We start from the raw sequence: 288,358 nt of genomic DNA, 5'->3' as shown, positions 1-288,358 counted from the left end.
ATAGTCCATTAGGGAGACAGGATGCACTTTCTTACAAAGATGAAAACATCCTGAGAGCCTAATCAGCAGGAGCGCAAAGTTGTCTTATAATTTGTGGTAAATTCATTTTGGTGCTGGAAGAAATACACAAACTCATCTCTCCTGAAGGAATGTATCTGTTAGGATTGCACATCTAGTTCTTATGCTCTCCCCCATGGGAGGAAATGTGGTGTTTCGTTTTTTCCCCTCATCCTGAGGATATCTTCATTATGTTCTACTAAGAGCTCAGCATTACATGATGATGTTGCTAATGAATGACTTTAGGCTTCAAAGGGCAGAGTCTCAAGAGCTCTATGATTAAATATAATAATTTGCAGTTCTGTAATACCTTCCATCTGAAGATCTTGGCTGTTTGTACTGACTCCTGTGAATTAAACTCAGTCTCTCACAAGTGAGCTATTTCTGATAAATACCAAATACCCTGGTAGCAAGGACACTTTCCTGAGAGGTCAGAGACAGAGTTTTGAGCACTTCTGGTGGGGGTGAGAATAGACCAGTGTGGTGGGAAGGTCCTCTTCACAGCAGTGTGTGCTGACAGGGGAAAGGAGATATCCCACCATGTCTTCCGGCAGTTTGGAAGAAAGAAGGGTGACCTCTCCTCAGCTCTTTAAGAGAAGGCCGTACATAATGGATCCCAAACATCTGAATATGCCTCCTTGAAGACTCCCATGAAGTTAGATTTTAGGCTCCTGTATCCTCAGTGCTCACCAGACAGTTCATCAAAGGCTGAACACAAAAAGCTCCATCCTATGGTTTGTTTGAGTCCCATTAGAAAGGAAATTTAACTGTCCTTGCACTGTCTGTAGGACACTGGTGCCTAGCACAGGGCTCTAGATTTTATGCGGTCCATTTGATATCATCCTCCATGATTAAGGAATTCAGAAAAGTTACAGAATGGCCTGACAAGGCATGTTTCTTCTCTTTCTTTTGTGTTTTCTGTCCCAGTAACTGCTTCTGCACCTCCAGGAAATGTGATTATTGGCAAAATATTTCCAGACAAGAATGAATGCACTTTTATTCTATGTAATGTGACAGTAAAGGTTGATAGGTTAAAAGAATAAAAAAAAAATCAAACTCTGATTATTCTAGCTGCCTTTTAAGGAGTCAAAACAGACTAGGTTGAGAACTCAAATCCTAGAAACAGTAGTATGAAATGCCAGTATACCATCAGACCAAAAGTTTCACTCCCAAATGTCTTTAATAAAGATTTAAAGCCCCCTACATCAAGTAGACTCCTCATGCAAGTTTTTAAGATGGTTTTAATAGTGGTGAGGTCATGTGTCGAGTGGATGCATGTTCAAGTTGCCAAGTTCAAATCCCTGTTTGTTCAGAGTTTTAACTGTTCCAGTTTCAGCTGTTTTGAACAGGAAATCCCACTATATTGGCTTTACTTGGCAAGGTTTTGACAGTGGCAGGGGGGCTACAGGGGTGGCTTCTGTGAGAAGATGCTAGAAGCTTCCCATATGTCCAATAGAGCCAGTGCCAGCCAGCTTCAAGACAGACCCATCACTGTCCAATTTTGAGCCTGTGGGCAACAGTGGGAACACCTCTGGAATAACATGCTTAAGGGGAAAAAAAGTTGCACAACAGCAGCCAGAGAGAGTGAGAATACGTGAGAGGCTCCAGGGAGACCTTGTAACAGCCTTCCAATACCTAAAGGGGCCAAAAAGAAATCTGGAGAGGGGCTTTTGACAAGGGCCTGTAGTGACAGGACAAGGGGGAATGGCTTTAAACTGACAGAGGGCGGATTTAGATTAGACATTAGGAAGAAGTTCCTCACTGTGGGGGTGGTGAGGCTTATGAGAAAGTGAGAGACATTTCATCAGGGCCTGTAGTGACAGGAGAAGGGGCAATGGCTTCAAACTGAAAGAGGGTGGGTTTAGATTGGACATAAGGAAGTAATTTTTTATGATGAAGGTGGTGAGGTGCTGGCACAGGCTGCCCAGAGAAGCTGTGGCTGCCCCATCCCTGCCAGTGCTCAAGGCCAGGTTGGACGGGGCTTGGAGCAACCTGCTCTAGTGGAAAGTGTCCCTGCCCATGGCAGGGGTTGGAACTGGATGAGCTTTAAGGTCCCTTCCAACCCAAACCATTCTGTGATACTGTGATTTGGTTAGTAAGAAATTAATTTCCCAGGTCAAGTCTGCTTTGCCTGTGATTGATGTGTGATCTCAACCCACGAGCCTTTCATTACACTTTCTCTCCCCCATCCAGCTGAGGAAATGAGTGATAGAACAGCTTTGTTGGGCAACTGGTATCTGGCCAGGGTCAACCCCCCACACCCACTGATCTGCAGGTTGATGAAGCAGAATCACAGTTATTAGTAGGTTAGCATTCTTTAACAGTGTGGTTTTGTGTAATATAATGAATTAGTAAAACAGACACCACTCTTGAAGGTTTTTGTTTTTTTTTTTTGCATTCTTTCTAGCACCATTTGATATATACTGCAGGAAAAGAGCAAAATTTGTTTCAGCAATATGGGAAAACAAACCCACAGTTGAGGCAGGGCAGCTGATGCAATCGTGCCAGAGGGGGAGATCTGAGACATGTCTGCATCCAGGCAGCTGGAGGGAAAGGCATTCACCCAGCCAATGAGAAAGACTATCCAAAGGTCAGGGGGTAGCTAAGCAACAGAAAGGAGGAAAACTCCATCACTTCCAGCTGGAAATAAAGCAAAAAAAAACCAAAACAACAAACATTTCTGGAATTTAATGGCAGTGTAGTCCTGTGGGTAGGAAAGAAAGCTATGGGGGCAGGTGGTCTCTAGCTTTACTCTGTTTGCAGAGTTGCTATATGACATTAGGTAAATAAACTATTGTGTGCCTCAGTTTCCCCACCTAAAAATGTATGTGTTATGCCTCAATGCATGTAACATACCTTACCACCATAGCAGGGCTGGGAAGTCTCCAGCCCTACCCTCCTTTAAGACCCTCAGATAAAAGAAGCTGCAGAAGTTGAGACTAATATAGTTATTTTCTGTTTATTACTTAGTACGTAGACACACAGTAGGAACCATTTTGACATGTGTTAGTGTAGGTGGAAATGACTCACTTGGCTGCACTGTAAGCTAGCTGCTGTAGACTGGGTGCTGCTTCAGTCCTAAATAAATCCCATAAAAGAGAGCTGAGAGCTTGGAAAATGAAGTGAATCTTGCTGTTCTGTTACTAATTAACTTAATATATTTAACATGTGTATATATGAGCATGTCTTAATTTATACACATATGAGCATACATAAACTCCTATATTGTATCCATTTTTTAAATTACTTGCATAATGAACAACTAATGTCAAAGAGGGACCCAATGTTTATTTTCCCTCTGTATTTCCCCATATCATAAGATGACCTAGAAAATATCACACAGAAATTTCCTGAGCATTGTCTACATGCTTTTTAGAGACCTGTTATATCCAGAAGGGGTTTTAGCAACAAATGTATTGTAGCTGTGGACAAAAACATAGGTGGCTAAGGCTCAGACTAAGACCAGAAAAGCTAAGGAATTAAGATCAGAGTTTAATTCTCCAGTCCATCAGGGATTCTCTGGCTTTCTGGGGGAGAAGGAGAGCTACAAACCTCTGCTGGGCCAGGGCCCAGCTGGGTTGAGCTCCTTGCAATGGCTGTATCCAACAAAAAGCTCCTACTGGCTGCTTCTGATGGCATCCCCACTTCCTTACCCCTGCACAGTGTTCTTGCATACACTGTGCAAAGTAGCAGTTAAGCACTTACGAGCTTAATTTGTATCTTGAGATCTGTGTCTTCCTCTTTAGGGTAGGGGTACGTTTACCTTCAGGATAGAGGCTGCAAAGTGTCTTCCTGGGCAGGCGAAGAAAGGTAAGTACTAAGCTGTAGTCACCATTTCTTTCCATTGCGGTAGGGATGCATGTCACAATTTCAAAAATATGGATATAAGCTATATGCAATGCTTCCTTCTGGCCTTTGCAGCTCTCAGGCAGCACAGCACCATAGGAGAGATACAACATATAGCAACATGCAGTCAACAAGAGGCTCTTTTAGACACTAGGTCTGCTGGGCTCCATCCATGTTGCCAGTCCTGGGGTACCCTGGAGACACCAGAGAGTGGTATCAGGGCACACTGTTCATGTTCCCCTGCACAGGAAAGCAACAAGGGCTCCCAAAGGCCAAGAGGAGCGAGCTCTGTGCCCGCCCACCTCAGGGAACAAACAGAAAAGGGCACGTCAGCCCTCTTGGTTTCTGCTCACATCCCAGGCACAAGTCTTTTCTTTCCTGCTCCTACATGCCACTATGCGGATATTAAAGCAACTGCTCAGAGGCAGCTAGTCAGAGATGCACTGGTTTATGTCATGCTAGTGGTGGCAGAAGCAAACTTGGAGGTGGAGGCAAGAGCGATTCAGTGGCAGCATTTCAATGCCAGATTTAAAAATCAGGGCTTAATGTTTCTGTAAATTAAAATGACCTAATTAGTCAATGGGCTAAGAGAGTCTTCCAGCTAGGAAAGGACTAAATGTGAAGCCCTGCTCTGAGGTCAGAATTAGGAGGCTAGCAGCATTCACAAATCTCCCATTACAGGGTGTCAGTGGGTTGAAATACTAAGGAGTGCCTGCAGATATAGGTGCTAAACTATGCTTTAAGCCACCTCCTGCCACAGATCCCAGGGGAGTTCACTAAACGGACCTTCTGCCATTGTCCTTGCCAGGAAGGAGAATTAATACTGTTAACTGAAGTCTACAGGGATTTTATCTGTTTTACGCTTCGATAGTCCTTCATGCCACCTGCCTTGGGAAGGATCTCAGGGAAGCTGCCAAGCTACAGAGCTGAGATTGTGCTTGCGTTCTGAACTTATCATGAATATCTTTGCAGTTTCAGGCCCCACAGTTTTTAGAGGTCACTTATTCAGCATGCCTAGAAACGTAGGGCATGGAGTAGCATTGTAAGAGGCAGCCCATTTCCAGCTAAATCACTGGAAAGTACTCATTTCTTACAACAAAACTCACAGTAAGTTTTCAAATGCCAGACATCCTGGGAGGAGAGGAATGCATGCACAAAAGGGGTATCTGAGACCCATCCTAAAGATGAAGATGTAATAGCAAAAACCAAGGCCAACTGTAGAGTTTGAATGCTCCATGAACTGAAGAGCCATGCCACAGAAAGCCTGTCACTGACTGTTCTGCATAACTGCATTCCCAAATGTTTTCTGTAGCCAATAGGTTACTCCCATTTTGGCATGGGAAGTAATCCGACCCACCCTGCTTCGTGTGAGTGGGGGGCAGCTGGGCATCTGAGTGTGTGACTTGCTAAAATAAGACATAAGCCCTTGAAAAGAGCTTAATATAATCTTTCAGGGGGTTGGTCAAACCTTCTAATGAGGGACTCTTATTTTTTCCCTTGCATCTGGCCAGGACTGTGCTATTACTAATGATGAAAAAAGATCCCCTTCCTTCATCGATTTGTCATCATGGTAAGCATCCAGATAGATGAGATTTCAGGCAGCAGTACAGTTTCCCCAGCCCACGTATTTTTTTTCTTCTCCAGGAAGATACATGAGGAGGATCAGGGAGGAGAAAGTGCTTTTCACTCCAATGATCTAGGAGGGATAAAGAGAGAAACAATTCAGAAACAAAGCTATCCCGGGCTGGAAAGCAGAGGTTTGTCCTAAGAAACACAATGTGAAGAGATCGCTAAACTTCTGCTGAAAATAATGAAAAACACCTGCAGTGCAGCTCCCCAAGGAGGTTAATTAAGTAAGAAAGATTGGTGCTTACTGGAACTTTCAGGCCCGCAGCAGAATTTAACGTATTGGATCTCACATGATGTATTTGCTTGCTGGTTTAGGGAAATATTTTTCCTCTGTTATACTAATTAGATGACAAGATTCATTGACTTCCTCTGTTACCTTGAGTGACTCACATGTATCTATAGCCTCCAGAATAGGTATGCACTTATTTATTTACACTTGCTGCACATCAGTGCCCAGAAAAGCCCATTCCGGTGTTCAGCTGCGTGTCCAGGAGACTGTGCATTCACAGATGGCCTCTTTCCTTGCACAAATAAGAAATATGCAATCATTATAACCCCCTTTTTTTTTTATTAGGCCCCATACTTTAACCTTCCCCTCCTCTAAAATGGTGATGTTTGCCTATCTTACAGGCTGTTGGAATCATTTTGAGCATATGAAGGGTGCTTTGCAAATACAGAAAATGACAGTCCCAGCACAAGAGGTGCAGTGTAGAAAGAGTTAACACACACAGTGGAGGAGAGCAAAAGGACAAATGTGCAAGTAAGCAGAGTAATCACACTGCTAATGCATACCTCACTGTTCTGTAATGTTTGCAACATTTATTTGGCACTACTTTTTTCAGTTCACTGTACTGCTGTATTAGCTGATGCTTTCCTTGCCCCAGTAGCCCATGGCAATGCCCCTAGAACATATGTTACATGATTAATGAGATGAGGGACTGGCTGGTGTCATGGTTAGAGGCAGATGAACATCAAGCTGCATGAGTACATATTGTCCTGGTCTGTGACACAGATTTTGTGACATTATTTAAGTAATTTGAACTTTTCAGAGATGGTCAGTAGTTATGTGTTCATTATCTTTCAGGTTCTGACTCAAGGCTTTGAAATTGCAGGAGGTACGGAAAAACTAAAGGCAAAGTAACCTGGAGCTAGAGCTTGCAAAGTGCTGTGAGTCACCAAGTGCTGTGAAACATGAAGTCCTACTGTAATACGAACACTTGAAATCAGTGACTTCAGCCTCTGCTCTCCATTCCTCAGCTCTGCATTCAGGAATTACGGTTCTGCATTCATGAAACACAGGTAGTGCCTTGCCATCTGTGATGGGAAGAGAGAAAACAGATGAGTTAGTGTTTGTGAGGCGCTGTTACTATAGCAATAAGCATCACAGAAAAACTCATGAGGAAAGTAATTGCCTTCAACGTAGATAATATGTAGTCAATAAGGCATGGAGACACACTCCAAACAAGGGAGGGAAGAAATACTGAGCAGCTGCTCATCAAGTGAGCACCATCCATCTTGTGTGCTGGGTGGGGCCAGGGTCCTGTGGAGCGCTGTGGGATCATACAGTTAACGGCGGTCCTTTAACGCACATGTACAGGCATTCTTAACTCTGGTATTTCCAACTTTTAAAGGACTAACTTTGAAATCTTTCTCATGAGGACAGAAAGTGTGCAGTCTATAGCTATCCAGATTATAAAAGTGGAAATTCCATGTTGTAGCATCAAGCTGATACACATCAGCTGGGACACTTAGGTCACCTACACAGAGCTCTGTTACGTAGACCAAGAAATAGACTAACTGACTGCAATAACAATCCCTCATCCTTGCATTGTGGAGCAATGGGAAGGTATCTCGGCTTCCTTTGGGGAAGGTGATTACTTACAGAACAAGATTCTTCACCCGATTTTTTCCCTCTGCCCCTTCTTTCCAAACTGTCTGTGCCCTTCCTTCTCTCCATCTCCTTGCCCACATTTCCCTATGACTTTATGTGTGTTCCTGTTGTCAGCTTCAGCCCCATGTTCTGGCTAATGGTTCTGGCTAATGCCCAGTTTCCCACCTTGTACAATTTTGTTACTCATCCCACACAGTTTCTTAGTTGCCTCTCCAAAATAACAGGAACTCTGCATCTGAATCTTGGCTTCTTGCAAGCTCTGACTTTCTAGCTCCTAATACTTACTATCTTTGCCAAGTCAGCTTCAGATTTCTCTTCCCCATCTCCTCTGATTCAGTTTTCATGACCACCCATGAGTTTCTATTTCCAGAAAATGGAGATTCTTCTAAGAAGTTAATTGTGGCAATTCTGGCTAATGAAAATACGTGGTATTCTGAGATGAACTGAAAGTCACATGTATTGGCAGCGCTGCTAACTTTGACAAATGTATTTTTACATGCTAAAAATACACAAATAAGTCTTGAGATCAACTCCTGTTACAGGGTGTTGTGGCAAGGGCTGCGTTACAGCAGTTTTCTGTGATTTTTGGTAGGCTTCTTTGAATATTATGAGTGTGAGGAAAATCACTGCAGGCACTCAAGTAATTAGCTCTATGTGGGTTTCCTTAAATACAGTTTCAAGGAAGAAGAGTGCTTTACTAGAAACTGCAAACTACATAGCTACATTTGTTTTTGTTTCCTGATGAAGAGTGTTACCTAACGCTCCCTGATTTGGCTCCTAAGAGCAGGCTGGTGGTGAGGTGAAAGGGGAAGAAGTGTCCTTGTGACCCAAGCCTGCCTTCCACCTTCAGGATAAGTACCTAAGATGGTGAGCTTAGCCAGACAGGGTGCCAGAAAGTCCAGGCTCTCACAGACATAAGGGATGCTTAGTGAAGGGCAAGCACAGGGTTATTCTGTCCCCAGGACACTCTCTAGAAAGCTGCAGCTTAAGGACTTCTTGAACTTTGCTGTACCTGCATTCACTGAACTGCCCTTGATAGACTTTTCTACCATAAATCTAGCCAAGATAGTTTTTTGGTTGGTTGGTTTTCCTCCCTTTTGTTTTTTTTTGGTTTGTGTTTTTTTTTTGTATTCTTCTAGGATTGAGGGCAAACTGGAACTCACAGCCACAATTAACATGCTGTGGGAGAAAGCATTGCTCTCTGTGCTTCTTGAATGGGCAGATTGGCTTGGCTTGTGCTTCAGTGTGCATCATAAGTGAAAACAAAGTTGTAAACACTCAAGAGGTTCAGGGCAAGAGGGATGCAGTGGCCATGAACTCACCGGCCTCCCTTGTATTGTCACTGATGTTCCGCTACCAAAAGATAGTCCCAGGTCTTCTATCCCCAGGCCTATCACCATTTTGCTGGGAATTGCTACTTCTCAGGGTGTTGTTTCTAAGTCTGAGACTCTTGGCTTTGTGCAGTCTCCAGGTCTGCCTGTGTCCTCATTCCCCCATGATCTTATATTGATCTTTCATTCCCAGTCCCAGAAGCACTACAGTTATCGTCTGGACATCGACCTGAAAAAATGATGAGGATGTCCACCATAATGACTAACTCATTACAGCAAAAGAGCAGAGAAAAAAGGGTGCTCATAAGTGCAAAAACAATCTTTTGTGAATGCTTCAAACTTTATTTACATCCAGCATATTCTACGACTCTATGATTCTATATCCAATCTGATGCTCTAGTCAGGGTGCTGGAGGAGCAAACTGCCAGAGTCTCATGTAGCTGTTCCAGCTGCCAAATTCATTTTTGCATTTTACAGCTAACAATCAATCATACACTACTGAGTTGTTAACTTCTTTTGTTTAGATCATTTGGATAATTAAAGTACCACGAATTCCATGGTGTCAGCGGGCCTCAAGTAAAACTCCTGCTGGCTCTGCAATCTCTTTCAGGGATCAGAAAATAAACCAATGAATAACACTAGAAGGACTCCAAGTAACTCATATTTTATGTTTCATGTTTTCCTAATGACAAGGTCATATAGTCAGCAGTGTGATCAATGCAAATACAATATGCCTTTGGAAAAAGGCCAATGTCTGCCTGTGGAAAGGGCAATCAAGGGAACTGTTTGGTAGCTATGCACTTTATGGGTAGACAGCAGAGGTCCCAAAGCTCTACCAAAAGCAGCAAAAGACCAGTGACTCAAGCTGCCAAGTTAAAACAGCAAGTTAATGGCAAGTCCCTGGGTATGTGTGCATGGGCATATCCTATCCTTTGAAAGCACATCTCTCTGTCACACATACTGCATTTGTGTCAGCATCATTTTGCTCTGGCTCAGAAAGCCTCTCCTCAGCAAATATCTAGAGCTACTAGTTGACATGCACATGGCCATGTTAAGCCTGGCCAATCACTGCTATCTCTGATAAGACACTGGCGAAGAAGAATAAAACCCCACAGATGTTAAATTGTGTCAGCTTTTCCTAACCACTTGATGCAATTAATTCTTCAGACTATTTTTGGCTGAGTCTACAAAAACTACATTATGTGTCCTTATTGCTTGTTCTTTGCTTATTGTGTATACTGCATCTTTCAAAATCATAGACAACACACAATTGCTGCAGCACACATGACACCCTCTGCAAGCAAACTTGCTGCTTTTCTTAGTCCCCTCTGTGGCTTTTGGTGATTATGAGTACGATGCCTCTTTTTTGTCATCAGGAGTCTGTCCACGTGAAGAAGATTTTGAATGCAGCTAAGATTCACTTTTCAAAATGTGGATAAAATAAAAGCAGCTGATGACAAAGACAAAGCTAGGGAAAAATAAAGCAAATCTATAGTGAAAAGTAACAAGCTACAGAAAGATGGACTGTGAAATCCAGCAGAGCTCTGGGAAGCCTCTGGAAGCAAATTAGGAGCTTCTGGTCATTTATAAGACTGAGTAAAGGACATCAGTGGAATAGACCGAGGGGATTTTTGACTCTTGCATTGTCATTAATAAGACTATACCAGCTCAGTCCTTGGCTCATTTTTTTCTGTCCTTATGCCACAAAGAACTCACAGAGAATATAAGGAAGCAGGAGCACTACCCCCACACTGCAGCGGGACAGAGCTCAAGTTTAATGAGCTCTGGTGACCTTAAAATAAGGACTCAATATAAAGGCACGGTTGAGTTTCTGAGTAAATGAATCTGTGCAAGTAGACAATATTTGTAATCACATCTGCACACTCCTGGCTCTACCACTGACCACAGGCCACTAGAGTGCAATTACACGTTCGCATGCTACAGCAATCGATATGCTCACACTCTAAGGGCAGTCCCTGAAGTCCAACATTTTTACAGCCTTGTTGACCTCAGGGCCAACCAGCTGCGTGCCTGCGCAACACCAGCTCCCTGGGGCTCCTGGGCAAGATGGTCCCAGCTCCCAGCCTCAGCCACAGCATATACTGCTGTGCTCTCGCTACAGGGAGCCAGCAGAAAGCAGCCAGGGCAGCACCTCTCACAGGATCTCCAGCTGTCCTTCTGGGGAGGACTCAGCTTTTCATATTTGCTCAGTCACCTACAAAATCAGGCACTGGATGCCTGGACCATTTTCACATCACTGTTTCTCAGCTGTGGGAAGGCTGCTCACCAGTTGTTCAGTCTCCTCTTTCGACTTCAGCCCTAGAGATTGTCATTAAAAAAGGGATTATGGGCTGTCTGCAGTGCCTCGGCAGTGCTCCCACAAGAAACAGTGCTCTGCTCTTTGTAGTTACTGAGTGATGAAGTAGTTATGGGCATCTACAAGCAAGAGGTGAAGCTCTAACAGACCTTGGGAAGGAAGCTGAGGTTCAGAGAGAAAACCACCACTGGTGTTTTGTTTTGCATTGTTATTTTAAGGTGAGCTCTGGAGTTGAGAGATTTTAGTTCGGCTGAACAAAAAACCCTGCGTTCTCTTCCCATGCCCTAGACTAGGTAACATGAATTCTAAAAACTCATATGCAGAAATCAGATACAGAAAATTTCCCTCCCTTATCAAAGTCTCCCTTTTGTCTTTTTTTTGATCTATGTTTGTATTTGCCACTGCTGAAACTTACATTCACTGGACTTTTCCCCTAAGTGCAGAAGGCTGAATGAGCCACCCAGGAGCTGGAAAGTGGCCGCAATGGCCATAACTAACACCAGCAAGGTAAAAATCACTGTGACAGTTATAGTTTGTGGTCAAGATGTAGTGTTCAACTTGAATAGGAAAAGAGAGGATGCAAAAGGCTCTTCCTTTGATTAAGTACTGGGTCAAAAAGCTTGGAACTAACGAAGAGTTAACTTTAAATATGAAAAACTGAGGTTTGAGTTCAATTTCTGTTTGATTCTCCCCACTGTTTTTTCTGGAAAGCTAATTTCTAGTCTTTAGCTCCAACACTACTGGTTGCTTTTTCCTGCATTATATGTCCTTTCATATGATTTCTTTTTCAGATGTCTGTCTTCCTTCAGCTGTCTGCAAACTTGAAAGTTCTGACCCTGTGTTGTGGTTTCAGCCAGCAAGTGAGCACCACACAACCAGTCACTCACTCCCCCACACTGGGACTGGGAGAGAGTTGGGAGAGTAAAAGTGAGAAAACGCATGGGTTGAGATAAAGACAGTTTAATAGGTAAAGCAGAAGCTGTGCACACAAGCAAACTGAAACAAGGAATTCATTCACCACTTCCCATCACAGGCATGGGTTCAGCCATCTCCAGGAAAGCAGGACTGCATCACATGTAGTGGTGACTTGGGAAGACAAATGCCACCACTCCAAACATCTCCCCCTTCCTTCTTCTTTCCCCAGCTTTATATTGGATAGTGTGAGACCTGAGCATATGGTATGGAATACCCCTTGGGTTAGTTGGGGTCAGCTGGCTGTGTCTTGACTGTGTCCCCCACAGCCTATTTGCTGGTCGGGTGAGATGCATAACAGCCCTTAACTCTGTGTAAGCGCTGCTCAGCAGTACTGAACACACCACTGTGTGATCAACACTGTTTTCAGTACAAATCCAAAACACAGCCCCAGACCAGATACTATGAAAAAAATTAACTGTATCCCAGCCAAACCCAGCACACCCTGATTCTCCCATCCCCATGCACAGAGCAAGGCTCATATGCATCTCAAAGTGATATTGCAAACTTGCATTATTCACTTTGGGCAATTATAGAAAGAAGACAGGAGGAGAGTATGAGATGGACCAGATTGGTCTAAAGTATATTCACACGTTTGTTAATGTTTAAGGGAAACATGGGAATGCCTTTGACCAGCCAATCATCAAGAGGCAGAAAAGCATCAAGAAGCAGGTCTGTGTGTGGAAACACAGGATGGTCATTGAACACACACCTTAAATAGCCAGTGCTGATCCTTCCTGACCATCAGAAAATCAAAGAGGTCAACAAAAATTTCGCTTCCTTTAATAACTGTATCCAGTCCTTTATTAGCAATGGAGACCTATTAGGAAAGTGAAATGGGAGAAGCTTTGAGACACGTGTAACTCTGTAGAATTAAAAACCCAAACAACTCCTATTTTCCTTATGTATCATGAGGGTCACCCTCCAAAGCCAGAGGGGTTTCATGATGTTAGTGCACATCCTTACTCGGGTATGGAGTACCATGCTTACCAGTCCAGCAGATTGCATGCAGAGCCCAATCCAGTAGGAACTCACTCCATCCATCGTGTGGAGAAAGCCCATTTGAACACTTGCAAATTCCATACCTGTATTAAACAAGACAGAGGCATTATGTACACCTGGGGTGTAAAACCTGGACTGTAAAAAGCAGTCCATATGCATGTAAGGAGGTTGAAAAGCAAGAAGTGCTTTTCAGATTATCGCCATAGCTAGGCAAAAAGCAAAACATCCATGCTTACATGTATAGCACACAGGCACTGGCATGGCAAGCCTAGAGATACAAGCCTGGGGCTTGCAGCCTTCGCTACTATATTTGGAGTGGCAGACTTTTCATTTTCTCTGACATTGGCAAGGACAAGAATTTTTTGAAGATTCCCACCCCCAACCATTACATCTTTGTTTGGTTGAAGCTGTCGGCATCAGGAAAGAACAATTCAGTCGGGGTATTTGACATGTAATGCATGAAGCAGCTGATAACCTTGAAACTGTGGCCCCTGGAGGCAGCCCTGCCTTGAGAATTAAAACATTCCCACAGGATGGAGATAGGACTGAGCAGAGGGAGGAGGGTTGGGAGCATTACTGAGGAGGAGTATGGTAAAAAGGCCCAGGCAGGACAAAACAAGGTTTTGCAGGGAGGAACTGCAGAAGATAAGGATTCTGTCCCCTGTAGGCAACCCTTCCCACAGATGTGTCTTCTGCAAGGGTGTTTTGTACATAGGTGCAAAATGCCAGCCTCCTTCCACTATTACAGACTGTGGGCCTGTGAGGCAAGAGGCTTGTCTTGCTGTAACTTGTTCCCTCTCTGTCCTTATAAGAATCATAGTATAGTTAGGGTTGGAAAGCACCTTAATATCATCTAGTTCCAACCCTCCTGCCACGGTCAGGGACAAGTAACACTACTTACAAGTAGTGTGTAGGATGAGGAGCAGGCACTTCAGGTGCCTCCGCAGGCTGGCTGAGCCAACCCTGCTCATTACTGCTGTGAGATACTGCAGGGCACCAACACACAGCACCCTCGGCAGGAACACAGCCACACATCCTCTTCTTTCAAAAGCACAAACAGCACATCACACTCTTAACTGGCTGTGCCAGGGCTGGGGAGTCCTTGGGAGCTCATCAGAGGAGAAGGAAGCGTGTGCATTGCGAAGAGACCAGAGACAAATGAGTTCATGAAGGCTCAGCCGCGCAGCTGCTGAAGCTACAGGAAGTATAGTTAGCAACACGGTTGAAACTCAGCTCTGAATTGGCACAGTGCGTGCCTCCGAACTGGGTGTTTCTTGTAGCAGCTGGCCGTGTTTCTGTCCTATCAAGCCTTCCCTCTGCATGCTCATATGGAATACATCAGCTTCATCTCCTGTGGGTTTCACAGGAAGCCTGATGCAGAGAGCTCTTTGCTGGGCACACAGAACCTCAAGTTACCGCTACAAGGCCAAAGCACCCTTATTTTGTTTGGTGGAAAAATCCATCGGAGAGGGCCAGGAAAACTGTGTGGCTTCTGCAATAGCTTTATGACTCAGAACTTTAAACCATTCTTCCTCTCCACAGGCTCACAAGCCAGATTTTCAGTAGAGCAGGATTGCCACAAGCCATGCTTCTGGCTGCTACCTTTTTGGAGGATCATTTTAAGAGGAAAAATAAGGCCGTAGCAATTTGAAGCAGATTCCCAGTTGGTGGCCACATAGAGGAGCCCACAGTTAGGTCCCAAATCACTACCACTTCTTTCTTTCTCTGGATCCTTTACGCTGCTGAGAGGAGCAAGGAAGGAGAGCTGCAGGATGGTGGCTGAAATCCAGGTCTCAGAGACTTAAAAATTCCTCATTTCAAATTTTGCCTAGCAATTTTGCATTGATTCAGAGTTTGGGCCTTTCCTGGTGAGTGCTGTTTTTCCACAATCCTGAAAAAAATGTGTGACTTTATAAAAGAGTGTCAGGCAGGTTTTCAAGTTTTGCTCTTTTTTAATCCCTTACTCCATTTGAAAAACAGCAGCCACCAGAAGAAATGACTAGTTCGGTCTTCAGAAGCATCCGTATATTACCTGATAGATTTTTCAGGGCATTTTGTGCTGTTTTGCTAGGCAAAGGGCTGCAGTTTTGTGCCATTAGTCCTGATGTATATGTAACTATGCAGATACCCACCATACACCATGAAGATGCTTCTGTCTCGTCAGAAAGAGGACTGAGATCTAGGCCAAAGGTGCTGTTTTGCTGCTACATGAGATCCTGGCGCAGCCACAGCAGCTGGTTACAGCTCAGGTCTCCACGTCTCAGGAAGGATGTGGCAGGCTTAGAGAAGAGTGACTAAAACAGCTGAGAGGATGAAGATCCCCTGTATGGAGAGAACACTAAGGCTGAATATGATCGAAGTCTATAAAACCATGGAGCAATAGGTAAAACAGGAATATGGATGTGTTCACAAAACCCCACAATACATGAAGTCGAGGGTGAGAGCGCTCAGTGAATCCCGTAGGAGATCCATTTCAGTTAGATTTTTGAAAGCCCGTCTTTACACAGAGGGTGGTAATCTTCTGGACCTTCTTGCCACAGGAGGGTGTGGAGTCAGACAGCATCAAAAAAGTACGAGACAAATTCATAGCCTCACACATAGATACAAAAAGGTATATATGCACCCCAAATATAACAACTGTGATTGCTGGGAAAGTTCAAAGGGGAGTGAACTACACAAAGAGACCAGGTCCACACGGTCTTATTGAACAGGATCTCCTGACATTGCCAGACACTGGGCAGAGGGCTAGGGAGATCAGTGACCTGACCAGTGGGGCATTCCTCATGTCTTCTGTTTCCCTGGGAAAAAAAATACATTCTAACCCCCACACCACCCATATATGTGTACGACAGGATTTCCATACTGTCCAGGCACTGGCCTGCCCATTAACACCAGAAACAACACATGTAATGTTGATTTCTGTCCTTCTGGAACAGGAATAAGACAATTTAATAACAAATAAATAATTGCCACAACCAAGGCTAGGTGAATTTTGACAGATATCCTACAAATTAAATTGAATGTTTTATTACCAGTGTCCTTAAGGCTTTTAAACTGCCACCTCACAGAAATCTGTTTTGAATTCTTTTCCAACAAGTAGCTACATCAATAGATTCTAACAGATGCCTCAACTGGTTTGTGTTCTCAATGGGAAAATTACATGAGCTAAAAATCAAGGCTTTCATAGTTATGGAAAAATGTAAGTGATATTAGGTTACTGAGTAGAAAAGGATCCTTCGGCAGTCAGACCTTAGTTGAAATCCTGCAATTAGGCAAGGTGGGCTCTTACAAAAGGTCTCAGAGGAAGACATGCCATTCTCACCATGAAAATATGCTTCCAGCAAACAAATTAGAGCCTCTGTGCTGCTGTTGCTGCACAGAAAGTGAAATAAAACAAAGTATTTTGAGTGTATTGGTGAGAAAATAAAAAAACCCAAACCCAAACTACCAAAGCAGATGCCCTTGGAAAGACTTCTAGGCCACAGTCTTTTTGAAGGAGCAAAATGAAAACTAGGAAAGAGTGAAGCAGCCACCCCTGTGCCCATTGCTCTGCTGTTGAAGCATATATAACCATGCAGACTGTGCAGCAGCAGTGTCTTCACTGATTGACACATTTCTAGAGTGTACATTTACTGGAGCTTACTGCACCCTTTCTAGCCACCTTTACAGCAGAAATAAGAGCAACTTCTAATTTGCTCTTACTCGCTTCAGACATCCCACTGGCTTGGGAAGATACAGGCCAGTCCCTCCAACTGCATGCTGCAGGGCAGGAGCTTGTCATTGTTACCTGTCTATCAAATGTCGTCATTTGTTGTTGTCATGACATTTTACCAGTTGTACAAGTAATTAGCTTCCTGTAGACATGGTATTGCCAACCCTAGCAATGTTTAATGGCTCATTTATTAGAGTCTTACAAGAAGCTTTGTGTTCATTGCTGTCTGAGCCACTGTGTTTCACCTTGACTCTTGTCCATGTTCAAACAAACTTGGAAACAAGCAATTGAGCTGAGGGGCTCACCACGTTAGTTCTCTGCAGAAGTTTGTCTTCAAGGAAAACCATCAAACTCAGTGCATCTTACTGAATATCTTAACAAGAGAAACCATCATTATAAGCATGGATTCAGCCATCTCCTCCCAAACTTACTCATGGTCAGCCTATTTGTAGCTGATAAGAGCATCCTTCTATCCCTCTGCAATCTCTCTCACACAAATTGACCCTAAAATGGAGCCCAGATCTTAAACGGTATAAAAAGCCTTGTCCAGGCGCTCTGTAGAGGCACAGATTTTGCCCTTAAAGCCTTTAGGAGGCATAAAGTGTGATTTAGAAGCCTGAACCTCACTGACTTTCATAACTTTCATAACTGACTAACATAACTTTAGCATCAAAACCACCTGAAAGTTTCTGAAAATATCATTTATTTGTAATATTTTTAAATGGTAAACTTTTTTTCCTAAATAAAAGTAAGATGATTTCATCTTCATGTGAATTTTATGTTGCAAGACACATCAAACCTTTAATGACACTGTAGATCTTGATTTAAAAAGGGCCAGTTATCAGGTGATATTCTGTGACAGGTTTAATGGAAACAGAGGAAAATGTAAACTTTTGGATCAAAATCAGACAGAAGAATCAGTACATCCTCAATCTTCCAATCAAAGCTTTTATTTGCTGCATTCAATTCTCTATTGCTGCCTATCCCTTCCTAGATAATAAACAACTGCCTGTTTAGCAAGGGTTTACTGTGACATATCTGTATGTTCTGTTGTTATAGAGACTTCTGTAAAATACTTCCCCAAAATTATTTTTAATCAGCATGTTCATTACAGGCTGATTGTAGCACTGCCACCTGCTTCATAAACAAATCAGAACAAAGAAAGTGGGGAAAAAACAAACCCCATCATAGCCTTGTCTTCCTGGCAACACTGAAACCAATGTTACACACTACTGCTGTAGTAAGGGGTGACAGTAGTCAATCTGTCTTTGCACTAGGTAGTATGACATTGAATTGCTGGCCAGTTTATTCACAGCCCAGCAGAGAAGCAGTTGCAGATTAAATAAATACACCCCTCATCCCCCTAATAAGCTCAAATATCTGCCATCTATCCCAGATAATTCATCTTTGTCTGCTGTAACATACATGTCACCTCTACCCCACTCAGGGACAGTATATACTCATTGTAATGAAGAGGATTGCCTCTGGCAGTTTAATTGCTCTGACACCCCACCTCCTCCTCCTCCTCCTCAAATAAAACACAGTTTCTAATTTTTTTTTCTGGACATGCTATTTCAGCACTTTGTCCCAACACCTGGCAGAGGGGCAAGTGCCCTAGATGCTCCTTCGAAACTCCCAAGACCAAGCTCCTTATCTTATGCAGTATTTCTGCAGGCTCAGGTTAAACAAATGAAGTGCTCTACAGAGCTGTGGTTTCAAAGAATCCTCTCTATGATTTTTTTTCTTACTTATGATCATATCACTGACCTTGAGTGAGCCTGGCACCCATGACAGCAGAAACACTGCATGGTCTGTACGAGTTCTGCATGCACTCTCCTGTAATACCAGGACTAGCATGAAACACAGCCATCTAGCAGGCTGAAATGCACATTAAGGGCTTTTCATAGCACTTTGGGACTTATCTTTTCTGGACAGCTGGCAGGGAATCCTGGGAAGGCCATGGAGGACCATGGGTGGTCTATGGCAGTAGCCTGCAGACACTCTACAAAGAAGTTTGGTATGCCCACTTGACCATCTAAGCCAACCTATCAAAGCTACAGAAGGGTTTTGTGTGCAGATGGCAGCTAAAGTAGGGCAACACCTGTGCTCTAGATTAAGTTCACAATGCAAAGAAAAACACTTGAAATAATAGATAAAGGAAGCTTGAGAAGCCATATGGTCAAATGATGACAAAGGAACTGGGTGGTGGCATTGTGATTATCGATCGTCAGCCCCACATGGGACATGCTTCAGTGAGTTATAGGTGAGCATTCATGTGGCTTACTTTAGTGATCTGTGGAATGGTGCTATCATGTCTGCTTGTCTTGCAGAGCAAGTAGGGAAGGCTAATTCAGCAATGCAGGATTTGCAAACCTTCTTTAAGCCTTTGGATGGAAGGTGCACTGTCATGTGTGCAACATTTGTTCCCTGTTCTCAATATTGCCAGCGCATATGCATAGGTAGCCTCAGCTGATGGTGCTTTCTGCTTTCTCTGCAGTGACAAATGTCAGTTCCACTTCACTGGTACAGGGTGCTGGCACACTCTGTAACATAATTCCTCTTCCTAACCTGTGCGCCTCAGCATGGCAGGGCAGGCTACAGCGTGAGAGGCAAAATAACCCTTTGCCTCTGGTCCCTCACACCAGCACAGCCATTGAGTCAATTCCCTAAGTGGTGGGAATCTGACAGACGGAACCACGCCCCAGGACATCACTCTTCCATAGCACATGAGATTGGAAGGAGAAGCTGAGATCTTCTCTGGTTGTACAGAGAACCTCAGGAGCTGGGGTAGTGCTTATCCCTACCCTACTCTCTTACACAAATGAATAACACTCATTTTGCTACCAGCTTAAATTCGCTACTTGCCTGACTTGGTTTGTAGCAATCTCCTGAGGAGATAGTCTCTGAATTTCATGTGATTCAGCAAAGCAGTTCTGTGCTCTACTCAGTACAGCAGAAACAGTCACTGGCACAGCAAGCTGGACCCCTTACTGGCAGGAAGCTGGCTCTGCTGAGAGACCAATCCTGCTCCTGTATGCAATGAAAGGATACATACCTCATACATCTCTGTACAAGGCACCTTCTGCATAGTCCAACAGCAGAATGGTTTTTGCCAGTGAAGTGAAACATCATTATATAGTGAAGAAAGGGATTGTTAAGGATGATTCCTGTGCCATAAAGGGTACAAGGAAATTGGTATGCACCATAGGAAAGTGTTAAACAAAGAGACTGTTGGATGTGCAGGACAACAGGACTCACCTCCCCTGGCTGGTCTATTCATGGCCCTGTGCTACTGTCAGGGCAGACATTCCTCTCCTCCTGACCAAGAAACGGGTATGGCTGCCTAACGGGGGAAAACAGAAATCTTTGGCTTTTAATGTTGCTTTGAGGTCTGAGGACCACAGGACCATTTTGAAAGAACGTTGTCCAAAGGGTGACTGGTCTCTGTGGGGTTTCCTGCCAGACCTCTCCAGGACCACCGGTAGCACAGAGGGTGCAGCTCACTCCACTAATGGTGGTGGTCTCTGAGCAATCCAACGTCGAGATCTTAGCAGCAGCACAAGCACTAGCAGTGTTAGCTCACAAACATCAAGCCCAAACATCCTCTGGGCCACCTATGCCATGGATGATGACACCTTCTGGAAGCAGGCAAGCTTCCTATGAACTTCTGAATGTTAAAATCCTCTTAGAAAAACAAATAGGCTTCAGAGAAAGCCCAAGGGCGTATTTCAGAGCACTTTGGATTTTAGCCTGTTTCAGCTTCTACTGCCAGCTATCCATCTGTCCTCCTAATGTACTTCATTATGCAGCTAGGTAATGAGCCTGCATCTCCTTTACTGGTGGGATTATAATTATGAGGGTACAGGGAGATAAACTTGTTATCTAGGTCTCAGGGGGTAAGGACCATAGTGGGAGTTTTATAATTTTTCATTGAAACACAGTTAGAGTACATATCATTCCAGTGAAGTTATCCCCGTTAGTAAGAAATATGTCCCTTTTCCTTGCCATGGGGAAGCTGAACTCTGGTTCAAAAAGCTTGCCACAGGGGCTGTCAAAGGTGATGTTTCACTGACATGCAGTGGGTGTCTGGGATCTGGCCACTGCCTCAGCAGAGCCTGGGAACAGGCAGACCGATCAGGGCCAGAGGAACATGCTTTTTCTATTATATTTTCCCTGCACATTAAAAGGCAGAGATTTTAGATACAGAGCTCAGAAATGCTCCAACTCCAGCAGTCACAGCTTGCCTTTTGTTCAAGTCTGGAAACTACTCAGCTGGCACAGGTGGCTTCTTAACGTCCAGCCAGCATGGACAGGATACAGCAGGATCGAGCTCTGGCCAAGCGCCTGCTCCTTCACGGCTCCAGTTGCCTTCCACTGTTTCCCTTGCTGCCTGAAGGGATCCCTGCAGGTCACATTTACATGGGTCAGCCTTTCCTGGGCTGCTCTGGAAATCTTCCCTTTTTACAAAGCAATGCTAGCAGCAGACACATACACCCATTATCATCCTTTACCATCCTCCACAATGGGTAAAAACAGATCTTTGTAGTGGTTTATGGCTTTAAAAGCTATTGTGCTTTCAGTTAATTCCTTGATTTTAGCTGCCTGAGTCACTGATGACCTGACTGTTTTGATTTTAGCTGCTTTTATTTTGTCTCCCTTGGAATGGCATCACCCTGTGGTAGGCAGTTTACCATCTAAAAGGGCTAAATATGTGAAAAAGTTGTTATAACTTTCAGTCATGGTGGGGAAAGAGGATTTGTTTTATTTTGATGAGTAGTCTAAATATTTTTGGGTCAGATTTTGGCATTTCAAATGCAGGAAGGGCTGCCTTTGAACTCCATTTAGCTAACTGAGAAGTGGCTCTTCTGCTTTATGTCACAGAGGCGTCATCTTCTATAGATTTTGAATAAGGTTTAGGTCTGACTTACTGTGAAATCACAATTTCAGAGTAAGTTGACTGTCAAGTATATTTCTCATGCAAATGCTTGCTTTAGTTTAAAACTAATAGCGAAGCTGATGTTTTAGTAATTTTAAATTTCTCTTTGATTATGAGCTTCTTGTGGTTATAAAAGTCAACTGTAAGATAGTCATGGGAGCACATTTATATGAAGCTGGTGTAGCAAAAAACGAAGGGATTATACGCATGCTCAATTTCTAGAAGCAGCCAAGAATAATAGAAGCTGAAAATTGTCAGCAACTTTGACAATAGAAATCAGAGCCTTCAGGAGATGCATGCAAAAAACCTGTGACTTCCAAAATGAAAGGTTACTCAGAAAAGAGCTTGTTCGCAGTGCTTTTCTCCAGGACACATGCAGGTTGACCCCACCAGCAGCTCAGGTCTCCTGACAGTCAGCAGCACTCCAGTTTCAAGTAAGAGTCTCTTTCTCTTACGCTATAGTGCTTCAAATGGAATTGAGTTTCCTCTAACCTTTATGCTTGATGGAGTGAAATAATGTCCTAATTGTTGGAAGATTGGCTATTGGCCATAGTATCTTTAAAAAAAATAAATTAAAAGGAGTCTGAATTATAAGATAGACAAAAAAGCTTTGACTCAGGCTGGCTTTAATGCCACCAAGCAGACTCAGTGTTAGCTGTGACTCCGCTTTTAAATATCAGCTTGTATCCAGCAGCATCAAAGAAATACCCCCCTCAGAGAGCCCTATTCTGCAGCAGGACCACTCTGCTGGGTAAAACGTTGAAGAACAATGCTCAGGCAGAAATAAAAGGCCAAACTGTTGTGGCTGCATTACTTGAAAAAGAGAAGCTCATGCTGAAAGAGCAAGGGCTGCCTTGGACTGTTTGGACAGGTGTAATTCTGCCATCAGCTACCCAGTGTCATAGAGTACAGTGGTGATCACATTACTGAAGACCCATTTATCCTGTATTCTGTTTTTTTTCATCAGGATAAATGCCTTTTCCTTTTTTTTTTCATTTTTGGGAAAATAATGACATTTATTGGTTAACTGGGTTAATAAATAAATGTTGCATACTATGTGTGAGATAAAACCGAATGTTTTATTTCCCTTTGAACCTAGTTATCTCCTCATCCTTTGTACATAATAAATCTGATGTCTAATGACCATCACTCTTCAGGCAGATGTTAAACGTAAACGCCCAGGCCATGTTGATGCAGGCACCCATGTAGCCCGCATTTTTACACAGAAGTCCCACCACTCGTGAAGCCCAGGAACCAGAGTCATCCCCGAGAAGTACCTCACATACAGCAGCATCTCTGCTTTACTAGGCTGGCCTAGCATTATGGAAGGCTTGGGATGCCTTACCCAGCAGGGCAGCAGCTCACTCACACACTTGCTCAACCCCTTTTGCAATTACTGTGCAAATTATTTCTCACCATACCAGAGCTTTGTGTGCACTCTAACAAATACCTCACGGCTTTGGTAGTGTTTGCACATTAAGACAGAACTATTTCCACCTGGATGGATAAACCCTGGGCCTTGAAGCTTTTGGATTTTATTTTACCTTTTCAGGCTCATTTCTCATAGGAAGGATGAATAATCTCCACAGTCATTTTTCCCCTTGTTTTTCTCTCAGCTCAGCTTGTCAGCTTGTCTAAGCTAGAAACAGGATCAGCAAACATGCCAGGGCAAGTTCCACCACAATTTCCTTAATCCAATCCAGCAGAGTTGAGCCCCACAGAGAATTACTTCAGCCAAACTGCTTTAGGCCTGTGCCAAAGGCACCAATTGCTCTCAGGACAGAAAGCTCAACAGTGCCAGCACTGCTGAAGTTTGATCTGCCACAGATTTGTATCCTACACCCTTCAGCCTTCCTGTGATTTCCCCTGTGTCCTATCCTTGACTCTTCCCAACCTTTTCCCAGCAAGAGCAGGCTGGAGAGGACAGCCATGCTGTCAGGCTGGCTAGGAACTGCCTTTGGCACAGACCAGGGCTGAGATATTGATGCCTACCTGCCAGTGACAGGCTCACCAGCAGGTGCATATGTGTCTTTTGTCTACCTACACATCAGTGCCATGAGTTATCCTTCACAGCTCCAAGACCTCTGCTCCCTAGCACATTTGTTTAAAATTAGCATATGGATGTAAAAGCTACAAGTGCTTGCATGTGAGGGACAGGCTGCAGAGACGTAGTTGTGTAAGCATAATTTACTTTGGAACATAGGCTAAAAATAGTAAAGCTACATCATCACATTCTTTTACAATGCTTCAGAAGCACTGGAGTGGTGCTTACAGCTGTGACAAATCCCCATTAAAACCAAAGGGAAGTAGGTGAAGATGGAAAAGTAACCTCTGCATCCTGGTCAGTCTGCTAAGCAATACTAGACCAGGGTGCTGGAGCCCCTCACCCCATCTCACTCCACACATCCCCACTTACATGCAGGCTGTAGGCAAGGGTGCTGAGCAAAGTCCCCAAAACCCCACTCTGGATTAGCACCCAAAGGCCTGGTTAAAACCTATCAGCTGAAAGGCTTCTCTGCCTCCAAAACAGGTTTCTGAAGACAGCTCTGTCAGCAGGGATGGAGCCAGGTGTTAATCTGTGTTCCCTCCCAGGCACCCTGACTAATTAGCTAAGTTCACCGGCTGGTGCTCTGGGAGCTCTTACATTTGTATGAAGGTGAAATGCAGCCCTTCAGGAAAGGAAAGGTGGTTGGAATAGTAGGACTGTTCAGACTAAAGCTTTGCTGAAGTTTAGTGTAGCTGAATGCAAAATTGTGTGCATACTCATCCTAGTTCTGGCTTTTTAAAACATTGCTGCCCTAAAATGATTATTCCCATTATCGCTAACTTTCAGTATTTTGTGGTTCAGGAGCCTTTGCAAATGGAGGTGGCTTAAACACACAGGGAAGGTTCCTGCTGCAAACAGCTGACATGTTGAGGATAAGATGATAGGAAGAAAAGAAAGATACAGGTAAGAAAGAGACCACAATGAACTGCTGAGACTGTTCTGTCAGCACACCAGGAGCTGAATCACTGCAAAACATTGTGTGGTAGGGTGTAGAGATGGGCTGAGCAGTATCTTCTTCAGCAGAGCCTGTACAAGGTTAAGACAGAAGCTTTGGCCATGGGAACCTGGGACAGCCTTATAGGGGAAAGCGCTTGGCTGAAAATAAACCAGGAGGGCAATGCCCAGTGGCATTGTGGGCAGTTCAGAGGTGGGAATCAAACTCTCAGTGAGCAATGAACAGGTAAGAAAGGCCACTCATTTATCTGCTCCCATTTTCTGCCCCTTTGCCACACGTGGAACTGTGTTGGCAGTGCCAAAGTGGATGGAAGTGGGGCTGTGGCTGAGCTGCTCCAGTCATGGCAGCAGTTGTGCTTCAGAATTTTGTTTTCCCCTTGAACACTTGCTGTACCTAAGATAGGTGGACAATTTGAGGACATGTTACAGTTAATTCTTTTTCTGAAGTTATGTTATTCTGTGGTGACCCTCAGCTGGTCCCATCCCGTAAGCAGTATGGGATACTGTTGTAGTGGGGGCGCTTAAGTCCCTTGTTCACATCCATCTCCTGGGGGTGTCTTTACAGCAGGTTGGTTGATGCAAAGGAATTGAATACCATGCTGGGTGTCTGTGCTACATGGACCTGAAGGAAAAACAGGACAGATACTTTCTGGTAAAGAGAGGAAGAAAAGGCTGACAATTCACGTGATGCAATGCTGTGAGGGCTGCAATAAAAAACTGAATCAACATTTCTTTTTGATGGAGCCACGTTCCAGTGGCTAAACAGGCTTTCTATCCAAGAAAAAGCCACACTTATGCTGCAGCTGAAAATAGTGAGTGTACACTTTTATTATCTCATTAACACCCTCTCCCCCATTCCCCATCATCATTTGGCTGCAAGTCTGTCAGTAGGGTGCAATAATGTTCCCAGCAGAAACAGCTGGTACGGAGCCGGGATGTTGTTTGAAACGGCCTGAGAGATGCTGTCGCCATGTGGCATTTATCAGCTGTATGCAAACACCATACTTGAGCAAGGCGGCTGAGAAAGTGGACATATCAAAGAAACATAAAAGCTAAGTACAACTTCACAAAGAGAGGATTTGTAGCTGAAACCTCCTTTTCGGCAGAGATGGAAGGGGAGGGAGTAATAAACAGCCCTGTTAAGCTAGTCTGTTGGCTTTAAACCAAGGTAATGAGGCATGTGGGTGCTTTGACAAGGAGTCAGAAACTGAATTTTGCCACCAATTTGACTTCTACCTTTTTTGTCTCTCTTAAGCTGACAGTAAATTCCTCACAGTCCACTGAGCATATCAAAATGGGGCTCAGGCTAGGACTAATGCCTTTTAAAGTACTACTAGGAAAATAATTCACTTAATTAAATATTTCCAGTTGTGGAAACCACTCTCTAGGCAAATTGCACCATCTCTTCCCCCTTTGCACACACAAAATGTAGAACAAAACCGCATTTGCTCTTTTTCCCGCAACACCATTTCTCCCATTCCTTCCTTCTCAGCTGTCCTTTCTAGGGCTACTTCAACAGGAAGGAAGATTACTTTAGTGATTGGGTCAGAGAAGTCAGAGGGTGAGCTCCTGGCTCTGCTGCCTGCTTGTTTTGCAGCCCTGGACAAATACCCTAACCCCTCTTTGTGACAGTTTCTGCATCTATATGGCCTGGAGACAAGCAGTGTCCTTCCACCACATCACTCTGCTCATTGATTAAGCATGCACAGAGCAGCTTAGGCCTCCTTTGGTAGGAGATGTTAACCAGAAGAGGATTAAGAGTTTGATCAGGCCAGAGCACTGCTGGTGTATTCTTTGGATATGAGATTGCTTAGCTCTCAAACCCCTGCCTTTGGGGAACTGCAAGCAGCATGACTGTAGCACCACACTGAAGGTGCATGACCATACCAAGGAGCCACTGGTGGCCTGCATTGGCAGAGTCCCTGAAGGAGGACAGAAGTGCACAGAAAATGACACCCAGTCATTTTGTGCCAATCTGCCTGACACCTGCGAGAATCTCACTATGAAAGAAAGTCTGGGTCTTGTACAGAGACAAGCTGTATTTTGTCCAAGGGCATGTCTCTGCTACCACTGGTATCTGCTAATTTTTCTTCTTTATGACTGAAAAGTTTCCCCGTCTCTGTACGTTTTGCCTGCCTCCTGCTAGGTACCACCACAAGTATTTACTGATGGTGGCTTGTAAGTGAGGAAGGCACAGCAAGACATGCATTAGATTTGCTGCTCCAGGGGTGCTCCACAGCCCAGGTTTGAAGGCAGCATTAAAAGCACTTTGGGGCACTCTGAGCTGTCAAAGGAGATGCTCACCTCAAACACGCTCACTCCTCACAGCAGGAGAGCTGGCCAGCTACAGCACAGAAACTGCATTTCAAACTGCTTCCTCAAAACCAAGGAAGAAAGCAAAGGGGAAGCAGGGAAGCCACATTTATGATCTGGGTAGAAATTTTACTATCCCCTCCAATGGGAAGGGTGTTTCTGACAGGCTCTTCAGGACACCTGCTTTTTGCTGAGTGCACCTCCCAGCAGTGCAGGCTCTATCACTCACTGGTGTGTTTTGACAAGGAGCCGCATTCCTTCTGACACTATAAACTCTGAAGAGGCCAGGGTGATCTCCTTGTCTGGCCTCCTGCCTCATGCTGGCCACAGAAGAGCCCAAGTTCATTCAAAGCTGAGCTCATTCTACGTGAAAGTTAGTCTGGACCTCAGAAATGAAAAGCTCTCAGAACAACAATGTTCTGCTGTCTGAGGGTAGCAGCAAATATCTGATTACATGCGATATTTCAGACCTGTTTTTATGTAGCTATTAGGAGTTGTCCTAACTCTGACTGTTTCTGGGTGAGTTTTAAGCACATGAATTGATGCCACACACTGCCTCCATAAGCAACATATGAGTCATTTGTCAGATCATGTGAAGCCAGTAGGTGGGTCTCAGGCCAGGTCATAGTGGAGAGATGTCAGCATCGCAGGATGCTCCCAAATATCCATCCCACAGTCTAAACATGTGGGGACCCCCACTTTGAAGAAGACCTTTGTTACAGAGGTTTATGTAACATCTGGATAGATGCCTCTGTTCTCAGGCATTTCTCATCACACTTTCTCTGTCAGTGTGATACCTTTCATTTGCAATGACCTGAAGCTATTTTTAGGATTCAGTGAGGAAACAAACCTTCTAGTGGCCTCACTGCTTAATTGCTCTCTGTTGCCTTAAGTACTACAGCTAACAGCTAAAATGGACTTTGGGGTGTTGCCTACAGAGCTCTGTAATGGTTTCCTGCTTTTTCTTTCTATTTGCAAGCTATTTTAGGTTGTTCTACCTTTCCTGGGCTGCCCAAGAGGAGCTGTGTTGTGCACTTTCATCAGCTGATTCTGGGAAATGTCAGTAATGCTCTTCTGTTAGTAATACATTTCTTGAAAGATTTAAAAATAGCACAGTATGAAACATTTCCATCTTCTCTCTTCTGAAGGACAACTAAGGGGGAGTTAACTCTTCAGCTTTGCTGGAGCAAGAATTTGTACCACGTACAAGAGTTCTGGGCGTGGAACCAGCTATGGGTGCTGGCAGAGGCAGTGCCTGGTCAGAGCCTGAGCCAAAGCAGGCCCTTGTCATTGCTGGAGCTGCCAAGCAGTGCTGGCTTATGTGGCAGCCGTGTCCGTGCAGGATGTGGCAGGACTGGGCATCTGAATGCTGACCTGGCTCGTTTCAGGTTAGACATATAGAAGTTCTTTACTGTGAGGGTGTTGAGGCACTGGAAGAAGTGGTAAATGCCCCACCCCTGGCAGTGTTCAAGGCCAGGCTGGACAGAGCCTTGGGCGACATGGGCTAGTGTGAGATGTCCCTGCCCGCAGCAGAGGGGTGGGAACTGGATAATCGCAGGATCCTTTCCAACCCAAACCAGTCTGTGATTCTATGATTCCCTCTGCTGCTTTTACAGCTGGCTCAAAGGGCTTACCTGCCAGTACCCACACGGCTGATCATGTTAAAGCTCCTTTCTGTGAACTGCTCCAACACATGCAATTGTAAGATGGAAACTACATCTCACATCAGTCCTATAGTACCACCCCCTTTTGAATCCCTGTTGGAGCACCTCATGGTTGACTTGATCTGTGCCTTGTTTTGTTGGCGTCTCCTTCCTCAGCTGCTCATTTTCTTGTTAACCTCCCCTCCCATCTTGTTTTGACCTTCCAGAATTTTTTCCCTTTTTCTCTTGGTCTTCCACCCCTGCCTTATTCCTTTTTGCTTCTCCACCTCTGACATTCCCTCCAGGGGCACCTTCTACTACATTCCCCATCTGAAGGCAGCTTGAAGGACAGTCATGTATGGTGGTGTCCCAGAGAGCTGCTTGTCAGCAGCCTGTTGTGATAAACCTGTATCTACGTATGTTAGAGGCAGGGAGAGAAGAAAGATCCATTTATCACCAGGGCAGCAGAGGCGTATATTCATCAGATGCAGCTCCCCCTATCCATTTGCACTTGCCATGCACTTTTCCTCCTGTTTGTGGGCCCTTTGGGATTACTCTGCTAACCCACAAGGTTGGGAAATAGTTTCAACTATAATATGCAGCTTCCTCTTTCAGATGACAATTAACTTTTTCCCGGTGCCTGTGGACAACCTAGAAACACTTAAGCAACTACTGGTCTTGGCCTGCTTGTGTGAGCACCTCCAGCCTGCCCGTATGGACACTGATTTTCTCCCTGGACACTCGTGTCCTCCAAGCCTCCCTGCTGAGTGGAGCCCCTTCCAGCTTTGCCTCCCCTGTGGTGTAACTGAGGCTTTCGAGCTGCAAGCAGTGGGTGCAAACACACAAGCGCTGATTGCCCACATCATCTGGAGTTGGAGGAACAGCAGAGGTTGACAAGAGTTTCCTGGCACATGGTGGTGGTGGAGGGGTAAAGAGGAGTAACAGTGGTGTGATTAATTACAGATGACTTGTCCTGGTTCTGGCTGAGGTTTAGTGCCTCCTTTGCTCCGTGCCACAGGAAGGGCAGCACAGGAGAGCATTTGCCTTGGAGCTGGCCCCATTGAAATAAATACAAATATCTCTACCAGCCTCATGAGCACCTCTTTTCACATAGGAATCTAGAGGCACATCAGGGTTTCAAACAGCTTCCAGAATGGTGCCATCTCATTTTGGTTTCTTTCTTTTCTCATGAACAAGTATTACTTGTGGTAAGTCACCCTTGCTTTGTCTGCCTGCCCATAACTGCTTTAAAGCACTGATTAGATGGTTCTAAATCACAAGGGATCTATGGTATTTAGAATCCCTCTGAACTCTGGCATTATAACTGAGGTCTTGAACATACTCTCCAGCAAATCCACTCGATACTGGTTTCTGTTTATTCAGCAGTGTTGTATCATACTTACTGAGGCACTTTGATGGAAACTTAAGTTTATTAAAAGAACTCTGGATAGCAGAGCCAAGTTTAGCTGCAGCCAAGTTATTCAGTAAGACAGCAAGTTGAGAAGCAAAGCAGAAGGTAACTCTCACCTCTGTGCTGGTGTCTGGCTTGAGAGCTTGCAACTGCTCCATCTGCAAACACTGCCATGCATGAGGGTCCATCCTCAGCAAGAATGATCTGCACCCACAGCGACGCAGGGCTTCGACCTTACCTCACGTGTAGAAGACACCTGTGTGCTTTATTTATGTCCACCTGAACATAACACTGGCCAAGATGCATTTTCCACCAAATAAGGACCCTACAGACATGAGGAGAAACAGTAATAAATTTTGCAAGAAAACGTTTCATCAGTGGGACAATTCTAAGTTGCTGACGTCTCTCAGAAACAACTTATTTCCCATGAATTTTCAAACAACATTAAGGGTGGTTTCCGAAGTTTCTTGGCAAGCAGCATTGCATCAGTGCCACTCATGGATTTTCCGGCAAGGTTCCTTGCTTTCAGGAACCCAACCAATATTTGCCGCACTTCTGCAGCCCTTCCCTGAGAGAGATGCAATAGTTGGGAATACAGGGCTTTTACACTCACTGATAAAGTGTTTCCTGGGAGATATGAACTTGGGAGGCCCTTGACAACTGCTGACTAAAACTGGCATGGTCCTTGCCATCTCCACCACTCTTTACGGCTAAATATCTGCACCCAAACCTCTCCATTGTAACAGCAGAGATTGTGTCGCTTCGAAGCAGCAGCTCCCCCAGGTCTGTGAAGTGTGTCTCACCAAAGGGAAAAACAAAAGTAGCTATGTCTGCAGTACGAATTTCCTGTGATTTCTGTTTCCTGGGCAATTCTGAAAGAGTTTTTTCATTTAAGCAGTGGAACCAAACCAAGAAGAGCTTCATATGAACAGTAAATCCCAAGTTTCGAGCAGCCCTTTGCATGTTCCCTGCCACACTTGATGCCCTCTGCACAGACAGATCTTCTCAATTAAACTGAAATACTAGCACTTCTTAAGAGGTGGGAAGTACACAGAAAAGGGTAAAATATTTTTAATGGCCTTTTGTAATGCACCTAAACCAAAGTTACCAGGACACACTACAGCCACAGCTTTTTATGAGCACAGCTTCGTTTCCCTGGTGGTAGAGTGTTGTGCTCCTCTAGCGGGTTGAAGTATGTTTAAAGTGCTTCAAACCTGTTCAAAATCCCCTGGGAATGCCATGAACTGGTGGCCTTGCTGAGCAGCCAGGAGGGGACAAATGGCTGCTCCTGGGTCAGGGCACAGCTCCTGTCCTGGGGACCCTTCTTTTGAAGGTTTACTGCACAGCCTAAGCCAAAGTACTTTGATGCTGCCTGCTAGGCTCTTGGGCAGTGTATTAGCAATAGCACAAACTGCCTCACACAGGGAAGTTAGGTAAAATTCAACATTTATAAAGTACAAACAGAATGTCCCAGGGCAGCATAAAATACTACCTTTTTTCCTTTATTGGTACTCACAGGAACAGTTAATGTTCAGTTTGAATAGAGCTGACAACTCAGCTGTTGTTCATCTTTTATCATCTCTAGATTATAGTGGTTGCAAATCATTTGGCTGATTTCTCTTTCTTTCTGTTTTGCAGATGGCAGTGTCTGTGGAACATGATGCCCTTGCAGGCATCTGACTTACTGCGAGGTAGAAAGCCTGAGAACCCTTAGGGATAAAACGACCCTCGATATTAATTGACCTCTATTCATGCATTGATGCACTATGATTTGCACTGTTGTCCCCTGTACAAACCCTCTCTGCCTGAGTCTCTGCTTGAAGACTGTGCTGCTTCCACAAGGAGCCTGCGCCGGTGGTTGTCCAGCATGCATAAGAGTGTAATTTCATTGCTATGCTATTTAATGTTCACTCTTCAGCTCCAGTTCAACCTCTTCCAGGGTGGGGGTCCAATGCACTTAAGCTAAGGCAGCATGGAATAAATCCACCACTGTAACTTTACATGAAAGGGAACATGCAGAAGCTGTGTTTCTCCAGCTGCTGTCCTGTTTTTTTCCAGGGTGGATAGTGAACAAAGCTGAGCATCTCCTGCAGCTGCAAATGGAGGGTGTTTCCAGCCCCAAGACACATTGAATCAGTCAATGTGCTGTTCTCCTCCGGTGCCTTATTAGCAGTTAAAGACTAAGAAAACACAATGTCTTCCCCAAACATCTGCCTCATTTGCCTTCCTCTCAGCATAGCAACAGCCCCTGCCACAGACTAGCCCTCATTACAGCCACCCGGGGGGAGGCGTAGGTCAAATTCTTCTTGCAAAAAGAGCTGCAACCCTGTGATCTTTAATAGGATTATACTGGGGGAAAAGGACAGGACTCAGCCTTGTTATTGCAGAGAAAGTTATGATTCATGGACATCAGTGTACTGTCTGGGGACATCCTGCACACTGCCTCCTCCTCCCATCCAGATCCTTTTGTGTAGAGACATGGGGTTTGTTCAGCTGTCCATAACCTCAGTCCCTGACCCTTCACAGCCACCACTGTCCAAGCTGCCTAGGGCTGGGCTGCATCCAGAGCAAGGATGGAACAGCCTAGTGAGCAACAGAAGTGACTAGCCATGCTCTCTCTGGCTTTGTGTTTTGGAGTTAACTGGCTCTTTAAGTGAACCATAGTACAATTCACTCTTATTTTCTTCTATCCCTATAAAATATAGCTTCTTTTTGCCTTACAGCTCTCCCCTGGATGAGCACCTTGGTGGCAAGATGCAGGCTGGCATGTGTTGCTGCACTAGGGACTCTAGGAGGCAAGTCTGGGAACGATGCCTCCTCTCTCCTGCACACAACTATTTTTGGTGAAACTTACAGGACTCTTGCTGGTTTTGAGGCTCCCTTAGTCAAATTTGGTTGAAATTGGCTCATACATAAGGGTGACATAATGGGTAGTCTGCAAGATTGCTTGAAACTTCTTTCTGTATGAAATGGGTCTAAAACATGTAAAACTAGGTAAAGGAGTGCCGTGTGTTAGAAAGAGGGGCAGATTTACAGGACAGAGACAGAGCATGTGCAGAGGCACATCCCCTTCTCCCAGGGGCATCCTGGACCACCCTCACAACCAAACAGCCCATTCCCACACTCATTTAAAGCTCTTCTGTTTATGGTGGACCTGTACTGAAGGGTAAAGACCCAGGCAACACTGATTCATGCATTTCCACCTCCCACTGTCACTAATGCACTGCACACCACTTAGGAATGAAGACTTGGGTTTTCTAGAAATAGAGTGAAATATAATGTCACGTCATCTGCCTGAAGATTCAGCAGCCCACGTGCTCTCCCACACAGGCTGCTGTGAAGGTACCACGCTGGTGCTTTGAGCCGTCCTCAGGCTGGTCCTGCAGTAGCAGATCATATTCAAGCTCCAGCTCCTCAGCAGGAACATGCTTCAGAGACAAGCACTCACATTTACCTGAGGCAGTGATCCTCTCTGCACCTGAGTGAAGCCTGGGAGAGTTTGGGACAGAGGAGCGTCACCAGCAACTTTATCAGGACAGCCTTCATTTTTGTTTTGCAGGATGGAATGATCTTACTGTAACCAAGCCTGAACCCAAGCCCCTGGCTTCTCAATATAGCCCACCCCTTCACTACAAAACACAGAAGCTGGTAAATAAAATTCCAAACATGTCCTGGTAGGGAGAAGAGTTCCAGAAAGTGCCTATTTATATAACCTCTGCAGCGTTCAGATACCATGGAAATCAGTAAAGAATAGTATCCTGGTGAGCCTGTTTCATTGCAGCTTTATGTCTCTTTCACTGCTTGTTATCAAGCTTGAACCTCTACCAGGGTTTCAGCCCCCAGGCTCACCCTGCGTGTAGCCATATTTTGGGATCACATTGCATTTTCCACAAATTTCACCATATTCTTTCTCCCCATGTTCCCTTTCTCTGAGCCCACAGCTCATCCCTGCCCAGTACTCTCCAGGAGGAGCAGCTAGGTAGTGCCTAGTCCTTCCTCTGGCTCCTGCATGGGGATATTTCTGAATACACATTGCAGACTATTTAACATTGAGTATCTCAGCACCACCCCGCGATTCTCTTGTTCTCTCCACTGACACCTTGCTGCTGGCTATCCTTTATTAGCAGGATAATAAAGGCAGTTTTAAAAATTGCCAAGTCTTTATCAGAAGCAATGTGATGGGAATTATTATTTTTAATTGAGACCCAAATACATTTTGCCTTTTCTCATGGCCTCCACTAACCTTGCAATTTGAGATGGTAGATTCATTTAAGATTCGTTTTGCTGGGGCGTCTGTACATTTGTTAGGCTGCTTATATCATATTCTGAGAAAACTTCCTTTTAGACAAGCTTCTGTTGCTGAGAGGTCTAAAGACCATCGTCTGAAAGGGTTTAGTTCACATCAGCCCCCACAGCGGTTCACTTATTAAAACAGATTTCATTTCTGTCTGCAAACTTCATGCTGCTTGTTAAAGACTCCTGCCCACTGCTCATTTTATGTGATTAATCAATTGCAAGCTCCAAACCATGATCCTTTCCTTGCCAGAGTCCAGCAGGATCATCTGATTTCTCCCTGGCCCTGGTGAGTGCTGGGGAGCTCATGGCAGCTCAAGTCAGGCATATGGGCAGCATCCAGAAGACCTGCCTTGGGGAATAAAGACTAGGCTACAGCTTTACACGGCTTACTAACACATTTATCTGATGCCGGAGAGGTCACACATCCTTTATCATCAGCACTTAGAACATTAGGAAAAAGCTTTGGACTGTCTGTAAATATGTACAAAATAATAATTATTCAGCATTGCTGAAGATAGCTCTGTTACCCAGGGAGCAGTCCAATTCCAAAAGCTCTCAGGTGTAAAGAACTATGAAAGAAATACCAGAATAGAGAGGAATAATTTGTGCCTTAGGCTATGAACAGTCACGTTACCAAAACGCATGACAGGTCCTAGCCCTGGGCTTCTGGCCTGCTGACCACAGGTACATGTGTGTTGAAGGGGCAGCTGCACACCCTGCAGCGTGGGAGGGTTTTTTTTGCCTTGCACTTCCCACACCTTGCAGATTCCCAAATGACATCATTGCATTTGGTCCTTGAGCCTTGTAACCTAATCCATGTGCCAGTATCCACAATTATGGATTTTCTTGAAGCAGGTATCTTTGTACCCAGCAAATTTGTCAGGCATGCAGATATCCAAGTTGGGAAGTGACAGAAAGACCCAGAGGATTGCAGAAGGGAAGGCATTTTATTGGTAGAGAGGAGCAGATCACCAAATACTTGGATCCTGAACACAGTAAGGGTGAGAAGTTGATGACAAAAGGAATCCACCACCTCGCAGGCAGTGATTTCGACATATCACTCTTGATTATGGGAGATTACCTTCCAAATACCCAAAGTCCTCTGTCTGTTCTTTCTCTACAGCATTTCAGGGGCTTCTGTTTGAAGAAGCAACTTCATAGGTAAAGATTGTCCCAGCTATCTACTTCAGTGAGTAGTTAATAACAGCTCTGATCTCCTCACCCCTGTGTACTTCATACCCACTCCAAGAAACAAGCATCTCCTCACCATATTCACAATGATCTATTGTTGTTTCTCAAACAATAAAAAAGCAAAAGAAAGCTTTCATGCTGCAGGCAACTGCAAATGCTAGATCATTTGGGCTATTAATCTTCTTACTCATGGATGCTGCAAACATTTAAAGATCTCCCTGGCTAAGCGCCCTTTCATTAGCTCATGTAGCTGGAAGTTAGGGGAGATACATGAACAAACTAACAATGCTATGAATGACTGCAAAGAAGATCTAGGTGGTCTGCTAAAAACAAAGTAGCTTTATTTTGCAATTTCTAATCAAACCCAACATTTTTATTAGAAATTCATGTCCCCATTGACTAAATGTATTATTCCTCAGAAGGAAGCAAATTGCTCTATTCATGCAACACGACTTTCTCTCTTTTTTTTTTTTTTTAACAAGACAGTGAATCAAAGAACTATTTCCACCACTCTGCCTACAGGGCAGATTTGAAGATTTGCCGTGTTGCCTCCTAAATTGATGTCAAAACTTGAATCACCTGCAAGCAGAAAGAGACCAAGGCTGAAAGAGTTAACACTTGCAGCACAGTCAAGCAATGACAGGAAAGACCTGAGAGGGTTTAAATACTATGAAGAGCAAGGAGCCAATTAGCAGAATGGACCAGGACAGAATTAGCATTCAAGGGTAGAGATAGGAAAATGTGGAGCATCAGGAAGAACTTCATGGCAGTGAGATATGCAAAGTTATCTCCTAAGAGTAAAGTGGGAGAAGCTCTACTGCTTGGTACATTAAAAATTAAGTTGGACGAAGCGATAGCGAATGAATGCAAGATAACAGTTCTGCTTCAGCAGGAAGATGGGCTCAAGCTATTTTCATCTTCAGCTCCTTGGAGCTGACCGCTAGCATGACAGTTTCTAAGCAGGAAACAAAAAGTGCTCACACAGCAGGTAAGAGAGCTATGCCTATATCTACCACTAGCTCTGGCAATTTTTAGGCATTTCACCAGACAGGTCTCTGAAGAGTAGGAAGAACCATGAGGGCTGAGTCTGCTTTTCAACTCCATGCTAATTCATGAAGAATCCAACACAAAACAAAATCATAAAGTAAATAGTGTGAGAGAGAAATTCAGAAATAGATGGAAAAGAAAGCAATAGGATATATATATACACACCCATATAATGATATAATTAGTTTAATAGATAATAAGCAGTCATTGTAACATCCTAACTAGAATTTACACCTCTGGACTATTCATGACATTCCCCTAGTTTGCCCTGTAAAGGAGATGTATCATCAATACTTTTTGGTCCCAGACTAAATAAGGCATTTTTTACAGGAGATGTTGCAAAAAAGCCTCTCTGTTGTGATGATGGGGAATTCAGCACTAGGCTGTGATGAGTTCTACCACTGATATCCTGCACAACCCAAAACTGCTTCCTCCAGGGCAACACTGATAATGTAACAGTGGATGGGACTCTTTGCCAAGAATGCTTTATCTCGTCTCTTGCTCAAATCCTTCTGAAGACAAAACTTCCCCAGCTGTGACTAGATGTTAGTCATGCACAGAAACAAGGACGTGACTGAAGTGCAGTTAGCAAAATCACAGCCCACTACAGTGAGAACTTAATACAAGTATTTTAACTCCCAAAGGTTTTAACAGCTCCCTTGCACAGCAGCCAAGGCAGATGCTGAGTTGCAGGGATCTTTAATGTGGTGGTGAGCCCAGAAGCTAGGTGGGAAACAGCGATTGAGAGTAGCTCTCTGCAATCACATGCTGCAGCACCCAGTTTAAGGTATGATGTGACACGATGCAGATCTGACACTGGCTCTAGGACCCATGATCCAGCACTGCAAGAGAGACAGAAAGACAACCCTTAGGAAAAAGGAAATTGTTGTGGAAGGCCACTACAACTCATTAAGGCAGCAGGCAGCTTTGAACTGGCACGAATCCTACATAATAACACGACCTACTGGTTTAATGCATTTCCTTCAACAATAGCTGGGAACTATAAGGCCCTGCTGTGCGGCTCAACACATTGTTGTACAGCCAAGTGGATACCTATAGATCAGATTTTAGCAAATTAGGCAATCCATTTACTGCCTATTTCTGCTACTACTGAGACTTTCACAGGGGCAGTGGATGTTGGGAGATAAAAGACAGTGCGTTAGATTTGTGCTGCTACCAAATTCTGTTATCACAGCAGAGAGGAACATCGTTTAGATACTAGTCTGTGTCTTGAGATCTTGGCCACAGTCATCTCAAAGCTGCAGGATAACTTCAGTCAGCAGTAGCATCCAGGACCAGCTGGGCTGACAGCATCACTGACATTACAGGGAAAGGACTGGCCAGATGGAAGTCAGGCCTAACATACTTTATGCTTGGCAAATGTCACTATTAACACTGATTGTGATCACTTTTTACTCAATCCACACTTCCAAGTCTCAGGCTTACTCTGCAATCTTGTTAAATGCTCAGAGGGGAGAGACAGTCACACACAGAGACTCCCTTATGTATTTTTCAAGAAAAAGTCACAGGGCTGTAACAGGAAAATGGAACAAAACTGAAACATTTCTCAGCTATGAGCCCTGGCCAAGCAAGGAGAATTTGAACTGTGGGACAGGCTTCAGGCAATAAGGACACAGCCCAGTTTCATACTTCGTTCAAAACTAGGTTACCAAGAGCATTGGAGAGCATGCTGTAGGCAACAGTCTTGCAGGGAGTCCAGAGGGCAAGCAAACAGAAACTCAACAATTATCCATAAAACCCCTTATTTCAGTTTCCTAAAGCTCCACAAAGCCAAGCACAAAACAAGGTGGCTTTTCTAGTAGAGGCAATTTTGTCTGTATTACATCTGTGCCTGATGTCCTGGAAGATCATCTGGAAGTAGCTGGTACTATGTTATCCATTGGGTTTTCATGGCTGAAAGATTAAAAGTACATATTTGTCACATATATTAACATTCTTATTACCTCTGCCATTAATCTCATTACCTTTCCTGGTTAAGCTATTGCTTTCTTAAGCAGCTGACTGTACCCAATTAAGAAGTAAGCTATGTATATCAGGTTGCATAGGTTGGACTTTCCTTCCTTCTCTCAGGAAAGGTGATTTTAAACAAAAGCTTCTATTAAGTGAAGTTGGAAAGAAATTCATCCTGGCTTTTATCTTAATGGTCTTTTGAATGTCACCTTTCCATTTAGATCCTCTTGTGATAATCAGGGGCTTCCCACTGACACACAAAGGCTTTTCATAATACCTGTCCCTTCAGGCAGCGCTCTAATTCGGGGAGCTTGAGTGTCTATAGAAAGAAAAGCAGTGCTTATTAAAAAGAGCACACAAACTTCATCCACTCTGAGCCTTGCATATTATTCCCTGGGGAAAAGGATTTCCAGTTTCTCTTTATGGAAGTGGAGCCTCATGAATACAGAAAACCCAGTGGATCAGCTTGTTAGTCATGCTATGTCTCCTAGCCTTCCTCTAGGATAGGAGGAAGCCTCAATTAGAAGCAAAAAGAATTAGTAAAATATCAGCACAAATGATCAGACATCAGATATCTATGTGAGAGGCACTAATAAAGCACGAAGAACTTTCGTCTAGAAGGGTGTATCTGTTATGGTTGCACGGCATTGCCAGTCCTGGCTGCAATACCCTCTCCAGACTTCTGCAAACTCTGCATTTAAATCCCTCCTACAAGTATTTTTTTTCCCTGTCCCTCCTACAATGAGAGAACAGTAGGTCTTTACTTATATGTATGTTTTAATATGCCTGCTACAAGGCCCATTAAAAAACACACCCTCACCGATACTAACAGATCTCGTTCTTCATCCTATCTTAACACTTCGGCATCATCTCCTGCTGTGACTTCTGAAAAATACAGCAAGCAGGCAATGGGAGGCAGACAGCAAACCTCACACCGCCTGTCCAACTGCCTGCCATTACAAAAGAGGTTTCTAGGGATTAGTGCTTACCCCAGAGTTCAGTGAGGCAAAAGACAAGACACACATGCTATTCTTTCAAGCAACATTGTGATTGTCATAGCTTCCTTCTATTTCTCTTCACAGCCTAACCTGAGAGGGATTGCTTTGATCATTGCTAGTGGTGTGAGCAATTAATCTATCAGTGGCTGCTTTGTGCAATGCTTTGAAGAACTCTGCAAATGCAGAGCCCTTCATCAGACATGAACTGATGTAGCTTAGCTGCAATGTGATGGTCTGGCATAACACAAATAAAAAAGTAAGCATAGCTGCATGTCAAATGGAAAGATTGAAAGATCAAGCTGAATTGCAATGTAATCCTCATCTAATACTGACACAGAGGCACAGTTCCTGCCTAACAGGGTACAGACAACCAAGAGCAGAGAGTTGCTGATTAAACAAATAGAACACCCCTGATGAGCAGAGAAATACCAAACGCTTCCATCAGCAGTTCATTTAGGCAAGCTCTCAGCACACAAGTAAACAGATGCCAGATGCCCCCCAGAAGAGTGCAATGATATCAAGAAAAATTCAGGTAATGGATGGATATCATTATTATATAAAACCAATCTATTTCCTTGCACCGCTTTAAAGCAATAAGGGAAGCGTGTCTGACACAGAAACTGGCCAGCAAGACTAGGAATGTTGCACTTGCTGCACTTTTGCCTGCGTTCTGCCCATTTCAGTTCACCGGCAAGATTTTCATGAAGGTCAACACAATTTAATTATGTCCTCCTGGCCAGAGAACAGAGAGTTTCCAAATTTGAGCAATTACTTTGGAAAAACTCAAGCTAGCATCACCATCCATTCACAGATCTGTCATTCTTTGGGAGAACCTTATGTAGAGTAGGTACTAGATGATAAGCTAATGAAAAAAACTTATTAGACCCTACCTGTGCCAAGAAAAGAACTGCTCTTTGCAAGGAGAACAGAGCATTTTCTGCCATTCCTGCACAAAGCAATGCATGGGGTGAAGCTGGCCCTGCAGCGGAGTCCTGCAGCTCTTGGGTTACCTTGTCCCAGGCAGTGCTGGTGCAGCTTCAGCTCATCTCTGCACATGTAGCAGGCTGGCCCTGTGGGGCAATGGATATACAGATTTTGGTCTTGCACTGCTCCCTGCACTTTGCAGTGCGAACTGTGCTAGTCTGCAAACACCACTCCATGTCTAGCTGTGCCATGTCCTTTCCAAAAAGGTCTATTGCCAAAGGCTTTCCTTTTCTCTTGATAGTAACATGCTATAAACATCCATTTCTCAGAAGCTGGCAGCAGACTTTGATCCAACCTCAAGTGCACCATTACCATCCTGCCCCTCATGGAGACCCAGGCAAAATATTCAGCCTGATAAGATATTCTTTAGAGGTTTTGAAAGGATTTTTGTGTGATTCTAGATATAGACCCCACAGGTACATGTGATTTCATCATTAGCTCACCCACCAGTGGCATAACTACTACAGGCACTAGTGAGAAAAACACAATCTCAGGCAGTAAACCTAGGAATTTCACAGATGGAAATAAATCATTGCTTTCCAACCTCAGCTCTCAGGAGGCCACAGCTGTCAAATGCCACCTTCAGCATTTATTGACATGGAAGACATCAGCCCAGCTTTCAAACTAGCTGCCACCTTGGAACAAGTGAAAGAAAATGCTCTCACACCCAGACTAAAAGAGATGCAGACTTACTTATTAAAGGAATTGGTACCTGACAGCAAAATGTCCTCTGTTTTTCTTACTCATTGATACTCTGGTTTATTACAAATCATGACAAGAAGGATAAAGGACCATTTTTCCTCTTATACCTGGACCAAAGCCATTTGAATAGGCTTAAATCTTTCCATCAGGTGAAACAAATGCATGTTCATGTAAGTCCCATTTACAGCTTTTAAACATGAGTCCTTATTCTTCTGTTGTACAGCTTGCATTGTTTATATCATGTTTGAGTTAGCCATATAAAGCCTAATAACTTCAATTAAAGGTATTAGATATAATATTTCATTTAAATTGTTGTCAAAATACACATAAATTATTTACAAATCCTAATACAACTGCATGCAAGTTTACTTTCCCCATTAGCAGAATGATATGAGCATTAGCAAACACAAGAACATCTTTCCAGTCTTTGCCTTGCAATACAAGGCACCTGATGCAGTATGTATGCACATGCATATGTAATATGCACACACACTGTATTATGGCATACCTGATACAGGTTAGTTAACAGAGGGTACACGCACTTGAAAATTGTGCAGCGACTAATTACAGTTTTCTGTGTTGCCATAATTCTTTCTCCTCGTGTGTGTCTTGTGAACTCTTAATGAAGCAGAGATCTAATGGGGGAAGAAAAAAATCTCTGTCATTAGAAAGGTGATGTCTGGGGGGTGGGGTGGGTTAGGCTGGGTATTAGGAAGAATTTCTTCACTGGAAGGGTTGTCCAGCATTGGAACAGGCTGCCCTGGGAAGTGGCTGAGTCATCATCCCTGGAGGTATTTAAAAGAGGGGCACTTAAGGACATGTTTAAGTATGTCAGTGCCAAGTTTACAGTTGTACTCCATGGTCTTAAAGGTCTTTTCCAACCTAAACAATTTTATGAATCTATGGCCCAGCTCACAGCCCAGAAAGCCACAACTGTATCCTGGACTGCATCACAAGAAGCATGATCAGGTCAATGGGTCAGCAGGCTGAGGGAATTGATTCTTCCCCTCTACTTAGCTGTGGTGAGACTCCACCTGCATCACTGCTCCATCTCTGAGGATCCCAACATAAGAGGGACATGGACCTGTTGGAGTGGGTCCAGAGGAGGATCGCAAAGATGCTCTGAGGGCTGGAGCACCTCTGCTATGGAGATAGGCTGAGAGACCTGGGCTTGTTCAGCCTGGAGAAAAGAAGGCTTTGGGGTGACCTTACTGCAGCCTTCCGGTACCTAAAGAGAGCTTATTATAAGAAAGATGGGGACAAACTTTTAAAGGGCATGTTGTGATAGGACAAGGAGAAACAGGTTTACACTGAAAGAGGATAGATTTAAACTAGAAATATTTTACAGTGAAGGTGGTGAAACACTGGCACAGGTTGCCCAGAAGGGTGATAGATGCCCCATCTCTGGAAACATTCAAGGATGGGGCTCTGAGCAACCTGATCTATCTGAAGATGTCCCTGCTCATTGCAGCAGGTTGCAGTCAGATGACATTTAAAGATCCCTTCCAACTCCAGCTATTCCATGACTTTATGATTCTATGACTCTGATTCTACGACTGCTCTGCTTATCTCCCTTTGCTGACTATAGAGGGATCCTTCAGGACTACGGATCACTGCTCACTGCAGCAATAGAATGGCTCATGCTGAGCTTTGAACCTCACTGGGTAACCAGATACCCAGCTACTGCTAACCAGAATAATGGTACCTGCAGTATGTACAGGGACATGGGATGATGCGTCCCTCTCTTGGGACTGGGGTAAAGAGGCAAAGCATATGCTATTCAACACAGTCACAGGCTCTCCTTCAAAGATTTGAGTTTTGCAAGTCTTCTATAGCTGTCCTTTCCTTGGGCAGAGGGGTGTCCACTGAGAAACAACCCCTGGTAAGGAGGTTTGCCTAGTGCTCATCAGTGTCTGGTGTGTGTTTATCCTGCTGCACTGGGGCTGCGCACGGAAGCCTTGCGGGCAGTTCTCTCACCCAGCACAGGCTGTGGTAAGTGGGGAAGTTCATTTTGCAGGGACTTTATTTTGTACAGAAGTGAGTTTATGTGTTGTAGCTTGGGCACTTATTTAAGAACTGAGAGCAGTTTTCCTGGGGCAGTGTGCTTGTTGGATAAAGACCTTCCTTAGAGAGGGCGGTTGGTATTACTTACGGCTTGAGCTGAACTAACAGCTTGTTGCCAAGGAAAGAAAAAGTCCCACTTCTCCCTGCCTGCATTGACACCAGCCCTGGCAGCCCTCAGAGCTGGCTCTGCTCCCTGAGCTGGCAGAGGCAGCCTCCTTAAGTCCCAGGGGAACAGAAATCAGGAGCTGGAGGACCCCTTGCTTGGGAGACGGGTCAGAGGGAAGGGAGCAGAGAGCTGTTAGATCACACTGGCTGCAAGATGTAGGTTCCCCCTTGGTGCTCAACAGAGGTGAGATGGAATCTGCTTGAAATGCTGGTCTGGCTTCTTGGTGCACACAAATAACAGGAGAAGCTGATTATAGCATTATTTTCCCACAGGAGGACACCTGCCTCATTCATGAGGCAGGATGGGCCGTCCAATGCTCTGTTTCATTCACTGCACAATATCCAGCACATTATGCAAGAAACATGCCAAGGAGACATATAATAAGTAATGAAGCACCGTTGTAACAAGTAGGCACTTAATGACAAAGTTAAGGAGGAAACCACAACTTTATTTCTGTAAATGCCTTCTTTCTGAGCTTCCATTGGGAAATGTGTCCTTTCAGATGTAGCCCTTAGCACAGCATTTTTTCATAAAGAAATTGTGTCTAACAGAAGGATTTACCAAACCAAAGCAATGCCCAGTTGTGCACAGTTATTTGAGAGCACATCCCTGTGGCACCCTCTATTGTAAGAAACAGTTGGGTCTTTTAGTTAATTGATCTCGTGCTGCTTGGACCATTTAAGGGGGAAGGAGCACTGCCAGAATGTCCTGTAGCTCTGGTTAATGGGCATGAACTTCTTTACATTCATCATCTTGGCACCGCATTTGAAGATCCAGACTCTGAGCTGCAGCGTCTGTAGTGACCAGTGGCATTTTCTGCCCAAGTACTTTTGTTGACCACATTTCAGCTCCTGTAAGTGCTGAATTAACCTATTTCCATGACTTAGAAAAGGCACTTTTTGTGCATACACAGCATTGCTGAGTCTGAAGGTTTGTAGTGTCTCTGAATATTTGGTATTTCTCTTAAATCTCTTGCCTGTGAAGAATATGAGCACCTTAAATTCCATCCAAAATGACCAAGTTTTGATTACTCTGGTTGCAAAGAGAAATTCGCAGCCCAGGTGCAGTCTGTAGATGCAGTAGAAGGCAAACCTTGTCAGGTTGCTTCGCTGCAGGTGTCATTCCCAGTGCCTGCTCTCCCTCCTCAACCACTTGCCTCAGTACAGAATAGCAGTACTGTAAGTGCCCTGCTATTTAAACATGTTACAGTCATCACCTATAAGCTGATGCAGTTTGCATTTAGATAAGTCGGGAAACTGAGGAATCGTGGTTTTGCTTGTGATCCTGGTTTCTTTCTGCACTGATGCTGTGACCTCAGTCTGCAGGCAGTAGTCAGAGACCTTCCAAAAGCTCTCTGTCTGCTCCCCAAAGTTTCTGTCTACCTCCCTGCCCGCACTGGCTTCCAGCCAGCAATGACAGTACGTGCCACTGGTTTGTAACACAGAGGGAGTATTTATAGTTTAGGGCTTTTGTACTCTCTGACATAGCTTAATTAGCAATACAATTTCCTATAGATCTCCCTGTACTTGTGGCAGTGGAGGAGAATGGCAATTACTGCGGAAAGCTAGGGGCAGCAGGGGGAGAGGAAGACAGACACAGACATACCCATAGAGCCATTTCTCTGCAAGTGGTGTAATGAGGAGATGGCACTGAGCTAATGCCAGCAGAAGGGACTGTCTGCAGTGGGTGCATGAGGCAGTAATGACTCATTTCATGTTCGACTTTGAGAAGGTTCCTGTACTGCACAGGAAGAAATCTGCATACAGAAGTAATCTGGCTTTAGTGTGCACTACCAGCACAGCCAGCATTACTGGTACTTTCAACATGAAGAAAAAGGATCTAAACAGTGTTACAACTGTGCCCAGGAAATCTGAACAGCTGCCAATGCCCTAAAACACTCATGTTACGGTAAGCGCCCAAGGGCATACTGTCTAAGAAGCTGAACAAACATGAAAGACCAGATCTGTGCACTGAAACTAGCTTATAGCAAGGTACAATAAGGGAGATAGAGGTTACAAACAAGGAGCAGTGATACAGGAAAGGAAATCCAGAGTAAAGAGTTCCTGAGATGCACCAGTCCTGTGGTGAAACCAGCCCGAGCCAATCCCCTTCCCCTGGGCAGGGCTTTCTCACAGAAAACCTGTTTCATAGAATTGTAGACCCAACCAGGTTGGAAAAAACCTTTAAGATCATCAAGTCCAGCCACAGACAACTGGACCAATGCTGCTGCATGGCCTGTTTGCATCACTCTGAAGGACTTTCTCCTGACCCCTGTGAAGTGCATCGGCTGCAGAGAACCCCCCACTCAGAGCTGTGTCTGTGGCTGTTGCAAGTGAAGGGGCTGTGACTGAAGAATTCAAGGCTGTGAGCTCGATTTCCAGTGCCCCTGAGCATGGCAGCACTTGCAGAGCTGGGCTGATTTCTTGGCTGGCTTCTAGATCTGTGTGGAGCGAGTTGATTCAAATACCCTGTCTCCCCCTGAAAATGAGAACATCTGAAGCTCACACTACATTGGTATTATGAAAATCTTTATAACATGACATATACATATATATAAATTGCTTCCCACCACACTTCTCTCCCATAAGGTGGATAAATCTGTTTTCACCTTTGAGAAGGTATGAAAAGGGAGGTGGAAAGAATTAAACTGATCCAAAAGTCACCATAGCAGCAGAATTTTGACTGCAATCCAGGCCCCCATGCCTCTCTGCTCAGCTCTAACCTCTGCAGACACCTCCCACAGCATCCTTGGCCCCTACTGCAGCAGCTGCCAGCTGAGTCAGAACTCATATTCTAAGCAGTTCTTGCTCAAGCAATTATGTATTTTACACGACTGTTGTGTAATTACGCACACGGCAGAGGCACAGTTCCCTACACTGCCACCCTTCACATCCTCCCAGGTGTCATTTAAAACCTGCGAGGAAAACATTTACAGAAGAGATAGCAAAGGTGAGTATCTGCGTGTTTATGAATGAGAGCGAGCCGGTGAAGCCAGGCTGGTCCCCAGGCATTGTTTATAACCCATTTGCAGGATGGGAATGAAAGCGTAGTTGTGGCTGCAGATGCAAGCACCTCGCAGCAAATCCCTGAGCTGGGCTCAGGCAGGAATGCTGAGCTACAGCTACAATTGTCTCCAAGCTTTCAGCTCACGCAGCCCACGAGCTTTCTGCCTAAATCCTCATGCGATGTCTCCTTCGCTGCAGACATCTCAGGGCATGGCTCTGTAAGGCATTCATTTCAGAAGCTAGTGTATATAAACTCATGCAAATATATATTTATATATATCTATATATAGAATAACGTGCCCCGGGATGTTTTCAGCAAACCCAGCACTGCCCCTGCACTACTCCGAAAGGCCCAGAGACAGGCCACAAGGCTCACCTTGACCCAAGGGCAAGGCTGGGTGGACACAGTCTCTCAGCCTGAACACACTGCCCCGTTAATGCTTTGCACAGTGCTTGCAACAGCCCCCTCGTCTTCCTCTATCCTCCCACCCCTGACCATGAGAACACCTCCAGCAGTGACATGCCAGAGCTGAAGCAGCTTCCTGGGGTGCAGATAGGGACTTACGTACCTTGGACATTTGGGTGCACGTCGGGCATGTAGCTGGCACTTGGGCATCTTTAAGTGACAGCACTTGGGCTGCCAATGGCTTTGGGGGTGGCCAGGCCATGAACAGCCCACAGTGCTGGGGGACTGCAGGGGGTGCTGGGGGAGACGGGTGGGTGGCGTTTTCACCTCCCTTCAAGGCACTCTTTATATAGGTGGTTACATAAAGCTGTGCAATTTGGCTCCTGTTGGGAGGGAAATGCGAGTGTAGGAGTACTGGTGCACCAAACCTGCCTGCAAAAGTCATCTGTGCGGTTTGGGTTTTTTTCCTGTCATTCACCACTAATCTCTAGAACAGTCGCTGCTGTACATTTAATAAAGCAGGGAATCACTTAGCAGTGAGCCATGGCATGCCTCTAAAAGCCCGAGCTGGCAGCCGGGAGATGGCCCCTGCACAGTTTTCCAGCCGTGCCTGTGCCAAGGCTTCCTGGAGGCACCCCCTTCCCACATCTGGCAGACCGGGGCAGCAAGGGGTGACGCGAGCTCAGGGGGGCCCTGCTCCCTCCCCAGAGGAGCCGCAGATACCAGGGGTGACAGAGGAGAGCTGGTGCTGCCTTCCCTCCATCCCCCGTGCTGACAGTTCCTGGGCCACGGGCAGAAGCGTGCGCCTGTGCTTCTGGGCTTGCACGGGGTGGGAAAGCACCGCTCCCCCACACTTGACACGTACCCGTGCTCCATGGTGCGCTTCAGAGCCCAACTCCGCTGTGCCCCGCTCAGCGCTGCCCGCGCCGCTGCTGGCCCCGGCAGGAATGCATTCCCATAATGACAACCAGGTGCGCTGAAAACAGGGGGCGAGCGGCGCAGTGGAACATCACGTGCAGATGAACCCGCAATCGTGCTCCGAGCCAAGTATTGACTACACAGGTCACTGCCATTTGTTATGAGCCGTGAGTGGAGCTTACAGCACAAAGTGAAGGAGTGGAGGCTGGATGCTCACAGCCATTCCCAGAACTCATGCAGGGATCCCACGGCCTCCAATGCCTGCTGCAACAGGCAAGGCCCAGGCACAAACATGTAGGGCCTCCCCCTAATTGCCGTTGGGTTGAGTGCACTTCCTTGTTTAACATCAGTCTTAGCTGTTTATCAGCTTCTCAAACGTAGCAAGTACCTTGGTTTTCTGTATATAAAGAGGGCTTATGAGAGAGACATTTCACCAGGGCCTGCAGCAACAGGAGAAGGGGCAATGGCTTTAAACTAAAAGAGGGCAGGCCTAGACTGGACATAAGGAAGTAATTTTTTACGATGAGGGTGGTGAGGTGCTGGCACAGGTTCCCCAGAGAAGCTGTGGCTGCCCCATCCCTGGCAGCGTTCAAGGCCAGGTTGGATGGGGCTTGGAGCAACCTGGTCTAGTGGAAGGTGTCCCTGCCCGTAGCAGGGGTTGGAACTGGATGAGCTTTAAGGGTCCTTCCGACCCAAACCATCCTGTGACGCTGCCCCATGCAGGTACGCATCCAGCACACTTGTTACGCAGGCACAATCTCCCAGGCGACAGCTAATCCTTACCTGGGCTGGAGGATTTCCATAGCAGATAAAAGACCTCCACGTGCACAGAGTGCCCACTTGACTTGGAGATCCCAGCAGTAGCATCATCCATATGATGTTAGGGCTGCCTCTTCTCACAGATGCTGGCTTCCTCAGTCTAATGCACCCTGCATGATGCCAAAATGCAAAAAATAGAGGTGAAGGCAAACCAGCTCTCAGTGGTGGCTCCTTGTGAGCTGGCAGTGGGCAAATGGGCTGGTGGTGAGGTGTGCTGATCAGCAGGGGAGTTGTGGGGTGGGATGGGGAAAGGCTCAGTGCAGTGAATGCACCAGTGCTGCTGCCCTGGCTATGGTTTGGGTCACCCTCCCTCTGCTCAACTGGCCCTGCAGCACCAACAGACTGTGCCATTTGCCCTGGAAACAATGAACACATCTCTTCCAAGATGGAAGAGATGTGGAGCTGCGGAAGAGCACGGCTGCAGCTCCAGGGCACATCCAGGTCCCCAGGACCCATAAATCAGATCACCCGGGACACAGCCAGGAGTCATTTTCAGGGATCATTCTCACAGATTCAGTGACAAAAGACAAGACTGCTGCAGGAATCTGCAGCCCAGAGGTCTCCAAGCCTTACACAAAGATGAGAGAAGAGCATGAAACCAGGGTGCAGCAAAGAGGTTACCTTGCCATTCATGGAAAAGACCCTGAGAGACTGAAAAATACAAGCTGCTGGGCTCAGCTGTGGCTGGGCAAATAGCCCCTTGGGCTAATGTCTTTGCAGGTCCAGGGAGGAAACAGCCCCAGTCTTGCTGTATGCAGCATACATTGATGGAACGAAACGCCCCATTAATAGCAAATGAAGAGAAGAGGGGAAGCTGTAGTTTGTAATTGCTCCTAATGTATCAGAGCACTGCTTCTGCCAGAGAGCTGCATTTTGTAACCTGCAGCGGGACAAGCTGCTACTGATCCTGCTTTCCACAGGATGGAATGACAGCACCGGCAGGGAGGGATGTTGTGGATGTTGGTGGCTTCCTCCCAGCGGGTGTCAGGGAACACCGGGGGCCGATCGTTCAAAGCGCTGGTAAATATGAAGCCCACAGGAGAGAAAAGTTAATGTACCGCAGCAGTTCCAGTGCAGGGGGGAGCTGGTGTGCTCCAAACCTCAGATGTTCCCACAGTGAGAAAGCAGGAGGGCTGGAATCGCTACAGCTTCTCCATCCCGGGCAGCTGCTGCTGGGACGTGTGAAACAAGCTCTGCTGAGAAAGTAGGAAATGGTTTTCTACACAGGCAGCATTGATTTACTGGAGAGCATCCCCTGCCTGCAGAGGAGCAGGGATACTGTGCTCTTAAAACAAGGTTTCATCTGCAATTTTGCATGAGAATGATAATGTACATTTAAGATATGCAAAATACAGCAGTGAAGAAAGGGGCCTGTTATGACCTTTTGAGTAGTTTCTAAAACTGGTGCTTGGTAAATCAGAATTGTATTCAAAATCTGTTTGCACTTTTGAGGAATGGTTCACCTAAACACAGGGGAATTACTGGAAAGAGACTGAGAAAATATACTGGAGCTGCCTGCTTCAACAAGTCCAGCTTCCAGAAAGCTGAAGGCAGTCTCTCTCTTGCTGTTTGTTCCTTCCTTCTTCTTACTTCCCTGGCCATGGGATCACTGACAATCAGAGAGAGTTAACAGTTGTTTGTGTCTCTTACTTTCCTTTTGGCATCTGGGAGGCCACTATAAAACAGTGCCCCAGAACCCCAGATCAAACTCATTCATCCCTGCCCTGGTCCATGGTGGGAAGGACACAGATTCACACAGAGCTGGTGGGGCAAAGGACTCCTGAAGAACCACCCCAAGCTTGCAGCGGGGCTGTGCAGTGGCCGGGCACACACTGCCTGATCAGTGCAGGTTTTAGCCAGCCCCTGCCACCTTGGTACCTCAGCATCCCGGGATGGCGGACAGCAGTTCACCAGGACCCACACAGCAGGCAGCACAGCCTTCACTGCTGCCAGAGAGCACACAGTCCACTCCGCTCCCACTTTCCTACCAATTTTCACTGAGGGGTATGGGAGGCTCATCAATATTAATACATGGTGGCCCAGCAAGTTCCCAGGTACCTTACTTCAGACTGTGGGAGCCCCAGATGAAGTGTTCAGCCTCTGCCCTTGCTAGAGGGATTGCTGCCTTGCCTCTTGGCACATTCCCATCACAGGGCTGCTGGGGCTAGGGTTGTATTCCCATCCCGGGAAGAGCCCCCAGTTCTGCAGGGAAGGCCTGCAGGCAGCATCCTCTCTGTGCAAGATTTTAGACTGGATGTTAGGAACAACTTCTTCACCAAAGGGTGGTCAGGCACTGGAACAGGCTGCCCAGGAAAGTGGTGGAGTCACCATGCCTGGAAGTGTTCAAATGCTGTGCAGATGAGGCCCTCAGTGGTTTAGTGGTGGCCTTGGCATTCCTAGGGTAAAGGGTGGACTTGATGATCTTAAAGGTCTTTTCCAACCTAGCTGATTCTACGATAATCAGACAGCCCAGCACTGACAAACACTAATCGCTGTGAACACTGCCATCGGCTTTTGCCGTTTGACTTAGCAGAAACATCTGGGTGGTTTGACAGGGGGTAGAGATTAAACCGGCATAACTGAAAAACAAAGCCCCAGAGGCTCTGTGAACAGATGAGCAAGCAGAAAGCCAGGTGGGGGTGTCAAAGCTGGCTCTGCAATCACCAGCATTGTGCTCCACTGTGTGCTCTGTGGTCTGCGAGCGCGGGGGCAGCGGATGGGCTGCCCCGAACCCCCCCACTACCGTTTCCCCTGTGAGGGCCACAGGGGCCGGGCCCGGAGCGGGGCCTTGTCCGGCCACGGCGGAGGAGCCCGATCGCAGCCAAGACCGCGAGTACCGGGAGCTCGGCGGGCTCCTGCCGCCACCTGCCGGCCCCGCCACCGGCCTGTCCCTCATCCCATCACCTGAACGCGGCTGCGGGCCTGGAGGGACGTAACACTTCAGGCACAGATGTGTAACGGTAGAAAAGGGAGCTGAAAAGGGACGAAAACACGCAGCCAACCTTGTTTGCAGTCGCAGCATGACTTTGTGCGGCAAAGCCCAGGCTAAACCAGACCTCTTGCACATCATTGTAATGGTGCAAACTCAGTGCTTGAGTAATTTGGGTTTCCACCACAGCATTTGAGTGCTCTACAATGGGAGATGGCACTCTGCACTAGGATCTAGGGGAAAAACCAAACCACTTTCTAATGGGCCAGAGCTGATCTAACCAAACTGGAAAACTCTCTGAAGAGATGCTCAACACCACACATGGCAACATTCTGCTGGAATCCAAGTACTTTTCTACCCACGATTTTTTTTTCTCCCGAGGAAAAACAGGGTATAGGATAATCATGGCATTAGAAAGAAGCTGTGCGATAGGCATGATGCTCATACCAACTAGGTGCATGGTTCTGAAGCAAAGATCCTGTTCCCCGTTCCTAGACACAGGCTCACAGAGACACACATGAATTAGGTTCTGCTCAGGCCAAACCAAACTGAGACTATGACTGTGGCTCTGATGGCCCAGTTTTTACCAGCTGCAGGCTGACACCAACAGCAAGGAAGAGCAGAGTATAAATCTTTCTTCTTTGCTGTCCCCTAATCATGCGCTAAGTGCTGCTCCCATACTTGGATATTGTCACTACCGAGAAAAAAAATGCAGCTGGAACCACAGCTGGTGGTTGTAGGCACAGCAGTCACAAACATGATCATTTTAATTGAGATACAGTAGGTTTTAGTTGAAAGGACCTGGTTTTCCTTAAGAACACATGGTGTATTTGTACTCTCCCCTTTCATTCATAAATTAAGGCCTGTTGGGTTAAGTCACCTTGCCTAGTGCAGGCAAGAAGCAAATCCCAGGAGACGGACACTGTTCTGATTTCAAAACCAGGAAAGATCCACTCTTGCAGCACCCAGCCCTGTAACTCACCATCATCCTGACCTTTGAAAAATTCAGTCCTCATGTAGGGGGACAAGATGTTGTAACTCTCTGTACTAGTATGAAAAAGTTTGAGACCATGTACATAGAGCAGCCGAGTATTCTTAGATAAGTATCACTGCATCAGCAAGTGGTTCAAGGAAGTGTAGTGCTGCTCAGGACTTGGCACACTGGTGCAGTTGGCTATCAGATCCAGGACAGCGGAAAGTCAGAAATCACTGATTAGCCCACAGTAGGTAAAATAGTTCCCTCAGAATCATGAAGAATGGAAAATGACCGAGCATAAAGACAGCACAATAATTTCTGGGCTTTGAAAAAAAAAAAAAGTAAATCAAGAGAAGGGAAATTATGATAAACACTGAAAAGGCTTCAACAAAGACAAGGGGAAAACATTTAAGTATAGAAGAGATGCATGAAAACAGGTATGATGAGGGCAGTAAAATAGGAATAGCTGAGGTTCTCCTTTCTATAGAAAGGTAAGAGAAGCAATTTTGAAGTAAGAGAATCCTTCATTAAAGAGTGATTTGATTTTAAAATAGTGCAAATGACTCAAGAGAAGAGAGTAGTGCAATGACAAGTGAAAAAAGTTTTTTTTTTATTTCTCAGTGTTTCTCCACTGTCAATACTGTCCTTTTGCTGCAACATGTTGCAAAAAAACTCTGCCTTTTCCATTTTAAACAGCTACACTATTTACAGGCCATTTCCAGTAACACACGCAGACACATACACGCTCACAGACACGCAGGTATGTATATCCCTATCCCTGGTAAGATATCTGTTTGCTGGCAGAGGCGATACATATTTCCATTGTCCACTGAAAACAAAACCCATCCTCTCACACTGTACTCGCCTCTCCTAACCAGCAGCTCAACGTTGGGTTCCTGGGGACATCTGTGTTAACACACTCAGAAGCCCAGCTACCTGATTGCCATCTCTCAGAGCTGTGGCCTAGGCGTACTGGGATTATTTATTCAAACTGTACATAGCAGAAGTCATAAAAATTGCTCATATTCAGATGTTTGTGACCAAGTGATATATTTATACTCCCAAAAATCTTTTGGGGCAGCCATCTTAATCACCTGTTTTGAAATAGGTGTATCATGCTGGGGTGAAACAAGCCACATGCTTTACCTTCCACCAAGGTGTTATGTACCCACTTTTTTACTAAGGCACCAGTAATTTTACCACTAGAATTTCTGAACAAGTCCAGTGCCACTGAATGTACTGCAAGAGATTATCAAATAGCAAGTCAGACAAGAATAGATGCCTATATAATAGGTATAAAAATCCTTAATAAAATTAAGTACATAAAACCTGTGGTGGTATAACCCCAAATCCAATGAGTTGAATAATATTTGAGTAACATTGTTAATGGTAAGAAATGCAATAGATCCTGCTCCATTCTGTGAATGGAGAGTTCTGCAATTGAAATCATTAAAGCAGTGTCTTTGTATTTTACACTCCTAGGTCTGTGCTGGTGTGCACATTATCAGAGAAAGAATTTGATGTTGAATCCGACTGTAAGGCATCTCTAGTCCCTGCGCACCCAAGACAAAGCTTTATGGCCACTTGCCAAATAGCCATTGGCAGGGACCTGTGCCCCAAGTCTTCATCTTTCACCTCACCCATCATCTAGGCTTCTCAGAGTTCTTTGATTCCAAAGACAGTTGTGAATATGGGGGTAAGGAATGCCTGGTGATGAACTATGCAGCTGACATGAAAATTAAGATTACCAAGCAAACATGCCAAATGTCCCAAAGTGGCTACAGGAACATTCAACCTACTTAACTCCTCCCTTACTCTCCCCCCAACTCCAAAATGAGTTTGCAAATGCTGAATCATGAGAGCACACCCCTGAATTCATCACAAGTGTAATGGTGCAAGTGGCACAGAAATCTAGGTGTTGTCAGTGGTGTCACAAACATTTTAGGGTTTTGTTTTAATCAGAACATTTTAAAATATTTCACAGGGAGGTAAAACAGGGAAAGGATTTAAAAAATTAAGTAGCAGCCATTTTTACCAAAGAACATAATCTGATTAGTGGGGGTTTCCAGCATTTTTCTGTAATTTAATATTTGCTTTAGGGAGCAAGTATATAACGCATAGATACCACCGTTAAAGAATTCAGAGATGGAAACTACCTGGAAGCTAAAACAATGGGGCTGAACTGGAATGTTCTTATGGCAAAAGAATATCACATGATGCAAGTGAACAGAGATAAAGCACTCATCCAGAATGGGTTTTCATGAAAGCTTAGAAAGGTCTAACACCACCACCCTACCCCCCCCCCCCCCCAGTCAGCTCTATTCTGAGCTTAATCTGACTAACAGGACTGATCTGAAAATACCCATCTTTTCCATACTCGCAACAGGAGAAAAATATCATGCATTAAGACAAAGGCCAAAGAAAAGAAAACAGAAGATGAAATCATCCCTATCTAGAAAAAAGGTTTCCACAGACAGATCTGTGGAGTCAAAAGTAAACAAACATGGTTTGTCACTTGCACATAGAAACCAATGACACAAGCTTTGCACAAACCAACATGTAACTGTGATTGTTGAACTTTAAAGAGTTCAGAAAGAAGGAAAACTTCATAAAGTTTCCAAAGCCTTACAGAAAACTGAAATTTCAACTAGGTGGCTTCTGTTGAGCAAATCTGGAATTAGTATGAGCACTATGCAAAGACTTCATAGCAGGCACTTTCCAAGTATCCGAAACAAGGTATTAATCTGGCCACATTGGAATCCACCTCCTGAAGGCAACACACTGAAAGCCTTCAAATTGGAAAAAAAAAGTAGAAAGATCCATTAATTCTCTTTGCCCCTTAAAAAAAAAAAACCATCTTTTCCCCCAGTCAGCTGTTTGCTGATCTAATTCCAGGCAGTTAAACATTCTCTACAGATTTTTATGTTAACGACCCATTAATTCCTATCTATTACCAGCAATGGACACTGTCATTATCTTGTCCTGAAAAGACAGATTGTTCAAACCCAGGGTTAACATACAAAAAGTTGCTTCAGTCAAGTCTGATTTTTTATAAATAAAAAAACCAAAATAAAAAGCTCCCATAACCCCCACAAAACAACAAAAAACACCAGTGCATTTTGACTTTCAGTCATTTGCTTACCTCAAGGCTTCAGTACAAGAAGGAAACCCAGCCTTGTGCAACTAATATCAAACGGGGCCTATTCTCAAACTCCTCTCTCTAAAATGAAGCAGTATTTCTAGTGGTACAGAAAACCCTGTAATTACCGGATGGTAAAGACACAGAATAAAACCTCAACTAAAACTTTCAATTCAAAGTGTACACATTTTCTTAATTCCCGATAGCAACTTTACCAGACTGCTAAAGAAGGTTTATCTACTGTACTAAGTTTTCAGATATGCAGGAGATGAATTCAGCTACACTATAATGTGCAGATATGATAAATTATGTGGAACAGCAGAATTATGTCAAAGGTGGCAGACCTAGAACTGTGCATTTACACCAAGATTGAATTGGACTGCATATGCATAAACCAAACAGTAACACGCAACCGTAAGATGCACAGTACTTTGAGTACATGTTTGCATAGTATATAATGTAAGCAAAGTCCCAGTATAATTCACTAGGAACAGTATCCAGAATTGACTAGCTACCAGGCAAACAGACTTACCCTTTCATGGCTAGATGGCATACAGTGACTTGAGTCAGAATACATACGTTTCTTAGGTAGTTGTTTCTTTTTTTTTCTCAGCCCATATAATTTCACGCTTACATTAGGTACATAACAGACAATGTTCCTCTGATGTCAGAGAAATAATTGCAATAATCTCTGTGCTGAATCAGAAGTCTCTTCTGGTTATGTTACATACAAAGAAGTGGAGGTGACTGGGAAGAAGATGGCTGCTCCCAAAAGCTAGGACTGTGCGCAGTTTCCCCACAGAGTCCTAAGTAATTACAGGTCAGAAACAGGAAACAATCACAACAGGTAGATTTTTTTTCTTACGGATTAAGAAAAGTGAGTCATAGGAACTGCAAGTCAAGAACAAACCAGTTTCCCCTCTCACACTCCCATGATAGAGTTACTTGTTTCCCTGAATACACACTTTTAAAAAAATACAATAAAACCTAGGATATGTAACACATGAGTAATTCAACTTCACAGTTATAAATACTCAAATTACACTTACATAGAATATATCATCACAGAAAATAAAATTCAAGTCATAGAAAAGAATGAAGACTAAAGGGAAAGAAAAGGCAAGGTGGTAAAAGAGATACAAGTTTAGGGCTGTGCCTTCTATGAAAGCTCTTTAAAAGTTGAAGTAATTTTTTTTTGTTGTTCTTGGGGATTTTGTTGTGCTATTTTTCCCTTCTAAATTGGATAGAATAGAAAACCTTCAATCATCCATGAAGTAATCACAGACCTGTACCTCTCCCTACAAAACTGAAACAACTGTCTCTGCCAGAGAAGAGCCAACAAAACAACAGTCAGCTCTGGGTGTAAAGAAGCAAAGTAGCCAGGGCCAGTGAAGAGGGAACAAATGAAAGGTAGTATTTTAGGATTCACTTTAAAGCTAGATGTGTTGTACAGATTTGAGGTACCACTGCCACCACAATAGTCTGATGTAGTACAGGGATACTCAGGTGCTTTTCTATATATGTTATTTTACCATTTATTGTGAAAAGGATGCAGCAAATGCACTTGTACGAAATACAGAACATAGAACCAAACCCATGGCACAGCCCTTACCATCAACATGTATATGGAGAGGGAGGGGATTAACCCCAAAGGCAATTTAAATAATGGTATTTTATATACTTATATTTATATATATAAATAAATGTTCTCAGCAATCTCAGGGTTGTTTTTAGTGCATTGCTGTAAAAAAATTAGTGCAGTTCTCATTAATGTTTAGCTCATAAGGAATAAGAATCTATACATCTGTTCAGTCTCTTCTTGCCACACCTGAAACCCTTACACTGTTTCACCAAACTGAAGGTTTGTAGTCAATTTCTTTGAAATAAGGTGGATGAACTCCACACACTCTTGTGACAAGACATGGCAATTTTTGGCAAAACAATTAGAAAAATATGAGGTGCTCTGATCTTAGAACTGAAAAGTTTGTTGATTTAAAGCATTACGCAATGCATAAACAAAATTTATAAACAAAGATATGTCTCAACAAATCTATCCTTCATGCAAATGTTTCTTCAGCAGCTAACAACTTAAAAAAATTCTTACACTTGTTTATTTGGGGAAAGGAACTTAAATATGTGTTTCAAGTCCTTTCCTACAACTGGACCGAAGTTTCATGTCCTGGGAGTTGCTTCTTCTGGACCCTTCTCTCTTCTGAACTGTTGGAGAAGGGGAAGTTTCAGTCTCAAAGAGATTTACACTTCAGCCCCAAGTTCAAGGACTCCAGTTTCAACAACAGCAACATATTTATCTTCAATTTGAACCAGCAGGATGGTTTTATCTATATGGGACCGACTACTTGGATCTCTGCTGCAAGGCACCCAGCGGTGAATCACCTGGGGGGAAATAAAAAAGAAGTGTAATAAAATGTGAAGTTCCATGGGAAAACTGCCATATCAAAGTCATGGCTGATAATTCAAGACCCTTACAGGGCAAAAGGAGCAATAATGTAAGTGCTATACTGATATAGTTGCTCACTTTTCAGGGGCAGCATACCCACAAGGTAAGCTTACCTACTTAAGCCTTGCTGAAGAGCTGCAGCTTACCTGAGAAAAGCCAGCCTTTGATTTGAATTTCATCAGCTGACCCAAATCAGACCAAAGTTCATGCAAAGTGAGTAAAAACTGTTAGAAGTGTACATGTACTGATTTGGGATATTTTTATATCCCAAAGCTGTAATAGTTTTAAAATACCTCAGTATTGTACAGCAATAGCACAATTGTAGTTTATCAAGAGTTGGGTACAAACTACTCTCAAATCCCTTGCCCTAATTCTGTTCACTCTGAATTCAAGGTTGATCTTTTGAATTAAATTATTCAAAAATAATTTAAAATGAAAAAAAATACTGCAGAGAGGAAAGGTTTCAGAAACAGTGCTACAAGCTACTATCCCATACTCCTGGTTATGCATAGAATCACAGAATAGTTAGGGTTGGATAGGACCTTAAGATCATCAAGTTCCAACCCCCCTGCCATGGGCAGGGACACCTCACATTAAACCATATCACCCAAGGCCTTGTCCAACCTGGTCTTGAAAACTGCCAGGGATGGAGAATTCACAACCTCCCTGGGCAACCCATTCCAGTGCCTCACCACCCTAACAGGAAAGGATTTCCTCCTTATATGCAATCTAAACTTCTCCTGTTTAAGAATTCATGTTCTTTGATCTGCTGCTACCAAGGATTTTGCCTGATACTGACCATTAGAAAGCCCCTTTTTCCATACAGGCCCTTGTATGTGTCTGCTCAGCTGCCTCCCTAAAACTACACCTTAAATTTTTGGGTGCCCCAAAGGAACCACAAGGATGTTCCAGTAACATGGTTTTAAGTACTGCCAGCTCCACAGAAACAGAATTCTCAAATTTGCTAAATTCAAGACAAGGTAAGGTAAAAAAATAAGTAAAACATAATCCAGGCCAGGACAGTTTGCAGAGTTCTAAAGATTCAGGTGAAGAAGAAAGGACAGAACCCCACAATTAACCTACATCTTTCAAGACCAAATTCAAAAGGCCCCCATAATCCTCACTAAACCCAACTGACAGCTGGCAGTTTCTCTAATGCTCAGCTTTCTCTACTGCAGGAGATACAGACTGCATTCACAGGAGGAGCATTTCACCTAGGGAAGCAGGGCATCTTCACTTCCCCTTTGTTTGATGCAACAGCGTGATACTCAAGCAGTGTGTTCAAGTCTGACTTCAAAGTAAACTTTTTATGCTGCTGTATGGAGTGAGGTCAGGAATATTCTACCTTCAAATATATAAAGAATTTCCCAATAAAGTCCAAGTACTACATCCTTGTTCAGCTTCAAGCTGGTGCCTCTGTGGCAGCTAAGGGCAGACTCCAAAAAAGCATCAGTATCATGATTCCTTAAAAACTGTGCTTATGGCAAGAGTTGTACATAGATTATTACAACTCACTGTAACCACCCACTCACTTGGTTTTACCATCTCTCCTATTATGGCCGGCATTTACTTGATGCCCCATGAGTGATAACATGCAAAATGATGTCACTAGACAGCAAAGAGGTGGTAAGAATCTCTTGAGAAGGAAAAGGGCTCTTCTGCATGCTACTGCAGGTATCACAGAAAGATAATGCAGAGTATACCTTAATCTCAAAAGTCCTGGAAAAAGTAGATACAATAGAATGAGGACTGCTAAATTTCATTTCCTTGAAGAAACTCTATAATGTCTTTGTGTATTATATATACTGCACACGTAGCAAAATAAAAAGCAAAATTAGGAAAAATGCTTTTTGTATGTAGTAGGAAAGGTTTAAAGAGCTGGATTTCACACTAAGAGTCCTGACATAAGGCTTTGGCTGGTAAATTGCTTGATGAGCAGCACTGTAGCAGGTAAGAATCATTTCTGCCTGTTTGCAGAAAGGACTGCAGCTGCAGGATCAGAAAGGGAAGACTGTCCTGAGAGCTTACGATATGAGTATGTTTAAGCACAGGCAGCTGAAGCAGGCAGTGGAAACTATGTCAAGTTAAATCCTGTCTCTCTAATCACACATAGGATAATCTGGTGCTTTCCCCCTTTCACCTTAGGTCAAAAATGAGCTTCTAAAAAACCCTGCCAGTATCCTGCACCAAAAATAGATGAGAAGCATTAGAACAGCTTCCCTTGTTTTAATTCTCTCTGTAACATCAATCACTACACGTCTGCATGCTGCAACTGCAAAATACACAAACTCATGAAAAGAAAAAAATTGTCCAGTGATATCAGGTAACAGGACGTGTTTTGATACAACCCTTCACATTCACCATCTTGACAGCATGCTTGATCTGCAATAGCTAACAAGGAAATTCCGAAACTATAACATCTAAACTGAACACTGTTTACAACAGCTTTCTACTCGGTACTGACATAAGGCTTTGGCTTGTAAACTGCTTGACGAGGAGCATCGCAGCAGGCAAGAATACAGCTGTAGGATCAGAAAGGGAAGACATACAAGATAACCCTACTATGGTACAGTTTTTTTGTGGAAGGGATTTATTTCCAGGGCTCTTCCTTCACACATGTAACAAGGTAGATTTGGCATATGCTGTATTATCAGCATACTCCCATTTCTTACCTGAGGCTTGCACATACATCCACAGTGATGCAGACCTTCAGAGAACAAAATCCAGCCCCTGAATTAAATTTATAAATAATGCCTCCAATTGAGGTAACCACTCAATCAAAGCAAATTCTTATAAACTGTCAGAACTAATGTGTTCCAAATAAAAACAGTTTTATTGATGAACCAATGCAGAAACAATGTCAGTGACTCTTCCCTTTTACTATTTATCACTGGAAGAATACTGACTAGAGTATCTTTATTGACACAAAGATCTAAAAAACCCCATATGCTTCAGTAAAAACCAAAAAGGTTCAAAGATATAGTTTTTTTTTTACCCCTAAAAAGAGCTTTAATCAAGAGACGAGTTTTCTAACTAACGCAATGACTTTTTATAAAACACACGTATAACCCTAGGAAAAAGAGAGACACAGGTTCAAGTCATAGGTGTTCGCAAGTTTTAGCCACAGCAGATTTCTTTTTTAAGAGAAAGTAAACACTTAGCATGTACCTATAATTAAGAGGCACCTAAAGACAATCTTGACTATCTTCATCAGGATAATTTAAAAACAAATACTGTTAAGCATTCAGTTAAGGACTCGTTGGTAAACTGACCTTCTGTATTTGCCCAAGGATAGACAGTTTAACGAAAGGAAAATGAAGGTTGGATGAATGAGTGCAATGCCTGAGAGTTCATGACAAGAGCTGGAAGAAGGCAAGGAAGCAGAGGTAGTTGACAATGCTTGAATCGTCACCCTGTGTCTTTTGGATACAGCGGCAGTAATATCCTTCTGCTTCAAACTCAGATTCTGGACCTGCTCTTCCAGCAACAGGGACTTGGAGCACAGCTCCTGATCCATCCTACATTTACCTTTGGTCTTAACATCTAGGCAGACTGCCATAGCATCAAGACACTGCCATTCTTAAAATTAGCTTGTCAGCTTCTGAGTAAACTTACATGGCCTTCCATGCCTTCCTGAGGACTCCAGTCTTTCCAGCTGTTTCTTCCAGCTTTTAGCCGTATCACCTCATCTGGCCACTGCAGCTCTTTCCTTTTTGACACGTTGATCCCTTCCAGTACTTGACTGGGATCCATTAACTATAAGTAGGAATTGAGTTTTGACTGTTAGTTCAGCCAAAATTTAAGAGAAACAGATAAAATGTAGCTTTTCCATACTTCCAGAGAAGTGACCTTAACCCACAGAAACTGATTTCTGACCAATTTCAATGGTGGAAATTCAAGCTCCAGGCTAGGAAAAAGCCTGAGCAGCACTGCATTTGGAAATTAGGCTGTGGTTTCACACACAGAGCTGACAATACATCAGGTCACTGCTGTCTGAAGCAGCAGCTCTGGTTCCCCTTCCCACCCTTTCTTTCAGTTACACTGGCTCATGGCAGGGTCTAAGAAGATACCACAACATAAGCATAGGCAGCACATGGTCCAGTAGCAGGGAAGAGTTAAGTGATGATGAACTGTTAAAACTGCCTCTGTCACTTCTTACAGAACACATTAAGAAACACCATCTTGGAGAATTTGCTGTTGGGCTGAAGATCTATTTATCTACCAGCATTGTCAGTTGAGACCCACCCTGTGTTTAAGTAAACTGGCCTTTCCACAGGGGCAGCAGGAAAAAACTCCTGAAAACTTCTTCTTATTTAAGAACAGAGAGAGAACCACAGTGTCCACTATCCAAGGGTGCATGACAACTTTGCCTGTATCCTCCTCCCACTGAGGAATTAGGCAATTTGATAAAAGGGCTCCTGCCTGCAAACAAAAATTACTAAGTATAGACCTGCAAAATTAATTCATTAACTTCACCCACTATGATGCAGTTTAATAAGGATTACTCTACAATGATGTGATACTAGCAAGGAAATCATGTTTGTTATAATTTACCCTGTTAAATCCACTTCTTGATGTTTCTCACTAATATACTGCCAAAGGCATACAAGGGGGGTGCTAATAAAAAGCTAGAAGAGCAAGAATACAAATTTCTGGATTTGCACAAAACGAGTAAGGCTGCATGATTAACTTAGTCAATGGTGTATTGCTTGCTGTTCAGTAAACCCAGACTTGAGGCAATAACCAAAGAATAAATACACATGAAAATGAATAAATATGTATGAAAGTGAAAATTTTTACTTTTGTGGAAGATCTAATTGGTTTAAATGAAAAAAGCTACCTGCTTTCTACTTTGCAAATGAAGCTGTTCAGTTTTACATGTTGTCATGAATAAAGGCAAACTAAGTATGAAGTGGAACTAAGCTCAGTTGACATTCTCAAAGCTGCACTACAGCAAAACATACAAGTAAACAGGGATGTCTAAGCATGCAAGAAGGTTGGTTGTCCAGATATCCTTTTCCTCACATTAGCTCTCCAAATGTAACTGCACAATAGCTGTATACTGAGGCATTCCAGACTGTGTGTGTATTTAGGAAGTAGTGATTTCAATAACATCCAAGGTAAAACTAACAAAAGCATGTGGAAGCATAGGTTAACTTGTTCTTCTTGACTATTCACCTGGATTCTGTAAATAACGTCATCCTTTTTGGCTTGCATTTGATTTGCAGGGCTTGCATTGCCACCTGACTGCGTTTCAGTTGCATTACTCCCTCCTTCTGTCCCTAGAAAGCCCACAAGGGCATGCTGTTTACAGGCTGGGATGCTTTGGCTGGAGCTGCTAGAAGAGGGCAGTCCATGCTGCGTGCTGACCCCAGTCTGGCCAGTAGGTTCCATCTGGTTCACCATAGACAGGCGGGACTGGATGGATGATGGAAGGTTACGAAGGGATATCTGACTGGTGGAAGAGCGCCGACAAGGCACAAAGCCCGTTGTGGATGTGCGAAGAGATGAATGACGACTGCCGTAGCAATAAGATGAATGGCTAGCTACTGAGGCACGGGCAGGGGAATGTCTGACAAGGCTCGACTGCACAGAGTGAGAGCTGTGACTGGTGCCTAAAAGTAAAAGATAGAGAATCAGGAGTTTGATAAAGCCTCCCACACACATTAGACTGCTGACAAACACCTTAGCACTTACAGACAAAACTTCTGGGTCTAATCAACAACATCTGAAACAGCTGTACTGCAGAATATCTGTTGCATTTCATATAGCAGAGCATTTGAATACATTCCCCTCATCTTATTTTGGCATTTCATATTCTGTTCAATTCCCAATCCCTTTAAAACAAGTAGCCTGAAAAACACTTCAGTGTTGCTCTTCCTGCACCAACTGTTTGTTTCTTAATATTACACTTAAGTTTCCTGTACTTAAGGCATTAAGGCAGGTAAATGTTTCAAAACACTGTAAACATTATTTCTTAGTATGCTTGACTAGATGTTCAAAGATTGAGTCAGAAAATTTGTTGGAGCAAAAGCTGTATTTAAACAAGTTCAGAAACATTTAATACACTTGAAAACAGGAGTTGTTGTTTATGAGAATTGGTGGTATTGTTTTTCCAATACCAAGTGCTTGTGGATACCTTCCCACAGTTAACAGACTAATTATTTGTGTAAAAAAAAGTTCATTCAACTAGATGCACTTTCATACACTTTCTGAGCAAAGGTAAAGTTTGGAAAGCCTTTTCTCAGCTTTACTGTTTATCACCTCCCTAGCTACAAATCACTACAGACTCCTGGATAGGATTCAGCTAAAATACTATGGAAACAGAAAATCCATTCTACTGTATAAGTAAGAACTATAACAACACTCAAAAATACAAAGTTTAGCACTTACAGACAATATGACAGAAGCAAAAAAAAACAATGAACCATCCTATCTGTAGAAACATGTTATAAAAGTTATTTAATCTATTTTGCCAGCACAACTATACCCCTACTGCTCCAATCTGTCTGGGAACCTTGCTTTGCAGAAAGCAATACTGTAGTTTGAGATGAATCCAGAAGGTATTAACACTACATCAAATCACTTTTGCTTGCTTTATCTTGTAACTTAGGCCTGATCCAAAGACCTGAAAGGCCAGTTCTGCCTCTGTACTTGTATAAAGTCATTAAATAATATTGTACTTGTATAAAGTCATTAAAATAAAACAAAGCAACTTTACCCAAGGTGGAGGGATGAGTTGGTGGATGAGCTGCAGGAAGAATTGTCGGATGAGCTGCAACAGGAGGGTGCTGTACTGCTCCAGGTCCCTGCCCTGTAGTTGCATTCCCTCCTCCTTGTGACATGCTGCTCTGAGACTCATTGATAGTTGCATTGTTACTTGTGCAAGAAGCTCCACCTCCAGCATCTGAATCCTCAATATTTCCACCGCTATTGCAGCCAGCTCCACAGCCTTTCCTTAGTCTGAAAACATAATGCAATTGACATATTGTCAGGCCTCCTAATCATTATGATTCTAAGAAATGCCTTATGATGACAGGCAAAAGGCTTTACTCAGCACAATCCACAGCATTCCCCAAAAATCACATAAAACTTGACTTTGTCTCAGAACATGCTTCACAAATATAAATGCTGCTTTCTAAGAGCTTGCAATTTTCTTCATGACAACTATTGAAGTAACAGTAATTTATAGTAAGCCAAATGCTCATATGAAGTAGGTTTTGAAAAATCAAGCCACTTCTGAAATACAATAGAGATAAAATTCTAAATAAAAATGCTGGTAGAACACCTTGGTTATTTTGTAATAGTTTAGTAAAATTTACGCTCTTTAACACATCAGTTGTGTATTGTTAGACTGCAATAGACTTTGTCTATTCAGATGACCTGAAATGTTAGGGGGTTGTGTTTTTTGTTTGGTTTGTTTATTTTTTCTTTTGAAAGTATTTGGTTTCTTGTTACCTTCAGTAACATACAGTTGTTTGAAGCACATACTGCCATTATCTGAATCGCAAATTCTCATGTGAATTCTGAATATTCAGACAGCAAGTTAGACAATGTTTTCTACTGGATATAATCATACAGGCTTTTCACTGCATCATTTGCGTTAATGAACTTCAGATGGACAAAAAAACCACAGCACATTCCTCCTTTCTTCAATTCATACTTTTTATTACTCTTTTCTTCCTGTTGCACTCAAACAATTGAGCACTCCTTTGTGACTGTATTTGCCCCGAGATTCAGAATCCCAAAGCATATACAGCTTGGCTCCATACACTGTTCTGTGTCATACTTTCACCTGTTATTCTATCCATGTGTCAGACAAGCAGATGGCAAAAGAAGAAAAACACCACAGACAGTAGTAAGTGTGGCATATTCTGGGGTGAAGCAGCACCTTCTGTTTGATGTGCTATACATCTCCAAGTGTAAATATGACCATCAAAACAGCTACAGGACTGGCAAGAACCAGCAAGAACCAGCACACATTTCTGAATGCCACACACCGCTGCCACTGTTGCTTTTGGAGCCACAGTCGTAAGTGGCCAGACCTTCAGTACAAGTTCTCATGGCCTGTAAGATACAGCACAGGAAGAGTTTGTACTGGGTTACAGGGGGGGCCATGTAGAGGGAAGATTATATTATCACTCCAGTTACTTGTTCTGGCTCTGACACACTGGGTATTTCTAAGCACTCATGAAATTCTAAGCAGCTAACACATGTGTTACTATGGATGAGTATAGTCTAACAGCATTAATACTGCATTTGCATGCTAAATATTTGCCAGACAGGAACCCTACCAAACAGTCCTGATACTGTAAAAATGATATTGTAGACTGCAAAAGCGATGGTACTGAAAAAAAAACAGGTTGTATTGTCTCTCGTTGTCAGACCTGAGATTAGAACTGGAGCTGTAGCTCTTGCATCTGTATTTTCCGTCCTGTTTTTTTTTCCAAGCTCTCATTTACATAATTTGTGGTGCATTACTTCCATGCCTTGAAATTAATCCTGAACCAAAGCAGTTGCCATATGCTACAAATATGCTTAAAACAAAAAACAAGACTTATTTTTATGTGACTGAATATTACAAAATTAAACTGTGGTAGGCATAGTTAATAGCAGTAGTTACTGAGACTAGTTAATGGAATATGAGAGTACTAACACATAGTAAATGAGAACTCATTTTCTCAGCTCACCTGTGCCATGTAGACACTATGAAGTTTCTGATGTTTCCTAAGCTGATAGCTCCCCCAAGAATCTGCTTCAGCTGTTCATGACTATCTGAATAGGAAGTAGTCAAAGGTGAGACGTAGATTGGGTATCCAATTGGCTGGTCACAGGAGGAGTTGATCATGTTCCTCAGAGCTTGTTTTGCATTTTGGATACTTCCTCTTTCTGGATTACGATTACGCAGGAAGACAAGCTCCTGCTGTTGTCCTGCCCACAGGCCACGCACACACTCCTTATTCACCTGCAAAAGCCAAGTAGAAAGGCTGTGTCAGAAAAGGAAACAATGACCGTGTGCTTTGCTGTACCTAGGTCTCCATGAATTTATGTAATACTGCACTGCAGAACTGCAAGCATTTATATTTATTCTTCACAAAGCTGAACTTTTGGACACAGGCTGCAACAGCAAGAATAAAGCAAATCTAAGAATGGGATGAGAAACAGATATTTTAAGTCAGAAACTGATTTTCTGATTAGATACTTCCACTGTATGAGAAGAGGCAGCCCTAGCAATGACATTGGTAGTAAAAAAAGCAGTGTTTTGAGTTGAAGTAGCGGTTTGGTATAGTTATTAAAAATACACAACATACCATCACATTGTGAAACATGCACAAGACTTACCTTGATGACCCTGAAACTGAGATACCGCTTATTCAGCATAATGATCTTATATTCATTGGTGCCATCGTCCATCACATGACGCAGAGCAAGGAGGGAGGGAGAATTGGAAAGAACTGCACTCCTCCAAGCAGGGTCACCTTCATGTGCTATAACTAGATTTTCTTCATGGGTTGTTATGGCTTCATAGAGGACAGAAGGATCGTCATACTCATCTGGAGAAGTGAAGTGATCCTGTTTCCAAGAATGCACATACGGTAAGATTTGGTTAATATTTCAGATGTAACTACATAAAAAAAATATCAAACCTTTCACACCTCAAACTCTTAGGAAGCTCAGTGAAGGCAGACCAAAAATTATCAGGTACCTACTAAAGGACATGGTTAAAGATGAGCTCTTTTCCAAACAGACTCATTCTCACAGAGGGCCTATCTTTCAAGTACATGCTTTCTCATACTTGCTGAGGTTAGTTCACAGATGGCCTGGACAGAATTTGTGATTGCTCATCTTTGCCCTCACTTCACTATAAAAAAATCAATCCCAATTTCAGTTTATTGAAAAATCAACCTCATTCTTACCTAAATCTTACTAATAGCATCAATGAGTAATTCCAAAGTGTCTGTTACTAAAACAATTCAAAGAAAAGAGAACAAGAAAAACAACTCCCATTGGAGGAAAGGGCTGTGCAGCTTTAAACGGCACAATAACCTTCTAAACCAATTACATCTATGTGGGGAGGGGAAGAGTGCAGCAAAATTTCAGAGATGCTGTTCACAAGGGAATAATCTCCAGATGAATATGAGACAGGGCTTGACATTCTCTGAACATTTGATGTAATTTTCAAGCTTTGAGCATAAACTGCATTCCCTTTTCCTCAATATCACCTTCGACATGAGCTATAACGAAACAAAGGACAAGATAAAGATATTCCCTCGTTTTCAGTTGTCCATCACTATCATATGCCCTTCTGTTCTCTTCCTCTTTTTGCTCTCTCCCAGCTTATTTTTAAAATAACGACTGCACAGAAATAAAAAGAACTGCACATATCCTCCTGTGTAATCTCTCACCTGATGTAGCTTAAGTGACATCCGTATTCCAGGAACCACTACTTTCCTCAGCAGTTCCATGTCAGCAAAGATCCATTCATCTCTAATTGAAGATATACGAAAATCACCCTTAAATAGGGCATGCAGGCCATACAAGAAGGATTCCAGATTACTGGTAAGGGGGGGGCAGAAGGAAAAGAAGCAAACAGCACAAATATTAATAGAAATACAAACATACCCACAAGTTCATCACTGACAAGAGCAAAAGATACCAAACTGCACAAAAATTCACATTTTCTTCTCCTTAAGTATAACTTACAGGATAAGACAGGGAGAACATAAGAGCAAGGATGTGTGTATAAGCAAAGCTTGGACAATAGATGTTTATATGCACTGAGCAAGTAATGAATAAACCATACACGCAATAGTCTCTTTACACAGACTAAAGTAAAGAGGAACACTGTGAGGAAAGCCCGACTTTATTACAAACATTTACAAAAAGAACGCTTCTCAGGGAATATAACACCACAGTGGCTCAGTTAAGGAGACAATGCAGCTTCAGTTGTGCATGCTTTAGTATAATATAAAAATCATGACAACTGTCTTACTCAAAGGCATAGATTGCTCCTTTTACTATGCTAACTTAAAAATGAGAGATCAAATATGCTATGATCACTCTTGCTGGTGCATATCTGCAAGACCTTCAAGGGGCAATTGGCTGATATTTAATTAGTCAACAGTTTCCCTGAAAGCAAAGCAGAATAGGTTTCACAGTCAGCACCAAGCTGGCCAAGGGCTTCCACATCCATTTATGCTTCTCTATTTTCTTTTTAAGCCATCACCTCGTGATTTCTTGAAACGTACAGCTACGTTTTACATAGTCTTTCTAAATTAAGTTGAGGCCGTTAATCTGCAAGGAAGAGACTGCCATATGATGACAGAGTTGAGTTGAAGATGATTCTTAGGAAATGCAGCTGCTTGCCACAGAGCCAGCTGAACTGTGAAACTTACACACTATGGCCTGATCTAACTTGCATCAAGACATGTTCCTCATTTTAAGAAGCTGTCCTCTTCACTCTGTTTCCATACAGGGCACATACTTGAAGGATATGGAATTTACTTTTAGAACTCAGCCAGTTTCCATCAGTTATATAACTGGTTCTTACCCACACCAGAATTCCTATCTTGCTCACTAAAACAAACTACTCAAATTCAAGCTCTCCCTTATTTGCTGTTTGGTTACATTTCACGGGCTGATGTAGTACAGGCAAGTTGCATATCTGTCCAGTTTAAGATGATACTTAATATCTTTTTCTTTTCTAAAGAGGTACTGAATACCTAACCTAGGAAGCCACAGGGATTTTGAGGAAGAGAAGATCACAACAACACTTTATTACCTTGACATGTGATGTGAAGCTGTTCCCAATGCTCTCCGCCCCAGAACACACAGTCCATAACACAATGTCACCAGGGGGGAGTCTTTACTTGCATCCAGCGGCTTGTAATAATAGGAAAAAAAAGGAATAGTCAGGTGAACAAAGTAAAAGAATGGCCACAGAAAAGCTGTTCTGCCAGCAGTAAAAAGACCCAAACACATGCAAAGGTACACACACTCAAGTGTTGTGCATGTACTTACCACACCAGTTCTTCTTGCTCAGACTTTCAACAGGAGCTTGGATTTTTTTAAAAAGGTTTTGCAAGTACGTAAAATACTTGCAGAGGCAGACACACACATACTACGTTTGAAATAAGACAAATCCTAGGCTTAACAGTTGCCTGCAACATTCCTCATGGATACTGTGTACCTTGTATGCAAACTGTCAAATAGCGAAACTATGGGGTTAAGACAGTAATATTCTCCCGCAGCAAGTTTGCCGATGACACAAAGCTGTGTGGTTTGGTTGATACGCTGGAGGGAAGGAATGCCATCCAGAGGGACCTTGACATGCTTGAGAGCCGGCTAATGCCGACCTTATGGAGTTCAACCAAGCCAAGTGCAAGGTCCAACAGCTGGGTTGGGGCAATTCCAGGCACAGCTATAGCTTGGGCAGAGAAGATATTCAGAGCAGCCCTGAGGACAAGGATCTGGTGGTGTTGGTCAATGAGTAAATGAACATGAGCCAGTTTCAGTGTGCATTCCCAGCCCAGAAAGCCAAACATTCTGGGCTGCGTCAAAAGGAGCATGACCAGCAGGTCAAAAGAGGTGATCTTGCCCCTTTACTCTGCTCTCATGAGACCTCACCTGGAGCATTGTGTGCAGTTCTGGTGTCCTCAACATAAAAAAAGACATGGAACTGTTGGAAAAGGGGAAGTTTAGATTGGATATAAGGAGGAAGTTCTTTACTGTAAGGGTGGTGAGGCACTGGAAGTGGGTTGCCCAAGGAAGTTGTGAATGCTCCATCCCTGGCAGTGTTCAGGCTGGACAAAGCCTTGGGTGACATGGCCTAATGTCAGGCATCCCTGCCCATGGCAGTTGGGGCTGGAACTAGATGATCTTAAGGTCCTATCCAACCCAAACCAGTCTGTGATTCTATGATATTTTTTGTCAAAAAAGTGGATTTTCACTTACTGGAGTATGTAATTCTGAGTTTTCAGGAAACTTCCCTGGCCTACAGCTTTATTCAGGAAGAACTCAGCCTCAGCTCAAAACCATTAGTAACTGCATAGGGTATATAATGCCCTATATAATAGTAGAATTCATTTAAGTGATTAAACCCGATTTTCAAAACCTACACAAAATTTTTCACAAGACTGTACTTAGAAGGAAGCAATGTTCTTCAGCTATTGTTTGTCATGTGACTGCAGAACATTAAGTCTCACACCTGTTAAAACAGACTTCTAATTAATCTTTTACCTCCAAAGTAAAATTGAACTCTTAAGTCTCAGATCCCAAATTCCAATTATATTCCTGACCCTTTAATCTCATTCTCAAAGGCAACACTACTTTGACTTGACCACATAGGTTTTTGTATACAGTAAGAAGTCACAGTATCCCTCTACAAATGTACTGATGTTTCTGCTTAAAAGGTGGAAGGATATGGAGAGAGGAAAAGGGTAAATATGGGATGATCATTTTCACAAGCCAATAATTTCAGTGGTCCACAGGAACTGTAGAGTATGACCACTAAGAAAGAAGTGGTCACTCTTATAAGCTGGCAACAGATAATCAGTTGGAGTGGTCTGGGGTTTAAGTTAGGGTTGATTTGTAAACACTGATATCCAAGCACAAAAACATCAGTTCTATATTCTTTTGTAGGTAGACAAATGCCTGACTAAGGTTCAAGCTGGTAAATAAAAATTTCATTAAAGAACAGGTTAAATCACAGACTACTTACAGAATTTATTTAAACTCACATCTCAAGAGCAGATCAAAGCGACTAAACTTTAAATTAATATTCAATTAAAAATCTCATTTATTTTAAAAAAGTCAGTATTAAGCAGCCTGCAGGTCAAACCAGAGTGCACTTCCCTCACACATCCATACTCACCTTTTCTCTTCGAGAGCAGCAATATTCTATCCAGTTCAAATATATCATACAGAAACTCTCTCTTGAGATCCCTGCTAGACGGTGGTCATAATCCTCATCGATATTGGGGTTAAATGTTGGGTCTACATCAACGTAATTGCGGTCTGTGCACAACCGCAGTCCTTCCTGCATTGTCTCATTAGCTAACCATTCCTCTAGCTTGGGGGATGTTGTGACATAATAGATGATTCCCTGAAACAGCAGTAGTTAAAAATATGAGTCAGTACTGCAATAAAATAAGAGCCAGCAATCTCAACTGTTTCAACTCATTTGCATTATTTTCTTGGTGATGAACAAACCTCATACACAGTAGCATTTATTTGGCTCACAGATGCAGCAAGTTTACATGGAAAATAATACAGGTTTGCATGCAGACATGTTATTCAAAGACTTGAGATTTTTGAAGCATCCACTGAAGGAATAAGGAAAGGAAAAAAGGATGGGACAGGATTCTCACTGTAAATTTGCAGAAAAATACAAAGGAGTTTTTATCTAGTTAACATGGAGGCTTAGACATTGAATTTCTAAATAATTCCAAGGCCAAGTAAATGACAAGACAGTTTTAACATTCTCATGCTTGGGGAGAGGGGAGGAAGAGTGGGAAAACAACAACTTCTGTGTGAATAAATATCTTGGAAATATTTCAAATTACAAATTTTCAGCTCTCAAAGAGAGTAGCTTATGAAAGATCTCAATTAGTCAACTGATTATCTGAAGGAATCAGAGGCCTGGACGTCCTCTTGCAATTCTAGGACAGGTATTTTTTTGTATTTGAAAAAATAAAGAAAAAACTGGTTTGGACAGCTTCTAAAGACCAACACAGCTTGTCTTTCTCCAGGACAGAACACTCTATTTAACTTCTCTTAACTATTTACAACACAGCTGTTATGTTTGGGTAACAGCTCTCAAGTTACTACTGCAGCTTCAGCTAGGAAGACTACAGTCATTGTCCTGCTCATGCACCAAAGTATCATGTAATCAGCAGGACAGCAAACTGCTCTCCTTTGATGAAGGTATACATCTGTAATAGGTATCACATCTGTGATCCTTATATGAAAGGCACTAGAAGTTCAAGACATTAAGCAGTTTCTAGGTGTAATCCAAATCCAGTCTACCTTCCCCAACGGTTGTACTGATCTGAATCATACCTTCACATAGTAAGTGGTGAGAATTTTCCGGAGATCAAAGACTTGAAGCATGGAAGCCGCACTGTTGTCTGTGATGCTGTAACCCTCCAGAACATACTTTGTCACAAGCACTTCCCAAGCCAGCCAACGCTGCCCAAAGGCAGCATTAAAGGAAAGCATGTGAGGAAGGTGGCCAGGTTCACAGCAACAAAAGCCTTCATCTTCCTCTACACCTTCAGTGATGGCCTCTACTTCTCGTTGCTGGCAGTAAGTCCCTTAGGAGAAAGCAGAGAAAGAAGAAAGAGTTGAACACTTTATATGATTGACTTAATGTTGACATGTGTTCGAAAGTGTTTAAAATACCACCCATCTCCAATTATGTTCCTGTAGCACCAAGTGACCTATCTGCCATTAAACACAAGATTTGGATAGCTTGCTTAATCACTCTAGGATCACATTTTAATTAGGTGTATCTAAGACTCAATTACAGTAGCCATATTGCACTAAAACTGAAACAGAGACTTAGCATCAACTCTGCTAGAGCAAGCTAGATTTCCCCTCATAAAAGACACAGGCATGAAGCAGCCCTACAGCCCCTTTTCAAAGCAATTTCTTTACAGGATGGAACTGGAAGTAACTTAAGTTTCCAAAGCAGAATTCCATTTTTTAATACAGACAGCTAAGGAAAGAGTGTAACACACTCACCTCTGAATTCAAGCCCCCTCAGCTGGAAGGTGACCAAGCCATTTCCTATCTCTATAAGGTGTACTAGTGCATTGAGGTAGTCAGAGGCTAGGATGAAGCAGTCCCCAGTACTATAGTTTCCCCACCGACCCAACAATAAGTCTCCACACAGGCTGTGCTGAAGGGAACGGGTTAAATGTTCATAGAAGATTGAATTCAGGTTGTTATCATCTGAACCTGCAGGAAGATTGGATGTGGGTTATTATCTGAACCTGCAGAAGAACATCAAGCTTGAATGTCAGGTATCACTTCACATTCCATCCTACACTTTTCTTAACATTGTTTCAAGGTCATTCTCTACACACACAACCCCCTTAAGGGACAACTCCAAGTGAATGCTACATGACATTTAGTATTTTTGACCAGTTTTTTCCCCTTCGTAACTCCTACAGTTCTACTCTTGCATCTCCCACCCATCTATTCCACACAAAGGGCAAAAGCAAATGAGCACAAAAGTATCTCGGTAATGACTGTGTACTGTACATCACATGACATTGAGAGTCCCTCAGATAACGTTTACCTTTTTAAAATTACATAAGACTAAAAAGCAAAACAGCTTAATGCAGATGCTTGTAAGTAAAGCAGTAAAGCACAGACACAGACGTAAGGGGGAAACAAGAAAGTTATCGGAGTGTCTAATGAATAAAGCAAGAATGAGATAATGGAGGAGAAAACAGCCAAACATTGGGCAGAGTTGAAGAAGATCAAAGGCAAACTAATCATGAACCCTATAAAGGCCCTATAACACCATCCCTCCTCTCCCCCCCAAAAAAACCAACCCAAAACCCCACCACAACTGCTTCACCCCAAAAAACCCAACCCAAACCACAGAAAACCCAGACTAGGAAAGGCACCTGGATTTCGATCAAGCTGTGAAGCCAGTCTTGTATTTGAGTGATCCACACGTTTTGTACTGAAAAAATCATACAATAAAGCATACTTAACACAAAATGTATTACTGCAAGAAAATCTAAGGGAAGAAGTAACTAACAGAATAAAAACTAATAAAAATATTCCCACTGAAAGTTTCAAAAAGTTGTTTGAAATTATTTTATATTCAAATTTGCTGCTCTTCTCATATGTAATAGTATTTTCTGTTTTATGATCCAATACCAAAAAGTTTGCCCACAGTAGGCAGCCATAGAATAATATTTAGCTTTAGAGATAATAAATGTATGCATTTTCTTAGATAAGTATCATAAAGCTTTAGATGTGACAAAGTGAAAAAAATAAAGCAGCACAGCTAACATTCTAGTAGACTTTACTGAAAGGGAAATTTTCAGAAAGTTCTTTCACTGGCTGAAGTTACAACTTTAACTCTGGGAATACTATATTTAAACTGTTCCAGTATTAGAATGGAAAAAAAAAAAGGCAATAAAGCAGCGAAATGAAAGAGTTCTCCACAAATAACAGAACTATCCACTCATCTTGCCCTATGCTGTTAAACATTTTACTGGTCTGATCTCCAAAAATATTGGACTTCAGACAAATAAAACTACAGGAAGGTATAATCTGACATAAAAAAATCTTTTACTACTGATCCCACCTTGATCAAAGATGATTTACTTTAAAAGATATTTATATTGAGGTTAGCCAGTTTTAGTTGTGAAACAAGCAGTAGTAAACACAGGTCAAATACAGTTATGAACTGCCCCTCAAAACCTTCTTGTACATAAATTCACTCTTTTTACTCAAGAAGCTAATGTTGCTAGTATAAAAACCAGCTGCTACAGCATTTCAGAAGCAAGTTCATTGAAAACACTCAGTACTATAAACTGGGAAAACAAAGCAGCACTTGGAGACGTAAAAAGTAAAAAAGGCAAACACACAGCAACCCACCCCTCAAACCAAAATGCCAACAACTTCCCAAAACCAATACATTTGTACAGAAAAACAAAAGGACAAACTTTAAGGTTTTATTTCACCTACTTGTAGTCTCTCTCCCAGAATTTGACAGGCCTGGCATATGAAGTGATGAATATTGCACTTCCCAGAAAAGGATTCAGTGGAGTAGAGAAGAAAGCTGACACAGCTGCTTGGACAAACAACATTGCAGAATCTGTAGGATAACAGAATTAAGGAAAGCAAAGCAACAACTACTATTGTACAAGCTCCTGTGATAGTATCCAAAACAGACAGCAACACCAATTAAGACCAAAATAGTATCTCTAGAATTTTTACACAACAAAGCATCTTTACTGTATTTTCAGCAATAAGGGGAATATTTTGTTTTTAAACATAGAAATAGCTGAAAATTTGGCAGTAGACACTGTGGTCATTCTTTTCCTCAAAATTCTACAGAGGGTCCTCTCTCAACACTCCATTCAAACCAGTCTATAGAAGCATTGTAGCAAGGCAGAAAGCATGAACAGTTTTTGATAAATACTCACTAGACAAACCTGTTCCTTCAGTAGCTTTAGCCCATACCATACAATTCATTACAATGTAACATTCAGAAGTTTTAACACATGACTTCAGGAAAAAGTCTGCACTTTCAAAGGATACGTGGCACAGCAAAGGGCTGGGCAAAAGCATGGAAGGCAGATCCCCATGTGATCTGCCAGGGAGCAATGTAGGTATATACAAACCTCAATTTATAAAAGAGTTCCCAAAGCTACAGGGAAAAAAAAAAGAAGAATAATTTAGTGATTTGGCTAAGAATCAACATGCTTTGCAGTACTCAAATATCCTGAGGATTTTACTGGTCACCCTGAAGTTCTTACTGGTCTACCAGAAACCTGGAGACTTACAAAACCAAGTATCTTTATAACAATAAAACAACTATCTTTAACATGCAATTCATTGCTCTACTACCAGAAACTGATGAGATGTTTAGGTCACATCTGCTTTCTCAAGCAAACAAGTGCTTTGGGAAGAGAAGTCTTAGCTGTCTCATAGCATATTGGTTACAGTATCAGTAGGACTGATGTTCTGCAAGTTTACCTATCAATTAGGGCTATCTGATTTCCCTTTTGGGAGACCTGAAACACCTAGAAAGAGAGAGTTAAAGTTACCTTGCTGAAGAGTATGGACATGAAGAAGAGATCTAGCAGCATGGTCTCAGTAAAACTTTTGTAATCAAAAGTAAAGAACAGCACTGTGAAAATAACAGTGACATACTGGCACGTTGGGCTACTGAATGATGAACGCAGTAACTTCAAGCCAGCTATTGTGATCATTAAAGCACCCAACCTGCGTAAGAAATTCACACAAAACAGTTACTTATCTCCTGCCCAAAAAGGCTTTAAAGACCACCTAAATTGTTACTGTCATGCACTGCCAATCTCCTCAAACTCAAGCTTTAGATTTATGTTTGCTTTTGGAGTTTTGTAGGGGGTGGCTACGTGGGGTTTAATTTGTTGTTTTTTTAAAGACAACATCATCTTATCTGTATTTAAAGGCTACTCTCCTCATCTTTCTAACAGTATTCTCAAACCAGTGTTCATGGATTAGCATTATTTATAAGTCTCGCTAAATCAGGAGGCAAAATATCCTTGTACTCTGAACAGAAAATCTGGTTTTTAATTTAGGTTATGAATATTGAGATGTAAAAATGCGAGCACTGCTACAGATTAATCAGCAAGAGGATGTTAATGAACACTGGATTATCACTGTTTCCTCATGACTATACTGCTCTAGTTTATATTGGCAGAACCATGACTTAATGATAAACTTAGTAATATTCTTTTTCAGAGACAGTAACTGACAGATCAAAGGGTTGTAAAAAATAATGTTAATGTAATGGCAACATTCCTTCCAAACATCTTGCAGTGACAAGAGTAATGAACCTAAAGCAAGAATTTAATAGATCCAGGGATTATTAATCTTAAAATCAAAACAAAAAACAGCACAAAACACCTCAAAACAACCCCTCACTCAAAGAATCTCCTCCCTCCCCCCCAGCACTCCATTTTGTGTCAAGATTTATTTTCTCTGAAACACTTCTGTTCTTAATCAATAGAACTTCAAGAAGAGCTACTTGGTCTCTGTTCTTGAAGGCAAAAAATGCAGGACCTATTATTGAACTCTCATTTGCTGAGACAGTCACATACTTGGGGGATTATAACTAAGGCTCAATTTAAGAGGCAGTATGCAATTCCATCTGGATACAGATTATACTCAGGGGCCACAAGGCCTGGGGAGTTTCTTGATGAGAGCAGAAAGCTGTAGAGGGGCTGTAAACTGACATATCAACTCAGGAAACATTACACAAGTCATAAATTTGCATCTGACAAAATACCAGAACATATTGCTGCTATCTTGAATTTGCAGTCTCGATATCATAGACTCTGAAGATCAATAAGGAAATTCTGATATCACACTACTAGATAATTCTGCAACCTACAATCTTTACAGTGTATGCTATGAATTGGGTTCCTAGTTTAAGACTGTAATACTCCATTCAATGTAAATCAAAGTGAATTGGTTCTATAAGAGCTTGCAAATAAAGAAAAATTTTATTCGTTACCTTAGTTTAAAGGCAATAGCATTAACTGCCTCCACACTGAGGCCAGAACTCACTATTTAATTTCCCACCACAGAAAACATACTCAGATTACTTGATAGCCTTTTCTACTTACTCAGTATCCAGTTTCTTTGGACTAGCAATATTCTTAGCGCTGCTACTAAGCTCATTGAGGACTATCAGTGGATAGATAACATTCTTCTCTATGAAAAGGAGCCAAATATGAAGTTTCTCAAACCACATAACATGTGCAGCACCTATCAAGATATATTAAAAAGAAGTCAGATTGCACTGCCAAATCCAACTTAGCTAGCAGAATGAAGATTCTTGATCCAAGTGATTTGTGGAGCCAAACGCTAACTGTATTTTCACACTGGACTTGCCTAAATTTATCTAACCAAAATAAAGAGAAGCTCTTGTTAAGCTACTGTTGGCAGCCTCAGTAGAGTTTTTGCACTGTTACGCACCTATACAAAACACATTACAGTTTGCAAGCTACTTGCTTTCTGCACATGGCAGGACACAAACCCGGTTGTCACCTCTTCAGTAATTTCAACATCAATACTGATGAAGCTACCTGACATTACGCATTCTCGCATGCAAAAGGATGTTTTCCAATCATATTCAAACCAAAAGATTTCTGGTTTATGACTACAATATAGAAGAGCACATGTAACCTGCCAACACAGATGTCTTCAGACATCAGAACTTCTTTCAAACTTCCACAGCAATTACAAAATGCATAACAGGATTGCCATAGTTCAAAGTAATGCAAATGTAGATGATGAGAAAATTTATTTTACAAAGTGGAATAGACACATGCAACTGCACATGCCAAGATGAGCCCCAGCAAAAACTGAAGTTCCTTTTCTATGCCAGATGCCATAAGGACTATCAGTCACTGACATGGCATAAATTCTCTAAGCTGCAGGGATCAAACTGGGAAATGCTAAAAACTTATATTTAACATTACTAGATAGGACTTCCAACTTTCCTGAAAACACTGCTACATATGGAAATACTGAAATTAAGTATCAGCGGAAGGGCACCAACTGCAGCTTCTGTAGTTTAACAGATTAAAAAAAAAACACAAAAACCTAATACATACAATTATACTATTGCACTTTTCACTTCTTCCTCCAAATAGTTTAGCATATTACAACTACTTTTGATAATTCTCTGCTTCTGGAAACAGCAAAATGTTTGCTTTTTTTTCACTACTGAGTTACCTTCAAAACTAACTGAAGAGAAAAATCACAAGTGGCTTCAGTTGTTTCTAAGCCATTTCTGATAGAAACTTTTTCTGCTTGCTGTTAACAATAAAAACACTGCAACAGTGGAGACACTGCAATCTACCACTACATTTACCCATACTGGACAACCGATCAGCACTGTATTTTCTGCAGCCTCCAAGGAAAGATTTCATGGAAATGTAGACTTTAACACAAGGTGCAAGTATGTGTCTATGCAGATCAATCAGATCTGCAAGAATGAACCCTTCGTGTGCTTTTCAATTAGTAGGCACCTTGCACTACTTTCTGTTCTTAAACAGAATGATAGCATTAAGAATCAAATGCATGCAAAGATCAAATCTCTAACAGCATTCACCATACCTAATCAAAAACTTACGATCTTGAAGAAATGCCTAGTGAAAAACACTCTGCCTTCATGAAAATTAAGGCAATCATTAGAACAAGCTTTGCAACTTAAGATTTTGAAGACTGTGCTTTAATGGAACTGCTTTGAGACAAAGTTAGCACGTCTAATACATTATCAACGTCAGTTAAGAGATAAATATCATGGAATCGAAGCACAAGAAACTAAGATATTTCTAGATTAGATGTCATTAAACGCTCAAGAGGTAAGAATAATAACAAAAAGATTAAGTGCATCAACAGGCAACTTGAGTTGGTCAGCAACTACAGCAAATACAAAAATGTGTCACGAATGATACTTACTTCGGACTTCAAACTGATAGTATTCCTTAGTTTTCAGCAGTGGGTGAGAAAAGCAATGCCAAGGAAGTTGCTTTCGGAGTTGAGGCAGAACATAATGGGTCACAAAGCCTACCGTACCCACCAATGCATAGAGAACATAACTTAAAATAGGCTAAAAAGAAGAAACGAAGAAATTAAGGTTTGTGGTTTATAAACAAAATCATACACTAATAATGTAACACTGTTCAAGCATCTAGGCAGGCGCTCCGGGTAATAGTATGTTGGTAACCTATTTGTTCATGAGTAGCTGTACTACCCACTTTCAAATACTTAGTGAAAATCTGTTCTCCAAGCATTTCTTATTTGATCTTAAAGTAAAAATAGTACACCAATCTTCCTTCATAGGCCATTGCTTCTGACCCATCTGCATTGCATTTTATAAATGATACACCCATTATCCTCTAAAGGCTGAACCCAATTCACATTTTCATCTGCTGGATAAAAGGAAGTATGAGCCTAAGGAAAAACAAATCATTAACCTTCTATTCTCTTGAGAAGGTGGTGCATAAGAAGCCCCCCACCAAAACCAAGCTCTTTCACAGAAGCCACAAAATACTGCTGTATTAAAGTGGTATGAAGACTAGATTTCACAGTAACACTTCCTAGACATCAAAATTTTCTCTAAATTTCTGGATATATCATAACAAAATTAGACTTGCATTACTTTGTTATAAGATCTTGATTCAGAAATTCTGTGAAGCTTAAGCCTATAGAACTGCTGAAGAGCATATAGCCAAGTTTTCCAAACATGGGAGAAAGCAACATTTGGGAGGAACGCGGAAGTCCAACCGTACAACAGAAGAGATATTTTCCTTAGAAGAAAAACTAGTACTTCTGGTTCAATAGGACACTTCACCTGAAAACCTGAAGCTAAACATATATGCATTTTAAAATTAGTTTCTTTAACTGCAGGCACCAGCAGGGGAGTAAAATCCTTCAAAAATAAATGCAGGAAACTTTAATTTGCCTGACAGAAGGCTGTTCATAAACTGATAGTGCCATTACAGGAATACCAAAACAAGAAATTCAGTAACTGCAATGCTTTAGGCAAATGCCTTTCCTTACAAACACAGGATTTGGTCCCATGTTATCATTATCACATAGGTGTCATATATACACATAAAAGTATCTGAAGCAGTAGTATAAGCTAGACTAATAAACTCAAAGGCTCACTGAAGTCCTGTAAATAACTATTCTAGTAAAGCAGGACTCCACTATTCCATAGTCTACAAACATCCACATGAACATGCAATTGCCAAGGCAAGATTCAGGCCCTCAGTATTGAAGAATTAAGCCTTCTAGACTTTTTAGTTTCATTTTTCCTTGCTCCCAAATGTTCCTGACATGATTTAATTGAGATAGATGAAGCAGAAGAGGACACTGTGTTAGTGACTGAAGTAAAAATCCAGAATATAAGAAGACACTAGAAAAGAGCAGAGGAGTTTCTGAGCACATAAAACTGGAACGTGAAGATGTACTTGTCACACAACATATTTAAAGACCATATAAAACTAGTCAGGAAACCCAGTACACTACCAGGAAAAGCTTTATATCACATTGGAGTATTTATATGTAGAAGACAAATGCTAGACATGATGTAAAACCTTACCTGTAAAACTGTAAATACTGTACTGACGTGAATTGCAAAATAGAGTACACCAATGACTATACATACAATCAGGTCAGACTGTAATCGTTCACTCTGCAGAGCCAAAACAAAAATAATTTTAGAAAACACCAGCTTTGTGTTCTTCAGATTCTTAATGCCCATCACAGTTACACTGAAAATGAATGAAGATTTTCTAATGATGGCAGTGTTAATTCGTTCAAATGGAAGTTCTCAGAAATTCCAGAAAACAAATCTTACAGCTAAGAGCATTAGTTCAAATGAGTTAAGTGGAAAGACGAACAACCAAAGTGGGGCAGGAGAAGTTAACACATCCATTATATTCTCTCTCTGATTCTGGACTTCGAGGTGGTGTTTGATCCCATCCCTTACAGCACTGATGAACAAGCTGGAAGGACTAACATAATTCCCCATTTATGATCCAATCACTGCTGAGACTATGGAGCAACTGGGAACTCTGGACATCAGCTGCCTTGACAGAGCTAACAACTAGGCAGAACAAAGAGGTTCTTTAACACTTTCCCCTCCTCCTTTGCAGAAGCATAAAGGATAGATTTGGAATAATCCTGATAAAAAAAGTCTAAACTTTCCATTACCCCTAAAAAGCTAATACAAGCTCTTGGCAACAGGCAAAACCACAAAATGTATAAATGCCAGGCTCAGTCACAAGGGGGCAATATGTACTTAGGGCCACTCCAACATCTCCAAGTACAGACATCAGCATCTCTAAGTTTAGACATACTAAGCTTCTTAAGTCTTTTACTTGCTGCTCCACTGTGTTAAGAATAGTGTTTCAATATTATTTCCATAAATAGAGTGAATTTGTATTAAAAATTCCAAGTACATGCTAAAGTAATTGGAACAGGTTACATCTGCTTCTTAAAAAAAAGCCAAACAAAAAACAAACAAATGCAAAACAAAAACCAAAACAAACAAAAAGCAAACAAAATCACCCAACAATCAACCTCCAAACAAACTACAAACAAAAAAAAAAACCACAAACCAAAAAAAAAACAAACCAGAAAACCAAAACCTCACATCACTTTAAACCAGCTTTCTGCTTCTGGATCAGCAGGCACAAAGCTCTTGCTCAGAATTACCAAACATGCTGAGTTAATATAGTTTTGCCACCACTAACTTCTGCACAAAAGCAAGTATCATTTATTACCAGTGAGCTAGAAGAAAATTGTCTATGATACTTTACTGACTTCACACTAGGGAATGATAATTCCAATTCATTCCTCCTTCTAAATAACTTACATTGCAATATAACATTGTACTCTCAGTGTAGTACATTGCAGATTTAAAGGAAATGCTCTGATAGCCATTCTAAATCAACACCATGGTAACTAAGTATTGTTAGCTAAGTAAGATCGAGACTGATGCTATACAAGCTAACATATAGTAAATGCTTAGATAAAAATAAAATTAAAAAGCCTACTTACCACAGAATTTCTAAGCTTTTCAGGTAAAGGATCTTTTACTTCAGACAGAGGATCCTCAGGGTTTTTGTCTTCAGAATTAGGAAAAAATTTTGATTGCACTAAAGAGCTTAAAGACACAAAAAGCAACTCACTGAAAATCATGCACTGTTCTATTTGAAGAATATTTTAGATGAATAATAGAGTCAAAACTTCTATTACAAGCTGACTACAAGAAAAAAAATGATTCTGGCCTATGAGTGCTTTCACAGAGCTGAGCAAATCTACACAGATGAGCTTTCAATTTTATAAAAGAATTAGTTCACTGGTTACATGCAATGACCACCCTTAAAGTTGAGCAGCCAGATGTTGTTCAAACAGCACTTTCTCCACTACCAATGGAGTAACTGAACACGTACTGAATTTTAAGTACTTATGAAACAAGACTTCAGTTCATAAATAACTGAAATATAACTTGGTGAAAAGTTTAGAAGTGGTCTATTTGTCAACACCAATTAGAAAACCAAGAATTCCTTGGTTTAAATTCAAGCTTCAACAGCAGCAATAACCAAAAATCTATACCACCCTGATTAATTCATGAAGTATCCATGCTGACCAACTACTAAATTCTTAGCAGACATTGCTGGTACAAAGGCCCCAGAAATTTGCATTTAAGCTTTCAGAAGACCATATGCAGCAGTGTTAGCTGTACTTAAGTGTCTTACAACCCCTCAATGGGATCTTTTTTTCTTACAATAGCCTGTGTGGTACAGAAATATGTATTACTTCATTTCATGGACAGGAAGCTCACTACAGAATGAGACAAATCTTCAAAGGCAATATCGCAATACATTGCAAGCTTAATCATGCCACATCTAAACGGGTGAATCTGCAGGCTAAATAAGCATCCAGCCTATAGTACTTGAAAAGAAAACAAGAACAGGTATCTATGGACAAGAACCTCATATCAAAGGACAAGGGTTAGCCATCCACCCAAAGATAAGAAGTCTCCTTCTTTGTGAAGACTCACAAATCGTTAATCTCCCTGTTCACAGAAGAGGCCCCTCACTATCTACCCCAGACTACTGCTTATCAAGTTCATCCAACATTAGGGCTAAATTTAAATCCAAGTTCAAGCTCTGCCTAGCCCAGGTGTGTAACTGAGCCTCTATTGGCTATTCTATGGGAGGTGTTTCTCCTACCGGAATCGTTTTGTTTTACACACATAATTATTAACTGAATCCCATGAGATCAATGCTCCTGCTCAGAATGGCAACACGAATACATGTTTCCCCATGCTAGATAGGAATGCTCATCACCAAAACAGTTGCTTGTTTTACACCAGAGATGAAATTATTTGAACAAGTGCTCTGAGCACACATTCAAGATAAGAACCCAATAATGAATTAAGTGAGAGAAGCAGTTCTAAACATCCACATGGGCTTCAGCTTAAACTGCGACTTTGTGCACCTCTTCAAATACAGAATGGGTACAGGTTGCTCAGCAGAAACACACCAGCAGAAAGATGGCACCTGACTGGCATTTTGGAGACAATCAGCAGGCAGTCAAATCAGATTTTCACATGTAGGTGATTTGCCAGAAGGCAAAGAAAGGTTGCCGTTAGAGGAGGAACTGGGTGCAAAATTTGAGAACTTCTTTCTAAGTACTGAATCAATACAATATTTTTGATAATGCTGTTGACTACTAGTTCAAACAGTACCAATATCCAATATTATAAATAAGGTTCCCTTGCAACTTGTTTCTTCCCTGGGGAAGGGACAAAAACTACTTACAAAAGTACAGAAGGGTCACTACTTTGTCTGCTGAGATGATATGATATTGCCACTAACAAACCACAAAATATGGAGAAGAGAACTGGAATATGCTGCCCATCCCAAGAATCCTGGAGATAGAAATGAAGTGTTAATAAAAACGAGACAAAGTATACAACACTTATCTGATATACAAAAATCATGGATAACATAGTAAGAGAATGGAAAAATTAACATAATTAATTTAATTCCACAAAAAATGGATCAAGCCTTTCAGTACAGAAACACTGTTAAATGTTTACCTAGTTGGGCATATTCACCTATGTCTAACTCCCTTTAGCCTACCCTATCTTGATTATTGAACAGTCATCCATTTTCATACCCCTTAGGAATAATTTTCTGCATTCCTTGAGACCACAGGTTTAGAGTTGCATTTAAATCACTTAATTTTGGAAGTTACATGTTTTCACTTGGATTTTTTTTTCCTAATGTGCTGGATTTAGATTAAACCAGGGATTTGTTTCCATGATCTATACTGGATCTGCAAAGAGAAAGTGACTCTTGGCTAAAGTTTATCTTGAACACGTGTTCTTAAAAGGCTAATAAGACAAACATACACACTAAAGGTGACCTGCAGGTGACAGCATCACAGGAACACTACCTCTAGCAACTTTTTACTCTGACAGAATGGAAGAAAGCCAGTCAATTCTAAGTTGGAAGGCACATATGTTGTAACTAATTGTGAACCAAGAGCATTTGATTATCAACACATCTGAAATCAAAGAATCAATACCACACCATTTCCAAACAGAATGGCACTTCAAGCAAGGAAAAACAGTTGGGTTTGGTTTCCCCCACCATCACATTTACCAGCTAACTGTACCTTTTAAGATTACACACATCTTCACTTTGACACTGCAAACAATTTCCTGGTTTCTTTTCAAGTAAAGATTAATTTTGAAAAGATTACTTTTCCCCAGTGCTGCAAACCAGAAATAGTCACAGGAGCCATTTTGAGACATTAGCAAACCAATACAGCTGTGGTAGAAACAAGCCTCTTAAGTGATTTTCTGTCATCCCCCCCCCGAACAAATGTAGAATCATAAACATGATGGTAACTGTCATGGTTTTGACCTGTTAGTGCACACACATATCATACACCTTTTAGAAGTAAAAAACTGTTTTGTTTCTGCATTGCATCTCCTTTATTGGTATCACAGCTGAGCAAGTCTAAAACCCTACAAAATCAGATAATATTTCCAATTTTCTATATAATTAAGTATCTAAGATAATATGAAGTAAAGAACCAACCCTAAAATTTTGCTCACCTTCAGGGCACCATAGCAGAGCCCATACAACAATGCTACTGCCACAATACTACAGATAAAACTGTAAAGTGCTGCAAGCAGGCTTGTGGTAGCTGAAAATAAAAAAGGAAAAGGAAAAGTAGACAGTGTTATGTAATTAGATTAGAATACAATCAGATTAGAATACAAAATACTTAAGATATTAGCCCCCTAGTTGCAACACCCCTCTGACACAGAAAGCCCACAGCAACTGCTTGTATTGTTCCCCCTTTTTTTCCATAAAGAAAAACCTATGGGGCTTTATATGCCTCTTCATTTATTCAACAGCATTACTATGGAAATGGTTAACTGCAACAAAAACCAGCTGAGAAGGAAAGTACACTTTTTGACAGACTTACTAGGACAGCAATTTTAGTTTTCAGTAATCAGAAGACCTTTAGCCTCTTAAAAAAATAATATTCTATGTTTAGATGGTAGGAATAAAAAATATTTAGTGATTACACTATTAGTAACTACCCCACTGATCTGATGGCTGCCCTTAATCTAATGTTGCTGTCACTGACACAAAAACACACCACTCACCATTGCCACCGAAGACATGAATATCCAGCTGTTCACAGAGATACATCACAAATGTATTCACCTGAGGCAGGAGACCAATGAAGAATACTATGGGAAAACATAGTGTAAACACTATGGAAGAAAAAAGTTGAAAAAGTAAGTATGAAAAATATAGCAAGATAATGTCATCTTCAATTCAAGTTCTATGGTGTCACACACACCACCTAACATCATTAAAGGACTTCTATAACTATTTCTAAGGAAAACATCCATTACATGTATCTTCACTCCAGTGACTCAGAACTTACTGAATGCAGAGGTTGCACAGATCAACAGTCAAAAGACTTATTGCACTTCCCTTTTAATCACTGTAGAAATGGACACAGGCCAATTCAGGCTTTCCATTTTAATTTCACAAGCATCAGCCGAGAGTGTTTACAGATTAGAAGATTTGTAAGCTCTCACTCATTGCAAATGAGTGCTTATCCGAGCCTAACTGCCTGTCTGGAGTTACAGGACTAAGGAGTAACACCAGCCACATTGACGTAAGAGAGACCAAGCATTTCACCCTGGGTTTTCTGCCACTAAGAGCATCTGAATTTCACTCTTTTTTCCCCACACCACCTCTGAAAAGTTCTGATCCTAAATGACTTTTTTCTTTTAAATAAAAGGAAAAACTGTATGAACCATTAAAATGTCTGCAAATTACAGGATTTAAGAATGCAAAGAGAAATTAAGGCCACTTAATATAGACAATGTTATGTCCCAACCTGTAATAGCATTTATTTTCCATTTCAGGAATAGAATATGAATAAATAACAATCTTTTACACAACTGTTACGTACTTCAGATATAACTCTCTAGCAGCAGCACATTCTATGTTCTAGGTTCTAAAGAATAAAAGGATCTAGCCATGAAAATAACCCTAGCAGGCAAAATCTAGCAGTTTAGGTAAGAATTTTATGACCTCGTTAACTTGTAGCTGCCATGACTAGAAGCAGCAGAATCACAAGCCTCAATTTTAAGTTTCTAACTTTATATCCATAGAATGGTTGGATACTAAAGGATACCACTTTTGAAGTATCTACAGTGAGGTAAGTAATTCTGATTTTCTTTTCCTACACCTCACTAAACTTAAATAACTAATTTAAAGACATGCAGGTTAAAGGCTTGGGAAAAACAGAGTTCTGCATCTTCCTACTGATACAAAATAGGGAAAAAAAACAAGGACCAGCTACTCAGGATCTGAAGAAAATATTTTTCAGAATTCTGTAGTCAGATCTTTACTCAAGGACACCTACATGTGAGGCAAAGCTTTCTCTCACTGAGAGGTGAAAAAGTATTGTGAAGGCCTGAAGTTGAGCTACCTTGGGTTGATGGAAAACAAAATTACAAAACAGATCTGCGAATAAATAATTTAGGGAGATTAGTCCAGTAAAAACCCAGTATTCCTGATTTAAAGTCTGCGACAGAATCACTCCCTAATGGGGACCACATAGGTAAAACCAGATCATCATGAATATGGAACAGACTTAGAACTATAGATCAATATGTGGGACAAAATAAACTCATGAAATTTATACCAGTCCTCACTTGTCTGTTGGCAAGGACACAGCAATTATGTTATCTAAACGCAAAGTTTGCCTTGCCCTGCACCTGTGCTGTTTGAGTAGCTATGCTTGGGAATGGGAAAAAAGGCAGCTGAGATTTCTACTTCATGCCAACAAGGTATGTTTGCTAGTAGCCAGCTTGCTTTGCAATATACACACAAAGCTTTTTAAACAGTTTTACCAACATTAAGAATTGCTCCAAAGGCAAGGGCATGCATGTGTGTGTGGGGGGGGTATAGGTTTTTGCTTTGACTTAAGAAGTGAGAGGTGTTCTGGCAATCTTTTTTTTGTACTAGCAGAACTGCCAAGAAACAAAGAATCTAAGTTGGTGCAAGATACCAAAGAAGAACGGTAAAACAAAAGGCTCAAAAAGCACTCAGAACTAAACAGCCTTAAAAATTTCTCCCAAAATGGACGCAACCTGGTGAAGACTTCAGCACATCTTTTTAAAGATGGATAAGACTTCTAAATAGAAGTAGGTCACTTTCACATTACAACACACCACCTACATATGCACTATGGGGATACGGATATACATTACAGCAATGACTCAAGGTGGTTAACGGAAGGGAAAAGCCTTCTGCGATTGACAAAGCATAAACAAGGGGAAATGAAGCTAGTTTTATATCTTGAGTCAAAAGTGTCTATAATTAAGCATGCCAGTACATGAATAGATCCATAGTCTCTAGAAAAACACCTTTGGAAAGGCCTGGACAATACTCTGTTCATAAGTCATTTAGACCTTTTCTGTCTGGACATTTAAATTTAAATATAGATTTAACAGCACAAAGTCAAAGCGGCAAAACAACACATGATACGAAATTCAGGATGTTCCTAAAAAAAAAAAATCAAGTAATAAAAACTAATTCACAATAGTCTCTAATTCTTATTAAAGAAGAAGAAGAAACAAGACCAAGTGTTAACTTTCATTGGACAGAAGACTGTCCAAAAATTGGAGGCAAGCAATCATAACATTTAACTGCTGTAGTCTTTTATACACAGGTATTTTGGTATGACTGAAGAGCAAGTGTGCTCGATTTAGGTTAATTCTTACATATTTTCTTACCCTCCACAGAGGTGATGCAGAGAGGATTACCCAAATAACTTTGCTCCATTAAAGAATATGCCCAAAAGTGCCTATGACAAGATGTTCTTCCAATCTTTGTGTTCTCTCTCTCTCCTTTCTTTCAGGCTCTGCCTGAGATTACTTAGAGTTTATTGAAAGTAGTAACAGCTACAACAGGGGAAAAAAATTTGGGGTTTTGAGGGTTTTTTTTGGGGTGTGGGATGGAGGGGTGTTAAATACCAGCAGTACTGTGAATGCACTGTGCTGTTCAGAATATAAGAAAAACACTCATACAGCCCAGAATTATATTTTTGCTGACCGACCTGATCTGAGAAGATACATATTAAGATCTGTGGACAGCAAAATTGTGTCCATACTGTTCTAGCTGACTGCTAAATAGCCTGATTTAAAGGAACTCCTACTCACTTGCCACAAGCCCCTCTGAAGAGTATGAAAGAGTCCAAATCAAAACATTTAACTACTCAGCAGCTATATCCAAACAAAGTAGCATATCTAGATACAAGAAACAATGGAAGGTTCAGGGATGAAGATACTAGATAGAGCTAAAACTTTTTCTCCCCATGACAATTACACCAGTTGACACTTCTGCAGTTCTTACAATACAGCTATAGAAGGGGGGAATTTTCCAATAAACTTCAGCAAAGCTAAAATTACACTTCCCATGGAAACTAAATGACTACATTTAGAAAAGTGATGATACAACAGTATCATAACAAGATGCTGGGGGGTGAGGTGGGGACTGCTGCTGTGGTGAAGTAAACAACTCAAAACTGTTAAGAAAAAAAAAACACTAAACCCAAAGCCACTCACCTATAACTAAGTCCCTGGCTGACAGCAGCAGCAATGGGTTGGTGAAAGCCATTCCATACAACCTGAATCTTGTTGTAGATATGTTTCTGCTGCCATAATCCAACAGCCAAATAAGACCACAGCATAAACAGAAATATACAGGCCTACTATAGGCTATGATACGATTATGACCCTGTTTAAAACAGAAAAGAGAACATTTGCTTCATAATTAGCAGGAAAAAGTAACTGATACTCTTCTGTTACAGGTAATTTCGGAATCAAAATTTAGTCACTGCTCAACAATTAATGTCCTGTCACATCCTTAAGTTTTGTTCATAAAATCCTTAATGCATTGCACCGCAGTGATGTAAGTCTTTTTTGTGTGGCTTTATAACAAGGACAACAGTTATATTAAGTTAGACTAAGTTATATTCACCCTTATTCTCCATTAAGTTTTAAAGCATGTTTTTTGCAATACTAAATGCCAGAAAAAGTCTGACTAGGCTTCATAAGCAAGAGAGAATATGTAAAGTCTGAAAAAAAGAGCAATAAAAGTTCATTACTCAGATATTGTTCCTGCGGGGGTAAAGAGGGATATATATATCTCTGTATTTGTGTGTTCATTAAAACATACAAGTTACCATCAAAAATAATATTACTTGCTGCAGAGGAATAATATCCTAATAAGAGATGAAAAAGAATAACAAAAATATTTTTTCTTGGCAATCTAGCAGATGCATAATAGAATATAAACATATTGTGCAACACTAGCACATTAACATTTCCATGCTCAAATGTTAATGCTCACTAGAGTATTGCTTACTCAGCCTAAACAGAGTGAAAAATGTAAGTCTATGTGAATACTATGTGAATGATCTACAAGACCAGAATAGAACATCAAAGCTGTGTCAGTTGATACCAGTATAGCAAATTTCAGCGTTAAGAATACTTCTCAGTATAACTGCTTGAATACTAAAGATTCATTAAAAAAACTACGACAAACAGCTCTATAGCAAAAGCTGGTCTTAAAACAGGGAGGACATGACTTGCTAAATACAAACATTGGGGGGGGAATAGTATCAGTTCCCTTCTCACACACTAAGGCAACATAAGCCTCTTGTGCCTTATGAGAGGGCACGTAAGAGAAATGCCCAAAAGATCAAACCAAAAAGATCAATTCTCTGTGGAGTTTCTTAGTTCTCTCTGCAGGGTTAAGTGCAGCAGCATATGCCTATAACTCACATGTCGAGGAGAAGAAGAATCTGGCTGAACGCTCTGAAACCAAAATGGAAAGAGGAAAGTTACCCAATCTACAGGTAAATGCATATACGTCTTCCCCCTCCCTCCAGCTTTCTTGATTAAAGTTCTAATAACATCTACAACTAATTTCACAATTATCAAACCACAGTACATCCTTTGAATACCACAATGCATCAAACCATAAAATCTGTTCAAAAAGTATATGTCTATCACCAAAAGCAAGTTTCTGTTAAAAAAAAACAACTAATTTTTAAAACTTGTATTTTTAAGCACAAAAATATTATGCAATTTAATTTTAAATCTAATGTCCACCCTAATAGTCTAATCATAAAGAAACAGACAATCATTAAATTACAATTTTCTAAAAAACCTCCAAGATTCTGACTAAAAATATGCCTAGATATAACTGCTTAATATGAATGCATTGAGGTGTATTCACTAATAAAAAAACCAAAACCAACACAAAAAAAATCCCTTCGAGTTTAATTTGTAGGATTTCAGCCAGTAAGAATATGCTCCTCTTTAGGAAAAGAATAAAACGCATGAGAACAGCAAATAAAGAGTTGTTTAACAAACATAAACAGAACCATTCTAGTGCAGTGACCTTCTACAACCACCTATCAAACTTTCCATGAAACTGAAGTTTACTCATTTCTTTTTAAATCGTAAGCATGCAGGTTTTTCCATAAAGCAAACCTAACCTGCAACACCCAACAGAGGTTATTGCTATTGTTTATATAAAGCAAAGATAGAAATTAAAATACCTTCAACAGTGAGTACTGACAACTGGCTATTACCAGGCAGAACTGGAAGACCCAAATATCCTTGAAAAAGCCCTCTATAAGAAGTACGGAGCCCAGAAATGCAACTAGAATAGCTAGGATGACAGCTAACACGTTTTCAAGGATCTCACGATTCCTGTATTAGGGGGAGATTAAAAAAAAAAAGGAACAACAACAACAAAAAGAATTAAAAGCTAACTATATCTAGAAAAAAAGCTGCAAGGGAACAGTTACAGTCAGAACTTAGCAAGAGTTATGATGCTGGTAGCAAAATAGTTAAGAATAGATCTGAACTTGCATTGCCTATACTCGCACACTGTCCTTTAGCAAAGCTAAGAGCTACCAGGATTTCAACAATAGCTGAAAGCAATTAGTATCTTATGGAACTGATTTTTAAACAGCAGAAGACAACTTCAGCAAACAACTTCAGGAATAATTCAAAGGCTCAACCAGAAGAATGGTCTGTAACATAAATCTACATTCAAGATGCACACATGGCGACTACAAACCCGTGAAAATATACATGGTAGCTTATCTGCATATAGGCTGTCATTCATAATTTTATAACAAAGAAGCTAAAAATACACTTGACTAATATATTCCAAGTGGAATAGAGATAATTCCGTATGATTTTGGCAGTGCTTAAGAACCGAATATTCCTGTTTATTGCCAAAATTTAAATACCCTATATATTCCAAAAGTTCGTAACTTTTTTTTTAAATGGGGTCACCTCCATTTTATTCCCCTAGGTAAATGCAGCAGGGACAACAGATTGCAGTGTTCAAAGGCCCTTGGGAATAATGCTTTGAAACAACAGGTAAAATCTCTCTACTTGCTGAAGTAATGTAAGTGTATGCCAGGTTCTAGACCCTTTCAATTAGTTTTTTGGGGTTATTTTCTAGCTTTAAAGAATCTCTCTTTTTTTACCATTCAAGCACATTATCACCTATCCATGCAAAATGAGGCATTTTCTTTTTTCCTTTTTTACATCACCAGAGAAAGAGGGAAAGTAGCAACTGTTATTTTAGAAAAACTGCATTTTGTATTATTCTTTCATCATTCAGAATATAGTAAATGAGTAAAATTCTCTAAGGATATATCTTTATCTGGATTACAGGCTAGTTACAATTTTTTTAATCATTACTTTCTGAGGTCTAGTAAAATATGACTTTCTCACCTATCAAATAAAGCCAGAAGAGTTAATCTATCAAAATTGATACTAATCCAAAGCTTAGGCAGGATCCAAAAGCGATAGTACTGCTTGACTTTTTGAGCTGCTTCCTCTTGAGGTTGCATGTGGTCCTGAAGGTCAGGGCTCAGGTCAATATCTTGCTGCTCCAGGAGATCTGTATCCATGGTTAGCAGCCTGTTCAACCTGATCTGAGGAAGAGAAAGCTAAAAGAAAGTCAGTATTAATAACAGCTCATTTTTATTATATCACTGTATTCTACTGTGAACTGCTTTGGAGAAAATTGCTAGAATTATTTAGTTTCACTTTTGAGAAGTTTCCTTCTTAAACAGTATCAGTTCTCGGGCTTTTACTTACTTCTCCTGTCCTTATGGCAAATGAATAGCACCAACAGCAAGAATTATTTCCATACAACATAACTGCTTGGCTTTTTAGCATATGCCTTATTTCAAATGAAGTACGAACACGTCTTCCAAATACATTATCCCATTTACTCCAAAAACTTCAAATTTGAAGACAAGTAAACTGATATGTGAACAGGAATAAAGTATACCACAAAAATAATACAACACTGACTTTAAATAAACTGCAACACATTTCTTCAAGTTAACTAACCTGCATGCACACCCATGCTGAATGGTTGTTTCTGCAGGACAAAGCAATATATGCATGCATCAGTGGTCAAACTCATGACATTCAGAATACTGAGAGACAAACTAAAAAAAAACTCTGCCCTAACTACTTAAGTACTGTTTATCATCAACTATAATTCACTTATTTTGTAGTTTGTCACTCTAGAGTTCTTTTGAAATCGCAGTAGTAGCAACAACCAGAACATCCAAGAAGAGTGCCCCAAAGCTTAAAAATTTACTACAGTATGTATGTGCCATCTAACCTATTTTCTTAGTTTCATTAAGAGGCCAAGAGACATCTTAATGCGCTGCCCTTTATACCATCACATCATTAAACCATCATTTAATGAAGGAAAAAACTCTCAGTCTTTTCAGGCAAAGACTAAAATTTAAATAGTATCACCTTTAAGTGTGAACATTAAGATAATTGTAAAAAACCCTTGAACATCCAAACCCCTAGAAAGTTTAACATTCAATTTTTTTCTTCGATTTTTTTAATGACTCCTTAAAGCATTAATGTACTTTAACTTTGCTCAGCCACCTTTGCCTTCCTAGAAAAATACTAATAAAAACCACAAGCAGGAAACACTGCCTTCCTAAAGGCATTTCAAGAATACAAAACATACTATCCAAGATAAGCTGTGCCAAAAAACAGATGCTTTTTTGACAGCTTTTAAAAAATTTGGTTTCTGAAAAGGTAGAAGCACCATAATGTTCACCAATACTAATAATAAATTTCAGCAGAAAACTTCTATCAAGACACATGGGCTAAGCTTTTACAAGTATGAGTTTGCCTTAAGCAGAATCATTCCCTTCATGCTAGCAAACCAACAGCACAAGAGAGAAAATGGAGCCTCTTTTTAGAGGGCTACATTTTCAAGGGGGATGGTGAAAAGCAAATTCCTCTAGCAGACACCAGGTACAAAAAGCACATTCTTGATCAAAAGCACAGTCAGGCAAATGAAGGCCTTCTCTTCCTCTGCCAAATGCTGAATTCCTATTTCATTTTCCCTCTTGATTAGGTGATTAGGTATTTCAATGCACTTTGGTTTCCTAGTTTAAGGATCATGATCATAAGAATCATGACCTCTTGCACTAACCCAGCAATGTAAGACTTCAGAATTAATTAAGATTGCAGGTATGCCTGAACTTTACAATAATATAAAAGGCTTGAGATCACAAAACTGAAGAATTCTAAAGCTATTTATGGTATTTAACAGTGTACACTCTGCCTTTCTTCCCAGTCACTCCTGCATATGAATTAATTCTGTACAACAGATTCCAATAACAGATTTTTAAATTCCTTTCAGGGAAACTTCTGGAGTTTCTCTGGACAGAACAAGAAATTTATTCTTTCTGCTGACTGCTGACCTTAGCACAGAAGGAAGGCTCTGGCCAAGTTATTATCTCTGGAAACCCTTACAAGGTATCTCAGAACAATTTCCATGTGATTTAGAAAATAACTATGCTTTAGATCATAGAAAGCCAGTTAAATTTTAAACTACTATGCAGAAAGATGAATTTGTATGCATATATGAAGACACTGGAACAATACATACTTAATCTTCATCTAAACCCAGGCAAAAATTCTTCTTAAGAACAGAGAACTACCACACAAAATGGTTAATCAGTGCTATAAAATTTGAAAGCCTTCTGATTTTTTGCATGCTTTAAAAATAAAGATGAAAAACTTACTAGATCATGTGGATAAAAGCGAACTGAGGTAGAACTCGATACGTGAGAGTCCGTGTCACTATAAGAACAGGGGAAAGACTTCAGATTATAAAACTACATTTTATTTCAACAGGCCACTCTTAATTTTCTAGTGTCCCAAATTAATTTTGACTCCTTGCAAGTTCTAGCTAAAAATATTTAAGTTTTCCTTTCAATCATGTTTTAGATACAAGTATCCACTTAGTCTTGTGTATTATGGTAACTTCTGTAGCCACAGCAAATCAGGAAACTCTTTAACCTTGGTATAATTTTCTCAACACCTAGTCCCAGAGTTGTCCAACAAGGATTAGCATGATAGTAATTATTCCCCTTGGGGAAAAAAAAAAGAAAAAAGTTTTATAATCTGTTAGCTACTGACATGCAAACACACGTAACATCCCTAGAGCAACACAGAACCCTCTATGTGTTCACTTACAGAGTTTATGTTAATTCAGTACTGTTTTTACCAAGGTCCCCAGACTGCCCAAGATAGTACATACTTAACACAAGTATACTGCATTACTTAAATAGCTTCTGAAAAACAACTGTAAATAAAATTTAAGCCTCTGGTAAAGAAGAGCAAAATTACTTTGCAATTTCCATTCAACAGAGATGAGGAGAAATTTCTCTTACTGTACGGGGGTCCATATCCAACCACTGCTTTTTTCCCCAGTTTTGGATAGCTTTTGGATGTTTGTTTTCCATGTAAAATCACATGGCTGTAAGACTTGTATCAAATTTATGCAACTTTCCTTCAGTTCCTTGCCTTAAGATAAAAACATTCTTTGTTATCAATTTTACTTCACTAAAACCCAAGTATTCTCTAAAAATGAGATCTGATTATTTGGATGTGGCCAGTTTGTTTCTTCCATTAGTACATGTAACTTCGTAACAGCAGCCATCAGCAAAGCCATTGCATCTAGAACATGCAAGCAGTAGAAGGCAGGCATTGGCAGCTTTGTGCAAGGAAGACAGAACTTGGTCAAAGTTCAACTCTACAAAAGGCACTTGCACAATTTCACAAGATTTGAATATAGGAACTTCTATATCCATTGCTCTGTAATTCCAATAACTATTCCCCCTACACATAGTAGGAATCTGTGGCATTTTGCATGACAATAGCTTCACAGTGTTTCTATTTAGTGAAGCGGATTGCAGAGAGACAGGAGGTTTTGCATTGTTTTTCTTTCTTCTGCCTCCTGTCCAAGGGCATCTTTCCAACAGCAGACGAACTTTCCAGTCTATAGCTGGCTATTTCAGCTCCAAGTCAGATGTCAACCTCAGGCATGTTAACACTTCAATGTATTGTTTCATGCCATCTATGAACTTGAGAACAAATTTTATCAGTTTACATTTGCTTCACAATTGGAAGTTCATTTCTAAGCAAGTGAAAAGCCATTATGGTCAACAGCTACCTACTTTCCCAAAACCTGGTCTAAATCCTTAAAGGCTTTCTAAAGCCAATCAAAAATGCATGTCAAGTTGTTTATCTGGACATCTATTGCTTAAGCAATAGTAGTCTTTATTTTCTGAGCTTTATTTAAGTATCGAAAAAAAAACCAACAAAATCCACAATAAAACCTATGTAGTTAATGTCATCTTCTCATAAAAATCACTTGGGTTTCAAAAGTAAAAGTATATGGATAATATTCTGTATTTTATTTCCAGTAGTCCATACTAAATAACCTTTTAAAATTAAAATCAAGTATTTGGTTGCAGCAAGACAAGAATCATCACTCTTGACTGGCCTTCACACACACCAGATGTTCGATGCTCTTCTTGCAGCTGGCTCAAAGTTCACAAGTGACATGTCGCAGCCCCCTGTCTCGTAGAGCGTAGAACTGAACTTACCTGTTAAAGAAAAGGTCAAAAGCCAGTCAGAATTTCATGATGTTTCATCCCACTCATGGTAGTTTCTACTTCACTTACTACTGAGGTCAGTTTAGACATCTAAATTTACATCAGTGTCAAAATATAAAATATGATTACACATTAATGTGTCACCAATGCAGACAAGACATTAGCTACTCAACTCTCATACCATTTTATGTGACGCATATATAGTAAACTGCAGAACTGAACTGAATTTTAGGAGTCTGTATTTACAAGATGTCACCATCAACACAACAAAAGCACATTGTGAGCCTTTTCCCCCATCCCCTTAGAAGACTAGGCAAACAACTTGCCATGACCATCTTCAGTTCCTCCTCATCCCTCTCACCTGAAGTAGAGCAATCAGTAAATCCTTCATTATCAGCATTAAAGAAACATGACATTCAGCTAGAGATTCCTCAAGTGCCCCGAATAAAATTCTTTTGAGGCACATGTATCTATTTGAAAATAAACACAATGATTGAAAAAAAGTGGCTAGAGAAGCTTCCTAAGTTATACCTGTAGAAAACTTAAAAAAGGAATTGTAGGAATAGTTTACTCTGAGCCAGAAGCACATGCTTCAGTGTAAAAACAGAAGACTGAAAATGAACATCTCAGATAATCCATTTGGAGTTACTAGGAATCCATTAACCATGATCTCCTAAAGTTGTTATTAAAAACTTGCTGAATGAACAATATCAAGCTATTCCTAAATATGTAATTTGCAAAAAAAGCCAGATATTATAACTCCAATGATAAATTACCTTACAATGTGATGTTTTACAGTGCCCATCTCCCACAATAGCCTGATCAGAGAGAGAAGCATTGTAATTTCCCCTGAAGGCCAGGTTCAATATATTGAATTGAATGCAGGAAGCTGATTTTGAAATTGTCATCTCACATGAACTGTTCTGCCAACCTCTCCATCTCTTCTAGCTGAAACCCCTTCTTAAGCCATAATGCAAAGCATGCAATATTTTCAGATCTGCTTACACAAAACAAAAAAAAGAAATCCTACTCTGGAGCATCTGAAGGAAAAACTGCAACTCTCGCTGCACATCTTACACCCCTTTCTTCTTCTGTTGATATAGGATAACAAGCAGATCAAGGAGAAATGCCTAACAAGATCAGAGCTTTGAGCCTTTCTGCCTTCTGTAAGGGCATAACCTGTTTCTGATATTGTGGGGGATTTTTTTTTCTTAAACACACTATGATCCTGCTCAAACTCTCTTCAGACCCACAAACATTCATGTCCAATACAGATGTGCTTGAAAGTGAGAAGGTTAAACACCTCAAATTGGATGATTAAAACTAGTGACACTAAGGAAAGACACCAGTATGTTGAATATATCTTTATAAAGCTTTTTACCCTCAGAAGGTGCACTTCAGGCCAATTAGACCAATACCACATATGTGCTAAGACCAATTATTCTGTCAGGTACATAGTTTAGGAGTCACATACAGTGTGTGTCAGAGCTCATTAACACAACAGCTCTCAATATTTAATTATCTCTGCTATAGGCCTTTGTAGGGAAACACAGGTTGAAAGCTCACTTGTTAAAAGACTTTCTTCCTCAATAGTTAAGGTTTTAATTGAGTGCTTTAATTAATAACTTTTGGGTTTTCATGCATACTGTAGTAAACAGTTGTTACTATTTAGAATTTAAACTAGAGCAAGAAATTAGGAATCTTCCTTACCACAACTAATAACAAACCTTAAGTTACACATAAGGTCTCTTGACTGCATCAGTAAAAAACCAATTTCAACAGCAAACATGAAGGCATTAGAGAACACATTTCAGATTCTCGTCAGGACAAAATTACACATAAATTATGGAAAAAAAAATCATCTGGGCAAAAAGTCCTTAAGAATCCTTAGAATTAAACTTTCAGATTTTAAAATTAATGAAACTTTAGTCACAGAAGTTAGAATATGCTACTTTCAAGATAAATCTTTGAATCTGTCAAAATTTATAGCAGCAATACAAATACAGCTGTGGTGGGATAAAACAAACCCACTTAAAGTTAATAGAGAGGTAGCAAACAGACAGAACACTTAATTCCAGTTGTTTTTACACAAGCTGCAAAACAGGACACAGGTTTTACCATACTTGCAATTTACTCCCCTACTTTATATGGGCTTCCTTCAGTTAGCTGTCAAGACAGGCATGGCTTCTCAAGAAAACAAAGTTGCCTGCCCCTTTTTTTGTTTTCCTTTGATTTTTTGGTTTATTTTTTGTTTGTTTGGTTTGTTTGTTTTTAATGTAGTATGTTGGGGTTGGTTTGTTTGTTGTTGGCTTTTTTTCCCCAATCAAAAAGGCTCACTAGAAAAACCTCAACTCATCCAAAGTAGAAAAGATGACGGGACTGTTCAGTGCTACTGAGGATGCAAATCCTAGGGTATGACTGGATATCCTATAGCTGAGCTCTGAAGTCCCATCAAATAATTTTTAAACTGTGAGATAACAGCAGCTTCCTCACAGCACAGACTCAAATGAAGCTTCTCAATGCTCACAAGATTCAGTATCTATGGATACACCTAGCAGTTTTAGTTACCTTAGTCATTTTCTGTCCCTCCCATTCCTAGCTCTCCCACAGTGCTCTGAAGAAGCTTAACATTTTCCCTTTCTCCTCTGAGGACTGTTATTATGAACAAATAGCAGACTCAAAAGTTTACTTTACAAATGAAGAAATACAGCCAATAGCATCTTTATCCACTGAACAGAAATGCTTGTAACTCACCTCAGCCCCCAAAGTGAGGGCTGTGAATTCTTAGCAAATTAAAGTCCCCAAACAATATTCTATTTGGATCAGGCTACAGAAATAACAAAACAAATTCATGCATACTCAGGCACACAAATCCAAAATGCATCTTCGTTCTGACAAGAAAAGACAAATGCACTTCCTTTGAAACAAGTTTTCTTGTTTCAAAAGACAAATATCTCATCACCAAGTCCAGAGACAATCACACGAGAGTTCATGTATTAACTGGTGTAGCCACAGTTACAGGAATCAATGAGAGCACAGGCTGAAGAGCTTACACAGATGAAACCTGGAAGACAGCCACTCAGGATCCAAATAAAATGGTGTTCTGATGGTTTCTTCAGCTAAGTTACTTTCAGCATATTTCCTACTTTTCCATCTAATAAAGACTACTTTGTTTCAAACCTCTCAAACTAGTTCTGAATGTTGCTAACAGCTGACATGGTGAAGTCTGCATCATCATTAGATGAAGATACAGCCATCTACTACTTGTAGCAATAGTTTTGAAATCCTAGTCAGCCAACCCAAAGCCATCAGAACTGGAATACCATGTAGCACGCAAAGCGCTATCATGTCCCAAGGTCAGAATTTTACCTTCAGCTGCAGTATGAAAACTTAAGAGTTTTCGGTTAGAACTTCTAAGTTATTGTATTTGACAGACTTCATATAGAAACAAAAAATTACAAACTATGCAGAATTCTACAGACTACAACAGGGGTATCTTCCATAGGAAGAATGGGAAAGTATTTTCTACCTGTAAGCTTTGAAAATACTCCCCCATCTGTCCCAAATAAATTACGCCTACTTCATTATAAAAAAGCATTGAGGAACTGATTCTAAATTGGTTTTAATCAAATAAGTAATCAGTAATTTAATTAGTTTTAATGAAATCAGTAATAATTTATCTTTAGAGAAAATGTTTTTGTCTTTAAGACCATCCAACTGCTTTTATCAGTTAAAATACTTCAATAAATCTGAAAGATTATTGCTTGCATAAAAGTGACACAATCCAAAGCTCAGCACGGCAGGGTAATTGTATTGTAGAACCGCAGATGACCAGTTTTCTTTAATTGCAATCCCAGTATTCCTTAGATTAAAAATAAAAATAAAATAAATAATGAGCTAGCTGAGGACAAGAGGCTGTTATTTCATCCCAGTTTCAGAAACAGGGCATCTGTTCTAGTGACTCAATACATGACAAATGCACTAACTACCTGACAAATTCTAAACACCTACAGCCCTCACTGCAAGGACTGAAGTCCCACACTTCACCTATGTGTCTCAAGAATCAGTTATCACTGAGAATAAAAGACACTAGCACTGCCACACTGTTCTCTGAAGACTGTCATTCACTTCAAGTCACAGTATACATTTTGTTGCTTGCTGGACTCCTATTATATTAATTTTGCCTATAAGCATGGCTCTTGGCTTGCCACCTTTCCTTTCTGTCCTGCATTCCTCCTATTATTAGTTTCATGCTTACTGCTTCACAGTAAGCTTCTTTTCCATCAAGTTCCTTCCCCACACCCCTCATAAAATAGCAATGTAATTAATAGAAATCTTTCTACTTCAAGCCTGGAAGACTAAAGATAACTCCTCAAAACACCTCTTGCCTTATTCTCAGGAGAATGTCCAGTTGAAGACAACCATACAGTTACCAGATTGGATGTAGGACAGGCATGATAGACTAAGGGTCACCCTTTGTAAAATAAGCCACAGGAATCAAGTTGACACAAACCTTTAAAACAAACAAAAAAATTAACATTGTGCATCTTGTTAAAAACGGCAGCTTGACATCCAACATCTAAGTGGAGAAAGAATAGAAGCAGACACTGCATTGGTGTACAAAAAAAAAACAGAGGTCCTAAATGTGGGGCCTCTTAATGTAAATTAACACATGCCCTGTTTGTCTTCCAGAAAAACTGGAAAACACTAACAGAATTTCATTAAGAAAGTAATTTCTCACATGCACTGTACAGAGACACATAGTATCTGCTGCATGTCACTGGTACCTCCTATGGAAATCAGGTTTTGTTTCCTTATCTTTTCCCCAGCCTCTATTTTTTACCCTGGGCAGTTGCAGTGATTTCTACAGTGACAAGAAATTAGCTGTATTGCCTGCATTGCTTTGATCACATCAGAGTAAAAGTTAAGAAAACTGAAAACTGCTACCCTCCACCACCTCCAAGTCACACACAATCTACAGTAATGTGTCATCTTTCACTGTGAGGTTTTTTGGACAACACAGCAAAAACAGCCTTAGACTTAAGGGAAACAGCAAGAGTGTTCATCCCTGACTGACAATAACAAAAAATTCCAGCCCAAAACAAAACCCCAAAAAGCCACATACCAGTTACAAGGAAAGATACTCTTGTCAAGCCTGATAATGGAATCATGCCTGTGAAAGTCTGCACCATTTCACCAACTACTTTACCAAAAGATAGTACCTGTCACACAAAGCCTGCTACACAAACTAGAAAATTTTCCTAAAGCAGTAAAACCAGATGTTGCCTGGAATGGCTGCTTGCACTCATGGAAGGTTTCTAAACAGATGCTCAAAACTTCAAATCAGAAATAAATGCCTACTAACATCATATGTCTAACTGATCAGACCCTGGAAGTTTAGTGCCTCCCAAATGCAATGTGCTGCACCTGTAAATATGAACACAGTACAGACAAAATTTCAGCAGAATTCAGCTATACAGATTTCTGAATATGTTCCAATGTACACCAAGTGCAAGGAATATGCCTTTTTAGAGAGCCTGAAAATAATGCTGAATGTCTTAAGTGTCCACTTTGATTACTATAACACAGTATAAATTCTTAAGTAACTCAGACTTACCTAGATTGTGTATTAAATCTTGAATTCTATAAAACTTGACTTTCCTTTTTAGGTTAAAAAAGAACCAAATCCTTAAATACAGTAATGGTAGCTTTAAGGATAATTCTCAACATTAACCTTGGACAGATACAGCTTGTAGTCCTGAATTTCAGAGTTATATTCAAATACTTCGAACAAGAGTCCACATTATATAAAGAAATTTGCACTTTTGTTTGATAAGCTTTCAAACTTCACAGACACATACAAGACTTGAGATAGAAGTTTCAAATCTTCTATCTAGTAGAGCCACAATCAGATTGTGTATATCACATCTGTTAAGTTTCATAAGACATCTCAGAGATTGACAGGGATGTTTTTAATTTTGCTTATATTCAATGTTTCCTTATACTGCAGCTAGATGGTACAGATGAATGGCAACTTGTTAGCCAAATTCATATTTATAGGGATATCGCAGCCTGACAACTCTAAGTCTTCCCCACTAGTGGAATTACATGATAATTCACTTATCTTTCAGCATAGTATGGAATGAAACAAATGTTTTGTCAGTGTTCTGAGCTAACCTATACTTTTAGGTTACTACAGCTGACAGATACTCAAAATACTGTCACTAATAACTGTCAGTTCTAAGTATACCCATTTTAATAATTTGAAGAAGAATTCCATATTAATACTGAAGTCATCAGTAATTCAGGCCATTAACAGAAAGTTGCCAAGATCCCTGCAGGAGCTTTACCACATCTGCCCCCAAGTTACTGTGCCACAGGAGACCAGTCACTTCTTCTGATCATCTTAGCTTCCTTCTCCCTAGCATTTTTATTAGCTACACAGAAGTTATAAAATAGTTAAGAATACTACATAAAATAAAACCATGAAGAACTAAGGGGCACTGTAAGGTTCCATGAAATCATGATATTTGATGTAAGAAAGAGTCCAGATTTTCTTCCAATCTCAAGCTCCTAAATTAAAGTGTAGAGAAAAAATAAAGTACTCATTCACACAATGATTTTTTTTTGGTTGAACAGCAGCTAAGCAAGACTTATCTGAAAAAAAAATAAAACAAAAATCAAGATTTCCTAGGAACTGTAACATTTTTTTTTCCAGAAACCAGAGGATCCCCAAAGTTGGTCACAATCTCTGCTCAACTACCTGTGACAATGCAAAAACACTTATGCATTACACGTGTTACATCATTCAAGTCATGAAAGCTCTCACAGCATCACTACTCGTATCTATGCATCCTCAGAGTATTTATCATTGAGCATTTGTTAAAGAAAGTTCCTGGAAAGGTGACTATGAAAGGCAAGGAATTTATGAGCAATATGGCTTCCTAAGAAACACAGCTGCAAGATTCAACATCAGAGCTAAGCTCAGCTGCCTTTCCCCGCGTTATTACCAACACATGTGCCGCATTACAACTTCCATGTCACCAAGGTTACATAAGGCCTGCATACCAAGTTCATCGTGCAAACTGCTACCACCTACAGCAGATGCAGCGGCATGTGATGCTTCTAAGTGGACACTCCCATTTCTCACCAGCAAGGAGGCGCTAGCGCAGAGCACAGCTGCCTGCGAAGGGGAGCGGGACTGCACTCTGACCTGGGAGGAGGGCTGCTGGCTTTGCTGACCATCTTGAAGGCTACAAGAAAAGACGGATTGGGGACACATTACCGGGAAGAAGAGAAAGATAGCTAGAAGTGAAGCAAAACAAGACTTTAAAGAGGAAAACTTGCAGGAGTATAGCATTAAGAACCCACTTACGAGGGTTAGGATAACCCATGAATTCCATATCACAGTATTTGGACACTAGTTACATCAGTAATCTAGAGATACAGTTCTTATCTTACTTCTTAAAAGCAGTACTGCTAACATCTCCCCAAGTCACCATAAAGTTGTATACTCTTTCAAGCCTTAATTTGTGGGAGGTAAAGCAAATTACTGGTTCTTAGTCAAACTGTAGACTAACCTGAAGTATCACCAACACACAACAGTGACTATCCCAGTCTTCTCATGGTAGTTAGAGACTTTTTTGCTCATTTAGCCAACCTGATCAGCTATTTAATTGGCTTTGGTTTTTTTTGTCACAATAACATCACCTTCTTATTACTAACCTGCACTCTAACTAGAGTCTTTAAGCTTTACCAGCAGCCACAAACTACTACCACAGACCTCGTAGATGACTGTAGTTAAAGCATTTGAATTCAGAAGCCTATAGAATGTTTATAATAAATCATTAATTGGCAGAAGTTTTAAGTCTATTTGAAGTTATTTTGACAACACAGCAAGAACTTCATTAATCAGTATTACTACTGCAAAGAAGTTATTCTATACTCACACATACTTGCACCTAAAAAACAGGTTTTAAAAGCCAGCTTGGGCTCCAGAAAATGTGTAAGTTCATAGCCACATGGATTGACAATGCTTGAAAATGTTAGTTCTTCTCTTCACAGCCTTCTCATTGCAAACCTATTTTACAGAGCTATTTTTTAATAGCTTAATATTAAACATGGCTAAGTATCTGAAAATATGACACACTTATCTATATCACATCCTACTTTGCAAGACTAGGGTTTTTTTTAATCCATTTTGTGCAATTTACACACTGTGCATGTCACAGTCAGTAGCTGTGGGACACAATGAAATTAAGAAATTTTTTAGACAAAAGAATTTACACTTTAAAAAGACCATGGAAAATATCTTAAACACTTTTCAAAAGAGTATCATCTGGTGCTTTTAAGATGTCACTATTTACAGCTTGGTGCTACAATTGCAAGCGAGGCAACTGAGAAAGTAAGAGCATACTAAGCACCGAGGTGTTACATCTCATGTACTTGCTTTCCAACAATATTTTCTAGAACATCCACTTTTCATCTACTGGAAAACAAAAGGATTTAAGAACAGGTCTTCAGAAAAGCTCATGCAAAATAAAGCAGGCATGCACACTGCTCGTTAAGTAAAAAAATGCAATTCATTATTTATTCTATTATAACAGATCTTAATCTGAACTTTAAATTCAGTGGTTTGCTGCTGTATGCATGGCTCTCAGTAAGCTGCATGGCTCTCAGTAAGCTACATGGCAACAAAAGCCCTAAGGAAGCTCATATATGTGGCCAGCCTTCATAGTGTCCCTCCAGTATTATCAGCAACACCAAAACAATGCTAAACAATACTGTTTTCCCTTTAGTAGCTATGTATCAAAAGGTATACTCAAAGTTGCCCTTTCAGTGGTTATCCATCTGTCACAACAACAAACCCAAAACAGGCATTGCACTGATTTGTAAAAGATAAATCCTCTGCCTGATTAGTTAATTATAAAACTAAAATTCTGCTTTGGACAATCACTTAACAGATAGTCCTCATATCAGACACACATGCATACATCATTGACTACATAGGATGCATACTTAAGTACCCAAAACACTGTTGACATGTAGGCAGGACAGAAGCAGGGGTGGTTGGTTGTTTTGGGGTGGGTTTCGATCTTGTTTTGTTTTTTAAGTTGCCCAGCAAAGAACTCCTGTGTCTAATTTGGCATCAGAACAGCAGAATTTACTAGATCAGGTTTTACTTAAGTGTCTACCATTGCCAAACATTCATGCATATAATACCATTGTTTCTTTTACTAAACATTCCACAGGGGAAATGAAAATTAATAGTAATAATGGGTAGGAAATATTTATAAAAGCAAAAATTAGGTTGAACTCCACAGGTTCTAAAGTAATATCCTCACAACATCCAATATTATGCCAGAGTTAGAGATTAGGAGATTAAAGTTTTGCTGGCAATACAAAAGGAGCAATATTAAGGCAACAAAATATGGGTGAATCTAATGCTGTTAGAAGTTTAACATCTGAAAGCACATGGATTAGCGATATTAGGAACTAGACTGAGGCAGCTCACCACTAGCATATACAAGTAATGCCAGTACAGTTGCAGTGATACTTGGTTACAGCTGGGGAAAAACAAAAACACAAAAAAAACAGTAAGAAAACCCCTCTTTTTCTGTATTTCATCAGATTTCTTCCTTATGCACATTATTCTAATCTTTCAGGGTTTCTTCCTCCAGCAACACATAGAATTTACACTAAAATTAGGCTACCCATATAAAGAAAAGCTTTCACACTACTCAGCCAGAAATCAAACAGTATATATACAACATTTCAGGTATATTCCACAGTTGGTAGTTTATTGGTAGTTTAAGTGGAATTTATGTCAAACAAATCTGAAAGCACTGTGGTGCCTGGCTGGACTACATCAATTTAACTCTACTCTAAAGGACAGATATTTAGCATCACAAACAATGCTTTGAGAAAACTGACCTCAATAAGTATTCAATACTGAGCATATGTTTACAATACATGTATATTTATTAATGTGCCATTATGTCAGAGAAAGTTTTCTTTGGATTTTTATATGTAGAAAGTAAAAAATTTAGATAACCAGAAGATACATAGAGAAAATACAAGTATTTGATCCACTCTTTCACCCTTGCACATCTTGTCTGATTAAAAAGTTGCTTTCATCACTTCAGTTTCCTCATGAACTCACAATGAAGTCCAGTTTAAGCCACAGGAACCCTAATGACTGCAGTAGTGTGTAAAAAATAAGGCAGCTGTAAGCCTCAGTTTAAAACAGTCTGTTATTTAAAACGGTCCTTTATTTACCCTACTCCCTACCTATGAGCAAGAAAACTCATTGTTTTCAGCCTAATGCACAGTTCAGGATCTATGATTTGTCTGCACAGGCTCTTATGAATGAATACCCAAAATTATACTACTACTACCCTGCTTTAATAAAAAAAAAAAACAAAAACCCACAAACAAAACCCCACCTCCGAACAAAAAAAAAATCACCCACGAAAAACATCAGAAACAAGTTTAACAGAGAATAAGCAAGTGATCTAAGAGAATGCATAGTTTTGGCATCCTGCACCACAAAGTAAATCACTAACTTGAAGTTGAACAAGCCAGGTTCAGCAACACGACCAAATTATGTGAATCAATGTGACTGCTGCTATATACTGCGCTATCTACTAGAACCACAGCTAAGTAGTTTAGTAGTTTCAGTACTTGATGTGGCAGAAGTAAACCTTTCATTTGTTTAATTTTAGGCATCATTCTTGCAATCCTCCTGCCTGAGGAAATCTTACAAAGTTAGTCCTTTGTTATTTCAGTGGTGACACAGAAATGGCACAATTCCTTACCCATCCCCTATTATAAAGTATTTTTTTTATTTGCTCAGTTTCTATAGCTTTTTCTAGTAAGAAAAATTATGCTAGTATTCCTGAAACATAAAGACAGACTGCTCCTATTTATTAAAGATAGCTTAACATATGAAAAGGTCATTAAGAATACACAACACATACAATTATTCCTTTGTATTCATCATATAACTGGAAGAAGAATTATTTTGATATATTGTGGGGGGGATGTTCCTTCTTCTACAGGTATTGCTCTGCTAGCCAGATCCTCTAACACTGTGGGCAACCACAGGACTGAAAGATTTAAAAAGCAAACTTAACTTACTGTGGCTGCTCCTTCTACTGCTGTCAAGCTGACAGACCAGAGCTGCTGTATGTAGCATATAACTAGGCTTAGTATTGTTAACAAATGTGCCAGTGAAGGTTGGGACTCCTGGGATACACGTATACAGTATATTTTATGCATCTCTAAGGCCTGCAAAGTGCCACATGACTAAATTTTACACTGTGCACTCTATAGCAAAGGCATCACTATTAATCTTCATTATGTCCCTTCTGCTGTAAGAAGCTGCAGGATAGTCATACAACAGTTCACCTTTATTTTAGATTTGGAACCTCTGCAGAAGCACTTTAGCTCCTTATAATGTTCTGCTTTTGTTATCACACTTCTCTCCACTATCTACAGATGTGAAAAGTGATTACAGTCCTAGTCCCCAGTGCATACTTTCTTAAAGAAAAGAAAACCAAAAGGAGGAGAGGTGAATAATATTTTCTTGGGTATTTCTTCCTTGCTTGAAAGTAAAAGTTTCTGAAGTTTTGATGAAAAACACTGAATCTAGGTTTGTTAGCATTAGTTCTTTTTGTTATCCATCTGAAATCAGCTGTAACATGTTAGAGACTGGCTATCCTGCTCATTTTGAAAATAGTGCCACATATACATGCAAAATTCAACAAGCCCACAGTGACATGCAGTGACAGCTCAAGGAGGTTATGGTGGGGAAGGAAGTAAAAAGTGTGTTGCTGGCAACACTGGTGGGTATGGGGAGAAGTGGTCTGCTGCATGCATGCTAAATATGGTGGAACATTTAGATACCCTACCTGAGGGGTGATCCGATGAGCAATGTAGGAGGGGTAGGGTTACTCCCTGCATTGTGCCGGCGTCGTACTGCCTGACGCCTAAATGTGCTGCGTTCACGACGAAATGTGACAGTCTCCTCGCTGGCTTGTGCTGCTGCATCAAGACAGACTTTAGGTCAAATAAGAACCCATCCTAATTACGTACACAGTAACTTAAGACTCCTTCCTTCCCCCTGACCCTCCCCAAGTTAATGAACTTGACTTGCAACAACAGAAGTAGCTTAGACACTATTTGAATAACCTGACTCAAGGCAGGATCACAACACACAATTATTAATAAGAATCTGGATGGTTGGGGGGTGAGGTGTGTTCTTGAGTTTACAGTTCATTTCCCTCCTACCCCACATCCAAATAGGTTGCAAAAAAGTTAGATATCCCAAATCTCTTCCATTTACACAAGGCAGGAAGAGACAAGACTAACATCACCTCTATCTCATTTAATAGATAATTAACAGAGAAGCCTAAAGGACAAGAAAGGTTGTCTGCCACTCCTCACCATAATATTCTCTCCTCAATTTTACAATTTCTGCCAAGCAGGTAGCACTGACGTTAACCTCATAAAACCTCCTCAGGGGACAAAACAGAGTTGCTTTTTCCTTTTTCCTCATATGCACCAAGGGATACGTATTGGTCATTTTAGACTAAGTTACACTATTATTTGGAGGAGCAGGGGGTTGTGATTAAGTGAGAGAACAACTTTTGCAAGCATTTGTAGTTTTGTTATTTCAACTCCCCAGCCACAAAGAAATGCTTTTGTCAACTTATAAAGCAACACTGTAAAACATTTGCATGTACTCCAGGGAGTCCAAAATTTTTCCACAGATTGACCCAAGAAATCTATGTGTGTTCCCTAAACTTCACAGTCTGAGCAACTTCAGCTCTGTACCGCTTCATGGTGTGTCTACAATCAGAGTCTTCCTCCTGAACCAAGGAAGCTACTACCCAATTTGAACGCAGAGCACTGGAGAGCTCAAATGAATGGGTCAGAGAAAATAGGTTTTGGCAGGCAAGTGAAGTAAGAGGATAAGGGAAGGGGAAAAATAAACAAAAAAAAAACAAAAAACAACCAAACCACACTTGACATGAAATCAGTGCAAAAGTAGAATCGCAATCTTGAAGTGGAAGTCACAACTTGGTAGCCAAGAAGCCTGTTACTAGGGTGAGAAAACTAAGGACTGTGTCAAGCCAAAATAAAAAAAAACTAAAACACAAAGCAGCAATTATTTTTTTTATGGCACAAAGACCACAGGCAGAGTGATCCATGTTTGCTTTTCAAGTTACAATATTCCTATTATTAAGCTTTCAAAACTTACCAGCAAAGACTAATGCTGGTCTACAGGGAATAGCAACCTATAGCAACCTACTACTGCTGCTATGTATTACTGCCATTGCTCAGAAAATAAAGGCTGCATGGAAGAAGAGTAATTCCACCCATGAAACAGAGGTTATCAGGTGAATACTGCATATGAAACGTCAAACCATAGTTTGCTTTAAGAGCTAAGAAGCTACATGAAGACCAATATTGCACTTTAAGACCAATGTTAAATTTATAAGCACTTCATTACCAAAACAGCAAAAGTTAAGGACACCCTGAATTCAATCCTCTTTTCTGGAAAACTCTGGGATAGCACACTTTCTCCTTACTCCAACAACTGTTTTTGTTATTCTAAGAAAGAGTAGATGATAATTCTCTTTCAGTGCATTTCAGGAAGAAATAAAGACATTTCTCTTGTGCTTCAGTATACAGCTTTTTATGCTTTGTTTTAATACACAACCTAACCTGATTTCTTCAAGGATTTCTTTATAGCTCTCGTATTTAAAGTACTGGGAAAGATAGTATGAATCCTTACTTTAAGTTATCACACAAAAGGTCAGAACTGCCCACTAATTCTGGTTGCCAACTTGTAGAGCTGAATTTTTCCAGTGCATACATCAGCATTTAAAAATTCACATATTCAGAATGCAGCTTCCACAGACTTCAGATGCAAAAACAACTCCACACATTTCTCCTAATCAGGCTACAGTTAAAAACCACAAAATAAAGAACAGCAACTAGCCTTAACTGAAATGTAAGCTACTTAATTACCATTAGGATGGTAAATATCAGCATTACATCTTAATTACCATTTGCAACTACTTAGCAGCAACAGCATTCAAGAGCAGTTCTTCTGGCAGCATAGTTAACACTGACAACATCTCGTTTTCTTTTCGTGTCCTTTATTCAATGAATATCACCTTCTGTAATAACTGAAGCCCAGGCTATGGAAACACTAGAGGTCCTTCCTACACAGCTCCAATTCATCCCTAAAGCAAGCCTTCCTCAAGCACTGACTGAGACAGTGTTCTGTGAGAAAAAAAGAGGGATATAATAATATTTGAAGATTTAAAAAAATAAAAATCAATTCACATACACTTGAAGATTATATTCAAGGCTGCACAGGCAAATAGTTCTGTTATTTATTTATTTCACTTTAACCTTTAAGAAAAGTAAAATCAAAGTAAATATTAAATAGTAGATATTAATGTAGATTTCTATCTAATCCACCAAGGAATTTATTTATCTTTCTGTTCAGTGCATACCATCTACATATGCTCTTCCTGAATATAGGTGGTAGAATTCAGGATCTAAGCAACTTTAAGTTCTTCTGAAATGACTGCAGTGCTTTTCAGGCCAGCAAACTCCAGCCTGTTAATGTTATGCAATGTCTCAAAAAGATACATATTGAAACCATAACGAAGTAAATTAATGCTCCTAAATTATCCTCTATCATGCTCTGAAAGCAGTTTAATCATGAGGGAAACAGTTTTAATATAACTAAGCTTTCTTTAATGTTTAAAAAGAAACAATGTTTTCATGTTTAAAAACAAAACCACACAAAAAAAATCTATTCCTGTACAGAGACAGTTACAATGTATCTTTAGACTATCACTCACACTCCTTTGGTGCTACTTACGACCACTTACTCTAGACTCCAGAAAGGTTAAGATCCAACTTCTAAACCCATGTACAAAATCCACATCTAATAGGGAAAGATAACATAGGTTATACTTCTACAGTTCCTGCTTACTTTACGTAGATCAGGAAAAGGTGACAAGCCTTTCAGCTTACAGTGTTTGTTGAAGTCTGTTTTGGTTTTCTGTTTAATCCTGCCTGAATTTTTATGTTGAGACACTACATTAATATCATGAAATTTAAGCATAAATTTCTTTTGCACATCGTCACATGAGTTTGAGCCCTCAACATTACCTGTCCTCGGGAACAAAAAAAAAATTGCATCTGAAGTTCAAAGTGCAGAAGTTAGAAACACAAACCTGCTTCCCAAAGATTAGTAAGAGATGGAGACATAATGGCAACTTTGTAGCAAACTTAACCCTCCCACAACTACTCCTAGATATAATAAATCTAACCTCAAAGAGGAAACAATTTGACTTTTGTATTTCTTAATGGAACTGTGCATATGAATACATTTAAATTAATTCTTTTTCTTCCCCCTTTCATTACACTGAGTGGAAAAAAGCCAAATTAGCAATTACAAACCTATAAAGTCACAAGGATACCATTTCATCATCACGCATTTGGAATGTTACTTTCCTAATTGAAGGACTAAAATTTATTGGAGAGAAAATTCTACATTAACAAATAATTCACATCTTTTGCCAAATGGCTGGAAGCATCTGAACACAGGTTGAACTACGCTGCCCTCAGGTTATGCCTTTCCAAATTTTCTCACTGTACTACACAAGTGGTTTTGATGTAAGCTTCTGGAGTTCAAAGTTTTAAACAGAAATGAAGACCCAAAGTTTCACACTACAACTACACAATCTCTCTACAACAACTAGCTTTCAGAAACATACAATAGAAATACTTGCTTTCAAACAGAAACATTTATACATACAAGCCAAGACATTTACATCATCACCCCGTAGGTATGTACCACTGCTTCTAAGCCAAACTGTTAAGATGGAAACAGAGGAAGCACGAGATTAAAAAGCAGAATTTCCAAGTTTTACTGCATCGACAAAACCCATTTAATTTTTTCTAGACAAAGATGATAAACCTAGTACCTCAGATAAATCATTGCCAAGTAAGAAGATTGCTTGAAAGATGTAGTATGGAGGTAATACAGAGGTAAAGTATCCACATAGAAAACCAGAGTTCTCAGGGTAAAACTGCAAACTTCAGTCTGACTAAAAAGAAAGCCAAAAAACCAACCACACACACACAGTGGAAACAGTGTTGCTAAGTCTTCTCAGGAAAGGGGAGTAAGGGGAAGTTAGAAACAAACACTGGAAGCCTAGATGGTTTTGAACATTAGGTTAAGAATGGTTAAACATGTGCATGGAACCCAAGTGATGCTTGGACATGCCATTTCTTTCCCTGTCTAATGGGAAATTGTAATCCAACTATTTTCAACCACTGGTAATGACAAACCTTACAAACTCTCAATGAAATCCAAAATTACTTGTTTATGGCACATGCATTACATATAAGCAATAAAATCTCTCTTCCAACATTGAAGATACTTTGCCAAACCAAATAGTTGAAATTTTGTTCTGTATTGAGTATCTGCATCTCACTTGAGTTCAAAACCCAAGAAAAGCCACAGTCCACATGCATTTACAGATTAATACCACCACTCTCCTCATGGTTTATACATTTGTAGTTGACTCTCATGTGCCCTAACACTTAAGACACCCAAGTAGAAAGGAGGAGTCAGGTTAGTCCGTATCTTCAGTTTACAGTTATTAATTACCATGGATTATGTACCACCATAAGACTTACAACTTTTACTTCTCTGATGGAAAAGCAAAGTATTGGCTTGCAGTGTTATAACTTAGTGCGGACATGTAATGAAAAAATATCACTAATACCAATTTCTGAAGAATGGAGATGTGGGCAGCAAAGGACAAACAATGAAGAACAGAGCTGAAAAAGATATAAAGCTAAAACCTTTTGATAGAAAATAGGGCAGAGGGAAACAGCACACAACTTCGGAAGGAAAGCTAGACACACACGCAAAAAGAGAAAAACAAGGGAAGTAAACCCCAAGAATTCAGTGCTGTGGTTGAGTGTCTGAAGAAAACAAGTTTGAGACTAGGCCAGAGGAATATTTACAATTACACCAAACCAGTCACTACAGCAACCCAAAAAGCAAAACACTATGAAGCAGGGAATAAGCAGGACAATGAAACCATTTGGTTTGAATTTTAAACCAAACATTTTTACAAACCAGCTTGATAGACCAATTTCTATACTAATGCCAAAGATAAAACTAGGAAGCCCTGGTTATTCTACTTCACTGTAATTCCCACTTGAATTATTTCACATTTAAAAAACACTAGGTGTTACATGGACTTCTTAAATACGATGCTGATGGACTTGCTGTCAAAGATCTAAAGCTATGACCTAACCTGATCTCCTGGGCAATTCAGTCCCTAAATCCAGGGATTTGGCCATCAATTGCTGCTAGTATGCTCATACAGCAGGCAAAAGTTCATAACCTACATAAATCTTTCTGAAACTTAATTCTGACATTGTATTCAGATTTATTCACCTTTAAGGAAAAGACGCTTTAATCTTAGAACACACAGTCTTTCCAGCATAAGTGGTACTCTACGTATCATACACAGAAAGTCACATTTGCTTTGAATGGGTTCCTATTAACTAGAACTCTAAATGTTAATTAATAGCCAACTTGGATATATCCTGGAGTTACATCTCAGCTACATTTGGCAGCAATGTGAGCACTTCCATTACAGTTCAGAGAGCTGTAAGAACTATCTCGGCTCTATGAGTAACAGCAAATCCAGGTACAATTACAACGCAGCATGAAACAAAGTGGCTTACAAACTTAAGTTAGCAGATGCAGCTTCATTGATACCAAGCATTAAAACTGTTTATTCAAATCCTGTTTGAGATAAATACTCGGCAAATTTATGAACACCACATACTACTACTCAACAAAACTGAACCATTCTTTCCAAACTAAAAATAGTGAGAAGTAGCTGCACAAGCATTACCAATCCAAGCCATTTAAGTAACTTACACCAATGCAAAACATTTTAAGAGTTACCACTGGTTTCTTTGGGAGGCTTGAGAGAATTTAACCAGGGTCAAATTTTACAAAGTTTTACCCAGCAGAAAACCAAACAATTATATAAAGTATATTTTGCTTAATTTTTGGTATATGCTGTCACGCTTTGGTATGCATTTCTATCAAGTACCCTGAATTTCTCTTAAGCAGCCCTACAGAACTTTATGTAGAGTATCTACTACTCTGTAGGTGACACATTAAAGGAATGCATTTCCACAAAGTGACAGGAAGCCTCTTACCACCAGTACTCAGAACTTTTGCCAAGCAATTACACACATCCCTGGCTCCCAACAGCCATACTGTGAGTTGGACAAAACTTGAGGTTTTCATTTGTTTGCTCCCCATCATCACCTTTATGGAACCACAAAGTATCAGGAAAATGGTAATTACATTGGTCATAAGTCATCTAATGAAAGCCCCTGTGTCATCCATAAATACTAGAAAGGGGGTAAAACAGCCAGGATAAAGTCCCCATAGAAAATACTAAAACTGCATATAGCTTTAGTAAGTAGTGATTAACAATTAAGAGATAGATGCAAGATTCATTCCAAGTGTTATTTCACTGTTAGTTCCAAAACTGCAGAATTCCCTTTCGACCTCACACATCACTCCTAATGCTGTTTACATCTCTAAGTGTTCTATGGCAACACCTCACCTCTACCGAGGTCACAAGATTTCCTAAGGCAGAGGTAACTCTGTAAAACTCAAACCTTTGCACATAAAAGCTGTGACAGAACAGCATTATGCTTTCAAAGACAGGTACTGGGAAGGACTAACATGAAAATGCTTGAACCAAATACCATTTACAACACCGATAATTAACATCTAGAAATCAAATAATGGAATACAGTTGTTTGATTCCGATAAAGAGCCTCATATAGGAAAGAGGTCCTTTCCTCTGGCCAATCTGCTTTATATGATGCAGTTACAGGAGAGCTCCTGCTGAACACAGAGATAGCAAACATACACAACACCAGATTACAGTACCTTTATATGGTTTTCAATTTCTACCATTTCTGAATTTTGAGAATTTCTCATGCAAAATTGTTTGATTTAGCAGTTTGAATGTAAACAGAAAACAAGACCAGAAGCCCATCTTCCATAACTGTATTAATTTCTACCTGCAGAAAACAAACTAAAGCCAACAAAAGCATTGAACAGCTCTACAACAGGCAAAACAAACAGTGTCTGTTGACCACACACAACATGAGCATAGTAGGAAAGAAGTGAGACATTTCTAACAGCTGACATGACCATTGGCTGCATAGCAGTGAACAGAACTGCACTTGTGAGAGGATACTGTCTAATGATTACAGGCAGATACACTAAGCACAGACATACAAACACATGCAGACTGAAGATTAAACAGGTTTCCATGTGCCATATGAAACAAGATTGCAATCCAAGCTCACAAACCCTATTTTGCCTGCTTGTAGAGATGCTGCAAACCACAAACCACAAAGGAACAGTATGAACTGTTACTTCAACATCACTATGCAATGCACAGAAAGAAAAAAAAGCATTATATTACATGCAGTTTTTTGTGGTTTTTTTTTACAAAAGACTATGTTATTCAAGATCTTAAAGTCAATAGAGAAACATTGTATTACAACAAGCTCTAAAAGAAGACTAGCAACTTAAAGAGTGCATTTTTTACAGTAAAACAGAACCAGGGAGAATGCTTGATTTTTCAGGTCAGATACAGTTTCACAAAACATCACTGTGTCATAGATGGGATTAAACTGGTTTTTTTTTTAAGTCTTTACTAACAGCAGTCCAGGAATAACACACATACTACAGAAGCCAGGCACAGGATAATACCAAGGTAGTATTTCTGAAATACCACTGGACATCTAAAAAACTTGATTTAAACCATAACTCATCAATTCACTAGCTACTTTTAGAGACTGAGTTACAAAAAAGGGTAACATTCATAAGACATCTTCCATTTTTCTCTATACATCCACCACATGTATTTAATAACAATTTTCAAGTGCCGTTTGTCTGCATTTTAACCAACTGCAATTCCTATCCAAATACACAAGTTATCTTGTAAAAAGTGAGTCATCCACCACTTCCTGGCATAGTCAGAAGTGAAACTGCTAAGCTGTATCTGCTTTGTAAAAGATTACTAAAGGCCGTATCTATTACGAAACACTTCAGCAGTTAGACAAACAAGTACGAACGTACTTTGCAGTTTACTCCCTGAAGATTTAAAGATAAAATTAAGTTACAATTACTGATTCAAGTCCTATTTGAAAAATAGAAACTGAAAGCTGCTACCTGAAAAAAAAGGAGCATGTATTAATAGGAGTCTTTTGGTATATCTATGAACTGCTTCAGAAAGTTATCATAAGCAATCACAGAAATAAATATTAATATAAAATAATCCTTTCAGCATGAGGTTGGACAAGACAACTTCTAAAAGTCCCATCCAACCAATATCCTCTGATCTTATGAAAATCTGAACCAAGTTTATTCCATTAATGCATTTGCTATATGTAAATAACATCTCAATTTTCTCAAATAATTTCTATACACATGCACATTTATGATACATATTACACTAAAAACATTGCCAAAAGGTGATGACAACCCAATAATGAGAAACACTGAATAAAAAGCAACTTCAAAAACATAAAAAGCTAAAACATTTCCTCTGATCTCTACTAGTCACAGGTTAGCCCAAAGAAGAAAGCTACAACAAAGCTATAGCTGTTACAAAACTTGTAATATAAAGTGTAAATTTGGGGGCAAAAGCATCCTTCCCTTCCCCCCCCCCAAAAAAAAAAACAAAACCACACAAACAATCAAACCCCCACAAAAGAAAAAAACAGTAGAAATGAAGGACAACATGAAGGAATTATTCGGATTGATCATGAACAGATAAAGTCAACAGATTACTGGCTTGATGCTAGATATGACTGCATAAATATTTAAGCAATGCTAAAGAACAGTGATGTTTTTGATCTGCTTTCAAAAATGCAGAATGACATTAGTTTTTTATAATCATAAATGAAACATCCTATTCTATTGGTAATAAAAACCGTAAGATACAGCAAGTGTTACTAATCATATGTCATCAAATCTGGCAAATTAGTATTCAGATTACTTCTTAAAGTCAGCCTGAAAAACAGACAAGTAATACTTGGGTCCTTGCCATTTATTAAAAATACTAACAACTTCAAAATGATCATTATGTAAACAAAGCTTGAAGGAGAAACTTATTAGTCCAGCAAGACAGACAGGAGACTTTACTGCTTAAGCTGCTGTAGATTTCTATCCATCTTCAAGATTGCTTTTAAACATGTTAGGGTTGGTCTTTCCCACCATTTCACTCTTTAAAAGAGGAATCTAAGTATTTGGCAATATATAGCATCAGTCATGCACCAATTCTTTCAGACTACTGGCAACCAGTGAGCGCATATAAAGTCTTATATATAAAGGTAAAGTAGATTAATCCTCCTTTCAATATAAGGAGAAATCTTAACAGTTTTAAACTGTAATAACACAAACCAAAATTAAGTAATTTTAAATCCGCTAAGGAGAGCGGAGTCAAAACAGTAAATACATAAATTAGACCTTTTACTTGTCAAATTAATCTCAGTAGACATAAAGGGGACCTATCACTTCAACGAAGCTTAATAGAGTGTATTAAATGTTTAGCTTGCAGTTAGTACGAAGAGCAATCTGAACTCTTTAATTACAGCTACTGTAACTCTGTTACTACAAATAACAGAAAGTACCAATATATGCTTTTTCTTTAAGTCAAGGCATCTAAATAGGCCTGAACTAATTATAAACCAAATCTGATCAGTAATCAATACACTGAACTTCAGTATAGCATGCTACTCCCCACCCCCAAAAAAAGAAATTAATTGTACTGATTTTTAGAGTTAGCTCTTATGTCAGTGGGGAAAGGGCTATTGATCATATCTCACCTCACTGTGAGCTGGAATCCTCTCAAGATGGAAGAGTCACTACACTTTGCTTAGGCAGTCTAAATAGCAAAGACAGTAAACTTGCTACAAGTTCTTCAAAACATCTGTCTTGATCTAAAATAGTTTCACGAAGCACTTCTGCGCTTAGCTAACAACATCCAGATTATATGGTAGGTATTTCCTCCTCAAACAATCCCAAAAGTCAGAATAAGGTAATTAGCAATATCATATGCTCTGAAAAATATTTTAAAACCATTAATCTTCCATGACACAAAAAGCCTTCTAGTTAAGGCACTCGATACAGCTAACCAAGAAACACAATGGAACACCATAACAAGTAATAAACAAAAAAACTATTAAGAGCTCCAAAAATCTGTATTAATAACAGTTACTACAGGTAGGCTTAGTACTAGCATTACACCAAGCAAAATAATAGTTACAGAAATGAAGATGAAACTATATTCCTCTCTCCAGCTCAGGAGACTTGTGTTCTCATAATGAGGACAAAAAAAGAAAACGATCCCAAAGTAAACAACACTGTCTAGCCAACAATGGCTAAGCAAAACCAAATCCCCAGGAAGAGTTCAGTTCACTAACTAGACCATCGTAAGAATACATATTTCAAGGCAGCAGGGTAATGGTTTGGGGTTGTTTGGGTCTTCCTGATGCCACCCACCTCAAGCCATGCCAGAGTTCATCTAAGAGGCAGCAGCAATGTCAAACAATCACTTCCATGTTCACCATTTTCTAAACTGCACAATCTTTCAAACAAAAACAGTCTCCCTTTTACTGTTAACTTTTAAGATAGTACGCATAATTTGAAGTTTGAGTAATACAATGGAGCAGGTCTGATCTCACCACAAATAGTAACTTTAAGATACAGTTCTTATTATGGGTTTGTAATTGGCAGTCTTTATTAACATCTCTACCTATAGATTTCATAACATTTTTTTGACTTGAACTCCCATTTCTGCAGATTTTCCCACAGATTATGAAGGAAATGCTTTGTCATTTTACTAGACAAGAAGGAAGAAACAGGAAGATGCTTAACTATAGCTGCAACTCAAGTCACAGATACCAGACTTATTAACAAAACATGGCAAGGCACTTCTGGTAGGTCATTTACTTACCTCCACTTGCTGATTCTTGCTCATCCCCTTCAGGAAACGTAGCCTGGCTCGGTAAGCTATTCCTAGAACGAGTGACTGACTCTAAGTGTGAAGCCCTTCCCAACAGAGATAGCTCATCTAGCACCTCTCCTTCTTTGGCTTCCAAATCAGATTTTGAAGTGGTTAACTGTTTTATGTTTCCCGGTGCCATTAAACTATTTGGGTCATTTAAACAAGCTACAGTACCACTGTCCAGGCTCAATACTCTGGCACGGTTCTTGGCACTGTTTGTGCTAGAAGTCCGGCGTGTAGATCGTTTTTTGCTAATTCCTTCAGAGCTTACATGGGTTTTGTGAGCATTTTCAGGCTCTGTGCCCCCACGTTCTTTAGAAATGCATTTGGTCTTTAGAGCACTGTACTTTCCCTCAGGAGACTGGCATGAATGGGAGGTGGTGCTGGAAGAGCTATCACTGCTGAACTGGTGAGCTGACTGCATACTTGAAGTCCTGCTTAAGTCACTTTGATCACTGGAGTCCTCATCGTGACAAAACACAGCACTGTGAGGTTTAGTACCAGATACACCTCGGAAAGAGACGTATTCCCTGTGCCGACTTGAATCAAAACTACTAGCCCGCTTTTTTCCTGTCCTTCTCCGGCTAGACTTGTGGGTAGAGGCTGTTCGATGTATTAAACTAGACGATTTTGGTCGAACATCTCCCTCTTTTTGTTTTCCACTTGTTTCTTTAGAACCTCTTGAATCCACTAACACAGCTAGTTTCTCACTCTGCTCATCTCTTTGTTCAGCAGCCTTTCCAGGTGGCCTGTCAGCTTGTGTAGTCAGTTCATTGGCATGTGGGTTCTTATTGGCCTCTTCTGAAGCAGAGGCACCAAGACCTTTTTGACTGCGCATCTCATCAGATGCATTAGAACCCTTTACCTCTTGAACACCACTGATAGTACTCACTTCCACAGCAGTCCTTTCGCTACTAGTCCTTTTGTCAGTAGTAGAACTACTGTCATCTGAATCAACACCACAGTCCTTTTTCTTACCATCCTTTTTTTCTTCCCTAGGAGACTCCTCCTCATGCTCTGACAACACACTTTCTATATGTGTTGAGCTCGTATGTTCACTTTTATAGCTACTGATGGTACTGTTAGTGTCACGATCGGTCCCACTGCAGTAGCTTTCTGTTGAACCACTGCTTCTAGTACTCAGGCTTCTCAAACTGTCCACACTTTTGTCTGCTTTCAAAGATTTGCTCTTCCCACTCTTAACCAATGGTTGAGGGCTGCTACTTTTCAGAATGTCATCTAATTGAAAGACTCCCGAAATGCAAGAGTTCTCAGCCAAGGACTCTCTCGATCCAGAAGGGGGCTTGGAAGCTTCTAATTCACTGACAGGATCTAGTCCTCGTTTTTGCTGATAGAGAGGGAAGTCATTTAGTGAAGCATCTGGAAAAGCAACAGCAGAGCTAGAAGTCCTTGGTACACCTCGTGGTCTATGATCCTTCCTATAGGAGTGAGAATGCAGAGTTACAAGCGAAGCTACTTCCGTGTCACATGCACTGGCTTTAGACTGGTCCGCAAGCTGGTTGTTCGAGAGGCACACTTTGTCACTGCTGTCTCTTGGCAAATCCTGTCCAGAGGATAATGAAGGTTGGATAGAGACAAACGAGTCATTCGACACGAGACGAAAAAGCTTCCGATCTGTTGCCAAATCTGTTTAAACACATTTAAAAATATTCATGTAAGTTATAAACAACCAGTTGTAAAGCAAATTTTGTATCAGATAAAGTAAATAAACTGACAAATTCATTTGCAAGTACTATGCACTACATTACCATTCAAAAGTCTTCCTAGCACCTGAGCAAATCTGATACTTTGTATACATAAAAAAGAAATCAACACCAGCCTAATCTTAGCAGCTAATAAAAGACAACACCATTCTGACAAGTCCAACTTCTCTATTGCTTGTGTGTCAGAATGTTTTTATACATCCCAAAGTTTCTTAATTTTATAAGTGTACCCTGCATTTTGCTTTACTTCCTACATACAAGAACCTGTTTGTTCCACATTAACTTTGAAATCACAAAAATACCAACAAAACCCACCTTTTCTACCAGATACCAACTAAGCTCACAGTTAGCAAAGATGCAGACACTGGCACAGGTCCAGTGGTATTAGAATGAGACTCCCTGCGAAGTTAGTGAATTTCACTACCATTAAAACCAGTGTTGTTAAAACAGATCATGAGGATTTGCTGTTAGCTCGTGTCAAAGATACTAATTCTATTACCCATCACAAGTAAAAACGTCCACCTGCAGGTATTACTGAAAGTCTACTTTCCTTTCTGGTACTGTCACTAAAAACAGAAGATCTGGAGGCCAAGTTAAGTTAGTACAAACACTAAATTTTAGTAGAATGTATTGGTACATGTGTAACTTAAGAGGCTTCACAAACAGTTCTGTTACAGAGCTGAAAGTAGTAGAACACTGCTGTCTAATACAGCACCATGGCCACCTATAATCTGGTATTTTAAACATACTTTCTGCACTGAATAATGTAGTAACTGAAAGGAACCCACCAGTCTGATTAAACTGGCCAAAATGAACTATAGTATTCCTAGAGTTAACTTCCTGCTAATCAGCAAGTACTCTAAAATCAGCAAACAAAATAATTTCCCTACAATTTTATGCTTCATTTTAGTCTGAACAGACTTTTTCCTGGCAATAAAGGTACATGAAAAATGAGATCTGAAACAAAATTTGACAACTGAAGAATACAAACTAGCAGTTTCCTTACAGCCTAGCAAAACACAATTACAAAACTCTTGTAGCTTGCACATTAGAAGCTTGTAACGCCAAACACAGAACTCTATGCAGCATTATTTATTTTATAGAAAAGCATGCCTGACACATTTGGTTATACTGGAAACAAAAGCAAATTAGTCTACAGTGAAGTCCATGAACCCCAGGCCAATTTCAGTACGAGCAAGATTGTCTAGGGACATGCAAGCTAGCTATCTTTCAGCAGTAAGGAGAAAGTAAATACTTATTACCTCCTGGAAGATGGCAGAACAATAAACACACAGCAAAAGTATTCAAGCTATGCATCCCAGGAATTTAGATTAATTAAGAAACTGAGAACTTCAAGATCCCCTTTCTTAGTCTCTATCAACAAATTGCATGAATTTACTGAGCATGTTAAGCAAAGGGGTTTTGGTAACAAAATACCATGTTTAATATGCAGAAGAAATTTTACCTTGTTCTTCACTTCCTTCTTTACATAGGCTAGAACTCTGGCCAAGACTTAAACTGATATCATCAGAGGTCTTGGCAGTGTCAGTATCTCCTGTGAATTTTAAGAAAGAAGAGTACTAGTGCTCAAAATATTAACACATACATCTACATGCACCATAGATCTCCAACCTGTCACAAAAAACTGTTCGTTTTGTGTCTTCATCCAAAGGTAAATAACAATTACAAGTAACCCAAATTCTCTTATCTGTCAGAAATAAGTATTGCCTACTCTGTTTCTTTTATTATATACATAGGAAAGTTTTCATTCAACTACACAGATCTTGCATGAAGAACTGGAAAAGTACCTTACACAGAAGCCAGTGGGGTTGCTGGCAAAAATTAAGGGTACATTGTAATAAAATACTTGTATAGATAAAAAACAGTAAGGAAAAAAATCAGGAAGGTAAAAAACCCTCATCTCATTTTCTTCTCTTATTATTAACTTAATAAATTTGCAAGATAGCAAGTCTGCTAATTACAAATAATTTACCTTTTCACCTCAGAGAAATTCATAAGCCTTATACTGGACAATAATTGTGCTAGATACCAAGCAACCAGAAATAATCAAGTCGTGGAAATACAAAACAAGAAGGGTGACTGGCTGCCTAGAACTCAAAATAGCAGGTAAAAGTCCACTCAAACAAGCCCCTTCGCTCTGCATTTACAAATAGAAAACAAAAACCAAAACTGAAACAAAAAAACCCAACCTACAAACAAATCAACCAAAAAAACCAACCCCAAACCCTGTTGTTACATGGAAAGCAAAAGATAGATTACATGATATTCTCTCCTAGTATTTTACACACATAATATGCAACAGCAAGGAAGATTTCTTCCAATTAGTAAATGCTGTACTAAGCTCACAGAAAAGTTTTGAAAACATACAAGGTATTTGGAAACAAGGTTGTAAGGAACAGTGATCTGAAGTGCTACTTGCAAGGTAATTTTAAGAAGCAGGCAAAAATCTCACCTTTGATGGTTGCTGCTGTTCCCAGACGTGATAACCCAGATCCAACCTAGAAGGAAGAAATTATGTAAAAAAGCTGTGAATTTTCATGAACTACCTAATTGTTGCCTATTACTGCAATGCATGCATTTGTCTATACACCTAGCAGAGATTTTCAAAGACACAAAAATATCCAACAGGACAGTACTGTGAAATCCTTCCTGACTCAGAATATTTCCACTGCAAACAGAAACAAGGCATTTAAGTACACACCCAACTATATCACTACATTGTTCTGTTTTATAGGTAGTGCACAGGAGATTTTACTATGCTAATTTTAAAAACGGTTTCTAATCTAGAAATTTTCCTTGAAAATACTTAATGTGGAAATAAACTACTGGTGTGGTAGTACACTAACTGCTGTTGTAAAGCTAAATGTTTAACGCAGTGATCACAGTTACCTAACAAGCTTAAAGAAAATACCATGTCTACCTGCTCACATAGTAAACACCAAGCTAAATGCAGAAACTGCTCCCATTGGAAAAGATACATTTTTTTTTTTACCAGGATTAGCTTTCAGGTCTGTCAGACTTGATGAAATAACCAGGTAACCACAGAACCTAGTGTAGTACATGGAAAGCTGCAGCAGCATGAACAGGGGATAGGCAGTATGATCCCCACTGGCAGCTGAATAAACTTAAATCAATTTAACCTAATCATTTTACTGTATCTTATTCCTCTCCCTCATTCCTGCAAATGCAATTTTTCTTTTGAAGACAGTTTCCAAGGACACAGATTAGTTATCTCAAAGCAAGTAAAGTGGTTGGTGGAAAACTGCAATATTCCTTGATTTATTCTTGGATTTTAGCTACAATCACATTTCAAATTTACAGTATCTGCTTTTCAGCCATGTTCAAAGGCCAACTAGCAGGCATGTACCTCCTCATGTGTAAACTAGCAAGCTGCTTAAGTTTACAGTCTGCTTTTTTTATATACATCCTGTAATCTGTACCAGACTATTTTGCAGACATGCTAAACAGAACTTAGTCTTTCCTTCAGTAATATCTGCAGTATCACCTCTCTCAAAGAGCTCTGAAAGGCACACAAAAATGCATGGGTCAATTAAACTCTCAGAAATAAGACAGAACAGCACTCAAAGGCAAAATCTGAACCCAAGATACATAAAAATGATTGCAATCTGACTTTTCTGTATCAGGATGCTGCTTTTCAAAAATCCCTAGTTTAAATGACATTAGGGAAAAGAGCATAATTCTACTACTACTTCTCTGTAAACAGAACATATTTCAGGTAATCTGAAGATGTGTGCAGATTTTATTCAGCCATACTACAGAAGAACAATGGCTTTGCTGCATGTAATGCAAAAAAAAAAAATCAACCAGAGCTTATTTAATGCATTTTCTTTATACAGACACGGTAATTTTTCCATGTTTTAACCTTTTCCCCCCTTCAGTAACATGCTCTGCTGAATGCTGCAACTGAATACAAGTGCATCAGCATGGAAAATCTATCAGACACAAAAAACTGACCCAAACCCAGATGCTTACTGTTCACATACCCTTTTGATGCTACAAATTCAAATCACAGGGTCTAGTGAGCACTTATTTTATCAACATAAACACATTTTAAATAATCTATTTCCTTTCATGGTTGCTTTAACTGTGTTACAATGTCAGCATTAGAGCACATGGGAGACAATACAGAGCTTCTTCATATGCTTTAACATTAAAACTGTTATGTCTGGAATAAGTTTCTTTTTTCCAAAGACCAGTCAAAGAAACACAATCCCCAGCCTAGTTCTGCCTTCATACAGGGACCATTGCTTTGTATCCCTGTAAACACTACTAAATACCTGCTCTCTTCCAAGGAGAGAATCTTAGAGTATCTGTGCTGCGTAACACAGCATTATTCAGATAAAACACCAACATTAGCATAAGACTGCACTACATTATACACTGCTTGTTCAGAGAGCTAATTAGAAAGATTATAATACCACATCAAGGATTTCCATGTAATTCAAAAATAGCTTATGCATCTCTGATATGATGCCGCATTGCATAGTTTCAACATAACTATTTTGTCTGGCCAGGACAATCAACCTGACTTCCCGAAGAACTGGTAAAAGAAAGGTGCCATGACTGGGTAAACATCACAAACCAAACAGAAGGAACAGCACACCGGCACTATGGAAGTTCAATGCATAAATTTATCAGACATAAAGGAAACAAAACAACTTCCCCAGTTAAATTACAAGGCAACTAGAGCATAATGAGTTGCATTAAAACATAACAGAGCCAAGTTCTTCAGCACTTCCATCTGGTGTTCAGCAGCCCTTACTTATTGCTTTATTCTCACCCCTTTTGAGACGTCAAAATTGTGATAATTTTGCAGAGGTCATCCTAAAACAAACAGATTTAGTCTTTCCATTTCTATCAGGTTATCTTGCTTTGTACTTTCATAAATTAAAAGTTTTGCCTGCAGAGTCTGAACTGTCTCAAACAATAACTTTCAGAAAGCCATTTAGCTTTGCAGGAGGTAATCAGCAATGGATACATTAACAGAAGACTCCTTAAATTCAGTACAACTGCAGTTTGCCAATCAAGCGTCTAAATGACAGAGAAAACAAAGCTAAGGGAGGAAAACAGAGCTGGAACATAAGAATGAAGTTTCAGCTTGAGCCGTCTAATTGCTCACAGATACTAAAAGAAAGAGGAAAGCCCACCACAGAGGGCCTTGGTACTTATCAGACCATGTTCTGAGCAGTTTTCATTTACTAAATCAGAAGAAAGCTAACAGCAAAAGGGAGTTCTTTCTGATGGGACAGTAGGTTGCCTTATAAAACCCAGCCATTCAAAAAATGCAAGATGGGAAAAGCAAGAGCTATGAAGCTCAGAGAAAGTAATGCAACCCTAATAAAGCATTTAATAAATACAGAAAGGTAAGCTATTTATCCTGAGAAAATTTAAAGGAAGTAATGCAAGAAAAAAAAACACAACAAAAAAAAGGCAACAAACAAACCAGCAAGGATTACTCAACAGCTTGCAAAGCCAGCAGTACTGAAGCAGCAATTGCAGTAGCTTTTAATTCTTACCTGGTTGTTTGGATCTATCCCAGCATAAGAATTTCGTGAACTACAGCCAACAGGGGGAGTTGCTTCTCGTATGAACTCTGACATCTCAATCCCTCCACCAGGATCACTGACAGAAACATTAAAAAGGAAACATAAAAAGAACATTAACCTACCAGCTAAACTGGATTTTGTCTGTTGACACCGAGTGAGAATTCAGAACAATTTTTAAACACCAGGGGCTCAAATATATCCCAGTATCTCAAATGAATACTGCCCATTTGACACAGGAAGCACAGTCAGAGCTGGAGCACCCTATATACTGTCATAGCAGCTGCTGCCTCATGAAGTCCAGGGTCATCAGCCAATACAAACCATGAAGGCTTAGGAGCTGCAAAATATTTGAAATGCTGACATATGAAATTCTCTCCATAGGTACTTAATGTAACTTTCAGATCATCTGTCAGATTGCAATACCCCCCCCAATTAAAAAAAATTACAAAAATCAATCAATAGAAGGACTACTAAACAGAACTAAATAACAGATCTAAATAGAGGGTAATTACTACAAATCTTTTCAATAGGCTGGATCTTGAAGCAGAAACAAGGATGGGTTAAAGACAACTACACACTTTCAGTAAAGGTTATTGGAAAGGCAGAGACATACAGGGTCCTGGTATACTCCATGTCTGTTTCCCTTCAGATAATTTACAGTTCCTACCAAGAAATATTTTGAGGTACAATACACATTATCACATCTACTAATTTTACCCTTTCAAAAATAGTGATTATTGGTTTGAAGGTATTTTCCAGATCAATATTACCAAATTGAAATTCAACATAATTTAGCTTGTCAAAGACATTTATGAAACAAATCAAGTTGGACCAGTCCATTAGGACACCAGGGTGTGAAATGAGTTGGGGACTACAACTCCAGGATCTAGCCTGACACTGTTTGTTAACTGCAAAGAGGGAGAGGTTGAGGCATCCTTTTTCCTCTCTTTCAATACAGTTCTTTTCAACTGTCTTGAACCAGGAGACTTCTGAACCAAAGTAACTGCAATGTAATTTGAAACTGACCCTCTTAGCTCCTTTCCTAAAGTAAAGGGTTGCCTCCCAATAATCAATGATACAGAGCTATGGCAAGTCCACTCCAGCATTTTGCTGGACAAAGAACATATGCACAGCTCTTCTCCAGCTGGACTAAACTAAAAGATGAAGCTCCTCTGGAAAAGTGGGCAGAAATGGACAGAAGCACTGCAGGACTTAATAGACAGCTAGCCTCACAGAAGATTCTCATGCAATAAGACCAACACCTAATAATTATTGTAATATAGGGACATCAATCTAGAAGATTGTAAACAAACTGTCTGTAGACTGCAAGGCCTGAAGCATCATTCATTCTACAGCATGTCAAGCTATTGTCATGTCAGAGACGTAAAGGTAGAATCTTGGGAACCATTACAGATCATACAGGAGGTCCCTAAACCTTCTTTCGTCAGAAGAGATGACAAAAATCATACAGTCCAAAGTTAAAGACTAGAATGAAAAACTCACTTAACCATTAAGTTTGGTGTACATTATTATAACAACTGAAGATACAACAAAGAGTGGCTTTCACAGAAAGGTTGAATTCCTTTCCTGTTTGAATAAAGTATGTCCCATGAAGCAGAAAAATAAGTCAATGCAAACAAACTCTCATGCACAGAACTGGGTAGTTAGGGTGGGAGAAGGAGGTGATTTTGTCTAAAAGTGAACCCAATGCCACCTTTCCCCTCAGAGCTGCTATATTCTGTGACAGCACTCACAGACTTATGGATGAACAAAAGCTAGTAGCAACAACAAAAAGCAGAAGCAGAAAGCACAGATTTCTAGAATTATTCTTCATACGCACAAGCATCTGGACTACAACAGCACATAGACTCCTTTAGGAGCTATTTTCTGCTACTCTTCTGGCCATTCCCTTCTACTGTTAAGTACTACAATCAGTTTCTTACAGTTTGCTGGTTTCATACCTTAGAGCAAGTGCTCAGTTTGCAAGAAAAAACCCGAAGTTACTACACAAATTGAGATAACTGAATAAATTATGTCCAGCTCTCTGCAACGGAGATTGCTTTGGAAGAGGCATCCAGAGACTGCATAAACCAAATTAAAGCTAGTATTTCTAAAACTAGTAACTGTCCTATCCAAAATTACTACCTCCAGTTGTATTACATAGGTATGTCAAAGACTAAAGGAAAGTCTGAAGAGGCTGTAAGCCTACATAAATTCAGAAGTTTAAAACTTGACTTTGGCTGATTGACTGAAGATTCCCATATTTGGACTAGAACTTCCACAGAGTCTGGAATGAGTAATTTTGATTTCACAACAAAGCAGTGGAAGAGTTTCGTTTTCTTCTAAACACCTTCTTCTGTCCTTAATTTCCAACTAAACCAGCAGGATAACTAGTCAGGAGGCTGCTCTCAAAACACAGAAGGACCACAGCATGTACTGCAAATGCCAGACTGACAGCTACAAGTACTAAGAGAAGTTTTCTTTAAAGCTTGAATCACTGATTACACAGTCAAAAGAGCAAAACAACTTCAAGCTCAAGAACAGGTCTGCCAGTCACAGAAAACTGCAAGAAGAAACAGCAAAAAAGTAGGGCAAGAATTGTAGAGATTACTTTTTAGCAGTAGATTGTACATAACTCAAAGATACAATATTCTTCAGCTGGTAGCTTTATTTTCTAGAAGCACACATGAAATTCATGTAGCATCATGATTATAGTTCGCCCATGCTGATGGAGACTGGGAATAGCAGTCTCACCAGGTTAATGCTTTATAATTCTTGCATCAGTGACTACTATGGTTCAAAGTAAGAAGCCATATTCATATCCCCAAAAGCAAAACTGAGTTCAGGTATCTAAGCATGTCCACTGATACCCAAAGATGACACTTGCACTATTCCTTCTGCTTCTTGCATGTGATCAGGAGCCTGTATCCCCACGACTTGTTTTCATGAAACCTCACAGAGGCATTACTAACATCATTCCCTTAAGTATGAAAGCAGCCACTGTACTAGAAGCTACAGAAGACAATTCGCATTCCCATCTCAAAATTAAGACTAGCTTCTTTCAAAAACATGAACTAGAGAATTTTAGCTTTATAACAGAAGATGAGGAAAAAAATATAAATAATCCATTTCTTAAGGATCAGCAGGCTTTTCTTCACTGAAGCATGCCAAACTCCTATAAACAATTAAAAACCTTGAGTTTGCTCCTATTCACAAATCAATGCAAACCAAAGATAAATGAGTAGCTCATGTAAACCTACACAAATGACAGTATGTAAAATACATGAAAGCACCATTTTGCTGATAAGCATCTTCAGGAAGAAAGAAGATCAGTTCCCTGAAGCTAAACAGTATCCTGAACAACTACTGAACAGAAACCAGACTACTGCTTATTCCTTTAAAAAATACTAATACTCATACCCCAAAGTGGTCTCAGGGAGGGTACACATGGTGGGATGAAAATTCTAGGACAGCTTTTCACACCACACTATATATATATTTAATATCATATGCTGTAGCCTAAGCTACCAAAAATAATATTCTGATCATGTAAATATTTAAAGGTAACACATCTCCTTGGAGCTCCCCTATATCCATTTTATGCTATGGGAACAGAGTTTAAGGAGAAAAAAAAAACCTACATATGCACTTTCTTCTGAGACAGTGGTTTTTGTTGCTAGCATTTCGATTGAACTTACTAAGAAGGTAACAGCTCAATATTAAACACTCACTCTGCATCCCCTCTACTGGTCTGAATGTTATCCCAGAGTCCTTGTAAGCTTCCAGGCAAGGATTAGTATATACTGTACATCCCACTTACCAAAAAGTAACTCCGTAATTTCTGCATTGACCTTGTTCCCAGTTCTAGTTAAGAGACCTGAAAGTGGGAACAAGGATCATATAAAAGTTAATGAAACTTAGTTGGCAAGCAGGACACACAGCATCAAACTAACCTCTACTTCTGAGCTCACAAATGCTTATAATGTAGTAACTTGTCCCATGTCAACTGCTCCGTAAAGCAAAACGGAACTTCTGAAACATCAAGAAGTAGTTCACAGTACTAGTAGTAAAAAGTCCCTTGTTAAGTCTTGGCTACCATTTTGGAAGCAAAAGCTACATGGCTTAAAAAAAAAACACACCAAAAAAACAAACCTGACCACAACATATCCAAGGATCACACCTGAAACATGCATTAGCAAGGTTGCATTGAAACAGAACAGACCACTAGGTTACTTTCATGAGTTTTACAATGCAGAATAAGCATTAATATACATTTAGGCAAGCATTCTGCCAAAATAGCTCATTGGTTTTAGTAAGGTATATGGTGATCTAAATGGAGTCATAATTAAAGTCAGCAGGTTCAGTTACCGAGCACAACACGGAAAAAGGAACAGGTTATAAAAGATTGATACAAGAAGTTACTATATAGCAACTTTAAAGGAATACTAGACACTAGGGAATTTTGCCAACAGTACCCGAGCTGAGAGAACACAGGGAGCTTAAGACGCATCTCATGAGAAGCTATCCCATATGCACAGTGAAGCACTAGGCTGAGCAATTTAAAGAGCATCACTTTAACACTTCCTTTCTTTAAGCATTCTGATAAACAGACTTAAGAGGCTTCTTTCAGCTGCATTTCCTTATTGTACATTCCTCTTTTTTTTTCCTTTTGATTTTTTAAATATACATACAACCTTTTCCAAGTCAGGACAGCATTCTAACTGCCTCACTCTGGCTACTACTACCACCAGAAACTCACAGACAACAGAAAGGCTGTCTTTAAAAGCTAAGAATTCGAGGCTGACTTGTTTCATGCAGTCTAACTCTTAAGATCACCCCAATTATCTGGAGTCAGGCAGAGACTTTGATAATAGAGCTTGTAACATATCCATAGTCTGATCAGACTGGTTAGGCTAGCCTTGCTGATGAGTCATCCTTTGCACTTCTTTCTCCAAAAAGCCTGGTCAGAGGAGAAAAAAAAACGCTCTGGACTTTATGCTGGTGACAACAAACATTTGCGGAAAGGAATCACCTCCTATTGACAATACTTCAGAACTGTCATCGTCATTACTGAGCTGAGCAGTTCCAGAATTTCCAAATTCACAGGACAGTATTCCCCTGAACTAAGGCTATGGGTGGTGTCAAGCATTGTATCTGACTCCTGCTTTTGCAAAGCTAAGCAAACCAAGACCTGATCAGACATTCCTTTTAGTGATACAATACTCATTCAGCATGTAGCATGTGGTCTCCAACAGCTAGAGTTTAAGTCTACTGCTGAAATAAGATTACTTGTACTGGTTGTGTTCATTAAGTATTTAGTGACCTAATCAGCACACATTTTCCATGCTATTGTTTCAGCGCTTCCAGCATTTTCAATATTGTTCTGGAACTCCTCTGGGGGAGGAACCAGGAAATTAGCATGAATTCATCATTTCAAACCTAATACATAAATAACTCTGCTCTTAAAGACCAGACTTAAAGTCTTTCAGAACTACAGAGGTCTACATCTACATTCCTCAGTATTCATTTCAACCACCACTCCAGTGACACATATGACGAAGACAGGACTGTTTATCATTTGAAGCAGTATACCAACATCAGCTGACATCTTACCTGGGCCCATTGCTGTCTTTCCTCTTGGCTGAAACACTGCTTTGTTCTGTTTTTGCTCCTCTGTCCATATGCTCACTGGCATTCCTCTCAACAATTTCTCCCTCATCCAGTGCCCTGTGCAAACGGTAATTCACCATCTTCAAAACAATAAAGAGAGCTGCTATCACCGGGCAGTAGACAGCTACTATCATCATGGAAGAAGGAAGAGCCTTTCAAAAGAGAGTAAGAAACAATTAATGAACACAAGGTCAAATGTCCATGAAAATACATTAAGCCACACAGAAAATACTGAACTTACTAAAAAAAAATGAAGGTTTAAACACACACTCCCTACAGTCAAACTGTGTGGAGATTAATAGAAGTCCAGTAATACAGAAAAAAAAAGGAACAATTGGACTAAAAATGCACCAAAGCAGCATGCTAAGTAGACGTATCATTGGAGAACCCAATTCAACTCTTTTTCTATTTTTCTAGGCTATTGGAATATAATAGACGAGGAAACCTAGAGGTAACAACTAGTAAAAAAATACTAGGCTTGACACAAAATCTTGTTATGAATAAAAAAAAGGGGAAGATTTTAAGCAATTTGAAAACTAAACCAAGCACAGGGTATGACCTTATTTCAGGGCTAGTCCACAGCACCAAGTCCATTTTTGAAAAACCCACGCAAGTTTGACAGCATGGTGCACAGGAGAAAATCTGTTCAACTACCCAACACAGAATCTGTTTTGACTTAGCTTGTCAGCTTCCAACATGACAAAACATTGCATGACAAAACACTGATCGGTCACAAAAGCCAAGATGTAGTCTACTTGCATACAAAAAAAAAAAGGCTGCTTACATCTGTGGCTCACACATTTGAGCAGCAGTCCACAATAACCTGCAAGACCACACACCTCAAAGATTCTTTGTGCTAGACTATTACAGGCCCATGGAAAGGCAGCCAATGAAGATGTTCTGAAGACAGTTTTTCAGCTATGTTAAAGGTGGCCAGAAGCCACGTGAAAAACCTCAGTCCCAAATTCAACTTTTGAAATTTCATTCAGTCAAGATTTCTCATGCAACTTTTGCCAAGGCCCATAAGGTTTTTATAGATCAATTGCTTGACCAACAGATATTAAGTGTGGAATAATATCTACTTAGAAGCGTTCACAGTACTAGTTAAACTTCGGATTTCACTTCAAGTCCTTCACCCCTCTAATTCACCTTTATTCATACTTATAATACGCCATTTCCCTACGCTGTCACGAAACAATGAGATAGGTATTAACTCTTAGTCTTCATCCACAAACAGACCATTTTCCTACCAAAAGGAACAGGAGCCTCTTCATATTTTGTTGTGTTGTTACTGATGGTGTAGTTTGATATAAAATTCTAACAGCCGTAAGTTTATGCATATACACACAGGCATACAGCAATCAGAATTGAACAGCATTTGTTACCTAGCATGAACATTAATTTAGTAAGCAAGAATAAATGAGATGTCTTTTTAGACCTCCTAGCCTAAGGAGAATGTCAGCTTGTTTCATACACCTTGTCTCCCTCTCTAGACAGACCATTGCAAGAGCAGAGTTTTCATGGCAATTAAAGCCCCAAGCACAACTTGCAGAATCATAAAAGGAATATGATTGGAGAATAAGACAGAGCCCTTGCTATTCCGCACCTAAAGCTAGTTTTAGCCATTTAAAAAAAAAGATCTGATTACAACATTAATATTTCTGTATTTAAGAGCCTTATTAGTCCCAGAAGGAATGGCAGTGCTCTTCATACAATTTAAGCTGCAAGTTTAGCAAAAACTTTGTTTGAAGAGATCTCCAAATAACAAAATATCATACTAATAAAGGGGATACAAGAATAACCATTTCTAAATATTGACAGCTGGCTGCAGAACAAACCAAATCCTTAAACCGGCTGCTCACTTTTTGACAGTAAGCGAAAACAAATAATCAATATGACATTTCTAAAGCCAAACAAGCATAAATAATTGAGTCTGGAATCTATCAGAAGGCAGTTACTTATTAGAATCCTTTTGTTAAGTAGGTCAAGTTTAACCTACCTTTTCCTCCAAAGGAAGTGAAGTCCACACCTAACATAACACCCGAAGCAGGAAAGTCAAACTAAGCTGAGGTGTGCCAACTTAAAATTTCCATGCCAAGCTGGACAAGACCTTAGTGGACAGAGAGATTCACTTACCAAGCACTACCTCAAGAGGTTAAAGAGGAAACAAAGTTTTTCAAAAACAGCATCAGTAAGCTATCAGGAGCCACAATGATGCTTATGGCATCAATACAATCCCTGCAGAAACACTAAGAGCTTCCTCAAGAAATGCAGGTTTTTCACTTCCAAGAAGTTCAGAGACAGCTAGCTCCCTGCAGACAAGGGCAGGCTTGTTACCTTTGGAAAAGAAGTATAAGCTTCCTATATGCACTAAGCAGTCTACCTGATCACAAATACAACTTCAACTATCCTCTCCTTTACAAGTACCTGTGTTCAGAAGCCATTATCAGAAGAGTCGGGTTGACATCAGATGACTAAAGCTAAACTTAGTCTATAGAAGATGTGCCCATACTTTTCCATTTTGACAGCTCTTCAATTTCTCCCCTCTACTCCATCAGCACTGAGGTCACACAACATATCCAGTTTATTTTGTGGAATCCAAAATCTACACATCCTGTTCTGCAAAGTAAAGCTTTGAGAAAAACTGAGGAAGGCAGCAAAACACTTGTAGCAAACCCAATAAAGAATTAAAGCTTGCTTTTTCCTCACATCCTGTTTTCACAGGATTGCAAAAGGCTAAAAACAAGATAACTTGCTACTTTTCATTCTTCAACTCCTCTCTGGAGAGGGTATATACTCTGGGAATAGAAGAAATCTTCGCACATCCACCATACTCTGCCATCTGATCATGTGCTACTCATGGTACCAGCAATTCATCTGCATTCCAGTCTCAAAAGGAAGAGTTACTGCAACCTAACCTAAAGCACTTGTGCCTTCTCTATTTTTCTTTGCCAAAATTGAAAGCATTCAACTTCCACTTAGGGTCTTCTCTCTACAAGCAAAGACAAGTTAATGCGAGATCAGCATTTTAAACTGTGCTTGACATTTTGCCACATTTGAGGGACAGGTTCTCACCAGCATAACTGAGTATCCTATACAATACCATCTTCACAATTGTAATACAAACCTAAATCCTACAGATCTGCAACTACATCTCATTTTAGTTCTTTCCACAAGTAGCAAAGCATGTTTATTAGGCACAACAGACTAAAAAAACCTCAGGTTAGAGCTTGTTAGCAGACACCAGCTGGCTACAAGTCTGTAGCTGCAACAGCATTTCAGAGAACATCCCATTTTACTGCACTTATCTAGCCACTTCCATTAGCACCAAAGGAAAACACACACTTGAACAGCGAAAGTCGTAACTAAAGCTCTTACAGGAGAGAAAAAAAGAGCTAGACATGACCACACAAAAACTGCCTGCTTTAATTACACTCTGCTGAAAACTTCAGTCATCTAATGGCTGAACAAACCCAATCATTAGATAAACTCATAGCTGGAACTATTTCTCTAAGCAAAGTTAATCAGTACTCTCAAAGATAGAGGGGAAGGATACTGATTTTTCTACCACCTTTCCCCTCAGGAGTTACTTTCCCAATTTAAAACTTTCAAGACAATTTATGAAAACCACACTATACACATGGACAAAAGTAAGAATGCACAGCTGGGAGTGGGACTGTTTCTTCTGAAAGCTGCTGGCTGCTGTTCAGCTCAATTGTATCACAACACACCTTTTGTGAAAGACTGGGTAGAAAAATGCTTTAAGCACTCCTAGATTACAGTGGTCAACCTGGAACAGAAAAGGAACCTCAGACCACTAGTTACAGGGCTAAGATATTCCCATCTGAACTTCAAAGGTCACTGTATCTTGATTCAACATTTCAAATATATAAGTGCCAGAAACCACAAGGAATTTCATTGATCACAGGCTGTGCTACATACTTATGAAAAAACAAGGGCTATATGGGTCTTGCCTAATCACAGCTAGCTTTAGCTAGACACTGCACATACAATGAGGTTTCCAGATTGTTTTCATAAAGAGAGATGTTTAGGTGTTACCTGCTGAAAACATTCATAGGAAAGTCTCCCAATCAAAATAAGATTGCAAGTCCTTACATAAAAGTGATATTAATCAAACATTCATTAAACAGCAACAGTTGTCTTCTAAAATACTTTCAAGTTCAAGCATTCTGAGACCAGTATTTTTTAGGAACATTCATACTGGTAAAGAGGAAAGATCAAGAATCAGCAGATGGCATTTGTCACCATTTCTTTGTTTGTGAACAGTCAGAGCCCTGAAGAACTGCTGTTATCAGAAGCACATTCAGTTACAAGTTATCTAGTTCTCGACTGAAACCTTAAAGTGTACCAAGGATTCTCATTACATATCCAACTTAATCTAAGTGTTTAAGAAACAGCACCTATTTCAGAAACTTCACTGGAAAGAGACTTTCACATGAAGCTACATTTATATGACCTATTTGTGCAACCATGTACACAAGTCAGGAAATCAAATGCCTATTAAGTGAACTGTTGCCTAAATGAGCTTGACTTTGACAGACAAGTTCTGTAGATACATACAAGCCCATAACCCCAAGCAAGGTACAGTCCCTGGCTCCTCTCTAGTCACTGGCAAAGTTCCCAAAGTACCGGTGCCAAGACTTCACCCCCTCCTGTGCACGTGGTGGGGCTGAAACAGCATTCCGACTAGGGGAAGCGCTTTGGCAGTCTTTCTTCCCCTCCCCCTTGCAGCACTGATGCTTAACACAGGCCTCTGCATTCAGGGCATTTTTTTTCCAACTCTACCACTATGTTTTACAACCTAGTTGTAGAGTTTCCCCATATTGTAGCACGTTTTCTTTTCCCGAGTTTCAGACTAGCGTAAAAACAGGGATGAGCTCTTACAACATGCACAGTTTAATCCGTTACTGAATGCAGATATTCAAACAGGATAGATTTAACTAGTCTAGAAAACAGTATTTTTGTACACATGCTGCCAAGCCACAGAACCAAGGGTACAGACTCAAGCAGCTTCATTCAAGCAGCTATTTCTCTTCCTCTACACCAATTCCTTCATTACCCTTTCTTTTTTGCCAATTTTCCCACAAGGGCAGATTAAGTGTATGAGAAAAAAAAAACAAACAAAAAACACACGAGAAGAAAAGTATCTGAATCTGCAATACAGATACATTTATGCATATGTCTGCCCTTCACACAGGGTACAGACCTCACTTCCATGTGCTCAGAAGGCAGATGAGGGACTAAGGAAGAAACACTAGCTGAATTCTACTGCTAATTTCTTTGGTTGGTTTGCATCATGCATTAAACACATCAACCTTAAAAAGCACTGGTATACACATGCAAAGAAACACACAGATTTATGGCATCACTTGCTGACCACAACTACTACCAGATTCCATTCTGAAAATAAAGGATAAATAGAAGGAATGCACAAATTAAAGATCAGCAAGGTTGGGTGCAATAAACTAAGTCTTTAAGCAATAAATGCATGTGAATTACCATACTCAAAAGAGATTAAGTGTTCCATTCCTGCTGGGGGTTAAACAACATTTGCAAAAATGTTATTAGCTTACTGTAAAACGCACTCAGCCTCTAGTTCTTAGGGGATCTTTTGCTGCCCCAATGCATCAAAGTAACACTGTGCTCTTGGAATTCCTTATGTGAGGAAGTTGTATAAGTAATATAAAACCTGCCAGCATTCTAAGTCTTTCTATATACACCTTGTTTTTTAAACACACAGGGTTGTCTGCCAGCTAGCTAGCATCTGAAGCTAGCTTAGAAACTCCCTCCTACACACCAGTGAGCCACACTCTGAATTCAGATTATGGTTACCTAAGACTTTTTAGGCAAGTTCTGTTTATTTATGTATGTCCTACAGCAATGCAACTTTTATTGCTTTTCATTCTGAAAGAGCTTAAGAGATGCTAAAGAGCTAAGATGACCATCACAGTTCTGCCTGTTTAGTTTATGTCTAGACAACACTTCAACTGCAGAGGGTGGAAAGAGGGAAAACGGCCAAATATGATTCAATCTGCTTCAACTTGTGACTAACCTCCCTACTTATTCTCAGGGAAGTTGGCACTTGTTGTTGCATCTTTAACTTGTCCAGAGCTATGAAGCAAGAGAATTTAACTTCTCTGATCTCCACAAAACCCAGATCAGTCTGCTTCTACCTGTCTTTTTCCCTTTGCACAGGAAAAGGGAAAAAGCAACACTTAAGTTTACCACCCCACAGTATGGCCAACTGAAGCCTAACTGTCACTTTAAGAGGAGCAAGAGACTCAAATGCTAGTCCAGATTTATCAGTTGTGAAAAGACCTATGTACAGTACAGATCAGCCCCCTTCAGAAGTCTCCTGAGCATGCAGGATATAGCTCACCACACCTTTCTGAACAGCTCTCTCAGCAAGGCACTACTAATTAAACAGACTGTCAAAGCAAAAGAGCAATACTTCTGAAAAGGAAAAAAAAACCCTACACTTGAGACCAAAAGGAATGCTGAACAGATAGAGATTCACAGTTTTTATACAGAGGATCTGCCTACCTGAAAGTTTTACCTAGCTGTTGTCACATTAACTTTGGTTTTAAAAGCAGTTTGTCTCAGCCTGCTGTTTCCTTGCCAGCAGTCTGAAGTTCTCAAACAAAAAGCCTTGGAGCTACCTTTTCCAAGACATGATAATATGAATTAAAACCCAACTATACAGGGCTGAAACCTCCTCTTCCACATGAGCTATTTCTTAGTCCGAAGTGTTTCGTACTGCAGTCTTACAACTTGCTTTTTAACAAAGCAAATGCCTGACCCCAGAGGTCTCCATCTCTATACTCAGCTATAGCAACTATACTCACATACAGCTTTTCCTCCAAGGTTTCATTCACTAGCTCACATTTTTTCCACAAGGCAGTTTCTACTTTGACACAGAGCTGAACCTGGCAGACTTGCAAGTTACATTCTATCTCATGTGCTCAAAACTGGCCACACCTAACAGGCTCACACCTTTCTATTGAGAAATCTGAAGTGAAATATTAGTATTTCGTAAATTACACACAAAAGAAAAAGCATCAGCCAACAGGAAGCTACCCTTTCCTCCCATTACTGATCATACCTGTCCTATATTTGTTTCCAAGTCCAAATGCCAAAAAAAAGTTTCTAGGTTTAAAGGTTAGTATTCCAACAGCTTTGACTTAAGTGCCCGATACAAACATGAGTTCAACAGGAATTCTCCCAAATAAAGTACACTGAAGTGTGGACACAAGCAAAAAAGCTAAAGTAGCATCTTATCAGTAACACCGAGTCCAAAATGCTGCCAGCCAGCACACTACACTATAGCCAAATAAACTTCCCGATTATGGACCCTGAAACACATAGCTTCACCAGTCTCATAAGCCAGAAGAGAAAGGGATAAAGCTGCCAGCCAGAAATATTGGCTGGATTCACCAGCTGCTACAGACGCTGTGCTTTTTTTCTGGACTACCAGCAGACCTGCTGTGGAAGCCAGTAGAGTTATGCCCGATTTTTAAGGAAGTAAAAAAAAAACAAACAAAAAAAAACAAACAAAAAAACGAAGGCCAAGTGCCAGGGATCGAAGCCACACCGCTCCCGACGGGCCCCGCTAGCACCCACCCACATCTTCCCGGTAACACGTCCGCGCTTCCGAAACGCCGCAGCCTCGGGCGTATTCCGAGGACCCGCCTCAATCGCGGCCGCCGGTCCCGCCGCGGGACACCCGGCACCGCGGCGGGCGCGGGCCGGAGCAAACGACAGGCACCCGGGCCCCGGGGCGGCCCCGCTCTGGGCGGCGGCAGCGCCGCGAGCAGGGGGCGCGCGAGCGACGGCCCCGCGGCCCTTCCCGCTCCTCCACCCCCCCCACTCCCCGAGCTTCCCCGCTGCCGCCGAGGCGCGCTGCCCCCCCGTAAGGCCCGCCCGCCCCGCGAGCCAGGCCGACACCGCTGCCCCAGGGACGGCTGCCTGCGCTCACCATGTAGAGGGTGAAGGGGAAGCCGAGCAAGAAGAGCCACAGGTAGAGGTGCAGCGCGTTGACCCCAGCGCCCTGGTGCGGGTCCTGGTACCAGCCGCCGCTCAGCGCCGCCCACACGCCCTGGCGCAGGATCTGCAGCACCTGGGAGCCCATGGCGGCCCCGCTCCGCCGAGCCGGCCCCCGGCTCTATCCGCCCTGAGAGCCCGGGCAGAGCCGCGCACCGCCCGCGCTCCGCGACAGCCCGCACGGCCGCAAACACCGCCACCGCCTCCCCAGCAACGCCGCCGCCATCTTATGTCCGGGCCCCGGGCCGGCCGCCCGCCCCCGCGCCGCCGATAGACCGGCAGCCCTTGCGGCAAGGGACGCCCGCCCCGCGCGCTGCCGCCGGGGAGGGACCACGCGGCGGGGGCGGGCACGGGCGCGGGCACGACAGCGACTGCACCTGCGCGGCAGCACGCCGCCGAGAGGGGCACGGCCGCCGCAGCGCCCCCTGGCGGAGCGCCCGCCTGGTGCCGCCGCCGGGGTCACCCTGAGGGATCCGGGCCGCCTGCGGGGTGGTCGGCGGGCCGGGGCTGCCCGGAGCACGGGAACACGGGGTGGCGGGTTCACGCCTGCGGCCTGGCCAGGGTGGCTCCCGGGCTGCACGCCTTGTCAGGTGCTCGGGAAAACGTAGGGAGAAACAAGTGTCACACAGGGGGTTTCTTTGACCTCTCTGAGGTTCTCCTTCCTGGTGAGGCATGGTGGCAGGGGCCATAGTCCCATTGTATACTTTAGTTATTTAAAATTAAATCAAAATATCAACCTCACTGTTTCCAGAGCCATAGAATCATAGAATCAGCTAGGCTGGAGAAGACTTTTAAGATCATCAAGTCCAACCTTTACCCCAGCACTGCCAAGTCCACCACTAAACCATGTCACTCGAGGGCCTCACCTACATGGTTTTTGAACGCTCACGGGGGGGACGGTGATTCCACCACTGCCCTGGGTAGCCTGTTCCAGTGCCTGACCACCCTTTCAGAGAGGACATTTTTCCTAACACCCAGTCTAAACCTCCCCTGGCACAGCTTGAGGCCATTGTCTCTTGTAGTGTCTCTTGTTACTGGGGTAAAGAGTCCTCCCTTTTACTGTCACATATTTTACCAAAACCTTTACGGATCTGTCCCCACTAGAGGGTTTGGTTTGTTGTTTCTGCACATACAAAGCCAGAATCCCACAGGTGTATTAGGAAGGAGAACACGACACAGCAGGCCATGGGTACACCACAAGCTTTTCACAAAGTGAAGTCTCAGCTTCCCCATCCACCTGTTTTTACAGGTCAGTAGTTCACCAAGTCCAGACTTTTCAAGCTTTCCCATTAAATAAGCACATCCCAAAAGTCACACATTGAGATAGAAAGGGACAGATTAGGGAAGGAGTTTTCAGAGTGCTCTCAAGCAGGAGAAAAGGGGAAGGTTTCATCCTTCAAAACCTATGGATGAGTAACACTGAGGATCCCTCACGAAATTACCTTCTCCAGTCATATTTGGGAAGAATGAGCTTTGAGGGTATGTGATGATGCTGTTGCCATGGTGGCAGAAGGATCCCACACGGGTTCTGTCCTGAAAACAACTTACTGTGCCATTCCAGCAGATATGAGACGGGGCAACAGCACCTTCTGGGTCTCTGCTGCAGAGATACTGCAGGAATGAAGCAACCCAAGCACTCAGTCATGACTCATGAGAAGCATGCATTTGGGCTGGTGTTTTCAAGAGGCTGCATTCATGCCACAGTCTCCAGTGTTTTTCTCCCTGACAGTTAGCGAACCAATGGCAGCATTTGGCTATTTTTGGAAAACCAGAAGTCAGAAGTGACTGACTCAAAGCAGATGTAGATGATCTGTTTTTTGTTTCCCCAGTGGGAAAGTAGGGAGAAGGGATGGACACAAAACCCGGCCATGGTGGCTCTCTCTCCCCAGTATAAACAAATAAACTGTTTTTAGCTTTAGTGTTGCAGATAGTACATTTGGAAACACAAGACTGCGAACAGTATTTTGCAGAGGAGCCTTTTTTCACTCTGTCAAACAAGATTGAGATATGAAAGGAAAAAAAAAAAAAAGAGGGCGAAGGGAAAGAAGAGGGGATAAAAAACAACAGAAAACCTGCAGAGGATTTGCATGGATGGAGAAGGGCATTCCCTTTATCCTTTAGGGATAAAGCCAAGCATGACAAACCTCACCAGTTACAGTAGGCTCAGAAAAAAAATGAAACTATGAAGCCTGTTTCAACTACATTATTTGCCAAAATACCATTAAAAGCTAAAATTACAAATACAGCTGTCAAAAGATTAAGTGTTTTGGATGTGTTATCTGTAAATATACTGTGATACTGTAATGATGAGGATTATGAAGCATGCTTTCTTCCATCAGCTGTTTTATGAATGTTACATAAAAGCCGTTCACTTCTCCACAAAAAGGAGGCAAGAGGGATAACATTCATTAATAATGTGTCTGAAGGCTGCAGTAAACGCTTTAAAAACCTTTATGTTTCTGTTTAGGAGCCATTGATTAAATCTGGGCAGATTAGCCTCAGCCTCATAGTAATGATTCTCATTAAACAGTACCCCTGTGTGAGAGACTGGATGCTGTGGAGGCTTATATGGTTACTTCCCCAGCCTCACTTCTAGAATTCATCAGACCAGCTACCAAGTGACAGAGGTTTGGAGGGGTGTGGGTGTGTGTTAAAGCAAAAATGAAACCAAAGAAACAAAGCATGAATATTACAATAACCTACTTTGGTACAGTTAGCACAAGAGCACTTCATCATGGGATTTTCTGGTCTGCATCCAGCAGAGTAAGTGAAAGAATATCATGCGCTTGGGAGGATAATTAAATTTCATTGCTTAGCTATTTAAATGACACAAAACTAGGAAACAATATTATTGGAATCCATCTGCACCTGAAGGCAAAATTGATAATAAGCCCAGTCATAGGCATTATTAACAAAGAAAAAAAAAACCTATTATTAGCTTTTAAGGGACACAAACGTATCTGGATGGAAAGCAAGAACAATAGACTCAATTTATGCATTGAACCTGTGCAATGCAGCAAGTAACTAGCTTATCTTCTGCACTCCATTTTTGCCTTACAGTACTTCTTTAGGATGGGTGTTACTGTCTGTACAGGAAAAGAGTGTGCTCTAGGAGAAATAGAGCATAACATCGGTGAAGAGTGAACAACTTGAGATAAAATATTTAAGAGAGTGGGCATTGAATCACAAGATTGGAGATCAACCTATTTCCACCAGCATGTCTCGTGTAATTTTGTAATGCCAGACTAAGGCAAAGAAGTCAGTGCTACACAGGAAGAGACCAGCTTGAAACTGTAACTGTTATTTCAGCCAGCCAATACTTAAATTGAGTTTTTCCACACATTCTTTATATAATTGCACAGTCAAGTGTCTTCCTTACCACTGCAGGCTATTGGGGAAACTCTTGTGGCAAATTAATATTATTGGCCATCTTAGGTATGGATAATATTAAAGATATGGCTGTTTTACTTGGACATGGCTAAGAACGATCTTGTAATCATATACAGCAACATCTTTCTTTACTTTATGCCACACTCCAGTGGATTGAAAAGGCATTTGCAAAATCAGGGTAGTGCTATATGTGGTACACAGTAGAACATAGGTTTTACTAAATATTCGGATAAACTAATCACAGTTTCCTGACAAGCCTTATGAGCACACTTTTAACATGTGATATCAGAAGAACATGAAGTTCATCAAAAAGGTAACAAAACACTGAAGCCTGCAAAAAAATACTTCAATATGTTGCCATTTCTAAGAATATTATTGCGGCATACTTTGCACCATTAGTAGAACTTTAGTCTCTCTTCTCATTCATGGGAATGAAGTTTTTCACTTTCCCTTCAGGCATCTTTTGTGTGATACCCAAAATTATAATTTCTAAATTGGTTATCAAGAGAATTCCTATGCTTTATGAGAACATAACTTAGGACAAGGGTTAAACAGAAAGTTTCAAAGAATATTTATCCGATATTGGGTGAAATTTATTATGTCCAGGAACAAGCTTATGATTGCTACTTCCTTGTAATTTCTCATTACCGCAATTGTCACAGTATGACAACAGTATGAAGTAAGTAGCTAATAAAACAATCATCAGTCGAAAATAAGAAAAGCACCGATTCACTCGCTTGACAATTACAAGGGTTAGCAGTTCTCTTTCCATGCTGGATACGTTTGTTTTCAGAATAAGATTGACAAACTAGGCCTTGGTGGCTCACTACGAATGTTTATTTACTTATTCCTATTGATTTCTTGTCTCAGGATCTATAGTGAGACAGCAGCATTTCAACCCCAGTTTCTGGATCCTGCTGACACACTACTTATTGTGGATTGGATACAAGGTCCAAAGCAGAAGGTTTGGCTCCAAGAAGAAAAGAAAAAGACAAAAGTCAATTTTCTGTGTAACTTATCAGCCTAGGAGAGAAGTGCGCCTACCTTTTGATTTCCTGAGGAAGCAATAGTTAAAATATATACTTGCTATTTAGGCATTAAGAATCTTTGCCTAATTTTAAGTCTTGATTTTTCCCCCACAACATTCCCCTGTAATTACAACCTGGTTAAAAAGGAGTTTATCTGAGTTCAGAATGTTGTCATAAATGGTAAAAAATGTGTTTTATTCTCTCATTATCTCATATGAGAATTAAGAAGTAGGCTTATTTACAAGGGTGATAGAAAGTAGAAATTCATTCTACAATAATATTTGTTAGCCTGGTTTCACTGTAAGGTAGATAATCTTCTTATAAATCCTGTCAGGAGGTTGTGCTAGATTTGCTTTTAATTACAGTCGAGTGGCTTTCAGCAACTGCAGGACTCCACAGAACATGTTGCCACCATGTTAGCACCTGGTGACAGCTTACCTACTATTTGCACAGCTTTTAAACAAACTTCTAAACAAGAGCCAGATCCTTCCACAGACTACACTCCCTCTCTAGCAGGGAAGTCACATCAGATTCAGCCTTGCATGCTAAGGGATTGCTATGAAATTACTCTGTGAGGTTCAGTCCTGTGTATTATCCCTACTCTCAACTCAAATACAACCTTTAGAAAAAGCAACTAACAGGCTCTCTAGAGTTTCAATACAGCTCAGGCACAGATTTAGCATCAGGAAGGTTACATGGTAGGAGACCACCTCTCTCTGCTGTGCTGGCAGGATCATTGCACACAGCACATGATGCAGCCTCAGCTGCATGTCAGGCTGCTCCCCGCACCACCTTTATCACAGCCCTGGTACCAAACACGCTCCTGGATCCACCTGCCCTTTCGGGATACACCCTGCCCAGCAGCTTGTGGGACAGGCCAAATCATTCCCTCTCTCTCAGCTTGGGAGAGTATAGTTCTTGCCCTCAAAAGCTGAGAAAGAGGAATAAAGGTTTGGGGGTTGTTTTGTTTTGCTTTTTCTTGGTTTTTTGTTTTTTTTTTTCCAACTATCCCTATGACTAATACAGTTCTCTGTAGTACTTCACAGTGCTACTTAGGAAGAGATCAATTCACTGGGTGGAGGATGACAATTACTGATCAGAAAACAGCTGAACCATGAAGCTCACAGTCCTATTAATCCTGCCCATGCAGTTTCTCAGATGCCAGCTACACCTTCTGAGTATGTAAGCTCTTCTGATGTGCTCTCTGAGCCCTGTGGTTTTCTCAAGACAAAATAAGCAGACCAAAGTGAGATTCTCTTCCAAGAAGAGCACTTACATAAGTATCTTATTATTAAGGAGTGCTGAAAGGGGAAAGCCGTTTAAAATAGATCCATGCAGGCAAAGAAATCCCATGACAGCTAAGAAGAAAGAACTCCTACCCACTTGTTGATAGCAACCTTCTGTAAGTTGCCACTAGAACAACAGCATCTTCAATTCCACTCCTTTTCTTTGTTGTCTAGAAATTGTCTCTACACAGCTTTCTTCTGCACATTTTTGGCAGCTACGTGGGCCAAGATCAATTGGAATGGCTTAATGGTCCCATTGCTGGAAACAGACTGCAGTTTTACAAATTAATTACTATTAATTTTCCTCCTAAGGATAGTTTGGTTAGTGTTTCTAAAAGCATCATCCGCTTTCATATTACAGGACCCAACTGTGTGAATGTGTCCATACAGAAATCAAACACAGAAGCATCATCAATGTCCCAGTGACCACAAGGTCTCTCTGAAATAGAGGAATTTGCTAGCATTGCTGGTACAAGAATTGTCTGAAACTACCATAGAGATGGAACATAATAAACAAGGCTAAAATTAGAATATTCAAACACCCAGCTGACAGTATTCTAGCAACATTTATACCACATTCTTTAAAGTACAGCACAGTGGTGCCTCACTGTAAGAAATTTCTACCAAACAATGATTCATGATACCATTGGGGTAGATTCCTGTTTAAGATCTTTGTTCACGGTTAAAGCTCTTTGTCTGAAGTAGAAAGCTCCCATAGCAGTGAATGCGTTCCCAAGACCATCTTCTCAATTTAAAGGATTTCCTCTCTCTTATGGCTCTTTTTAGCAATTTTTCTAAGAAAGTTAGGCCTTTTGAATTGGTCAGTCCCTGTCTAGGAAAATGTTTCAGTTTAAAGTACATAGGCAGAGGCAGAATTATAAAAAATATAAAATGCCTACCTATTTCAGTGTAATGAAAAGAGGCCAAAATTAGGAACCCTCAAGGAGGAAATGTGGGCAGGAGTTGGAGAATAGTCTTAAGACAGCTGGTTTATCTACAGGGAACTGTGGGAGTCTGTGGGAATCTGACTAGTGTCATTGCAAGGTGACAATGTTGTAGGGGATCTAGGTCAGAATTTCACACGACTGGATTTCATACAAGTACAAGGGTCTGCTTGGACAGATGAGTTGAGAAGCCATGCAGGCCTTGGCAATCCCTAGATCTTGCTTGGATTTCAGCTTCATTCTGAATAAACAGAAAACGAACTTTATATTTCTGTCTGATTTCAACTCCTTTGCCAACTGTGTATGTAAGACTCCTCACTGAATACAGCCTTGTCTGCAGTGGAATATGGCAGTGACTGTGTGCTTTAGTAGGAGGTGTGAAGAATAATTTTGACATTCAAGACTATTGGAAACAGTATGTAATTCATTGCCTCGAGATGGAATGTGGCCATAGTTAACGACCTGAATTTGAGAAAAGAACTTCAGGATCTCAGTTTTACATCCCTTTTGGAAGGTAGCATCTCTAGTTCACACGCTGCTTCAGTACCAACATAGGTCAGTCACAGCAGAAGCAGTGCTATTTTTTGAGCAACGAAGGTTTAAATTCCCAGTGATGTTGTATGGTTCGTACTGGCAAGAAATTCCAGCTGCCTTGCAAGATCTGCCCCTTCCTGTATTCTTTCTGTTCTGTGGAGGCCTCCCAGATAAATAATGAGCAGGTCAGACCTGCTTAGGGTAGAAGATCTGATGAAATCATGCCCTGAGGTGTTGTGACTACTATTTTTGTATTTACTTGAATTGGCAGTGCCTGAAGGTACAGTTGACAGATTTCAGAATGTGAAAGGGGGAGTGCCCTTAAACACTGCCACTTTATGGCAGATCTAAAGTAACTTGGTTTCCAGCAACCCTTTAAAGAGCTTTTTAAAAAGAAAACCCATATGAGCTACCCAATGAGTAACATTCCAGGAATCACAGAGGCACAGACTCAGGCTGTCGCAGATAATCTTTCCTTTTTCTCTGGGCCATATTTTCTCTAAGCACTAGCTTAAGGAAGCCATCATCCTACAGCCGTACTACTGCATGAACCAAATGAAATCAAGGGTAAGTACAGCAGAATGGGAGCAGCCTGAAGGAGGTGTGATGCGAGCTTTATTAGAGAGGACATATGGCTTTTAAAGAAAAGGTCTTTGGCAGACAGCTGGAGGTGGCATAGTTATGCATCAGGAAAACAACAGCAGCTACAAAGATCTTCTCCCTCCCCTGCTGGCTGAATAGAATTGTTGCAGCCATTCAATGGGCAACTGATTTTAACCTGCCCTCCATAAACAGCATTTCATGTTAAGCTGATTTAGGAGGAAGCTCTTAGTGTAAAAGAAACTCATAGCTATACAGAGACACACACATTCAGCTCAGCTTCTCCTTGCAGCCCCAACTTTCAGGTAGCTCTTTGCTATAACCCCATAAGACAGTCCCTGTGAACACAGAGAACACATATGCAGGGATATAGAGCCCTGTGTTCATGCACATGTATAGATACACCACAGGTTTGAGACAGCATAGTTTTTCCTGCAAATATTCATTCAGCTGCATTAGCTGATAGGCCTCAGCTTGTCTGTACATCAGACTGTGTTTCACTTTTTACATTTATCCTTGTGCCCGTAATGTCTGTTGCCAGGATTCTTTGCCTTCATCCCTGCAGATAAAGCCTGATGATCCTTACCTCCAGCAAGGGCACAGTGGCACCAAACTGAGTAGGGAACTATGTGCAGCCAAGAAAAGTGGGTTTAAAAATAGATTAACTTTGTGCAGCTTGGTGTTATCTGTTAAGTGGCACTGATACTAACACATGTGTTGGATATATTTTTTTAAATCTGAATGAAAGCAACTTGCAAAAGAGGGATCCTTAATTCCTTTGAACAGATGCTAAAACTGTTGCAAATTGAGTGATTTTCTCTGGTTCACCACATAAACCATTGATTGACAAAGCCAGCACCCAGATCTTCCAGGTCCTGATCCGTTAAACAGAGTGATGTTCCCCCTGTAGGGACTGTCACAGCTTTGTAGAGTCAGTACTAGACAAGTGAGGTTTTTCTTGGTTCAGAGACAAGGCAGTGGGTTGAAACTAAGTCTATTCATTGCTTTATACTTATTTATCAAATGAGCTTGTTCCCCACTTCATATCAGGAACAAATACTTACTTAATAGCAAAGTAGCAGTGTAGTTCACAGATCAGAGAATTGCAGGCAGATTAATTCCAACTCTCAGCCAACCTAAAGGTTTTTCTATAAGCACTGATTGTTGGCCCATCCCTCTTGTGAAAAAAAACCCACAGGAGATGCTTTGAAAGGCTGTCTCTATGAGCAACCCTTTGCAGAATTCCTTCCTGACCTTTTGCTCAGGAGTGAGGGATTTTGCCTGATATCATGGAGCAGGGTGTAAAACCCTCATGGCAGATTCTTGGGGATCTTCAGGTATCCAGGGGCATCTGTGTTGCGCATGTCCACTTGCATGGATGCCTTGCACAGTTGCTAGGTTCTTGGCTCCAGAGCACTGTCCATACTAATAGCATTAGTCTATCTATTTCATTGGTGCATTCTTTATCAGTCCACAGCATGGAAAGATATATTCAGCCCCTTGGGAAATCTTTGATGGATTAAGCAATGAAAATGAACAGGGAGACAACTGTTAGAGAGCAAAGGAAATAGATATAAGTGTATGATGCTGATGAAAGCCCTATATTTCTGACCACATCTGCAAGAGAAACATGTAACTTTCACCTTTTCATAGGCCTTCCCAGAACAGCGATGATGGCAAAATGGCCTGGAAACACTTTTCTGGTGATAAACAATAGAAATGATCCAACATTAAAAATAACTCTAAAGGAAAAAAAAAAAAAGTCAGAAACAACTTTGAAACAAAGGAAGGGTGGAGCAAGCAACCCTTTTGGAGAGATTTATACTCTGCTTTGTGCTGCTTATTGAACCCTGAAATGCCAGTGAAGGTTGCATCAGAAAGCTGTAAACCATATGCCTATAGCTATTATGTACAGTGTTGTAAGCATTATACAAATTAGTGAGCCTCTTACAAATTTTTTGGATGCTGTAATTAGATTTGGAGTGATTTATCTTTTTGTCATTGTTTCAGCATATGACATGACATGAAAAGAGGAGGGTTTGTTGCAAACAGCATTTTAACCACAAAAAGTTATTTTGCAGAAGAAAATGTACTTCCAAGATTTAATTCAATACTGAGTGTTACACAAATCATGTGAAAAACAGTCTTGCTGTGGTAACAGCAGAATTAAGCACAGGTGGCCGAAGACTCTTGGACTGAATTTTGAATTTCTGGTATGTACTGCTGCTTTGCAGTTATGTTGGTAGCAATGCAACTAAATGCTTTCCTGTAAGCTTTAAATGGCATCAGCAAAACCGCATACAACCTGATTCTTCTTTTTAATACAGAAAGTCTGTAGGATCCGGGTCTTACAAGTAAACAGTTCAGAGCATATAATAATCCAACTTTTCACTAGCCTCCCTCCCTTCTGTCTTACTCCTTACAACAGACCTGAACAACACATACTTTCTCAAAAAGACTTCTGTGTGATTGGCAGGCCTGGTAGGAACTTCTGTCAGATGCTATTGTCGAGTGTGACCAGCAGGTTGAAGGAGGTGATCCTGCCCCTCTACCCTGCTCTCATGAGACCCCACCCACAGTACTCTGTCCAGCTCGAGTCCCCAGCACAAGAGGGATGTGGACCTGTTAGAATGAGTCCAAAGGAGGTTCACAAAGATGCTCAGAGAGCTGAAGCACCTCTCCTATGGAGACAGGCTGAGAGCTGTGCTTATTCAGCCTCGAGAAGACAAGGCTCCAGGGACAGCTTAGAGCAGCTTCCAGTACCTAAAGGGGCCTATAAAAAACCTGGAGACGGACTTTTTACAAGGACATGTAGGGACAGGACAAGGGGCAATGTCTTTAAACTGTCAGAGGGGAGATTTAGATTAGAAATTAGGATGAAATTCTTCACTATGAGGGTGGTGGGGCCCTGCCCCATCCTTAGCAGTGACCAAGGCCAGGTTGGATGGGAGCAACCTGGTTTAATGGAAGGTGTCCCTGCCCATGGCAGCGGGTTGGACTAGGTGAACTTTGGAGGTCCCTTCCAACCCAAACCATTCTATTATTCTAAAACATCAGCTCTAGACTAAAAGTGTTTAGTAGGAGTAGGATTGATGACTCCAGAAAATCCATCAAATCAGCTAGCTAGAGTGACCTTCAAGGAAACTCAGGAGGAGGTGTTTGCACAGACAGTGCGTGTGGCCTTGTGTAGTCTACAGGAAAAAGAGACATTTCATTACTGACATATAACAGCTCATCTTCTTCCCACTGATAAGATAGAAACAGCCATTGTCTTTGTGATCTTTGTAATTCTTTCTAGCACTCTCTATCCAAAATAAGGGTAGAAGTGTGCTGAGAGTTAGTCAGTCTGTGTGGGTACACACCTGGAAACTGCAATATTCTCTGAATGGGTCAGTAGCAGGGCTGAGGAAAAAAACAGGAGCCCTAGATGTGCATGTACAGTTATATTTGCATTAAGAATTATTCAGACTTTAAGAGAAAATAAATTAACCTGCATTACTCTATGGCAGAGTTTTTAAAAAATAGAAACAAGATTATGTCCAAAAAGCGTGTGCTTCTTTTTTTCTCACTCTTACAGCACCCTCAGGATTTTTAGTGGCATGGTAAGTCCCAAAAAAGATTGAAAAAGGTGCATTGGAGGTTGAACAGGAAAGAACTGAAATCAGCCCCAGTTTCAGAGGATGAAAGGTGTTCTTCTGATGGGGAAGCTGGAAGAAAAGAATCTGAGAGTAGTATGAAGTCTGGACCATGAGAAAGGGTCTTCCAGGGAGGAACTTGGTGTTCCAAGGGGAGCCTGTGGACTACATCTTCCAACCTCCTTAAGGACCTAGATGAGGCTGGGTTCAGTGGTGTAATTTGTAATAAAATGCAGGTAAAGAGAGTTTATGCTTCTACTGAGGGCAACAATGAGACCATTTCTCATACATGCTAGGAGCTGGCTAGATACAGCTCTATTTTCAGTGCTATACCCCGGGCTGGGTTTACTGGCTGTGGGATGTAAGTGAGGTCTGGCAAACTCCCTCCTGGATGGGTGAGAACTCACCAGATGAAGTGCTCATGAGGGAGATGACTCATGCTGCCTCATTCCTTCACTATTACGCAACTTGCTTTTTTTTTTCAGAGTAAGGTTTTCTTCCACATTCTTTCTGTGACTCTTTTTTTCCCCTTTCAGTCAAAGCGCCTGCCTTTGTCATGATTTCACCCTGAAACGGGCAGGGAATTCAGTAACAACCTGGCAGGGTGTCAGAGGTCCACTTTCTCAAGGGGAACAGGAAAAGGTAATAATGGTTTGAGGAACTGGAAAACAAATATGTCCTATGTAGACTACAATTGTTTCATCTATGTGAATAAAAACAATGAGCTGTGAGCCCTGAGGAAGCAGTGTGTGGCTCCAGCAGGACTCAAAATAGCCCAGGAGAGAATTTCCTCATTTTGAGCCACAGAGCAGAGGAGGAGGAGGAAGAGGAGGAGGAGGAGAAAGAAAAGGAGGAGGAGAAAAAGGAGGAAAAGGAGGAGAAGAAGGAGGTGGGCTGCCCGGCCCAGTGGCACCACTGCCCCAGGTGTTCACTGAAGGCCACCTCAGGGAGGCAGGATTGTTACCATTATCAAGCCAAGGAGTTTATCTGGAGTTAACTGAGACCGATGAGACTATAAGTGCCAATTCTGGCTCCTGCTGGTGTGGTGATTTCAATTCTCCTTCATTGGTAAGAATGACCAAAAGTATGTGCAGGAAGGTTACTGTAAATGTCGTGTCATGGCTCATGTCTCTGGAGCTGGACTGAGAATCATACAATCATAGAATCACAGACTGGTTTGGTTTGGAAGGGTACCTTAAAGACCCATCTAGTTCCAGCCCCCTGCCATGGGCAGGGTCACCTTCCACTAGACCAGGTTGCTCCAAGCCCCATCCAACCTGGCCTTGAACACTGCCAGGGATGGGGCAGCTACAGCTTCTCTGGGCAACCTGTGCTGGGGCCTCACCACCCCCACAGGGAAGGATTTCTTCCCAATATCCAATCTAAATCTCCCTTCTGTCAGTTTAAAGCCATTCCCCCTTGTCCTGTCACTACAAAAAAAGGAGAGAGGCTGCCCAGGGCTGACACTGCAGCTCTTCAGCATGGGTGACATCCCCCTGACTTAACTATAGTGAGATCTGCTGTGTTAGAGATCCTCCTCCCCAGACTGCTCTGGAGTTTGCTAATCTTTCCTTTCATTATTCATGGAAAGACGTTCTGGCACAGTACTGACAAGTTATTGATGGATACCTTCTACTAGGGTTAAATAGGCATAAATTGCTATCCTAAAATTGGGTAGAAAGGAAGCGTATTTCTTTGCTGGCAGTGAAGCAGCTAAGCTATAGTAGAAAGGATGAGACAACTGTGTGAAAATGGGGAAATGAACTTTTTGTAGCCATCAAATTAGTCTTACTGTAACATATTTTACATATGCATTAGAATAATATAGGCAAATGCATCCTAGGTTTTCATGAAGCTTATTAGAAAATGGTGGGTTCCCTTCAGTGTTTCAGTCCCACAGGGTACCTGCCTGCACTCCCAGGGAGGTGCTTGCTTATGTTATTGCTTTCTGCCCTCCTAGGTTCCCGTAGGAGCACGATGGAGTCTAACAAGAGTAAATATTGTTGTAGAGTAATGGAAAGGCTCTGCTGCATGAATTTGAGGTGGACGCTTAACAAGTATTAAAGCTGTGAATTATGTAGCTCATTCTATGAGTGCTTGTTCATCATTACCCTGTTCCCAGCTAGCTTGACACGAGTTACAGAAAAATAGATTAAAAAATGAATCTTGAGAATGGCAAAACCTTTTCCTGTGACTCTTTTTCACACCTGCTCTTCCTGTAAAGCCAAGTATCTTACTTGTTTTGAATATAGGGGTCAAAGATCACTTAAAGAAATAGCTGATTATTACTTATCTGTCCATAAACCTTGTAGGTAGAGTCTTGCCTGAGACCTTTTGGTATCAAAGCTGAGATTTTCAGCTTCCCACTCAGTGATATGAAATTTCAGATTCTACCAGCAGCAAATACAGACGATTTATATATGTGCAGAAAGCTTGTCATTCATACACTAATAGGTCTTATTCCTACAGGCCCTTTCAGCAGCATAATTTGGAGGGGAAATATCACACCATAAGAAAGGAGGAGGGATGTACCCTTCAGAAGTTAATTATGTTTAATGTTATCTTCTGAAAACTGCTCAGGTACCATTTAGAGTCAAAGAGGCTCACCGGTCTGTAGTCTGGGACTGATCTGTGTAGGCTCACTATGAATCATGCTTCATTCTACAAAAGCTTCAGCTTTACACTGAACTGTGCAGTTCTTTAACAGCATGCAAGAGCAGAACCCAGCAATTGGGACTGCCAGTGCAGGAAAGGGAAGAAAAAAAGTAAATAGATAATGCAAATTAATTCCAGAGTGTAAAGGCAGGCTCCTTGAGATGGTTGCAATAGTGTAACATGAAATGCCTCCTCAGTGGGTTGATGTCTCTGGCTGATGTCTATGGATCTGGTGCTGCCAATACCAAGAGATGGCATCGTAATAAAAAACATGATGTGTCTCTCTGCCCACAGCTAAAAGATTGAAACAGAGTTAGGCCCATTTCCATTTAAGTACAAGGAAATCCCCTTCCATTTGCCTTATGAAATATCGAACTTCGTCACCAGGCAAGAGTAGACTCTGTGGCAAAATCAAGACAGAAAATTTTTCAGTACAGCCACACATTTTCTGAAAGAGGCTCCTCTAGCTAATTCTGCTAAGGATTTAAACTGTGATTGCAAATAGAAGGAGACAGCAGGCAAGTGTTGCCTATTCCCTTAAGACTGCATGGAAAAGAACAATTACTACTGTACTGACCTAGTTGGTCTTATTTTAAATTGAGGTTTATTATTCTGAATAGTAAGTTAATTTACTAAATACAAATTAGAGAAAAAAGACATCAGCCTGAATCAACCTCAACCAACCCAATCTCAAAAACATGGATTACTTTACTCCAAATGAAAGGCTATCTATTTTACATCCACAACTTCGTAATGACAGATTTAGCAGAGTTATGAATTAGGTATAAAGCTATGATTTGGATATGAATGCTTGTATCTAGTGGATGTTGCATTTGCATGTTGTAGGAATAAAGTTTGCATTTTTAGTCTGAGTTCAGATGCAGGATTCTTCATTTTTGCATCATGTTTCTGAAGCTATTCAAGGGTGGCTTAAGCAACCTGGTAACTGGCCCAAAGGCTTTGACTAACTTAAAACCTAAACAAAACCCTGGACTAGCTAATACCTCATTTTCCATCTTGTTTTTGTTATTCCAGACAAAACCCCATTGCCCTCACAAACAAGGGAGACTTGGTCATTCCTCAGGCAAAAGGCTTCAAACGGGAGCTGAGGTACGTCAGGCAGTGCAGAACACTTGGAGTCAGTGCTACACCCTCTGCTGGCTGTGGCATTGAAGGGGACTGTGCTGCTGCTTCACTTCTCCCAGGAAACATGAAAAGGAATATCAAGGCTACTGGCACCTGTAAAGATTCCAGAAACGCGAAAGGTTTGCTGTAGCATCTTTGCTGAACCTCAGTAGGAGTATTTGCATTGCACTAATCTCAGTTCCTCTATTTAAATAAGTCAGATTTTTGTTCCACATGCTTGCAAAACTGTGGATTGAGATAATACACAGTATGCAAATGTTAAGTCATTACTAAGCCAAACATAAACATTATTTCTGTTGACTGTATATTTTTAAGTGTAGGCAGAAGTCTCATTTGAAAGTCTTTCTTTGTTTCATTTTTCTTACAGGGATGCTTATATGTGTATGAATGCTTCATGTTACATGTTAAGTTATACTGTGACCTGTAATAATGGTCATGTAATCATTGCTATTTATTATCATACCAAATTCAAACTAAATTTAAAAGCCAAGTCTGCCTGTAAAATTTACTGGAAGCTCCCAGATTTTGGCCCAAATTTCCACTCTCCAGTGTTTTCAGTCTTCTTGTATTTTCCAGGTCATCTGCTCTATGGAGAAAGAAGACATAGCCATCTGGGAGATTAGCATATATATTTTATAAAGCAGAGTAGAGCTCTGTCTTTTACTGACTCAGATGCTAAAGACCCAGATTCGCAGCCTGACTCCTAGCTAGCAAAGCACAGTTCAAAAAGTTTCTGTTGCCAGTGGCTTACCTGTCTCCCCTGCATGAAGAACAAACCTTCAATGAAGTGATATTGGTAAAATAGTACTGTTCTTAAGTGGGAAAAACCAAACAGTCCAGCTTTACAGCCATGAAGAGAGGCAATTTATAATGACAGAAGAACCCATTTGTCATAAAGTTTACATTGTTTGAGTAGAGATTACCAGTAAATGATCAAACAAATCTATCTACTGGCATGAGACAACTCTCCAGAGTGGTGTATATGGTTATATCAGTGAATATAATCATGGAATACAGCTGAGATATATCTGAAATGTATGAAAGCCACATGAGAGCATTAGTGCTGGGTTAATTTAAGATAGAATATAAATTACCATGGGATGTGAAAGGAGCTGCATTAAGCAGGTGTGCCAAGAAGCATCTCCTTTATCTTTTATTCTTTCTTACTGTGCTGATAGAAATGTACTTTCACTGCAGCTGTAATCGGAAGTACAGTGGTTTTCCAGTACTGCAGTGTAGTTGGACTGTGTTGGTACTTCTGGTACTTTCTCTTCTTTCTGAATATTCCTCTTCCCCCTCTAAAGAGCACAGAGACCAGGAGCCTGGAGTGCCAACATTTAAGTATCCAGTGTAGATTTATAACTATGGATGGGCACAGTGCTAACATGTTGTTACAGAGCTGCTAAGTCCAGTAAGAGAGAGGAAAGGCATTCATTGAAAAAGAGAGCACTGGTTCAGAAGGATGCATAAACATCTAGAAGAGACAGAGCAAAACTGAGATGATTGCCCTAAATTTATATGAACAATGGAACTGAATAAGCAGCATATTTTCCATTGCTTGTTAAAACAAGGCCTGGGGATAGACTGGCCTTTTTGTTTACCCTCCAATAATTTGTTGTTAGGTTTTGGGTTTTGGTGTTCGTTTTTGTTTTTTTTTTTTTTGTTGTGGTTTTTTGTTTGTTTTTTTTTTTTTAATGCAGATGCATAAATGAGCCTGAATTAAAATCCTTGTTCTAAGGGTCCCAGTTTATAGGAAGTCTGAACTTCATTCAGATTATCACCTGCATTTTGCAGAATGGACTCTCCTTTTTAAACATATTATAACAAAATCTATATCCAAACTTTAGGAAGCAATAAGTGTGCATTCAGACACAGACTTTGAGAACTGGATCTGTTATATTTATAATCTAATTCCCATTATTCACATCTGCTGAATAATGATGGGAAAATATGCAGACTTATTAGAAAATACACAAGGAAGACACATTCAGTGTAGCATTTAGGCTGTATGATCACCAGAAAGGTGTGCACCACTTCAAATATCTTTATGTATCTTGCAAACACTGAAATGTCGTCTTTCACAGACCATGTGCAGACAGTCTTTAGTGTTCTGTTCTTCTGCCCTTTCCCAGTTACTGAAATACTAACTTAACATTTACTGACTCTTCTATTTACCTTGATCCTAAGAACAGCCTTCCCAATCTGGTCAAATCTTTTCATTCAGAAACCAGGCTCCGAGATTGCTGGTAAAAGATGCCAAAATAAGTTTGTGAGAATGGGAAAATCCTATCCTGGCTTTTCAGAGGATTTCCCAGGTGCAGGCACTGGCTGCTCTGGGCATTCTGAGCCAGTCACACCACCTCTGTGGAAACAAACGCATCATATGTTAAAAAAAAAAAGGGAAGGAAAAAAACCCAAGCAAGACGTGTTTGAGAAGCAAAGCTGGCTGAGTACTTCAGTATCAACGCGTTCCACCAGATGGCAGGGTTCTGTCTCGGCAGGTCACTACAACAGCCAGCCCGAGCCTCTGCAGGAGTAATTTTTCTCCTATCATAGTTTTCACCATCGGCAACACAACTCTTTGCTTTAAACCTGTCAGTGCTCTACAGCATGATCAAAATAAGTGTCAAACAGATGAAAGGCACGAGGCCTCTATTTTGTTATGTCTCACTCAAATTTTTATACTACAACTTTAAAGGCACAGTATTTGCATATAGAGTAGTAATTCCCCATTGTGTGAAATAAGAAAATATTTTTTTTTCCCCTAAATAAAATTGTACAGAAAAGTAAGTGACTGTTGCTGGAAGAGCCAGGTCTGCTGTCCCTTTCCGTGTCCTGTCCTGCTTCCTTATGTGGTGCTGGCTTCAACAACTGTGCCTACAGTCCTAACGCAAATCAGATCAAACTAAGAGCTGATAGAGAACTCGCTGCTTTAACTTGGCGGCTTAGTTTCCAGTTAGATAAATGAGCTGGAGTGACTCTACAGCCATGCAGTCATGTCTGCTGCAATCTGGAAAGCAGGTCAAGCATGTGACAAGGGGCAGGAAAGTCCCTTTCAGCAGCAGAGTAATATTGGATAAGCTTCCACTAATTGTGAAAACACATCCTTAAGTAACAAAAGAGTAGTGAAGAGGATGCATCCTCAGTTCTGCCCTTACTAGAGAGGGGATACGGAGATACAGGAGAAAATCTAAAGCTCATTTCTTAGGTTCAATTAAAAACCAGTGCTGCAGCATGCCTAGGTCTTGCATGCGTCACATTGAAATGCCAGTTCCAACCTCAACTACATGTATTTTGCTCTTTATTTGGAAAATAAGAATATTAATATAGCAGCTCTTTCCAGAAAAGGTATTTTTGGGTTTCTATCAGAAATAAAGGCTGTGAAGTCTGGGGGGAAAAAAAAAAAAAAAAGACTTACTAACAATTTCAGTTCCCTGCAGAATTCTCTGCAATACTTAGTATTTAAGTTTCAGCTGAGTGGAGGTGTTTCCCCCCATAAAACCCAGACAAGCAAATTAAAATGTTTCACAAACAACAAAAAGGATTTTGAATGACTTCTTAAACTCAGAGCACACTAGTCTTTAAATCTTCATCTCTCTTTTTGAAGCCTAAATCCTGGTGCTTCCAAAGTGCATTAGCACAGTGCTAATACAAGGATAGATACAGAGCCTCACTGCACAGATCTTAAGGACTAGCAGCAGTTACTCTGTACTTAACATAAAACAAACACCAGGGAGTGGAGAATTTTTTTAAAAAACTCCTTTTGCAGATAACTGGGTAACTCCATTTTTAATGTGCTAAAGAAAAACTAAGCCAAATACTTTATGTAAGTGGGAAGACATCATGTGTGGCCAGGGTACCTGGGATTCTCATTTTGACAGAGGGGAGATTTAGATGAGATCTGAGGAAGAAGTTCTTCACTGTGATGGTGGTGAGGCCCTGGCACAGGGTGCCCAGAGCAGCTGTGGCTGCCCCATTCCTGGCAGCATTCAAGGCCAGGCTGGATGGGGCCTGGAGCAACCTGGTCTAGTGGAAGGTCTCCCTGCCCATGGCAGGCAGTTGAACTGGATGAGCTTTAAGGCCCTTTCAAACCCAAACTGTTCTGTAAATCTGTAATTCAGCATTAGTTGGCTTCATTACCATGAAGCACAAATAGAGACTTTTTAATTCCTGTTTTGTTATTGAAAAATGAATGAGGATTGTAAAAACTGGAGTTAAATAGTAAGAAAATCTCCTTTTGGTATCACTAAGTACGAGCAGGTTCTATTCACACCCACACCACCTGGTCTCCATAAACTGTAAACACGCTGGCAGCAAGTCACTTGTGCTGTCAGGAGCAAGCAGAACGCGCTCAGGTGTGCATCCCACCGGCAGCGCCCGGCGGGCCAGCGCCGTGTTCACCGCCTGCAAACCTCACCCATACCTGCGCTTCCGATGCGGGACAACGCGCGGTAACAAAACAAAGACTTTCCCGACCCCAGCCCCCGTTCCATCCGGCTGAACCGCAGCTATGCCGGTCTCTCGGGGTGCAGCAGAGCCGCGGCGATGGCCCGGAAGGGGCGGGCGCAGGGCCGCGGCAAAGCAGCGCAGTGTCCGGGTAAGGCCGGGTAAGGCCAGCCCGGGCCGGGCCGCGGAGCGCGGCGGGTCGGGGGCAATACCCTCCCCTCCCGCTGCCCACCCCCACGGAATCCCGCCCACCCTCGACCCTCTCCCGTGTCATGCCCCTTTCCTCAGCCAATGAGAAGCGGCGCGGAAGGGGGAGCTTGGGGCGGTCACTGACACGAGTCCAATGGGAAGCGCAAGCTGACCGAGCGGTGACCAATGGGGGACGACACCGGTGAGTGCGAGACTGAGAGGCGAGCTGCTGGGCGGGACGGGGGCGCGGCCGAGAGCACTCAATCAGGTGAGGGCGGTGTTGACGGGCGGTAGCGGAGGCCAATGGCGACGAGGAGGCGGAGCCCTGCCCTTCCCTCCCGCCGCCGAAGCTGCCAGAGAGTCAGGTGGCTCCGGGATGCGCGGCCGCGGCGGCAGGCGGAGGCGGCGAGGGGGGAGGCCCGGCGGCGGCTCGGCGGCACGCGCTGCCTGCCCTCGCCTCTTCCCGCGCCGGGCTGAGGCGGCCCCGCACCGGGCGCTGACCACCCCCCCAGGCGCTGGGCCGCATGAACAATAGGCGGCGGTACCGGCTCCGTCGCCCCCCGCACTGCCCGGCAGCCGCGGGCGCCTCCCCCTATGGAGCAGCCTCGCCATGGAGCCCCTCACAGAGCTCAGCCAGGAGGGCGCGGGCGGCGGGGAGCCACCGGGCGACGGGCCGCTCTGGACCGCCGTCTTCGAGTACGAGGCGTGCGGCGAGGACGAACTGAGCCTGCGGCCGGGGGACGTGGTGCAGGTGCTGTCCAGAGACTCGCACGTGTCCGGTGACGAGGGCTGGTGGACGGGCAAGATCGACCAGCGCGTCGGCATCTTCCCCAGCAACTACGTGAGCAGCGGCGTGCAGGGGGGCGGCCCGGAGCTGCGGGCCCGATACCCGCCGCCCCCCGCTATACAGCGTAAGGCGGCCTGCGCCCGGGGCGGGGGGGCTCGGCGTGGCCCCTCGCCGTTTCCCGGTGGGAAGGAGAGGGGAGGAGACCCGGTCCCGGCACTCCGGGAGACCTGGGGAGGCGGGACCGGGCCGGGTCGGCGGGAGCCAGACCTGATGGGATGGGGTGGGAGGAGAGCCCCGACCCTCCTGAGCTCCTTGACGGCATCCGGGACCGCCGCTAATGGGGGGGGGGAGGAGCAGCCCGGTGGGGAGCGGCCGCGGCGAGGCGATGGGGTAGGGTACAGCGGGCACCGCGGTGGCCCTTGCCGTGGGAGCGGAGGGGGGATGCGGCGGCTCGGCCCTTCCCACTCTGGTGGTCCGGTCCGTTCCCTTTCCCACCCGCAGCCGCATTTCTGCTGCTCCAGTGCCCTTCTGCCTTCAGGGCCAGCTCTCCTTTCTGACCCTCGCTCAGGCGTTAGCGTTTCGCTGGCGCCGGGAGCAGTTTCCCATTGTTAAGTGCTGTGTTTGCAGGGACAGAGAAATCTTCACCAAGTGTAAGAAGCTTGGCGGCTGAGCGGGGGAAGGGGGGGGGGGGGGGGTGTCACCGGGGGCTCTGCTGATACCCCGTTAGGAATAATACTCTCAAAAAGAGGTTGCTGTGTAGGCAGGAAGCCACTGCTTTATGCAGTGTTGTTTCACTGCTAATGCTTGTTCAGTATCTTCCTCTCTCCTAACCAAAAGCTCGTTATTTCTGACTTAAAAATTCCGTAGTTGGCTTGTGTTACCAGGTTCCTCCCTAGGCCTTTGCTATCTTAATAATTCTTTATAAATACTGTGAATGGGTTTTATCCAAGTTTGGATATCTGGGCCTACCTGAGGGTTGCTTGGTTAAGTTGTGATACTGAAGGCACAAAGGGATCGGTTTGTTTCTGTGAACTTCGGTGCAGTTTTGAAGCCTTTGTTGGAGACAGAGAATAGGGACGTTTCATCTCTACATTTGTTTTAGCCACTATGGACAATTGTGGAAAGAGAAACAGTGTGGAATGACTGTTTCTAGATCCTGTTTATCTATCTCTATTGACAATTCAGGCAAGAGTAAAGCCTATTTTGGAGGGGCAGAGAAAAATCTTCAGACTAGTAGGCTTTTCTAGAAAGGAAAAGGAGTAAAAAGATGCTTTATCCTATCTAGGACATACCTCCAAGGAATACAACTAATAGCTTTTGTCTTACTCTATGTTCTGATTGAAAACATTTAGGTAAAACCTCAGTGGTTTATAGTATTGGCCTTTGGATTGTGAAGGGGCTAGGCTGGGCAGTGGTGGTGCTTGCATTCATGCTGTACTAGCATAGGTAAATTATTCCTCCCCCCATGCACTGTGAATGCTCATTAGGTTTTGCCTTTGAGATAGTTAGGAGAACCATTTCTACAGAAATTCCTGAAGCCTCAGCTCCCCTCCTGTTTTGGCTGTTAGGTGCAGGTTTTGGATTCTCCTGCCTTACTGCACTTGCTATGGTTCGGTAGTTCAGGAACAGTTGTCAAGTTGCATCTTCCCATTTTAGTGGCACAGCAGGACCAGGCTACTTCTGTTAACTCATCAACCATATGTTCATGACGGTAGAATTTATTGCTCCTCAGTAAGTTTTTAGTATGCCAAAGTAGTTGCTTTTAAGAAACAATGCAATTTGGACAGGGGATAAAGCTGGTTGGATTGAAGTTTGATGTTAAAAAACCCTTTGCAAGGAATGATACCTACTCTTAGAGCTGGTGATGTTAGTTTGATAGTTGTTGGATTAACAGGCTTATTGTCTGTTATCTTATTGGGCTCTGAAGAGCTGAAGTTTTGCAGGAGTTAAGCAAGGTGTCATTCCAGATTTGCACTGTGGCACAGGAGCTAATTTTAGTTGCTTTCCTAAAGTTTATTTCATGTCTGCTGAAGGCTTTGGAGTGTAAGTCCTAGAGATTCTGTTCCCACTGAGAGCTGTAGTACTATAACTAGTAATTGCATGCTGTCTTCCAGCCATTCACGTAGCGTGCTTGAATCTTAACCTCAGTGAGGGTACCGTGGATGATCAAAGTAGCCTCTTAAGGCTGTCAGTGGTGGGCCAGCTTGAATGACCCTCATCTGTGCTGTGGGCTCTTGCATGCTACAGATTGAATTAAATAGCTTAATTGTATGGTATAATAAATGCAGATTAAACAGCACCTACTTTGCACTTGCCAAGATGGCCACTGGCTCATGGTTTACAGGCTCTGTAATTCCTTGTCAGTCCTCAGAGGAATGATAGCACTTCCGTTCTTAAATTCTAAAGCAAAACATGCATATTAAACATTCCATTTCCCTTACAGTCCAGTAAGGCAGGTCTTCCAAATTAAAAAGGAGTTTAGAAAAGCGGTTAGGCTGTTTAGAAGGCTGGAGAAAAACAAGTATGTTATGCACTGATGTAGCTCTATAACTAGGAAGCTGAAAGAAAAAAAAAAACACAACCAAACCTCAAAAAAAAAACAATTCAGCACAAAGAGCCCTAAAAACCTTCTCCAAAAATGAAATAAAACTCTTGTAAGGATGAGGGGTTGTTTTCTGATTAAGCTACCCCTGAGGGTAAGCTGGCTGGTCTGCTTTAAAGAAACATACATTTTCAAAGTAAAGCTAAGGTCATAATTGCAGATAAAAGAAAACTTTCTTTGCAAAACTTGCAGTGTAACACGTTAAACTCATTTGGAAGCAGTTTCACCTTCCAGATTTGCTCTAGTTAATTTGTGCACCCGGCAGGTGTGCTGTCCACACTTGCTGAAGTGGAACAAAGGGGTCACAGCAGACAGAAAGAGTTTTGCTTGCTAGGTCTTAGGTTTTCCTTTGCGGGCCCCGGTGCAGGCAGGGCCGCGCGCTGCGCTCTGCTCCGGAGCTGTCCGTTCAGCACCGCCGCGCCGGTGCCCCGCTGAGCCAGCGGGAAGTGCTTGCTCTACGTGTCTTCAGTGCCTCCTGAATCCATGACATACATCAAAGCACTGCGTGTGAATACCACCCGAGTGTTGTGTGTCGGGAGTTCAGGGAATGGCCTTTCCGTCAGGCATCGTGGCTCACATGCTTGTTCATTTGCTGTCTTTTAATTGTCCTCGTCCCCAGGAGCGAGTTAGCATTCGACCGGTGCTGAAATTCTGATTGAAGGTGTAGGACTCAGTACCTGATTTCTTTAGCTCTTTTGTCTGTGAGAAATACCAGAGCAGCTCCTTTTGTGTATTCTCAGTGGCAGAGTAGTCTCATTTGTGGAGTTAGTGTCATTATGGTCTTGTTCTGTAATTTCAGTGTTTCCAGTCAGAATCTTCTGCTTCATCTTTTCTAGTAATCTGTAGTTTATGAGCATTTGAACACCAAGGCTGCTGCTATAGGGGTGCAACCTTCTTTGTTGTGTAAATCTTTGAAGTTCAGACCATTACCCAAAAGATGTACTCACAGGAACAGACAAATTCTTCTTGTGTTCTGGACTGGAAAGGGCCCTTTCTCCTTTTGAAGACTTTCCTGGTCAGCATTCTGTCTAGCTTCCCATTAATCTGGTGTTCATGGAACACTAGGAAAAAGAGCACAGGCATCCTTATTACACTAGCTAAGGTAGTGTGTGTATTGGCTGTACTGCATGGGAAGGTTGATGATATAATCCCCAGATGTAGTCAACTCCTAGCTCATAGGTTTGACTGACCTATGAAAGTAAGACAGGCTTTTACAAATCATGTTCAGGGAAGATAGAACTCAGTCATAAAACCCCAGAAGTCTGCAGCTGTTTGTATCAACTCCATACAGTTTTGTGACAGTGTCTTGTACTTTTACATAGGCATTTAATTAGAGTAAGGGAAATATTTTATTTAAGTGGAATCTGACCTGCTCCCTTGCCTTGTATGACTGTGTAATTTCTTTTGAAAACAGTCGAGAGTTCTGTGTATACAATCGATAACTAGAAAACCCAGTAATATAATGCAGTACTCTGTATTAATACCTACATCAAGTAAGTCCATTACAGACTTAATTTCCTTTCTGCTAGACAAAGTAGAGGAACAGATGTCAGATTTGGCATTTCAAATGCAGGAAAGTATTAAAAGTCTTGGTGAATTTCTGCTTAAATCCTGGCATTATGGTATTTTTTTGTCAGAGCGAATAGCATCAATGGTGTCTCACCAGTGGCCTACCACTACTGTAAATGTCAGTATGTGGATTTCCCATTCTGTATTTGTCAGTATTGAATAGGTTCTTTTGGCCATCTGTGAGCATAAACTGTGTACAGTTGTGCAGGGTTCATTTCCTTACCACTTGTGCTCCAGATGAAATTTATATGCTGAATTAAGACATCTGCATATGTATATTTTTACTACACAACACCACAGAGCCATCAGTTACTGTGACAGCCTGTAAAGTATAGCTGTGAGTGCATGGGAATGGAAAATTACGATTCTGTTATTTCATATAGTTTCTGTAATGCAAACGTAGTGGGCATTAATCAAAACAAGGTTTTTCTTCCTGAGTATGCAGAGCTAGCAATATGTGGTCTGATCCATCTGTTTGTCACACTAGTGTCAGTAATGCCAGAATTGGTTAATGAATCTGCTATGCTTGTAGAAGTGTAGAAGAATGAGCGTGATTTCGGAAGGACTGAAAGATTGTTAGTGGCAGCTGAATAAGAGGCATTCAAATAAGGGACAAATGCAGGAGCAGATGCTTTTTGTGTTAAATTTTAGCTGTGTTGCATTAAGCACTGTATAGTGAAGTCAGTGGGTGTTCTTACTTTTCTGGAATCTTGTAATGTCACTGAGGGGCTGTTAGTGTTAGAAGGGATTAAGCGTGGTAAGAGGAGGCTATTTTACTGTGTCATTTGCCAACATTAGGTCAAATTCATCACCATTCACAGTGAGTACTTCATACAGGTTTTATAATACTGCAAGATCTGTTTACCATATTGTTTGTCAATGTAAGATTGTCAGAAGGGACTACTGCTTTCACTTGTATTGTTTTGGAGTGAAAATTGGCCCTTCCCGCAAGGGTGAGGCTGGGCAACCGGGACCTTCAGCTGAGCCAAGGTTCAGACTGCATAGTTGCTAAATGTTTACTTTTTTTTTTTTTTTTCCTCTTTTCCTAGTCCTGGAGATCGACTTCTCAGAGCTTGTTCTGGAGGAAATCATTGGCATAGGGGGCTTCGGAAAAGTGTATCGAGCTGTATGGATAGGAGATGAGGTTGCTGTCAAGGCAGCTCGCTATGATCCTGATGAGGACATCAGCCAGACCATTGAGAATGTCCGCCAAGAGGCCAAGCTCTTTGCAATGTTAAAGCATCCCAACATCATTGCCCTGAGGGGTGTGTGTTTGAAGGAACCTAATCTTTGTTTAATAATGGAGTTTGCCCGTGGTGGATCACTAAATAGAGTGTTATCTGGTAAAAGGATACCTCCTGACATACTAGTGAACTGGGCAGTACAGATTGCAAGGGGAATGAACTACCTGCATGAGGAAGCAATTGTTCCCATAATTCACCGTGACCTGAAGTCCAGCAACAGTAAGTGCTACACAGTGAGCAGCCAGGCTGCTGGGATACGGTTTTGGAAAGAAATTGTACAAAGAACGAGGGCAGTAATGTTAACTTGGTGATCCTTTCTTGTGAACCACTGTATCCTCTAATTCAATGCCAGAGGGGTTTATTTTTTCTACGTATGGTGTTACAGGCCATTGGAAATGTGTAAATGCTTTCACTTTGTAGAAGCAACTTAAATGATTGGATGGAAGACCAGCTGGAAATGTAACATACTTCTGTAGTAGTTCATATATATATATACACAGTGTCTCAGTTTTATTGCATTTCAGCAGTCTCCTGTATGTTGAAATGTCTTGTTGAACTTAAAATGTTTACCCTCCCTCCACTTTTTGGAAGGATAATTGCTCCTTTGGAAAGATGAATGCTTTCATTTTAGTTGGTAGATTTTGCTGTATAGATAAGATGCAAGCCTATTTTCCATGTGGGAGATTAAACCCATCCCTTCTGAATTGGATCTTACTTTATCCCTCATAGAGCTGGTGTTGACAGAAACATTAACTCAGGTAAATGAAATGTCCTTGCACACCGAGGACTTCAGCTGTTGTTTGTGCTGCTTTACATGGGATGAAGCTGACCCGTTAGAGCATGGGGACTGAACTTTGGTAGTTACTATTCTGGAAATTATGGCAAATATCCATAATTACGACTATTCTGTAGTACTAATAGCATTATTGTCTGCCACTTGGGTATTGTTTTTGTAGTGTGTCTGTTTTCCTAAAGTTAAAATTGCCTTGAAGTTAAACACATGCACCGAACATTATTGAATAGTGTGGGAGCAAACTGCTGCTGTTGTTTGAAGATCATCATCTCCTTTCCTGATACCTGCGCGCAGCTGTTTAGCCTTTCTCTCTGCTTGTCTGTGGCTTATTGGTGAGAGCAAACCTGTACCTGCATATTGGCTGCAATGGTTTAGATAGGTATGTTAGTATAATTTTAATTTATGGCTTGAGTTAATAAAGATGCTAGGAACTGGGTGGCTTGGATGCAGGCACATGTTCTCTTTTGCTTAGAGGGCAGTAACATCTAGCAAAGAGGTCTGACAGATGGGAATTTTAATATCTTAAATAGATCCACTAGAACTAGCATTAACCATTACAATCATGTAAATTTCCAGGCCTTGCAGAATCCTTCTATGTTTTTTTGTCCTCAAATCTTGGGGCAGTGAACATAGTTTGTTATGAAGGAAAAAAAGTAACTCTTATAACTCTTTTATTAGTGAGTTTGAAATTAGGAACTAGGAGAGCTTTCAAATTACTTTCTATGGTGTTATTATTACACTATTAAAGTTTCCCTTTTTTCAGAATAAGGCAATCTTAATGTCTATAAAATATTTACTAATATCTAAATAGTTCCCTTACAGATGGCAGTATATACAGGCATATGGATAAATGCTGTAAAATGAAGGATTGATTGGCTTGGTTAATGGATGACTGGCTGTATCTGTGAATAGTAATAAATTATTCCCTCCAAGTGTTGCACCTTTTCTCCTTACTTAAGAAAATATTTACTTGCTTATTTTGCTGACAGGCTCTTAAGACATTATTGTTTAATGTTGTCTGAACATTTTTTGAGGTTTACAATGAAAGTTTTTTTTAAAATAAAAAGCTGCTAGCTCTCGGTATTTCACTGTTTTATTTACACTAGATACTGCTTGTTGTAAGAGGGAAACGTCAACCAGAGAACCAGCAACTAGAGGGGCACCAGTGCACAGTGCCACTAACCAGACACAGATATGGATGCTAGAAAACATCTGTACTGTCAGCAGCAAGAGTAAATGTCTCTTGTCATGGTGAATCAGCAGTCTGTAATTGTTCTGCACTGTAAATTGTCAGTGAGAAGTTGAAGGTATTGTTAAATATGTTAGTAGAATTTTTCTCATTTGGGAGGGAGGAAATAAAGGGAGAGGAAGAATGCATGGGAATGCCTGTGGAAGGATTCAAAGACATCCTGTTTGGAGGAGAGAAGTAGAGAACTTATGTGGTGGTCTTGACCAAAGATACCATCAGATCTAGTACAGAAATGATGGTTATAGGAAAATTCTAGTCCAACTAAGTCTGCAGCAAGCAATATTATATTTGGGAAACTAAATAAAGGTAGGAGCTGGTAGTGGAGGGAAGGACTTCAGGTATTTTAAGGAAAATGCCTTGGTTTGTAACCCTCTTTTGAAATAGGATGAATTAATAGCCTCAGATATGGGCTTGACATATTACAACAGCTGTTTAGTTTGGCAATACAGAATTCTTCATTCTGTGCTGTCTGGTGGAAGAGATATTTTAAAAAATGTGTACTATTTTAAACATTTGAAAATACATGTTATTTTCTGGGTGTATCTGTAAAGCAAGTATCATTAATACTAGATTATGACAAGGGTAAGAGCTTTGGAGGGGGCAAGGGGGTGAGGGGAACTGATGGTCTTTTTTATTTGGTTGGATTTATTGTCCCCAAATGTGTGTATTAGCCATAGATGCAGATAGACTTAACTTGTTATGATAAACAACTTTGGACTGCCCAAGTCATGTCTTTCCTGAGTACTCTGTCACTGCATTGCTTCAATCCCTTATATGTAGTAAGCATCTTGGAAATTTCTCTCCTCTGTTTTCTATGAAAAGGTTTTTACTAGTTTTGTGAAGGTGAGTGGGCTAAGTGTGCACTTGCATTGTGATTTATATATGGCTTTATTTGCATTTTCAGTGTTTTTCTGATTTACTTAGTCTTCTCAATATCTGTGGATAACTGAGATCAGGTTTTGTTGTTAGCTTTGTGTCTGTAGTTACGAGTCTTTAGCATTTACTTTTGTTACCCACTGACCAACAGATAGATTGTAACGTGTCTCTGGAGAAGGACCAGCTTCTGCTTGCAAGAACTTAGGAAAGATTCGTGCAGACTCATTTCTTTCATGTACTAAACATCTAGAAGTACTGTAGAGCTGTCATTGGAGCATCAGCTGTATTGATCTTCTGATTGGTACTACCTACATTTAGTAACAGATAGCGATTCTCATGCATCTCATTTTGCCTTCAACACCAGCTGGGACCTGCACTATTCATCTGAAGCTGCGGGATGAGTTAGTTTGGGAGGCAGAGAGTAAGATGGGGGAGTGGGAAGGAACAGAGTTGCCTTATTTAAAATCAAAGTTTCTACTAGAATAGAGGAGAACTGAAGACCTGCTTTCAGACATCTGTCTGTATTTTGGCAGATACAGAATGCATAAAGGCTGTACTTCATGATGAAACTTCTCAGAAGGCCATGTTACATTTTAAATGGTAAAATAAGTCAGTTGGGAACCTGAATACAAGTCTAAAATTACCACCAGGATATGGAAGGAAAACAAAACCCTTTTTAATCAGAATTACTGCAGCTTTGTGGACTCAAGTAGGAGGTAGCAAAACAATGCTTAGAATGATTCTCAGCATTTCGGATGGCATGATAAAGAAGATAAGATTTTGATTGCTTTGGAAGGCAATTTCATCTTGTAAAGGGCTGAGCTTCAGGAGATTATTTGAAGATTCCAGGAAGTGTCTGTTTCTTGAGATTCTCATCAAAAAGCACTCTCCAAACTGTCTGTTTTTCATTTTCCTGTAATGAAAAGGTAGACATTTTGTCTGTTCAAGCATTTCTCTTCATTTTTTCCCTCCTTTTGATTATCATGACTTTAAGTTTAATAGTAATGCATTTAGCATGTAATAAGATTGGCCTGTACATTTTAAGTACTACGTTCATTGGAGGCAGATTTTTATTGTAAAATTTACAGGTTGAGGGTTGCCCACTTCGTTGCATTGGGGGTGCTATCAGGAAATGAGTACGTAAAGATCATTACAGAACAAATTGAACACCTGTGATTTATTTTTAGAGTCCCTGAAATCCTTTATGCTGTCAGTTCAGTTGACAGTGTTGTTCAGTAGGAGAGTGTTCCAGTGGTGTTACCAATTCATATGTCAGCTGTATAACTACACAAAAGAAAGATAACAACCCAGAAGAAACTTTGTTGGCTCTGTAGGGAGATAAGTTTTTCTCTTTTGGCACTGGATTCAAGAGAAGAGATTCAGAGCAGCCCTGTGGAGAAGGGCTTGGGGGTGTGTGCTTGCAGCTTAAAAAGCCAACTGTATCCTGGGCTGCATCAAGCAGGTCGAAGGAGGTGATCCTGCCCCTCTACTCTCTCTTGTGAGACCTCACCTGGAGTATTGTGTGCAGTTCTGGTGTCCTCAATGTAAAAAGGACATGGAACTGTTGGAACAAGTCCAGAGAAGGGCCACGAGGATGATCAGGGGACTGGAGCACCTCCCGTATGAAGACAGGCTGAGGAAGTTGGGGCTGTTCAGCCTGGAGAAGAGAAGGCTGCGTGGAGACCTCATAGCAGCCTTCCAGTATCTGAAGGGGGGCCTATAGGGATGCTGGAGAAGGACTCTTCATTAGGGACTGTAGTGATAGGACAAGGGGTAACGGGTTCAAACTTAAACAAGGGAAGTTTAGATTGAATATAAGGAGGAAATTCTTTACTGTAAGTGTGGTGAGGCACTGGAATAGGTTGCCCAGAGAGGTTGTGAATGCTCTGTCCCTGGCAGTGTTCAAGTCCAGGTTGGACAGAGCCTTGGGTGGCGTGGTTTAGTGTGAGATGTCCCTGCCTATGGCAACGGGGTTGGAACTAGATGATCTTAAGGTCCTTTCCAACCCTAACTATTCTATGATTCTAAGAGATGCAGTTTATTCCATATAAAAATTAATCTGGCAGAATCCTCTCTGGCTTCTTTTACTTCCCTTCATCTGGTGATTGCTACCCTTTCCTTCTTCAGCTGCGTGTTGGCTTCACTGAGCTTATGTTATGGAATTGGTGGTAGGCCTCTCCCAGTGTGAAGGCTCCTAAATCATCTAAATGCTGACCTATAGGGGAAAAAAGACATTAGGAATGCCTGCTGAAGTCAAATCACTATGTTCAGTACAGCTCTTAGAGTTTTCCTTCTTCTTATTTCTTACTTGCAATTTGAATTTAGTTTATGTCCAGAGAAAGTTGCTTGGTATATAGTGCTTAGGATCAGAAAGGGGCAGTCTTTTTGGTTTTAGTGAAGAATTGTAAATAATGAAGCTGGTTCTGTTTGTTTCTATGTGTCTGTCAATGTTAGGTATGCCAGCATTGCTATAGGAATAATGCCAGTTAACTAATGCTGCAGAGAACTAGTAAAAGCATATTTGCTTTTTTTGACTGGCTCAGCAAAATACATTTGTTATTTGCACTATGTTGAAAGATTTTGCTGAGGGTGTTCATGCCATTTAGCAAAGTGCTTTATAAAAGTCACCATATTGGTGTTCCACAAAGTGGCACAGAAGATTAACAGCAAAGTGGCATAGCCAAAGTCAGAGAAAGAGGTAAGGACAGAGCTCAAAATAAACCCTAACAATTCTGATTCAGTCAAGTCAGTAGTTCTTCCCTTCTTGTTCTTTGAAGGCATTCACCTCTCCTACTTTTTGGATCACCGACGTAAGCTTGTGGTGTCCTGAGATTCAAAGCTCTAGCTTTCTTAAGAAATTCAAACTCTGCTGTAGCTTTGCTTATTTATTTTATGCAGTTGTTAAAGCTTTTTTCTGTTCATGAAAGTGCTAATAGAGTTGACCTTCACATGGTCTCTGGACAGTTCTTCCGAAGACTTAAAATATTCCTTGTTCCCTTTTTTCTTTATTTTTTTTTAATTATTATTTTTAAAGTATAGGCAGAATTTAGAGACAGGAATTCTTTGTGACTAGTTCACATCCAACCCAAGGACAACACAGAACTTGAATTTACATATCAATCTCAATAACATGATCAGGTATCTCATTCCTTGTTGCTGTATTCACTTCCCAGTCCTTTTATAATTGACATTCTTCTGTTGGTCTTTACACAGAAGGAAAAGTACTTAATGTAAACATATTAGTTGTAGAGGAGAGCTCTTCCAGGGTCTGCTTGAAGTATGTTGGCAGACGAGTTTGGAAGTCTGCACTATTAATGAGCTGCTGGTACTTCAGTGTAATTTGCTGACTAACTCCACAATGTTGTACCTTCTATCAGAATGGATTTCCTTTGTCAGGGCAATTAGACAAGTGTGAGTAATGCTTTATGTAAAGTATAGTGAAACTGTCTCAATGGCATTGGATCTGAACGTTTTACACTGGGTGAATAATTGATCCGGCCTTAGTTGGGTGGCTCTTTGCCCTTGAAGAGGAAAGTGTTAAAAATGTGAGGATAGTTATTTTTTTGGTGGTGAGTCACTAAACTTCCTTTTTATTTATTTATGTATGTATTTTAGAGTTAAAATGTGTGTGGAGTAGAAATCAAGCCTTTCAAACAGCCTGAATATACTCCTACGGCTGATTAAAGATGACTCTCCAGGTTCTGCCCTCGGGCAATTATCTGATGCTATGGGCATGCTATACAATATTGCTAATGGTGCATAATTTCTAGTTCTGGTTACTCTGCTTATTTCTCTGTCTCCCCAGAGTATCAGCCTTCTGTGTGGATATGCTGACCACTTGCATTGTGATTAAAAAAATCCAAATAACTAGTATATTTTTGCATGTGATGAGGTAGTAATGCCACAACATTTGTGGAACAGAATGAAGATATTATACCTGAAAGTGATGACAATTTTTAGGCTGTTGAGACCCAGGAATTCACAGAAGTAGAGTGACAGTTTACTTTGTCGATTTTTTTTTTTTTTTTTTTTTTTTTTTTTTTTGGTTGTATGGTTTTTTTTCGTAGCTTGTATGAATTAGTGCAACTACTTTGCTCTGAGAGGTTTGACAGATGCTTTCATGTTGCAGTCTGATTTCCAGTATGTTTTAGTAGATTCTTCAAAGTTGCAAAATGAAAATACATCTCCTGTAAGTGGTTTGGTTTTGCGTTGATGTCTTCACTGTTAATTGCAAGTCAGAAAGACTTCATGGAACATGCTTGATGTCCACAAGAGTGCTTTGGTGTTCTCCTGCCCACACCAAATAGCAAAATGACAATTTCACAAATGGAATCCCTTGTTTTCCTAGATAAGAATGGAAAGAGTTCTTCTCATTTTTAAGAAGTGAAATTGTGTCTGTTACTTTTAAAAACCTAACTCATACCTTTTCATATCTTTTTGCCACTGCATATTTTTTTTTCTGCAAGGTTCTTTTCTGCTCCTAAGAACAAAATAACCCAGAGTTATGACACTAAGCATGTTCTCGAAATTGTGCATATGGAACCATAGAACAGATACGAGGAGACTTAAGCACCATGATGCAGGAGGTGTGCCTAGGCATCTCTGTGCTGCTCCCATGAATTCACTGTCTGACCATCTGTGACAGAGCTGGGATAAATCTGCGTTCTTCTGAAATTTCTAAGTAGCAAGTCGAGTGAGAACAGCCTTGTTATGGCATTTCCAGGAAGCTAGAATAACTTTTTCAGCTCCCCCACCCCCTTTTTTTAATTGGTGTTTCTCCCATGTCAATTATCTTAATTTGGATTTTGAGAGATTTTTGTCAGCAGTTTCAGTTTTTCTGTTCTCATCAAACAATTTCTTCAGAATTTCAACATACCCAAAGCAAACAACCTCACTTTTGAAGCATCAGAAGTTAAGCACACTCTTGCTCTTTGAAGTGATGATTCATCACCCAAGATGGTTTCCTTAATTTAAACCCATTTTGAAGATGGTGCCTCTTCCCTTACGACAAGACAAGGAAAGCCTTAAGCTGTTGGAAAGAATACAGGATATAGCACATGATTTTAAGTAGATGCTTTTTGGTACATGTTTATTTTCTCGTTCTAGGAGAGTTTCAGTTAGATTGGTGTGACTTAGATTTCCAGAAGGATGCCAGAGTTCACTGGCATAGCGGATAATTGCTTCTTAATTGTCTGACTGCTGATGGAAAAGTCACTTCAGTATTCCTCAGACCTGAACTTTTTGCAGATATGAGGAAGAAATAGTAACAGAACCTCATGCATTTAGAAGAGAAACTATCTCAATGTATAAGGATTTATAATGATGTTTTTTGGTTTCATCAGTGTTTCTTAAGATCAGAGAGAAGAGGACTCACATGCGCAGCAGTGAATCTTTGGGGCCTAGCCTGTAGCAGGGTTGTTCTGGTGGTAATGGCAGCAGGGTGCAGCATCCTTCAGGGTCCTTTTCAGAAGGAAGTACCCTGAAGATAGACAGTCCTCCTATGAGCTGTTCAGGTTACTACCATACACAGCCCTTCCACTTTGCTTTCTAAAAGCATTGTCATATTACTCAAGCATTTATTCTAACACCATTTTGGTTTGCTTGTTTGTATTACAACTTGAAACCTTCATTTAAAATGTGAGCATGGCTTCAACCTTGCTGATTTATAGACTTACTGTTTAGATGTGTAGCAAATGATAGTCATTGTGCCAATAGCTCCATTTACTAGTAACAGGTAAATATTTCTATCACTAAGATCTTGCTGATCACAACAATTGCTGTGCTTAAACTGGGGATTCCTGGGTTGTTCTCGAGGTACTATAAAGTGGTAGTATGGATATTTGCTGTAAAGAGGGCAGTGGGATGTATATGAACCAGGCCGCGTGGTCCATCCTCTTTGACTATGGGCCTAGGAAAAAATGTTAGAGAGAATAGTCCTTAGTTGGTTTTCATTTTGCATTGTCCAAGGATCCTGAAAATAAGGAAATCACATAACTTTGATTAATGGAACTTGATATGCCTAATTCTGCTTGTTAAAGCATTTTCAATCTTGCCCTTGGATTTATTGATTTGCTTTTTCTTATTTGATGTAATCAGTCACATAGCGTGTGGTTTTGATATGATTATGGTCATCTGATACCTGGGGGATATACTTAACGCTTCACCAGGGTACTGTGTAGTCACTTTAGTGATCACTGAGAAAGCTGAGTCAGAAAACCAACAGAAATCTAACACATCAAAAAGTGAACAGTGTTCTGATAGCTTTACTGCATGAGCTGTTATTTTGCATGGACTTTCATGTGCAACAGTGCAGGACTGCCCTCTTTCTCAGCAGCTGGCATCTTGTACTGCTCAGCTTAAGGTAAAATTTGGCAGTATTCAATCAAGTCTGAATTTCACTGTTGTCATCTGTAGTTTGGTGTTGACTGTGCATCACAGAGCCCTTTTAATATTTGTTCTGATGAATGGAAATACACTTCTTGTCCTTTTTTTAAGGTTTTTTAGTTACATCTGATTTAAAAAACAGGACAAAACCACCAACCAACCAAATCACCAAAAAACTCCCTCAGCTTCTGGTGTGGTTTTTGCTGCTGTCTGTGAAGTTTTTGTCTTCCTTACCTTTTAGACTGAGGAGTACCAGCCTGTTTCAGGAATGAATAGTACTTGGTGTTATTGTCTGTTTCACAGGGATGTCTTAGCTGAAGCCAAAGCAAAACAGTTTGCGCTACTTTTGTCATCATGAATTTCATGGTTTTATTTGCCTGGAAATGGCTCCCATTGAACCAGCATTATTATTAAATCTCTTTTCAAGCAGTCTCTTGAGCAACAATTAATGTATGTCTTTCATGCAATTCTGCTCATCTCTTTCCTTTTTTTGTTGTTGCCTAATACAGTTTTCTATTTGTTGCAAGCTTTCAAACTGATATGGTCTGGCTAAGCATTGTGTTGGGTACAGATGAAGTTACATTTTTTCCTTAGAGCATTTAGCTGATTATGAGGAGTACAGTAATCCATGCCTGAGCTGGAAGGTTGTTCCAGTGCAAGCAGTATGGCAGGATATAGTCTGAAACCAGAGCTGTTCCATTTTCTAGGAAACTCACCTGAGTATTCTCCAGGAGCGTTCAGTGAGTTTTGTACCAGATCACTAAAATGATAAGACTTTTATCAGCTTGGCTGAAAAAAGGTGAAAGGATTGATTCTAAATATATCATGGCTGTGGAGGCCTTTCCTATCCCCTCCCCCATTATGCATTAGCTCTTTAGAGTTAGTGAACTGCACAGCTTAAAATCCAAGAACTGCTGTGCTGCCACATCCATCACCTCCTCTAGGTTGATAGAAGAGGACAGTTGGCCAGCTTGGTGGATTTGCTGAACTCTCATGTGCACTCAGTAATTAAAAAGCTTTTGCTTCCAAGGTGTCTTAGTTTTATTAATGTGTAGTTGCTGGATGGTTAGTAATAAAAAGGGGGAAATACTTGCATGTTACTCGGGACAGTATTTGTGTTCTTTGGTTTTCCTTCTAATATATGAAATTTTGAGTGAGGTTTAAATTCTGTGCTCTTAAGGATCTTGTGAAACACTCAAATATTTGTTTGTGGTGCATAAGACTAAAGATGCAGCCCTACTGAAGTGAACGGCAGAGTACCCAACAGAAGGTGGGTAAAGGCTGCATGCAGAGAGCCCGGACTCAATCCGTGTGCAGATCTGTTAATCACTTTAAGTACTTTGAATGAAGGATCAAGAGCAGATTGCTTATTATCTGGATACTTGTGAAGCAAAGCTGTGCAGGCTGACTAAGGAAGGTAGAGCTAAAATTGCAAATTAGATTTTGGCAATCCATTACCATATGAGGTCTCATTTTGGAGCAAGTTTTTGAAATCCTTTCCCAAAAGCTTAGTTTTGTCCTGAAGGCAGTATGCCAGTGTACTGCCAGTAGGACTTAAAAAAACAGAACACCTGGCAAGCTTGTCTCCTTTGCAATCATGATGCTTTTTTGATGTGTTAGATAAAGTGTAGCTAGCATTTGGCTATATGAGACCATGACACCCTGACAATGCAGCAGTATATTAAGGCTATATTTTTATCTAACATCTGGTATTTACCACCACCACCATCTGAGCTGAAATGTATCTTGAGAAGTTTTGCTTACTCATGGGAGGGAAAAAATGGGATTGGAACAATCTCAATAAGTTCCAGAGAGGGACTTTTACAAGGGCCTGTAGTGACAGGACAAGGAGGAATGACAGAGGGGAGATTTAGATTAGATATTAGGAAGAAACTCTTCACTATGGGGGTGGTGAAGCCATGGCACAGGTTGCCCAGAGAAACTGTGGCTGACCCATCCCTGGCAGTGTTCAAGGCCAGGTTAGATGGGGCTTGGAGCAACCTGGTCTAGTGGAAAGTGTCCCTGCCTGTGGCAGGGGGATGGAACTAAACAGTCTTCGAAGGTCCCTTCCAACACAGATCATTCCATGATTCTGTCAAGTTCAGTGAAGCCATCTTGTATGCAATAGCATTTTTGTTTGATCAAAGGACACTTTTCTCCTTCAAACATAGTTTAAAACCTATAGGACTATGGTTAATATTTGCTATTGCTATAGTACCTTCTAAATAAAAGCCCTGAAGATTTCACAATGCATTGTGTTTTTTCAGAGTAGAAGGGAAGGGGTGAGCAAATGTCTGCGTGGTGCTGAGTTACCGGTTGGGTCTAAACCACAACAATTTAGAAGGCAGTCAAACAGATTTGGACAAAGCAAAGATTATACCTAGATTGTGAGGAGATGAGTATAAAAAAATACCGTAAACTGAAATTGGCCATCCCAGTTGTGAAATTCCACTGGGTGTGTGTCAGGGAAGAAATTCAAAATTAGGTGTAGGATTAATATTTTAGTGTTCATGGACCCTTCGGAGTAGAAGTTCTCAGGAAGAGCCTCCAGAGCACTCCTACCTCAGAGAACTTTATTCTGTGGTCTGAAAAACAAACCCATAGAAAACATAAGGGGTTGAATGAGGAGATTCTTGTGTTCAAGATGAGGTTTCCTGTAACAGATTGGCTTGGTTTTGGACACATTCTGCCATGGGTGGGTGGGAGAGTCTGGATCCTGTGATATTAATCAGTCCTTTTTTCCTTTCTGGCATACTGTCAGCTTCAGTAAGCCTTTAGCTGAATTCTGAAACTTGTGTAAAGCAATTTTTTAATAAACTTGGAATTGTTCGGAAATGGAAATATTCTCAGTTTCCTTTAACTCTTGCACTTGAGACTTCCGCTGTATTGCAGGAAGAAGTTTAATGGTAGTGCCTCCTCATACAGGTCTGGATTGTCGTGGTTTAAGCCCAGCCAGTAACTCAGAACCACGCAGCCGCTCGCTCACTCCCCAACTTTCCTGCCCCCCTCCACTCCTGGAGGGATGAGGAGGACAATCAAAAGAATGTGACTCCCACAGGTTGAGATAAGAACAGTCCAGTAACTAAGGTATAACACAAATCACTGCTGCTATCACCAATAATAATAGGTAAGGGAAATAACAGGGGAAGATAACTGGGGAGTCTTTGGGGACTCCAAATACCTGCCTTCCATCTCCAGTGCTTCCAAAGCACTGGAGGGGCCCAGTTGACTAGATGCTCGCCCATACTGTCCCATACACCCTGCCACTCATGACTGTCCAGCCTTGGAGAAAATCTCTTGGTCCACCTATATCATGGTCTAACCCTAGACAAGACCTAAACACGACTCCACTTAACTTTCAAGATCAGACGAAATGGTTGTGGATAAAACACAGTCTGTATGTGTGCCAACATGCTGATCCTCATCACAATCAGCAGGCAGGTCTCAGGGGTACCCAAAGGCCATTCAAAACCTTCAGAACTCTCAAATGATGCTGCTGTACTTGTCACTGGCGCTGGTGTAGCTGCTGTGCTTGGAGCTGGAGTAATTGCACTGTCTGCTGTGGTCGGAATTTGAGTAGCTGCTGTACTTGTCGCTGGGGTTGGTGTAGCTGCTGTGCTTGGAGTTGGAGTAGCTGTGTTATCTGTTGTAGTCAGACTTTGAGTAGCTGCTGTACTTGTCACTAGGGTGTGTGGGAATGTCTCACTCATAGGCTGACCACCAGAGGAGGGGAAAAAGGATGTGTAATATAACAATTCTGTTATATACCTCACAAAGTATAGAGGTGGTGACCACACTGGGAACACAAGCCAGAGCAGTTTCATGATCAATGAGTCTGTTGTATTGCAAGTCATTACCATAAAGTATAGTGAAACAAGAACCTTAGCCCAAGCCCCCCAGCTGATAAACACTGAGACAGCAAATAGCAGTTGTAAGTAAGGTAGGACATGCTGAAACTATGAGATCAAGAGCAACAACTTTGAGAGCCAATAAATCAGCATTGTGACAAGTGACTATTAATCCGGAACAATGAATGCTTATCACAAATATGATTAGACACATTCCGGTCAGATGTTGTTATCTCAACCCTTCGTGCCCCACATTGGGCACCAAAAAGAACTGTCGTGGTTGAAGCCCAGCCAGTTACCCAGAACCACGCAGTCTTTCTCTCACTCCCCCCCTCCCCCCCTGCTCCCAGAGGGATGGGCAGGAGAATCGAAAGAATGTGACTCCCACGGGTTGAGATAAGAACAGCCCAGTAACTAAGGTGTAACACAAACCACTACTGCTACCACCAATAATAATAATGATAAGGGAAATAAAAAGGGAAGAGAATACAACTGCTTACCACCTGCCGACCGATACCCAGCCCCACTCAAGCAGTGATCCAGCCCTTCCAGGTAACTTCCCCCAGTTTATATACAGGGCATGGTGTGCTGTGGTATGGAATACCCCTTTGGGTAGTTTGGGTCAGGTGTCCTGTCTCTGCTTCCTCCCAGTTTCCTCCTCCTCCCTGGCAGAGCATTCAACTCAGAAAGTCCTTGGTCAGAATAAACATTACTGAGCAGCAACTAAAAACATCGGTGTTATCAGCATTGTTCCCAGGCTGAAAGTCAAAACCACAGCACTGCATCAGCTACTAAGAAGAAGAAAAATGACTGCTACTGCTGAGCCCAGGACAAATGTTTGTAAATCCTACCATGGAAAAGTCTTGCAGTTTTTACAGCTGAAACCCTGATCACGTTTTGCATTTAAGGATCTTGGAGTGAAAAAACATTAATTGATTTCTGTAAAGGTTTACTCTGTTCTTTTCTTTCTGTAAAGCTCTTGCACCTGGGGTTTGATGGACTAAGCATCTGATACCTCTCCTGAATTATCTAAATGGAGTAAGTGGATGGGCAGATGCTTATCCACTATCTGACAACACTTTTGCCGTTTTGCATTTTGGTAAATGAAACCATGGTAAGCTGTTCTGTTTTCAGGATGGAGGAGGAATTGTATGTAATATTTCTACCCACAATGAGTGCTCAACTGCAGCAATGGTCTTTTACACTCCAACTATGACAGGGTAAGCATTAGTTTCCCAATTTGAGGCTGCCTCTTGACCTTATTGCTGTTGAAAACGGTGATTGTAGAGTAACAGATGAGCAAAGGCCTATGGGAAAACAAATTTGTCGCTGTAGGTGGTTGAGTTGCTCTGGGCTGATCTGCAGAAACACCCACCTGCAGCAGAAATGCATGATATTAGAATGAAATATTTCCATGCCAAGTAAAATAGTAAAGTTGACATTTATCCAATTTGTAGTTCTTCCTCCTGTCACTCTTACCCACCCATCACCATTGCTGCCATTTAGCTCTTGGACTAACCAGGAGAGAGTCCAAGCTCTGTCTTGGACTGTAACCAGCTGATGTGGCTCTGAGGAAACAGAATACAGCACGAAACAATGAGTAAGGGCTCTTGGGAATGGGTGTGAGTGGGATGTAGTTGTGGGCTAAATCCTCTTACTGGAGTTTTTTCTCATGTCTTGATGTGACTACTTTACTCATTCCTGGAAACTTGGAAGGCAAAGCATTCAGCCCACAGCAGTGCTAACTTTGGTGAAGACTGAACAGAACTACTGAAGTGCACTGACACAGATATTCAGGTATTTCCACTACCTTTTGGGTTTTTCAGGTCTTCTCAACTCTACATCATCAAGTCCTGTCTGACCAATTTGGTGGCCTTCTCTGGTGGGGCTACAGAACTGATTCATAGGGGCAGAGCAGTTGATGTCATCTACCTGGACTTGTGCAAAGCGTTCGACACTGTCCCATATGACATCCTTTTCTCTAAATTGGAGAGACATCAATTTGATGGATGGACCACTCGGTGGATAAAGAACTGGCTGGATGGCCGCACACAAAGAGTTGTGGTCAATGACTCAGTGTCCAGCTGGCGACCAGTAACGAGTGGTGTCCCTCAGGGATTGATGTTGGGACCGGTCTTGTTTAACATCTTCGTCACTGACATGGACAGTGGGATTGAGTGCGCCCTCAGCAAGTTTGCCGATGACACCAAGCTGTGTGGTTCAGTTGATACCCTGGAGGGAAGGAATGCCATCCAGAGGGACCTTGACACACTTGTGAAGTGGGCTGATGCCAACCCTATGAAGTTTAACCATGCCAAGTGCAAGATCCTACACCTGAGTTGGAGCAATGCCAGGCACAGCTACAGGTTGGGCAGAGATGAGATTCAGAGCAGCCCTGCGGAGAAGGATTTGGGGTTGTTGGTTGATGAGAAAATGAACATGAGCCGGCTTCAGTGTGCGCTTGTAGCCCAGAAAGCCAACCGTATCCTGGTCTGCATCAAAAGGAGCGTGACCAGCAGGTCGAAGGAGGTGATCCTGCCCCTCTACTCTGCTCTTGTGAGACCTCACTTGGAGTATTGTGTGCAGTTCTGGTGTCCTCAACATAAAAAGGACATGGAACTGTTGGAACAAGTCCAGAGAAGGGCCATGAGGATGATCAGGGGACTGGAGCACCTCCTGTATGAAGACAGGCTGAGGAAGTTGGGGCTGTTGAGCCTGGAGAAGAGAAGGCTGCGTGGAGACCTCATAGCAGCCTTCCAGTATCTGAAGGGGGCCTATAGGGATGCTGGGGAGGGACTCTTCATTAGGGACTGTAGTGACAGGACAAGGGGTAATAGGTTCAAACTTAAACAGGGGAAGTTTAGATTGAATATAAGGAAGAAGTTCTTTGCTGTGAGGGTGGTGAGGCACTGGAATAGGTTGCCCAGGGAGGTTGTGAATGCTCTATCCCTGGCGTTGTTCAAGGCCAGGTTGGCCAGAGCCTTGGGTGGCATGGTTTAGTGGGAGATGTGACTGCCCATGGCGAGGGGTTGGAACTTGATGATCTTAAGGTCCTTTCCAACACTGATGATTCTATTATTCTAAGTTGCTGTGTCTTTTTGGTAGCTTGCAGTTAGGGCTTCACCTGGGACTTCCACCACCCCTGGTGTCTCTAGGTTCAGGAGCTTCCTTTAAGCTAAGGCTAACTTGAAGTACCTTCATAATCAGATTTTCTTACGTTTCTGGCAAACAAGGCTATGATATTTTCTTCAGATTGTTCTTCCAACTGTTTCAAAGCACCGCTGTCTACCCTAGCATGCTAAAAACACTGTTAATGGTAGGCTCAGTGAAGAATGGATAAAGCTTCAAAATATAACAATAGAACCCATGAGTTAATGTTGCTTTATGACTAGGTGGTAACCCTGCTGTTTCATGGTCTGCCTAGGACTGTGGTGTTTAAATAAAAAAAAAAAATTGCAGGTATTCTGGCACTAAAATATGACTGTACTGTCTCAATTTTGGGAAAGTTATATGGAAGTTAAATGTGAAGCCGGCAACCATCCATCAAGTTAGAGATATATCCTGGCCTACCACAGGCAACAAATCCAGGTTTTTTAACCCTACAGTAGGGAACCTTGTCTTCCAGCCTGCTCCCTTCCGTATTTCTTTCTGTATGCTTTCAGTTCATATTGCACTTAGTCCCTCTCTTACTTAATTCTCCCTTCACTTAATTATTGTAACCATTTTTATCAGGCTCAATGTTCATTTGCTAATAGATTTCTGTTCTTGTGTGCCAGGCTTACTGAGTAGCATCACTTGGTGTGAACCCTAAGCTGGACCATGCAAGAAAAAGTCTTGGAGGTTTTTTTGCAATTTCTTCCATGCTTCTTAATACATACACTTTGGACTGGGAAAGGGAGCATGAAGTTGTTGATACAGCAGTTGTCGTGAAATACGGAGGCAAAGGGCAACTTTGGTGCTTAACTGTTGTGTGGTATTGTAATGTAATCTTGCTTTCCTTGGTATTTTGTCGGTGTCAGGTTTTGCCTCAGGAAGTTCTTTATTATAAATTGGGAATACAACAGCAGAGTAGTTAAAGAACCTGAAGCTGGTATGCCTGGCTGTTCACACTGTTTTGTGCAGTAGACAGCAGCCCATTTCCTCTATCTTTGTGTGTAACAATGGGCTATTTTTGCAGTGAGTGATCACACTGTAGTAGTTCCTCCCTGAATGTTGTGCTTCAGAAGCGATGAGTCAGTTTTCAGCACAAGTGAAGGAGTATTCTGTTCAGCATTACACTGTGCAGATAAACCTAATCCTTTCTCTAGGCTGAGGAACCAGGAAAAGGCGATTATATGACTGTATTTTGCTGCCTTGTCACTTAATTTTGACAATGAGCTGGAATGAGGAGCCATTTTCTACCAGTTCTTTGGTGTTCCTAGCAACTGGATCAGCGTGGGTTAAAGTGTTTATTCTGCTCTTCTTGCTCTTTCCCACTACTTTGGGTCACCAGAGACCAAGAATTGGACAGTTCTAACTGTCCAAAAGTGTAGCTGAAAACTAAAATAACCCTCCCAAAAGAAAGAAGAAAAATAATCTGACGGTGTTACTGCCTTTCCGAAGTTTGTGTTTGTGAGAAGAGGTTATAGCATGTTTTCTGGCTTTGCTGGTGTAACTTGAGGGGAACAGCAGCTGTTAATTTAGTTGCCAAAAATTTTTTTCTTCATTTCCCTTGTGAAAACTTTCCTCCTGTGAAAGTAATCTACTTCTTTAAATTATCTTTTCATGCATTCTGGAGGTAGTATAGTGCTGGGTGAAAAACAGGAGGTGTATTACTGAGGTTTTATAAAGTGATCAACCTAAAACCTAAGTAAAGCTTTATCATGTTTGTTTTAGTGATTAGATTGAAAGATTGAGTGCAGATGGCTTATCTGTTTGTGTAGGGTAGAGGAGTGTGTTTGAAAGAAAAATAGATGGGTTTGGGAAAAAGAAAATTAAAGGAAAGGGACAGAAATTTTTATATTCTGGCAGAAGTAAAGAGGTCCAGACCATCAGTGCTTCCACCATAATTGGAAAGAAGAAAGAACATGTAATACAAATAAGTTAATCAGGAAAAAAAAATCAACAGTGCAGTTATTTGCATTGGACCACTATAATAAATTTGAGAATATTCCCCAAAGTTCGTGCAGCAGTTTTAAGCTTCTTACTGCAATGACTAAAGCAGGAGCAATATGGATATATTAGATGTGGTTTACATGGCCCTCTTCTGATTTATTAAAATGTAGGTATAACTAGATCAAAGGATATACAGCCTTATACCCATGTCTTTACCTTGGCATGGTGGATTTGTGTATCTCATCTCATGGTACATGCAGTAACAAAATTTTAAAGCTGCAGGTTTCGGTGTTTCTGCTGCAGTGATTTCTCCCTCTGAAAGGACATAGATTAGTCCTAGGTACATGTATTCCCAGTCCTAAACACACCAGTGCAGGTTCATGAGTTCCTAGTGGAAGTTCAGTGTTCTAACATGAAGCCCCACTTTTGGAACTTTCCTTTAACGTCTTGTTAGACCAACAGCAGCCTTAACTCTGTCCTATCAAATAATCCTGCACTAATGCCCCACAGAGCAGCTATCTCCATAATGACTTGTGATGAATGACAGAGAACTGAAGATCCAGTAGCAGCAACTACATAAAGGCTGAAAGATATAATGGTTTCTTAGAAATCTTAATCAAGTTACTTTTTTTCATTGCTTTGAATGCTAAAGAAGAGGGTTTTGTCTTTCTAGTAAAGCATAATTATGTGGAATGGGGGCTAGCAGGTGGAAGAGACGAATGTTGGATACCGTTGTGTCAGTCATACTTCAGTGGGTCTGTTTCTGTTGGGTCTATTTTCAGTATAAATGTTTGTTTAAACAGCAAAAGCAGCTGAGTTGGCCCTGGCCCATTCTTCTTGATGTCACTGATACACAGCTGTGACTCATGATACTGAGAATCTCCTTTGGGATCTGTTACCACTGGGATCTGTGTACTTCTGAAGACTTGGTTACTTTCAGTAAGGCTGACACTGGATTCTGTCAAAAGCCTGCTAGCTATTAGTACACATACAGAATGATACTTAAACTGAAGAATGTAAACAGGCTTCACCCAACTTCAAGAAGTTGTACCACTTCCAACTCTGCTAGAAAAGCTTCTAGCTCAAATCACAGACAAGGGTAGGAGGATTTTGGGTACGTCATCAGTTCTTCTCCCCATGCCTTGCCAACCAAGAAACCATCTTTTAATGGTACCAGCATTAGCTGAATTAACTCCCCGTTACCCTTTGTGCAAATTGAGACTGGAATGAGAAACTCCAGTTGTATCAGGGAAATCTCTAATGACACTTCTGTTTCAGCATCTGATGTTGCCTACTAGCTAAAGAGGATTAGACACAGTGAAAGATCTGGTTAATGGTCAGCATTCAGTGCTGCAGAATGTACTGAAGATGCTTTTTGTGAACTTTGAGTCTGTTTTAGCTCTGGCCCCTTAACTATTGCTTCAATAGTCAGAACAACTAAATAGACCATATCTTAAGTAACTGGACCTATTCTTGTGGAAATTTTTATTGCTCTTCCAGAATACTGTGATTTGGAGGGGGTAAATACCAGGACTTGTGAACTAAGGATGATTATCTGATAATATGCATCTCAATTGCTGATTTCACTCATGGCAACAAGGACAAATTAAAGGATACAAGTAAGAGAGGCTGTTTAGTAGCTAGGATGGTCTTACAGGCCTAGGTGCTGCAGTTAGTACTGTGAGCATGATGATAATTGTCCGTGAAGTATCTACAGCCCAAGCATAGGATATTCTAAATCTTCAGAGACTGGACTACCAACTGCCACCTATAGGTCTGAACTACTCAGAGATGACTGAAAATGCTGTAAAGTTAGTGATGAAAGGAACCCATGCTGCGCTGCCTTTCCTCTTTGTTACTGAAACTTGTTTTGTCCTCAGCAGAAGCCAAAGCATCACGTACGTGGAAACCTGTACTGAAAATATGTTTGCTCATCTCTAGCAATACACGGTTGTTCGATTAATTGCTGTAAAGTCAGGCAGTAAGGACTACACCAGACTGTCTTGTCAAATGATCTTTGAATTCTGCCTTACACTATTCTGCTAGTTAGTCTTGTCATCAAACCAGTAAGCATTGATTTATTGCTATTGGTTACCTAACCCACCCCTTTGTTTATATGGTGTCCACTTATTTCTCTGTGCTTTTCAGGAAACCTCACAGGAGTCTGAAATGAAAATATTCACAGTAATTCACAGTATGCTAGAGATTGGAAGGGACCTCAAAAGATCATCTAGTCCAATCCCCCTGCTGGAGCAGGAACACCTAGATAATGTTACACAGGAATGTGTCCAGGCGGGTTTTGAATGTCTCCAGGGAAGGAGACTCCACAACCTCCCTGGGCAGCCTGTTCCAGTGTTCCGTCACCCTCACTGAGAAGAAGTTTCTTCTCAAGTTTAAGTGGAACCTCTTGTGTTCCAGTTTGTACCCATTACCCCTTGTCCTATCATTGTTTGCCACTGAGTAGAGCCTGGCTCCATCCTCGTGACACTCCCCCTTTATATATTTATATACACTAATAAGGTCACCCCTCAGTCTCCTCTTCTCCAAACTATAGAGACCCAGCTCCCTCAGTCTTTCCTCATAAGGGAGATGCTCCACTCCCTTAATCATCTTTGTTGTCCTGCGCTGGACTCTCTCCAGCAGCTCCCTGTCCTTCTTGAACTGAGGGGCCCAGAACTGGACACAATATTCCAGATGGGATCTTACCAGGGCAGAGTAGAGGGCAAGGAGGACCTCTCTCAACCTACTAACCACCGCCCTTCTAATACACCCCAGGATGCCATTGGCCTTCTTAGCCACAAGGGCACAGTGTTGGCTCATGGTCATCCTGTTGTCCACTAGGACCCCCAGGTCCCTCTCCCCTACACTGCTCTCTAACAGGTCATTCCCCAACCTATACTGGAACCTGGGGTTGTTCCTGCCCAGATGCAGAACTCTACACTTTCCCTTGTTATATTTCATCAAGTTATTCCCTGCCCAACTCTCCAGCCTGTCCGGGTCTCGCTGGATGGCAGCACAGCCTTCTGGCGTGTCAGCCACTCCTCCCAGCTTAGTGTCATCAGCAAACTTGCTGATAGTACACTCAATTCCCTCATCTAAATCATTGATGAATATATTAAATAATACTGGTCCCTGTACTGACCCTTGAGGCACTCCACTAGTTACAGGCCTCCAACTAGACTCCACCCCATAGACTACAACTCTGGCTTCTCTCCTTCAGCCAGTTTGCAGTCCACCTCACTACCTGATCATCCAGACCACACTTCCTCAATTTAGCTGTGAGGATGCTGTGGGAGACTGTGTCCAATGCTTTGCTGAAGTCAAGGTAGACCACATCCACCGCTCTGCCATCATCCATCCACCGTGTTATTTCCTCATAAAAGGCTAAGAGATTGGTCAAGCATGATTTCCCCTTGGTGAAGCCATGTTGACTGTCCTTCATAACCCTCTTATCCTTGATATGCCTTAAGATGGTACCAAGGATAAGGTGTTCCATCACTTTCCCAGGGATGGAGGTGAGGCTGACCGGTCTATAGTTACCCGGGTCCTCCTTCTTGCCCTTTTTGAAGACCAGAGTGACATTTGCTTTCCTCCAGTCCTCAGGCACCACTCCTGTTTCCCAAGACTTGGTAAAGATCATGGAGAGTGGTCTAGCAATGACTTCCACCAGTTCCCTCAGCACCCGCGGGTGCATCTCATCTGGACCCATGGATTTATGGATGTCCAGATTGCTCAACTGATCTCTAACCCATTCTTCATCGACTAAGGCAAACCGCTCCGTTGACCTGACTTCATCTAAGGTCTCAGGGGTACAGGGCTCTTCAGGACTGCCTACAGCAGAGTAGACAGAGACAAAGAAGGCATTCAGTAACTCTGCCATCTCTGTATCTTCTGTCACCAGGGCACCCATCCCGTTCATCAGTGGGCCTACATTGCCTCTGGTGTTAGTTTTGTCTGCCATGTATTTGAAAAAGCTCTTTTTGCTGTCCTTGACCCTTCCCGCCAGGTTTAAGTCTAAGGATGCCTTAGTCCTCCTAGCTGCCTTCCTACATCCTCTAGCAGCAGCCTTATATTCCTCCCAAGTGGCCAGTCCCTCCTTCCATGACCTGTAAACTCTCCTCTTCCACTTGAGCATACCCAGCAATTCCCTATTTAGCCACGCAGGTCTCCTGGCCCTCTTCCTTGACTTCCTACGTGTCGGGATGCTCCGATCTTGAGCTCGGAAAAAGCAATCCTTGAATGCCAACCAACTATCTTGGGCCCCTTTACCTTCAAACAGCCTTGCCCATGGGATTTCCCCTAGCAATTGCTTGAAAAGGCCAAAGTTTGCCCTGCTAAAGTCCAGGGTTGCAAGTCTACTTGCTATTCTACTGGTCCTACCACACAAGATCCTGAATTCCACCATCTCGTGGTCGCTGCAACCAAGGCAGCCCTCAACCCTTACTGCTTCGACCAGACCCTCCTTGTTAGTGAGGATGAGATCCAGCAGCACTCCTCTCCTGGTTGGCTCATCCACCATTTGCAGGAGGAAGTTACCATCCATACACTGGAGGAACCTCCTGGACTGCGGCTGGGTTGCCGAGTGGTCCTTCCAGCAAACATCAGGGAAGTTAAAATCCCCCACGATGACCACAGCCTGTGACTGTGAGGCCGCTCTCAGCTGCCTGTAGAAGGCCTCGTCAAATATCCTTAACACTTCTTGTAAGGCAGGAAAGATGTTTTCAGATAATATGGGGGAACCTCAGTAGACATTTCCATTTCAAAGAAGAAAGACTGGTCTTCATCATAACCTAGATAAGAGGAGGCCCAGTGTTTAACTTTTACCTTTGTATCTCTCTTAAACTCAGACCTAGCATGTCTGAACTGACTGTTGTCATTCAAAACTTGCTGTCTGCCTGTCTCTCAAGACATTACATAGTGGGGTCAAATCATTATCAGTAATGATTCTTGAGAGTACTTATGGTAATAAAATTACTAGTAAATTCTCAGTGGTTGAAATTACACATCTAAATCACATGTAGCTGTATCTGGATGACTGCCTGATCTGGGCAAGGTCTTGCTAGGTGATACCAAGGCCTATTTGGGTCATACTGCTTGTTGTCTCAGCTGAGAAACCTTGAGATATGGAAGAGTTCTCTTGCTAGACAGAATTCGTTTGAGCTGTCATTAATTTCTCATTGTCAAATGCTTATTTTCCAGAGGAGAAGTTAAAAATCTGTCAGGAATATATAAAAATGTATGTGAGCATTTATGGATTATTGCTTCTATAAGCACAGGTGTTGAGGATAACCCTTCATCTAAAGATGCTAACAATTTTTCATGCTAGTTGAAGACACTGTGCTTTGCTTTGCACTTGAAGTGTGTAAAGAACACGGTATTGGTGATTTGCTATATTAAGTTGTTTCGCTGTAGCAGTTGGGTCCTCAAAGCTGTTATAACGTGTTTTAATTCCCCTTTTGAATGTATTTGTAATACCTGGCTTGCTTCATCAGTCCCTTTTCTACACTGCCAGTTGGCTCTTACCCATACTACTTAAGATGAGCTTTTAGCCTCTGTTACAGTGGGAAAAGATGCTTTTCAGTTGTTAGGAACAGTAGTACATAGCATACCTTCATCTACAACTTGGCACTGCATGCACACAGGAAAAGATCACTTGCATGGGCCATGCTGAAACAGGGCAATGGGATCCACCAGCTGACAAGCTGACGCACATTCTGCATGTTTCTGCTGACTTGGCTCTTGTTCTTCCCTAGTTGCCTGAAAACTAGGCCCAGTATCTTTGCTGTTAAACAATTCATCTTTTTTAAGGCTGGGAATGTGGAATATTTTCAATTCGATTTTCTACCTTTTGAAAAACCTTTTTATCTCATGCAGAAATTTTAAATCAACACACCAGAATAAGAATATTTACTGCCTTGGTTAGATTAGCTGTGTTTTTTGATGTAGTTGCTCTGTATTTGTGTCTGAATTCTTGTTAGGCTGATCACTCGGCTGCTCTGTCGTAAGTGATCAGATCTGTTCAGAGATGGAGGGGAATTTTAAATCTAAGTGTAGGAAGTATGTTGCTTATTGTGGTAGACTAATGAGTTGCAGAAGAGAACTTGCACTCAAAGTATTAAACAAGAGGTAATAACTGGTTGTAAATAAAGCTCACAAGCAAATGAAACCATGTTGATTAGCATGAATGAAATGCATTTGCAGTGTCCTAGCAACTTGGCTTGTGTTCTCCGTGGAAGAGATTTTTAAGGAAGAAACTGAAAGGAATTAATATTTCACCTGTTTATAAGATTATTCATTGAATCTGAACAAACACAAGAGGGAGAATCAAGGTTTTTGGTTTGAAAATCTGACAAATGGGCTAGGGAGATTCCTAGCAGTTACGAGTAAGCCTGTTGATATTGACCACGATAAGAACTGAAACAGATTCTGGAAAGATATACGATTCTTAAAATTAAGTTTTACAATTTTGGATTGCAGGATTGTTATCCCAAGCAGTTTTTACAAGGAAAGAGGAGGGGTGCCAAGGATGTAACTAAGGAATCAAGGACTTGCAAAAATTCCAGCTCTTTCATTGTCCTTCCTTGTGGTCTTTTGTCATGGTAATTTATATTACTTAGTGTGCATCTGACAAAAGAACAAGTTCATGGATACAAAAGATCTGTGTAAGTACTAATTATTTTGTTAGAAGCTAATACAAATCGAGGTAATTAGATTTAAATAACCTCTTGCCAGAAAGGTAGGTACAATTCAACTGTGATATCTGGTGCTCTGTCTTGTTATTGAGCTCATTCAAATAGAATATGATCTACCTTGTGAACAAATTTGTTTGTTGCTCATTGTGCTTGTGGAGGAAAGCAAAAAAAACTCTAAAGCCATGCTTGTTTGTTTCAAAGTTTTGTTTTGCCTTTACAGCTTCATGGTATATTTATATATTACTGTAATTAAAATTTAAATTAGATTTTATTATTCTGCCAACTCTGTAGGCAGAGTGCATACATGCTAGAAGAAGAAACTTGGTATGTGTATTCCAAGAGGTTTTTACACTTGCAGTTAGTGAGTGACTTGTTAGCAATTTCTCTTGGCAGTCCTTCATCTACTAGAAAGAAAGAAAAAAGGCTTGCTAGAAGAAGATGCACAAAGGAAGCCTTCTGTTCCTGTTTCTTGCGATGGTTCTGTTCTGCACTGAAGTGTGGCAATAAAAATACATATACTTTTTCATAAATGAGAAGAGTAGTAATTATAGGCCTCAAACTCCTCCTCCTTCTGCAATTAGGGAAGTGGAGCATTCAGTAATGTTAGAAAGGAATTTTGTAATAGAAGCAAGAACCAAGACCTTAATCGTGAGTCCAGTTCATTCACAATTTGAGCTGGCCCACGAAAGTCTTGAAGTAGTATTTTGTGAATTCTGAAACCTTGTAGAAAGAGCAGCTGATTATTATTTTTTTTTTTTTTCAGAGAAAAGACTCTTTAAGATTAATGAAAGTAAATGCAGTATTTAACATTTAGATGTGTATAAATTACTGTGCAGAAGGGTTCAAATAACATTTTGGGTTCTATTTCATGGGATATCCCATTTTGATTGTTGGAGGAAAATATGAGAATGGATATGAGATTATTCTCCTCCCTTCCCCCTTTCCCCTCAAAAGCTGTGTTAGCTGCAGACTGATACTTGAGTCTTTTCGTGGACTGCTAAAAATAGTCATGGAGATGATTTTTATATGTACTGTAATTTTTGCAATGTTTTTGTCTTTTATAGGTTTTGTTATGATCCATGGTTGGTTGTTTGTAGGCTGCTTTGTTTGTTTGGGGTTTTCTTATTGTTACTAATTTATTTATTCAGTTTGTGCACATATACATAGAAAGGGGGAAATCCACTCTTGTTTTCTAAGAACCTTTGTCTGCTAAAATGAAAAACTGAGTAACTGCATAATGACGGTGTATTAGTGGTTTGATGCCTTTCACTGTGAAGTCATTGTACTCATGGCAATACAAATATTCTTTTCTTTGTGGTTCTTTACAAGTAGCTGAAAATCATTCCATGGCTGTGTTACTTATGGAAGTTTAATAGTGGCCTATTATATTCTGCTGCTTGATGTTGCATTGCTGGCACACCTTTTGTGGTCACTTTACGTTAAGATAAGGAGAATAATGAGGTGCTGCTAAAGCGGAGTGGATACTTCTGGCCTCTGGTTTACACTCATTTCGCAGTGGGATGACAGTACAGCTTTCTGGCTAACGAGGAGTATTTATACCAAAGTATTCCTGAGTTCTGCCTCCTTAAGATTTTTTAAAAGTTCTTGGGAATAGACTCCTTTGCCATTGAAACACGGCAGCTTAATTAATAGTTTCATATTGTTGGGGGGGGAGTCTATAACATGGTGGTGTATATGAAGTCTTGAACCGGGCGTGTTATTGCAGGTCATCTAATTGTGACTTAAGAAAAAAACAAACAACTGTGTACATAGAGCTTCCACTACTGACACATTTACATGAAGAGTATTTCCAGCCTGTGTGTGTATGTGGATTTAAAAAAATAAAGTCCTCTAAGCAGTTCAAGAAAAAGATGCTATTACTGGCTTGCTGAGAGAGGATTAATTAGGAAATGTTTTCCCTTATCTGGATTTCTAGAAGTTACAGTGGTTCACTTCCTCTTAGCAGAGAATTATTGTGCAGAATGACACTAGGCACTATATAAAATTATCATGTTGTTATCTGTTTGTTCTCTGGGGCTTTGTATTTTGGTTAAATATGAAGTTATTTGTTAGACAACAGATCACTTGTCAGATAGAGGGATCAGCTTAAAATAACTTTTAACAGTGTGGTATGTTTGAATAACAGAAAGTCAGGGAGAATCTTGAAACTGGGGAGATCTCCAGGAGTATCTTTTTTGTATAAATACTAGCTTTACTCTGCATACCTTTTATTCCCCCTCCCCCCCCCCCCCCCCTTTCTCCAGTACTGATACTCGAAAAGGTGGAAAATGGAGATCTGAGCAACAAGATATTGAAGATCACGGATTTCGGCTTGGCCAGGGAATGGCATAAAACTACCAAAATGAGCGCAGCTGGGACATATGCCTGGATGGCTCCTGAGGTCATCCGCTCCTCCATGTTCTCCAAAGGCAGCGATGTGTGGAGGTATACATTTGGCGTTAAGTGATTGGATACTAAGAAGTAACCAGACCTGCCAGGAAATGTCTCTTATGTTTAAGGATGAGTAATGGTGAAACAAATACTAAAATTCAGGTCTTAAAAAAACTTTATCCATCAGCTTTCCATCTATCAGATTTTCAGACTACTTTACATTGCTTGTAAACTTTATTTTTTTTACTGTAGGAAGTGGTGAGCCAGCTCCTGCATGCCTCTAAATTTTTGTTGTTCTATAAATTGACATTCAGATTACCCTATGATTCCCAATTCCCTCTGCTTAATCTAAACCAAACTTTTTGTGCTTATTTGGCTATTGACTGACATAATCAAAGGCCATAAAACTGTGAAGTACTTAAAATTACTATTTTTTTACTGTTTTACCGGTGGTAAAATCATTTTATGGTTTTGGTAATAGTCTGTCACTGGTGTATATGTACATAAACACACGGTAGTTAGTCAAATTCCCTGTGCAGTTTCAACATGGATAAGTTTTTCACTTTCATAATAACCTTAGGAATTATATCCACTCTTCTAGTCTTTCATAATCATTCTATAGTCATTCTATTTCATATAGAATAGTGAATCTCTTCTCTAGGTCCATCTGAGTATGTAATTCATAAGATGTAATTTGCATGTATAGATTGTCTTTCCCATTCATGCACTGGGATTTTTGAGAGTAGGAGTTACTTTGGTGGAGAGGGGTATAAGGGTCAGCCTATAGACTTCTAGAAATTGAGTTTGAATATGACCATTAAGTGGACTGGTAAATCCAGATTTTGGTAAACAGCTGTAGAACAATGACTTTTCTGGATGCTGTGTGGCATAGAATTAGTACTGAATATCTGAAATGAATGAAGTAGATGGAATTTTGTTGGTGGAGGGAGAGTTACTGAAATGTCAGGTTGCCTGTCTTTAGAGCAGTCAAATATTGTTGCTGGCCAGTAATGCTCCCACACAAGTATGTGCATTCTGTGAAATCTGCCAGGATAAAGAAATATTCCAGCTGGCAGAATTGTCTGGTTCTTATGGCAGGGATTCGGTGTGGGGAGTTTAATTTTCCTCATCCAATTTTGCTGATAGATAATATATTGCCTTGTGATAAGCCTGTGAACTTGTATTTTGTGCACTAGTGGTGTGGATAAAATTGACTCTGTAATTAAATGTGGTAGCCTCTGTAGTTAATCTGAGACAAACTAAGCAAGGCTTTTATTCTGAGCAAAGTCTGGCAGAAATGAAAACCTCAAGGCTGTGCACTTTTTCTGTGCACATGATGACAGTACTGGTTTGTACACAGCTTGTCAAGCTCAAACCTCAATTCTTTCTTCTCTGAAACAGTGCTGGGAATGGCCTTTAAAGGATAACCTGGGGGAGAGGAAGGGAAGGGGGAGACAAATTCCCTGTGATTGTAACTTTACTAATCCAGGCATGCTATGAACAGATGGGTAGATGTTCTGTACCACTATGATATCATTTTAAGAAAGATAAGACATAACAGGTCAGTTGGTGATTTTCATACTGGTAGGTCAAGTGCCTCTACACCTGTGCAAAAATACCAGTTTGGTCATTGACTTAAGGACTGTGAATCACTTTAGGATTTAAGGATTGTAAATAACTGAAATTATTTGTTAGAATATTTTCAGAATATTGTATTTCTATTTTTAAGATTCTTTCCTAATTTTCTCTTTTTATAGTTACCAGTCTTCCCTTGAAAATGGGTTGAGTTTCTCTCAGTGCTCTTCCTTACACAGAGGGTCATCTCCATTAGGGAAGCTGTTATACTGTCTCTGAATAAGCTTTCTCTCTGGTGGCCAAAACCTTAAATCATAGTTAAATAAGCTGAAAAGAACATGGTGTTTGAGGCATGTATACAGAGGACAAATACTTGCCTGTGCAGTCACTACTGTTATGTCAATGACTGAAGCACTAGATTTTACAAGGCGGTCATGGTCACGTAATAAATCCTGTCCCCACCCAAGGATGCAATTTGAAATTCTTAACAGGATGAACTTTTCTATTCTATTAGGCTTGGCTCTCCTTTTGTCCACTTCAACCTCTTGGTTAATCACTGGAATAAAGGGAATTTTTTGCCTGACAACCTTACAGTTAGTCTGTGCAGCATCAACAAAATTGGCTGTCTCTGTCTGTTAGCATTCACAAACCCTTTTATTTCAACACCTTTCCTTTAAAGCTTATTAGAATAACACTGCTGGTTGAATTGCTGCCCAGCCTTTTAACAGAAATCTTGTTCTGCTTTTGTTCTTGCTGCACAAACAGGTGAAGAAGATGCTGAAGATGTTTGCCAGGACTGAAATCGCCAATCTTATCATAAATAACTGCTTCATGCAATTCCTTTCAAAATATGTATCAAGCTCCATTTAAAAAACTCATTTGTCCCACTCTAAAGGAGGGCTGGCAAAAATTTACAAGGCTGAGGAATGTTCACACATGCTGGTGTCTGTCAGCAGGGTTGGGCCACTGCGAAGCTTCTTGATAATAACAGCACTTGGTACATCTTGATAGAGAAAATTTGTTGCTGTGAGTTCTGCTGTGCTGCACCCACAAGCTTTAGCTATACAGTAGAAACCTTGTGCTTATATTGTGCAGAAGACAAAGAAGCTACGGTTTTATTTAAATATGTCAGTTTCTGTAAGTCTGTTTGTGTTTGAGAGTTATGCATTTGCTTTGCATTTACAGGGGTGAGGAGGTAGCGCAGATATTGCAGTTTGTCCAGTACTGTACAGTAAGCAGTAGACATATAATTCAATTTTCTTTGTCATTTTAACTGTTTAAATGTATTTCTTCTTTGCTGCACACTTTGGTTTTCGACTTGCGCTGCTTAAAAGGTAATCATGTTGTCAGTATGATTGGTATGCAGAATGTAAAGCCACTACACAACCTTCATCTGAGTTCCCTGTGTTCCTCAATTTAGATGTTTTGAAGATGTATGTATTCTGAGACCAGTAAAATAATTAGGAATTTAATTTTCATTTAGGAATGGAATACCAGAACTACCTAAAACATCTGATTAGCAGATCAGGATGTTTCAGTGGTGGGTGTAAGAACTTCAGTCACTAGAATATTTCATTTGAATCAGGTGTTGGCAAGCATTTCCATCTACACCTTACTGTGTGCAGGCTTCTGTAGTCTTCTTTGTGTAATGAAGCACTGGCAAGACTTCAGTACCTGGCAGATAAATGCTGACTAGCAATGTTGATACAAGCTCATGTGGGACAAGTGTTGCAAGTGACTGTTGTGAAATATGCAGGACATGTCCGCTCTGGAGCTGCCAGTCTGATAACAGTCAAACTGCTAATTGTTAATAGCCGTTAAAATGTAATGAAGTTTATTTCTTAACAAAAGTAATGTATTAATGTTCTGGTTTCTGTTGTTGCTGGTATTTCCTTATTGGGCTAATAGTTCCTTTCTCATGGAAAGTGCTGTACCTAGGGAGATGGTTAAGAGCAACCTATGGTACAAAAACTTTTGAGCAATAACAGTGAGAAGAAATTATTGGTTTTTTGTCAGTTCACAGACTTACAAGGGAGCTGGCAAAATCACATGTGAAATCCTGCAAGACCTTCAGCCTTCTTTCTGAAAATCCAGTCTGTAGGATTGGACTTGATGTTAAATGGTTTAAGGGATTACTGGCTCACTGGGAGATGGTTAATTATTCATACAGGTGTCAGTTGACTTGGATGCATGGTCAGCATCACATAGTTCATTTTGTAATTAAAGCCCCCAGATTGCTACCGTGTGCTGCAAGAATAAACGAGCTTGATAAGTTTTGATTCCTCCCTGTTGAGAGTGAGGAGAGGCCCTTGGTTCTTTCTTCTTATGCCTTTTTTTTTTTTTATAAATCTCTCTGTCTCTGGCTTTTTCCTTTGGCATTCCCAAGCCTCTGCTTGAGGAATTAATGGAAACCACTTGCTGTTTAATCATTTGGGATGATTGTTGTTCATATGCCACAAAGCAGTGTTTCCCTTGTTCTGCAGAAGCAGTATTATCAGCAATGAACTGTAAGTACCTGAGGAAGAGGTGGATTCAGCTTTGTCAGAAACAAAGTGACCTTTTCTGCAATCTGTCCATTCCTTTGTCTTTTTAAAAATTACCCCACTGAAGAAATGCTTTGAGCACATCAATAGTGCTTTCCTAACCACCCCATTACAAAACCTGTCTAATACATGCTTTATTCAGGACTAGTGGTAAAGTAATAACAAAACTCTTTGGTACCTTTTCCTGCCTTTTGAAATCAACACTTGCTTCCAAACCGGAGAATAACATGAAAAACCAATCAGATTTAGACAGGCCAAATATATATTCAGTACAGGATTCCTTTTCTTTGAGTCTTAGGAATCCTAGGAAGACAGAAAGGAAATGGGAAATTCTTAAACTCCCATTTATTTATTTATTTCAAATGAAGCTCTTGAGAAAGAGCTGAAAGAAGAGAAAGAGTCAAGAACTGAGAATCTTGATGGAAAGAAACGTGCTACCAGCAAAGGTGGGATCTCTAGTGACTGAAATTCCATATCTAAATAGGAAAAGTAGAGTTAAGCTTGTCCAACAGCAGCAGTTACAATGAACTTGATGGGTTGGGGGGAAGATTGAAAGGGTACAGGTTGCAATGAAATAATGAAAACTTTGGTTACTCCCAAATGGTTAAGGCACTTGCTGCTTTGAAACAAGAAGAGATTAATCTCTGAGCTTCAGAATTTGCTGTTTCATGGAGCAGCTATGCAGGGAGCATTTAGGAGAAGCAGCTTTTCATTTGGTCTTCAGGTGTGCTTAGGAGAGGCTTTTGAAACTGTACAATGTGACTGTGATCAAAATACATGTATACTTATATTTAATATCTTTGCCAGACCAGTTAAGAAAAATCAGTCTGTTACGGTAATGTTTAATATGAAGGATATTAATGACAACATTGAGGAATTTTGCTTAAAAACAATAAAATGAGAACATGGAACATGGTTATCTTTTGAGAATGCTATGTTAAAGCTCAGAGAAATGCACAGGAAAGACTTTAAATGAATGAAGAAGACAATGTAGAAGAGACATCCGTCAAAAGGAAGAACCTGTATTCAAACGAGAAAAAGTAGGCATGGACTTAACTGCCGGCAAGTTGAATGTAAAACACTCCAGAAAATTAAAAGTATTTTGAGGAGAGTCTTATGAAAACCATAAGAACAAATAAATTGCTTTCAGATGCAGCACAGGTGAAAACACTGCAGGAGAACATATGGCGTACAGGCCACTTAGTGACCTGTGTCTGCTGTAATGGAACAAAGAGGGGCTTTTTAAGCTTTTTAAGATTTCTCTTTAGGGAAGCTGAGCTAGAGGACATCTCATGCTGAAATACTGTCCACAGAGGTGTTAAAACTGACTGATAAAATGGGCAGTAACAGTTTGCTGGAATTTACAGTGACACTGAAGATTTCTACAGGAACATGACAGAGCTGTGCTGTGTAATATGTTGCTTAAAGCTGCCTTAATGCTAGAGGAAGTGGAAGGCAGCAGACATGATGACAGGTCTTAAGAGCTTCCTGAGGATCAGCAAGTCTGATTTTGAGTTCTGCTAAATGGTAGAAACAGCACTAAAGAGGGAGGACCTGGTGGACATATGAGCGTATCTGGGGAAGAGTCAGCTTTTGTTAGCAGGAAATCAGATCCTGTGAAAAAATGGGAATTCTTGAAGGAGTTACTGAGTATGTGGACAAGTGGTAAGATCGCTTATGCTATATTTGGTTTAGGAAAACTTAAAACAAAATCTTTCTTCAAAAGCTTTTAAAGAAAGTGAATTGATGGGGAAAAGAGGACAGGTCTGTTTCTCATCAGTTAGTTCTTAATTACTAGAGGAATAAATCAGTTTTCTTGGGGAATTATGTGTTCAACATAATCATAGGTGATTAGAAAAAAAACAGTAAATGGCTAGGTAACATTTGCTGATAATACCAAGTTATTAGTGATAAGAAAAGTTAATCTGCTGCAGAGAGCTGAGGAAAAGTTTTACTGTAATGAATGATAAAATAGATGAAATGGTAATAAATACAAAATAGTACAGAGGAGAGAATTTCACATGTACAGTGATGGACTCTAAATTTTACTATTATGATTCAGTAAAAAGATATTGGAGTTACTGTGGGTAACCTAGCTCATGTTGTAAGGAGTCAGAAAGACAAGTGGCAAATTAAAATTTAATAGGAAAGAAAGAAGAAAACAGGAAATACTGTGCCTCTCTGTGTATCTTTAAAACTTTGTGATTTTGGTCATTCCAAAAGAAGATGCTGAGTTCAATGAAAGATATGAAATGGCTTCTTTCAGGAAAGTAACTAGATTAGGATTTATCTAGAATAGGATTTTGGGAGCTGGAGGGAATATGATTTAGGCAGGATGTAGTAGGAGCCTGTGAAATCATGGATGGCATGGAAGAAGTTGATAGGGAATTTACGTTCATTCTTTCTTGTATTGAAAGAACCACAGGGAAGCAAATAAAATTACCTAATGACAAGCCCAAACCAAACACGTGCAATTATTTTTTGGTAATGTGTCATTAAATTTGTGGGGTTCACTACCACAGAACATGGTAAATGGGTTCAGAAGAGAATATGACAGGTCAACGGAAGAAAAAACTGTAAGGCCACAAAGTATGAAGCTGTCTCTGTCTCAGGTTTCCTAGAAGCAGAGAGAATATTCTGAGGATAGGTTGTTTATCATATACCTGGGGAAAGAACAGTCCTGGAACTATTTCCTTAACATCATAGTTAATATTTCATAGAACATTTTAAGGACAAGTTGATTCTGAAGAAGTATTTTTCAGTTATTTTTAACAATCGCAACCCACCAAACAATCCTCCTTCACATTTTTGAGAGTTTCACTGGCTTCTGATTTGAAATTTGCTAAATTAGTCAGGTTTTTGTTAATGTTTTCCAGACTGTTCCTGGTTTCCAGAGAGAAAATTATTTTTGCCTAAAAAGCAAAAATGGCTATTTCAGTCTTAATAAAAAAAGCAGGTAAAATAAGGCACTTTACCAGCTTGGCAGCCATGAGGAGCTTGTCCAGTAAACTGCTATTTCTTCGTATACCAGACCCGCCCTGATGGGTTCAGGTACTTTTTTGTTGCTTAACCATGAATGTGTTAAAGTCAAATACCTATTGTCTTTTCTGTTTTCTTCCTGGTAGTTACGGTGTGCTGCTTTGGGAGCTGCTAACTGGGGAAGTACCATTCCGAGGAATTGATGGTCTTGCAGTAGCATATGGTGTTGCCATGAATAAACTTGCCCTTCCAATCCCTTCCACCTGTCCAGAGCCTTTTGCCAAACTCATGGAAGGTAAGCCAGCGGCGATGTGAGTATGGTTTGTGCTGTATCTGGAGTGCCGTTGAGCACTGTCTCCTTGTGTTTGGCTTTATTCACTGGTGCAGGTTATGATGGGAGCTAGGCTTGACTGTTAGTGTTGCTGTGACAGTTACTCTATTGCAAGGGTAGTATGTGAAAGTAATTTCCCTGCCATTTGTTGATCAGCTGGCTTTGTAGGAAAATGGGGGCTACTGCTGTTGTCATCTAGCTTCTTGTTTTCTAGTACTGAAGACTCACCAACACCAAAACTTACCATATATTGGTCTAGTTTGAAGTCTTCAACTTTATTTGAAATTCATAGCTCAAACATCTTGCTAGGCAGTGTCTGGTTTGGAATGAAACTTTATCCTACTGACATTTCAGGGAGAGGGTTTAAATGCGGCTTTGACATTTGAAAACAACCCATATTATCAGTCAGAATGATGTGATTTTCTGCTTTGTGTGTGGAGATAGTTCATGCCCAAAGTAGGCTATATATGGAGGAAAGTAATATAGGAGTTTGTTATCAGAGCTTCTGTAGTTATTAAAAAGGATTCTGTGAGGTAGCTTTTGGGTGTACCTATGTGACCTGCTCTGCTGGCTGTTGCAACTACTTATGTATCTCCTGAGCTTCAGTTGTTCGTCCCTCCCTCCTTCCTTTCCTCTCTCTCTCACAGTAGTGCCTTTAGTGTGTTTTTCAATGACCTTATTCCCAAGTTGCAGGTATGGTAGCTCAGAAGCAATATAAAGCAACAAACTGCATCTGAAAGGGTTAATGCAAGTACAAGCTCAGTGCTATACCAGGGCAATTTATTTTGACATGGTTCCCTGAAAATGCCCTGGATTTGTTTAAACATAAGTAAGGTTATCTGCTGCTGGGGTTAAAAATAGTGCCCTCTATTGGGAAACTAGGGTAGAGACTCATGGCCAGTGCTTGAACCCAGCAGCACAGGGGTGCACCCACATGGCTTTGGAACACTAAGCTTCTGCGTGTGCAGGGGGAAGAAGAGAACAAGAAAACAATTACTTTCTGCCCCTTCACCAAAACTGTTTTTCAGACAGGTTGTTTCCCATCTCGGGTGAACTCTTGTTTCCCTAATGCTGCTTTTACTTTTGAATGACTGCTCTGGTGGTCTTTGCTGAGACAACAGAGCTGAACTTTCCCTCCTTACAGAAAAGACTTGTATATTACAACTGTCCTCATTAGTGCAAATAATGGCAAATCTAGGCCTGGGAAAGTAAAAGCCACAGGCCACCTGCATAGTTATCCTGTTAACTCATTCATTCATGCATTTGGCTGGCTGTGGCGTTTTGTTTTACTTTGGGTCACATTTGCTTTGCCATGCTTAAAACCTGGGTTAAAGAAGTAGGAATTATGGCACTGACAGTCCAGCTGTATTGCACATTGCCACTAATTAGTCAGCAGCAGGGGACCTTCAAAGTGCTCTTTAACATCCTCAGTACTCTATTTTGATAAGAGAAGCAATTTTGAAATCCATAAACACAAATGTGTTCCAGCTTATGCCTCCTGGAACCTGACCAGATGCTTAAATACCTGCATTTTGATACCAGCAGTTTTGAAACCGAAGCTCCCAAGTGCAAAATCTCAGTAATGCTAAAATTAAAGACCTGCAAAACCAAGCCTCACCAGTTGCACGGATTTTGTGAAGTGTTATTTCGTTTTAATTACAGGCCCTCCTTGGTGTATTTCAATCCATGAAACTGATGAATGAAAGTCTTTTAAGACATCACCAGAATGTTTGTAAGCATGTTTCGTTTTTTCCAGCTCTAAGGTCCAGGAAACTTTAGAAAATCTTTACAATTCCTGCCTCATGCTGCAGTAATGTGTATCTGAAATCCAGTGACCCCTTAAAGCAATGATAGCGTGAGCATATTGAGAGAAGCCCATATGTTAGTTTCTTCCATTCATGAACAGAAACTGTATTCCTTAGAAATATGCTTGATTGCTAAGCTTTTTCTGTTTGGTTCTTCTCCAATTTTGGCATGCAGGGGTCTACCAGTGCTAAAGAGAATAAGGATACTTGTTGAGCAAGAACCTGTGTAAGTGCCAGTACAGGACAATATAGAATGAGAAAGCGATGCTTTCTGCAGGGGTAGAAATAACAATGAAGTGAGAGGGAGAACTGAATAAGTAAGAACATTTTGACTTAATGGCTTTTTAAAAAAATGTTATTAATGATTTTTGTAGCTTGAGATGTTGCTTCATACCATTTTCTATTTCAGTTTCTGTTTTCAACATTCAATTCCCATCACTGTAAAAGGAGTACCTTTTTGTACTATTGCTAGTTGAGTTGCCTCATGTGGTAAGATAGGACCTTAAATTCTGTGGTTTTAGAGCTCTGTAACTGGGTAAGTTATTACATTAGATTGTAAATGAAAAAGCTTATTTATCTGTGGTTTCTCTTAAAAGCAAAATAAAAAAGCCTGATCAAACAATTTTCTTTCAAATAATAAAGAACCCTTAAAAATAAGAGAATTGAAAATGCACTATTTGATGTCATTATGTGCTTGAATCTGCTGTTTTTACTCAAGGTATGCTTGATGCCCAATCTGCTTTACAGGAGAGATGTTCAGTTCTGTGGAAGAGATTCATAATGACTCAGCTTAATATTAGTTTGGCATTAGAGGGAACTCTGATAGCATATCCTGCAGTATGGCTGTTAACATTGAAGTGCAAGTGTGATAGAACAATTGTTTGCAGGTCTTGCATAGTATCTCCAGTCTGTGAGCACATACAACTTAAAGCAAAATATTTAAAGAAATTATTTATGATTTTTAATATATATTTGAAAATGTAACTTCCTGTAAAATTAGTAAACTTCTATTTTATGTGGCATATTACTGCAGTAGAACCTAGAGACCAGGTAGTTCAAGATCTTAGATGATGCTGGGTATTGTATAAACATGAAAGCATGAAATCTATACTTGACTATGAAGGTACAGTAGTCAATGCAAGTGGGAAATGGAAAAGATGAGGTAATACAGATAGTGTGCATGCTACTCTTAGCCACTGGGGATCAGTAAAGTACTACTCATCTTCTCAAACCTCCATACTAAGAGATGCTTAACAACTGCTTGTCTTTGTCCTATTCTAGATTGTTGGAACCCTGACCCACACTCACGACCTTCCTTTGCCAGTATCCTAGACCATCTCACCGCCATAGAAGAGTCTGGGTTCTTTGAAATGCCCAAAGATTCCTTCCACTCCCTGCAGGAAGACTGGAAACAAGAGATCCAAGAGATGTTTGATCAGCTCAGAGCTAAAGAAAAGGTAAGAATAAGTCCCAAGATCAATGACAGGTCACGATGCAGAAAAGGGAAGAATCATGAGTAAAATAAATACCCTCATGCTGAGCTGCTACTCTAATACTGTAGTGAGCTTCCATTACACACTGTGCAAATTGCTATGATGAGTTGTCTCCATTATTTAATGCATCTGATAGCTATTTCGCTGTTAGATCTTAATTGAGAAGCCAAATGATAACTGTAAACAGTAAACGCAGGGAAGGTGATTTCAACATATATACTCTAATAAGCATTGCAGTTTTGGTTCTGTGAGGTTTGTGTTTTCCAGGTTTTAAGCACAGCCAAAGTGGATAGACTATAGTAAGCATGAGTGCTGCCAGGGGAATGGCATAATAACTGTTACAGTTGAAGTCCATCTGGGTAAATAGCAGGAAATAAAAATACTAGCAGGAATAAAAGGAATTGTGACCATCAGTCTCCAAGAGGCTGATGTGAAAAGCTGAAGTTTTCTTCAAGCATACTTGTGTAAAGCACACCTTGCTGCATCTATGTAAACATAGATGGGTCCTTGCAGGGACTGTCTTTGCAGTTGTTGCTATGAAATACTGCAGTGGAATCACTAATAATATTTTTATAAAGGTTCATGGTCTCTTGCCTAAAATAATTTTGTAATAAGCAACCAACTTGATTTGGGCTCAAAAGTTGGACTTGTGAGGCAGAGAGAAGGAACTTTATATATCCTGTTCACCTCAGGAATGAAATGCACTGAATTTCACCTCCATCATGATGGGACAGGTAACAGTGACATCACTAAAAAAATTTAAATAATCTAAGGTAAAATCTGTCTGTGTTCTATCTGAAGATTAGCTTCAAGTCTTCAGTTTTTAGCTCTGCATTGGCACTAGCCAGCTGGAGATAATTATTCCGAGTGCTGAATTCTTTTGTCCTTGTGGTAAGAGGAGTGCAGTAAAAAGACATTTTGAGATCCCAAGGACAGTTTCAGTTGATTTATTTTGTCAACAGGGGAAAAATTGGAAAGTTTGCCTTATGCATCTTTAAGCCTAAGGCGCAGCCATGCTTGCTGGAAAATGATGGGAATGGCCTCCTGATGTTTTCCTCATTCATTTTTGTTAGAGATGTGTTTTTTGCTACTACGATGCATGAGATGGCAAGGTTATTTTTAAATAGTCTAAGTCATTACTGAAGTTAATATAGGTACTTATTGAACAGGAAAGCAAAGATTGATTCTTTTGACTGTTATGAATAAATCTTCCAGAACGGGTTCCCATATGCATGATACTCTTCAATGGCTCTCATAAGCGTGTTCATGTTAGATATCCAGAGTATTTTCTCATGACAATGAATTTAGGACTCAGTGCCTTTGCACAGAATCACAGTGTGGTTGAAGTTGGAGGGACCTCTGAAGGTCATGGAGTCCAAGTCCCCTATTCGCACACAGCCAGCTAGAGCCAGTTGCCCAAGACTGTGTCCAGATGGTCTGAAAGGTAGGAAACTCCACAACCTCTGTGGGTAACCTGTGGCAGTGTTCAGTAATGCTTATGGTAAAAAAGGGTTCAGAGTGTATCTCCTGTGTGCCTATTGCCTCTTGTCCTGTCACTAGACACTGCTGAAAGGAGCCTGGCCTATCTTCTTTGCACCCTTCCCTCAGGATTTCATATACACTGTAAGATCACCTTTCCCCCCACCCAAACCTTCTCTTTGCTAGGATAAACAGACCCATCTCTCTTAGCCCTTCCTCACAGGAGACATGCTCCAGACTCTTAATGATCTTCAAGGCCCTTTGTTGGACTCTTCCCATGTCAGTATCTTTTTTTCTGGAGACCCTGGAACTGGACACAGGATTCTGCGTGCAGCCTCACAATGCTTATATCCATATTTTAATACTGATAGGAAGGGTCTTGAATGGCAAGCACAGAAGTTCTTGAAGATTGCTTTTGGCTTTCAGCTGGGCCTTTAACCAGTGCTGTGAGCACAGGTCATTGCTGCTGTATCTTCAGAATATATAGTGTTAGTCTTAACCCACAGGTCACAAGGTAGTTTTTTGTTTCTCCTTTCTTCTCTCCCTGCAGGAGCTGCGCACATGGGAAGAAGAACTGACTCGTGCTGCTGTTGAACAGAAGAACCATGAGGAGTTGCTACGAAGGAGGGAACAGGAGCTGGCAGAACGCGAGATTGACATCCTGGAAAGGGAGCTCAACATCATTATCCACCAGCTGTGTCAGGAGAAGCCTCGGGTGAAGAAACGCATGGGGAAGTTCAAGAGGAACCGGCTCAAGTTAAAAGATGGCAATCATATCAGCCTGCCTTCAGGTTGGTCACATGTTAGACTGTGTAAGGTGAAATGGGAAGAACAGTTGAACCTGTTGGTTTGGTAACTCCTTTCTGCTGATACTTACACATTAGGATCATAGAATCTAGAAAGTATTTGATGTACCTTGGGAAAAACATGTGTCTTGAGATCAAGAAACTCTAGAAAATATGATCATCTTGTGGCTAGCATTCCCCAAAATTCCAAAGATAAAGGACAGAAGTAAGTTTGAGTTATTACATGTTTGTTAGTCAATGGCTGTATATGGTTCATGGTGAAAATGTTGGTGTTGCAGTTTAACAATTTGATACTCAAAATGATCAGTTTAAGAAAAGATGTACATAAAAAATGATGGAGGTTCTTGCATTAGTAATATTTTACATAATGCTGCAGCAGAAGCCATAATCTACTGGATTTCTTGGTGCAGGAATCTTAAAATTATCTAAAAAGTCAATAGCTGTGACACTACAGCCCTACATTGCTAGTTTCATAAGTGAACTCATATTAACACACAAGTGACCTCTAATACCACCCTTCTGGAAGAAAATGTTATCAGTGGGGTGTCATGGAAGTCACTCTCAAGAAAGCAAAGATGGTGATTTTCAGAAATACTAAGTCCTTATCATTCCTGCTGTGGTTTCTTTATGGAGATTCAAATTTGTGAAAGAACAAAAGCGTTGGTTTTGTAAATCACCTGAGGCTCATCCATCATTACTTCAAGGATCATGGCTTACGCTATATTTTGTGTTTTCTGAGAGAGGTTGGCTGTTCAGAAGAGCAATGATAAAATGTGCTTGTTAACTATGCTTTTCTTCAGGTCTGTAAACACATACTGCTGGTGGTTTTGCTTAGCTTAAACTGAGAGAAGATGAAAGGAATTTATCCAGGGATATACTTTAGCTTAAATGTCAGTCAACGCATGGGGATATGTGTGTGTATGCATCTCTCATATACACTATGATGGTATGTTTTTGCGAGTGTGAATGCACATCTTTGTTCTGAAGTAACTGTATGTACAACAGCAAAATAGCTATTAACTGTAAAACTTCATTTCTACATAGATCCTGTAATTTGCACTCTTCAAAAGCATGAATTATTACTTCATTTTTCTTATATTAAGCAAAAGAATTTTAACTGTCTTTCTGTTTTTGTTTTGATTTTTTTTTCTTTTGGGAAGCAGATTTTCAGCATAAATTCACTGTGCAGGCTTCTCCGACGATGGATAAAAGGAAAAGCTTGATCAGTAGCTGCTCCAGCCCTCCTGCAAGTCCCACAATTATTCCCAGACTCAGGGCCATACAGTGTAAGGAGCTCAATGTAGTATTGAATTTGGGAAATGTGCAGTCTGTCAGCGTGGTCAGATGCCAAGATTCCATATCTAGGACAGGACTGTAAAAAAACCGTTCCTAAAATGTTTGCCTTGCATCCTGCGTGTATGCATTTGCAGAGAAAAATGGAGTGTGTTGGTGATGGGGGGGAAAGTATCTCCTTCTTTGGAGTGCAAACCTGACTTACCCATGCTCTTGAAACATTGCTGCTTATATAGAAAAATACATTGCTTGGGTGTACTAACTTGCAGAACAGATCTATGAAACATTATTGAGGTGGATTAAGTTACTTTTGGAAGGAAAGAAGATCAAGGGCGCTTGTCATGAAAATAGTTTCCCATAATAAACCAGAATTAGGCACACAAGCATGTTTAGAAGTATGAGAGGGATGTTAATTAATGTGTAGTGTTTGTATTGGACATCACAACACTTGTGTGTCTGGTATCAAACTGGTGGTTCTAAAAGAAAAACCAGTGATGGCGTAAAGCTATAAAGCCTACTTACACTAGATTTGAAGGGATGTGGTTCTTAGATATGTGTTGATAAATGGTCAAAACTATGGGAAATAAGCCTGAAGGGGTGTTTTCATTACTATTCCTGTTCCAGCCTATGTTTTATTCTTTATGTTGCTTTGGAACCAATTCTTTAAGTTGTATATCTTTTTTTCTTTCCCATTTTCCACTGTTCTTCCCACCTGTGAAGTGACTCCTGCTGAAAGCAGTAAAACATGGGGACGAAGCTCAGTCCTTCCAAAGGAGGAAGGAGAGGAAGAAGAAAAGAGAGGCCAGAAGAAAAAGGGACGCACCTGGGGACCAAGCTCACTTTGTCACAAGGAGCTAGGTGCAGGAGAAGATGGGTAAGAGAGAGCCTGGAAGCAGACTGGTTTCTAGATTCTAAAATCAGTTATGAGCTGGCTCACAGGAGATTTGCCTTTCCTTTTGCAAACACTTTCCTTTTCCAAACTTATTTTCTGTACCAGGGATATTGGAGATTACAGTACTGCATTGCAGTCAGGCCCTTGCTAGAGGTACAGCATTGACTGATGTTTTCACTGTCTGTTGTTACCTTGGTATGTGTACTTGTAAGCAGTAGAATTTCCTGGCTGTACAAAACTGTTTCTCTAGTAGCTTTTCTTTATTTCCAGGCTCAGCTCCCTGTAGTTTCATATAATAGCTGGAACTACTTCTCCTTTACAATTCACAGCTATGCTTTTCTTGTCCTAAATGCTGTTATTTGAGGTTCAACAAGGCAAAGTGCTGAGGTCCTGCATCTGGACCACAGCCCCATGCAATGCTCCAGGCTTGGGGAAGAGCTGCTCAGCAGACAAGGACCTGGGGATGTCCCATGAAGCTGAATGTAAGCCAGCTGGTGCCCAGGCAGCCAAGAAGGCCAACTGCATCCTGGCCTCTATCAGAAATAGTGTAGCCAGCAGGGCCAGGGACGTGATCTCTCCCTGTACTCAGCAGTGGTGAGGGCACACCTGGAATACTGTGTTCAGCTCTGGGCCCCTCACTACAAGAAAGACATTGAGGTGCTGAAGTGGGTCCGGAGAAGGGCAATGAAGCTGGTGAAGGATCTGGAGCACAAGTCTGATGAGGAACAATTGAGTGTTTAGTCTGGAGAAGGGAAGGTTCAGGGGAGGACCTTATCGCTCTCTACAACTGCCTGAAAGGAGGCTGTAGTGAGGTGGGGGTTGGTCTCTTCTCCCAAGTAACGAGTGATAGGACAAGAGGTAATGGCCTCAAGCTGTGCCAAGGGAGGTTTAGGCTGGATATTAGGAAGAATTTCTTCCTGTAGAGGGTGATCAGGCATTGAAACAGGCTGCCCAGGGCAGTGGGCACGTCCCTGGAAGTGTTCAAAAAACCATGTAGACGAGGCCCTCAGTGATATGGTTTAGTGATGGTCTTAGAAGTCCTGGGGTAATGGTTGGACTTGATGATCTTAAGGGTCTTTTCCAACCTAGTCGAGTCAATGATTATTTTTAAAGTATCTGGTAGAGCCAGGAACGTATCTTCTCTTTGGGCTTTTGAAAAGGACATGTAGCTGGAGTGACTATATCCTGAAAGTGATTTTTGCAGAGATCTATTTCTATAGATTCTTATCTTGTGGCTTGTCTTTTTGTGTGTGTGTCTGAATTATTTATACCAGGACCCCAACGGATCATTGCTGAAATGCTGCTTTAAACATAGGAATATTTTGATCTTCTAAGAGGTTTGAATGTCTTGTTATTTTTAGTGGAATTGGAAGCTTTTTCCCCTGCTAAATTGACAGTTTGTCTCCTGCCATATTTTTTAGCAAGGAAAATAAAATGGTTATAATTTTTCTTTAAAATTATGTCCTCGGGTGTGAAATTCTTGGAAAATAGATGTTTACATAATGCATCACTATTGCAGTCCTCTGCAAGAGGGCCTGGATCTGAGTGTTCTAATGACATTAAAATGTTCTCCCTCAAAGGTACTCTTGACATGTTAACAGGGCAATGTGGGGGAAGCTGCTTTGACTGCTGCCTATGCTTTACCTATTGTCATGCTTTAAAATCATTAATTATATAAAAGGCAGGAGATCACTGAAGCTGGTAGAAAAACATTTCTACCTGTATAGAAGTCACGTTCTTAGAATTCTGGGAATAAAGCTCTTCAGTTTCCTGTTCAATCTGAAGCTCTGAATTGCTTTTGGGCACAGACAGCTGGAGGGGAGTTGCTTGCTAACCATGGTTGCTCTTAAAACAATGGTGTTCTTTCTACAATTGAGATGTTGGGTAGTATTCATCACCTTTTCCAGGAAGACTCAATGCAGCTATAGCGTTTTGCAGAGTATCTGAAACATGATAGTGTTGCTGAGAGGGCAGTGTGGTTAACACATAAAATGAACTATGGCTTCTTGTCGAGATTATGCAGGCTTAATTTTAAGGCCTGCACTGCAGACTTTAAATTAAAGAGGGCAGAGCTGCAGTAAATGTGAGTGACTCAAAAGATTGAGTGCTTGCTATTTTTTCTATTTTATAATTCTAGTTTTAGAGGGTAGGGGGGTAATGAGGTAAAGTGAAGAGCTAAACTTAGGATAGAAAAGTCCAATTCAAATCTTCTTCATGACACTGTTCTAGTAGCAGCAGTGCTACTATTCCAGCTGCTTTCACGACTCTGATCAATGGAACTTGAATCTTCATCTTTTTTATCACTTTCCATGTGGTCTCCACAGAAGGCAATCCTAAATCTATGCAAGAATTACATTGTGGGAATTTCAGTGAAATTCTCTAGCATGAATAAAATGACCTGTAATTAACATCAAGTAAAGGCAGTCATGAAAAGATTATATAGTGATTATTCACTCTTCTGCATTTATCTTTGATCATAATGAATATGCACAGCAGCAGAAGGATGCTGTGCTAAATTGCAGAGACTGGATGAAGCTTTATGTTGGACTAGTGTTGTGACAGTCCAGTTGTGATCTTATGCTATATTCTCAAGCATATCTGATGAAGTCTTAATTGTCTTTAAACTGGGCATTGACTATTCTCTGGCTGTTATTGTGGCATGGGTGATTTTTACCCTGTTTAAGTTTTCAGGCTGGTGGTGCTACCAATTTTACAGAAGGTGACACTAGATGTGGGCTAGTCATAGTTCTTTAGCAATGCTCTCTTAAAATCTTGCAAGCTAAATAGGGGTGAGCCTGAGAATAGACACATTTTATTCATGACAGTATTGTATTAGTGCCTCAACATTACAGAATATTACAGAATGGTATTACAACACTGGAGGTGCAGTCTTATAGTTGTAGGGAAGTTTTTTGCAATTTGCTGAGCAAATAAGCCTTGTCACCTTAGTACTCCTAAAGAGAGGTGCTTTTGACTTCCCCATAGAAAAAGGCAACTGAGAAGTAACTCAACCATAATACAACAAAGAGAGTAATAACCTTCCTGTTATTTAATCTAAATAGATTACAGGTAAGAAGTCTTCAGGTTCCTGAACTGTTTGTGCTGGTGTCTGAAATAGATAGTTTTACTGCTAATGTTTGCAAATCATTCCAGTTGCTTTTTCCTTGGAGCAGCAACAGGTAATATTGCTGTAGTAGGAATGTACTCAGCATGTTTTGAATTGTTTACAAATGCACACTACTGTCTAATTTTTAAGACGATGTCCTGTTATCCTCTGGACAGGTTTTGGGGGCCTACTTGTAACTTGGGGAGGAGAGAGAGAAGAAATGAAAAATAAAAAGGAAGGATGAAGATTTCATAACCTTGAGGCAATCATAGCAGGCCTTGAAAGTTTTTTGGTAGCTATTTATCTTTCTGTTCAGATTGAGCTGCTTACTAGAGTTGTTTCTGATGTCATGAAAGTACCACAGGGAACAAATAGGTTGATGGTAGTGAATACCTATGAATACTAATAAGCTCAGGTACCTAGTGACATACTCTTAAATGCAGGTGACATCAGTAAGGATTTGGGTTTGGGTTTTTCACTCGTTTGTGGTTTTGGTGTTTTTTTTTTGTCTGTAAGTAAAAGAAGCAATGACATGATTTATGATTTTAATTACCTGCCTTTCCATAATATACTTTTAAATGTCTGTACTTCAATGAGGTGTTTTCTTTAGAGAACAAATATTGGGATTTACAATACAGAGGCATAACTCCACTGTTACAATGACTTGAGCATATTATTGTCCCAGTGAGTGATCTTTGACTTCCATCATTCATTTGTATTTCACATGGAGATGTTTTTGGAGTTATTCCCCTCCTCCTGCTGAGCACTTTATTTTTTATCTGCCATGGTAGGTTTGCCTTGGTTTAAAAAGAAAGTGTTCCATCTGATTTTTTTTAGTGGTGGTTTCTGTTATTCTGCATTCATGGTATCAGCAGAGGGCTTTTGACTGCCATGGTGTAACGAATGAGGGAGGGACTTTTTTACTTTTCTTGTATTTTAAGGTGCTGTAAAGATGTTGCAAAATGTCTTGCTATGGGAGGAGTTCAAATATGTGTAGTTAAGGTGGATTCCTGCATACTCTATGTAGAATATGGAAGGGGGAATGAAAATTGGTTGTGAACATGGCACATTTTCTCCCATCGTTCTACTGTTTCAGTCTGAAAGCTCTGGTAGAAGGATACAAACAGTGGTCATCGAGTGCACCGAACCTTGGGAAGATCCAGAGAACTGCACCTGCTTTTCCAGGTTTCACCAGCTTAGCAGAGATGGGTAAAAGAATTCCCTGGACTTTATATTCTCATCTCCACTTCCATTCACATCTGAATGACCCTCTCTTTTCCTGACCTTCACCCAGTACCTTACAGCAATGTTTTCATTTAGGTGGTATCCGGTTTTCTTTTATTCTTTGTGAAATAACTTTCTCCTTTTTAATTTTCTTTCTGTTTAGTTTTCTGCTTGTGCCTCTTACCTGTCAAGGAAACCAGCTTCTTTCAGTTCCCCTCTAGCTCCATGCTACCTCTCAGTTCCATTCTTGTTAATGGTATTTAGATGTGCAGCATGGTTATACCTTCACTTGTAAGGAGAGATCCTTGTAATTTTCCTGCCTTTTGCTCTTCACTCCCAAACATATAATTTTACTCTAGAAATAACTGAGGTGTAACTTGTTTCTGAAATACTGTTCTGCAGTTGATCCCAAACACTTTGGTAGTGTTTCCAGTTATTTGTCTCAGTCTATGGGCTTTGGAGACAGTAGCCTGTGAGTATTTGGCACTTGGAATGATGCTTGCAATGAGGACAGTTCTGTCTTCTGAGTGAAGCTTATTTTCATGTATATTTGTAAGGAAGTGAAATTTGCCAGTGAAAATGTGACATCAATGCAAAGTCTGTTTTCATTTGCTTTTCAGATGATGAAGACAGTGAATGCCTTAATGGGGAGGGCAAGGTGCACCCTTCACCTGGGCACAATCAGTCATACCTCTGCATCCCATTTCAGAAGAATGAAGACTGGGATGGCCCTTCTAGTGATGCCAATGAGGAGTCCACCCCTGTGAACTCTGCTACTAGTACCCCACAGCTGACACCCACCAACAGCCTCAAACGTAGTGGCTCCCACCACAAGCGATGTGAGATTGCATTGCTTGGCTGTGGAGCAGTGCTAGCTGCTGCAGGCCTGGGTTTTGATCTGTTAGAAGCAGGGAAGTGTCAGCTGCTGATTGAGGAGGAGCCAGAGGCACCCAGGGAAGAGAAGAAGAAGCGTGACAGCCTTTTCCAGCGAGCTGGACGCCAGCGCAGGAGCACTAGTCCACCTTCCAGAAAGATCTTCAGGAAAGATGATCCCATGTTGTTGCTAGGCGAGCCATCCACATCCCTCACCCTTCTGTCCCTGTCTTCCATTTCCGAATGTAATTCCACCCGGTCCCTGCTGCGCTCAGACAGTGATGAGATCGTGGTGTATGAAATGCCTGTCAGCCCAGTGACAGTCAAGGCTCCCATGCCAGCCATTACCAACCCACTAGTCAATGTCCAGATCGAGAGGTTCAAACAAGACCCCAACCAGTCCCTGACTCCCACCCATGTGACGCTCTCTTCCCACACCCAGCAAAGCGGGCACAGGCGCACACCTTCTGATGGGGCCATCAAAGGGAGCGGACTAGTTGTCAGTGGGTGCCCAACCAGTGGATGCCCTTCCAGTAGCTGTTTAACTGGAGCACTGGGAGCAGGTAGGTTTTTAGCCATCTTCCTTTTCCTCTTCAGAATAAAGACCCAAAGAGTATAACTGTTTATTCGGGAGTAAACATGTTGCTTACACAGCATCCATTGTGATGGTCAGTCCATAAGATGAGCTTATAGGTGCTGCCTTTACACAAATGATGAACAGAATAATACAGTAATTGTCTCTGTTCCAGCATCTCAGCTAAGGAACTCTCCTCTCCTGTGCTATGAAGCAGAGTGTAGTATTGTTTCTTAGATAAAGATGGTACCAACGTACAAATGCTGTGCATTTTAGCAGTTCCTCAGTATTCCATATCCAATGCCTTTATACACTTGTTTGTATTGCTGTTATAATATCAAAGTAAATTCTGATCTTTAAGGCAGTGAAAACAGGATCTCTGAAACAGTTTGGGGCTATGCCACTATTGCTCCAAGTAAAAGGGATCTTCCTGTGTAGGCAGTGTTCTCACTGTTGCAGTCTTTAGGAGTGGCTATGACTTGATAACTTAAAAAAACCCTTTCCTGTTTTCTTGCTCTAGTAATTCAGAGGGAAAAAAAAAAGAACTAGAATAATAAATTAAAATCTGATTTAATTAGACTTTTCCCAGAGGTAAAACAAAATGTGAGGTTGTCTGTTGAATGGCAGTCTGCAGTAAAATGTGGGTTAATGCAACTGAGAATACTCATTAAAATGGTATTCATGAAAATGTAAAAGTTGTGTTTATATATAAAAGAAAACACCATCCCCCATCCCTAAACAAAAAGCAACCAACAAGTGCCCACAGTAGGTGGTGTTTATTGAGTCTTCAGGAAGTTGGTACTGCTCACTGCAAATAGGTGTCGCATACCCTGCTGTGCAAGTGTCTCCCTGATCCATTCAAGTTGTTGATGGGTAATGTGCCCTTGGAAGGATTTGGAGAGTCCTCACCTCTGGTAGGAGGTCAAACCCATGCTCTTCAGTCTGAGAACTAAAGAAAGCAAATGAGAGAATGAACAAAACTTGTTGCTTGTGCTAGGCCAGTGTCTTGCAATGTGTTGAGAACAGCATAGGGTTAAAGAAGACAGTTACTTCAGATTGGTGTGGTCCTGAAGAAACACAGTTCATAGATTCTGATTGGAGGCTTTCTGCTTTGAAAATGTTTTAGTAGTATACATACAGTAAACTAAGACCTGTTGGAACCATTTAGCAGTGACATCTAACTTGTTTCCTTCTTCTCTTACATCTTCTGTTTTGGATAGGTGTATTAAAAACACCTAGTCCAAGTAGAGATCCCAGTGAGGTCCCTCGCCTGCCAGACCCCAACCTTGTTTTCCCTCCAGCCCCGAGACGATGGAATGCACAGCAGGACCCCACACTGGAAAGACCCAAGACACTGGAATTCCTGCCTCGGCCACGTCCTGCAGCCAGTCGGCAGCGGCTTGATCCCTGGTGGTTTGTATCACCCAGCAATACCAAGGGTGAATCTTCTGCAAACAGTTCAAGTACTGATACTCCAAGCAATCTGGACTCTTGTTTTGCTAGTAGCAGCAGCACTGTAGAAGAGAGACCTGGACTGCCTGCACTGCTTCCTTTCCAGGTGGGTCTTCCTGTAGAGGAGCGGACACTGTTGGACATAGATGCTGAGGGGCAGAGCCAGGACAGCACCATTCCGCTATGCAGAAGTGAACTTAACTCACAAAAAGCTGCAGCATATGAACTCAAGCAAGAATTCTGGTCCTAGTATGAAATCCACTGGGGACAGTGAGCCCCTCTAAATTCAATCCTACTTTTTGCACTGAGAATGCACTTTGAAGACAGATGAGATGGAGGGATGCTACAGAGATCATATGGTGCTGCCTCTGCTGAAGATATGTTGTTCGACTGCCTGCTTTTTGCAGTTGGATGAAACTTGGCAGCTGTGAGCTGCTGACTTGCTGTGGGTTTTTTCTGTAGTCTTCCCTGCCCTCTTATTGCAGTTTGAATCTGCAATGAGCTGAAATTATCATATCAAAGTCCTTGTTACTAACCTTGTAGGATTTGGCACTTGCAGTAAGTATATTGATATCTATCCTGGTATTAATCAGTATTTTCAAAACTCAGTTACTACACTGCAGCAGACATCAGTGTTTGATGTTTTCCCAAGGAATCCAGGACAGAAACAAATATCTGGAGACTACATTCTCTAAAATGTGTTCAGATCATTAGACAGGCCTGGGAATCATGGTACCCCCACCGAAGGAGCAGAAGTAGCTATCTTAGACTCGCTTGTCCTCTTTTGCTCATGTGATAGTGCAGGGTGGAACAGACTGCAGAGGAAGGGCATGGCATTCCTACTGATGGCGATTTTTGAGAACAAACCAGCTAGACTGTTGGGAATGAGTAGGTGTAGTTAATCCTGACTTCAAGGCAGGTTGGATGGACTTCATTGATCTCTTGAGGTCCTTCTTGGCCCTATTTTTCTATGATCCTGTGCTTTCAAAAAGCTGAAGGTTTATGGTATGGATGTTAACTCTAGCTTTCTTTTTTGTTTAAACCTTTGGTTCCATCAGCCTCCTTTTCCCACCCCCTGTATCCCAGGCTCATAGTCAAGCTGCTCAGCTTTGGGAAGGGAATTAGCAGGAACTGTTTCTTTAAAGCTGTATTGGCTTGGTTGTGTCCTCTCATTTGTTTTTTTTTAACTTCCTGGTTTTCCTCCTTACACTTTTTAGGAGTGGCCCTTGAAACCCAAGACTGTTCTTCTGCACACTGATAATTGTTTAAGGCTCTTTGGAAATTGAGGCTTGTTAGTAGTTGGATTGTGCAAACAAGAATCAGAACATCTGGATTCTGTTTTATTTTGTCACTGTCTCACTGTGTGACTGTGGGCAAATAATGTAACCTCTGTGCCTAAATTTCCCCATCTGTAAATAATAGGAAAAATACCTACCTCACAGGGGGAGGGATTGGGACATATGTAATAGATATAAAGTCCTTTGAGATCTTTGAGTGAAAGGCACTCAAGACATGTAAAACTTTATTCTTGTTCAGATATGTAAAAACTCCTAACTGGAGCCAGAACAGACCCATCTTGAAGGAGGAAGTCACACAAACGGGGTGTGCCTGTGCTCACAACCTTCTGTACAGAGACTGCAAATGTGTATGTGCCTCTGCAGGTGTATCTTACTGGCTTTAATGAGAGCTTCACTCTTCCCCCATTTTGGCATTATAAATAAGGGATGTGGCCTTTATATGAGCATAGTAGGGTAGTCTGCTTTATTGCAGGGTACAGCATATCTGTTCACTCTTTTTGTAGGGATCAGTGCTCATTTTGCTAATCTACTGACCATCTGGGTACAAATAACTGATTTGACAGTGCTGCCAATGCAGTCCTCAGCCTGTTAGGGTAGTCCATGAAGGCAATATAGCCGAATACTTTCTCAAAGCTGTCAGCGCAGAGAACCTGTGTGCTTTAAATGTTTATAACCTGATGTTAAAAACCAGTGTATGTGGGGAGGTACTGTACTTAAGGGTCTTTAGGTCTGCTTAAGGGCTAAAACCAGCATGTTGCCATTAGTCAAGCACACCTTTTTTTTCCAAGCATTTACAGTATATTTTGCTGTAGAAAGGTAATACATTTCTTGTTTATCACATTCCATGAAGTGTGTTTAATGGCAGAATTGCCTTGCCTGGTGAATGCTCCAGTGCTAGCCTTAATGGTGCTATCCAGTTGCTGAAGCTGGTTAGACTGTTGCCTGAAGACAAGGTGTTCTGATGTGGAGCTAATATACTTTAAAGAGAAAACACCTTAAATTGCTGACGCTTCTATTAAATGTAGACCTTTGGCATTATTGATTTCTTAAGCATTCATCCTTTCGCTTTCTATTTCTGAAAACTCAGTTTGTGATGTAGAGACCAAAAAAAGGTAAGCCCTGCCCAACAGATGGTTAATTTGGATTATGCTATAGAGAAAAACTCAAGGTATGACAATTCAGAGGCTGTGTCAGAGGGTCATAAAGGAGGAGATTAAAACTATCTATTTTTCACACTCTCCCTTACCATTTTACCATCTGAAACAAAACTGGATCGGCTGTTCTGAAATGTAATGTTTTCTATCTAAAAAGTATCATTACAAACATCATAGAAAACATCATTTAAGACATCACCCGGAATAGGTCTGTTTGAACAGAAAAAGACCTGTTTACTTGCATGGAGTGGGAGGTTACTTTTCTTATCACATTAGTTTACTCAGCCCACTGAACTTTAGGATAGTTGGCCAGTTACTTTTACCAAGTCAAGGATAAGGTTTCTGTCAAGTCCGCAGCAGACAAGACTGCTGTAAAACCAAGTTGTCCTGTCACCTCTTTTGCTTATGGAAGTTGAGGATGAAGCATCAAAGCCCCTCTCCCCTCTCTCCCTTTTAGGTAACAACTTGGTGACACTGGTGTGTAGCTGACCCATTACAAGTACTTTGCTCTGAAGACCATCTTCCCAAATACCAAATAGACATTGTTACATCAAGGGAACTAGGTAGGATAGATGACAAGGAGTCAAGGATCCAGACCAGGGTTTCCAGCCTAGATACTCTTACACTGACAGAAAGACTAGGTAAAAGTGTGACATTTGGTGTCATGGGTTTGTTTTTTTTTTGTTTTGTGGTGTTTTGTGTTTGGTTTGCTTTGTGGTTATGGGTGTGTTACGTTGTTGTTTTGTTGGGTTTTTTTGTTTTTTGTTGGGTGAGGTAGTCTTTGAGCATCAGCCCATCACTCTCTTCCAGCTGGGAGCCCTGTGGCTGCCCTGAGGTATCAGGCAAGAGGAGTCTGCTGCAGAACCAAAGTTATTGGCTTTAGCAGGTGGTGGGTATTCTCTGGCAGGCAGGGTGGGCTCTCAAGGCAAAGATTTGTCAGGTGCTTTACCTTATGTATCCCAAAAGCTGCTGCAGCTGGTGCCCTGAGGCCTAAAGGCTATGTGGGTGTTAAAGCTAGCTGCTATCCTCTCTGTATCTCCATCTATTCCATCCTGTCTTGATTTCCCTTTCTTAATCTGTTGGGGAATTCCTTCCTAGTTGTTGGAGCTGAGGTGCTCCAAATCTCCACTGTAGACACTGAGAACATATGAGTCCTTCAACTTACAGGTCTTTTTTTCTACTTGTTAGTATTCCTGTTTGTCAGGGAGACAAAAGTTCCAGAACACTGTTGATTGACATACCCTTCCTGCAATGCTCTTGAGGAAGATGGTGAAAAACTTTCTATTAAAACATTTTAATAAATATATTGTTTCTTAAATAGCTGAATATTTTTTTTTCTGAGAAAAAAAGATAAAATGAGAGCATAAAATCACAGAGCAGTCATAATGACAAAAGAATGGTGTAAAGTGTATTTAAGTAATTACAGGGCTCACAAAGAGGAAGTGACACATTTTTAAACTGATAGTAATAGGATTGTTGCTGAGAGAAATCTTTCTGGTCTGGAAATGTATTTTATTTTAAATATTCAGCTGGCAGTATATAGCACTAATTTATATAACTGATGTGGCCGTTTAGGAAATAGAAAAGAGTTTGCCAGCCGTTCAGAATATGCTGTCTTTGTAGCATGTTTGTTTTTCCTACAAAACTTCGGGGAAAGCACAGACATAGCAACCAGTGCAAAAAAATGACAAATTCTTTGATGGAGATGATGGAAACTGCACAATGCTCTGTTTTGCCAGCAAGTAGGTTTCATCTCCTTCCAGTCCTTTTCAGAGGTGCATATGTAACTCTCTGTAGGTGTGTTGGTTATTTTTTTTTCCTTCAGGTTATTATTATGATGGGTTGATATTCAGCATGGGGCCAGGAACCTCAGTGAAAATATTCTTTTTGTAATGGTTTTCTAACAAAATGACCATTTTCAAAGTGGAAAGGCCTGTTCTGGTTTGGCATGCTTTTATGATGAAGTGTTTTTCTAGGAATGGGAGTAGTTGCCTTCCTCTTCATAGCATGCTGTTATCTTAAGACTTGATGGACAATACTGTGTAGAGATATTACTTGGATGTGGCATGAAACCAGATACCTCTCATTCTGTTGAAGGTGAAGCAGTAATGATCAAATAAAGAAAGGTCTTTGCCATCTAGAGTGTTATGTTAAATAGAAACTTACTTGAGTCACCTTTCTATATTAAGCTTAACTTTTATTTGAAACTTAATTCATCTCTGTGGGATGAATATGGGAGCTGAAGTCCCATTAGATGTGTGAAACCAAACCTAATACTGCGTTCCAGAATTCAATGATAGCCTGTTACTTTTGTAAGTAATATTAAGCTAATTTTAATGTGTTTGTTTCTTTGGTTTTTTTTTGGAAACTTTTCTTCTTGAAAAAAGTGCTTATTGTTTTCTAACCTTTTCTATGTGTTCTAGAAATATTCCCAAGAACTCTTACCAATTGCATGGCAAATAAGGAGGCTTATGTCTTGCACAGTGATAACAGGTCATCCTTTTGGCTTCACTTTTTTCAGTATGAAACAAGGACTCCTACAGTTGGAAATGAAGATTTCTGATCCTTAATCATTCCCCTGTAACTGCAGAACAGTTTCTTAGCTTCCATATTTATAATTCACTTCAGGCTATAGTTGGGTAAAACAGGACATTAAGAGTGAGGGGATAGGCATGTGTTAAAACATATTTGCAAACAAGCAATAAACATAACATCTATGTGCAAAGAGAACCAAAACATGCTGGCACAGAAGGTAATTTTCAGGCTTCATAACCATGGTCGATCATATAATTAAGATAGCTTTAGGAAAGAATGCATTCTTCTGTTTTTCTGAGTTTCCTATTGTAAGATGAGATTGTGTTGGTTTGCACAGCCAGTGGTATTGTATCCAGCTGGACAGAAAGGATCTTTTATCTCTTCCTTTTTCTTTTTTTCCCTACTTCCAATTCAGGTTGTGGTTTAGATTGTTTTGTTTTGGTTTTGGGGATTTTTCTGTGTGGTTGACGAGCAAAAGAGTCTTAAGAAGAACTTATGTTTATTGTTTCCTCAGCCCTACTTTCACAGTTTTGTGAGGCAGTATGGAAATGCATTTATGGCTTATTCTGCTGCTCCCTGTATTGAACGCAGTGGTACGCAGTCAAATGCTGCAATTAAAATGTGCATTTGCTTTTGTTTTTTTCTCATGCTCAGCCTTCAAGCAGCTTTGCCATTGGTCAGAGATGAATACAGCTTCTGAAATGACCTACATCAGCTTTATTTTTGAATGCTAAGAGAAAGTCATTCCCAGGCCGAGGTGTGTGTGCTTGATTAAAAGGTAAATTGCCACTGGTGACTGGGTGGTGAACTGATGTAGCTACCAGAATTATTACTGATCATACCTAACAGAACTGCAACTGGAAATTCTTCAGCATTTCATCAGTTTTGTGTACAAGAAACATAGTTATCTTTCTCTGTACAGGAGTGAAAAATATTTTTATTTTCTTTTCTCCTTTGGCTCTAAATGACCAGGAACATTATTTTCCTACTGAGAATGGCTTCTTAACGCTGGTTGTGGTTTATTGGTTTTGCAGGGTTTTTGTTTGGCTGTTTTTTTGTTTAAGCCTGTGTAATACATATGTATGTGTTTGGTGCATCCTGTGTTTCCAGGTGCCTTCCATCTCATGCCTCCTTGCTAGGGCCTGAGGTTGTTTTTTGGAGGAAACTCCCTGGTTGAAACTTTTAGTACTATAGCGTTCTTTGTCACACATCAGGCCATCACACACCAGCATTGTAAACATTTCATGCCCTCCCATTTAGTGATGTGCATACACCCTTGTGGAAATAAGTTTGTTATCTTTCAATGAGAATTCTGCCTCTATCCCATCTTTATTGGTTATTAGTTCTTGCTACCATAGTACTTGCAGGCCTAAGACAGAAACCAATACGTGTTTTAGGTGTGCTTTCACCTAAAAATGTTTCCAAGCTGGAAGTGTAAGACACAACTGGGGGAAGTGAAAGCAGAGGTTGGCAGAAAATAGCAAATAAAATAGTGAAATTATCCTTCTTAATGTAATAAGCAGAGGACAGAGGGATAGTAGCTGCTTGGTCATCTATTGGCCATTGTAGGTAAGTTGTGCCCTAAAGAAGAATTTAAGGGATGTGTACTGGGCTGGTTGTTCTATTTTATTTTACCCTGAGCTACCTCATTTGTAGAGACGAAATGGGAAGAAATTGTAAGTTTTGTAAGAATTGCTGTAGGTTGGCAGTTGAGGCTGGAGTGATGGGAGGACAGAGGCAAATACTTGTATTTGGCTCTTTGACATGCAAATTCCTGATGGAAAAATAAATCCAGCAATTCAGTTTTATAAGTTTACACTTGCATTTGCTATGTATGTCTCCAAAAGAAACAATAAATGACAAGGCAGGGTGTTCTCTTGATGGTTTCCAACCTGTGGAGGAGCTGATTATCCACAGACCAAAAGGTGATTTCATATTGGTCACTCCTGCTTTGAAAACAGATCTTTTAAAAAATAATCTCATGTGCTCTTACAGTGGACCTGCACACAATCAGGATTGTTCCCCTGTATTTGCAGTTTTGTTTTCCTAATGTATCAGATCTTAATACAGCTAATAACGTGCAGACAGCCCAAAATTGTTAATATTAAGAAACCATGACACATTTTTAGTGTGTAGTGTAATAGTTACAAGCTCAGCTTGAAGCAGGCTATTGTTAGGTCTGTAACTGATGGGTGAGATGGATGCATAGCTGGGAAAAGGGGGCTTAGATCTGCAGGAGGAATGCCAAAGTTTTATTTGCTTAAAATAAATTAGTTGAACAATGATCGGGGGAGTGGGGTGGGGTGGGGGGGGTGGAGGAGAGAGAGGGGAGTCGAGAACTTCATCATCTAGAAATACTCTTCTAGGATCTTGTCCATGCTCAAATTTTAGCTTGCAGGATAGCTACTGAGAACCTCCATTGTGTTCAAAAATTGTTGGCTGAAATCCAAAATAAAACCAGAATAATGCATTTTATATATGCTATTTCAGAGTGATTGATATTTTCTCTCTGTTCTATCTTGATTGTTCCAATTAGCGTTTTCTCAAGAACAGATGTTGAGATTGGATAAAGCTGACCTCTTCTTGAAGTGAGACATATGGGTCTGGTAAAGAAGAAACATGGTTCTAGCCATGTCCTGATGCTTTTGTGTCTTGCTCTCTTGGCAGCAGAGGTTATAATGGAGCAGAGAGACATGCTGCTGTTTTTTCCAAGCTTCATTGATAAGAATGTTACTAACAGCAAATTTCATTATATATAGATGAACAAGTTATTTGGGAACCTTTGTACTTCATTTCACCTCGTTGAGTTTTAGAACAAACCTGGCTTCTGATTACTGTTTGTCATAGCTCTGAGTGTTGTACAGTGAGCTTCTTGAGTTCATCTACATCTGGAGTAGAGCTGAGCTTCCTTGGGTTCTCTGGAATTTGTGAATGTGGCCACTTCTCAGCTTGAGTAATGTATTTTCTCCCAGGCCCAGTTGGTGTCACTAAATGAGTTGTTATCCTCAACTGATTGCCCAGATATTCATAGCAGGCTTGTTCTTCTGTCTTGGGTGCTTTAGTGAGCAGCTCTTACAAAGTCAACAGGGTTAGCATTTGTATCTGAATAGGGCAACTAATACTTCTGAGCTGAATTTCCACACTGCATCTCAAGCAGATGTTACTGCGTTAGTTCTGCCATTGCTCTGTTTTGAAGGTTATCTTGACAACCATAACATCTAGAAATCTTAGACTGTAAAGAATAAAGCCACAGCAAAAAAAAAAAAAAAAAAGGAAGGAAAAGAGTTGAGTTTGGACAAAGGGTAAAACCCGTTCTTTGTGCAACATAGGTCTCTTTGGAGGATGGCTAAATTCCAAGTGGAGAATATATGTAGATCCGTTTAAAGTCAGTAGGCACCCATGTACCTCATATTTGGCAGTTATAATAGCAAACTACATAAAGCCAAGGACATCTAGTAGTAAAAGTTTATATTTAGGGGAATTAACTTTGAAGTTAAAAGGGAAGAAGCCTCAATTCAAGAAAGCTGTTCATCACGTACTTAAACATCACTGAAGTCAGTGGAATATATCTGTGGATCAAAATGTACAAGACCCCAGTTCAGCGAAGCTCTTTTAACCTAAATTGGGGGATTGTCCTGTAGAGATTAATGGTGAAGGACCAGGCTCTGTATGTTGATTGTCAGAGGAAAGAGTCAGTTTACCTGAGGATGGAGGTCCTTCACAAGCCTCTGGGTAAATGCTGGTTTGATTGCTGACTCTTGTGGCCTTTCCCTGACTGCACATGCCATGCCTCTTTGACTGCTAGTTCTAACCACAAATAGGGTAAGCTTTGAGAATGTTTTCTGATGCAGGAAGAAAGAGCAACTACTTCTGCATTAGTGTGTTGCCAGCTGTAAAGGGGCAGTAAGTGGTGCATGGAGGTTGTATGTGCAAATGTCAGTTTAACCTGAGGCCTTTTCTCAGGTGTTTTTTCTCATTTTAAAAATGCATCCCTCCAGGATGATGGACAGATGTGACAAGTTCAGCAGTGGTCAACATCCACCACTGTTACTAGGGTTCTTGTTTGTCAGCTGCTGGCACAGCACTTTGTGCTGGTATATATGATTTCTTTGTCACAAATTCAGGACAAGCTGGAAGTATCTCTAGATGATTTTTTTGCCTGACTTGAGAGGCTTATATGGACTGGGCAGAGCAACAGTGGTGGAAAAATCAGGGAAAATACCTGTGCTTTTAACAATGTCTCTTCTGTGGCTTTGAAAGTCCCAAGAATTTCTTAGCCAGAGAATGTATTTCCTCCCTCTTTTTTATAAGCTACTTCTTTGTTTTGCCTTATTAATTGTGGATCTGCTCCTGCTTCTACTTAAAGCCAGATGCAAAAATCAGTGACCTGACTTTCCTAGGCACAATATTGTAAATCTGAAGAACCAGGTGAGTAGATTACTCTAGTGTAAGATCATGCCCCCATGTCTGTTCTTTTGAGATGTGGGATAGTTCCTGCTTGTGTTGAAATCACTGTGTGGAGGGTGTTGGGTATTTTATAAGGAACTCCAAACTCTGCAGGACTGGGATTCATCTTACAGCTTAACTATTTCATTCGGGTTTTGGAGACCTGTGTATGTCTTCTCTTCTGTTCATGCTGTTCAAAAGTCTGTTGCTATGGAAGTAGCACCTGAAGATAGTTTTGCCGAAGAACCTGCAATGAAACTGTTGCATTAGCAAATGGTAATGTATGTACCCCAGAGTTGAGTAAAATAACGGAGGCCACCAAGTTTTTCTTGTTTTTGTGATGAAATGTTGTCGAATTAAGTGATTTGTTGGAACTTCCTTTAACTTCTGTACAGCAGTAAGCTTAGAGGAAAAGAAGATTGCATTATTTTTTAAAAAGCATTATTTGTGACCCGGACTTGTTGCCTCTGACCCTCTTGGGCTTAAATAGTTAAATTATATTAATGTCCAGTTTGTTTCACTGTAGGTAACACATCTGCTGAATACTCTTGTGCATAATCTACTGTATCTTTCCTCTGTTCTGTGTCAATGTATTATGTGTATTTGGATTACAGTTCTTTTTTTGTATTAAATTATTTTATGTTATAGAACAATATTTAAGCAAAGCAAAGAGCTAATGAAAGTTGTTGGTATTTTGGGATTTCTTTTCTCTTTGCTCTTTTTTTGGATGTACTGTAAATTGTAAACCAAGGATGCCAAGCAGGCTTGGTTCAATGGCTGAAATTATTGTATTACAGTGTAATGCTGATCTAGGCCTTGTCTCAACACTAGAGCACACAGACTTGAATAAAACTGTTATAAAAGTGATCGTATTTAGGCCTCAAGTTCTTGGGGTTTATGCTTCAAATAATTTTGAGCAGATATTTGGAATAGCAGTGGCATTCCTTGCTCTGAGGAATTCAGAGTTTCTCTCAGTGCCACAAGAAGTTTATTTTTCTTTGCTAGGTACCTTGGTCCTGATCAGCTATTTCAGCTCTGGGTCCATCACAGGGTTTTTGAAACCCCAGACAGCTTAGTATCAGTCTTGGCACACAGTACCTGTCTGCTAACTCTGTCCTGGCTTTTCTCTGAACAGGGTAATTAATTTCTTTCTTACTCTGTTTATTAAGGATAATATTTCTGTTAGCCTAAGATTTTTCTACTCTTTATTTAGTATCTCATCCAGAATATGAATCTGAATGCCTGGATCTGGAGCTAATGCAGTAACACATTTTGCACATGATGACATTTAACAGATGGTTTAGATTCACTGCTGGTGCTGTGCCTTTGTCCCTGCCACATCATTCAGTGAGGCACAGTTGCTTGAACAAGGATCTTTCCAAGCTGTGTTCCATCTACTGTTGGTGTGAAAGCCGTAACAACGTGGTTTTGAGTCCTAGGTTGTGCCTTTGCTTTTCTTTGCCACAAGCCATCATTTCACATTTCTCTGCTTTAAGAAATGTAGCCGCACTGATGAAGGATGATGTACTAAAAAGAACTTGTTGCTTAATTTCCTTTTAAAAGAGCTTTATCTCTATTGTGAGTATGTGTAAGTAACCCTTCACCTTTCCAGCAGATGAGGACAGTGAACAATGCATAGGTAGACTACCTTGTGTCATATATTCCATTCAAACTGCTATAGTGATGTTTTTTTGTGACGAACTGGGAGGAGGGCGGATAGGCAGTCAATTAAGTTTAGTTATAGATAATAGCATGCACAGTGAATCGCCTTTTAAAACTTATTTTTAACAAAAGGTATCTCGCAATGTTTTATCTTTCAAACTCTCTTTCCCCTCCTTCTTGCCAGATCCTGACTGCCTGAAACTAAAACATTTCTACCTTCTTTAATGTTTTGTGGAGTAGGATTTGATCCTAGAAGAATTAGGTTTACTAGCTGAATTTCATCACCTGTTACAACCACAAGGTTACCATAATGTTCAAACTGGCCTCATCAGGAAGGAAATATCTAGATGCATCATAGCAGATAAATTTCTGCCAGCAAATGCAGCCTCTGCAAAAAACAGTAGGAACACAAAGCACTGGGGCAGAACATAGAAGTACAACATGCAGGTTTCTAAGCAGGGAAACTTCTAGCAGAGACGCCAGGGTCAGCATGGGTGCAGAATGAACACAACAGCAGATGCTTCAGGCTGAGTAACTTTAGTTTGTCATTTGTTGGCAAGGAGGCAAGGGTTGGACATACAAATTCTACAGCACGTATCTTGTGTAGGCCTTTAGCTGTAAATACACCCAAGTGAAGAAATTGTGTATTGCTGTATGTTCCTTGGGTGACACATGCTGGAATAATACATGTAAGTGGTGATCTGAGAGCCTGTTGCATTCCTTGTTGAAACTTCCAGTAGATTCCCAAGGCTAAGCAAATGAAGGGGAAAGAGGGCAGGCTTTCCTATGCAGCTGCAGCTCACATAAGAAATGAATCATAGACTGGTTTGGATTGGAAGGGACCTTAAAGTTCATCTAGTTCCAACCCCCTCCCATGGGCAGGGACACCTTCCACTAGATCAGGTTGCTCAAAGCCCCGTCCAGCCTGGCCTTGAACTTGGATGGAAGTGAAATTTTGACATGTTTGGCCTTCTTACATGGAAGCAAAGGTAGAGGCAGTCCTGCTAAAACTAGGCCTAACACGAGCCTAATTAATCTTAATGAAAAGCTTGCAAGCATATTGGGATCAGGCTCAGTCAGCTTTAGGAATAGTGATGGAGTGAACATGGCAACAACAAACATCAAAGTATCTTGACAAGGGTTAGCAAGCTTTATCTTCATGCTTGGATACAATTGACACTACAGTTTGCTCTGGCAGGGAAAGAGGAAACAATTGTGATGAAGGATGAGCAAAGCCCTAGGGCTTTCAAGTAGACTCCAACAGACTTTGTGGGTCTGATGCTTAATCTCAAATCTTATTAAATGGCATGTGATTTCCTTTCTGTTAAGTTCTCATTATTTTAACAAAGAACAAATCCAAGTGGAATGAAAAGAGGCAGGATCATCTGATAGCATTCCAACACAAAGCAGAACAAAACCATAATTGCTTTACTAAATATAACCAAAGCTTGTACTCTTCATTCCTATGAAATTTGCTCTGAAATTTATTTCTTTCTCCCAGTATCATGCTCTAGCATCCTAATTTTAATAACTAAGCATGGGCTTGAATATCCAAAAGAAAAAGCATGAATGGGGTTACCTGTGACAGATTGCAGCCAATATTAAAAGAACCATCTGTTACTGATGCAAATGTCTTGAGCCATTGTGTTCCCCAGTGGGACCCTGAGCCAGTATTTGGAGAACTGGTCATTGTACAAAGAGCTTACTATTTATGCAGCTGTCTGGCATCTCTGGTTTTTGTTATCTTACTGTGGTTTTATCTGGCTCTTTAGTTTTTTCCACAGGTACCCCTAAATCTGGCAGGACCCAGTTAGGGGTGTAAGAGGATCTTTTAAGCTGGTGTGCATTCCAAAGGGGTATTTCTCTTGACATGGCATGGTGATGGTTTGTGACTGGAGAATCTGGGTCAAAGGAAGAGGCCTCAGATTGGCGGGAAGGGAAAGAAGGAAGCAAAAGGTGGGAAGTTTCTTTATTCTTGTCTGTCTGCAGAAGGGAACGATGGGTGGACCGGGAACCAGCACCGAGGAGAACGTGGGTCAGAAATTTGCAGGGATGCTACAGAAGATGAGAAACAAACACAGCTGCTATAGAATAGGAAATACCCTGGCTGATGCCTGATCATGTAGTGATCATAGCAAAACAGTACTGCTTTCAATTGCTCTTGTCTCAAAGGTCTCTACATGCAGCACAGTCTCCTTTTCCTTCTCATCCTACATCAGAGCCCTCACTTAGCACAGGGGCTGCTTCTCTGCACTTGTCCAAGACTATCCTGCCTCACTCACTCAGTTCAAATTTCCTATCTATCTTCCACCCTGTCCAAAGCTTCTGTTCATAGAGGCCTCCTCAATTAGCCTTTTAGGTCCCTTGCCTTAAGGTCTCTGTACTTGCTTCTATTGCCGTGCCATCCTCTCCTCATGGGTGAATGGCTCTGTGGGAGTAGAAAAGCAAGCCAAACCTGAAACACTGAGCTGCTCAGGGGGATTTTGAAGCCAGAGAAAGGAGGCTTCCAAGCAAGGCCAAACCTAGAGTTTTCACACCCTAGCTGGTGCGAGAGAAAGAATTTGCTTCTCCAGTTTTGAGGGTAGGAAGAGCAGGGTGGATGACTAGAGTGACAAGAAGCAAGTACGGCAGCAAAGATAGATGCTCCATCACCAGCTTCAGGTTTCAGCCCTGGCCAAACTGAGTGAGAGCCTTGTCTCCGTAGGCCTAGTTATCTCCCTGCATCTTCTTCCAAAGAAGCAAATGTCAGTGGTGTCTCTGGGCAGGAAGAGCCTTTCAGACAGGCTCTGTAGCACGGTTGTAATTTCTGCTACTTTTACATTTATTATTTCTGGGGTGGTTTCAGGACTATCTCATGTCAACACTGAAAGGATTTTAAATTTAGACCTGCCCAAGGCAAAACCAAATAAATTCCCACCTTAGGAGGTATTGCACCAGCAATGTTGCTAACTGGTGAGCTCATCTTCAGGTACACAGATGTGGCTTTTTTAATTAAAAAAAAATAATTATTCTACTCATAGAATCACAGAATGGTTTGTGTTGGAAAGGACCTTAAGGTCATCCAGTTTTAACCCCCTGCCATGGTCATCTAGTAAAGCCATTCATATATTCCTCCAGCAATTGAAGGCTTTCTGAAGAGCCTGTGTATGCCATTGCTGCTGGTGGCAATTACCTTTGGTGGTATCAAGGTTATACCTGCAATGTTTTGGTTTCCTTAATTTTTGTGTCAGGGAGCAGCAATGTCAGGTGCTGCTCTGTAAGGGAAGATGAGCTGAAGCAAAGGGTGAGAGCGGGACAGTGGCCTCACAAAGGCAGTCCCAGGGTACCTGGGCAAGATGAACAGGGCAGGTTTACTGGTAGTAATTGGGGCCAGTCACAGTGCAGTGTTGCCAGATATGTTTGTAGGGATAAGGCACGTCCAAGGCTGAGCCAGGAAGGCAAGAGTGGGCATGGGTCAGTAAGGTACTGGCATGGCCATAATTTAGCTGAGGCAAGCAAATGTGGCTACCTAGTGATGGGGAGGAGGCTGTGATGAGGTTTCTTACAGCTCTTGTCCCAGCATCGGCAGTGTCCAAGGCCACAGAGCTGTACCCCTCTGAGCTGGCCTTGAGCCTGAGCAGCCAGACCTGTAGAAGGTTTGGTTATGGAGGCTGTTGGGTACTTGGGGGGGAGGAACCTATTCAATGACAAATCCATTATAATTCATAATTATCTTGGTTTGTGCTTGTCCAGTTCTGCAGATCATCATTGTAATCCAGTGCAGCTAGGGGAAGAGAGGACAGCCAGGACCCAAGAGCTTTCACCACTACTGGGGTTTTGGAAACCCAACTTTTGCTGAGTCTGATGGAAGCAGCAGCTCCTGCAGCCTCAGTGCAGTGTCTCCAGTGCAAACAGCTGAGATTAAAAACCATTCTGCTGGCTTTCTCCTCCTCCATGCAATTTTCCATCTTTATAACCCAAGCTCCTTCTCTGCAATCAGATAACTTTCTCTGCAGCACTCTGTCATCACTGTGTTTGCCAACCGATTTCTCACCTGTATGCAATTCTGACATTAGGGCCATGCTGTTCTTGCAGCCACATGTCAGCTCTTCTGGGTTAGCCTAAGTATTTTTCCCTTCGCAAACTACATGAAAGGTAGGGCAGCCACTTTTGTGTCCCTAGAGATTAGACATGTACCTTCTAGCAGTGCTATTTCAAGCAATGTCCACCACTCCCCTTCTGCTTAGAGACATGGATGAGGAATCAAAATTATCCATTCTTAATTCTGGAATGGCATCACAGCAACTTATGCTTCAGGGTTCCTCAACTTAAAACAGCCATCACAGAAAATGTTGCCTAACTCTTGATCACAAATTCTTACCATCCAGAAAATAGATCTGTTTAAAAAATGTTGTTGCACAGTGCAGAACTGAGTGTCTGGAGAGCTGAGGAATTTGCTGCAATAGCCTGCTACTTACACAAGTCCTGTCTGGATTTCTACCTACACAGCCTTCAGGATTTAAGTAAGTGCTGCCTAATGTGTCTCCAGAACAACAGGGCTTTTAGGACTAGGGAAGGCCAAGGCAGAAGCTGCCAGCAGAGTCTTTGAGCATCAATAATGTTAAATACTGCATGAACAACTACTAAGAGTGTTGGAAAAGGTTTTCCTTTCCTCATCTAAACCATGCAGTGGTTGGTGACAGGGAGCTTGCAGACAAGCTTAATAGAATAAGAGCAGAGCTCTGGAACCATGTGGCTAAGGAAATCTGAGGGTCTGACCAGCCCTGTGCAACCTCTGATTTGTCCCATCCAACAAAAGATTCTCCTCAGGGCTGTCTGAACAGCTTCTTTTTGATGCAGTTCTTTAAGGTCTCAGACTGGAAGACACCAAAATGACTTTAGGGTCATCTCAGACTAGAAGTCTTAAACTTGTGGCAGGCCCTTTGTAAACTTATTCTTCTCCAAATGTTTTGGTGTGTACTGAGATGTTGCCTGTATATATCCTTAACAAAACCAGCTGAAAACTAGACATGTCAGTCAGCAACATCCCCATCAGCATCCCATTTGTGACTGAAGCACTATGCCAACCATCACATCAAGTGCCATACACCTACCTAGTCCTATGACTCATGTAGCCATATTTGCTGGTGGATCTGCTTTAGTGTGCTAATGTTGGCTGCTGAGATCCACCACAGGAAAGCAGGCTGGAGCTTGGGATGTTAGAGCTGGCTAAGCATTTGGATTCATCTCCCCAGTGTGTTTCCTACATGCCTTGTCACACCCCTCCCTTAATGGCTTTTAGAATGGGGATGTTCTCAGGCAGTGCAGTGCCCTCAGGAAGTGCAGCACACCAATGCGTTTCCTTTGCCTGCTGTTTCCCATGTCTGTGACAGCATACTGTCCTGGGTTCAGCAGTAGCAGTCATTTTTCTCCTTCTTAGTAGCTGGTGCAGTGCTGTGGTTTTGACTTTCAGCCTGGGAACAGTGCTGATAACACCGATGTTTTTAGTTGTTGCTCAGTAATGTTTACTCTGACCAAGGACTTTGTGAGGCTCATGCTCTGCCAGGGAGGAGGGGAAGCCGGGAGGAAGCAGAGACAGGACACCTGACCCAGACTAGCCAAAGAGGTATTCCATACCACAGCACGTCATGCCCACTATATAAACTGGGGGTAGTTACCCGGAAGGGCTAGAGCACTGCTTGGGTCAGGCTGGGTATCGGTTGGTGGGTGATGAGTGGTTGTATTCTCTTCCCTTGTTATTTCCCTTATCATTATTATTATTATTGGTGGCAGCAGCAGTGATTTGTGTTATACCTTAGTTACTGGACTGTTCTTATCACAACCTATGGGAGTTACATTCTTTCGGTTCTCCTCCCCATCCCTCTGGGAGCAGGGGGAGGAAGGGGGGGAAGTGAGCGAGTGGCTGTGTGGTTGTGGGTTGCCGGGTGGGCTTAAACCATGACACACCCGTGACTGGGAAGTCATTCTCTGAGGGCCTAGGTCCATGTAGGTGTGCAGGGGACTGGCTACATAGCCATGGGTGAATCAGACATGCCCAAATTATTTTTGGCATTCTGCTCTGTGTCAGTCTGACACCAGCCTCCTGTCCCTCAAAGACTTCATTCAACCTCATTTACATGCGAGTCCCTGCCTTTGGCTTTTAATGCAGCTCAGTGACTGTACCATGTATATGTTCTGTGACAGGAACGAATAAGGTATGGCATCAGGCTGGAGTGTGAGGGTTGTGTATTAAATTTAGAGTTAAAGAGACAGGCAAAACCCATGGATTTGCACATGCAAGGTGTATGGGATGCTTCCCCGGTGGTGCTAAAGCAGGGATTAATTTTATCCTCACAACACGCTGGGAAGAAGTCAACACTTGATCTCCCTGAAAGTCACCATATGGCCTGGCGAGTTTCCTTCCTTTCTAGAAGGAAGAGTTTTGGCGAGCACAGTGCTGCTGCAACTAGGAACCATGCTTAAAATAACACCAAGGCTCCAGCTCAGATTGGTAGCCTCTGGCAGCTGCACTGTGGATTGCCAGGAAGAAACTGTTTGCATCCTTAGACTGTAGAGGATGTTCCTACCAGTGCAGAAATACTATTAATTGCTAAGTGGTTTGTGCTATGACAGGCAAGTGAGGACGTGGGTTTACTGTAAAAGGGCAACCCAGGGTATAGACAGCAAGGTTGTGCTGCTGCGATGATGAGTGACTCAGGCTGTGATGGTCTGTGTCCTGCTTAAGAACTTGAAGGACAAAATTTGCTGCAGTGACTGTTTCATTTCAGTACTTTAATGCCTGAGAACACTCACCACATCTGCGCCTCAGTGCTGCGCTGTGTCACTGACAGGACAAAAATAAACCAGTTTCTTTTACTGCACGGGCAGCAGACAATGTGGCAAAGAAGCCTTGCTCAGACAGGTCGTTGGGTTTGATTTGCTTCAGCTCATGCAGTGACCAGCAGCCACTGACAGGCATCCAGCACTGGGTGGCTCTGTGCTGTATATATAGATTTTGGTTCCCCCAGCCAGTCACAATACGGAAGCCACTACCCCACTCAGCTGTTGTATACTGAATGATGTTTTACCTGGGCATTACAAACAGGGCATTGCTCAGACCTGCCTCTGGCCCAGCCACACGGTTACTTGTTAAACCCCTTTGTTAACAGACATCACCCTCCGTTTTCCTCCTTGCAAGAAAAAGGTTCCTGCTCCCCCTGAGGGGAATGACGAGGATAGAGACTTCTCTGTGGGAGCTGGGGTCATCTTGTTTGGAGCATTTTCCTTTGCTGTTAAGTGTGATGGTGGTGTTGGGTTTTAATTACAGCTGATTACATGCTCTTTTTAATCCTCGTTGCCTTGCTCCTGAGCGGAACTGAAGGACACTGCCCAGACAGGCTGAAGGCATCCATCCCAGGGCTGAAGATCCTTATCTCTAACACTGTGCAGCAGCTTTGAACAGCAGCAAAAAGTGGATGTGAATACTACAGTGTCTATCTTGCATAACCTTTGTGGAGCTTGTATTGGAAGACGCTGAGAACACATTTGTGTTTTCTTTCCCATTTTATGTTTTCAGATATAATCCTTACCCCAGTACCTCCTCTTTCAGAGTACTCAGCCTTTATTTTAAAATAGATTCAGGGTTTCTTGCATAATTGGTAGCTGTCTCTCATGTGGTTCACATGGTGCCAGTTCAATGCAGATGAAAGGGAAGTGGGATGAACTATGCTAGCAGGTGGCAAGTCACAAGGACCCCACAGGTGTCACAACTCCCTTTCTGTCCAACACCCCTTGCTACTTGTCAGAGATAGCTGATGTCATGGTTTAATCCCAGCCAACAACTGAGCACCAGCCACTCACTCACTCACCACCTTGGGATGGGAAGAGAATCTGAAGAGTAAAAGTGAGAAAACTCAGGGGTTGAGATAAAGACAGTTTAAGTGAAAGCAGAAGCTGTGTACACAAGAAAAGGAAACCAAGGGATCATTCACCACTTCCCATCACAGCCAGGTGTTCAACCATTCCCAGGAGAGCAGGGCTCCATCTCGTGTACTGGTTACTTTGGAAGACAAACACCATCACTAAAAATGTTCCTCCCTCCCTTCTTCACCCAGCTTTAGATTGGATAGTGTGAGACCTGAGCATGACACTGTATAGTATGGAACATCCCTTGGGTCAGCTGTCCCGGCTATGTCCCCTTCCAACTCCTTGTGCACCCCCAGCCTGCCCGCTGGTAGGGTGGTGAGAGGGAGAACAGCCCTTGGCTTGGGTGGGCACCTTTCAGCAGTAACAAAAGCATCCCTGACATCAACACAGCTTTCATCACAAACCCAGAACATTGCCCACACCTGCTACTGTGCAGAAAGCAAAGCCAGCAGAGCTGGGGAAAGGGCCAGGCAGCAGCCTCACAGCAGATCTGGGCCATTTGCTGAGCCTCACTCTGGAGCAGCTCTTCAAAGGGTCACACAGCTGCATACAGGCTGATAAAGAGCTGGAAACAGGAGTGAGGCTTAAACATGCCCATGTCCCTGATGACTCTGGCTGATAGAGAGGTTTGCTAACTGTTCTCCTGTCAGGATCCACATGCCTCTTTGGCAGCTGAGAGATAAAAAGGCTTCTGTGGATAGAAAAGAAAACATCCAGAGCTCCCATCTGGGTTCTGCAGCTTGAACCTCACCAGAGCAGGGCTCACAGGGAAGAGATGATGCTATAAAGGATCTGTGGGAGAAATAGTCCTGGCTCTGGCCTGTGTTGCCTGGGCAGAGAGGGGGTGTGTGCTCAGTCCCTGCACCTTGCTGCTTGTGTGGAAATTGCATTTAATATTTCACCAAGGGCTCGAGTTTTGCAGCTGGTGTTGAGCTACCTGCCAGCATGCAGCTTGTGCCTTTAAAAGCTGCTAAGTGATGGCTTTCTCAGGTGCTGCTGGGCTTTCTGTGCTTCCTGCAAAGCAGCCTTACACACAAGTCAAGAGCGAGTGGTCAGACAGAAGTATGCCTGCACATCCCAGCCTGGTGGCTGAACACCACGAAGCCCTATGTCCCTGTGAGAGTCTGGGAGTGATGAGCTCCCCACATGCTCCCTATAAACCCTTCCTCTCCTCTTGATTCTGTGTCTACCTGTTCAGTTTCCAAGTTTTGCACGACCTCCTTAGATGTGTTTCCAGAACCTCATCTGCTAGCACTCAGTTTTGCAGCCTATGTGGCAGGGCTTTTTTCTGTATTTTTGTGTGGATGAGATACCGACAGGTGCAGACCACATCTATTTCCAGCTGAGCTGACTTTCTGCATTTATAGGCACCAATCACAGGCTGGTAACTAGGTACAAAATAATAACCAAGGTGAGCATCTGAATATCACAGAATTGGGCTTAGCTCTTGCAGCTATTTACATGTAATCCTGTAATGGCTTTTCAGGGTTTTTTTCTTCTGTTGCTCTCTATAATGGCTCAGCCTTTTGTCCCAAGCATAGCCTAGGGCTTGTGCTAATTTTGTCTGGCAGTGAGCATCATCATTCAAATGCAAAGTTATGTACAAATTATGTGCTTTCATTTCCTTTCATCAGAATGTCTTCCTGGGCCTTCTGGTTTCTGTAAGTTGTTCACTTGGCTAAATTACCTCTGTGAGCTCTGAATTGCGTTTTGGCTCCCTCACACATCTTTGAGGTGGTAAAAGCCATAGCACATCTCAAATCCAACTCCTGCTGTCTCTAGACTCAAGGAGGGAGCCAGATAAGCGCAGATAGTTGAAGCAAGTTGTGCTCCTCCAAGGAAGGGAACAGCACGCAAGCGTCTGCATGAGGATGGAGCCTCTCACGTTGTCATTCCTGGCCTGGGGTGCAGGAGCTGGCAGAGTCAAAGGAGAGCTGTGAGCTGAAGGACAAGAGATAACTGGAACATGCTGCAGGCAGGAAGGCTCAGAGCCAGCAGCGGAGTGACTCTGTCAGCAAGGATGTGAAACCACGGCAATGCACCGCCATGACCTTTCCAGCATGTGGCCTGAGCATCAGGGACACAGATCAGGGACGCTTGGCAACTACACAGAGTAATTGTGGGACAGGCATTTCTGCGTGCTCTTTTCCTTCCCTTTAAATATGTTATGGGGAAGAGGATCACCACCTAGCCGTCTTTCCTGTTAGAATTGCTTTCCTAACACCCTCTACACGTCTCTGGGTGCAATTTAAATGAGTGCACATAATAACCCAAAAGGAGGAAAAACTCAGCGGAAGAAGAATCTGAGGATGGATGGTATCTGAAAGGGGCCTACAAGGACACTGTGAAGCGACTCTTCAGTAGGGACTGTAGTGATAGGACAAGGGGTAATGGATTCAAACTTAAACAGGGGAAGTTCAGGTTAGATATAAAGAAGAAGTTCTTCATTGTGAGCATGGTGAGGCACTGGAATAGGTTGCCCAGGGAAGTTGTGAGTGCTCCATCCTTGGCAGTGTTCAAGACTAGGTTGGACAGAGCCTTGGGTGACATTGTCTAGTGTGTGATGTGATCTTAAGGTCCTTTCCAACCCAAATCATTCCATGAGTGTGAGGTGTCCCTGCCCATGGTAGGGGGGTTGGAACTAGATGATCTTAAGATCCTTTCCTACGCAAACTATTCTACGATTCTATGGTGGGAGAAGGAAATGGGTAGAACTGCCTTTTGGGGGTGAAAGAGCTGTGATTAAGATCACAGGAAGCGCAGACCAACTTTTTTGTGTGTGCATTTAGCACCTTAAATCCAGGATCTTTGCAAACACTGTTTAAATTTCCAAACAAGCCTCTTCCATGTGTCATTGTACAGTTCAGAAATGGAGGCAAAAGGAGGTTAAAAAATCTTTCCTAAGCTGCAAGCTCTAAGCAGAACTGAAAGTAGAGCCTGGGAGTCCTGCCTCTTAATTCTCTTCTCTGACCACAGCTCTCTTCTTCGATTTTCTACAAGTGTTTTTCACTTGAGGTACACATTAGCTTGCTTTCTTGGACAATTGCATTCAGTTGTTAGCAAAGATAATGATATTAGAACAAAATGGCTGGATATCTCTAGAGGTCTACAGGGAAGCACAGGATGCTCCAGTAAGAGCAGCAGTATCAGGAAAGTGATGAATGCTATAGCTAGGTACTGAGTAATGTGAAACAGGAGTGAGCCTTTTAACAACCCATTAAGAAGAAAAATGGCGTAGAGATGTTGAGGCTATTTTTAGTTTTCAGTAATTGTTTCCTAAGAAAATGCTGCATTCTATCCAGAGGATCAGTCAAACATTTTGTTGAGTTTTGTGGGCTTTAGCTAATAAAAGGGAAGTTTTGACAGAACGATAAAGCATTTCTCTTGGTCAAGGCTTAAAATATACAGTGAGTGTCAGCATCTTTCAGTGGTGCTGTACTTTATACATAACAATCTCTGAACAGGAGTGCTGAGCCCCTGTGGTTCGAGCTGTGGGCTCCATCATGCAGGCCACCAGAGATGCTCTCTGTGCAGTTTAGCGTCCCCAGCTGTGCTGTGAGTGCCAAGGTCTCCCAGCCCTTCAGAGAAGCACATTTGGCCTCCTGAGCCCACCAGACCTGGGGATTCAGCTGAGTGCTGGTATCTGTGGTAGATGGTGGTGTCAGATGGCTGTTCTCTGGCACACAGTCTGGTGTGCAGGGCAAGGAACCCATCCATAACATCAGTGAATCCTGAGGGGACCCAGATTATTTGAGGATCAGAGTATATGGGATCTTTGCCTCTTTCAGTTTTCACTGCATGTGCTAATATTTCTGAACCCTTGTTCTCACACTCTCTGGTCAAATAAAAACAACCAAATCTTAATGCCAGAAGCTCTTCTTCCCATTTGCCGTCTATTTTGCTCACATTTCAGAGGGGCAATCCTCAGCATACAGGAGATGACTCTGAAAAAGTTGGTATTGGTACCTCTGCATCAGTGTGTGCAGACAGGGAGGCAGGGGCTGGAAGGTTGCCATAGGATATATAGGGACAGGATACAGATGGGTCTGAAGGTTTGTTGAGGAAGAACCATCATTTTTGCTTTGAGTGCCCTCCTGAAGGCCTCCTGTTTGCCTTTCAAACTCTTCCTACTATAGTTTGACCATTTGTCCAATGTTATGGACCTAAGACGACTAGACAAGTCTGGGCTTAAAGGGTCCTTTTCAAGGCAGGTACCAGTCCTTCAGTGTACTTCTTACAGTAGCCTGTTACACACCAGTGCTGGTATTCTGGGGTGGATGCTCAGAACCTCTTTTGAATAAGCAATACTTTAGATAAATTCAGTGGAACTACTGAGGTTGGTTATACTGGGAGGTAGAGAGCTATTTAACTGGGTATCTCAAACTCCCGTTGCACATATAAGCTGGGCACATATTTTAATTGAGAGCATCTTCCTTCCTCAGGATTCCATGCAGCTGTAGTCAGACCTGCAAAAAGAACAAAGCTGGGTAACACCAGCATTTGAGGGGAGAGGAAAAGTATGCAGATATGAAATCACACTGAGCTTCAGGGGACAGGATTCAGCAATCTCCTTTTGCAGATGTGACAAGGTTGAGGGAAATAGAAAATACTTCTAAAGTGTGTATGTGCCCATGCATTCATGTCCATTCCCACACATGCACCCCATATGTGTGTGCTGGGGGAGGCATCTGCACCCAGCTCAGAACAGCACATCCATTCTTTACAGCTTCCAAGAGGGAGTTACAGCTGGTGTCACAGCAGCCAGCTGAGAACAACCCCAGAACAACTGTGGTAAAATCATGAATTAAACCCGAAACAAAATCTCTCCTCACTCCTAGTGATATTAACACTCCGAGTAACACTTGCTTATTATAGAATACAACTCTAAAAAGGCAGGTTACTTTTGCCGATTATTCTACACTTCAAGAGAATATCCATTTTTAGTCTGTAAGACTTGATTTAGATTAAATGTGATGAGAAATGAAAAAATAGAAGTGAAGCATTTAGCTGCTTTCTGGATCATGCTGCAGCAGTTTGCTTTCATAAAATGGCAGGTCCTCCTACAGCTGCAAAGGTGCAGTGCAGAGATGCTACAAGCTAAGATGAATTCACCACATCTCCCCCCGCTCCTGCTAAGCCAGTAGGGCTCAGACTGAACTCTGGAAGTCAAAAATGCCATCATTTTTTGTGATTGTGGATTTCATACAGAGCATGAAGTCTGGGGAGGAGGTTAAACCTGATAGAAAGTTCAAGGTACCCCTGTAAGAAATACCCCAACAGTGGAAGGAGAGCTTGAAGACATCTGCCTTAGGAAGAGAAGGGCTCTCACAATGTAGGCAAAACAAGCAAGGGAACCAAAACATTTCTGTATGAATGAGGGATGCTCTGAGAATGAAGTAGTCAGGCTTTCTGCCCTCAAGGCTGTAGGTTGCAGCATTTCAGTAAGTACAGCCAAGCTAGGATCAAACATATTCTTTTTATTGCAACAAATGACAAGACATTTTTTCAGCTGGCATTCAATTACTGCACAAAATAGATGGTTGAGCATAAGGGGGAAGCTCTCTTTTTAGATAAAGCTACTCTTCACTTGGGACTCCTGTCATCAGAAAATGTATTTGTAGCTGCTGGATATCCTGCTCTCCTGCTTTTGCTAGCTTTTTGGGTCTACATCAAGATTGCAAAGATACAGGCTTAAAAATATCTCTGAGATACTGGATCCAATGTCGGACTAAAGCAACAATGTACCACAGCATAGGTAAATGATGTATAGCTCCTTTCCAATGCTGCCACCTTTCTAACAGGAAACTAAAAAAAAAAACTGTTCCTTTTCTGCTAAATTTGTGACCTGTCAGTGGCTGCCGGATGGAATCCACTGGGACTTAGAATTCCACTGTCCCTTCGTCCTCGCCCTCCGCCACCCCAGCAGCTGCCACCAGCATTCCCATTCATCCTGGGAGCCAGCCACCAGCCTGAGGAAAAGGTTTCTTAACACCCGGTAGTGGAGTCCTGCACACACGGCTGCTCTCCATGGCTTTGGCACAGGCTGAGGCCTGGCAAACACTATCAGGCTTCTCTTCAGATTTGTCAGTGGCTCCTCCTGCCACACTGAAGTTGTCTCTGATTCTCACAGTGATGTTTTCATGCTTTGGAGGGCATGCTGGCATTACCTGCCTGCACACCCTGCTCACCTGCTAACCCACCTCTGCCCTGGAAGAAGGCTCCTTATCATTAAAAAAGGGATTAACCCCTTTTGGTTATTTGATTTTGCTCACCTTCCTTTTCTTACATATATAGTTGAGAGACAGGGGATGTCCAAAACCTCCAGCTCTCAAACAACATTCCATTATCTTCTCTGCAAACCTGCTAGGTCAATGGTGAACCCACAGCTAAGTGGAAGTGTGGATCAGGATCAACAAGTACAAAGGCAGTGCTGATCAAGTTAGATCAATACTTATCCAAGCAAGCAAGCCACGTGTAAGCTTCCTTATATGAGTGAGGTGTTTTAAGTAAGATCTCCAGAAAGCGGTATGTGAAAGAAAACTAACGATAAATCTTTCCAGTGATGGGAAATACAGAGGTTCTTGAGTTCTCTCTATTGCTTGTGGGACTCAGCAGTAGAAACTGGCATAGAGTTTGCATGGAATTGGATTAAGCTGTTTTAGGTATCTCCTCAAGCCAAATCAGATTATTCATTGTAGTTATCCTGCAAGTGTATACACATGTGTATGTGCCTGTCCCAGAATATAATGAGAATTTCTGAGATGGTAACAAAAAATTCGCACTGCAAAGTCACTGTTTATGTTCAACCTGAAATATTTTGCTCACTGCTGGTAGAGCCAACTCATGGGAAGTAGCCAGTTCTCCAGCCTCTACATCTTGTCAGCATGGCTTCACCACAACACAGATATGAAACAGTCTCATCTGCAGCCATCCTGAAAGACAGATGGGGGAGTTATGGCTTTGGATGTCAAGGAAATGAAACTCTCACAGTGTTTCCTGAGGGGCTTTATGGGCAATGGTGTGATGAGCCAATTTTCAGTTGTCTCAAAGGTGACTGTGAAAGTGGCATCAGACTGTTTCTGGTTTATTCTTTCTCAGTGTTGCTTCCCAGTCAGATGCATTCAGTCTGCAAGCAAATATTGTTTTGTATCTCAGTGGCAGGAAGGCACCTCAGAAGGTGAAAATTTGTTCAATCTGTCTCTGACTACTACCAGCAATATGATTTCTACTGTTAATGCTTAGGTGACCAGATTATGGAGCTAAATCAGGGTGTTGAAAAGCTAAGAGCTGGTTCGCTGCATTGCTGAGTCTACCTCTGTTCACTGCTGCTGTATTAATTGCTCCAGGCAGAATCTCACGGAGAGTTGTTTGGATTCTTTCCTATTTAAATACATACACACATAGGAATAAATGGATGGATTCTCATCCTGCAGAACAAACCTGTGCCAGCTGAAGGGCTTTTTCTTTTTCTGATATCTAATCCTTTCCTTTGGCAAAGTAAATAATGAGACACTTCTACAGATCTGATTAAGCTCCAAGTCCCTTTTTAAATGACAGAAGATCAATACTATTACTAAATCTATTAACCAGTTCTTCACAGTTCAGTTCTGCTCTCTCCAGGATATATGAGAAAGAACAGAAGGGTATTTTGGCTATTATAAAGAAAATGCATGATAAAGACTCTTCTCATGTTCCACTTTCTCCCCCTGGCTCCAAGCCACCTGTATCTTCCAGGCTTCTTATCCCTCGAATCTGGCTCACAGGCAAAAACTAGCCAGAGACCTGGGATGCAGGAGGGGCTTTTGTCTTTCCATTGCCTAAGCCAGGCTTGAATCTGTCAGTAGTATCTGAAAATTCTGTTTTATGTTTAACTCTGATGCCAAGTGAGCTGAAATAGGTCTCAGTTTCCGGTTTAGATTTGCTTTATTGCCTGTTTTTTGCTAGTACACTAAAAGCTTTCACAGTCCCTGAACAAAAATTGGGGCAGCACAGCTCTGTGCTGGGACAGTTTTGCAGCAGGTTTTGAGGTCTTGTATCCATTTTCAAGCCAATGATTGACCATATGTCAACACAGGATATAACTTTAGGGTCAGGAATTGTTTTTTTTCCTAAGCCAGAGCAGAGGGAGGTTTCCCTGTGTGATCTGATGAAGAACAAAATCTTGGTGCTAGAGCTCCCACACTGTAGGCTGGGCTCTGTCAATGCTGGTATTTGTTTTCAAGCAGCTCCTTGACGTAAGGAATCTCCTTCCTGTATATTAAAAACTCTTGCAGAAAGTTTTGGTGTCCACAACATGGACATCTGTGGAGAACAAGAGCTCCGCCCATTCCTCCTGTCAAGAAAGACAGTATTGATGTGACAGGACAGTCACAGTCTTACCAGAAAGGTAAGTACCAAAACAGCTGTGGACACTGATTCTCCTTTCCCCACCAGAGATAGTCCCCCCAAATCAGGTAGTCCTTTAGAATCACAGAATAGTTAGGGTTGGAAAGGACCTTAAGATCATCCAGTTCCAGCCCCCTTGCCATGGGCAGGGACACCTCACACTCAACCATGTCACCCAAGGCTCTGTCCAACCTGGCCGTGAACACCGCCAGGGATGGAGCATTCACCACTTCTCTGGTCAACCTGTTCCAGTGCCTCACCACCCTCACAGTAAAGAGTTTCTTCCTTATATCTAACCTGATACCTCAAAGGTTAAGGTCAAAGTGCTACAATAATTCAGAAAATGAAGCATGGAACTGGCACACATCCATGCTTGCCCATGGCCTGACGTCACCGCCAGCCAACCTGAGAGCTCCAGCTGTATCCTGTTCCCTGTAACCACTCTATAATTGTGCGGCATTTTTGTTCAACAACTCACTGGCTGTTTTCCACATCAGATGAATTATTCAGCAGCAGACTGTGTGCTTGTTTCTAACAGCAGTAGCAACTTCATGCTCATAGAGTCCCTTCAAAAGTGCGCTGGAAACATTATTTGTTGTATTCTTCTCTTCCACACTCAGCAATAGAAGATGGGGTTAATTCAGTAAAGTGAAAAGTGAGGCTCAGCACTGCTCTCTGACATGGGCCAAGTAAAACAGAGCTGCAGAATGGGGGGAGAAGTCCATCTTCTACTGCTCTACACAACTTTTTTACCCTTCTGAGCTACTTTGCAGCAATGTAGCCATGTGCCAGATGCTCAGCTTCTTTAATCATTATTTCCTTCAGTGCCTTGGGGAGATGCTGACATTTGTCTGAATCCAGCCCACATTGTCCAGCTAAATTCCCATGGATTTCACATGGATACTTAACATTTGTTTAGATGTCTTTAGCTCTGCTGTCTTAGATGTCGTAAATGTCTTTAGCTGCTGCTATCAAGAATGGTGTTTGGATTATGCCCTTTCTGGGCAGAAGCTGAACTCCACTGAGTTGTGTTAGGAGGACAAGCTGAGTTTGTACATGCAAGAAACTGTTCAGTGAAGGTGGATGCTACATGTCTGTGCTTGGTCACTTCACCTGCACTTCAGAGACGCTTGTAACCTGTGCTTGCCTGAAGATCTCACATAACAGTGTACATGGCTGTTAAGGATATAAGCTATAAGGATGCTGGGGAGGGACTCTTCATTGGGAACTGTAGTGATAGGACAAGGGGTAAAGGGTTAAAACTTAAACAGGGGAAGTTTAGATTGGATATAAGGAGGAAATTCTTTACTATTAGGGTGGTGAGGTACTGGAATGGGTTGCCCAGGGAGGCTGTGAATGCTCCATCTCTGACAGCGTTCAAGGCCAGGCTGGACAGAGCCCTGGGTGACATGGTTTGGTGTGAGGTGTCCCTGCCCATGGCAGGGGGGTTGGAACTTGATGATCTTAAGGTCCTTTCCAACCCTAACTATTCTATGATTCTATGGCAGTTTTTTTGCTATCACTGATTGATAGTCCTGGAAACTCAGGGGCCTGCAAGCAAGGATTTGGGCTCAGCAGTTAACACCTTTTAACATGAACCTGGGCATGAAGCCCACAATGGTTAGGGAGTTCTAGTCCTACAGCCTGGTTTGATGTGGCCAAGCAGGTATGGATTTGACACTGCTCTTGCCACAGGTTTTCCATAGAGTATCAGGTCCACATCAAACTGGCTTTGCCCTGGAATTAGACGTTCAGGGTTTTTAGGAGATCACTAACACCATTTCAAGGTTTTCAGAAACCTCACACTGCTTGTGACTGGTGTGGAGGCCATTTCTCCAGTGTTCGTTAAAGAAGGAAAACCAGGAATGTGTGCATTCAAATCTATGACATACCAAACCAAGTCCTCCATTGCACACACTTCCTCCTGCCAGGAAAGAGGAGACAGGAAGCCAAACATCCAGGGTGTCTTTCTATATGATACTGAGCTACTCACTGCCTGTGAGTACAGGATCTATGAAGAAGAGAATCCAAACCACAGTCTTCCTGGAATCTGGATAAATATTGAGTAATGTTTTCCCTCTTCTCCCCTCCCCTGTCATCTCTCATCTTTAATCTTCTGGTTTTCTGTTCATGGCCAAGTGCATGAGCTGCTAAAAAGACAAGACACCCGGGAGAGCAGGGAATTGGCCTGCACTGCCTGTGACCTCTGCTTGGAAGGTTTCAAAAGAAACATGTATCTTCTGTATGAGCAGGGAATACTGGGCAAAGAAGATGTGGGATGCAGTGAACAACACACTAGCTCTTGATTTTTGTGCCATTATTCTTCAGTGCTCCCTTCTTGCTCTGGCATTATTAATCCTACTTGTTTTGAATGATGTGAATGTGCTTGGCTCTGCAAGGTAACCTGAAACAGCAGAAGGAGTTGCCTTCCCTGGTGGAAGACAGCTGTGAGTGATGTTCCCAACAGACTGTGACTCTCAACTGACAAGTAGTGTTTTTCTTGGCTGATAAAGCTCTGCAGAGCTTGTGCAGCTGAGGAACTTCTTAGCAACACTACAAAAAGGGAACATGTCTATCAATTTTCTCCCACCCAAAGCTGGTACTTTATGCAGAATCTTACCTTTGCTTTGCCTTAAAATTTGGCCACACATATCCTTTAAAGAGCGGAGAGATGCAGATCTGTTCTTTCTGTGGGAAAAGAATTGTGATGTCTGATTTTCTGGAATCTGTTTCTTAATCAAATAGGATGCAACTCAGGAAGGAGTGTTGGCTGCAAAGATACAAAAGGACCTGATGGTGACAGAGCAGAAGAAGAACCTAGTTCATCCTCCTGCAAATGGTGGATGAGCCGACCAGGAGAGGAGTGCTGCTGGATCTCATCCTCACTAACAAGGAGGATCTGGTAGAAGCAGTAAGGGTTGAGGGCTGCCTTGGTTGCAGCGACCACGAGATGGTGGAGTTCAGGATCTTGTGTGGCAGGACTAGTAGAATACCAAGTAGAATTGCAACCCTGGACTTTAGCAGGGCAAACTTTGGCCTTTTCAAGCAATTGCTAGGGGAAATCCCATGGGCAGGGCTGCTTGAAGGTAAAGGGGCCCAAGATAGTTGGTTGACATTCAAGGACTGCTTTTTCCGTGCTCAAGATCGGAGCATCCTGACACGTAGGAAGTCAAGGAAGAGGGCCAAGAGACCTGCGTGGCTAAATAGGGAATTGCTGGGTATGCTCAAGTGGAAGAGGAGAGTTTACAGGTCATGGAAGGAGGGGCTGGCCACTTGGGAGGAATATAAGGCTGCTGCTAGAGGATGTAGGAAGGCAGCTAGGAGGACTAAGGCATCCTTAGAATTAAACCTGGCAAGAAGGGTCAAGGACAGCAAAAAGAGCTTTTTTAAATACATGGCAGACAAAGCTAACACCAGAGGCAATGTAGGCCCACTGATGAACGGGATGGGTGCCCTGGTGACAGAAGATACAGAGATGGCAGAGTTACTGAATGCCTTCTTTGTCTCTGTCTACTCTGCTGCGGGCAGTCCTGAAGAGCCCTGTACCCCTGAGACGTTAGATGAAGTCAGGTCGACGGAGCGGTTTGCCTTAGTCGATGAGGAATGGGTTAGAGACCAGTTGAGCAACCTGGACATCCATAAATCCATGGGTCCAGATGGGATGCACCCGCGGGTGCTGAGGGAACTGGCGGAAGTCATTGCTAGACCACTCTCCATGATCTTTACCAAGTCTTGGGAAACGGGAGAGGTGCCTGAGGACTGGAGGAAAGCAAATGTCACTCCGGTCTTCAAAAAGGGCAAGAAGGAGGACCCGGGTAACTATAGACCGGTCAGCCTCACCTCCATCCCTGGGAAAGTGATGGAACACCTTATCCTTGGTACCATCTTAAGGCATATCAAGGATAAGAGGGTTATGAGGGGCAGTCAACATGGCTTCACCAGGGGGAAATCATGTTTGACCAATCTCTTAGCCTTTTATGAGGAAATAACACGGTGGATGGATGATGGCAGAGCGGTGGATGTGGTCTACCTTGACCTCAGCAAAGCATTTGACACAGTCTCCCACAGCATCCTCACGGCTAAAAGGAGGAAGTGTGGACTGGATGATCAGGTAGTGAGGTGGACTGCGAACTGGCTGAAGGAGAGAAGCCAGAGAGTTGTAGTCTATGGGGCTGAGTCTAGTTGGAGGCCTGTAACTAGTGGAGTGCCTCAAGGGTCAGTACTGGGACCGGTATTATTTAATATATTCATCAATGATTTGGATGAGGGAATTGAGTGTACTATCAGCAAGTTTGCTGATGACACTAAGCTGGGAGGAGTGGCTGATACGCCAGAAGGCTGTGCTGCCATCCAGCGAGACCTGGATAGGCTGGAGAGTTGGGCAGGGAGTAACTTGATGAAATATAACAAGGGAAAGTGTAGAGTCCTGCATCTGGGCAGGAACAACCCCAGGTTCCAGTATAGGTTGGGGAACGACCTGTTAGAGAGCAGTGTAGGGGAGAGGGACCTGGGGGTCCTAGTGGACGACAGGATGACCATGAGCCAACACTGTGCCCTTGTGGCTAAGAAGGCCAATGGCATCCTGGGGTGTATTAGAAGGGGGGTGGTTAGTAGGTCGAGAGAGGTCCTCCTTCCCCTCTACTCTGCCCTGGTGAGACCGCATCTGGAATATTGTGTCCAGTTCTGGGCCCCTCAGTTCAAGAAGGACAGGGAGCTGCTGGAGAGAGTCCAGCGCAGGACAACAAAGATGATTAAGGGAGTGGAGCATCTCCCTTATGAGGAAAGACTGAGGGAGCTGGGTCTCTATAGTTTGGAGAAGAGGAGACTGAGGGGTGACCTTATCAGTGTCTATAAATATATAAAGGGGGAGTGTCACGAGGACGGAGCCAGGCTCTACTCAGTGGCAAACAATGATAGGACAAGGGGTAATGGGTACAAACTGGAACACAAGAGGTTCCACTTAAACTTGAGAAGAAACTTCTTCTCAGTGAGGGTGACGGAACACTGGAACAGGCTGCCCAGGGAGGTTGTGGAGTCTCCTTCCCTGGAGACATTCAAAACCTGCCTGGACGCATTCCTGTGTAACATTATCTAGGTGTTCCTGCTCCGGCAGGGGGATTCCACTAGATGATCTTTCGAGGTCCCTTCCAATCTCTAACATACTGTGATACTGTGATACTGTGAGCCAAAGCAGTCTTGGGAGAGACTTGGACATGAGTCAATGATGCCTTGCTAGAGCAAAGAACATGTAAGTAGGCCTATTGTTTATAGGACTTCCGAAATCATGCTTCTGCTCTATTTTGTGATGGAATGCCACATCTGGAGAACTGTTCTGCTTGCAGCACTGCACACCAATTAAGATGTAAACCAGCTGGAAGAAATCCAGAGGAGAGTGAGAACAAGCAAGGAGCCAGAAAACTTGCTGAGCTGCAGAAACGCTGATGGAAGCTGAAAGATCAGAGTCCTGGAGAAAAGCCTTTCCCAAAGACCAGGAATTGCTGCAAAGTGAGTTATTTTTTAATCATTATCTGCTGTAGTTGAAACAAAAGTAACTGATTTAAATCACTGCAAAGGAGACCTAGTTCAAGCTTTAGTAAAAAGTCTCTTAATTTTCCATCTATGAAGGCAGTGGTATTTGGTCATGAAAGGCTTTTAAGAACAGGTTAGATAAACATCTCCCAGGAACAGTTTAATCTGACCTAATTACCTTAAGGCAATGGGGTGAAGTAGACATTCTCCTGAAGTTCCTTTCCAGTCCTCCAGAGAAGCTGAGCCCCTTTGAATCATGAGAGTTCAGTGAAATACATGGATTCTTACAATTTGCCTGTTGATGTCTGGAGTTCTTATTACTCAGGTTTTAAAGGGCTTTTAGAAACAGAGGCCTACCTCTACCTCAGGATGATAGTGCAGTCCCAGCAACAAAGACTGTGAGAGTCAAAACCTGTGAGAGTTGTTAGCAATGGGGATGTGCCAGTCAGAGGTCAGCCCTGGATCTGTGAGCTTGCAGGGCTGATGTGAGAGCCTGGCCTCTAGACCACAAGTGGGTCACATATCTGTTCTGTTCAGCTGATGCTGAGACCTGGATTTCTGTGAGCATCCTGGCTCAGCACACCTCACTTAGCCAGGACCCTGTGAGAGGGCTCAGCTTGGCTTGCTAAACTTATTTCAGGGAATGGGCTTATGTGCTCTCCCTGAGTCGATGCTCACAGCTTGCCAACGGGCAGCCGAACATCAAAGATAACCTACTGAATTCAGCAAGCTGTTGATTGGATCTGATTCAGCACCAGCAAGATGCAGGAGACCAGCTGGGAGTGAAGGAATATGCCATTTGCATGTGGCCATTTTTCTAACCAGAAGCTTGTAGGAGGTAATACGAAACAACTGGGATTTATCTGATGCCAAGAGATTTGCTGTAACCCAGTGCTGCTGCTGTGTGAAGTAGGGGAAGTCTGCAGAGTCTGCAGCTCTATCACCAGCTCTCTTCAGGGAGCTGGTACCTCAGTCCACCCAGCACGTGACTTTCCCCTGAGGCTGTTCCAGGCTATACTAGGCTGCTTTCTTTGGGCTGCCACCACAAAACGAGAATAACACTGGCAGCCAGACTGGCTGCAAACCATCCATTGTTGGTTAAGAAAGTGAAAATCCTTTGTTCCCAACTGTAAATTACCCAGCTGTCTTTCTAAGCAGGATCAGAAAAACACTTAGTCCATCTGTTTCATTCTGGGCAATCTGAATACGTTTTTTTTTCCCTAGTGGCCATTAAAATATGTTTTAATTTTAGTATCGTATGCTCAGCACCAGTTTCTGTTTAGAACAAGAGTTAAAGGTGCTGCTGCAGGTGGAATAAGGTGCAACTGCATCTAGGTTTGAATCACTGCTGAAGCAGAGGCATTGACAACAAAAGTTTCCCCCATCAAACTGGAACAGTAGCCTGCTTTATGAACAACTTTGGCAGAAAGGCTGGAATCTGAAGTAATCATGAAAATCGAACTCCCTTATCAGCCTTGGAAAAAAGCTTTCATTTGCTTTGTTTCAAGCCTCAAAATAAAACTGTCCCCAAAACAAATAATGAAGGTGGGTTACCACTTCCAGCTAATAGAGGTCTTAAAATGATGGCCCTATGCATGTTGTGCCTATCCCTCTTGCCCCAGTTCTGCTATCATGAGTTGAAAACCACATTAAGGCAAGATAGTTGGTCTGTCTCTTGGCTCACCACATGGAAAGCAATAAAAAAAACAAAAGAAAGGGATCAGCATTTAAAGGTCCAGCATACAGCCACTGTCTGAGGTCTTGTCCTTGTGTCCTCAGGAAGATAAGGGTCTCACTTTTCCTCCTTTCACCTCCAGGGTCAGAGCTATGGTAGGGTCTGGTCAATCAGATGCCTGAGTCCTACTTGGCACAAGTCCTACTTGTGTCATGGATATGAAGACTTGCTGCCAGCTCCAACTTTTAGTTTTCCTACCATGTTCCATTTCTCTATTTCCTCTTTCTCTTGTGTTTCAGTCCTTATTGTATATCCCATTCCAAAAATCCATCCTCTGCCCTGGAGTCAGAGCTCCTGCCAGGCCCTTCAGAGTTTCAACTATGGTTGTCTGTGTCTCTTTTCTCCTCTGTTCTTTTTCTCACCTGAACTGTCCTTTGGGATACCCTCATTCTCCTTTCTCATGCAAGGATCCCAGGCTGTGAGTTGGGTCTGCACGAGGTTGGACGAAGCCTTGGGTGATATGGTTTAGAGTGAAGTGTCCCTGCCCATGGCAGGGGGGGTGGAACTTGATGATCTTAAGGTCCTTTCCAACCCTAACTATTCTATGATTCTATGATTCTGTGATTGATTTGTCATGAGACTTTTCACTCAGGCTGGTTTTCACATTCAGTGAAACTCCCACTTCCCTTTGGAGATCTTTTCCCTCCTCTCCCTCCACGGGGAGCATGTGTAAGAAGCTATGTTCACTGCAGATTCATGGTCAGATGAATGCCTGCAGAACTGGAAACTCAAATAAGCAGTAATCGGTAACCAAACGTTTACCCACCTCTCATTTCAAGAGAGTCAAGTTGTCAGTACGTCAGGATTGGTTGAGTTAGACTAGGTGGTGCTGTGGGGTGGACTGGGGAGCAGGATGAGGTCTGGTCCAGCTCTGTCTTGTACATTTCTGCCTTTGGGGCTGCACCCCACAGTCCCTTTGTACACCACACACACACACACACACTCATGTATGCATAGACTGAGGAATACCTCCATAAATGCTGCAAGCAAAGTCTCTGCTCAAGATGATTTAATATTAAATCTAAATCTTTTTCTTTTCCTTTCAAAGTGTTGTTTTTTTTTTTCCGGGCAGAGTTCTTTATGGAAAGCTTTTCCAACACCTTCAGTGCTCATACCTTGCATTTTGCACCTCAGTATTTCACTGTAGTTGACACCAAACCTTTGTAGTACTGAGGTAAGCTAGGGTCTGATGCAGAATACGTACAGTTTCAGATTAATCACAGTTTTGATTTGTAGCTCTGACAATAGAGAAGAGAACATATGCTCATATGCTTGTTAGCTCAGCTCTGGGGAGAAAATAGTATAACAGAGTACACTGGTGATTCACCCTTCCTCCGAGCTTATCTCCCATCGCCCCCATTGGCTGTGCTGAGCAACAGGGAGATCTGAGTGCCATGTGTGACAGGAGTCTGGGCATGTATAATCACTGTAGGTCTGGAGCCAAATTCTTCTTCTTATTCCCTAATGCCCTTGGAGTTCCTCCTGGCTATGTTATGGGTTATTTCCTCACCAGTGATGGGGAGTTGCCACAGGTTCATGCTCCCCAGCAGGCACAATGGAGTGAAGGGGAGCCCTCTGGAAGGAAACAAAAGTTGTGGAAGTTAGTTTTGCAGAGCTGCTGCTATTTATAAAACTTGGCTGGCTATAAATGAAGGGGAAGGAGGTAGAGCCTGTGAAGTCAACCCCTCTTGGAGAGCAGCTTCATTCTGCCACTGCCATAGTTGAATAGGGCCACACGTGCCCCTTATCTGTCCGTGTAACACAACAGATGCTTTCTATAGAATAACAAGTGAGCATAGCAGGGTAATTTCCTGGGCACTTACACAGTCTATTTATTTCCTGATTCCCCATCACAACCACTACTGGAAACAGTTGCTGTAGGCACATCTCTCTGAACTGAACAGTTTAAGCTGGCCCCTTGCTGTGACAGAGGGAGCATCTGTATCTGTGAGGAAACAGAGGGTTTTTTCCCTACCTGCATCTATGGGACCACTTACATCTTTTTCCACCTCACATGTGCCTCAAAGTCACACTTTGCCACTGGCCTCCTCTCATGTTCTTTTCAAGTATCCATGAATTTACCTTCCTCCAACTGTAGCTGTCAGAGGAGCCAGGAGGGTGACTTGTTTTTTCATTCCCTTCACTGAGGAAGCATGGAGGCTGTTGGTGTGGTAGTAGAGCCCACAGCATGCACTTAGTAACTGAGCAACTGCTACAAAGATAACTCAGAACAATCTCTGGAAACAATCCCATACCAGGTGCAGTGATACGAAGTCCTACTAATTTGTATGCAAACCTATGGATAGTATTAAGGAACCTGATAATTTACTGCACCCTTCCAAGCATCCCATCTGGGTGGCACATTGCCCCACCACTGTCTCTCCTTATTTAAGTAATCCCAAGCCTCTAAAGTACTGTGCACAGCAAGGAGTTTCACAGCAGCAACCTGGGAGGAACAGCAGTGTGCTTCAGGGTGCAGAAGGAAATGTGAATAAATGAGCAGAAAACAGGGGTAGTCAGCAGGTCCTGTATGAATTCGGTTTCTATTTCCCCTTTGCCCAGTGCATACCTTCCCCCTTCTCCTGTACCTTGTAAAGAGAAAAGGGAAAGGGATTTAGCATAAAGAAAACAGTGCAGACAAAACCTCTGGAGATCTCCTGTGAAGCATAATGAGAACACATCTGCTCCTAGGCCTGCTGGGCTGTGGCTGGGGAGATCATTTACACAGCTGAAGCTTGGAGAGAAATTCTAGGAAAGCAAAATGGAGATGTAAGGGTGGTGAGACACTGGAATGAGTTGCCCAAGGAAGTTGTGAATGCTCCATGCCTGGTGGTGTTCAAGGCTAGGCTGGACAGAGCCTTGGGTGACGTGGTTTAGTGTGAGGTGTCCCTGCCCATGGCTGGGGGGTTGGAACTAGATGATCTTAAGGTCCTTTCCAACCCTAACTATTCTATGATTTTATGATTCTATGATTCTATGTATGGCTAAGGGGACTCAAAATCCTCCTCTTCATCTTATGGACTCCTGGGTTCACTAGCTATCAAAACCTTTGCCTTCCTGTCCATTCTGGAAACCAGTCATACCCACTTCTTAACTTAAATAAAGACTTCTCTGTCCAGGCCACTTTTGTCAACTGCAATGGTTAACACATCTTCGGAAAAATTCTGCAACCAGAACATGTTTGTCTTCTCCTCACACTTCCAAAAATGATTGCGTGGAGGAAGGAAGCCTCCCCCTGTTTTGCTCCCTCCAGCTGGAAAATCACCTCTAATCTTACTGCCTTTTTTCCTGCTGTGCATCCTGCCCATTTAAACTGGATTTTGTTATGAACTGTAAATAATGTGGCCACACATTTGGTTACTTATATTTTCTAGCTTGGTTCTCATTCTGCCCATTAACCTGGGTTTGGCTTGTATTTTGCATCCCATGGTCAGCTCACCCCTCTCTCATTTCATCCACAGTTCCTTCTTGCTGTGCTACACTTTGCCTGCTATCTGCCCTGTTGTTCCTGCTGTTTTCACATGTAGTTGGTGAACAGTCTCACTTCCCTTTGCAGTGGAAACATCTTACCCTACTGGGTACATGGAGGGGCCTGTGTTGATTTCCACATGTACAGCAATGTTGAAGAATTGATGCTGTCTCTCTCCTTGACATGTGCAGGGCCCCCACCTGAAATTTTGTCCATGTGTCTCTCAAGCTCTGTGTCACTGTGGAAGCATGCAGATACTGCACAGTTGGCAAAATAGTCCCCCTTTTCTTTTTGGTGACTTCCTTCTTCAAGCTCCTGGTGTGAGTGTGGGCTGCTTGCAGGTACTCTGAGTGCCAAGGTATGTAAGGACAACCGCTTAGGTTGTTGTGTAGCACCTGGAGGCTCTCTGACATCTTTTTCATATGCACACTGACAGAATTCTCTCTTCCCTCACGCTTTGCCGTGCTCCTGGAGGAAAAGTGGCTGAGAACTGAGGAGACTACTTTGGAGTCCGCTGCGCCCTTTTTATACTAATGTATACACGGGGCAAATGCAGTGACAGTATGTCAGTGAAGCCATCGTGAGGGCTAAAATTGTTTCCAAAATTGTTTCCATGGACCTACATTTCCAGTGATGGGAGAATGCCCTTTCTCTTACATTAAGGTCATGACTAACAAGCCTGCATCTCCTTGCCTGAGCTTTCCTGGGGCAGAGACTGCTTGTGTAGGTGGTGTCCTGTCCTGTTGCATGGCCTGCAGGATGAATCCTCATTTCAATCCTAGTGGAGACACACACAGCTGTGGAATTTACTATCATCAGCAATATGAAGTAGGTGGGAGTCACCTCTATTTGAATTTGCTGTGTGCTGTGATGTATTTAGGGTATGGATTGCATTGCATGAGGCTGAAAACCAGAAACTTATTAGCTCTGTGTTTTATACAGTACCAGGTACATCTTACATGCACCTAAGCACACCTCTGCCTAACCTCTTTTTGTGGTCTAGTTAACATTCACCTATAGAATTGCCCTCATTTTTCCTCTTTAACTTGACTGCTGTCCTAGCAGCACCTGTAGCCCCTTTTATCACTTAGATGTGTACTGGTGAGCAGAGTGCTTGCTGTTTCTAGCACGTATGAACCATGCTCCTTCTGAAGAAGGTGACTGTGCTGCCTCTGGGATGCAGTCCTTTCCTTCACAGGGCTGTACACAATGTACCCAGTTTTGAAAAGCAGCTGCTTTCCACCACCTGAGGAACATGAACCTCTGGTGCCATCTCAGGTAATGTAAGTTTCACACAACTGATGTAGGTCTGCCTGATCTCAGAGACTTATACGTCACTTTAAGATGGTCCCCTCCCCGCCCCCAGCGTGAGCTGGATGTGTCCCTGCCCTAAGGAATATGTTTTCATTTTTTTCAGGGATGATGGCAGAAATTTGCCTTTTCTCTTGATGTTTTTCTATCAACTCTTTCAAATTTTGGCTAAAGAAAAATGTGGCAAGATACCAGAACTGGAATGTGGGATGCCATAGCCAACTATATGCAGATACCACGTCTGTTGGGATCAAAGCATGCAGCACTTGGCTGAACTTTTCCTGTTCAGCTGTCTGTGTTTCCATGTTTCAGCTGAGGGCCAAGTGAAGTATCTCTGCGTACACTCACTTCACACTGACCACCATGGGATGAGACCATTCATGTATATCCTGCAACTGGGAGCACGTCCCCATGGGGCACTGATGGGGCAGGCACATTGGAAATGTGTTTGTGGCACTTTCTGATCTCATTATTGGCAGTTTCAGAAAAGGACCTTTGAGCCAATGAGCCTGAGCTCTTAGGGGTGATCAGACTGCTGGAGGAGGTCTAAACAGGCCATATGGGCTGCTGAAATGGGCTCTGAAGCTGTTGGCCCTGCCCTGTCCTCCCCTGCCAGCACCATGTTCTCCTACAAAATCAAAAATAGGACATAGGAAGCACCAACACAAGGTGGGAGATTCAAGACCTCAATCCAATGTACTAGTAATACTCATCACTGTATATCACTGTACTGTTAATTACAAACATTAACTAATACATCCTCACAACACCCCTGCAAGGTAGGGAAGTAGTATTATCCCCGGTGTAAAGACAGGGAAACTGAGGCACAGAGAGGCTAAGTGACTTGCCCAAGATGACACAGCAAGGCATTGGCAGATCCACAATAAGAATGGAGATGCCCCTTGTTCCCCACCCCATGCTAACCCCCCTAGGCAGGGGGGTCTGGACACAGGGAACTCAAGAGGTCCCTTCAAAAAGCAATGCCGGGACTTGTTGCCCATTAATAATTTTTATTTGCCTTTAATGAATTATTTCACAGTTTTTCCCTCACACTGTACACCACACTCTCACAGTCTGTTCACTGTTCTGTGGTAGCCCACAGCCTTCTCCTCCGGCACTGGGACAGCTCTGCAGGGGTTTTGTAGGGTGCTCTGTGCTTTCATTAAGAGGATGTTTAGAAAGAGTTTTCACTGGCATTAGACTGGGAGCATGTGAGCTCTCACTGGAGGCAGATAACACACACTGGAGAAGCAGGCACAGGGAACTGATGGTAAAAAGGCATTTGCCATCCCCTATGAAATGACCGGTGACTCTCTTGGTTTCGCAGCTCTTCCAAGCTCCAGTGATCACTCAGAGCAGGAACTGTTTGTCTCCAACTTGCCTGGTCAGGAAGTTGTTGTTCTGGGGGTTGCTTCCTTAATAGGTAATAGGCAGTCAGCTCAGGACCACAAAGGTCCCCAGCATGGCCTACTCCAGGTGTGTGACACTGTCTTGGAACAAGGCTGGCTGTAGCGGTTGTGCTCTCCTGCCACGGGGAAGGGGTATTACCATGGTTGGCAAGCAGCCGTATCCAGTGTCTAAGTCTTTTGTTTTCCAAACTGGGATTCAATGAAGGTCAAGGGCAAGTGGGTGGATGAGGAGATGAGGATGAGGCAGAGCAGACAGGAAAATCCACCAAATGAGCTTCTGGGAAGGAAATGTTCCACCTTGGGCACTTCAGCTGATGCGGCTTCATTTTCACAAGGCTTCTTTCTCTCTCTGGGAACATCTGCTGAGCTTCATCTCTGTCAGCTGAATATATCGTATGACATTGGTATCTGCAGGGAAAGAGCACACACATACACATACACATACACATACAGTGGTTACAAGTCCCTGTGGAAGACAGACACACTGTACCTTCATCCTTTGTGCATCACCTGGGGAGCAACATGGCTTCAGCACTGCCTGCAGAACAGCATTGATTGGAAGGGGCTCTGAACCAAACCCTGCAGCTTTGGTTTTGGAGAACCTGGTCTGATTTGTGCTTCCCATCCCTGTTGCTCACAATTTTGCCTCAGCTAGTTTTTACTTTCTCTCTGATCACTGTTGGTCAGCACAGTTGAACTCGCACACTCAAAACTATCCAAGTCATCCTTGCCTATTCTTGTGGAACAGTATCTCTGTTGGCTTCCCTTCCCTCAGTGCCTGCATGCAAGCATTTTGTGTAGTTACACTCTGCTTTTTCACCCTCCTATTCCTTTTACAGCCTATTTCACTCTTCTCACATTTTTCTATGATGAGTTGAATTTGAAAGATCATCCTTCACAATCTCTTTGTACCCTTGCTTTCCTTAAATTTCATATTTGGAAGTCCTTCCACCATGACACTCTTATCTGCATTTTTGCCCTATGCTATATGCTGCAAACTGCCTTGTCTGTTCTACCTAATGAAGTTCCTAGGAGCAGAGAACCCTTTCATCCCTTTAGAGACCTGTGCAAGTGGTAAGCTGAGCCCTCTTTTTCCTTCCAGTGTTTCAACACATCAACACAACACACAGAACATGTGAGTTTTATTTTACCTCCTGGCCTCATCAATGAGGGAACCTGTTCACCCTGTGGCACAGGGGGATCTAAACAAGTATTCGTCTCCAGACAGCCCCCTTGAATCCGCAGTTGTGGTCAATCCTTTCTCAAATCATGTTGGCTTACTACCATGAGAGTGACTTCCCATGCACACAGCACCCACATAATGATAAATCCATGTGGTATCAGAAGCAAGCAAGCAAAAAAGTAGCTACTTTCACTTTATGTATTGATTTTAAAATAGATCTTTTGTCACAGCTTTACTCAGACAAACAGCCAGGACCAGCTTAGTCCATTATTAGATCTTCAGAAACCAATTTGAAGTACACTGCAGACCACAGTCAGAGGGCAAGCTTGTCTCCTCATCCAAACCACACCACCTAGGGAAACGAGAGGTGCTTGAGCTTTCAAAGAGATGGACAAATTACTGGTAACATGTCCAGCACTAGCAAGTGTGGCTACTGCACCCACCAAAGCAATCGTGGGTGCAAAGTTTCCTTTAAACATGAGTTTCCTTTAAACGTGAGTTGTGCCTTCAGCCAAAGACGAACCTGTGGGAGATGGATGGGTCTCCCCTCACACAGAGCAATCCATAAATGTGCCATGGTGTAGCAGGGGGCTGTGGCAATGCTGCTAAGACCTCCCTGCTGCATCTTCTGCAAGTTAACTGCCTCATCCTGGTCAGTCCCAAGGGTGTGACTCAGTGATTAAGTTACTGGCCCCATGAGGGGCATTCTTACTGAGCCAAGAAGTTCTACTGTTGCTTGTGCCAGACAAGCTGCAGCAGTATCCTGGGCTGTTCATGCAGTAGCATTTCATACAAGCCCAGCAAATTCTAAAGCAGCTTTGTAAAGAACAGAACTGGTTTTAGCTGTGCATCCTCCCCAAGTGAAGACATTTGGCTGAAGGGGTAGCCCTGAATTTTAGGCCTAAAATAAAATCAGTGCACGTGGCAGGCAAGTGGCTGACTCCCAGCAGTGTAAAGGCAGTACTGGCAGTGGGGGTCTTGCTATGCTGCCTGAGCCTCCATGCAGCCTCTCTGCTCTGTGCCCTTCTAGGTTTTGATGGCTCTGGGTACGCATCCCTGCTGCTGAAGTTCACACGTTGAACGTCTGCCTGGTACAGGTGATAAGTGATAACTGCGCAAGCATCACAGGAAACCACACCTGCCTGGGCCTGCAGACAACGCCTGGCTGGGGTGGAGGTGGGTTCAGTGCATAATTGGGGAATGAAAGGTTGCTAACTCCCTTTGGCTTGCAGGTAAGGGAGCTAGCTGCTGATGGCACAGCTTCACTCACTTGGGAGATTCCCACACGCCTGGGAAGCCAGGAGCAAAGGAAGGTGTAGCCTGATAGAGTGTGGGAGATGCTCCCATTGTGAGCTAATTATAAATCTCCCAAGCAGGTTTTGGCTTGTTTTGCTTCCTTTTTGAGGGCCACTATTTCACCAATGAGAGCAGTACTCTGTTAACAGGAGTGGAGCCCTGTCTTTGTCAAGTCTTTTCCATGAAATAGTATTGCATCATACTAGCTCTGCCTGCAAAAGTATTTCAAAGCTACATGTAAGTGTTAATGAAGACTCATCTCTCAGTGAGGAAGAAGTGATCCCTTCTGCTAATGTGGAAATAACAGGTAAGGACAACTCAGATGACACGTCAGATGCATACAAAGAGATGCTGGCAAAGCTGCAACGGGAACATGTCTCCTGGCTCTTAAGACTGTGCCTGTTCTTGTGCAGAGTGGCCTCTTGCCATTTTAAAGGTCATTTCTGCTTCTTCCTGTGGCCTCAGAGTCCAGTTGCTTATCTGTGCTGCACACACCGTGGCCTGGATTTTGTTCCCAGGACTTCTGATTCACAGGGGTTCAGGAAGGCAGCTCCTGAGGTCGGCTCTGAGCCCGCTCTATGCAGCATGGGAAACCTGGCTTGTATGTGCAGTCCATGTGATGTCTGAACACCAGCTTTCAGCACCGGGTCAGCAGCAGAGACTAACTGGGTGCTCGATGCTACCAGACCAGCTGATGTTCCAGTCAATCTCAGTCTCAATCTCAGTCAGTACCTACTGACCAACAAAATGTGGCCCCACCAGTGGAAAAGAGCTGAATGAGGCTTGAAGGTAAGGAGTACGTTTGGCTATCTATGCTGCACCAGCCTCTGAACAGAGAGTTCATGGAGGGCTGCATGTACATTTTGCACAACTTAACAGTGGTTTCCCTCTCCCTTAGATTAAGGAGGGTTATACAATTATCTTGTGTTATTCCCATTAGTTTTTGTGATTTTTGTTTGGAGATAGCGTAAGAAATCAGCCCAAACCCAACCTTTACCCAGACAGTAAATAGCCATAAGGGATTTGCTATGGCAACACCCCTTTAGAACAGTAAAACTCTTTGCTAGCTAATTCCTCTTTACCACTTAAAATCTCCCCTACCAAAGAGAATAACTGCCAATGATTTGTGCCAAAATCATTCCTTATCAGAAAAAAAAAAAACCCACATAGAACATGACTGTAATAATAACCAAGTGATTTCACCAGTGAGCCTAGTGAAACCTCAGATAAAGGAAAACAATTGCATTTTGCAGATGGAGACACTGAAACTGGAGATGCTGGCTTACTCCAGATACAAAATAATTCTTGATAGTGTTACCTGATTCCTACTGCTGTGTTTTAACAGCCACATCCTTTCTTACCATACGTATTCATTTCTTTCCCCCTGAATACCCTTCAAATTTTCCATAATAATAAATAAAACAGTGGAACAATGGGTTTTACTGGTCTAACAATAACAGTGAAGAGTCTCTGATGCAGAGCTGAAGGCCAGAACTGTTTTCTGTATACATTAAGGGACTTTGGGGATACTTTCTGGTATGTTTTTGTAGCAAGCTGTGGTATTTGAAGCTGTTGCTGTTGAATAAATTAGTATTTATTTCAAGAAGCAATGTGGAATACCAAATAAACAGTATCACGTGGTGTGTGGGGTGGGGGAGCACAGAAATATATATTTTAAAAATGGATGCAAAATAGTTCAGCTAAAAGGACTTTTTCACATCTGAGCCTAGTCAGAACCTCAAGGTTAGGACAACTTCTATTTTCCACTGACTATTTTTCTCCTGCATAGGCTTCTCCATTTCCTGGTTCTGGCAAGGGCTGAAAGCAGAAGGGTGCACTGTAAACTAAAATAGGTTAAACTGAGCTTTTGAGCACATTTGCTGAGGGAGTGTGGGGTGTACAGCTGTGCTGTCAGACTGCCTGGAGCCCATGGCCAAGCGCAGCAGATGGGACCAAGCACCCTTGTGGAAGAGGAAGGAGATCCCAGAACACACCTAAGTGCACCCTCCGCGCTGCTGCTCCAGGGCACAGGCACCACAGGAGCCCTGCAAGGCCAATGCCTGTAGCATTGTTGAGCACACTCAGCTCTGACAGCCTTCCCTGTCTACTCTAGCGCAATGAACATAAACTGCACTGTGCTCTGCCAGGACTCAGGCTCACTCCTTTTTCACACACAGTTCTCACTTTTCTCTCTCAGGTTTAGGTGGAAAAGCTGCACTCTGGGGCTTCCGTTTTCCTTCCTTATGATCCTTTAATTTTTATCTGAGTATTACAAAATTCCTTTCTTTCAACAGAAATGGTTTAAACCATAGTGTGGTTTTATCCCGTTAGCATAAAGCTAAGTTGTTTGAATGTATAATTCCTTTGCTGTCCCAAAATGAATTGCTGGGTTTTGACACGTAGATGACAGATACTTGAACAGGCAAGCGGCTGATTTCACAGCAAAAGTTGAAGTGTCCTGATAGATGCTTTGTGAGTAAATGTCTGTCTGATCAAATACTAGCCCTTTATTGACATGGTGGAAGGGATGGCTATTGAGAATTAAAAATATTCTCCTAGCTTTGCTAAGGAGAAAAGCATTTTCTTGGAGTTAGAAAATGTAATGGTCAGGATACACTCTTCCCCATCCAGCTTTCTTCTTCAAAAATAAACAGCGGAGGGAAAGAGAGGCAGGATCAGCTCCACACAGGCAGCATTCCAGCAATACTGTCATCTTCCAGGTTGTGCTGCAGCCTCAGCAATGGTTAACCTTTGGGCACTGAAACCTTGCTGCACTACATGAGAGTGCTTGAAGGGGTGTAGAGCTAAGGATACAGTGAGTCATGCTCATCCCTGTGGAAATCAATGCAATTGAGTCAGGGACACACTAAGGCTGGTGAAAAGAAATGCAAAAGCACTGAAAGCAAAGCCACATCCCCGCTCCCCCGATACCTGTTGGCTGGCGGGATCTCGCCTCTTTCAGGTAGTAGAGGGCCTTGTTGAAGTCACCCAGGTGGTAAAATGCCACTCCTGATCGATAGAGCGCCTTGAAGTTCTCTCCTTCTTTCTGAAGCACTTTGAGGCAGTACTCCTTGACTCGCTCATAGTTCACCAGCTCGGCCTGGAGGAGGCAGGCTGCAGGGGATGGGGATGATGGGCAGACAGGCAGACAAATGGGAGAACATTAGTGCTGTATTTCTTCCTGCTCCTGCAATTTGCACGGGGGAAGAGAGCAGCTTAGGTGAGGGAAATGACTCAGCCCTGTGATTCAGAAAGGGTGCAGTCATAGGGATTGTTTGCCAAATCCAATTGTTTGCAATTTAAATACCAATGCTTCTATTTTTGGCACTGCAAAGTGAAGAGATTGTGTTTGTTCTGGGGTGGGGGAGGATGTAAACTTCCCTCCATAGAGCAGGAATACTGTATGGTCTCGTAGCAGTGACTGGCTACAGTTGTAGTAAAATCACCTCTTGGACTGAGGGCTGGAGCTCAGGAAAGCACAAAAAGGCAGTCAAACGGATATCTGACAAGGGAAATGGGGGCTAAACTGGATTGAATTTTGTATTTGGCTTAATCCAAGACTGTTAGATTTAGATTTACAAATAATATATAAATGCCTTTTATCTAGGGGGTCCTGTGTGGAGTTTTGCTATAGGAAATGATAAGGGGCTCTGCTCAGCTGGAATGTGCTGCTGGCGAACTAGAGACACCTGGAGCTGTAGGAACAAATGTGTTACACTGTGTGCTTTCTGCAAAGTATTGCAACACAAGTTCATCCCAAGAGGTTAGTTCTGCAGATTTTTTAAAGGAAAAGGTAAGCACCGTAAAGAAGCTGAGGACTCTGTGTGCTGCAGGATAATTGTTGCATAAATGTCAAGGAGCTGAATAAAATTCACATAGTGAGTTTCCCACAACTAGGAGCAAAAGAAAGATGAAAAGGGGAGATCCTTGAGGCAAGCTTTACAGCCCTGTTCATGGCTTTGTGTAGCACTTACCCGTGGGCTACACTTCGTTGGGTGTACTGAGCATTGAGAATTGTTTAGGGAATACTGACAAGAACAGGACACGGTGCAGTCACATCTCTGGGGAAATGGACTTGCCTATGAGCCCACCTGACGCTGCAATCCAAGGCAACTTTGGGAATGACACAACCCGGGGAAGGCAGGCAGGATGCCGCTGCAAGGATCAGTTCAGAGGCTGGCAGTGACAAGTGCCAGCACATGAAGAGAAATTTCCCATGGCAGGTGGTGTTACTCAGCATGTCTCTGGCAAGAAGGAGACTCACTGCTCCTGGAAATCCAAGTTGTCACAGTTCAGGTCTCACCAGTGAAGACAGACTTCATTTTTTGCATGGTAACTGCAGCCTGCAGCTGAGAGGATAGGATGCTGGGTCAGAGATATGACCATTCTTGATCCCCTTCACCTGCACCCCTAAAGTAAGCTCTGTACCCTCTCTGTACCTCACTTCACGTTTCATGAGCAGGAGGTTGGCCAGATGATATTCAGAGATTCCTTCCAACCTAAATTAGTCTGAGTATATGAATCAGTTAGCACGGACAGAATGCATTCCTAATCCAAGTACACATTTAAAGCTTAAATAGCTAACTGGGAACAATCATAAACAGGCTTTTATCAGTAGAGAACTGATGGTACAGATGTATTGAGCAAGGACTGCAAAACTATCCCCACTGCAGGTATGTTTGTCTGAGTGACACAGTAATTACCAAAAACAGCTTTGTCCCATTTGCTTTAATGATGGACTCTCAATATATTTTTAACAGCTCCTGCCATTAGAGTGCATAGGTATTTCAAAGGCATCTGATTGCTTGCTTATTTGATTGCCGGTTGAAACACACAGATGTTTCTAAGCTTAGCAGCATTTCCTTATCCAGAATTTGTCCCTTCCTATTTGTCAAACATTGATTTTTCTCAGTTTCTAATGGAGCTTGAAATGACTCTGCCTTGTTTTCCTTTATTTTTCAAAGCTATTAAAAAGATGTGCTGGCTCCACAGCCCTGGAAACGGGATTGCTTTGTTTATCTGCTGACCAGTAGCATGTACAGCAGTGGCAGTAGCTTTCTGCATGCTGCCAATCTGATTCAGCCTTTCACGTTCTGTGAAACTGCTTTTCAGAGAAACTGAGGGGGGGTGGATTTCAGTCTCTCTGTTCATTTATCACTTTGTGTTTCCAGTCACAGTCATAGAAAGGATTCTGTGAAAAATGACAGGCAGCCTATTCATGTGTATTAACTCAGTAATTCCATACTGGACTTGCTTCATGGATTGGTTTAAAAGAAAATTTTCCCACACCCTGTTAACTTGTAAACCCAAATGGGCTCCCAGATACCCAGCTGGGTTCTCTATGTGACTCACAGTAAAGATTCTGCAGGGCATCCCCACTAGCCATGCACACAGCAGAGACAAGTCAGTACCACATGGCTAGAAGGAGAGACGTGTGTTTATCTGAACAAAGCGAGCAGATGGATGTGCATGAAACAGTTCTGCTGGAAGAGTTGGCCATTTGGAGAGCCAGCGCTGAAAGAGGCTGCTGGAAAATGAACCTGGAGGGAGTATCTCTCTTATAAATATTTAGATGTGCGTGCTTTCATTCTTGGTGGACTGAAATGATCTTAATGGACTGTGATTCAATGCAAATATTGAGGCTGTTAGTAACGCAGCTTTCAGAAACGGAAGAGACATGGAACCCTTGTACTTCCTACTTAAGTCAGGGGAGAGTTGTTTTGAAAACATGTTGTTTTCCTAAACAGACATGTGCATCTCTGTCTGGGAGTGTTTGTTTACCATACCGGCACTTCATCTCCCTCCTCAGCTCATAATATCCTTTTGAGGAACAAAAGAGTGAATCCTTCTGAGGAACAGAGCTCAGTCAAAGAGACTGAATCCAGGAGGTTCCTCACACTTTCTTGAAATTGAATGGGCTTGATCCCATACAGCACCATTTGTAGAAGCTCTCTGGTGATTAGAAGGGTATCCTTTACTTGTAGATGTAAACCTACAGTTACCTGTTCTCTATCATTGTGATACAGCATCTGGTGGCTATTATCTCTGCAGCTCAAAATGTAGGGTTGTCCTGCTTCTCTGCACAGTGAGATGGTTCTCATCATACTTGGTCGTCATTCTCAATTTGGCAACTGATTTATTGTGTCAGCTTAAGTGATAGGTAACTCCTAATTTTTAAAAATATGTATGTCACATGGTGATGAAGAGTCCCTATCTGATGTAAATAAGCCATAGGAAGTTTGGCTGGTTTTCTTCGTAAGAGAAGTCTTAAGCCTGAAATCTAATTTGTGGACTCAATCTATGCCAGTCAGTTCCATGAGATGCAGCAATTTGAGTGATGCAGTACAGATCTGGTACCAGTAGATAATTGTACTGTTAGAGCTAATTTGTGTGGCCCTGCTCAGCACAAGGTTAAGTAAACCTGATGCCAACCTCATGAGGTTTAACCATGCCAAGTGCAAGGTCCTACACCTGGGTTGGAGCAATCCCAGGCACAGCTACAGGTTGGGCAGAGAAGAGATTCAAAGCAGCCCTGCAGAGAAGGACTTGGGGGTGTTGGTTGATGAGAAAATGAACATGAGCTGGCTTCAGTGTGCGCTTGCAGCTTAAAAAGCCAACCGTATCCTGGGCTGCATCAAAAGGAGCGTGACCAGAAGGTCGAAGGAGGTGATCCTGCCCCCCTACTCTGCTCTTGTGAGACCTCACCTGGAGTATTGTGTGCAGTTCTGGTGTCCTCAACATAAAAAGGACATGGAACTGTTGGAACAAGTCCAGAGAAGGGCCACGAGGATGATCAGGGGACTGGAGCACCTCCTGTATGAAGACAGGCTGAGAAAGTTGGGGCTGTTCAGCCTGGAGAAGAGAAGGCTGCGTGGAGACCTCATAGCAGCCTTCCAGTATCTGAAGGGTGGCTATAAGGATGATGGGGAGGGACTCTTCATTAGGGACTGTAGTGATAGGACAAGGGGTAACAGGTTAAAACTTAAACAGGGGAAGTTGAGGTTGGATATAAGGAGGAAATTCTTTCCTGTTAGGGTGGTGAGGCACTGGAATAGGTTGCCCAGGGAGGTTGTGAATGCTCTATCCCTGGCAGTGCTCAAGGCCAGGTTGGAAGAGGCCTTGGGTGATATGATTTAGCGTAAGGTGTCCCTGCCCACGGCAGAGGGGTTGGAACTAGATGATCTTAAGGTCCTTTCCAACCCTAACAATTCTATGATTCTATGATTCTAAAACAAAGATTAGAGCACCTGTAGACTCAAAATATGTCATACCTTTAACCTTTACTAGTAGCTATAGTTAGTGATAGGTGGGAAGATGTAACTAAATCCTGGCATTTCAGGGATCTGGATTCTGTCTTATTGCACCTAGAATTATTTTTCAATTCCAGAGTATCTTTCAGGTAGGTATCTAGGTTTGACAAGCATTAGGGAGAAAAGATCCATGACAGCCCTCTTCTCCCAAAGCCTAATTACTTGTTTAAGAAATGTCACTACATTTCTATACTGATCGTTTTTGTTTGTTCAGCTGCAATTAGTAGCCACTGGTGCATTACTAGCCACACCTCTGCTACCGTGAACAGCTTGTGTTTCCTTGTTGCACTGGTACTCTGAGACTCAGATCAAGTCACTCTTTCACCCTTTCTTTAATAGCCTGCATCAAGAAGTGCCTGCAGTCTCTCATTGAAAACCCCATATTTTTCAGCTTTTCTCATTTTTATAGCTGTTCTCTGAGCCCTCAAAATGAAGTTGAGCTGGAAGTGCTGTCAGCATCTTACCAGAGAAACCTCTTTTGTGTGAATACCTCTGTGCGTTATGCAAATAGCTCAGTTTGGCCTGAACTTTTGGCTTCTAATTTTGTCTGAGCTAAGAACTAAGTCTGGAAGTAAGATGTAAGGGTTTTAACATGGAGATTTTGAACAACTATGTGAAGAGCCCTGCCTACATGGCAATTTTCATCAAAGGATAAATCTGCATGCCAGAACAATCCTCCACACGTAGTTTATACCAGTGGCTAAACTCCCCCTGTAGGCAAGGCTCAAGACCTACCCATGTACAGAACACTTGGGAGGGTGAGCCAAATTACCAAACAATATGCTAACATATCCCTACCCTGTGGCATGTTCCTTGGGCATAGCACACTGTGTTAGTCATAACAGGAATTCCATTTGCTGTTGTTTTGGGAGATGAAGATGTCCTTGCTCTACAGGAATATCTTGGGTTGCACATTCATGGTCCATGAACTCCTGGCTTGTTTGCAGTCACTCAGGTAAGCTTGTAGCACTGCATGTTTTTAAGATTGCCTTGGTCCGTCTGATGTAGGAAACAGTCAGTTGCTTGTAATTTTACTGGTCTTGTAAGTTTTTGGACTAAAATATTCCATGTGCCATGACTGCTTTAATGTCTGCTTGTCAGCCAAGACTGACCGGGTATTTTTGAAAAACAGCCCAGGGAAACATACCTTATTTTTCCCTTGTTAAAGATCTCTGGTGACTGTCTCTTCGGATTTGCCTCATGCCCTCTCATCCTTTGGCTTTGCAAACTGAAATCTGGCAGATATAATTTGTGTCAAGCAGGTGCCTTCTGTTATCCCTAGGGTAATCTATAGCTGGCCAACTAATAACCTTCTGAAAATAAAACCAGTATAGGACTGCAGATAGTTCACTGTAGAGATGCTCTAGAATTTGGTACCCATATCCTTTGAATACTCAGTCCACCCTGGGTACAATCTGAGTCAGGAAAAAGCAGAGATTTGGAAATTGAGAGTGCAAAAATTTCTCTTACTGGCTCACTGGTCACAGGAAGAAAGAAGAGCAGAAAGTGGAAACCAAGCTGAGAGAGTTTGTCTCGGTTATGACAGAAAGACAGGGAGACATGCTTGCAAGGGGAGGAGACTGGAGCTGAGAGCCATGGGGGGACAGAGGCACAGAACTGTTGGTGTGGTCAAAGGGGTGTATGAGTGGGAAGTTGAGATCTTTTGTGGAGGCAAAGTCTGAGAGGAGAAGGGGAGTTCAGAGTTTGGATCAAGGTGCTAAGGACATAGGCACAGTGCAGCCAGCTCTGGGGACCAAGAGGAGCATTTACAGCAGTGAAATCCAAGCAGAGCAAACTAATCTCCCTATGTGGCAAAAGCTCCACTAGCAGATCACTTAACCACCATCACGTCCCTACTCTGAATCATCTTTTTCTCTGCTGACTATACATATCAAGGGATACTAACCTGCAATGCTGAAAGCTAGCCCTTGAAATATTCCCTGGAGACTGGAACAGGTATCTTATCCAAGAGCTAATAGCAAGTCATCTGTTTGAACCACTCTTCATATACCCATACGGAAGGGTCTGAATCCAAATGACCTTGGCTTTCCTTTTGTTAAGAACAGCCTGGAGAAGAGAAGCTTCTTGGAGACCTCATAGCAGTCCTCCAGTATCTGAAGGGGGCCTACAAGGATGCCAGAGAGGGATTCTTCATCAGGGACTGTAGCAATAGGTTGAGGGGTAATGGGTTCAAACTTGAACAGGGGAAGCTCAGGTTAGATATAACAAAGAAGTTCTTTACTGTGAGGGTGGTGAGGCATTGGAATGGGTTACCTAAAGAGGGGTGAATGCTCCATCCTTGTCAGTGCTCAATGCCAGGTTGGACAGAGCCTTAGGTGATATGGTGTAGCATGAAGCATCCCTGCCCACGGCAGGGGACTGGAACTAGATGATCTTAAGGTCCTTTCCAATCCAAACCATTCTCTGGTTCCAACCCTTAGACTGAAAAACAACCACAGCCTGTATTGATTTGTTTAGTTGCAAAGCAGAGAGAATTATCTAAACCCATTACTGCTTAAATCTGAAGTGAATATTCCCTCTTTACTGTATCTATTCTTGTCTCTACTGCTGGAGCTTAGCCTATGTGGATTATTACTCCTTAGTGATTGCTAGGTACTCCAACCACTACAAACTCAATGTGTATTTCACAAACTGACAATGTCATTCCCAGAAATAACCACAATTAAACTCTGCAAAATACTTTGCTTTCTGATATGATCTTGCCCTAAGTATAGCAGCCATTACCTTGCTTAAAATATGTTTAAATTGCAGGAAGATGGTGCATGTTCTTGCTCTGGTTCTACTTTGGAAAACATGATTGATGCTTTGATATAACTGCTTCAGGCCTTTATTCAGACATTTGATTAAGACCTTTATATATCTTTGAACAGACTTTATTCTCATGTCTTTAAGACTTGAAATAATAGGGCAGACTAGGAGAGTTTCATGCTTCCAGTACTTCAGAAGGCTTGGCATCGCTTATAGTGATGCTCTTCTTCAGAAAAGTGAAAACGTGATAGTGACAAGTTCTGGTTTGATGTAAGTGTTTGGGAAGAAAAATCATTGGAATATAACAACAACAACAACAAAAAAAAAAGAAAACGGGGGAAAAAAGGAAAAAATATTTGTCTTTGAATAGACAGCAATCTTTTAACCATGTTATAAATGGATGTATCATTAATCTTTGCATGCTGCAGTCTGTGTAAATGGTGTTTACAAAGAGCAGATAGAGCTTGCAGTGCCCACTTGAAGAATCAAAAGGGATGCCATTACCACGTGAGACTGAAAATTTCACCACTGTTTTAGTAATCTAAATTATAATTAATTTCTCAAATAAATCAGGCAGAATGTGCTTCATAATATGATGCTGAAAATGTAAAGGTTTATCTTAGTTTAAAAGTAAATTTGGACTTGAACTACTGTGATTTTAATGTACAGCATAAAAAGATCTGGACTACTGGAATGTGTATCCAAATTTCTCTGAAGTTAAAGTTCTTGATCCTGAGTGTGCAGACTGCACAGGTTATATGTGGATGGCACAGCCCAATCTTTAATTTACACTTTAACCTGTGTTAAAATTTTTAATCCAGATTGGCACTAAAAGGAGCCATATAACATGCAGGAGTGTAAGAAGCCCACACAAAGGGAACAGAGCAGAGGTGGTAAAGCATCCATATCTGCACTGAACTCCATGTGTGCTGTGCCTTTCTAGAATGCAACCCAGCATTCCTCAAAAGAGGATATTTAAAGCTTTTTTATTTTTTCCAGAGAAATGCTGCATGCAGTTTCACTACTAGGCTGAGACACTAATTAGGACCTGCAGTTTCCAAACAATCTCTTCCATGAAATATTTCTCTTCTCTCTCTATAGTCCAAGCTTGCAAACAAAGAGGATTTTCTGGCTTCTCACCAATATAAAGCTAATTATAGACAGCTTGATAATGTCTGGCAATAATCTGATCAGCTGACTCCTAGTTCCCGGACAACCTTAATGGGATGAAAAGGGAATATCAGAATGTCAGTACAGCTTTACAGCTAGTGGCTCTCATTTATTCCTCTCCAGATACCAAAAATGCCTAAACATGCCCGTATGTTTCTGCTTGCAGGGAAACGTGTGGAAAATTAAAATCCAAACTGTACGACAGGTTGTCTCTCTCCATAGGGAGGGATTAATGCTAAATGAGGTGTGGATCCACAAATGTTTGGAGAGCCCAAAGAAAGCCACCTTTTCCAAGCAGCCTTCCCCTTCTTCTCAGCCTGTCTCTCAATTTCTAGATACCAGCTGTTCCTCCCCATCTTGCCTGCTTGGCCATGCTTTCCTTCCAGTATATAGCATGGTCTCCTTCAGTTCTCTGCTGCTCCCAAGTCCTTCATACCTCTTCCAGAAGAAAGACTCTGCCTCCATGTTCCAATTAGCTTTTCTAGGAGAGAAAGACTCTCTTCAGTAGTGACTGAAGTATGCTGATGCTTCCACCATCATGCATGTGAAGAGGTATCTAGCAGTTCTCAAAGGAGCTGCTGAGCCTGTGTGTCAGGCTTTTTGTGGCTGGCAGCCCACCCTGGGACTCTGCCTGCTGCCATCCCTTGGAGAGCATGGGGCTGACAACAAAGAGATAAGTAACAGCTAATGTGAGCTGTCAGAACACATCAGTTTGAATTTAGTCTATGATAGGTTGATCGATCTTGAAGATAAAGGAGAAACAGTAGACATTGCGTATCTTGGCTTTTACGCTACTCAAATGACAAATTCTAGTGACATTTTCTTAAGCAAATTGAAGGACCACAGTCTAAATGAATAGACTTAATTCTGTTAACAAAGTGAAAGACAATATTAAATAGGGTTCTGCACTGATCTGTCCTAGGCCCCATGGTATTTGGTATTGTCAATAAAGACCTAAATGACAGACTGCAGACTGTCTCATCAATTTGCAGATAACACCAAGATGTGAGGAGCTGGCATATGTTGAAAAACAGGTAGAATTCCAAAGAATCCCTACAAACTGGTCATGTCCCAATAAAAATAGGATGTAATTCAACAGGGGCAAGATGAATGTCCCACAATTAGGCAGGAAAAAAAGACCAAACAAAACCCACTGTGTAAGTATACCAGCGAAACAGTTAGAGAGTGCAGAAGACAGAATATAACACCTCAAGAAAACAGTGAGGGAAGATAGGCTAACAGTGTTCATATATGTAAAAAGAACAAAAAAAAACAAAACCCAACCCTGTAATGCAAAGAACAGTATATTCGGGATGCAATCTGTTCTTCTTGTACTCTGGAAGTAAGAACAAGGCTGATGTTTCAGCTAGGAAGAACTTTCTAGCAGTGAAGCATTGAAATAAACTGCTTGGGGAACTTGTGAAGGATCCTAACTTTACAACTGTTTAAGAACAGCTTAACCAAATGTTATCTGGGACCTGTCTTATCTGTATCTTTGAACCACACATGGGTATGGATGGAAGACTCTCAAATTGTTCAGAGCTGCTCAGCTCTGCAATTCTGTTATTGACTGCCCTGAAACACTCAGAGCATGAACAGTCCTAAACTCTCCTTGACGGCTGGCATTTAGTGCTAATTCCTATCAGAAGGTCCTGTTGGAGGACATCGGAGCAAGATCCTGGCCAGGCATGTGGATATGTTAGCATTTAAGTAACCTCTAATTTCCAGGACTGCAGCTCTTTAGAAGTGTTAATTATTTTGAAATTATTATTTCTTAAGCTACTTTAAGGCAAATTTGTGGTGATTTATGCCTTTTTTTTTGGGGGGGGTGGGGGGGGTGGGGGTGGTGTCACAAAACAGTGATATAATATTGCAGTTTTCCTTCAGAGGAACAAAGCTTTACAAAGTAAGAAATTTCAGCAAACTTTTCATGTGATCCTCATAGCTTCTGTTTTGAAAGAGTATTTTGACCTACCACTTCCTGTAGTTACTGGTCCTTCAAATCAAAACCAAAATTACTGAAAATTCTTAGCTATGGTACTATTAAAGAAGTAACTAAAACGTATATGTCAAGCAAACAAGAATTGTTTGCGGAAGCCAAAATCTGCCCCCAGCTGCATACCAGCAAATCTTCATTCTACCAAAATGAAGGGCTTAAGGTGGATCTGATAGTAGCCTTCCAATATCTGAAGGGGGCCTACAAGGATGCTGGAGAGGGACTGTTCATCAGAGATTGTAGTGATAGGACAAGGGGTAATGGGTTTAAACTCAGATCTAAGGAAGAAGTTCTTTACTGTGAGGGTGGTGAGGCACAGGAACAGGTTACCCAAGGAAGTTGTGAATGCTCCATCCCCGGCAGTGTTCAAGGACAGGCTGGACAGAGTCTTGGGTGACATGGTCTAGTGTGAGGTGTCTCTGCTCATGGCAGGGGGGTTACAACTAGATGATATTAAGGTCCTTCCAATCCTAACCATTCTATGATTCTATGATCTTCATATTGTATTGTCTAATCTCCATTCCTTTGATTTTCCCAGCAAGAAGAGTAGGAGTGAAGTCCTAGCAAAGCACTAGTAGAGCAAGAGCTTCAGTCAGCTTTCAACTCCTAGATCATTTTGATTCTATAATAGCCATAAATACTAGCTCCTTCTGAAGCCACATTAGAAGAGATGGAAGTCCCTTCTGTTTGTTTTTGCCAAGGCTGTTACTGTTCATCTGCCAGGTTAAATCCCCTGGAGGTTTTCTCCTCTCTGACTTCATATTTGACCTGTCAAAGTACTCATGTAGTCCAGTCTCGTCCAGCCAATATGACTTTTGCCTTCAGATCTACTGTTCCAGTTGCTGTTTATTCCACTGCCTTTTCCCCCTGTTTGCTTTTGTTCACCTTGTGTTGCTTTACTTTCTCACTGTGGTACCTGATCTACTTCGTAACCTTTCCTCCTCTGGCCTCCTGCTGCTATTGACACCCACTGGGGGAATCTGGTCTATTGAGTTGTTTTCACAGGGGAAGAGTACATAGAATTTTATCAGAGATCAGCAACATTAGATGGTAACGACCATCTGGTAGGTGCCTGGATTTCAACAGCAGTCCATCTCTAACAAGTGCTGTCAAATATTTTATGATTCTTACTAGAACATATTACACAATGAAATTAAGGTCTTAATGGATTGATGGGGTTTTTTTTAAACCCATCTGAGACAAGGAGGTGATTAAATAGGGAGAAGCTTTGAAGGAAGTGATGGATTGCAAGCTGCCTTCTCTACTGAAGGGTAAAGCATCCTCTGCTCAGTGGTTCAAACAACTGACAGCAGGACTATGAAATGCAGCTGGAACAGCTTGAAGGCTCCCAAATGAAGTCACTGACGTTTGTGCATGTCACGACTGCCTCAAGCCTGGCTTACTGCAGCATGTCCAGTCTGGGATGAAAGATTCACTTTATCCTGCACCACAAACAAGGCATGATGACATGGCTGTATGACATCTGTGTGCTGTGCCCTGTGGCAGCTCACAGTTCACCTTCTGGGACACATGAAAGAGCTGACAATTGCAGAGTCTGCTAAGGAGTTGAGAGCAGGCTGTCTCTGAGCCACCTCCTTGTGTATTCATACCATGTATAACTGATCGGAACTGAAATGCTTTTGGTTTTCCCTTGAACCTTGCCAGATGAGACTTTTCAGCTGGGGAAGATGGTCAAATGGCAAGAAGGAACATTTCCTTCATTAAAATAGTAACACATTCATGTGCTTTATCCAGATTCAGTGTAGCCCCAAGCCTTTCATTTTAATGATGTTTTGAAAAAGAGAGAAACCTTTATGGCCTCTTGTGGGAGGGATGGAGCGGAGAACCGACAGAATCAAAGATCAAGAGGATGCCCAAGTCAACTGTTGTCTATCTGACTGAATAGACATAGCTATAAAACGAAGTTCTCAACTTCATTTTCTTCAAATAAATGCACTAAACAAGCTTACAGAAAAGAGTAGTTTGTCAGGAACAGCACCAGTTGATCCTGGCTATGTCAGCGTGTATCACCTGGCTGAGCTTTGACAGATGATGTAAAGTGAGCTTAAGCATCACCCTTTCATGTAGATGGGCCTCTAGCGTTCTTGACTCTTTGCTGCCCTCCATTTGTACCTTATAAACTTAGTACCATTGAGACATGTACCTCAAATCTAGCTGGCCAACAGGTTTGAAAGTTATTGAGAGGGGAGGACTGACAGGCCACAGGAAACACACTTGTCATGACTAATTTCCTTTGGAAATCAGGCGGAAAATGAATGAACTAAAAACCAGAGGGATGATTCAGTGTATTATTTGCTTGAAAAAGTCAGGGGTTGAACTGTGCAGGAGCAAAAGCCAGTCCTCTAGTAAGATGTCTCCTCTTTAATATAAACTGTGGTAAAGTGCTTCAGGTAAAGATCTCTGGTCATTCACAAACCCATCATAAACCATGTCTGTGCAATGCATTGCTGGTTGTGCAAGAATTCTAGGCAGCGCCTATATGTGATTTGGAGTACACTGAGGGTAACTTCCACCCCAAGTAGAGAGCTTGTTTCCAGGCACCAGGAACACCAGAATCATTGCACTGAATCAGGCCACTAATAAAATTCCCTCTCTTGACTGTGCCTTTACAGGCTAGGGAAGATGAAAAAACAGTATATTATGTGGTGGCTAAAGAAGGTGAAATGGGTTGCCCTGACAAGCATGTTGGTAAGACCACTAGTAGAATACCTCAGGAATTAAATTGAGAATTGAGCTTGTTTAATGTTTTGTTAATACCCAATGTAAAAGTAGGGGTGCCCTACTGACTGTGAAGTTGGAAGGTACTGTCAAAAGGGACAAGAACAACAATGTGACAAAAAAAGAACTACATCATCTAGTACACAGCAGTAAATTTACCTGGGATGGAAGCTGGTAATCCAAATTTAAGACCATGCTCTTTGGGACTACTAAGACTTTTTGCTAGATTGTGAGCTCATGAGCTGGAAACAACCAAAGAGGAAAAGGATGTGAATATGCTTGCTGATCACAGGATGACTGAGTCATTTATGTGACATGGCCATGGAAATGAAAATCCCAGAGAAGTTTATTCTGAAATCCAAACCAGTTAGCAGTGGTTATCAAGCATGAAAATATAATATTTGCTTTACAGTTCTTATCCTGTCTAATACAGTAGTGAATGTTCTGATTAGTTATGTGTCTAAGCCTTCTTTTCTAACCTTATTAGGTTCTTTAATGCCATGACACCTTCTGGCACTGTACTCTCAAGTTAATCAGCCATGAGTTTTAAAAATTATTTTGTATTAAACTATTAATTCAATTTACCTCCACCACCACGTACGAGCAAAGCTCCTGAGCTGCCTCAGTTTGAGCTCTGTCACAACAGAGAATGTAAAAAGGAAAATGAAAGCATTTTCTTTGTACTTCCAATATAGGTATCTATAGCACAATATCTTCTGCTGTTCTGGTTTCCTTGCAAAATGAATGCACTATCATGTCTTAAGCAATTAATCACTGTAAAGCATTTAAGAGGATAGTAATCTAGGATTTGAATTACGTTAGTATTAAAAAATATGGTGACTAAAAGAGTTGAGGCTTAACTTTGCATCATGCAGTTTGATGAGAGGATCATTGCTACAGGCATTGGGCAGAGATTCTGATTTGATTCTTTTTGAAACACCACACAAGAAAAAGGTGCCTTTGCAGAACAAAGGCTAGGGCTGACTTATGATGGCTTTCCAGAGCATCATAACAGACTCCTTCCCTCATCCTTCTACTTTTGCAAGATAAACTGGGTAAGGTGATGACCTCCCCAGGTCGCTCCCCTTTAGGAAAAGCTACTGTCATTCCACAGATTTGTTCTCTGAAAGAGTGGATAAAATATAATTCTGCCCTCTCCCTCTCTAGGAGCAAGAGTTGAGCCAGAATGTGAATTCTCACAGCTTCTTCCCTGCAGCTGGTTGAAAGATCTTTCTTTATATCATAAAGATGCTTTTCATATCAGGGTGAATTTGCGGATTAGATGCTAGCTGTAGAGGTAGCACAGCCCACACATCAGCCCAGGAATAGCCAAAGGAAGCACTAAAGGTCTGACATAAATGCTGAGTCCCAGACACTTCCTCTGTTTTTAATTTGCTTCCAGGAGTAAATTTCCTCTCCCACTCACTATACTGGGGAGTGTGGGAAGGATACCCCGCTACTTGTTTTGTATTCTCCTCTCCATCTGCTTCAGGTAGCAGTAAACAGCTCTGCTGCTCATAGTCGAGAGTTAAGTCTTTCCAGTTGGAAAAGACCTAGGATAAGCAGCATCCAACTGGGCTGACCTGAAATGAGGCTAAGCCTCACAGATGCATCAGACGGGTAGCACATTTCCACCACTACCTGATTAGGTTCTCCCTGAACCCTCCTGCTTTACACAGTAAGATGATTTACAGCAAGGTACATAGCTCACTTGAGTTTCCTTGAGTAGGAAATGAGCTGTTTAGATGTCTCTGATGTGGCCAGGCCAGAATAACACCAGAAGTGTGAAAATTGATAGCTGTAATCAGGGCATCACAGGAGCTTTGGAATGAAAATTTGGGAGTTTGGTGGCTCTCTGCTGGCTGACCCAGGTGCTCCTTTCCAGCAGCTCCCAACCAACTAGATCGACAGCTGGATTAGCAGAGTTTTGCTGCCTGCCACTCTGATATGAAAGGACTTGCTGTTGCCATCAATGCAGAATAATCTACATGACAGCCCCCTAAACTGGCAGCAAGTAAGTGCAATGGGCAGTGCTGCTACTAAAGACAGAAAGGCAATACTGAACAGTGGCTAGAAAAGTATTTGTTTTAGAAGGGCAGAGATTTGACCTGTCAAACATGGATATGTTGGAGAAGGAAAAATGTTGTAGCCTTGCAATTAACAATCAGTGTCCTGCATCCTGAAAGGCTTATGTGGCAGTGTAAGAAAGGTGTTCTTTCCACCTAGGGACATGTACAGAATTGCAGTTCCTGCCTTGTTTACGGTACATATAAGTGAATAGGATGGAGATGTCATGATAGTCAGGAGCCTGGGACTTGGGACTTACCAAGCAATCCTGGGTTCCTTGGCAAACAGATCCACAACTGTTAGAGGTACAAACAGCATGAGATTGTTTGTTTCCCACACCTCAATTTCTGTTGGGAGGCTATTGCAGAATGATTTAGGGATGGTGACTTACAGGTTGGACGAGGCCTTGGGTGATATGATTTAGCGTAAGGTGTCCCTGCCCACGGCAGGGGGGTTGGAAATAGATGATCTTAAGGTCCTTTCCAACCCTATGATTCTATGATTCTATGTGGCTTTCAGGATTAGTATGTGGTGTTGTGATGGGCAAACCCGTGATCATGGCTACATAGGACAAGCAAGAGTTAAAATTCATGCTCCTGATCAGAGAAGTTGTTAATTTTATCAAGATGACTGACAAACGGTGTGAAGATATGGAATATAGTCACATGCTTGAACATGTACACGCTGTTTTAGAGAGGTGCTCCTCCATGTTATACATAAACAGGTAAACAACACCAACAGACTGGCTTCCTGCAGGTGTCACAGCCAGAGATGGGCCTTGAGGAGAGCCAGGAAGAGAGAGAAGGTCCAACCTGCACTAATACTGCAGGCAAAATCAGCTCAAAATAATCAGGCACAACAAGGTGCTGTGGCACAGAGTATGAGAACAAAGGGGATGAGAGCACCTCACTGGAAGAACAGAAATGGGGGAAGTCTGTAAAGGGACAAAATTTTGGGAAGTCAGAAAGCCTAACTAAGTGCATTGCAACTGGAAGAGCAAGTACAGGAATTCAAAGGGTAAGGGCACGGTCTGCATAAGCAGCCTTGCCTCCTGAGCTGGGAACTATGATGGAAGAACAGGGTACATGGGACAAAGCCAAGGAGAAGCAGATGGTGCTATCCAGCCTATGAGCCTCAGGGTGATGTTGTGTCAAGAATTTTGGAGAGTGGGGAGAATGGAGTGGGTTTTGAAGTTAAGAGCGTGACATTAGCTATTGCCTATGGATAGTAACAGAGGAGGTCTGGCACATCAAGGTATGACAGCTAAAGATCATAGCTCCCGGCTGTCACTTCTACATTGGGTTATCATGGAGAGAAAACGTGACTGTACCCAATTAATTTCCATGAATTGTCTTAGTATTGTTTCTAGTGCTGTCCTAAATTCCAAATGGCTATGCTGAGATGGACTTATTTGCTCCTACCCCACTTTCAATGGTAGGCATTCACAGCTGCCTTGGTAAGCCTGTAAGAACAGCGTCCTACCACCACCTCCCAGCTTCACACAAGTAAGTGTGCCCCAGCTGAAGTTACCTTCAGCAATTCCAGCAAAGCTTCCAGAAACTGACTCTACAACCTTTGTTAAAGAGAACAGAATAGTAACACTCCATGCCATCACAAGATTTACCTGCATTCATCGATCAACGTCCTAAGCTGTTTCCTACCCAGGATGTAGTGCAGGAATGAACAAAAGGAGACAGATTCCTGAGCAGCCATTTGTAACAACTTTCTAGTTAATGATAGTTAATATTGACTCTTTTTTAGAGCATTTTTAACTCTGTGTTAGTCTATTATGTTAGACTTATATGGTTGCCTGAGTAATCTGGGAACGATTTTTAACAGTAATCTTTCTTCTACATAATTTTCTCATCCATGAAATAAAAGGGAAGAATATAAATAGCCAGTAAATTTCTCAAAACTTCATTATGTATTTTCTCTTTCTTCATTTTGTTTCCTCAGTCTCATAGTCTTTTGTTTGTTGTTTTCCATGAGATGGCACAATGTCAAGAAACTGGGACCTGGCAAAATTTAGACCTCCCCTTTTATTTATACTGTTTACTTTTACTGTTCCTTTCCTCACAGCAGCTTCTTTAACAGGCATGCATTAGATCTCATCCTAAAATCCTAATGTGAAAACTTCTGATGGCCCTTCATTCTCGGAGCACCAGTTGCCCTGCTCAGAGGACACTGATGAGGAACTGGAGAGGTACTGCTGAACTGGGAAGCAGTTCTAGGAGAAAGGCTGGAGAAAACAGGTCTGGAGTTGGGTTAGAAATTCCTGAGTCTGAGGCCAAGTGAACAGGAAGAGCAGAAGGATGCTCCATGTGCTGAACCATGCAGAGGTGGTCCAGCTCCCAGGAAAGGAGATAACCATGAAACTCATGAGTGTATTTCACAACAGACTAGGAACCAGCTTTGGCTTTGTTTTTTTGAACCAGCTGAACCATCTTCAGCATAGCACTAATGGAAACCTGTGTAAGAGCCTGTGACTCGTTGCAGACTTTTGCTGGAGGACACTCTAGGACAGCATTTCAGAAGAGGATGGAGCAAAGCTGGCAGCATGTGCTGCTACAGAACTCTGAGAAAACATATCACTGTTCTCAAGGTGGAGAACAACCAGTACTCTTTAGATAAAAACAAATTAACCACCACTCTGGTCTTGAAGAAGCCTTGTGATTTTTGGTATCTCCTGCTTCATCCCCCATGGTAAGCTGTAGCTAGACTTGGATGGATCTCAGCTCACCCAGAGTGCAGCTCCTCGGAGCAGTCTGGCCAGCAGATCTGTACCTTCTCAGTACTGTTTTGTTTCAGGCAAATGGTGACAAGGTCAGCTGGAACAAGCTCTCATCATGCAAAGGGGATTTAACGTGGTAGAAGTGAGTGCAAAAAAACCCCACCAGAGCCTCAAGTTTTGAAGAAGCTTGGGAAGAATAGTGATGTATATAGAGGAAAACGCATCTCCTGCCTCCATAAGAGGGACATTATCAGACATGTATCACTTAAAATGAGCTTGGTGGCAACTTGACGTCCTTTCTCTTCATCCCTCCTCCTCCCCTAGTATCTGGATGTATTTCCAACCTATCCTCTCAATGTACAAGAAAATCCCTCAACAGAGAGAATTTTGGTCTCCAAAATTAAAGGTAAATATTGAGCATTTCTGAAGAGTAGCTCTTGACAATGGCTCTTCAAATCCCACTTTTTTCTTAAGTACGTCAGGGTTTAGGCCTATCACTAAAAAACCCACACATACTTATCTGTGTTTATTCTCTGCTGCAGTGTCACCTACCAGGAGCAGTAATTACATCAGGCCTGTAAAACAACATACTCCCATGCACTCTGGCTGACCATAGTGTTGGGAAACTCCCCCCCTCAATCCATGAAAGTGCAGACCTGCTCTGTTTGTTGCTTTCTTTCCCACTGCAGAGCATCCTTACAGAGGGTGTTTTTTGTTGATGCAGCGCATAAAAACCCCTTCACATCAAGCAACAATCCAAGGCTGCTTTAACACCCACAGCACCATGTGTCCTGGTAGAGTCTGTACTTGTTAACAGCTATATACTGAGAGGGGATTTTAGCAGAGACTCCTTGTCAGGAGTCCTAGTGGGTGGTCAGTGGAGACAAGTTTTACCAGCTTTTCTCATGTTTAGTTATATTTCTGCTTGTATTAAGTGTTATAAGTATTTTTACTTGGATTTCCCAGTGAGATTGTTCACCAAAGTCTGTGCAACTGGTGACATTTGGGAGCTAGCGACCAGGGGTGGTTAGGAGGATCCTACAGTGCTAGAAATGCCATGTTTTGTGGGACTGTGACTATGGCCTTCACATAGTAATGAATGGTACCAGTGCACACTTCTGCCAGTGTAGAAAAATCTCATTATCCAGGCTGAGATGCATCTTGCATGGCTACACTTTTAAATACTCTGCGCAGGTTATGTGTGTGCTCCTGCCAAGACCCCTATAGTACACTAAACACACCTGAATGGGGATATAAACACATTTCATTTGCATTCATGTATTTAACAAAGCCGTTCAGTAACCCCACAAAGTCATAAATGCGGAAATATAAACTGAGGTTTGAAGAATGGAAAGATCTGGTGAAGATACTACAACTGGTTAGAGCAGAAGGGGAAGATTAGAAACCCAGATCCCCCAGCACCACTCCTGCTCCCCAGTTCTCCCTCTGATTCTGTTTCTCCTGCCAGGATTAGCTCTTGCATTTCTGCCTACTTAGGAAAACCAACAAAGGTTTGCTTATCACACTGCAACACTCCCTCATGAGAAAAGGTTAAAACTATGCTTACTCTTAGCATTTTACTGCTTTGGCACGACTAGGACTTGTTTTTCTCTGCAGAGCAGACATAGCCCTTTTGACCCTGTAAACTTTTAGGCAATACTGTTGGAATAAAATAATCATTGTGTTCCATGAGAGTAATGGTTGCATTTGTAGTAGGTAAATAATCCCTACCTGCATGCATTATATAAAGTATTTAAGCTTGTTCTAGACCAAAGATACTGAAGGAGTAGAAAGGCAACTAAGACCTGAGGGATATTTGGCCAGTCGCTTTTCTGTAGGTGTTTTTTATACATTCATCTTCTTTAGAAAGAACGTGTTTGGGGGAAACCCAGTTGAATGCACCATCAGGATGAGACTGCGGTCCCTGTTCTTTATTTTTCAGTAGGGCTTAGTGAGGGAAAAAAAGGTCAAGTGACTTCCTCAAGGTCAGAGACCATCAGTTACTGAGTCATAAAGAAAGGACTGTTTGCCTTACAACCCTGCATTCATTCTGCAAGGCTCTATGCTGCTGGTAGGCTTTATCTTTGCCTTCCCTAGCAATTTCTGGGAGCCTTGACCATGCTGCTGCACTTGCCTCTGGTGACATTTACTGGAGACACTTGTGGTAAGATGAAGGAGTATCAGCAGGCCCATATAAGAACATGGTAGGCAAAACCCTTGGAGCTTAAACTGAAGCCTAGCTAGCAGCTTAGTGAAAGAAATATGAACAGTACTGCCAATGGCAAGCAGTGAATATCCTGATTCAAAATGTAAAAACAAAAATAAAATAATGAGAATTCAAAACCCAGGATCTGGGATCCTTTGAAATAGGCTAAATAGTTTAGGTTTGGGGGGGCCACTGAGCTCTACAACACAGGACTTCACAAAACACACTGAACACTGTGGGGCTCCAATGAAAGAAAAGAGCTGGCCACCATACCTCACGGTAAGAGAACTGCCTGCTGAAGATGCTCTACAAAAGAAGTGCAGCTAAACACCATTCTGTGTGCAGGTTTGTGCCTAAATTTACATTCTGTGAGGCAATACAGGCACTGACAACAGTTTACTTTGCCCACATGTTCTTACTCATATAATCTGTCAGATTAAAACAAAAAACAACCCCAGCCTTGACCCAGGAGATTGACCCAAATCCCCTTTGGGTGCATGTTTCTCACCTACTTCTTTGGCTAAATGCATATTTACGTAAATATAGTTGATGCCCTCCTCTGACTGGTATGCTGCTTCTAAACAAGTAAGTGTATGTGTGTGTGTGTCTGTGTGCCTGTATGTGCGCATCTGTATCAGTAACACAGAACATCTCTGACAGGTGGATGTGTGGTGGCCACATGACAAATGACAGTTCAAAAGCAAGGTGGGCTTCTTAAATGCTAAGCTTAGAGAGTAAGTGGAGGTGCTAAAAGAACTTGATAACAAGGACACTCGGATGACAGCTGCTAATGCTACTGGGTACATATCAGAACTAAGGGAAAACTGCTTTCTCTAGAATTAACATGTAGTGCTGCTATGCTTGCTGCACTGTGAAGATTTATTTATTTTAAAAACAGCTCTAGGCACCCAGTCAGTGTTTAGAAGCAAACCCCCCTGCTCACGACAAATAACACTTTTGCTCACGACAAATAACACTGATTTCAACCCTAACAGTATGTGCTGGTGCCCCTACCCACTGTGTGGCTTCTGCTGCACCACACTTAGAAAATAAAGTCATAGAATCATAGAATAGTTAGGGTTGGAAAGGACCTTAAGATCATCAAGTTTCAACCCCCCTGCCCACTGCTCCACCTCTTGAAGTTGCCATTAGAAAGACGTACTAATTATTGTGACATTTCTGGGGAAACGCCCTCCCCCCTCTTCCCTTCAGACCTGAATTCATAGATGCTCCTGCTAGAATCGGAGCTCTGGGACTGGAATAGGAGTAGCAATACTGCAGTTCCAGCTTAACTGCACACTCCCCTCTCCATCATACAGGGGATTTCTTCAGCACTGCTTGCAGACAGCCCAGCAGACACACATGAAGCTACACATTTCTGAGACAAATGCTGTTCTCTGCTTGGTGCATGCCATCTACTGAAAACATGTGACAACTGCCTGTGCAAAATGACAGCTTGACCTGCTGTGAGGTTATCTCAGGAAAAGCACTGCTTGCAACTCCAGGGTTAATTATGCTCACCTCCTCCTGCGTTCACACTGGTTAAATTTAGGGAAAAATCTGTTCCAATCTACGTTAAAGATGGAGCACGTTTCTCACACTGATTGCTATTGCTGACGAGATCCAATACAACCAACAACAAAAAAATAAAAATAAAAAATACCCCATATGCACCCAGAACAATAAATAGATGAGCTGGACAATGACCATTGCACAGGACAACTTCATCAGCAGGAGCAGACGCATTCCTAGCAAGTGGAACCTGTGTACCCAGCAGAAAGTGCCACAGAAACAAATCCCATCCCTCCTCCTTCATTTACCTTCTACCTGCCACATCTTGTTTGTATCTAGCAGAGATATTGCCTGTGAGTACTTTCTGAAGCCCAGGAACTCACCAAGCTATAATGTTCAGAATATTATAGGCTCGTTGCAGAACCCTGTACAAACCAAATGATCCTTACCAAATATAACGGATTTTTAATAAGCCCATGAACAGGAATTTCGAAAGAGACAAAATTACAGCTTTGCAATTCTGGTATCGCTTTGGAATCTCACCTGCTTCTCCCTCCATGCCATTTCAACAGGCTTCTGAAGGAACGGTATTAGAAAACATGATGAAAGGGAGCTAAGTTGTGCCCCCCATTACATTCCAAAAGACATACCAAGTACAACAGAATGGCATGGATTAAGACAAGAGAAGATGCTGGCTTGGTATTTTAAACCATTTGCTTTATTCTGCACCTATTTTTTAGCACTAGACAACAGGAAACAAAGCTAACCAACTCTGTCTAGAAGCCCAAAAGCCAAGTGATGGTGACTGCTGACACACTAACATCCTGATTTTCGCCATTTTTTCCTCCAAGGATATAAAGGGTAATGAGTGACCTGTTATCCTTCTGGAAAACAACAGAGCTTTATTAAGGTTGACATTTTGTGCACCTTGCCCAGGTTATGAACGCTCTCCTCCCTGTACACACCTAGGCATGATTTCTTGTTTTAGAGATGCTTTCAGGCTTGGAAAGAAAAAAATCCACGAGATGCTAGGGACCAAAAATAACCCCTGATCCTGCAGCTCTTGCTTGGGCAAAGACCCTTGAAGTCAACAGGAGTCCTGTCTTTGTAAGGACTTCAGAATCCAACTACAAAGTAGTTAACCCCCCCACCACTGCTCCCCTCCATCTTCCTGCAGCACTTGTTCTAAACAGATAGCAGGGAGCAAAGGGAGCGATGATCAAATGTCTACTAACCACAGTGATGACTGGCAGCTAGCGTGAAGCCAGGACTACATTTGCTTTCAACTTTCATGGCTAAGAGGGAAAAAAATTCTTTTTATATCTAGTACTATTTGGAGCTATTGCAGTGGCGCCCAAACCCTTCCCCTTCCTTACATCAGATGTGGCAGAAGGAGTCTTCCCTCCCTGTAATACTGTTAATTACAGGCACCCGAACGGGAGCTGCGGTGAAGGCACTGAAGGACATCTCGGGCTGAGGATAAAACGGAGCCCGCAATCTCGGCCGGCCCACGACCCACAATTTCTTAAGTCTGAGCGTCCCATGGCCGCGCCGTGTCCGGTCCGCCCCATCACCTACGGCCAGGGGCAAGGCACGGGGACCAGCCAGCGGGGAAGGGCCGGAGCCGAGCCCCAGGGTGAGGGGCGGCCGAGCCTGAGCTCCTCACCCAGCCAGCGCTACCTGGGGCAACTGGCAGCGAGAGGGGCACTGGCAGCCCCTTCTGCGCCCGGCGTGAGAGCAGCGATGAAAATGGAAGGCAGAGGAAGGAAAGGAGATGAAATGAGCAGAGAAGTGAGGCAGCGCTGCTCTGCGGAGGGGAAGGGAGGGCTGCCGGGGAAGGTGTGGGGTCCCCGCCGCCCCTCGCCCCGCTGACCTGCCAGGCTGTTGTAGCAGTCAACCTCGATGGCCTCCACCGCTTGCCGCTGCTCCTCGCTGAGCCCAGCAGCGGCGGCAGCGGAGGGAGGGCGCTGCCCGGGCGGCTCCTGGCTCAGCAGCAGCAGCAGAGCCTTGAGCTCCAGGAGGGCGCGGTGGTACTTGCCGATGGCCTCCCGGAATTTCTTGTCCTTGTAGCACTGCGCCCCTTCGCTCTTGAAATCCAGAGCCCGCCCGATGAGCTCGCCCGGCTCCGCGCTGCCCGCCGCCGCAGCCCGCGGCTGGGCTCCCCCGGCGGGGCCGAGCCCATCGCCCGCCCCGCGGCCGCCGGCGTTCAGCTTCCCCGCCGCCGGGCTCGCCCTCTCCATGGCCGCGGCGTCGCTCGGCTCCCGCGCCGCCCTACGCGGGCGATGCCGCCGCGCTCCCGGCCTTGCCCCCGCGCCGCTGCCCGGCTCCGCCGCCCGCTCCCATCCTCCGGCGGCCGCCGCTCCTCCTTCCCCCCCGCCCCGCAGCCCGCCCTGGGGGCGCCCGCCCCTGCCCGCCCCCGACACCAGCCGCCCGCCGCGGGCACCGCCGCAACCCCCGCCCGGCAAGGGGGTGCCCCGGCCCCGCTCCTTGCGCCGAGTGTGCGCCCGGCCGCTCTGCTCCCAGGCCGGCCAGACCCAC

General features: G+C 41.8%; 3 protein-coding genes and 1 long non-coding RNA gene across 15 annotated transcripts; 2 read left to right on the top strand and 2 right to left on the bottom strand.

Moving 5' to 3' along the window:
• Positions 1 to 55,612: 55,612 nt before the first annotated feature.
• PCNX1 (pecanex 1) lies at positions 55,613 to 142,479 on the bottom strand. 12 transcript variants are annotated; one of them, XR_009744962.1, is made up of 37 exons: positions 142,132 to 142,478; positions 134,079 to 134,287; positions 128,436 to 128,541; positions 125,351 to 125,396; positions 124,343 to 124,432; positions 121,103 to 122,800; positions 109,898 to 110,030; positions 105,054 to 105,238; positions 97,886 to 97,976; positions 96,108 to 96,165; positions 93,769 to 93,986; positions 92,574 to 92,727; positions 91,792 to 91,824; positions 90,571 to 90,742; positions 87,085 to 87,195; positions 86,524 to 86,615; positions 85,217 to 85,326; positions 83,448 to 83,553; positions 81,985 to 82,077; positions 80,337 to 80,487; positions 78,494 to 78,635; positions 76,928 to 77,105; positions 76,419 to 76,527; positions 75,843 to 75,972; positions 74,768 to 74,826; positions 73,875 to 74,090; positions 73,191 to 73,444; positions 72,004 to 72,234; positions 69,913 to 70,013; positions 68,537 to 68,687; positions 67,473 to 67,703; positions 66,821 to 67,095; positions 64,852 to 65,093; positions 63,309 to 63,745; positions 61,746 to 61,886; positions 57,777 to 58,066; positions 55,613 to 56,478 (listed from the first exon to the last, which is right to left on the bottom strand). XR_009744962.1 is itself a non-coding variant. In XM_061462643.1 (36 exons), exons 1-36 carry the CDS (start codon positions 142,282 to 142,284, stop codon positions 57,926 to 57,928), a joined length of 7,047 nt encoding a protein of 2,348 aa, XP_061318627.1. In that variant the 5' UTR covers positions 142,285 to 142,478; the 3' UTR covers positions 56,892 to 57,925. The 12 variants fall into 12 exon arrangements, 11 of the variants coding, with proteins under 11 accessions (XP_061318627.1, XP_061318629.1, XP_061318628.1 ...); XM_061462643.1 differs by lacking the exon at positions 55,613 to 56,478 and having other exon boundaries at positions 56,892 to 58,066; XM_061462645.1 differs by lacking the exon at positions 55,613 to 56,478 and having other exon boundaries at positions 56,892 to 58,066; positions 93,769 to 93,971.
• Positions 142,480 to 143,344: 865 nt separating this feature from the next.
• On the top strand, positions 143,345 to 147,557 carry LOC133274005 (uncharacterized). Its single transcript, XR_009744994.1, has 3 exons — positions 143,345 to 143,675; positions 145,257 to 145,631; positions 146,457 to 147,557. It is a non-coding gene; the product is annotated as an uncharacterized LOC133274005 (long non-coding RNA).
• Positions 147,558 to 162,475: 14,918 nt separating this feature from the next.
• Positions 162,476 to 220,169, top strand: MAP3K9 (mitogen-activated protein kinase kinase kinase 9). The gene is made up of 11 exons (XM_061462642.1): positions 162,476 to 162,960; positions 168,057 to 168,470; positions 195,452 to 195,632; positions 202,822 to 202,970; positions 206,093 to 206,268; positions 208,334 to 208,574; positions 209,753 to 209,875; positions 210,603 to 210,756; positions 214,977 to 215,089; positions 215,725 to 216,540; positions 217,772 to 220,169. The coding sequence occupies exons 1-11, from the start codon at positions 162,660 to 162,662 to the stop codon at positions 218,251 to 218,253; spliced, it is 3,150 nt and encodes a 1,049-aa protein (XP_061318626.1). The 5' UTR covers positions 162,476 to 162,659; the 3' UTR covers positions 218,254 to 220,169.
• A 38,253-nt stretch (positions 220,170 to 258,422) lies between these two features.
• On the bottom strand, positions 258,423 to 288,075 carry TTC9 (tetratricopeptide repeat domain 9). Its single transcript, XM_061462641.1, has 3 exons — positions 287,694 to 288,075; positions 264,252 to 264,434; positions 258,423 to 259,249 (listed from the first exon to the last, which is right to left on the bottom strand). Exons 1-3 carry the CDS (start codon positions 288,058 to 288,060, stop codon positions 259,170 to 259,172), a joined length of 630 nt encoding a protein of 209 aa, XP_061318625.1. The 5' UTR covers positions 288,061 to 288,075; the 3' UTR covers positions 258,423 to 259,169.
• Between the last annotated feature and the right edge of the window lie 283 nt (positions 288,076 to 288,358).

Source organism: Pezoporus flaviventris, unplaced genomic scaffold (genome assembly GCF_033815535.1).
Source record: "Pezoporus flaviventris isolate CSIRO_AGI_PZ_B2104156 unplaced genomic scaffold, CSIRO_AGI_Pfla_v1 ptg000035l, whole genome shotgun sequence".
NCBI lineage: Eukaryota > Metazoa > Chordata > Aves > Psittaciformes > Psittacidae > Pezoporus > Pezoporus flaviventris.
This window is presented reverse-complemented; position numbering and strand designations above follow the sequence as displayed.

What these genes read in the sequence shown, in the direction of transcription:
- MAP3K9 (XM_061462642.1), top strand. Translation starts at nt 162,660, where the DNA reads ATGGAGCCCCTCACAGAGCTCAGCCAGGAGGGCGCGGGCGGCGGGGAG. An exon ending in TGACCTGAAGTCCAGCAACA is followed by an intron (nt 168,471 to 195,451) that starts GTAAGTGCTACA and finishes CCCTTTCTCCAG; the next exon opens with TACTGATACTCGAAAAGGTG. An exon ending in AAAGGCAGCGATGTGTGGAG is followed by an intron (nt 195,633 to 202,821) that starts GTATACATTTGG and finishes TCTTCCTGGTAG; the next exon opens with TTACGGTGTGCTGCTTTGGG.
- TTC9 (XM_061462641.1), bottom strand. Translation starts at nt 288,060, where the DNA reads ATGGAGAGGGCGAGCCCGGCGGCGGGGAAGCTGAACGCCGGCGGCCGC. An exon ending in CTGCTACAACAGCCTGGCAG is followed by an intron (nt 264,435 to 287,693) that starts GTCAGCGGGGCG and finishes CATCCCCTGCAG; the next exon opens with CCTGCCTCCTCCAGGCCGAG. An exon ending in GAGATCCCGCCAGCCAACAG is followed by an intron (nt 259,250 to 264,251) that starts GTATCGGGGGAG and finishes CTTTCCCTGCAG; the next exon opens with ATACCAATGTCATACGATAT.
- PCNX1 (XM_061462643.1), bottom strand. Translation starts at nt 142,284, where the DNA reads ATGGGCTCCCAGGTGCTGCAGATCCTGCGCCAGGGCGTGTGGGCGGCG. An exon ending in AGAAGAGCATCGAACATCTG is followed by an intron (nt 96,166 to 97,885) that starts GTGTGTGTGAAG and finishes CTGTTCTTATAG; the next exon opens with TGACACGGACTCTCACGTAT. An exon ending in ACAGCTTGATCGAAATCCAG is followed by an intron (nt 74,091 to 74,767) that starts GTGCCTTTCCTA and finishes ATCTTCCTGCAG; the next exon opens with GTTCAGATGATAACAACCTG.